At 44.8% G+C, this 288,358-nt stretch overlaps 8 protein-coding genes and 2 long non-coding RNA genes across 16 annotated transcripts; 8 read left to right on the top strand and 2 right to left on the bottom strand.

Moving 5' to 3' along the window:
• Positions 1 to 41,708: 41,708 nt before the first annotated feature.
• On the top strand, positions 41,709 to 43,707 carry TCHH (trichohyalin). Its single transcript, XM_027097615.1, is given in 4 exon segments — positions 41,709 to 42,075; positions 42,077 to 42,158; positions 42,161 to 42,585; positions 42,587 to 43,707. Coding segments are annotated over 4 exon segments (798 nt in total). The 5' UTR covers positions 41,709 to 41,826; the 3' UTR covers positions 42,629 to 43,707.
• A 29,769-nt stretch (positions 43,708 to 73,476) lies between these two features.
• On the top strand, positions 73,477 to 78,691 carry S100A11 (S100 calcium binding protein A11). The gene is made up of 3 exons (XM_027097854.1): positions 73,477 to 73,600; positions 77,386 to 77,538; positions 78,368 to 78,691. Exons 1-3 carry the CDS (start codon positions 73,598 to 73,600, stop codon positions 78,521 to 78,523), a joined length of 312 nt encoding a protein of 103 aa, XP_026953655.1. The 5' UTR covers positions 73,477 to 73,597; the 3' UTR covers positions 78,524 to 78,691.
• A 25,618-nt stretch (positions 78,692 to 104,309) lies between these two features.
• S100A10 (S100 calcium binding protein A10) lies at positions 104,310 to 115,154 on the top strand. Its single transcript, XM_027097855.1, has 3 exons — positions 104,310 to 104,438; positions 111,653 to 111,815; positions 114,743 to 115,154. Exons 2-3 carry the CDS (start codon positions 111,684 to 111,686, stop codon positions 114,902 to 114,904), a joined length of 294 nt encoding a protein of 97 aa, XP_026953656.1. The 5' UTR covers positions 104,310 to 104,438; positions 111,653 to 111,683; the 3' UTR covers positions 114,905 to 115,154.
• A 63,473-nt stretch (positions 115,155 to 178,627) lies between these two features.
• THEM4 (thioesterase superfamily member 4) lies at positions 178,628 to 216,519 on the top strand. Of its 2 annotated transcripts, none has more exons than XR_003431000.1 (6): positions 178,628 to 178,852; positions 186,303 to 186,444; positions 204,292 to 204,448; positions 205,038 to 205,148; positions 212,132 to 212,333; positions 212,430 to 212,546. XR_003431000.1 is itself a non-coding variant. In XM_027097853.1 (6 exons), the coding sequence occupies exons 1-6, from the start codon at positions 178,754 to 178,756 to the stop codon at positions 216,111 to 216,113; spliced, it is 675 nt and encodes a 224-aa protein (XP_026953654.1). In that variant the 5' UTR covers positions 178,646 to 178,753; the 3' UTR covers positions 216,114 to 216,519. The 2 variants fall into 2 exon arrangements, 1 of the variants encoding a protein (XP_026953654.1); XM_027097853.1 differs by lacking the exon at positions 212,132 to 212,333 and adding an exon at positions 216,073 to 216,519 and having other exon boundaries at positions 178,646 to 178,852; positions 212,430 to 212,554.
• Positions 216,520 to 224,602: 8,083 nt separating this feature from the next.
• Positions 224,603 to 233,965, top strand: THEM5 (thioesterase superfamily member 5). 2 transcript variants are annotated; one of them, XM_027097851.1, is made up of 6 exons: positions 224,603 to 226,046; positions 226,956 to 227,157; positions 228,364 to 228,502; positions 231,634 to 231,744; positions 232,037 to 232,161; positions 232,477 to 233,965. In XM_027097851.1, exons 1-6 carry the CDS (start codon positions 225,924 to 225,926, stop codon positions 232,614 to 232,616), a joined length of 840 nt encoding a protein of 279 aa, XP_026953652.1. In that variant the 5' UTR covers positions 224,603 to 225,923; the 3' UTR covers positions 232,617 to 233,965. The 2 variants fall into 2 exon arrangements, with proteins under 2 accessions (XP_026953652.1, XP_026953651.1); XM_027097850.1 differs by having other exon boundaries at positions 232,037 to 232,590.
• A 7,426-nt stretch (positions 233,966 to 241,391) lies between these two features.
• On the top strand, positions 241,392 to 244,000 carry C2CD4D (C2 calcium dependent domain containing 4D). 2 transcript variants are annotated; one of them, XM_027097849.1, is made up of 2 exons: positions 241,392 to 241,802; positions 242,750 to 244,000. In XM_027097849.1, the coding sequence occupies exon 2, from the start codon at positions 242,826 to 242,828 to the stop codon at positions 243,885 to 243,887; it is 1,062 nt and encodes a 353-aa protein (XP_026953650.1). In that variant the 5' UTR covers positions 241,392 to 241,802; positions 242,750 to 242,825; the 3' UTR covers positions 243,888 to 244,000. The 2 variants fall into 2 exon arrangements, with proteins under 2 accessions (XP_026953650.1, XP_026953649.1); XM_027097848.1 differs by having other exon boundaries at positions 241,397 to 241,784.
• On the bottom strand, positions 243,975 to 249,365 carry LOC113615434 (uncharacterized). Its single transcript, XR_003431001.1, has 2 exons — positions 249,209 to 249,365; positions 243,975 to 244,853 (listed from the first exon to the last, which is right to left on the bottom strand). It is a non-coding gene; the product is annotated as an uncharacterized LOC113615434 (long non-coding RNA).
• Positions 249,366 to 249,450: 85 nt separating this feature from the next.
• On the top strand, positions 249,451 to 273,492 carry RORC (RAR related orphan receptor C). 4 transcript variants are annotated; one of them, XM_027097845.1, is made up of 11 exons: positions 249,451 to 249,613; positions 251,920 to 251,949; positions 263,119 to 263,204; positions 263,522 to 263,663; positions 264,916 to 265,428; positions 265,655 to 265,776; positions 266,661 to 266,793; positions 266,958 to 267,029; positions 267,241 to 267,351; positions 268,737 to 268,846; positions 271,986 to 273,492. In XM_027097845.1, the coding sequence occupies exons 1-11, from the start codon at positions 249,466 to 249,468 to the stop codon at positions 272,145 to 272,147; spliced, it is 1,629 nt and encodes a 542-aa protein (XP_026953646.1). In that variant the 5' UTR covers positions 249,451 to 249,465; the 3' UTR covers positions 272,148 to 273,492. The 4 variants fall into 4 exon arrangements, with proteins under 4 accessions (XP_026953646.1, XP_026953645.1, XP_026953648.1 ...); XM_027097844.1 differs by having other exon boundaries at positions 249,478 to 249,613; positions 266,958 to 267,065; positions 271,986 to 273,490; XM_027097847.1 differs by lacking the exons at positions 249,451 to 249,613; positions 251,920 to 251,949 and adding an exon at positions 253,257 to 254,791.
• LOC113615435 (uncharacterized) lies at positions 251,169 to 254,393 on the bottom strand. Its single transcript, XR_003431002.1, has 3 exons — positions 254,295 to 254,393; positions 251,791 to 251,928; positions 251,169 to 251,609 (listed from the first exon to the last, which is right to left on the bottom strand). It is a non-coding gene; the product is annotated as an uncharacterized LOC113615435 (long non-coding RNA).
• Positions 273,493 to 275,376: 1,884 nt separating the features above from the next.
• Positions 275,377 to 283,111, top strand: LINGO4 (leucine rich repeat and Ig domain containing 4). The gene has a single exon (XM_027097842.1). It carries the CDS (start codon positions 276,543 to 276,545, stop codon positions 278,433 to 278,435), a length of 1,893 nt encoding a protein of 630 aa, XP_026953643.1. The 5' UTR covers positions 275,377 to 276,542; the 3' UTR covers positions 278,436 to 283,111.
• Positions 283,112 to 288,358: the final 5,247 nt, after the last annotated feature.

Here is a 288,358-nt window from a genome sequence, read left to right as displayed (position 1 = left end):
TTAGTAATTCTCAAAGGGGAGACAAGAGGCCAAAAGGCACATTCAACATGCCTGTTGTTTTCATGACACAAACCGAGAAACAAAGCTCATCAAACTCTGATTGTTGATTTTGCAGGATAATCAGAAAATAAAGCACTGAAAGGATTAAAACTGCTTACACGATACATGAAAGTTCCTTTAATGCCCCGACAATAAATACAATTACTTTGCAAAGACCGCATTGCATTTTCAGCCAACAGAGATATTAAAAGTTTCTTCGTTACATCAAGTCAAAATTTACCTCCCTTTCATGGTCGCTTGTTCCCTTTCCTACCACCTCACATACACCAGCGTTCACAGACATGCATGCTTTTCTCTGTCGCAAGAATTAGTGCTTCCGATGTCCACACTTCCCAGCCCTTCTCTTCCCTCTAGATTCTCCTCTCCTGTGAATCTTCCTGACGAGCAAATATAGAAGAGGGCCAGCGGGGTGGCAAACTACAGCCCAGAGGCCATATCTAGGGCATCACCAATCTGCTAAAAATGGCCCCTAAGCTAAGAATGCTTTCTACATTTTTAAGGGTTGAAAAAAACTTGTTACATGTGAAATTATGAAATTTAAGGGTCAGGTCGATCAACAGGTTTTATCGAAACACAGTCGTGCTCATTTGTTTACACATCATTTATGGATGCTTTCATGCTGCAAGAGCAGGGTTGAGTAGTTGCAACAAAGCCCATCTGGCCTACAAGCCTATAATATTTACTACCTGATCCTTTACAGAAATGTTTGCCAACCCCTCCTGTAGGAGAGCACTGGCCCCAAAAACATGTTTTACCCACAACCCTTTCTTCCCTCTGTGGTGACAGCCAGCTCCTGCAGGAAATTAGCCCTCACTCAGCAAATTCCACCCCCACTGCAATTCCACAGTCTCAGTCACACCTCTGATGAAGCATGACAACCAGGCCCAAATCACGCATCCAGAGGAAACGTGGCCACAGAATGGATACTGACTCTGCAGCCCTCTGAGTAACACTGAGAAGAAAACATGTAGCCTAATAATGGTAAAATTTGGAATCACATAATTTATCATTTCCCAATAGTTGCTACAACCCCTTCCCAAACCCTGATGATCATATTGCACAAGTTGTAAGTCTATGTCACTTCACCCAGCTTCAGTGAGATTTGTGCTACATATTCACAACAGATGGAGTGTACAGCAAGGTCCTCAGGGACGATTCCTAATGTAAGATTCAGTTTATATCCAGGTGAAATCATGTCCTCTGAGCTGAACATGGGAAGAGAAAGGGCAGATCCTAATCCTGTGAAAAAACAGAGGTGGTCAGTGCAGAGCACTGTAGTCATGACCCTTACTCCTCTTTCATTTCGATTCAATTTGGCAAACGTTTATTGGGGACCTTTATGTGCCATGCAATGTGCTGTGTCTCCAAGTGACATAGGGATTATATAAGGCCTGTTCTCTATTCTAAGGAGCTAATAATCTAGAAGTGACATAGGCACATAGCCAAATACATTTGGGTGTCTGTGTGTGTGTGTGTGTGTGTGTGTGTGTGTGTGTGTGTGTGTAAAGGATATACACCAAACAATTAACAGTAACTATTTCTGGGCAGTAGGATTACATGTATTTTCATTAACTTTTCTCTATCTACATTTTCTAATTTTTTGTATTAAATATTAATTACATAGACAATTTTAAAAGACTATAATAGTGTGTGATTGATATTAAAATAAAATTATGAATAAGGGACATAATTATAACTCTCTCTCAAGTAATTCAGGAAAGATTTCCTACAGAATATGAAAGGTGAGTTTGAAAAATGAATAGTACGAGTTTGTCAGGAAGATAATGACGAAAGATATTCCAGAAAAATACGTAAAATAGTATGGTATCTTCAGGAAGGTTTATGAAGTTAATTACCAGTGGAGCACAAAGAAGGATAGGGAGTGAGGAGATGTGGCTGTAGAGAGGCCACAGCACAGATCGTGAGGAACCTTGGATACCATGCTAAAGAGCATGGATTTCTTCCCAATGTTAGATAGTGGTTGAGTGAAAGCAACATTGATGAATGGTCACTAAGGTCTCATAAATAGACTTAGGTAAAGAAACAAGAGGACCTCTGCAGCCATTATCCGTTCCAAGAGGCAATAATATCATGGGTGACACCTTGGCTGGAGTCCTGTATAAGAAAATTAAGTTTAAAAAAGAGAGTTTGACTAGATGATCTTCACGGCTCCTAAACATCAGATTCCATGATTCATTGACATCTGGTCCGTGATGTCCCTGCACACACTCCATTCAACTTCAATTAAAATCCACATAATTTGTTATCAATGCATTATGCTAGACATCTTGTTGAACAGCACAGAGGTCTTTCATTGCAGTGTCCAGAGACTCTGGCAGGTGGGGTTGATACTAGCCCAGATTTGGGAACTGCTAACGCAATCTCAGGTGAACAGGTAAGGAAGCAAGAAGGTAAACACCTGGGAGGTGGAAATGTAGGTGGATCTGGGCTTGTTTGGAAGTGAATTAGGACATCTCAAAGAGAGCAGCTCGTCCCTAAGATGGACTACTATTCATTCTATAAAAAGGCCACTATCCCCAACTAGCAGCACCCTGTAAGCTGCTTCAATCTCCATCCTGCTTGTTCCTCTGCTGAACCAGGTTAAGTGAATAGGAGTACTTAGGGTTATAAATTATGAGAATCTAAGATGTGCTCTAAGGCAAAGAGGCTCTGGGCACCAGGCTCCTTTGTAACATACATACTTTGGGGGACTTTGGTATAAGTTTAGCTTTATTGAGAAGGAAAATGAAGAGATAGTGGGGATTGGTAGTACCTCCTTTCTTTGGGGTCATTTCCTTAAAGATCACAAGGCTCAAATTATCCATCAGGCAGGTTGCCTCCTTTACTCTGAGCCTTTTCTCTTTGATGTGTAATCAGTAAAGCCTGAGGGTCAGTCCCTGCTTAAAGAATGAAAACAGAGGGCTTCCCTGGTGGCGCAGTGGTTGAGAGTCCGCCTGCCGATGCAGGGGAAGCGGGTTTGTGTCCCGGTTCAGGAAGATCCCACATGCCGCGAAGCGGCTGGGCCCGTGAGCCGTGGCCGCTGAGCCTGTGCGTCCGGGGCCTGTGCTCCGCAACGGGAGAGGCCACAGCAGTGAGAGGCCCGCATACCGCAGAAAGAAAAACAAAGAATGAAAACAGAAGCTGAGCCTCATAGCAGCTGTCCCTGGCTCCATATCACATAGGCCTATGGCTGGCTTTGCCCACTTTGTCTACTTTCTCTGGCCCACAGTCTTGAGCATCCAGGTGAGCCCTGGTGCCCCCCAGCTGGAGTCAGGCATGCATGTGAACAGACCTATCCCTCCCTAGTTTGAGGGTTGGGACCTAGAGCGAAACTGAGGAAGTGGATGGATTGGCGCACTCAGGATTCCTATAGCTCCCAAACAAAGCTATGAAAATTATCCCTGGTAGAGGCAGGGAGCCCAGAACAGAAAGTCATTGTTGCTCCATTCATTCAGGAATGGAAAGAAGAGATATATCAATAGATTCTGTTCCAAATTACATCACTTTCTTGCTACATGGCTTGAACAACTCATTCAACTCTGGATTGGTTCTTGATTACAACAGAATGAAATTAATCATGGCTAATTAATGCTGAACAATTATTACAAATGACTCAAACTATTTACCTATTTAAGCAAGAAAAAAGAATAATAATAGGTGGGTCTCTGTCCTTTTTTCCCCTCTAGGTTAACTGAATTTACAGAAGGATGCCTAAACTCCTACAAAGCACTGTCACTATTATCAATCTTTTCTACCAATATGCCACCCAGGATGGGGAGTGTGACATGTTGAACAAGGCAGAACTGAAAGAACTTTTGGAAAATGAGTTTGATCAAATTCTGAAGGTAAGAACTCCACGTCTGGACTGAAGACAGTTGCAATTCTTTTCGTCACCTCTTTCTACCTTTTTGTCGCATACGTCAAATTCCTGGAGAACTTTCCCTACTTGGTTGTAGAGAACAGTGTTTAAAAAAGGGCTTGAAATAAAGTCAAAAGTTGACCCATGGGCTTCCCTGGTGGTGCAGTGGTTGAGAGTCCACCTGCCGATGCAGGGGACACGGGTTCGTGCCCCGGTCCGGGAAGATCCCACATGCTGCGGAGCGGCTGGGCCCGTGAGCCATGGCCGCTGATCCTGCGCGTCCGGAGCCTGTGCTCCGCAATGGGAGAGGCCACAACAGTGAGAGGCCCGCGTACCACAAAAAAAAAAAAAAGTTGACCCATAATGTTTCCATAACATGACCAAGGGAAGTGATTCTACTAAACAACAGGGGAAAAATCCACAGATTAAATAATGTCCTATGTGAGTAATTCTTCTGGAAAGAAAATGAGCTGGTTCTCAGAAAAACTGCAAAATAGATGAAATGCATCTTCTTCCCTTTGTCTTTCTTCGACCCAGAACATCCTGACCACTGTCCATTACTGAGATTCTGGCACTATAAGGCCTCTGAGTTCAGGAAATTAGCATCTTACTCCTAAATCATAAAATAGAGTGACTACCACCCTAAAATGTTAGCTCAGGAAATAAATATTCATAAGCTTAGATCTAGCTCTTGATCTTCAATTCATTAAATCAAGCTGTCTACTGAATAGTTTTATTTGGGTTTCTATGGATGCCTTAAATTCAGCGTCAGATGCGAAACTCATCATCTTCCCCTTTAAATAACCCTCCTCCTCTTCTGACCAACGCATAATCTGGTGCCATTCTTGATTTCCTCTCTCAGCAGGATCCTCCACCCTCCAACTTCTATCAAATTCACCAACAGTCTCTCAAAACACCCCATTTCTCTCCATCACTATTGCTAGTCTTTGGGTCAGGCCACCTTCCACTTCCAATCTCAACATTATATGCAAATCTAATCATTTCACAACTCAACTCAAAATCCTTCAACAGTTCCCAGCTCTTAAACTTCAAGTTCCTTAACACAACTTAAAAGGTATGATCTGGGGCTTCCCTGGTGGCGCAGTGGTGAAGAATCCACCTGCCAATGCAGGGGACACGGGTTCGAGCACTGGTCCAGGAAGATCCCACATGCCGCAGAACAACTAAGCCTGTGCACCACAACTACTGAGCCTGCGCTCTAGACCCTGTGAGCCATAACTACTGAACCCACGTGCTGCAACTACTGAAGCCCGCACACCTAGAGCCCGTGCTCTGCAACAAGAGAAGCCAGCGCAATGAGAAGCCCGTGCATCGCAACGAAGAGTAGCCCCCCGCTCGCCACAACTAGAGAAAGGCCACACACAGCAATGAAGACCCAACACAGCCAAAAATAAATAAATAAATAAATTTAATTTAAAAAAAAACTTTAAAAAAAAAAGGCATGGTCTCATCCCTATTTATCTTTCTAGCCATATCTCTTGACTGTTAGACTCTATATTTAGCAATCCTGAATCTCTCAGTTCCTTGTATGAGCCATGCTTCCTCTCACCTCTGGCTCTCTGTTCATATTGTTCCCTCTGCCTGCAACAATCTTTTGCCCCTCATGCTCTTTCCATACCCCTTTATTTGGCTAATTCCAACCCATCATTCAAAACACACCACTTTCTCTCGTTAACCATCCTTGAACCCCCAGTGATTGTCCTCTGGTATAATGTTTCACGTGAAATTATCACCATATATGGAACTTTTAAGTTTGTGTGTCTTGCCCAGTAAACGTTAAGTTCCATTTTGTCAGGAACCAAACTTGTTCACTGCTTTATCCCTGAATCTCACTCAATGCTAGGCAGATAGTAGGTGCACAATAAATGTTTGTTGTTGAGTTAATTAATTAAGTAGTTAATTAATTAAAAACTGGACAAATAAAGAAAAGCCATATAGAATTAAAGCAGTTATCCAAAATTATTGTTTATAAATTAGCTAGTCATATATATTTGACCCATTCCTTAAAAAATAATCAATTCCCTGTTCCCTGTCATCTTCCAGTTGCACCCTCTTCTAGCTATTCATTGCATATTCCTTTTTCTCTTTCTGCATGAGATAGGGCAGTCCAGCCTAAAGGACTATGAGGCTGAGCTCCACCTAAGTAAGCTAAACATTCATATTTCTGCAGCCTTCCTTCAATTGGTTAGCTCAGTGTGCGCTGCATACTCACAGAGCTTCCTTTTGTACCTTGTTCCTGTACAGAATCCAGATGACCCAGACAGTGTAGATACCATCATGCAAAATCTGGATTGAGATCATAACAAGAAGATCGAATTTACTGAGTACCCTCTGATGATGTTGAAGCTGGCTCAGGCTTGTAATAAAATTGTCGGCAAAGACTACTGCCAAGCTTCAGGGTCAAAGCAAAAAGATCACAGTCACCAGCACCAACAGGAACAGAGTGAAACAGAAAAGGAGGATGAAGGGCAAGAACTGTCTTCTAGTATTCAAGTTGGAGTGAAGGAAAACATGATTCTTACTCCAGAGGCTCCAGGGGCAGCATTAAACACAGGTCTGGGTCCAGCTCCAGAAGAACGGGGCATCAAGAAGGCTTGTCTAGTTCTGGGCACAGGCAAAGCTCTGGGGAAAGAAAGAGAGAGTCAAGTTCAGGCTACTTCAAGAATAGTAAGAAAAATAAGCATGGTTCTCATCAGCACAAAAGGTCTAGGAGTGAATAAGCTGGTTATACTCATTCAAGGAACTGTAGCACAAGATCAAACTCAGCAAATCAGTCAGGTACTTATGGAGAACAAGGGCATGTGTGCCACACAGAGGATCAGTCTTCCAGTTCTGACCAACACTGGTCTGACTCAAATGAATCTTTAGGGAAGAGACAACATAAGAAAAAATCATGCCATTCACTTAGTAAGCAGCATCGTGGAGTCATCACAAGGAGTTGTGGAGGACAAGACCACTAGTCAAATTCAAATGAGCCCACTGGTTGTGGTCATGGCTGTGGCTCAGGCCAGCCTCTCAACAGAGATGGCATGAATCAAATGAAGGATATCAATCAGGAACCTGTGAAGAACAAGGATACTGTTCTACTTCTAGTTCGAGTGAGGTATCCAGTTATGGCCAACACAGGTCAGACTCAGGATGGTCTTCTAGCTCTATCCAACGTGGGTCTGGATCAGGTCAATCCTCTGGCTACAGACAACACAGATCTGGCTCAGGTCAGTCTTCTGGCTTTAGGCAGCATGGATCTGGCATAGGTCAATCCTCTAGCTATGAACAGCATAGTTCTACTTCAAGACAGTCACCAAGCTGTAGTCAACATGGATCTGGCTCAGGTCAGTCATCTAGCTGTGGCCAACACAGTTCCGGATCAAGCCAATCTCTTAATCATGGCCAACACAGGACTGGATCAAGTCAGACTTCTAGCTATGGCCAACAAAGGACTAGATCAGGCCAGTCTTCTGGCTTTAGACAACATGGGTCTGGCTCAGGAGAGTCTTCTGGCTTCAATCAGCACAGATCTACTTAGGTCAATCCTCCAGCTATGAACAACATGGTTCTACTTCAGGACAGTCACCAAGCTGTGGCCAACACAGATCTAACTTAGGTCAGTCTTCCAGCTATGGTCAACGTGGCTCAAGTCAACATGGCTCAAATCAGTCTTCTAGTCACAGCCGACACAGTTCTGGCTCAAGTCAGTCTTCTGGCCACAGCCAACATATATCTGGCTCAGGTCAGTCTTCTACATTTGGTCAGCATTGTTGTAGCTCAAGAGAGTCATCTGGCTTTGGTCAGCATAGATCTGGCTTAGGTCAATCCTCTAGCTATGAACAACATGGTTCTACTTCAGGACAGTCACCAAGCCGTGGCCAACACGGATCTAACTTAGGTCAGTCTTCCAGCTATGGTTAACGTGGCTCAAGTCAGTCTTCTGGCCACAGCCAACATGGATCTGGCTCAGGGCAGTCTTCTAGCTTTGGTCAGCATGGTTCTAGCTTAAGAGAGTCATTTGGCTTTGGTCAGCATGGATCTGGCTTAGGTCAGTCATCAAGCTATGGACAATACCAATCTGAATATGGTCAATCTTCTAGGCATGGAAAACATGGTTCTGCTTCAGGTCAGTCCTCCAGCTTTGGACAAAAATGGTCTGGATCAGGTCAATCTAGTTATGGCCAACACAGGTCTGGCTCAGGTCAGTCTTCTAGTTGTGGCCAACATGGATCTAGTTCAAGACAGTCTTCAAACTATGGTCAATATGAGTCTAGCTCAGGTGTGTCCTCTAGCTATGGCCAACCTAGGTCTGGAGCAAGCCAATCTTCTAGCTACAGCCAACATAGGTTTGGCTCTAGTCAGTCCTCTAGGTATGACCGTTATGGGCCCAGATCAGGTCAGTCTAGCTTTGGGCAACATGGGTCTAGCTCAGGAGAATCTTCTGCCTTTGAGCATGGATCTAGCTTAGATCAATCATTAAGCTCTGGATAGCGTGAATCTAGATATGGTCAATCCTCTGACTATAGACAACATGGTTCTGCTTCAAGACAGTCATGAAGCTGTGGTCAACACACATCTGGATCATGCCAGTCTTCTAGCTATGGCCATTGTGGGTCTGGATTAGGTCAATCTTCTAGCTATAATCCACAGAGGTCTGGATCAGGACAGTCTTCTGGCCATGTCCAATGTGACTCTGGCTCAAGTCAGTCCTCTAGCCATGGCCAGTTTGGATCTGGATGGAGTCAGTCTTCTAGCTATGGTCAACACAAATCTTCCATGGGTCAGTGCTCTACCCAGAGTCAACATGGATCTGGCTTTGATCAGTGTCCCAGTTCTGAACAATATGGGCCTGGCTTATGTCACTCATCTAGCCCTGGACAATATGGTTCTTGATCTGGTCAGTGTTCTAGCTCTGGACAATATGGGTCCGGCTCGTGCCTCTCATCTTGCTCTGAACAAGGTGGTTCTGGATTTGGTCAGTGTTCTAGCTATAAGCAACATGAATTACAAGGGAGATGTAGGTCAAGTTCAAGTGGAACTCATGAAGGGTATAGCAGACCCCAAATAGGCTCAACCCCCAATCAGTCAAGAAGAAACAGCCAGGAATGGTCAGGGTACAGCCAGAAAGAAAGAAGTAGGAGTTGTAGCCCATTAAGTAGCAAGTCGAATGGATATGAGAGTATTCATGGACGCCAAAGCCAAGGACGGAGCCTGGGTCAAAGGGAATCCGGCTGTAGCCATTCAAATTGTAATGAAGGGCAAACAGGAAGCAGTTATAGACAAGATGAAAGCTCCTCAAGTTGTGGCTTTAGACAGTTTACACCCTCCTATGGACAGTCTAGATCCAACACTACCAATACATTGTTAATTTGCAAGGAGGATAACAGACAAGCTGGCTATTATTACCAGAGAGAAGGAGGTAACTATGAAGGGGGAGATACAAACTCAAATTCCCACAATTTCCATAGCAGCACTCCACTCTCTGAATATGTCCAAGAGCAGAGGTGCTAATTCAAGGAAAAAATAATAAATAGAAGTGAAATTAACTCAAGTAGTAGTTTAAGAAATATGAAACTTATATACAAGCAATTCATTATGAAACTTCTTTCTAACACTGGATGTATCTATTTCTGTCTTTGCCTTTTAAACATGTAACTGTACTCAATTGCTTGTTATTGGGTTCCTTCCAAAGAATGTACAGTATGGGGGCTACTTAGTTAGGAAATACTGAGTTGAATAAATAATGTGTGGGAATAAATTTGGAAGAATAAGGCAAAGCATTTGAGGAGCCTGGGGTTCAGTTGAGGTGTCTTTTTGAGAGCTCCTTACTCACCATATGATGCCAAAACTAATGTTTCATCTCTAAAGAGCAAAAAATTATAAATGTGTTACCAGTTCTGGAGCCAAAGCTTCTCTTATAGTAACATGGACCATAATTTTTTGTGTGCCCCACAATGGATGACAGCAGAAAAAAGAAGACCCTAAAAGCAAAGACACAGCATTGATAGTGTCTTTGCTTATCAAAACCACCAAGCCCCTATTCTTAGCTGCATCTTTAATGAGTAAACTAACAAGAGGCATTAAAAAGTGGCACCAGGTGCTTCTCCCTAACCTGTGAGTGAGAGCATTTTTTTCTTAAAGGGCAGGGATGAATCAAGTCAGGATTAAAAGATCCAAATGTGGGCTCTGGGACTTCCCTGGTGGCGGAGTGGTTAAGAATCTGCCTACCAATGCAGGGGAAAGGGGTTCTGGGAAGATCCCACATGCCGCGGAGCAACTAAGTCAGTGAGCCACAACTACTGAGCCTGCGCTCTGGAGGCCACGAGCCACAATAACTGACCCCGCATGCCACAACTACTGAAGTCTGCGCACCTAGAGAAGCCAACGCAATGAGAAGCACACGCACCGCAACGAAGAGTAGCTCCCGCTCGCCACAACTAGAGAAAGTCGGTGCACAGCAACAAAGACCCAACACAGCCAAAAAAAAAAACAAAAAAAAACAAAAAAAAAACAAATGTGGGCTCTGACCTGGTTTCAGCAAGAGAGATCTTGACCCCTACTACTAAGAATTTTCTCCAGGTTAAAAAAAATTTATAAGAGCAATAGCGTGAAAATACAATGGCTCTAAACTACTTCTGTAGTTCACTGGCCTGCCTCATAGGACAATACCATTTATACAGCGATTGAACAAAACACTGTCAGCCACTGCTTCATAGTTTCTTAGTTTGACTGTCGCATATTTGTTTCAAGTCTTTGGATTCAAATAACTGGACTGCATTAAAACTGACAATAAATAATGGTGATCAAATACTGAGGTTTGTCTCATCTCTGCTTCAATTCACTCTCACACACAGGTGGTCAGACTAAAAACTAACTTAAATAGTTATTTTCCAAGGCCCTGTCCTTCACAGATAACCCAGAATATGTAAATAATTTTTTAAATTCAAAAACAAGACAACTCAATCTTAAAATGAGCAAAAGATCTGTTTGGACACTTAACCAAGCAAGATGTACAAATGGCCAATAAGCACCTGAAAAGATGCTCAATGTCCTTAGTCATCAGAGAAACGCTAATTGAAAAATAATGAGGGGCTTCCCTGGTGGCGCAGTGGTTGGGGGTCCGCCTGCCGAAGCAGGGGACGCTGTGCTCCACAACAAAGAGAAGCCACCGTAATGAGAAGCCCGCACACCACAATGAAGAGTAGCCCCTGCTCGCCGCAACTAGAGAAAGCGCGCGCACAGCAACAAAGACCCAACGCAGCCAAAAAATTAATTAATTAATTAATTTTTTAAAAAGTACATGTTATATGATTCCATTTATAGGGAACTATTAAAGACAAATTTTAAAATACAAAACATAGAAAGTAGACCAGTGGTTGTCTAGGGCAGGGAACAGAACTTATGAACTTATGAATTAGCTGGAAAGAGGAACCCAACGGAACAGTCCAGGGTGATGGACTTATTCTACATTGATATATATTTACATCAAAACTCATAAAATAGTATACTTAAAATGGTGTATTTCAATACCACAAAAAAGTTAATTTTGTTTAAAATCTCCACATGGCTTTTTGTGAAACTTGATACACTAATTCTAAAATTTATATAGAAGATCAAAGAATCAAAAATAGCCAGGACAATTTATAAGATAAATAAGGAGGAGGAATGTCTCCTTAACAGATATCAAACTATGTTACAAAGTTATATTATCTAAGACAATGTGGAATTGTTGTAAAAACAGACATATAAAGCAATGGAGGGACTTCCCTGGTGGTCCAATGGGTAAGACTCCGCGCTCCCAATGCAGGGAGCCAGTGTTCAATTCCTGTTTGGGGAACTAGATCCCTTATGCATGCCGCAACTAAGAGTCTGCATGCCGCAACTCAGAAGTCCACATGCGGGCTTCCCTGGTGGCGCAGTGGTTGAGAGTCCACCTGCCGAAGCAGGGGACACGGGTTCGTGCCCCGGTCCGGGAAGATCCCACGTGCCGCGGAGCGGCTGGGCCCTGTGCTCCGCAACGGGAGAGGCCACAACAGTGAGAGGCCCGCGTACCACAAAAAAAAAAAAAAAAAAGAAGAAGTTCACATGCTAGCAACTAAGAAGTCTATATGCCACAACTAAAGATCCGCATGCTGCAGTGATGATCCCGCATGCCGCAACTAAGACCCAGCACAGCCAAAATAAATAAATAAATAGTTTTTTTAAAAAAAGCAATGGAACATCCAAAACAGACCCAATTAAGTTATAAATGTCCATAAATCAAAAGACATTCTCAAAAAGTAAAAAAGACAAGCCATCGATGAGGATAAAACTTCTGCAAGGCCTATAAACAACAAGTAATTAATAGCTAGACTGTACATAGAACTTATAAATATCAAATTAGGAAAAAATGGCAAAACTCACAAAAAGAAAGTTTACCAAAATAGAAATTTGAACAGCCAAGTGACATTTTAAAAACAATGCTTAGGGAAACATAAAATTAAAATACAATGAAATACCATTTCATACAGATCAGGTTAGAAAGAACTAAATTCTGGCGCTATCTAGCATTGGGGAGCAATGAAGGTCTACATTGGTAACCATTTAGAAAGCAATCTGGCAATGACACAGGAGTCAGACAATGTTGCAAATAACTTAAAAGTTCAACAGAAGAATGGATAAATAAATTGTGACATATCCATATACTAGAATGCTATACAACAGTTAAAATTAATGAGATATACCTGGGGTGGAGGGGAGGGGAGTACAGAACACAACACCGAAAAATATTCCACGTTGGCATGTAGATTGTTTTGAGTTGAAGGCAATCAAGGCCTAGCAGACTTAGGAAGAGTTTTGTTTCAGAGGTTTGTTTGTTTTTGCCTCTCCCTTAACTGTCTAAAAGGGTTTAGGTAGGGGGCCTATACCAGGACCAGAGCTATTAGCAGAGATAACTTTTTGTATCAGAAAGACTTACCTACATGGCCTGGAAAACATTTGTTTACCAAACATTTGCTCTTCTCAACTTCCTGTGATTTTTCTTCCTCCCTTTGAGGACCCCTACCCCCTTCTCCTTTGCTCAGAATGGTATACAAGCCTCATTTGCCTGACTGCCTTTGAGTCTCATATTTTTATGGTACTCTCATATGTATGAAATTAAATTTGTTTTTCTCAAGTTAATCTGTCTTACATCAATTTAACTATTAGACTAGCCAAAGAACCTAGAAGGAAAGAAGAGAAAAGTTTTCTGCCCCTAAGTATATTCAGATCTTCAACTTATCATGGGAGTTATATCCCAATAAAACCTGGAAGGTTAAAATATCTTAAATTGAAAATGCATTTAATATACCTAACCTACCAAACATCATAGCTTAGTCTAGCCTACTTTAAATATGCTCAGAACACTTATATTAGCCTTTAGTTGGGCAAAACCATTTAAAACAAAGCCTATTTTATAACAAACTGTAGTACATCTCATGTAATTTATTTATAACAAACTGTAGTACATCTCATGTAATAATTTATTTACTGTACTGAAAGCGAAAAACAGAATGGTTGTAAGTGCATCAGTTGTTTACCCTCGTGATCGCATAGATGACTGGGAGCTGTGGCTCGCTGCCACTGGCCAGCATCAAGAGAGAGAACTGTACCACATGTCACTAGCCTAGGAAAAGATCTAAATTCGAAATTCAAAGTACAGTTTCCACTGAATGCTTATCATTTTCAAACCATCACAAAGTTGAAAAAGTGTAAGCCAAACCACTGTAGGTCAGGGACTGCCGATGTATCTCAATATGGAGAAGTCCCCAAAATATAAAGTGAAAAAATTGTAAAGCATGTATATGTTGTGTGTTATCCTTTATAAAGTGTTACAATATACATCATAATGCCATATATTATTTGTAGTTAACACATACTTGGTAAATATAAAAATCTTTATGGGAATGTTAAACACCAGATTCAGGATAGCGGTTACCTCTGGAGAGAGGGGAGAAAATGGGACTGAAAGAATAAGCCAAAAGTTTTCTTAAGCCAGTTGATGTTTATTATATTATTCCCTACACTTATTTGTAAACCATAATTATTTCACCAAAGGAGTACACAAAGATCAATGTGAGCATGCCATCAAGGACCGCTCAAGGGAGAAAGTGTTCTGACAAGCTACTCCACTGACATACATGGTCCAGCGTGTCCCAGGAGTTGAAATAAACGTATCAGCAGCTCAGTGCCTGATGAGATTCATCAACTGAATCACACAACCAACTGTCTGGTTCAGACTTGAAACTTACCAGAGAACCTTCTGAAATGTTGGCTTCCTATAATTTTCCCAAAAGGCCAAAGCATTCACTAGCCAGATTATTTCTGACAGCACATTTCTGATTGGAAATTAATAAGCTGGCATTCTAGTTTTCATGCTTCACACCCTGGTTAGTTTAGTTACAAAGAAACAGCTTTCCTAAGTCTAATCATCTCTGAGACACTGATATCAGTGTACATCTGAGTCTACAAGGATGAGGACCAAACTCTAACCCTTTTACCAGGCAATAACTCAACCTTACTTTTTGCCTCTTCCAAATTTCAGGGTTCAGGAGAAAGAAAATTAAGATAAAGCAAAAAGAAATTCAAATAAATGCCTCGTTGTACAGATAAGCCAAGTTTTTCATAGTATTCCTCTTCTCCTTGTTATGACTCCAAAATCTAAGAACCATAGTGTTTCACCTAAGAGAGAGGGGTAGACTAACTGTTTGGGGCAGGATCTTACAGGATCTTAATAACTTATCCAGGGTCTGGATCCCAATTCAGAAAATAAAGAAAGTCAATTTTTTTTCTGTGCACTCAATATGCAATTAATCTCTGGGAGACAGAGTCATACTAAGCAAAGTCTTAACAGTCCAATTTTTAACAAAAGATAGATATGCATTGAGAACAGAAACCAGTTGTCTATCATGGGAACTTCCTTCCCACTGGATAGATTCATTTAAGAAATATCAGAGGTTCTTCGATGAGCTTTAGAGCAAAGGAGTTTGATTCTCAAAGTGTTGCCCTATCATGATTTAACGATTTGTCTTAAAAGGGAAAGAGTATGAAACTAACATTTTTATTGAGTTCTCTATGAACTGGGAATACTAAATTATGTGCTGTACATATATTATTTAATAATATTATTTATTGCTTAATTTCACTCTCATAGCAACCCTGCAACTAGAGGAGCTACACTCATTTTATTGAAGAGGAAACTGAGACTCTGAAAGGTCAAGTGACTTGCTTACGTTAGTAGAGACAGGATTTAGACCCAAACCAGTCTGACTCAAAAACACATGTGAAGTTACCATATGTCTTCCACCCTAGTAATATTTCTCTTTAAACAACCACAGTCAAACTTCTAGGACCAGAGCAGCCCCCTCGTCTGGACACCGCTGGAGACACACCAACTGGTACTCATCCTCTGACTCTCCTTTTCCTACCCTCCATGCAAAGATAATGTCCTTGAGGGACACTTGAGAAACACCCTTGCTCATTAGCAACATACATAAGAACAATTTTAAGGGAGGACACCTGCGGCAGATAACTCATCTCACATTTTATTTATCTGATCACATTTAATGCTTCTCATTAGGTTCAATTCCAGAGGGTGGCATTTCTGACCTAGTCCTCCCTAGTGCATGCCTTATTTGAGGTTCACTAGGGACTAACTATCAACAACCTCCCACAGTCTAGCACTCTTTAAAAACAAAGATCCTACATCAATTCCCCCATCAGCCAGAATTCCCTGTCTCTGCCCTGCCCGCATCACCCACTCCTGTGCCCTCTGACTCCCTCACTCTGTACTCTCTACCCCATATATGAAAGATCCCTGAGCAGCCCTCCCGGCTCCTGCTTGGTCCTTATCTACAAGTCCTAGTCAGAGCACATTCCAGATGTTGAAGGTATTATATCTTCAGGTAATCTGAGACACAGCTATGACAAATTTGCCATGCAATACTCCCAGACTGCACAGGCAGAGAACGAAACTCCATGTGCAAAGACATCAAAGAAGTAATATGTTCAGGGACCAAAGAGTAGACGTCTTTGGCTGAAGCATGTAGGCAAAGAGTATCAGGAACTGCGCCTGGAAAAGCTAGTTGGGAAAGGCTTAAGTGGACTGTGAGGTACACAGAGAAGAAAAGTCAGGGAAGAACACTGATAAAGATGAATCAAAGTAGGAGGAGAAGCAGGGGAAACTGCTGTTCCAGAAGCCAAAAAAGAGAACTCCGGTAAGTAACAGGCATGAATATAAAATGTATTTTAAAAAGTGACAATAAATAAAACCAGAGAGAACTGGCAGAAGAGTAAACAAATAGATCGATATATCTGAATAAACAGTCCAGAAATATATATACATATATATGTATTTTTTTAAAGGACACATGGAGTGTCTGCTACACACTCAACATACGTAAAGCACTTGGAGACGTGCCTAATCCACAGACATCCTCCGGTGAGTGTTAGTGGCTACCCTTAATATTATTTGTTGTTGCTGCTGCTGCTGTTGCTGTTATCATTATTCCAAATCAGTATGCAAAGGACAGATTCTTTCAAGAAGTTTGGTAGGAAAGAGAAGTAGGAGAGTAAGCAAGGAAGACAGAAGAAGCCTTTACGAAGAACGAAATTAACGTATGGGTTAAAAACCTAGGAGGCACCCAATAATGTTTACTAAATGAGTGAATAGTATTTGTAAGCTAAGGAGAAGGAGACTGAAAAGAAAGAGATGCTTGATACCAAAAAGGGGGTTCATTGCTGGCTCAACGATCTGGAAGAAATGACAGAAATGGAAGCAAGAGCACATATAGCAAAATCAGCCCTAGAAAGGAATAGGATTCCTTATATGCTTGAGGGTAAAAGGAGGTAAAAATGAGTGAAGATATTATTATCTCAGTGTTACTAAAAGAGGTGCCTAGGATGAGAATTATCACCTGAGGTACTTATTCAGAAAGCTAATTCTTGGACTCCCCCCCAGACCCACTGAGTCAGAATTTCTAGGAGATGGGATCCAGCAACCTGCATTTAAATGATCTGTTGGATTCCTTTGAGAAGAATGGAAGTTAGGAGAATTCACATCTGTTGCCCCTATGGAGAAAGTAAAATTGACCCCTTGCCCATCACTATTATGACTAAGTACATCAGATCCAACTGTTGCAGAGGGAAAAAAATCTTTATGCCCTGAGATAACCTGAAAATATGGAAGAAGATTCTACCTAAAATTAGTGTCCCCAAGTCAATGAAGCCTTGAGCTCTTTCCTGTAAACTGCTGACTCCCTCATGAAAAATGTTTCTCCCTGACTTTCGTAATACTGACATCTACAAGTATGATAATCAATCACATGGGGAAATCACTGATTTTTACCCACAAGAAAGGACCAACTGTAACCTTGGTAACTTCATGATTTTTTTTCCTTTAAATGTCTCTATGTCATTTATTCAAAGAAACATTCTTCTCACAACTGGACTCCTAATGTATTTTAGACACTCCACCATCTTAACAAAGAAGGAAGTGAAGTGATCTGCTAAAAGGCATATAGGGAGGGAGGGAGGCTTGAAAGGAGTGGGAAAGGAGTGAAGCACCTGTTGAGGGGTCTGGGAAGGGCATCAACTAGGAATGAGGAAAGACTGTCAGGTAGGATTCAGAGATTAGATAAGGTGGAAAAATCACAAAGGTGTAGAGAGAAGCGAATGCACCACAGTACGTGATATCGCCAACACCCAACAGCCTGGCAGAATAAGCAAAGAAAATGGCAGATATGCAATTGGCAGGGTAGGTGTGAGGACAAGTGAAGGGTCCAAGGCACTGAACGACCCCTAGTGAGGGTTACAAGTATGGGAGAAAGAGACATCTTACAGTATCTCTCCTGGGCCCAAACTGTGTGTGTGAAGGGAGGGATAATCTTACAGTCAAATTTCCCCCAATGTAGTAAAGATGGGCCTTCCTAGCAGCAGCAGCTTTTCAGGTAAAGGTAAATAACAATATGGAATATACTAGGACCTATGTATCAATGCCAGGCCACGTATCCCTTTTTAACCTCACAACTCTTTGGAGCAGAGATCCTTAAGCTTTTCAGTGTGCAAACTGGGGTTCTTAGAAGTTAACCATGAGTCCAAGGACACACAGATCAGTCATGATGTAGGGCAGAAGGGACCAACCACAAAACTCGTTCTCAATCCACTAGCCCACACTAACTTCAGGAGCAGCAGGCTCCACTCCACAGAGTAAAGGGAAACAGCATCATAGAAAACCAGATGTCTGATAGAATACGGGGTTGCAGGGAGTCTTTCAAGGAAGAATTAAGGATATAGGGACCTTTCTTGGCAAGAGAACTAAAGAAAATGAGAGAAGAAAAATGTAGGAGAATTACCAGAGGGAGGAAAGCAAGTAACAGGCAATAAGTAGCTGTAGATTGTATATCAGATTGCTGGTTGAAGGCATATGTATTTGGAGGACGTGAGGGGGAGGACACAGGGAGGAGAAGGAAGGGAGAGGAAGAAAACAAGCTCAGCCCATCATGATCATTATCTGTGACATCTCTCAGTGGAGGTGGAGGCCCTGTCTAGATGAGGAGTCACTGAGCCTAGCAGGAGGAGCTGATCTCATTGCACCCTTAATCCAGTCCTTTTCTTCTGCCCACTTTGGGAGCAATCTGGGTGACCAGATTTGTGCCTCTTTGAGACGCTTACCCACTGCTGACAAACTCACGATGCATTATAACATAACTGAGGCCTACACTTTCAAAAGTGTGATTATAGAATCCAGGACAGATATGAAAGAAGGCAAGACGGAGACTGGCAGGCTGAACAAATAGAGACAGAATAAATAAATAAATAATAAGTTTATTTAAAATGCACACCCAACCAACCAGCAGTTCCACTCCTAGTCTTGTATCTTAAAGGAAGGTGTACATATATGACAATAATAATATCTAACATTCATATAAAACTTAGTATAAGTCAAACTTATTATATGTTACTATACTATATGCAACCCTCTCAATTACCCCATGAGAGCGATAATTCCATATTCCCATTTCACTGATGAGGACAGTGAGGCACAGCAATTGCATAATTGGCTATGGTCACCATAGCTAGCATTTGACCCCCAGTGGTGTGACTCTAAAGTTTTTCTTCTTAACACAAGGCACCAACCATGGCTATGAAATCTGTCCACAGTCCAGAGATGCCCACAGGGAGCAAGCCCAAGAAATCCAATGCATGTCCACGTAACAACCCCCATATCCTTAGCACAACGCTACAGCCATGTGAGTACTTTTTCCTTTTCCCCAGGGACCCTCCATTTGCCAAGCTATGTGTCCAGAGGACTAGGCCCATGCAAAGAGGAAGCCTTTCTATCTCACACAAAGGTGCCAGAGTCTAGCTGTGGTCCTACCTACCTGTCACAGCACTACACTATTTTGCATGGGAAGGTATTTATGAGGCTGTTTGATGCGGCACTGCTTGTAGCGATGAATGTGGAACTGGATAAATAAACTGCACAATATACTTATACTGGAATGCTATGGAACACTTAAAAAGGAATGAACTACTTGTTATATATATATTATTTAAATATAACATTGAGTGAATCAAGCTGTAAATTATATACAGTATAACTATGTAAATTTTAAAACCCAGAAAGATTACATTTTATAAACACACACACACACATACACAGATTCACCAACTTTGTGTTGGTGATTGCTTCTGAGAAGGGGAGGAGATCATAACTTGGGGAAGAGCATAGGAGACTTAAATGTACCTGTAATGTTTTATTCCTTTTAATAAGCCTTGAAGCAAACGTGACAAAATATTTGTCACTATCAATTCTGGGTGACAGGCATGCAATTACTCAAAATAAAAATAAAGATTAGTTTTTAAGAATGGGCTTAGTAGGAACCTAAGGAATAGAAGAGTAAGAAGGCTATGCTGTGTGATCAATAAGCGAAACTCTGGGAGTCCTGGCTTCCCAAGAGGTGGAGTAGTTATGGGTGAATGCAAGGTTCAGGGTGTGGCCATTTGAATGGGTGGCTGATGTGCAATGGAAAGGAGCCAAAGTCCTTATTGAATACGGTTATAGGGCAAGATTAGTCAACGGAAAAATGAGGTTGGAAAGAGGGTGGAGTACGTATGCATCAATGGGGGGAGCAGTCGTTGAAAGAAGCCAGGGTGGTGAGCAAAGGCAAGCTCAGCCCATCTCCAGCCACAACACAATGAGAGAGAATGAGCACCCTGCACTGGAACTGCTGGAAAGTCATGTCACTCAGGAAAAGTCTGGTTTCAGTTCAGGTGAGGAGGTAGTTACCTCAAAAATTCTACCGACTCTACCTTTCTAATTCATTGATCCAAAACTATGGGTTCAGTCAGAGAGGAGTGGTTGATGTTACCAACAAAAAAGACCTAGGGACACCTTATACTGGGAAATCAAGCTGCCAACTGCATCAAGGAGCACAGAATGCTGAAGGAGATTATCACAAAGCAAAGGCCAAACGGGCAGTAAACTACTCAGTCCTGGGAAATCAAGTTGGCACTGAATGAGTGAAATGACCTGAGGGAGCAGATGGAGATATTTCAGAATATTGTCAATGAAGAGATGACTCTGGCTCAGGAAGTGGTTCTGGCTCTGGAAACAGCTCTGGGAAAGTGTCAAGGGATGAATGGAGAGAGGGGCCCACACGTGAAGGGATGTGAGGTTGAGAGTCCAGATGGACCCATACAGACAAGGTAAAACCATATCCTAAGAATTAAATCTTTTCAAGATAGAATAGAAGAGTGACTAGGTCAGAATGGTGAAGAGGAAGACAGGCAAGTAGCCAGGAAGGAAACAGGAATAATTGGATGGAACTTGCAGATGTCCCCTGATGCCACTTTTGGGCTAGGAGAAAGTCAGTCCCCTCATGCATGCCAAGGCATACCAAACCATGTTTGTCCTCCCCAGCACTGAAGGGCCTCACCTTGGAGACACTAATGGAGGCCTGTGTCCCCTCAGCTCTAGGATGCCCACACTTAGAGAGAGGGGACTGCTCGTTGTCACTGGAAATGTTCATTCAAAGAGACTCCTTTATTTCTGGGCAGAGTACAACGTGCTAAAAAAGAACTGTTTGGGCTTCCCTGGTGGCACAGTGGTTGAGAGTCCGCCTGCCGATGCAGGCGACAGGGGTTCGTGCCCCGGTCCGGGAAGATCCCACATGTCGCGGAGCGGCTGGGCCCGTGCGCCATGGCCGCTGAGCCTGCGCGTCCGGAGCCTGTGCTCCGCAACGGGAGAGGCCACAACAGTGAGAGGGCCGCGTACCGCAAAAAAAAAAAAAAAAAAAAAAAAGAACTGTTTACCTTGATCAAGACCTTATTCACAAAATACACTGATGCCTTTCTGTTAAAAAAGAAAAAAATTCATCACACTCACTCTGGGGCAGAGGAAGAGCACAGACCCACATGCTGCATCCTCCTCTTTATTTTTCTCCAACTCCCCTCCATCCCTGTTTAGGCAGTCTTTTTTCTATTCTGCATAGAGGTAGAGTAGAAAAAAATATATAGGTTCCTTGCAATAGCATCTTCTTTCAAATTTGAATGTCTCACACCTGCACCTTGCCTTTTGCATTTAGAAGAGAGGAATGCTGATGTCTTCTTCCTCAGGTCCTTTAGTTTGGGCTGAGGGGCCCTCAGAGTACACTTTGTGAAGCCCACAGGGAGCTGGGAAAGACCTCATTATTACTACACGGATGTTTCTGTACCTATAAAATGTTTCACTTCCAAGTATTTCAAAAGTCAGCACAATAAAACCACTCTATAGTGTAAAATAACTGGTTATCAAATCCATCTTTGCTCTGTTTGTAGAGGGAAGTAGTAAGAGAATTAAATGCCTGATATGGTGGGGAACGAGGACCCAGTGGTGACAAGTAACTTTTTATGGTTCACCAGTTTGGTGAAAGCACCAAACCCTCCTGGGCCACCTTGACAACAGCACCATTCTTGTCCAGCTATACTCACTGAGCTGGGGAGCGTCATTTGAGGAAGGAGAGGATGGGGAAGTAGAGCAGGACTGCGATGAGACCTAACACTCAGTCTTCAGACTTGGCTGCCTTATCCTCCTACAAAGCAAACCCAGGGCAGAAGCACAGATCTTTCTGTCTCTGTGCAGCCTTGCGTATACAGAGCTAGGCAGCAACACGTCCTTCACTGTGTCAGGGAATTATGTGTATATTCCACCTGAAATAATCCCGTCTGCACCTGGGGCCTCCCTCTGTGGCCACTGTCATCTCCTGCAGGAGCTCACCCCTCACTCAACAAATTCCAACATCCCTTCCTACCACACCCTTGGCCACATCGTGATGAAGCCAGGCTGCCTGTCTCTGAGCAGCAGCCCCCAAATGGCAAGAGAACAGAGGTTGTCTCAATGGCCCATTAAATACCCAGAACTAGTAATTATAGTCAAGCCTTGTTGAGCACTAATACATGGTAGCACTGCTCTGAGAACTCAATCACTATAACTGTGTGAGGGAAGTATTATCTTCACCCATATTTCACACACAAGAAAACTACACCATGGAGAGGTTAAGCAGCTTTCCCAAAGACATACTGCTAGTAAGTGGCCCAACAAGGATTTCAGCCCAGGCAATCTGATTCCAGAGCCCATACTCTTACCCACTGTGTGATTCTGCCCTTTGGAGGAATTCAGAACAGCTAATATGATTGTTACATTGAGAAATATGTAATCTGCAATTTGCAGCCCTGCCTCCCAATGAGTTTTCACTCCTTTCAATGTTTACGTTTGAGGCTTTCAGGCTTCACATCTAAAATGCAACAGGGTATGTAGTTTTATCTTGTCATAATGGAGTAGAAAACAAGATCTCAGTGGGAGTACCGTCCCCATGCCAAGTTCAGGAGCAGTCAGGTCATGTGCTCATGTCTTCACCAAGAGTGACTCCAAGTTTCCAACTTTGCAGACCAGAGAGACAATGTCAGCACTAACAGATTCAGGCATTCAGAGGGCAGAGCAGGTTTGGAGAAACAGATATTTAGTTTAGTTTATTCATTCAGTCAACAAGTATTTTCAGAGCATTGAGTATGTGACACTGTGGGGGAATCTGGGGACACAACAGGGAACCAGAGTCTGGCAGCATTCCTTGCAGGATATGCTAGAGGAGACTGAGAAAAAACAAGCAAACAGTACATAAGAAACAGGATGCCATGACAAAATAATCCAGGGAAGCTCTTTTATACGGGCGTTCAGAAATGTAAATAGTAAATTTGAGATCCTCAAAGACTGGGAGGTGGATATATAGGTCCTAATGACATGGCCCACTTTATGACTTTATGCCAACTTCCCAGGAACTTCCCTAAGAATACTTTAGGACACTGTAATGCAAACTTCTTGACCTGGTGCTCCAGGCCCTGCTGCAGCCCCGACCTACCTACCTACCTCTTCCCACCACCACTTCCAAACACACCCTCTCCATTCCATTTAGGCTAATGTCTCACTGTCCCGCAACACCTCACGTTCACCCACCCTGTTCTCTCCCTTCACCTATTAATTCTACCCACCCTTCAAGACCAGGCTTCCTCATTTTTATCCACTACAGGCTTACCAAGCTTCCCTCTCCTCTACACTACTAGTTTGCAAACAATTACCTCCAAATAAAGCCTGCTGTCTTTCACTGCTGTTTCACAAGCACCATAACCAAGGACTTTAACACAGACCCTAACCACCATCTCCTTGCAACAAGTGTGGGCAGGAAGGGAAGGGGATTCGGTATACGTCCAGAGTTCTCAGAGCCAGAGGCTGAGAGAATGGACTCAGGCTCAGAAAAGCAGCTCGAGGGGACCAAGAACAGTGTCCAAGTCCACAAGTCCACATATCAGTGTCCAAGAAGCACAATTTCCAAATAGCAAGACACAGAGTCTCCAATCAAGTGGAGAGATCTCTATAGTTGTGAATACAGGTGGCAAGGAGACAGTTCTAGGGGGAGACTAAAAGGCCAGGTGGGGTATGTAATCAAAGCCTAGGAGTAGAGGATAAAGCATAAGCCTGGTCTCACAGACCTGGTCCAACACAGGCTAGAGGGAGCACAGACTTGTGACCGGGGGATAACCAGGGGCACCACATATCAACTGGCAACAAAAGGAATCTGAGGGAGAATTCAGGAACCTAGACACCAAGACTGGGTGACTAAGTTTGATAATCTGGCTCAATTCAAAGTTTAAGCTGTAGGTAGAGATCATCAGTGGACTTGTTTGGGGAAAGTACAGAAAGTAGATGAAAGAGAAGAAATGAAGGCCAAAAATGTCCATGGATAGATTACTAGTCCCCCGGGTGCAGGGCCCAAGCCTCAATTCTATCCTCCACAGCACTTAGCAAATACATATTTATTGATTACATAAAAAAGGAAGATCACAGAGAGTCTGGTGTCACCCAGTTGAGGAAATAAGCCAAGCCAACCTGAGTCATCACTTAAGCAAGCTATGTATTTTTGCAGGTTTACAAGAAACCTCCATCACCGTGGCAAACACAGAGCAGTAATGTGATGTGGTGAAGGAAGATGGGGCTAGAAATGAGGGGAAACTACACCAACTTTGCCAGCAACCTCCTGTAAGACCTTAGACAAGTCACTTCACTTCTCTGAGCCACAATTACCCCATCTATAAGAGGGCAAATGTAATTGCTTCAAATTTTTCATGGTATCTAAAACACTCTTCACCCAGTTCTCTGCTTGGCTAACTTCATTTTTTTTTTTTTAATCTCTGATCAAATCCTGCATCCCTAATGAGGCCTATCCTAGTCACCCTATTCAATACTGCAACCAGCCCATGCCAACACCCCACCCACACACACTCTGGTTTACACTTTTCTTTTCCATAACACTTCTAACACACTATATAATTTATCTATTGTCTTTATTGCTGCCTGCTAGAGTGTAAGCCCCATGACAGCAAGGATCTTTGTCTGTTCTAGTTCACTGATATTATCAAGTCTCTGAATAGCACCTGGGACAGCGTAGGCATCCAATAAATATTTGAAGAATGAATATATGAACAAATCAATTAAAGGCCAAAATCTTGTGAAATAAAAAAACTACAATAACAAATCTGCCCACACCCTCAAGCATCCCTAAAATTCCTTAATACCCTCTTGAGGGAACCCAAAAAGGCAAACATGTCCACAGTGCTCTGGGGCCATCTGCTGGCAGCTCTACCTAGTAGCTACCTCAGCAATTAAACTGACAGGAATTTCCAGTGGAGTATGGAGTTGCAGGGAACGTCTGCCTTCAGCCACTGAGCACACTCAGGCTACAGATAAAAAAGAAAGAAAAGGGCTTCCCTGGTGGCGCAGTGGTTAAGAATCCGCCTGCCAATGCAGGGGACACGGGTTCTAAGCCCTGATCTGGGATGCCACGGGGCAACTAAGCCCGTGTGCTACAACTACTGAGCCTGTGCTCTAAAGCCTGTGAGACATAACTACTGAGCCCGGGTGCCACAACTACTGAAGCCTGCGCGCCTAGAGTCCGTGCTCTGCAACAGAAGCCACCACAGTGAGAAGCCCACGCACTGCAACCAAGAGTAGCCCCTGCTTGCTGCAACTAGAGAAGGCCCACGTGCAGCAACAAAGACCCAGTGCAGCCAAAAATAAATAAATAAATTTATTTTTTTAAAAAAAGGAAGAAGAAAGCTAGACTACAAATCAGGAGCATCCAAGTTTCTGGAAGAAAGAGTTAAAATTTCTCTGAAGGACCATATGTCCCAGTGTTTCCCAGAACTTATTTCCACTTACGATAATAACAGTAAGTACTACTTACTAAGCTCTTATGTGTCAGGCACTGTTTAAAGAACTTTCATGTACTATTCTGTTTAATCTGTTAAACGTCATCAAGCCGTTGACGCTCATACCATTACTACCATTTTATAACTGAAGAAAGTTTTTTATTAATTTATTTTTGGCTGCGTTGGGTCTTCGTTGCTGAGCGTGGGCTTTCTCTAGTTGCAGCGAGCGGGCTACTCTTCGTTGTGGTGCGCGGGCTTCTCATTGCGGTGGCTTCTTCTGTTGCAGAGCACGGGCTCTAGGCACACGGGCTTCAGCAGATGTGCCACGTGGGCTCGAACCCGTGTCCCCTGCATTGGCAGGTGGATTCTTAACCACTGCACCACCAGGGAAGTCCCAGAAAGTTTGTTTTTAAAATAAATGTTTTCGTTTAAGTAAAACAGTGAACCCATCTAAATTAAAATATCGATAAGAAAAACCAAGACGTGGTGTGCACGCGGTGCTTGGGGAGGCCTAGCGTGCCTGTGCTGGCAGGTGCGCCAGACCAACCAGCCCACCCCCCAAGCCAGGCACGACCTCAGTCCTGGGCTCTGGCTCCCAGGGCCGCCCGGTTCATCCTGCTCACCTCAGAGAAGAAGGAGGACGCTCCCCAGAAGGCCATGTGAGCTGTTTCCAGGCCTCAGATGCTCCCACGTGCCTTTCTCAGCTGAGAGGGTGGGCCCCGCCCCCTCTCCGGAAGTGCAATCCCTCTTCCCAGAAGCAGCTTCCTCTACTTCCTCCGAGGCGAGGCCAGGCCAGGCCGGGGGACGCCACGGGCACCAGCGCTTCTGAGGGCGGATGCCTGAGGCATGGCCTCTCGCAGTTTCCAGGCGCACCACCGAGCGGGCGAAGGGCTACGCAGGAGGCCGCCGGGCTGCCCGCCCACCCCGCACGCTCCACCTCCGACGCGGGGAGGCCTCTGCTGCGAGGATCCTCCGCATCTCGGAGGACGCCGCGCTTAGTCCAGGCCTGACCACCCCGACAAGCCCCAGCAGCCCCTCCCCATTGGCGCCGCAGGGCTCAGCTCTGGGCCTCTCAGGAGGCCCGGGTCTGGGCGCTCCGGGGCAGCCACTCCAGGGCAGAGAGCACAGCGCCCCGAGGGGTGTGGGGGAGACCCCCAGGTGGGATAAAAGCCCGGGCTTCCGGGAAGGCGAACAACTGCGTCCCCTGGTGGTCAGGCGGGGCCTCGAGCTCTTTCCTCAACTGCAGCCCTGATTACAGTGTTTCCCAAAAGGAGGATGCAAGATGGTTTTAGGTTCTAAGTACGCTTTTTTGAAATGCTTGACTTATTTACTCTTGGGTGTTTTAGAAAGAAATTACGAGTACAACAACCCCTTTTCTTGAATATTATTTTGCTATGAGGCTAACTTTTTTAAAGTGAGTGGTTAACATTGGTTTAAAGGAGATATTGAATAAAAAATAAACAGATGTTGCACTAAAAAATCATGGTAGTGGTACTCAAATGACGTAAATCCGGGAAAACTATCAGCCCTACAAGGACGATGAGGGGAATACGTGGGTGTGATGGTTAATTTTATGCGTCAACTTGCAGGGAGTTTTTGCCTGACATTAGCATTTAAATCAGTGCACTTTGAGTGGGTGTCATCCAATCAGCTAAAGGTCTGAATAGAATAAAAAGAGCCACCAACCTGAGCAAGAGGGAATTCTCCAGTGGAATGCCTTCAGACTTCATCTGTACCATGGAATTTCCTGGGTCTCCAAGCTGCAGATTTTGGACTTGGCTGCCTCCATAACTGCATGAACCAATTTCTTATAATAAACCTTTTCCTACATATATACACATCCTACTCGTTCTGTTTCTCTGGAGAACTCTGACCAATAGAGTGGGTCATCTCAAGCAGTCCTTCCAGCTTCCACACTGACACTAGGTGGAGCTGTGAGGAGGACAGCAGGGGAGAGCAAGTTTGACTCCAATACCTGATGCTCTGAAGTGCTGAGGGGTCACTCTATGCCCTATTCTGTAGGCACACTCACCCCAGTTTCACTGCTTCTGTCCTCTTTCCCCTTCCCACCAGGGCTCTTGCACACCAGGACTTGGGGCATTCCCACTGCTCATTCTTCCTGGAGAACTAAGTAATGCAAAGTAGGTGGAGTCTGTCCCCAGTTCAGGATATCTAGTTTCCTAGCTCCTCTCCCTGATGACCTTGCAGCACTTGCTTATCAGAGTCTTTTCCCTTCCCTGGAATTCTGTTGTATCTGTAGGATAAGAGGGCATGACTAGAAGGTCTAAGGTCTCTGCAGGATGTGAGTGCCTTTCCCCACGCCTGGCCTCTTTCCACCCCTTTCTTGTCTTTGCCCCCGAAATGGTAGAAAGACTTAACTGATTGCTAAATTTTGTAAGCATGATCGGCTCAGGTCTGCCCTTCTTCTACTGGGAGCTGCAGAGATCCTCCATGCCATAACAGGGACCTACATCTGTGCAGGGAGGCCTGCCCCAGCCCAGGGCTGGCATTAGGTGGGTAACTCTGCCTAACCATGGGGTCTACCATGAGCAAGCCCTAACAACAGACCTAGAGCCACAGCCTATAACTGAATGTCTATCAGCAAGAAAGTGGCATTCTGGCTACCACACTTTCTTCCTGTTTAATTTTCCAACCCTGTTCAGAAATAGAGCAGGGGGTAGGATGCGATTTATTGACATTTCGTTGTACAATTTAACAATTCCTTCTAGCCCCTCTACCACTTCCATTCAATAAGACGATGAAGACATCTAATGAATAAATTCTCTTTCATGGATTGATGTAACCCTTCATAGGTACTATAGGAAACTGAGAAGGGGCAAAGCTTGATGGTAAACACTATACAATTATACACCCTTGATGGAAAACATATATTGGAGTAAGACCTTTTCCGGATCCCTCAGGAAACATACATGACTGTCAATCAGTCAGTGGTTTATTCAAAGTTAAAAGTAGAGATTTAGGGGCTTCCCTGGTGGCACAGTGGTTGAGAGTCTGCCTGCCGATGCAGGGGACGCGGGTTTGTGCCCCGGTCCGGGAAGATCCCACATGCCACGGAGCAGCTGGGCCCGTGAGCCATGGCCGCTGAGCCTGCACGTCCGGAGCCTGTGCTCCGCAACGGGAGAGGCCACAACAGTGAGAAGCCCGTGTACCGCAAAAAAAAAAAAAAAAAAAAAGTAGAGATTTAGAGTATACCGTTTGTGTTCAAATCCTCTCCCTCTCCATGACTAGCTAAGTGACCTTGGGTAGGTCATTTAACCTCTCTGTTCCTCAGTTTTTTCATCTATAAAATGGGGATGATAATAGGAACTCAAAAGACTTGCTAAACACCATAATACTTCTGGTATGTTTCACATGCTGTGTTAGTCCCAGATCCACAAGCATTTTATCTCTAGAATAAAATCTGTGGGACCAAGAAAGGAAATGTTTTGCAGAAGTCTTGGGAATAGTAAAATCAAACCAAATGTGAACGTTTGGGCCAGGAACAAGGATAAATTTCTAGACAAACCTGAATTAGAAAACAGGACCATCTTCCCAGGATGAACTCCTCAGACAAATATCAGATTGACTAACTTAGCTTCCAAACCCAGGCTGTGCTTTGGGGCACATGAAACACACCTGAGCAATGTATACAGGGCTCTGTTCCCTGATGGCAGTGGCTTTAATTCCTCTAAACTTTCACCAGGTGTCTATAGACACTCATACTTCCCTCTATGGCTCCTGAGTCAACAAAAGTGGAAGCTGGAACAGAGAGGGAATAACTAGCCCAAGGGCAGATGGTTTGGCAGTGAAGGACTCTGCACTAGAACCCAGGGTTGAGTGGCTGATTAGTGCTCAACCCCAGCTCCAAAGTGCTCCAGGGCTAGGAGGACAAACAGATTTCAAAGCAAGAATCCAAGGCCCAGGAGGAACCTAAGACTCCATCATATCACCATCCCTCTACCTTTTATTATCTTCCAGACTTTCTGTGCCTATTAATTTTGGCCTCGATCTTGAGCTCTTTTGACCTTATAACCCACTTCCCTTCTAATAACTGGGTCACAGTCCAAATCCCGGTCTTCAGTGCTTCGGGCAGGAAGGAACATTGGGGGTGGGCCCCATGCTGCCTGACCTACCATGTGGGAGATAGGTTGAAATTAAACTCCTTTCAAGTCTGACTAAGGGGCCGTTCAGTCTTCTCATCCCAATGTGCCTCATCCTCTGTAAAGTCAGAACCCTGCCACCAGCTCCAGCTCCAGCTCTGTCACCTGGGGGACGGGGGGCATACTCTTCAGGTATGGCCCTTTAAGAATGCCCTCTGGCTTCTTCTGACCTGGGTGAACTACCAGGCCCCAGGGTGTCTGGCTGAGATGAAACTCCTCATTAGATTTTTCATGATCAGAACAATCAGTGCACAGTAATAACAACAATAATGAAACATGAGCAACAAGAGTAACAATAATCACTAATGTAAACTATGGACCTTGGGTGATAATGACATGTCAATGTAGGTTCACCAAGTGCAATAAAGGTGCCACTCAGGTAAAAAAAAAAAAAGAGTAACAATAATAGTGTTATCAGTTGGCCTCTTTTGTTATTTATGAGCCCAGGGGAGGAGCCCAAGCTTCCGCGGAGCAAAGCCTCCTTCGCTACTGCCATGCGGTCTGCCCCCGAGCTGTCACTACACTGAGGCTGGCAAGAGGGGCCACACTGACCTGCACCATCTCCGACCACAGTGGAGCCAGAACTCTGAGACTCAGCCAGTGGGCCAGCCTGGGACAACTGATCCGGCCTTGGTTCAAACTGATGCTCTGGGGCCAGGAAAGACATTAGAGGGAACTGAGGGGCACCCCGTGACATCTGTGAAAAACGGCCGCCCAGACATTCCCCAGAACTGGCTGAGTCAAAACTCCTCCAGAGCCTTTGCCAAGACTCTTTTTGTGTAACTTTGGCCTGTCTCTGCCTGCGTCTTCCTCAAAGAGAAGAAAAGGGGGTGAGACAGACAGACTGGAAGTGAGAGAATGAGTCTGATTACTTGATTATTAAATTGATCAGCACCACGGTCAGGAACTGAATCTGACCTTACATCCCCCAGACACGTGCCCAGGACTCAGCACAGAGCAAGCTCGCATAAATGCTTGTTGAATAAATAAACGTTAATTAATGTGACTAATGAGTTCTGAGTGCCAGCTTTATGAGAGGAGTTGACAAACTACAGCATAACCAGAGCCGGCAGCCAGGATTGTGAGTGTTCCGGAGACCTCGTCGCGTGACAAAAAGTTAACAGAAGAGATAGAAACAGAGAAGAGGAGATGTAAGAGGGAGACTGGACAATTGTTTCTGAAATCAGAAAGAAGGAGGAAGAATTTTATGAGCCTTGATTTACATTGTTTCAGAAGGCAGAATGGGAGCCAAGGAGCAGAGTTCACAGGTAGATTATAGCTCCAAGCAGATGGATATTCCCCACAGCTGGAACTACCCAGGTGTGGGACAGGCTGCCTGTTGGGAAGGGCCTCCTCCATCAGAGGCTGGACACCACCATGGGGAGGGGCACGGGGACGGGCCTGCATTTTGTGAGGTGCAGACCAACCGCTGAGATTACCTGGAAGAGTCCAGATTCATTTCTCCCTTCCCTCAGAAGGAGAAGAGGTTTTCATGTGACATGAGTCCTGTGAGGCCCTGAACAAAACTATGAAAAAGGAAAATCTGACTTTAGCCTCCCTCACTTACCTTTTCAGAACACTTGTCCTCTCTGGTTGTAAAACTCCTAACATGAACATTCTTGTCTTGGATGTGAGTAAACAAAGAAAAGAAGTTACTTAAGAGTGTTAATGCCTTAAGATACCAATCCACATTTTGAAACAGGGTGCTTCAAGAAAGCAATGAGCAAATCTAATGCTGGGTTTGCAGCACAGTAGCATTTGAATGGGAAAGTCCTCTCAGGGACCCTCCGAGCAATCAAGCAACAGGGCTCAGAACCTAACCGTGTTCAGCATAGTGCTAGTCAGAGAGCAAGGGAACTGCATTGGGAGGCAGAGTCCTGGGTTAAGCCCTCGCTCCACCTTATACTGACTATGTCAGTTAAGTTACTGATTAGTTACTTAGCTTTTCTGAGCTTCATTTTCCTCATCGGTAAAATAGTGTTACGGCCTGCCTTCTTGAACACAAACATACAAAGAGCAGAGAAAAGAGGTCTGAGGGAACACAGAAGGAGAAGCGTCAGCTCTGACCCAGGGAGGGGGCTGAGCTGAGCTATAGACCATGCCTCGTTCCTGCCTGGATCCCAGGGTTCTGTCCCCATTCAGGAGGCCCCTCTGTTCTCTCCCATCATCCAAGGTATGCTCAAAGGCCTCTGAACTCACTCCCTTCCACAGCCGCTTCAAGCACTCCAGAGGATTTCCTCAACCTCTGCCCTTCCCATCCCCAGAGGCATTTACCTGCTTCAGAGGAGACAGTTCCCATAAACCAAAAATCAGCTTAGCCAATTCAGACCACTAAAGCCTTGGGTTTCTTTATTGAAAACCTTGGGTTTCTTTCTGCAAATAAAGGGCTTAATTATTCTGTTGTATAGAACTGACTCACAGCAAATTAAAATTGATTTCCACAATGACCTGATGACCTTGCTCTTCACTGATGATATGGCAGCACAAAAAAAAAATCAACTAAACTGCAAGACTAAGAACATTTTAAAAATTGAAATGTAGTTGACTTACAATATTATATTACTTTAATGTGTACAACATAGTGATTCAATATTTCTATAGATTATACCCCATATAAAGTTATTATAAAATATTGGCTATATTCCCTGTGCTGTACATTACATCCTTGTTAATTTATTTAGTTCATACCTAGCTGTTTACACCTCTTAATTCTCTTCACCTGCTTTGTTCTTCCCCCACCCTTCTTCTCTCTGGTAACAATGGGTTTGTTCTCTGTATCTTTGAGTCTGTTTCTGTTTTGTTACATTCATTCAACTAAGGATTTAAGTATTAACTGAGATTCAAGAAAATGGGATCTTTTGGTCATTGCCTGTCTGCTTGTTTGTTTTGGCCCTGGACAGTTCCAGTATAGATGAAATTAGGGGTGGACCAACACTTTCTGTAAAAACCAGATAATAAATATTTCAGGCATTTGTGACCTAAAAGTATATTACATAGTTATTTATACATAACAAGAGGGAAAACAAATTTCCACCATCTTTTGACAAAATTCAAAATATAAAAATAATAATCGAATACAATTTTTTTAATAGAGGTCTACCAATGAGAAAAATTGCAATTCCTTTTTAAGGAGTAATATTTCATTTAATTGAAGTTCAAAGTTATTTTTTCCTATCACCAAAGTCTATTGCAAATATTCATCTGCTTTTGCTGCTGTGTAATGAAATTTTACATATTTCATATTTTAAAATGTCTTCTCACATGGATACATATTGCCAAATACTGATATCAATCCACAAATATGAATTTAATCGAGTGTACTCATTTTTGGAAGGTATTAATAGAATTCTACTAGGTTCATTTCTTGATATTTGCCTTAAAATATAGCATCACAGGGACCTTCAAGATGGTGGAGGACTAAGACGTGGAGATCACCTTCCTCCCCACAAATACATCAGAAATACATCTACATGTGGAACAACTCCAACAGGACACCTACTGAATGCTGGCAGAAGACCTCAGACTTCCCAAAAGGCAAGAAACTCCCCATGTACCTGGGTAGGGCAAAAGAAAAAACAGAGACAAAAGAATGGGGATGGGACTTGCACCAGTGTGAGGGAGCTGTGAAGGAGGAAAGGTTTCCACACACTAGGAAGCCCCTTCACTGGCGGAGACTACGGGGGGCAGAGGGGGGAAGCTTCGGAGCCATGGAGGAGAGCACAGCCACAGGGGTGCGGAGGGCAAAGCGGAGAGGTCACTATCCACACGTCCCCCGGGAGCCTGTGCATCTCGCCACTGCCAGGGTCCCGTGCTCCAGGGACAACTTCCCAGGGAGAACACACTGTGTGCCTCGGGCTGTTGCAATGTCACGCCGGCCTCTGCTGCTGCAGGCTTGCCCCGCATCCCAATTATGACTACCATACCCTTCCCTCTCCCCAGTCTGAGTGAGCAAAAGCACACTAATCAGCCGCTGCTTTAACCACCTCCTGTCCGCGCGGGAACAGATGCCAGAAGGCCACCTACACACAGAGGCGGGGCCAAAACCAAAGCTGAACCCCAGCAGCCGTGCAAACAAAGAAAAGAAAGGTAAATTTCTCTGTACAGGCTCAGGAGCAGCGGATTAAATCCCCACAATCAACCTCATGTACCCTGCATCTGTGGAATACCTGAATAGACAACGAATCACCCCAAAATTGAGGTCGTGAACTTTGGGAGCAACTGTAGACTTGGGGTTTGCTGTCTGCGACTGATCTGCTTCTGATTTTTATGTTTATCTTAGTTTAGTGTTTAGCACTTGTTATAATTGGTAGATTTGTTCATTGGTTTGGTTGCTCCCTTCTTTTTATTATTTTTTTTAATTTTAATAATTTTCTTTCAATTTTTTTTTCTTTCTTTTTTTCCTCCCTTTTCTTCTGAGCCGTGTGGCTGACAAGGTCTTGGTACTCCAGCCAGGTGTCAGGCCTGAGCCTCCAAGGTGGGAGAGCCAACTTCAGGACACTGGACCACCAGAGACCTTCTGGCCCCATGTCCCATGTAATATCAATTGGCGAGAGCTCTCCCAGAGATCTCCGTCTCAACGCTGAGACCCAGCTCCATGACAACGGCCAGCAAGCTCCAGTGCTGGATGCCCCATGCCAATCAACTAGCAAGACAGGAACACAACCCCACCCATTAGCAGAGAGGCTGCCTAAAATCATACTAAGTTCACAGACACCCCAAAACACACCACCGGACGTGGTACTGCCCACCAGAAAGACAAGATCCAGCCCCACCCACCAGAACACAGGCACCAGTTCACTCCACCAGGAAGCCTACACAAGCCACTGAACCAACCTCACTCACTGGGGGCAGACATCAAAAACAACAGGAGCAACGAACCTGCAGCCTGAGAAAAGGAGACCCCAAACACAGTAAGTTAAACAAAATGAGAAGACAGAGAAACACACAGCAGATGAAGGAGCAAGATAAAAACCCACCAGACCAAACAAATGTAGAGGAAATAGGCAGTCTACCTGAAAAAGAATTCAGAGTAATGATAGTAAAGATGATCCAAAGTCTTGGAAATATGTTGGAGAAAATACAAGAAACATTTAACAAGGACCTAGAAGAACTAAAGAGCAAACAAACAATGATGAACAACACAATAAATGAAATTTAAAAGTCTCTAGAAGGAATCAATAGCAGAATAACCGAGGCAGAAAAACGGGTAAGTGACCTGGAATATAAAATAGTGGAAATAACTACTGCAGAGCAGAATAAAGAAAAAAGAATGAAAAGAATTGAGGACAGTCTCAGAGACCTCTGGGGCAACATTAAACGCACCAACATTCTAATTATAGGGATCCCAGAAGAAGAATAGAAAAAGAAAGCGTCTGAGAAAATATTTGAAGAGATTATAGTTGAAAACTTCCCTAACATGGGAAAGGAAATAGTCAATCAAGCCCAGGAAGCACAGAGAGTCCCATACAGGATAAATCCTAGGAGAAGCACACCAAGACACATATTAATCAAACTATCAAAAATTAAATACAAAGAAAAAATATTAAAAGCAGCAAGGGATAAACAACAAATAACATACAAGGGAATCCCCATAAGGTTAACAGCTGATGTTTCAGCAGAAACTCTGCAAGCCAGAAGGGAGTGGCAGGACATATTTAAAGTGATGAAAGGGAAAAACCTACAACCAAGATTACTCTACCCAGTGAGGATCTCATTTAGATTCAATGGAGAAATTAAAACCTTTACAGACAAGCAAAAGCTAAGAGAATTCAGCACCACCAAACCGGTTTTATAACAAATGCTAAAGGAACTTCTCCAGGCAGGAAACACAAGAGAAGGAAAAGACCTACAATAACAAACCCAAAACAATTAAGAAAATGGTAATAGGAGCATACATATCAATAATTACCTTTAATGTAAATGGATTAAATGCTCCAACCAAAAGACATAGACTGGCTGAATGGATACAAAACAAGACCCGTATATATGCTGTCTACAAGAGACCCACTTCAGACCTAAGGACACATACAGACTGAAAGTGAGGGGATGGAAAAAGATATTCCATGCAAATGGAAATCAAAAGAAAGCTGGAGTAGCAATTCTCATATCAGACAAAATAGACTTTAAAACACTGTTACAAGAGACAAAGAAGGACACTACATAATGATCAAGGGATCAATCCAAGAAGAAGATATAACAATTGTAAATATTTATGCACCCAACATAGGAGCACCTCAATACATAAGGCAAATTCTAACAGCCATAAAAGGGGAAATCGACAGTAACACAATAATAGTAGGGGATTTTAACACCCCACTTTCACCAATGGACAGATCATCCAAAATGAAAATAAATAAGGAAACACAAGCTTTAAATGATACATTAAACAAGATGGACTTAATTGATATTTATAGGACATTCCATCCAAAAACAACAGAATACACTTTCTTCTCAAGTGCTCATGGAACATTCTCCAGCATAGATCATATCTTGGGTCACACATCAAGCCTTGGTAAATTTAAGAAAATTGAAATTTTTTTAACATGTTTATTGGGGTATAATTGCTTTACAATGGTGTGTTAGTTTCTGCTTTAAAACAAAATGAATCAGTTATACATATACATATGTTCCCATATCTCTTCACTCTTGCATCTCCCTGCCTCCCACACTCCCTATCCCACCCCTCCAGGCGGTCACAAAGCACCGAGCTGATCTCCCTGTGCTATGCGGCTGCTTCCCACTAGCTATCTATTTTACATTTGGTAGTATATATAAGTCCATGCCACTCTCTCACTTCGTCCCAGCTTACCTTCCCCCTCCCCGTGTCCTCAAGTCCATTCTATACGTCTGCATCTTTATTCCTGTCCTGCCCCTAGGTTCTTCAGAACTTTTTTTTTTTAAGATTCCATATATATGTGTTAGCATATGGTATTTGTTTTTCTCTTTCTGACTTACTTCACTCTGTATGACAGACTCTAGGTCCATCCACTTCACTACAAATAACTCAATTTCGTTTCTTTTTATGGCTGAGTAATATTCCATTGTATATATGGGCCACATCTTCTATCCATTCATCTGTCGATGGACACTTAGGTTGCTTCCATGTCCTGGCTACTGTAAATAGAGCTGCAGTGAACATTGTGGTACAGGACTCTTTTTGAATTATGGTTTTCTCAGGGTATATGCCCAGTAGTGGGATTGCTGGGTGGTATGGTAGTTCTATTTTTAGTTTTTTAAGGAATCTCCATACTGTTCTCCATAGTGGCTGTATCAATTTAGATTCCCACCAACAGTGCAAGAGGGTTCCTTTTTCTCCACAACCTCTCCAGCATTTATTGTGTGTAGATTTTTTGATGATGGCCATTCTGACTGGTGTGAGGTGATACCTCATTGCAGTTTTGATTTTCATTTCTCTAATGATTAGTGATGTTGAACATCCTTTCATGTGCTTGTTCACAATCTGTATATCTTCTTTGGAGAAATGTCTATTTAGGTCTTCTGCCCATTTTTGCATTGGGTTGTCTGTTTTTTTGATATTGAGCTGAATGAGCTGCTTGTAAATTTTGGAGATTAATCCTTTGTCAGTTGCTTCATTTGCAAATATTTTCTCCCATTCTGAGGGTTGTCTTTTTGTCTTGTTTATGGTTTCCTTTGCTGTACAAAAGTTTTGAAGTTTCATTAGGTCCCATTGGTTTATTTTTGTTTTTATTTCCATTTCTCTAGGAGGTGGGTCAAAAAGGATCTTGCTGTGATTTATGTCATAGAGTGTTCTGCCTATGTTTTCCTAAAGAGTTTGATAGTTTCTGGCCTTACATTTAGGTCTTTAATCCATTTTGAGTTTATTTTTGTGTATGGTGTTAGGGAGTGTTCTAATTTCATCCTTTTACATGTAGCTGTCCAGTTTTCCCAGCACCACTTATTGAAGAGGCTGTCTTTTCTCCATTGTATATTCTTGCCTCCTTTATCAAAAATAAGGTGACCATATGTGTGTGGGTTTATCTCTGGGCTTTCTATCCTGTTCCATTGATCTATATTTCTGTTTTTGTGCCAGTACTAGAATCCAACTCGGAAAAGAAGAAATAAAGCTGTCACTGTTTGTACCTTGGTGTTCTTGCCAGATGGTTTCCCAACCTCTGTCAGAACTGGTTTTAAAACAATAAAGCTCTGAGATATTGTCACTTATGTGCCTTACTCCCACCTATGGTGTAGCTGGATGAGTTTGTGGTGAGTCAGATAAGAAACAAAAGAAATCGAACTTCACATTTAATCCCTCCATGTGTCTGAGCATAGAACCAAGGGGCTTTTGGATTATACCGCAGCAGATCTCTTGGGTAGGACCAATGGTTCATGCACTTGTACAATTCACTCTGAAAGAAGTAGAGGCAAGTTCAAATATCCCTTCACTAGTTTTAGCTTCTGAATATCCCTCATTGTTTTAGCTTCTGAAAATTCATCCAAACTCTTCCAACCCTATCAACCTCATCAGAGAGTTCTGACATATATACAAACCACATTTTCCTAATTCTCTCTCTTCATTTGTCTTTGAAGTTCAAAGGAAAGGCTGGCTATTTTTAGAAAATTTCTTCCAAAGACAGGTAGGAAGACTAGGAGCCACATTCAGGAGTTATAAAAGGAGAGAGGGCTTCCCTGGTGGCACAGTGGTTGAGAGTCCCCCTGCTGATGCAGGGGACATGGGTTCGTGCCCCGGTCCGGGAGGATCCCACATGCCGTAGAGCACCTGGGCCCGTGAGCCATGCCGCTGAGCCTGCGCGTCCGGAGCCTGTGCTCTGCAACGGGAGAGGCCACAACGGTGAGAGGCCCGCGTACCGCAAAAAAAAAAAGAAGAGGAGAGAGCTTGAAGTAAGATTCAGGAAACTCCTCTTTAGGATTTATTCCCTTTGAGAGAAAACAAACAAAATCCAGAAGGCTAAAGAGCCATTGTTCCACAGGAATTAATACGAGTTTTCACCGTAATTTGATTAAATAAAACCTTGTAAAGAAACCAAGAGGAAACCAAAACCAAGAGGAAACCAAAGTAAGGAATAGAGTCAGATTCCTTGACCTAATGGGTCTCTACCAGTTCAAAAAATCTTGGCCATTGATAAGTAAACTTTATTCATTCATTCATTTACTAATTTATTCATTCATCAACAAATATTGAGTACTTACTATGTTCCAAGAATCATCCAGGCACCAGGGATGCAGCAGTTTAAAAAAAAAACATAGAAAATATGGTTCTTGTAAAATTTACATCCTAATGGAGAGACAATAGGAAACAAATTAGTAAAATACACCTTACATCAGATAATGACAATTTCTACAGTGGAAAAAAGGGAATGCAGGAAGATAAGGAAGGTTGAGGGTCACAATTTTAAATAGGGTGGTCAGGGTAGGTCTGCTGAGAAAGTAACATTGGAGCAAAGACCTGGAGAAGGTAAAGGAAAGAAACAAATGCCTGGAGAAGAGCATTCCAGGCAGAGGGAACAGCAGCTGCAAAAGCTCTGAGGCAGCATGCTGCTGGGTATGTTCAGGAAATAGTAAAGTGACAAGTGGATACAAAATGAGCAAGGGGTGAGTCACAGGAGGCGAGGTCAGAGAGGTCATTCTGTAGACCCACTAGTCATGTCTGGTAGGCTTAAGGATTTTGAATTTTCCTGAGAACAAGCTGGAGAGAGCCATCAGATGGTTTTGCCTCAATCCTTTCCCATTTCCTGTACATACCTAGACTTTTTCCCTTGTGTGTTTGGAGCCTACAGATCTGGACTAGATGATAGTGACCCAAATGATATCCATGTCTGTGCAGGCGGTCATCTGACTCTTGGTCCCTGTACAAAGTTTCCTGCACCCAGAAGCAACATCATCAGGGATGCTGCACTTGGTTAACCAGCATGAGCCTGCAAACATATGGCTGCCTAAGAATCTCAACAGCACACTAAGTCCCTTTTAGGGAGGCAGAAAAGAAACAAAACAGCCGTTTTTAAAGTCAAAACTTTAAGGAGTTTATAATACAGTTAGAAAATCAAACAAATACGCAGAGAGAGAGAGACTTCGGGATGATTGCAAAGCAAGCTTCTAACAAGTGTAAAATTTAATAATACTACCCTACACTATAACACATGTATAGCTTTCTTACATTCTCACCCATAAAACTTCTATCAACCCTTCAAAGTAGTTATAAATTTGAATACCTTACAGTAAAGAAACTAATGAGCTTTAATGACATCACTGGAAAGTTCCAGACAATTAACTCACAGCAGAGCCAGGACTTGAACCCGGATCCACAGTGTCTATGTCCAGGACTCTGCACTGCCCCATAGCTGGCCATCTTTGATAAACAACTAAATGCATAAGGGACTATCTAAATAGGAGCAATCAGAATCTCATAAAATTAACCAGATCTTTGGAGGAAGAGCTTTGAACCAAGTCTTATACGTGGAATGGATGTGGACTGACATCTGGAAAAGGGCAGGAATCCTGGGCATCAGGAGTAGTTTGAGTAGAGACACAGATGAACATCTACCCAGTTAAATGCAGGGAATAGGAAACAGATCAGGTACCTATAGGAAAGGGCCATTTTAAGAAGCAACTGAAGATTATGTAGAAGAGGGGTACGCACTCCTTTCTTCTTTACCTCTCACACCCTAAGTATCCATATCCCCTTCTCTCCAGTTTCTCCTACTTCTCAGGAAACTTCTTCCTAGGCTCCCTCGTGAGCTTCTCCTCCCTTTTTGCCACATTTTATGATGCTTTTCCCACTCTTCCTTCCTTATGCCAAGTGCTTCTCTACCTTGGCTGCCACTTTATCATCAAGAGAGTTCTAAAAAATCCCTGGTGCCTGGATTCTATTCCCAGAAATTCTAATTTTATAGGTCTGTGTTGTGACCTGAGCTATGTGTATTCTTAAAAGTTACCCTGAGAAAAAGGAACCCTCCTACACTGTTGGTGGGAATGGAAATTAGTGCAGCCACTATGGAGAACAGTATGGAGGTTCCTTAAAAAACTAAAAATAGAGTTACCATATGATCCAGCAATCCCACTCCTGGGCATATATCTGGAGAAAACCATAAATCAAAAAGACACATGTAAAAAAAAAAAGACACATGCACCCTAATGTTCATAGCAGCGCTATTTACAATGGCCAAGACGTGAAAGCAACCTAAGTGTCCATCAGCAGAGGAATGGATAAAGATGTGGTATATATACACAATGGAATATTGCTCAGCCTTAAAAAAAGAATGAAATAATGCCATTTGCAGCAACATGGATGGACCTAGAGATTATCACACTAAGTGAAGTAAGTCAGACAGAGAAAAACAAATATATTACTTATATGGGGAATTTTTTAAATGATACAAATGAACCTATTTACAAAACTGAAATAGACTCACAGACATAGAAAACAAACTTGGTTTACCAAAGGGGAAGGGGGGGGAAGGTTAATTTAGGAGCTTGGGATTAAAATATACACATTACTATATATAAAATAGATAAATAGCAAGAACCTACTGTATAGCATAGGCAATTATACTCAATATCTTGTAATAACCTATAATGGAAAAGAATCTAAAACAGAATATATACATACATACATACATATATATATATATATATATATATATCTGAATCACTTTGCTGTACCCCTGAAACTAACACAACATTGTAAATCCACTAGATTTTAATAAAAACTTTTCTTCAAAAAACTCCCCCAGAGGGCTTCCCTGGTGGCGCAGTGGTTGACAGTCCGCCTGCCGATGCAGGGGACGTGGGTTCGTGCCCCGGCCCGGGAAGATCCCACATGCCGCGGAGCGGCTGGGCCCGTGAGCCATGGCCGCTGAGCCTGCGCGTCCGGAGCCTGTGCTCCGCAACGGGAGAGGCCACAACAGTGAGAGGCCCGCGTACCGCAAAAAAAAAAAAAAGGAAAATGAAGTTCGTAAGAACAGGGTTTACTCCAAACGCAGAGAGAATAAAGAAAAGATCCAGCAAATGGATGATTCCCAGGTGCGGGAGAGACAATCCCATCAGGATCGGTGGCCCCTGCAGGATGAACAGGAAGAGGTAAGAGAACGAGAGCAGGAGAGGAGGAGCTGGCAACAGCGCGAAAGGCAATTCCCAGCTGAAGAACTGCTGGAGAGGGAGGAGCAAAAGGAAGCCAAAAGGCGAGACAGAAATTTCCGAGAGGAAGAGCAGCTGCTGAGAGTGGAAAGAGAAGAGAAAATACGCCATCAGGAAGACAGAGTTCCGCGAAGAGAAACAGAAGCTGCGCCGGCCGGAACGCGAGCAACAGCTTCACCGGGAGCGAGATAGAAAATTCCGCGAGGGGGACAGCTCCGCCGGGAAAGGGAAGAACAGCTGCGCCGCCAGGAGCTAGAGGATGCCTTCTCCCAGGGGGAACAACTTAGGCGCGCCGAGCAAGAGGAAGAACAGAGACGTCCGAGGCAGAGAGACAGGAAGTTCCTAGAGGGAGAGCGGAGGCTCCGGCAGGAGCGAGAGTTAGAAAAGCGACGCGTCCAGGAGGACAGTAAGTTCCTCGAGCAAGAAGAGCAGCGGCAGCGCGAGGGGCAGGAAGAGCTGAGGCGCCGGCAGGAGCGGGAGAGAAAACTCCGGGAAGAAGAACAGCTCCGTCGCCAGCAGCAGGAGGAGCAGAGCTGCAGCCAAGTCTGGGAGGAGGACAAGGGCCGTCGGCAGGTTCTGGAGCCCGGCAAGCGTCAGTTTGCCAGTGCCCCGGTGCGCTCCAGCCCTCTGTTACGAGTACATCCAAGAGCAGCGATCTCAATACCGCCTTTAAGAGATGCTGCCAAATCCCGACACCTTCCAAAGCTTCGAGCAAAGGAAAACGAGAAACACTAAGTAACAAATGACTCTAATGTTTCCGGTTAGGGGAAAACTCTCTAGTGTTAGAATATCTCTTTTTTACAAAATCTTAAGCTACACTCTTTCATGTACTTTGTACTCCTGCCTTTTATTCTTCCTTAAGTAGTTCTTTACTGCAGGATGTCTTTGCTCTTTGGTGCAGATGTGGTGTGCATTTTTTAAAAACATGTAAGCCATTTCATTTCTTTAAGGAGTTTTGTTTGGGGAACACGTTCATTTATTGCTTTCAAAAGCAACAAGAATATTATGTCGATTTGAGATTCAAAAGAATGGGTCTGTTTTTTAATTTGTTGATCCATCTTGTAGAGAGTTCAGATATATTTGATGTTCAAGTTGGCATTTCTTCTTGGGCCTAAATTATATTAATATTTACCTACAAATATCTTGTCACTTTTTGTAGCATAATTAGCACAGATTCTGCCAGGGGACTGAATTTTTACAACAACGCTTGAATAGTGCAGGGGGAATGGCTTCTCCAGAAAAACTCACTGTGAAATCAGCCCGTAACTGGAAGAAATATCTGTTAAGAATAAGGTTTAGCTTGAAGACTTAGAATTTGAATTCGATTTTTTTTTTTTACACTTAACTCTATAAGTATATAAAATCTCATGAAGCAAAAGCAAGGTGTTTCTCAAACAACTCCAGAGCTCAAACCTTAAAACCATGTCTGCTTGTAGTCTGTAGTGCTCAGTTCCTTTCCCCCAGTCTTCGATGAGCTTGAGAATATTACTACCTTTGTTAATTTTAGCTGAGAGGGGACCTGCTCAGGATCCTGTAAACATCTACCTTGCTCTAGAGCCAACCAGAGATCACAGAGCATTTTGGGGAAGGGAAGGGGGAATGTTTGTGGATAGAGGGGCATGTCCCTGGAGGCCCTTTGACAAGACCTATCAGCCCACAATCCTTTGAGGCCTATTGATACTACTTTGGAGACATACTTGTTAAAATAATTGGACTGTGTAAAAAATTAATAATAAATGTTTTGGCAAACAATTATTTTTTGTCTGTTTTAACTATGCATCAAACCATAACTCAAGATTTAATGGTTGGGAACTGACATAAGTTTCTAATCACTTAAGGGTGTTTGGTTACTATTATCTATGTCTAAGTACAAAAAAGGAAAAAAAAAAACAACCTCTCTATTTTCCCAAACCATTTTTCTCTGTTAGGGTGAATGCTATATTATTTCCATCCCCAAGCTAGGATTCTTTTTCCAAGTGTTTTTATTCTTGACCCTACAGCTTTCTTTGCCCTTTCTTGCGGTGACTCACTGCTCATGACAAATATTGGTGCTTCCAGTGTGTGTTAATATTTTCTTCTAAGAATACAGCAACTTCTTGGTCTCTGAAGTCTGATGAGGCAAAAGTAGAAAATGGCCTGAAACTTCAGCTCAGCATTACAGAAATTAAATGACCTGTTGACTTAAGCAACACAACCCATGAGGTGACTTAGTCAGAAGGTGCTTAATAATAATCAGGCCAAAAGTATCAGATTATCCTCTAAAGATCCAAACACCCCTGTGCCACCTGCTGGAATCTATATTCTATACCACGGTATTCACAGCGTGGTAACTAGGAATAAATCCAAGAAGGCCCTGATGCAGGATAGTATCATTCCTAATCGTGAGGGTCATGGTTGATAAGATTTCCTAAGTTATAGACACTAAACATTTTGGTCAATGGTGGAGACAAGAAAGCTAAGCCTATAGCTCCTGAGTGTCATTCTGATAGAGTAAGGTGGCATTTTCCGCAAGGAGCACAAGCCTCCCTCCCACTTTAACACAAATAGCAGATGCCCACCAAAGATAAAACCTGGGAATCCCCTGATACTGACTTGGAGCTTTGTCTCTTTCAAATGATTTCTATCTGCAAAAGTACTTCCCTATTAAGCTAAGTATATGCTTTTACTTACTAAGAACCTTTACAGAAACCCTGGAAAGAGCCTCACTGGCTTTCCCCAGGATCCTCTCAATGGGCACTCATACCAGAGCCTCCTTATAAGTGCCAGCCCCAGGATGCTCCTGCAATACACACTCATCATCATCTAAGCTACAGTTCAACAATAATAATCATGATAAAAACAATCAAAGCCCTTCATACTTCTTGTAGCACTTCACAAGATGAGGAAAGAGCCAATTTCCAAAGAAGAAAGTATTGTTTTGTCACAGTTATAATAGCATGCACTTAAAAATCAGCCAGCCAATGCCCTAGGGCTCTACTTTTAGCATGCTGGCAGGAGAACATGCTGGCAGGCCAACATTCCTGCTCCACAAGGATAATGTATATGCATGGGCAGAACCTTGAGGCTGTTGGGCAACTGTCTGCTTAACTATAAACTGGGAGCTCTATTAACAAAATCACCTTGGCTGCTGCCGGAAAATGGGGTTGAGGATTTATTATGCTCTGTTATGGAAAAGCTGGTCTCCACGTTTTATGAATTATGTCCCCACAAAGGTTCATTTGATGAAGTCCTAAGCCTCAGTGCCTTAGAATGTGACCACATTTGGAGGTAGAGTACTTACATAGGTAATCAAATTAAAATGAGTTCATTAGGTAGGCTCTAATCCAACATGAATAGTGTCCTTATAAGAAGAGGAAATATGGACATAGACAAGGACAGAGGGAAAATGATGTGAAGACATAGGAAGAAGATGGCCATCTATTGGGTTGGCCAAAAAGTTTCTTCAGTTTTAAAGTAAAAAAAGACATTTTTCATTTTCACCAAGAACTTTATTGAACAATGTATTCACTCTTTTGTTCCACTACCTTCTGCCATTTTTCAGGCAACTTTGTAATTCCATCTTCCCAAAACGTTTTATCTTTTTGAGCAAAGAACTGTTCCAGGTGCCAGGAACAGTCTGCCAGGTAATTGAAATTTTTTCCATTAAGAGCATTTTGTAAAGACCAAAATAAATGGAAATCTGAAGGTGCAATGTCTGGTGAATACGGCAGATGAATCAGAACTTCCCAGCCAAGCTGTAACAGTTTTTGCCTGGTCACCAAAGAAACATGCGGTCTTGTGTTATCCTGATGGAAGATTATGCGTTTTCTGTTGACTAATTCTGCTTTTCGTCGAGTGCTGTTTCCAGTTGATCTAATTGGGAGCAGTACTTTTTGGAATTAATCGTTTGGTTTTCCAGAAGGAGCTCATAATAGAGGACTCCCTTCCAATCCCACCATGTACACAACATCACTTTCTTTGGATGAAGACCAGCCTTTGGTGTGCTTGGTGGTGGTTCCTTTCATTTTCCCCACGATCTCTTCTGTTCCACATTCTTGTAACAGTATCCACTTTTCATTGCCCGTCACAATTTGTTTTAAAAACAGAACATTTTCGTTACATTTAAGTAGAGAATTGCATGTGGAAATACGGTCAAGAAGGTTTTTTTCACTTACCTTATGTGGAACCCAAACATCAAAGCGATTAACATAACCAAGCTGGTGCAAATGATTTTCAACGCTTGATTTGGATATTTTGAGTATGTCAGCTATCTGCTGCGTGGTATAAAATTGATTGTTCTCAGTTAATGTCTTGATTTCATTGCTATCGACTTCAACTGGTCTACCCAACTGTGGGGCATGGTCCAGCGAGAAATCTCCAGCACGAAACTTTGCCCACCACTTTTGACACGTTCGATCAGTCACAGCACCTTCTCCATATACTGCACAAATCTTTTTTTGCATTTCAGTTGTGTTTTTATCTTTCTTGAAATAATAAAGCATAATATGCCGAAGATGTTGCTTTTTTTCTTCCATCTTCAATATTAAAATGGCTACACAAAAATTCACCAATTTTGATAAGTTTTTTTACATGCACGCTGGTATGACAGCTGTCATAATACAATCTAACAAAATTGTTTCAAATGAAGTTAAAGACAGCTAAGCACTACTAGAGCCATGTTACAGAAAAAGTGAACTAACTTGTTGGCCAACCCAATACAAGCCAAGGATAGAGGCCTGGAACAGATCCTTCCCTTATGGCTCTCAGAAGAAATCAAACCTACCAACAACTTGATTTTTGACTTCTGGCCTCCATAACTTTGAGAAAATAAATTTCTGTTGGTTAAGCCACCCAGTCTTTGGCACTTTGTTATAATAGCCCTAGAAAACTAATATACCATGGAAGGTGAGGTTATGCTTCTAGGGAAATCTATCAGTATTTTGATGATCTTTATCCTTTGACATTGTACAGGTACAAGCAGGTCCTGGTTGCTCAAAGACAATTTCTTTATTAAATCTGCCATAGGGGATTCCCTGGTGGCGCAGTGGTTGAGAGTCCGCCTGCTGATGCAGGAGACACGGGTTCGTGCTCCAGTCCGGGAAGATCCCACATGCCACGGAGCGGTTGGGCCCATGAGCCATGGCCGCGGAGCCTGCGCATCCGGAGCCTGTGCTCCACAATGGGAGAGGCCACAACAGTGAGAGGCCCGTGTACCACAAAAAAAAAAAAAAAAAAGTGATTTAATATTTATCAGAAAATATAGAAGCAAGGGTAGGCAGGAAAATTTGGGAAAGGATGTCAATAATAGGGCTTACTACATACTATATTGTTATTATACTATATAATATTATTATGCAGTACACATAGTGTTATACTATATCATATTATTGTATATTAAAATTATCATAAGCTGAAGTAATTAAAATACTGCAATAATAGTGGTAATTAAAATGAAAGAGAAAGGTCAATGCAACATAATAAAAAGCTCAGGAACATATCCAAGCATAACTATGAGAATTTAGTATTTTATGAAGAAGGTATTTTCAAATCTGGATGCTCTTTCCAGAAGTTTGGCTGGGAAAGAAACAGGAGATGAGATATAGCTACACTACAGACACCAGTTGCAAGCCCAGGTTGTTACCTGTACTTCTGACTGACTGACTACAAATTAGAGGTTCCCCCAACCTCCTCCTTGTGTTCAATTAATTTGCTAGAGTGGCTCAGAACTCAGGAAACCCATTTACTCACTAGATGACCGGTTTATTACAAAAGGATATAACTCAGGAACAGCCTGGTGGAAAAGATGTATAAGGCAAGGTGTAGGGAAAGGGTGCAGAGATTCCATGCCCTCTCCAGGCACAACACACTCTGGGAATCTGCACATGTTCACCAACATGGAAGCTTTCCCAACCCTGTCCTTTTTGGGTTTTGATGAAAGTATGACTGATTAAATCATTGGTCAACGGTGACTGATTCAACCTCCAGCCCCTTTCCCCTCTCAGAGGTCGGGGGGATGGACTGAAAGGTTCAACCTTCTAATCAAGTGGCTGGTTCTCTTGGTAGCCAGCCCCCATCATTAGGTGCTTTTCAAAAGTTACCTCATCAACCTAACAAAAGACACCATTCTGGCTCTCAGCACTTGGGACATTCCAAGCATTTTAGGAGCTCTGTGCCCCAAATGCGGATGAAAACCAAATACATGTTTATTACAAATCACCATATCACACCTCTTTAAAGACCCCATCTCCAAATATAATCACATTCTGAGATACTGAGTGCTGGGGCTTCAGCATATGAATTAAGTCCATAACAACCAAATGTCCTTGCTCTTTCCACTGAAGCACACTAGTTATGCTAACTCTACTAGACCACAAATTCTACGGGGCTGAGGACTGTGCCTGTCTTATATTCTCTACCCATATCCATCTAGGCAATCGTAGGCATTCATTCGACAGATATTGTTACTCTAATGAACGAATCCTAACTTCTCTCCCTATTCATGCTGCCCAAACCCTCCTCCAGCTGCTCCACGGAGTCTTTGCCTTCACCAGCTCAGCCTGCCCACCCATGTAATAGAGCAAGTCAGCAGCTTCTTAACGGCCATCTAGAAAGAACCACCCACGTCTGGGAGGCATGTGGGCCTCAAGACTTCATGCCTAGGGTTTGTACGCCACCTCGTGGTGACTGACTGAAATGTCCCGAGTAGATCCATCATTAGGCAACAGAGAACGTGGAAAGGACCTCTCACTGCACTGCCCTGACCCTGGGCTGACAGGAAGAGGTGATGTTGTGTGTTCCTTCTTGGAATTGCCAATGGACAGGAAATTCTCGCCTTCCATTCATCTGTAACTGAGGTTGTAAGGCGGAGAGTGCTGCACGGTTCTGAAACCCAGATCCTTTATGGATAGGTGTTCCTACTGCATTCCCTTTATTCTAAGATATTGTGGGTTGTAAGAGGCACCATTGATTAAAAAGCATCATTTTTGTTGGCGGGATAGGGGAGTACTATATTAAATGTGGCTTTCAATTTTAAAACACATCTGAATTTCAGCAATGTTGTAACATGTGAATAAATAGTTCTTAGAATGTGGCTCTCATCCATAAAATCTCCCTGAAAGGAAGGGTGGTATCCACTACACGCTTTGTGTTCATTTCAGCATCTATAATACTGTTCATGATCACAGCCAGCTCTGGAGGGCAAGTGTTTCAAAAATCACTACCTAGAGGAGTTCCCCTGCCAGCCACCTGCTAAAAAATGAAGAAAACTCCTGTATGGAAGGAAAGACCAAGATAGAAACTACAAAAATAACTTGACTTCCATCAGTGGAGTTGTACAGTGCTAAGAGATGGTTATTCATTTGTTAATGACCAGGGCTGTAGACTGAGGACTAGCTACCAACTCCCAGCCTGCAGTTTGCTGAGCCTGCAGCTGGCTAATCAGGTAACCTTAGATCTAGAAATGAATACCCCTCCCCATCCCACTCTCTGGGTGGGTACAGGCACAGGAATGTGTTGTTATTATAACAAAATATCTCTTTGAAGTGGAGCTGCTGAGAAAAATGTCTTGACATAAGTTCAGAGTGGAAGGCAAGACCCAGAGGGTGTGTATAAGTGATAAAAGATGACTGATAAACTTCTAGTCATGGAAAGAGAAATCTGGGTTTTTCCAAGAGGAAAGAGGAAAAGAAGAGGGAGGAGTCCACAGGTGGCAGAAGGCTGTGTGATGTACCCCTTCCCAGGACCCCCAAATCTAAAATAAACACAGATGCTTGTGTGGGTGGTTTTTCGGTAGAAATCTAAAAAGAGGCTGAATTATCCATGTCAAGGAAGCAGAAAGCCAATACAGGTAGGAGGCCGCCACGAGAATAGGAGCTTCAGGAATACACAGAGATCACCCAGAAGGCTTGGAGTTTCTTCTGGACAAGATTTAGTGTGGAGATGGTTCAAGTTAATTTCATTCAGCTCTGAGAGTCAGACCATTTCTGGCTGACCTATGGACAATATATGTCAAAGCGTTTTTCAAACCTTCATTGTCCTTGACTCTATACCTTTAAGCCAAGCTGAGCCGCCCATTGATCAAGCCCCTGACATTATCTGATAGGCATGGCTAGAACCCCCTCACTGCTTCCATTCTGATCCAGGAACTCCTGTCTGCTGACCTTCAGCTTGATGTCCTGGTTTCAAACGTGTCCCTGTCCCTTAGACTTGGTGTGACATATTCGCCAGCTCTGACTCCTACCAACCCAAATCCAACCCTCTGATTCGTTCTCTTAAATATCTAGTGTAGCTTAAACCAACTTACCTTGAGGGAAACCTAACTCCCAAGACCCCCATGAAGAGGAGAAGGGAATTATGCCTGTATATGTTATTCCTATAAGTCATACCAAAGATTCTCAGAGAGGGCTCTGGGACTACCTACCTCCTAAGCACCTAGCTGGTGACTGAGACTTATTAAAATGCAGATTCATGACCTTCTGAATTAGAATCTCTGAGTGTGGAGCCCAAGTGTCTGAATCATTAATAAGCTCCCAAGGTAAGTCTTATGCATACTAAATTCTGAGAACCATCCTCAAACAAATGGAATGTACTTAAGTGGAGACACTCTCACAGTTAGGGACTGAATGCTCTTGGCCAGCTAGACATTCTAATCAAATAGATTCCAATTACCTCATGCAGCCATTAGAAACAAGGAGGTAGATTATTCAGTGATATGAAAGGGTATTTACAATGTATAGTCACATTAAAATAATCAAATGTTATCCCACTTTTGTGTGAAAAGGGAATGTTTACATATGCATAGAACACAAGTCAGGAAGAGCATACACTGAAAAATTAACCTGGATGATAGAATTGTGTTTTCTCTCTCCCTTCCTTCCTTCCTTCCTCCCTCTCTCCCTCCCTCTCTCTTTCTCTCCCTCTCTCTCTCTTTCTTTCTTTCCTTCTTATCAGCAATTTCTATATTTTTGCAACAGGTACACAAATACATATGCATAATGAGATTTCTGTGAGATCAGGGACTTTGTTTTGTTCCCTACTAAATCCTTGTGCCCTAGAAAAGACTCTGGCACAGGAAGGTCTCAAATAGGTACTTGCTGAATAAATAATAAAGGGAAATTAACTTTTTTAAAAAAATTCCAAATATGACCTAACTTAATCTACCTTGAACATAGATATGGTTCCTAATACCAGGTTACTATAGTATAAATAAACGGCTTTGACTGAGGGTGCGTGCTGGGTAAGTTCACAATTAAACAGTAATGATGTTGCTTATATATTTGTAGTTGACACTTTGATTGAACACATATTCAATTTATGAAGTAATATGAATAGCATTTAACATTTATCATTTCATCTAACATCTTTAAAACCCCTTACTATGCACAACTGCAAGAGTAGTTATTCTAAAGGATGTCAACTACAATATGACAGGGGAGAGGTACCCAGTAATTCACAAAGGAAATTAAGGGGGCCAGATGTAATACTTAGGACTCCAGAAATTGATACAGCAGTGAACAGACTGGACCTGATATTGTGACTCAAAGGGGAAAGTATGATGCCTTATCCCTGGCACCCAGCACAGTGAAAAGCATATAATGGGGCTCAATAAATGTAACTGTTGAATTTCCAAGACTTGGGGAGAAAAGACTTGTGGATGGAATACATGAGGGAAGTGCATACCCTCATCAGAAATAAATAAACAGCGCTATAAGGAAGAAGGAAGCACAGTGCTAGGCGACAAGATAGAGCTGCATGTACATCTCTAAGACTGAGGATGGGAGATTGCTAGGGAGCATTGGGGTGTAGACAGAGCAGGGGGCGTACCAGATATGATGTGTGAGAATATGCTAGAGGCTTCCTTGGCCAGATGGAGTGTACTTATGAGCATTCCTGAAGCAGATCACAGATATCACACCAGAGCACCCATGGGCTGTGACAAGAGGCAGCACAAAAGCATGGGAAGGCTTCAGAGCCAACTCCACATCTGCCTCTTTTTTTGGCTTTGTGAGATTTTTTTAAAACTCTTTGATGGGACTTCCCTGGTGGCACAGTGGTTAAAAATCCGCCTGCCAATGCAGGGGACACAGGTTTGATCCCTGGTCCGGGAAGATCCCACAAGCCGCAGAGCAACTAAGCCCATGTGCCACAACTACTGAGCCCACATGCCGCAACCACTGAAGCCTGCGTGCCTAGAGCTCGTGGTCCCCAACAAGAGAAGCCACTGCAATGAGAAGCCTATGCGGACCACACTGAAGAGTAGCCCCTGCTCGCTGCAACTAGAGAAAGCCCACACACAGCAGCGAAGACCCAACGCAGCCAATAAATTAATTAAATTTTTTTAAAAAAAGAAATACGTGCAGTTAAAACAAAAAAAAAACCTCTTTGAGCCTTGGGGACTTCCCTGGTGGTCCAGTGGTTAAGACTCCATGCTTCCACTGCAGGGGGTGCGGGTTTGATCCCTGGTCAGGGAACTAAGATCCCACAAGCCGCGTAGAGCGACTGAAAAAAAAAAAAACTAAAATCAATCAATCAATTAGTTAATTAATTAAAAACTCTTTGAGCCTTAGTTTCTTCATCTTTATAAAGAGGCTTATAATACTTACCTCATAGGTTTATTGTCAGGATCAGGGAAAATGTATATAAAATATTAACCCTGGGCGGGGATTTTCCTGGCACACAATAAATGTTGAATAAATAGCAGCTAATATCATTACACTGGTGGAGTGGGGGTGGGGGTTGCTGGCTGAAGTGGATTAGAAACTATGTGCTTGAAGGACCACAAATCCCAGGGCTGTGTGACATCTGCGTTAGCAAAATCTACTAAAAGTACAGTTTTTTGATAAGGTCTTGACTTTCCTTCCTCTTTCAATCGTAAGAGTCATCTCTCGCAATGAAGAAAGTGCTGCACAGTATGGAATAAGGAAGAGCTGACTGACGCTGTGAAAGTGATGAAAATCTTGAAGGAGAACAATATCATCTTAGGTTTCATGAAAGCCCAGACATGAAAGACTGGGCATGATATGAGATAAAAACTAAAAATCAAAGTTCAAAGGAAATACAGGCATAGCTCCATGTTGTGCTTAAGAAAATCACTGATGTACTATTAATTTGTAATTACATTATTTGGTGACAGTCTATTACATGCTCTATTAAGCACTGTTTATAAAATATACATTCCTATGAAATCATAATATTTTGTTGAAACAATTTTTCATTAACTTCTGTATATTCAAATCTTCAAAATACAAAACTATTAAAAACCCTAGAACAGAAAATGGACTTAAATATGGACATTTTTCTCATTGGCCTAAAAACAATCTTCAAAGGGAAAGAAAACAGAAGTATTTATGAAGGAGAAGATGACAAGATGATGAGCTCACCTTTAGACATATTTAATTTGATGTGGCTGTTAGACACCCTGGTGGAGATGGCCAGTGGACTATGGAGTATGGAGATAAAGATTTGGAGGTCAACTTGTATATAAGTGCTGGTTAAAACTAGGAAACAGGACTTCCCTGGAGGTCCAGTGGTTAAGACTCCGCGTTTCCACTGCAGGGGGCAAGGGTTCGCTCCCTGGTTGGGGAATTAAGATTCCTCATGCCACGCGGTGCGGCCAAAAAAAAAAAGGTAGTTTGCAAAATGAATTGTTAAAGCATAGTGATAATAAAAACTAGGAAACAGGGATTTCCCTGGTGGCGCAGTGGTTAAGAGTCCACACTCCCAATGTAGGGGGCCTGGGTTCGAACCCTGGTCAGGGAACTAGATCCCACATGCATGCCACAAGTAAGAGTTCGCATGCCACAACTAAGGAGCCCTCAAGCCGCAACTAAAGGAGCCCGCCTGCCTCAACTAAGACCCAGTGCAACCAAATAAATAAATAAATATTAAAAAAACAAAAAAACTAGGAAACAGAATGAGATGCCCAGGGTTGGGGGCGGGGGATGCACAACAAGAAGAGTGGGGTGGGCGCCGAGGACAGAAGCCTGGAGAGCACCAGCATTTAAGGGGAAAGCAAAGGAAGGGACCCCAGAAACAGAAGCAGAAGAAACAACCATAGAGGTACATGGAGAGACAGGGATGTGAGCAATCCCAGAAGCTAGCATGTGGAGGACAGATCCACAATGTCATTCATACCCCTCACTCAGGGAGGCCACGTGAAACAAGCACAGAAATAGGCCCAGGAGATTTGGTCATTAGGAGGCCTTTTTCAAGAAGTACATTAGAATGATGATAATAAAGCCAAATTGCAGAAGCTTGAGGAAATGAGTGGGAGCTGAGAGAGAGCAGATGTTACATGAAAACTACTCACATATGGTTGTATAATTAAGAAATAAGAGAGGAGAGTAGGGGCACCAGTTATTAAGCTAGTATCTGTTGGCTTCAAAACCACTCTTCTGTGCACACTTTGGGGTGTTGGAGCTGGGACTCCACTTTGCAGCTGAATCCCAGTTACCTCTGCCAATGGGGACCCTGGAGGGAGACCGGAAGAGGAGAGGAACTTACTACTCCCCCTGGCTTCTGGTTCGCTGCAGTGTCATGCCAGCTTCATTTCTTCACCCAGCAGGGCAGTTTCCCCACAAAGGAACAATGTGTTCGCAACTGAGAAGCCCTGCAGGAGGAAGCTGAACTAGCTTGGGTTTTGTTCCCCAAAGGCAGTTGAATCCAGTGTGCAGTCTTTCCAACCTCACAGAACCAGCTCTGAGACCTCTGCACCAGCAAGAAGCACCCCTTCTCAGAGGCTTAAGTCTCAGTCCCCCTCCTCCAACCTTCTGATAATTCCAACCTCTCCCCTTGGAAGTTAGCAGTGGTGGTAACTGCTGGTTCCTGAAATTGCTACTTTCATATACCCTAGAGCAGTGGTCCCCAACCCCCATGCTGCAGGGTCCACGGCCTTTTAGGAACCAGGCCGCACAGCAGGAGGTGAGTGGCAGGCGGGAGAGCGAAGCTTCATCTGCCACTCCCCATTGCTCCCCATCGTTCACATTACCACCTGAACCATCCCCCACCCACCCCGTCTGTGGAAAAATTTTCTTCCACAAAACCGGTCCTTAGTGCCAAAAAGGTTGTGGACCACTTCCCTAGAGTTCTCTTTACCATTTGTTACCTAGTTAACGAGTCTCTCTGTTAAATTCTTTCTGTTAAAATAACTGGTGTGTAGCAAACAACCCAATCAAAAAAATGGGCAGAAGAACGAAATAAACATTTCTCCAAAGAAGACATACAGATGGCCAACAGGCACATGAAAAGATGCTCAACGTCATTAATTATTGGAGAAATGCCAATCAAAACTATAAGGTATCACCTCACACCAGTCAGAATGGCCACCATCAAAAGGTTTACAAGTAATAAATGCTGGAGAGGGTGTGGAGAAAAGGGAACCCTCCTATACTGTTGGTGGGAATGTAAATTGGTACAGCCACTATGGGGAATGGTATGGAAGTGCCTTAAAAAACTAAAAATAGAGTTTCCATATGATCTAGCACTCCCACTCCTGGGCATATATCCAGAAAAGGTGAAAACTGATTTGAAAAGATGCATGCACCCCAATGTTCATAGCAGCACTATTTACAGTGGCCAAGACATGGAAACAACCTAAGTGTCCATTGACAGATGATTGGATAAAGAAGATGTGGTACATATACACAATGGAATATTACTCAGCCATAAAAAGAATGAAGTAATGCCACTTGCAGCAACATGGATGGACCTAGAGGTTATCATACTAAGTGAAGTAAGTCAGACAGAGAAAGACAAATATCATATGATATCACTTATATGTGGAGTCTTAAAAAATGATACAAATGAACTTATTTGCGAAACAGAAACAAACTCAAAGACATAGAAAACAAACTTACGGTTACCAAAGGAGAAAGTTGGGGCGGGGAGGGGATAAATTAGGTGTTTGGGATTAACAGATACACACTACTATATATAAAATAGATAAAACAACAAGGACCTACCATATAGAACAGGGACCTATATTCAGTATCTTGTAATAACCTATAATGGAAAAGAATCTGCTGTGCACCTGAAACTAACACAATATTGTAAATCAATTGTACTTCAATTAAAAAAAATAATAGTAGCTGGTGTGTTTTTGTCTGCTGCCTGATACACAGGAAATAATGATTTTTTCTTACATTGATGAAACTAGAGTGTATTAATAGACTATGATAAAGGAGCCCCTAGAGAGAGGGATCAAAGAAACAGAAAAGAGGAGAAAACTATGGCCAAAGTCGGAGAGTATACAAAAGAGGCAGGATCAAGGGCAGGAGGGTGCTGGCCTAGAAGAGAAGGGGGGAAAGAGGTCAGGATGGGTGTGAAAGAAGACATGACTGTGGATGGCAGAAGTTGAGGAAAACTGTGCCTAAGGGCCTGTGTTTCTCCAGGAATTAGGAGGAAAGCCCCCCTGCAGAGGTGGGAGGATGAGAGATGAGAAGAAGCATCTTCAGATGTGGAGAGGTCCCTGAGGGGAATGAAGATCATTAACCAAAGACAAGTAAAGGGGCTGATAAGAACACAGGCTAAAGTGGAAAGAACAGGATCCATGACTACTTGATCTTCCCCACTGGACCCGACCACAGCTGAGCGGGTGCAGCAAAGATACGATGAGGGTCATGAGGGTCCTGTTGGACAGACAACCACTTCAAGACAGAACTGAAGGGAAATGAGACTGTCATTGACTGAATTACTCAGGTGGTCCATGGAGTCCAGCCTGGGAGGTCAGGAAAAGAGGCCTAAAGGCATTCAACAGACAGAGAAACAAGGGGATCAGGGACTCCATTAGGTGAAAGCAGATAAGGAGGTGAGGTCCATGTCAGCTCTTATAGGACCATGGTGCCAGGCTCTGAGCTAATGACACCTGCCACCCTGGAAAGAGAACCATTTCACCTCTACATAAGTGGTTGATCTCTTCCCCAACAAAGCCTCCAGATATTGGGAGGGAAATTATGATGTCAGACAAACATTGGTTTTTGTTGTAAGCTTTTCTTTTTTTTTTTTTTTTTTATTTATTTGGCTGCCCCGGGTCTTAGTTGTGGCACACGGTATCCTCATTGCCACGTGTGGGATCATTTAGCTGCAGCATGCGGGATCTTTTAGCTGCCACATGCAGGATCCAGTTCCCTGACCAGGGATCGAACCCGGGTTCCCTGTATTAGGAGCACAGAGTCTTAACCACTGGACCACGAGGGAAGTCCCTGTAAGCTTTAAAGAAGCATACAATTTATATTTTGGGTTTCCTTTTTCAGCAGTCCTGTCTATTTGCAAAGATTTATATTTCATAACTCTTATTCTTTCTTAGAGTTCTTCTAAAGAACTAGGGAAGACTGACTGACTTTTTAAAAAGTAGAATAGGGCTTCCCTGGTGGCGCAGTGGTTGAGAGTCCGCCTGCCGATGCAGGGGACGCGGGTTCGTGCGCCGGTCCGGGAAGATCCCACATGCCGCGGAGCGGCTAGGCCCGTGGGCCATGGCCGCTGAGCCTGCGCGTCCGGAACCTGTGCTCCGTAATGGGAGAGGCCACGGCAGTGAGAGGCCCGTGTACCGCAAAAAAAAAAAAAAAAAAAAAAGTAGAATAAAACTCATTCTGTCTTGTGATTATCATATGGGTCCATTGGACCATTTTAGAAATCTAAGCTACATTTTGAGGTCTTAATGATCATATTTTTTCTCTATCATGAAACATTTCAAGATATAAGAAAACAGCAATGATGGGAACACTTCAAGAATCCTGCAAGAGTGAAACAAATCATCACTGTGACAGCATCTGCAACAACCTTCAGTTTTCCTAGGAGGTACCCAAAGCACTGCATCATCTTTTAAATACAAATCTTTCAAATACAAATACATAAATGTATGGTGTTGATTTGTATTTGTTTTAGTTTTTCTTGAACACAGTTGAATAATTAGAATTTTTCATTTTCTTCACTTAATGGTAAAGAGAAGAAAATTGGCAAAAGAACACATCTCTCAACTATCTCATGAATCAAAAGATAAATGCAAAGAGACCCATAGCAAAACTCTCTAATGACCATGGCAAAATTGATCAAACAAATGAAATCTCATACTTTGAGTCTTCAGAGGACAGTATTCTCAGTGAATTTACTCAAGCTCAGAGATCATTGCATGGGAGAGTGAGGCATGGTCTCATTGAGATATTGTCACCTCGCTGATTACCAGGGTTGATTCTGCTGCTCTGGCTGGCTAGCTGGGTGCAGCCTGCCCTCCTCACACGTTGGTGTCTGTCTCTCCCAAAGCTGAATGCTTGGTAGAGGAAGATGGTGTTCCCTAGTAGAGAAGATCATTATTTCCTAAAGGTAATACAAGTAGCTGTGCTGCCCTCCAAATAAGCTTGCAAGAATCAGAGAGTGAAGAATATGTTTCTAAGGACAAAAAGAAATATGGTATTTTCATCCAGTTAGTTATTCAACAGGAAGAACTGTTTCACACAATATTATGCATGAACCTTAATTATCCCATTTTGCTAAAAAGACATGTGACTTTATTCTTTCATCTCTTATAATGTTTATGCACTAAAATGTACTTGATATATTTGCCATAACAATGCTGAAGACAGGTGTGTGTAACAAGGCAACTGGGAAGAAATAGGTGATATAGGAATAAAAACATTCATTGGATTATTTGGTATTTATAAATCTAAAAATGAAAATGTTTTGCAATTATGGAATAAAGATGATACACATACATATAAGCCTATATATGTGTGTGTGTGAATGTATACACACATCAAACACACACACACACAAAGTGAGCATGTGTGTGTATCTTCAAATCCAGGAAAATATGGAACAAATATTTGAGTTTGCTATATCTAAATTCTTATTATAATTTCTAATAAATTTATTTTTTACTATTTCCTTCTTCTATAAATTATAAAATGATTCAAAAGATAGATAGGTGGGTAGGTAGATAGATTCGATAGATAGATAGATAGATAGATAGATAGATAGATAGATAGATAGATGATAGATAGTTAAAAAGAGTGCCTTGGACCCAGATGGTAAATGGTGATCATTATTTTTCCTGGTATACTAAGGGTGTAAGGCGTCATGTGACTCCTATAATTTGACAACTCCTTCTAGGTGAAACCTGTAATGAATTAGGTCTGTCTTCCCCACCCTCCCAACACCAGCTCTGCGACCCACAGTAACTCCAGCCCCGGCTGCTGTGCCCACGGTTGAAGCCATAGGGCTGCCACCTTCTGGGATTGTGGACAATGACAGTGGGTGGAGAGCATGAGGTAGCATGACAGCATTTCTCTCTGGCAACTTCTGGGGCACAGCTTCCTGGCATTTTTAGAGCCCCCAAATATTTGTGACAACAGGTGGTGCTCACATCTCTAAATTACTAGAGTTTTGGCTACCAAGGTGTCCAAACTCAGGAAATTGAGTGGAACTTAACAGAGCCGGACCACCCTGAGGGCTGGGATCATTGAGCCCATAGCAGCTCTACTCAGGGACCCACCCACAAGCTCTCCAGAAAGATAAGGAAAGCTGCAACTCAGACAGTACATGTTTCTGAGTCATTTCCTGGGGAGTGGCTCTGAGCCTCTACCCTGCCCCAGGCCCCAAATCTGCATGAGCAAACATAATTTTTTCCACTCGGACCATCAAAACCACCACAGTTCCTGGTCTACTGCTAGATCTCTTACTGACCAGCCTGGCTTGGAGGGGAGAGACAGAGCAGTGGGTCTTCCTCCATAGGGACGAAAATCAGGAGACAGACTAGAGACAGGGTTCCTCTCTGCTCCTGATTTGTGGGACCAGAACAGGAGGCGCAGCGGCACTCAGCCCTGCTGTGCCCAACACTCCCTCACACATTCAGTCTGTGCCTTGGTGCTCTGAACTGGCACAGGGTACGTGCTCAATAAATATTTACTGACTAAATAACCTTCCCATCCTCACATTGTGAGCCTGTTTAACCTGGTTTCTTTCGTGTTTTAAGTTTACGACTTAAAAATTCATACTGCTTTGCTCTAAAAGAGCATTTGCTTTTCTCTCTTCCTCTAAAGAGCACCCAGCAAACCACAAGGAGAGGCCACACTCTGGATAATAACTGGGAAATCATAGACCTTTCTGGCAGCAGGGGCTTGACTGAGAAACGGGAAATTCCTGTTCCTCGGGCTGACAGGTTTTTTTGCTTTGGCTCCTAATCAAGGGGTAACTAAGCAACAGAGGGGGATTTTGCCAAGTGCCAAGAGGCTCACAGTGGAGCAAAGGGAGCTCTATAGGCTGGGCTGGAAATGAGGAAAGGGTGGCTAAAGGAAGCCAACCAGAACCAAAGCAACATTCCCAGTGGGCTCCAGACATGCCTCATATCTAGGATAAAACACAAAAATGTACCACAGCATTTAACTCCTTTATATCCATTTGGTGTTTTATGCCTCAGCTGACTTGCTGATCCACAGACCTAAGAAGTGACTTGCTTTCTGTATCAAAAACTACTAACCCCTGAAGGACAATTTTGCAACATCTGTTAAAAATTTAAATGCTCGTATCAGGGAAACCATTGATTCCGTAATACTTCCAAGAATTTCTCCTCAGTTATACCTGTATGTGTACAGGATTTCTGGAACATTTCTTAGGGAAAAAATGAAACCATCTAACTGTCTTTCAGTAAAAGTCCACTACTAGACCTTTGATGTTATATCTGTATTATAGAATGCTATGTAGTCATTAAGAAGATTAAGGTGGAAATATATGCACTGATATGAAAAGATGTCCAAAATAAATCATTAAGTGAAAACAAAGTAAGTGGTGAATGATGATATACAGTGTGACTCCATATATGTAAATCAAACAAAATAAACTCCTCAAGAAACAGATTACAGAGGGTAGTGGATCTAGAAGGAACGAGAAGCTGCTGCTTTTCACTCTAAAGCCTTCTACATTATTGGAACTTCCAATAATAAGCCTGTATTTCTTTTTCTAATAATAACAATGAGTTTTAAGAGAAAAAATTAAAATGCATATATACAGACATATATACAATGTCTAAGGAAAATATTTTATTATAAAGTGTTGAAGCACTTGATCTGACAGGTCTACAGAAGGGCTGAAATTCACTATCACAGGAGAAAAATCTAAGATATGCAGTCACTATATGCACTCACTCTTTCATCTGTTCATTTACATATTGAAGGCCACAACTGCGTTATGTGTTAATTAAAAAAAAATAACTAAGATATGGCGTCCATCTTCAAGGAGCTTATAGTCTCAACAGGAAGAGATGTACGCGTAGATAAATAACTGCTTGCAGCAGTCAAGGACATCAGGGTACTGTGGAGACACTGGTCAGCTCTACTGGATGGGGAGTGGATGGGAGAGGCCATCAGGATCACCTTCAGAAAGAAAGGGCTGCTCTGTTGAGTCCTAGGATGAGCAAGTATTTACAGTAAAGCCGGGGACCTAGTTCTAAAGAGTCCTCACCAATTCCTGCAACCCCTCTGGACTTCAGCTTCTTTATCTCTAATGCAATCAGCTCCAAGAATTCCAACCCATAGAAAATCATTCAAATAGACAGCTAATGAGAACCTGACTGTATAACACAGGGAACTCTACTCAATGCTCTGTGGTGACCTAAACGGGAAGGAAATCCAAAAAAGAGGAGATATATGTATATGGATAACTGATTCACTTTGCTGTACAGCAGAAGCTAACACATTGTAAAGCAACTATACTTCAATAATAAATAAATAAATAAATAAATAAAGTGTGGCTTGTGTAGACTAAAAAAAATTTTTTAATAAATTTAGACAAAAAAAGAAAATCATTCATTCACCCAGCAAATACTTACTGAGAATCTCAGTGGTCCGAATAACAGAAACCTTGAAATAATAAAAACCCAGAGGGACCAAAGCCTTAGGAATATCTCATCTTATAATTCAGGAAGCAACCAAAGTTACCTCCACATTTGATCAGTGGAGGAGAAAGAGGAGAGATTCTCTCCTCTGGAATCTAGAAGTTGTTCTCTTCCTGCCAAAGGCTCAGATGTTCTACATAAGCCCAACTGTTGCCAGGTTGCAGGGCAAAAGACGTGCAGAGAACGGAAAGCCAATTCCGGGAACAGGCCACTTTAGCAGAACACTGCAAAATGCACTCAACAGAGATTCAAGTCTGCAACCGCCAATTAGCTGGTGAAGACAGTGCTTGAAGCCTGAACTTTAAGAGATTGTCAACAAATTCTTAGACTTCATAGTAGGAGCTTTGAATATCAGGAAAGGACCGATGTGGATCATATGACGGAGGCAGCAAGGCAAAGAGCAGGTACATAAAAGTTCAGGGAAATAAGCAAACCCAAGATTACAAAGTAGAAGATCAAGACAGCAATAGTTCCTTTAACCACACCTACTTAAGGAGTTTAGTCAGATCCCTAAGAGACACAGAATTTGTTACCATTTAAATAACACTAGAGCATGGACTTGAGGATATGGGGAGGGGGAAGGGTAAGCTGTGACAAAGTGAGTGAGAGAGAGAGAGAGAGAGAGAGAGAGAGAGAGAGAGAGAGGCATGGACATATATACACTACCAAACGTAAGGTAGATAGCTAGTGGGAAGCAGTCGCATAGCACAGGGAGATCAGCTCGGTGCTTTGTGATCGCCTGGAGGGGTGGGATAGGGAGGGTGGGAGGGAGGGAGACGCAAGAGGTAAGAGATATGGGAACATATGTATAACTGATTCATTTTGTTGTAAAGCAGAAACTAACACACCGTTGTAAGGCAATTATACTCCAATAAAGATGTGAAAAAAAATAAAATAAAATAAAAAATTAAAAAAGAACAATTATAAAATACACAGAAAAAAATAATAAATAAATAACACCATATTACTCTATTACTTATATATTTATGATTGAGTTAACACTTTAAAAACAGTATATAGATTTTTCTAAAGTGTGAATTCAGTCATTCTCATCTTCAGTTAAAACAAATAAACAAGTTACTCTGGGAATACTTACTTGAGCTGAGTGGACCCTTCTGACAGCGAGTCAAGATCCTGGTTCCTAGAATAGGCAAAACGGGTAAGAAGATGCCTTAACAAGGATTACTCCTTCCAGGGTGGGCCGTACTTTAAGTAAAAAGGGAGTAGATAGTTGTCATTGATTATTTTCCTTGGACCCTGAACATCCAAATCACAACCAGCCATCTCCTACTGCAACTTCTCAAGGGAGATGTGCAAAATCACTGCTTGTTATTGTAAATCATGAACCCCCAAATCCCATATAGAAATCCCAGACAGCGAATAAGTTGAACTAAACAATAACATTCCTTTCAGGCTTCAACTCTTTCCTCACTTTAGGCCTTGCCCTTGATACCTAACTAATCCAATGACAAAAAGAGTAAGACACCAGAGAAAGCACTGAGGAAACACAATTCTTTCCAGAGTGCACCCCTGTTCCAGCTGTCTACTGCCGCATAACAAACCACCCCAAAACTTAGTGCCTCATAGAACGGCTCTCCTCTGCTTCACATGGTGTCAGCGGCGTAGCTTGAGGCTGGAGGATCCACTTCCAAGATAGCGCACCTCACACGGCTGGCTGTTCAGTGCTGGCTGGTGGTTTCCCTGCACATGGGTCTGTCCACGTGGCCGCTTGGGCTTCTTCACAGCATGGCGGCTGGTTTCCTTGAGTGCGCACCCCAAGAGAGAAGCAGATAGACTCCATGTCACCTTTTAACATCAAGTCTCAGAAATCACATAGTGTCACCTCCAAAGTAGTCACCACAAGCCCACCCAGGTTCAAGGGGAGGAAACATAGATCCTACCTCCTGAGGGGGGGAGTGTGAGGGTCACATTGTAAGAAGGGCGTGTGGGAGGGCAGATAGTGTTATGGCCATTTTTGGAAAATATAATCTCCCAACACAGCTCCCCAACACCAATTCCATCCCTAAACAATTTGTCTCAGCTAATTGAGGTAATTCCATCCCTTTGGCCATCTATTCCTTCAAGGATAGGCAGGCCTAAACCATGTGAGGTAATGGGATTTAAGAGAAGGCTGTTCAGGATTTCTGGAAAAGAAAAGCAAGTCTCTCCCCCGAGATGTGAACAAGAAAATACATGCCCTGGATGTGTCACCTATGATTATAATGGTAAAGTGGATCATGGGATAAAAAGATGAAAGAATCTCACCCCTAATGACATCACTGAGCTGCTGAACCAATCAACCCTGCTCTTCTGCTCCGGGGGACTCCTGTTGTAAAGACAATAAATAATAATTTTATGGTTCCTTAAACTGTCTTAAGTCAATTTCCTATTATCTTCACCCAAAAGCACCCTAACTCATATATTTTCTCTCTAAAGCCTGGGAACAGAGCTGAACTAACCTGCCCACTCCTAGGCCTTCCAAGAGCTGGGGGGTGGGGATATGGGGACCAGGGAGAGGTGAATCAGAAGGAAGTCTTATTGCACAAAAATGTCAAACCGTTGAAAAAGACTGCAACGCAGACCACAAGAAACTTTAAATTCTTCATTTGTCACATAAAAGTCCTCATGCCTACTACTAACCCATCACGCACTTGTCCTAGACCCAGAGTATGGGTAGTAGTAGTTTGAATGACATTTAGGATAAGCGGGTGGTGCCCCACAAAAAAGGCATTATACTATACCTGGTCCTCAAGGAGCTGACAGTCTAATAGGAAAAAAAGTGGTACATACTTAAATAGCTATAATTCAAGATAGGCTGTAATACATGCCACAAAAAAAGTGCAGATAAAAGGCTGTGGTAGATCAATGAAGAGACAGATCCTTTTTAGTTGGAAGAGATAAGTAAAAAGCTTCCTGGAGAAGGTTCTTTATGAGTTGGGTCTTTGTACAGGTAGAATTTGGACATGAGAAGATGAAGGGAAAATTCCAGATGAAAGGAAGGAAACACAAGAAAAAAAATCAGTAAGTGGGAAATTCTGGGGCTCCTAAAGACAGGAAGATATTCAAACTGTGACCTAGCACTGACCAATCAGAAGAGTGGCCAGGCTACGAGGCTGGAGCAAGTCCTAGAGAGCCTCATCACTCCGCGCATTAATCCTTAAGTTACTTGATTATGGGAATCACATGGCCCAGGAGAGGGACTGAGGTGGCTGGGGCTTCAGGTGAATGGCACTCAGGGATTCAGGCAAGAAGAGAGGACAGGGCTACCCTGGTGGGCAAGTGGTTAGGAATCCGCCTGCCATTGCAGGGGACGTGGGTTCAAGTCCTGGTCTGGGAAGATGCCACGTGCTGCGGAGCACCTGAGCCTGTGTGCCACAACTACTGAAGCCCGTGAGCCTAGAGCCCGTGCTCTGCAACAAGAGAAGCCACCACAATGAGAAGCCCGTGCACTGCAAGGAAGAGTAGCCCCCATTCGCTTCAACTAGAGAAAGCCCGCGTGCAGCAACGAAGACCCAACGCAGCCATTAATTAATTAATTAATTAATTTTAAAAAATTAGAGAGGACACTTGGCAACTGGTAGAGAAGAACTTCAATATTGTAACAACTAGTGTGGGCGAACCAGTGAGAACCGGCAGGAGGATCAACCCTGCCTACAGGCAATAGCGAAAAGTTCCCACTTGACCAGAGTTCACAGTAAATGAAAGAAAATAATGAAAAAACAGAAGCTGGGATTCGAATTTCATCTTGAATTCCAAGATGAAAAATTTGGACAAAAAATGAGCAATACAGATCCACTGAGAACACTTTGATGACACATTCAGATCACATCGGATTAGACATGGATCTGATATGGTGTGGCCTCCTCGGAGTAGAAATGTAACATACATGCAACTATTTGCTGTGGGTCATTGTGAAAGAGAAAATTTCTCAACTCTGCCTAACGACAGTTGGAGACTAAAAACAACTATGTGGAGGACTTTAATGGTTTCCAGCCACCAGCATGAAAGATGTCTAGAAGAATATGAAGGAAAATGTAGATGTGTGCAGACAATGGAGGAAAGCAGTTAACTTCCACCAGCTTGCCCAGGAACTCCATGTCTGTCCTGAAGATGCCATCACCATAGGACAAATGAGGGAATTAGTGAGGGCCAGCAATTAGGGCAGAGGCAACAGGAAGTGAAAAGACAAGGGCTTGAAGGGATAACAATAGTGACACCAAGATCTGCAAAGTAGAGCCTACAAAGCACACTTTCATTTAATCCACACAGCAATACTGCAAGTAGTAATTAACATTTGTATAACACACCACCATTTGAAGAGCCCTTTTATATTTATTTTCTCCTTTATTGCTATCACCATTTTACACAAGGAAAACTGAAGCTCAGAAGTAAAAACAGTTTATCTAGGGAGAGGGCTGGAACTCAAACTCAGGCCTTTAGATTTCTTGTCCAGCATTTACATTTACATCACAGTGGCCTCAGAGATTGACGGGTCATTCCTTAATATTGCAAATGTGGCCTCAGTGCTGTGGGCAAGCACTGCAGATTATGGGAGAAATCAAAGGCTCTCCCCTTACAGTCCTTATCTTCAAGAGGTAAATCTTCCAGCCCAGGACTTAAATGGGAAGAGCCTCAAGAGACTGAGTGTACACCTTCTGATGCAGATGACTCAGTTTCTAGAAGGAGCCCATTCCTGTTTTTTTTTTTTTAAAAAAAATACTTATTTATTTATTTAATTTATTTGGCTGAGCCAGGTCTTAGTTGCAGCTCCAGGGCTCCTTAAGTTATGGCTCCAGGGCTCCTTAGTTGTGGCATGGAAACTCTTAGTTGTGGCATGCATGTGGGATTTAGTTCCCTGACCAGGGAAGGAACCTGGGCCCCCTGTACTGGGAGCGCAGTTTTATCCACTGCGCCACCAGGGAAATCCCAGCCCATTCCTGTTTTATTAATCAAATTAGATTTGGGGATCCTCAAAGGCAGGAACCATGACTTTTTTATCTTTGTACCCTCAGGCCCTAGCACAGGATCTGGTACTTAATAAATACTTGCTGAATAACTTAACTTATATAAAATTTAAAACTCTTAACAGAAATAGCTTGCGATCCTTCCCCCAAAAAAGAAAAACAAAACAAAGAGTCAACAATTCTTGGAACAATTATTTAACATTGTCCTGAATGTTAAATCACACAGAATTAAACCAAATACAGCCCCTACTCTGAAATCATACTATTCGTTCAATCCCATGAATGTTCACTGGGTCCTACTATGTGCAAATGGCTATGAATGACACAAAAATGAACATGACGGATCCATAATTTCAAGGAACTCACATGCTATCAGAAAAGATACATCTATTAACATAAATCCCTGTAATACACAGCAGAATATTAAAATCCCTCCCCACAAGAAACAATTTACAAAATATTATGGAAGGAAGGGTAAATGTGGGTGGTGGAGATCAGAAAAGCTTCATGAAGGAGGAACTTCATTGAAGGAGCCATAGAATTTCATCAGAGGGAACTGAAATTAAGGATGTTTCAAAGGCAGAGAAAGCTTGGGTAACAGCAAAGAGGTAAGAAAGTACAGAGGATCTTTGAGTGATAAACAGTGGTTCCATTTGTTAAAGCATGGAGCATAGAAAGGAAAGTGGCAGATGACACGCTGAGAACCCCTGCCACAACCTGTCAGTGTCCTATACCTGTTTCACTTCGGACAGCATAACCTGCTTCACACTCTTGCTCTCCACTCCAGCTCCTCTCATCATCCCGGCTGAGCTCAGCACTGACGAGGATCACCCACCCAATGCCCCACCCTCATAGCTCTTGACCTCCCTCCTTGATGCCCATGCCACACACACTGCAGTCAGTTTGAGGCCCTTAGGCATGCTTGGATTTTGCCATCATAAGAGTTCTATCTACAAATTACTAAACTCACTGGAAGTTTGTATTATACGAATAACTTCTTAAATCCCCAGCTCTCTCCATCCCTCTTTTCCATTTAACTTGTTCTTTGATGTTATGGAGAAATTTTTTTGTGCCCACCCACCTTCCATGTCCTCACTCCTTCCTTTTTCTTCCTGTACTCCATGCGCAATCAAGTGGATTACTTTCTCACCCACACCCTCAACTCCTTCACTGCTTTATCCTTTTGTTATATCCATTCTGTAAAACCCTAAACCTATTTCACAAGCCTCTCTCTTGGATCCGGTGACTAGATTTCTAAACACACCAGAAGAAAGCCATACAGCCTCACAATCATACAGTCATGTGTATTAGAGTCACTGCAAAATTATAGCTTCCTAAGCTTTTGCACCACTCAGCCATCTGAGTCAGCTCCTGTTTCCATTTCCCTCTGGGACCATAGAGAACCTCTTCAAGTCTCCTACTCAAATCCTGTGGGCTCTGTCAAGCATGTCCTTACCTCCCTCTTCGTATGCCAACAAGGGTATCAGGAAGGATACTCCTCTGCAGCCCTCCCAAGGCTATGGTCCCTCTATAGTCTCACTCCTCATTTTCCCCTCTTCCACTCTGTGGAGTAATTCATCCACCATAGCTCCTGAGACCTTGCTCTATCGTTTGTATCATCTCAACCTTGTACATGTGCCTTCCCATTCTGGTGACTCCTCCATACCCTGTGAACCCCCTCAAGGGAACACTGCAGTAAGCAGGATACTGGCTCTGCCCTCAAGTAGATTGCTGTCTAGTGAGGAAAATAACCAAGTAAACAGAAAATGACCGTAGAGTATAGTAAGAATTACAGTACAAGGAGCTATGGGGGAACGTATAGTGGATACAGGACATGCTGAATTCCTCCAGCTTTGAATTGTGACAACACATGCGAAGTTCTGTCTACCAGAGAACCTCATTAGAGACTCGGTGCCCAAGGCTTTTACTGGAGGCTGGTCGCATACGCACACTCTCTCCAGCATGTACTGGAAAACTCCAAACTCCCAGAAGGAAAGCAGGTGCTTGGCATAAACTACATTGTTTGTACCAACAGTTTAGGCACAATGAGCCACCTTAGGCACAGTGAGGCACAGTGAGGGAACAGATGAGAACCCTCTTGAAATCCAAGTTCCCAGATGCCAGCCGAAGTCCAGCCTTGCAAGCAGGCCTTTCCAAGGACAGCAGTCTCGGGCAGCTATGCTAACTCTTTTTTTGCATAGATACCTAGCACTCTCTTAGGAGATGAGGAATGCTTAGGGAAGATGATTTCTAAGTTATATGAAGGATGACACTATGGACTTAACTGTGTCTGTCCAACAACAACAACAACAAAAATTTGCATATGTTAAAGCCCTAATGTGACTGTATCTGGATATAGGGTCTTTAGGAGGCAATTACAGTTAAATGATTAAATGCTTAAATGTCATAAGAGTGGAGCCCTAATTCAGTAGGAATGTGGCCTTATAACAAAAGGAAGAGAGAGAACCCTCCCTCTCTCCACCATGTGAAGACTCAGTGAGAAAGCAACCATCTGCGAACCAGGAAAAGAGCCCTGATCAGGACCTGAGTCGACTAGTACCTTGATCTTGGACTTCCAGCCTCCAGAACTGTGAGAAAACAAATTTCTGTTTAAACCAGTCAGTCTGTGGGAGTTTGTTATGAGAGTCCAAGACGACTAAGATGAGAAAAAGACTATTGCAGGCAGACCAGACAGATGTGCAAAGGCCCTGAGGTGAGACAGAGATTTGAAGAGCTATAAGTAAATGTGACTGTTCCCGGTCCTATTCTCTCCTAAAGTGATTTCATTCCTCTTCCAAACCCCCCACATCTAAGCAGAGGCCAAGTTTGATTGCTTTTGCCTTCTCGGTACTTGGAAATTCCCTGCCCCACCTCCATGGCCATCTCACCTTGGTTATTGCAACAGTATCCTAATATGTTCCTTGCCTCTAGTCTGTCTCCTCTCTGGTACATTTTCTATGCTTCCCAAAAGGTGAAGTGGATCAAATCTCCTGATTTAAAATCTTCAGTGGTTCTTGATAGATAACCCTCAGATACAATCCAAATTTCCAAGCGTAGCCCTTAGTGCTCTGACCCTTACCTCTCCAGGCTCAGTCCCACAGCTCCTGGCTCACATTTACCATCACCCCATACCCAAAGCCCAGGACTACCGAACCACCTGCAAGTACTGAGAATACACATATGCTTCCCCCCTGCTTACTTTTGCACAAGCCATTACGGAAGGGTTCCTCTGAAGACACCACTCTACGTTCTAAGTATTTTACATGATTACATCTTCATCCTCACAACAACCATATGAAGTGAGTACTACTACTCTCCACTTTATAGTTGAGGAAACCAAGGCACAGAGCAGATAAATGACTTGCTGGAGCTCATACAGATAATATGTTGCAGCACTGTGCTATACTGACTTCACCTTGCTTCACCACTGTGCCCATCCACCTGATGAATTCTTTCATTTACTTTTTTTTTTTAACACCTGGTGGATTCTTATTCATCCTTCACTACCCAACTCAAGCGTCACTCTCTCCACAACACTTTCTCTGCTCCTCCAGAGTTAACCACTCACTTCATTCCCAGCAGTATCACTGTGCCTTGGTCACACCCCTGTTATTATGGTTGGCTATTGTATCCATTTAAGATCCTGCCCAGCCCTGCACAGAGCTCAGGTTGCACACAAGAATTACCCTGCACAGTGGAAGTCCCCACATTTATTTCCTGAATAAATTGACTCATCTGTACCTCATTTTTGTCTCTTGGTATCAACTTACCAGCCCTCACTCATCCTCAGCTCCCTGCCCACTTTAGCCCTTCACTTTGACACACCATTTACCTACTCTGCCAATTCTACTTTGCGTGCCATCTTCCTGAACTCTCCCCTCCTTTAACTGAAAACCCCTTTCATCATGACCCTGGTGAGTTGTCAACACAGACAGCCCTCACTGGGCGGGGCTGATTCCCCAACCTGGTTCTGGAGAATTCATACTTATTTGATTCAGCTCTTTTCTTTGGTTTCACTCAAGCTACCTCATAGGGCAGGGAAGTTATTGAAAGAATAGAGGCCTTACATGAAATCAGGAAAACTAAACAATCAGGTGCAGGGAGAACAAGAACACTATTCTGCACATTTTTTCCAAACTTCACAGCTCCTACTTATTTATGGTGTTTGCTTCTTCATAATTTTTATTTGCCGTGACCTCATGATTCTGTCCATGCAAATGTTCAGCTTCACTTTTCTCAATGCCTAATTTGCTATGTGTTGCTAATTTCAGTTTCCCAAAAAGCTGAAGGGTCCCAGCTCATCTTTTCACGTCACGTCGTGAAACATCCACTACTATCCATTCTATGGACTAGCAGTCCTTGAGTCCAGCACTAACCTCAATCCAATCAGCTGTGACAGTGGGCACAGGGTCAAATCATGCAAAAATTCACTAATGGGGCTGGATTTTCAGCAGAGGCAATAAATGGAGTGTTTTTCCTTAAAGAGGAATGTTGTATGGGAGGTCCCATGATTCAGGTATGGAGTAATTTAGACCAATGATTCTTTACTATTTTTGATCATAGATTTTTCTGAGAAACAGATGAAAGCTCTGAAGAAGAAGTTCTCTTATGCAGAAAATTTCACATATACCTTTAGGGTATTTGTGGACCCCAGCAGCCATCCATGGAACACCCCCCAAAACACCATAGGTCTAAAGTCTATCCATAGACCACCCCAAAGGCAGGCATTAATATCACATTTATGTTTGTATCTCTTGTACCTAGCAGTGGGCCTGGCACATAGTAGTTTTCCAAAAATATTTTTTGAATGAATAAATTGAAGGAGTCATTCATTAATTAAGGTTAAAGAGGATTTTCAAAGCCAGATAGAAGCTAAGAAGTTTGGATTTGATATAAAAGGCATTAGAGAGCCATCTTGTTTGGTTCTTTTGTTGTGTTTCGTTTTTAAGCAGGCACTTGATCAGAGCTGTACATTAGAAAAATGTGTCTTTAACAGTCAATAGAACAGATTGGAGGGCAAGAGACCAGTTAGGAAACTGGAGGAAAGAGGGAATGCAAACCTAAACTAGAACACTGGAGGTGAGAATAGAAAGTATGAGGGGCAGATCCAAGAGAAAGTGTAAAAATAAAACTGATGGGGCTTCCCTGGTGGCGCAGTGGTTGAGAGTCCGCCTGCCAATGCAGGGGACACGGGTTCGCGCCCCGGTCCGGGAAGATCCCACATGCCGCGGAGCGGCTAGGCCCGTAAGCCATGGCCGCTGAGCCTGTGCGTCCAGAGCCTGTGCTCCGCAACGCGAGAGGCCACAACAGTGAGAGGACCGCGTACCGCAAAAAAAAAAAAAAAAAAACTGATGGTACTTGGCACTCCATAACATTTGGGGGTAAGAAAGGGATTTAGAGTCAAAACCTGGCTCCAAAGTTCTCAAGTCGGGAGAACAGAAGAGTGGCAATACCATTAGCAGAGGTAAGGAAGACAGAAGAGAAACAGATTTAGGGAAAACAAGTATCTCTTGAATTGAGTTTGAGGCTCAGGTGAGACTTTCAAGTGGATTCAAGAACAACTGAAAATGTGGGTCTGGCGTAGGTGAGAAGAGATGAAGGTCTGATCAGAAGTGACCAGCTGAAGCTGCAGGAGCAGAGGGGATGCCAGGAAGCAGTTTACACAATGCCCTGCAGCCCATTATCTTTCCTTTGCATCTATTCCCGTTTTTGAAGCCCTCCCAAAGCCATCTCTTTTTTTTTTTTTTTCGGTACTCAGGCCTCTCACTGTTGTGGCCTCTCCCGCTGCGGAGCACAGGCTCCGGACGCACAGGCTCAGCGGCCATGGCTCACGGGCCCAGCCGCTCCGTGGCATGTTGGATCTTCCCGGACCGGGGCGTGAACCCGTGTCCCCTGCATCGGCAGGCGGACTCTCAACCACTGCACCACCAGGGAAGCCCAAAGCCATCATTTTATCTGATAGTCATAACAATTTTGTGAAGTAGGAAAGGAAAGGGCACCTACTTTTACAGGTAAGGAAATGGAGACTCAGAGGACTGAGGGGTTTTGCCAAACGTATTGCAACGAAGTAATTACAGATCTAGGATTAGAACCCAGAGCTTCTGATTCTTCATACAACTCCCAACTCCGTTGCCAACTGCACACAGATAAATGCCCTACTTGCAGGGTTCAGTAGTTTGCAGTAGTACTGTACCGTTGCAGTTCTTTGGGGTCTAGGGTCTTGCTTTGTTTTGTTTGTTTTTTTAACTGTTTTCGGTTTAGAGAGAAGTCTGAGACAACGGTGCTCCAGCTGGCACAAATCACTACCATTTAGTCTGTTAACGTCTCCAGTGCGAAAGAGACAGCCCTGGTTTCTAGGGAACTTATAGCCCACACTCCACGTTGCACGTTTTTCAAAGGGACCTTTCTGCCTGTCTAACATGCATGACCAGAATGAGCTCGTGAGCTTGTACAGGGAAAAGACCCACAGACTTGGACAGACTTCCAGAAGACCGCTATGCAAAACTTTCAATTCGGAAAAGTTCAAAATCTTCAAGGTTCACGGGACAGGGGAGAGAGATTATTTAGGGCTCAGGGAGGACAATGGGTTTTGTGTGAGTTTTAAGGTGAAGCCGTATGCTTGGCAAAGAAAGGCGACGGTGACCCGTCCGGATCCGCGCGGCGGCGGACGGAGCGGAGGAGGGGTCGCGTGAGTCAGGCGGAAGCCGCGCGGGGCGGAGCCGGGTGGGACCGGACCTGGGAGTTAGCAGACCCGGCCCGCCGCCCAGTGCGCGCCTCGCCGCTCCTCGCTCGCAGCCCTGTGCTTCGCTCCTCTCCGAACATGGTAAGCCGCGCTTTTTATTTGTCTTCCTCTTGCATGAAAAGAAAAAAGCAACAGCATACTTTTCACCAGACTTGGTCTTTGATTTTTATATGGACGTGTTAGGAACCAGAGCAGGACGAATGAATCTATGGCAGGGAATTAGGAAAGAGCGGATGGAAGGAAGAAGCACTGAATTATACCTGTAATAACAGCCTAGGGGTAGCAACGGGAGGTTCTTTTGTTTTCCAGGCGAAGGTCTAGGGCTGGGATAGAGGAAATGCACTGCGAGCCGCGCCCCGCTCGGCGCCCCGCACAGGGTGAAGCCGCCCCGACCCCTCGCTCAGCCGGGACGGGGGCAGGGGTGTCCGGCCGGTGCGGGACGCCCCTCGCCGCCGCTGTCCGCGGAGCCCGGGGTACGACCTAAAGACAGGGGTTGGAATTCTGCGCGGCGACGCTAGTTATGTACAGTTCTAGAGACCAGAAAGGGAACGTTTCAGACCTAATGGTCTGACCCCTAGGGGAAATCAAGAGTTTCGGTAACAGACCGGCAACCGGCCAAGGCGCAGAGACTGAAACTGAAGCGGGTCCCAGCTAGCCGAGCGGCGCCCAGGAATGTGGGAGGAGCCCGGCGACCGGAAGCCCCCTCCTCCTTTCTTTTTCCCCCTAGCCCACCATCTTGTTAGGTGCTCACCCCGTCTCCTGTTTTTCTTCTCTCAGCTCCTGCCATCCCCATTTTGAACTCTTTTCTTTTCCATTAATACACCTCCAAAATCTGCCTCTTCCTTGGCCTCTCTTTAGTGAAGGGAGGTCTGCAAACTTCCGCCCAAGGGCCAAATCGGGGTTCTGTTCGCCCACGAGCTACGAACGGATTTTACATATTTAAATAGTTGAAAGAAAGTCAAAGGAAGAATAATACTTTGTAACACGTGAAAATTATATGAAAATCAAACTTAAGTGTTCATAAAGTTTTATTGGCGCACGACCACGCCCATTCATGAGTTTTCTGTGTGGTTGCTGCCCTGCTACAAAAGCAGAGTGACAGAGACCATATGAGCCGCACTGGCCTAAAACTTATACCATCTGGCCCTTTACAAAACACGTTTGCCAACCCCTGCTTTAGTCTGCCAGTCTGTACCCCCGACTGCGCTTTCTCCTTTCCGTGCAAAAGCGAGGAATCAATGTCCCATGGAACATAGAAAAGGCAGACCCAGCACCACCAAGTGGTAAAGACCTGGAATGACCGCCCCGGCGGAAGGTGGATGCCACCAGGGCTCCTTGGGAGGAAAGGGAGCATGTTAGTTAAGAATGAGAACTGCAATACTTGAGTTTTTTCAGGCGTTACTTTTTTTTTTTTTAACTTTCTCAAATGTTGAGTGTTTAGCATGCATTTTTTAACATTTATTTTTGTCTGCGTTGGGTCTTAGTTGCTGTGCGTGGGCTTTCTCAAGTTGTGGTGAGCGGGGGCTACTCTTTGTTGCAGTGCAAGGGCTTCTCATTGCGGTGGCTTCTCTTGTTGCAGAGCACAGGCTCTAGGTGCACGGGCTTCACTAGTTGCGGCATGCAGGCTCAGTAGTTGTGGCTCACGGGCTCTAGAGCGCAGGCTCAGTAGTTGTGGCACACGGGCTTAGTTGCTCCACGGCATGTGGGATCTTCCCGGACCAGGGCTCGAACCTGTGTCCCCTGCATTGGCAGGCAGATTCTTCACCACTGCACCACGAGGGAAGTCCCTAGCATGCATTTTTTTAATTCTCTCACAGCACCCATTTATCACGCTGTTTTCTCCTTCCTATCATTGTTCCCATAAAATACAACTCTGAGGATGCAGTGATGGGGAGCACTGGCCTCCATCCAAGCAGGAGATCTCCTCCTTCAGCCACTGCTCGAACTTGAGCAAAGCTTTCCTGTCTCTGGGCCTCTCTGCCCCTCCAGCACTACAAATTTTGCAATTCCATTTAAGTAATTTGATAATTGTGTTTCTTTTCCTCTGGAAATTACCTCTGGGAAGAAATGCAGGGGTTTTAACTTTCTCCATGTGGCTGATAGCAACAGTTTTAAAGGGGAAAAAAAAATCTGTCAAGATTGACGTTAAGGAGAGAAAAAGGAAAAGCAGAAAGCCACTTTGAAACTGGAAAATCAAAAAGCAATCTGAATTCCGCAAAGAAAAGAGGCAGAGGACACATCTGTAGGTCTAGAAAAAGATCACAAAGCCCTTGCTCCTCAACCTGGAACCTTCTACCCTATCTGGTGTGCCCTTCCAGTCAGCACGTTAGTAATCTGTAATCTGTAATCTGACACGTTAGTAAGACTGTGAGATTGTAGTCCTGGTAAGAAAAGCTGTTGTGCAAACACATCTGTTTCTAGGCTGTGGTATTTTGTTTCTCACCAAAACTCTGAAGCTACCAACACTTTTCTAAAGAAAAAGTTCTGACAATGTGACCGTTGAGGAAGAATAGATCTCCAGAAGGGGCTTTATAGATGCTTCAGTATGCAATGAGCACCAGGCACCTGGCTAGGCAGTTAAAGCACCTGGAGAGACTGAAGGAGGGAAGGAGACTGGCAGCTGTGCAGCTAAGAGCTCAGATCAATAACAGGGCTCACATCAATCCTTAACATGTTAATTATGGGGCCTGAAAGTCTCCAGCTCTGGGCTCCAGGAAGTCCATCCCAAGAACAAATTAACGGGCTAAGTGCCACATTGCGAATGTCACCATCCAATGTAGACATTGTTAATGTCCAGAGAGAAAGCTTTGGAGGAAGGGTGTGGCCCTGCAAGATTTCCAGAAAGTCTGCAGTTCCCCTTCTTATCCACCAGGGGGAGCCCACGAGTTTCTCACGTCTGGGGCCTAGGTGCTGGCTGGAATGAGGGGCAGACTCGGCATGACAGAATTTCCTTGAAGACATCTGTTGTAAGGAAAGCAGAGCCCAGAACAGGATATGAAGCTTGTGCTCCTTCTAGTGCAACCACAGCTGTGGTTCAGCTCCGTAGATGCGATGGGAGCTGTGTGAGTGGCAACCTAAGAGCCCCCATATCAACCTTCCTGGTGTGAAGTGACCAGAGAAGTTCCACCAGCCTTTTCTGTGGGAATTAGTGGCATCTGGGAATAGAAGGAGCAAAGGCCAAGGGCTGCAGAAAGCAACCTGGAGGCTGAGATTGTAGCAGTAGCTCTGCCATGTCAGTTCCCTTCTCATGCCTGTTTCCTCACGTGTAAAATTAAGGGGTTCTAACTCTCAAATACGAAAGCTGCTTTCCAACATCCAAAAAGTTCTCAGATCTCCTACCCCATACACAATAATAACTATGCTTTTAGTTTTCTTCTAGAAAATGTATGAGTCCTGGGAATTCAGTATTCCTTTAAAAAGAAATGCCATTTCACTTATCACAGTAGCCTCCATATACTCTTGGAAAATAGGGAACTTTTTAATCTATAGACAATGCTTGGTATGTATATGGATTTGTGGATATATAGTTATACATATATTTATCCACACATTCTAAAAATATCAGTAAACCCTGTCACCTCACGCTCATCTAGGCAGTCTACTGCTTTCAAACATACCAGCATGCTCCATATTTACCCTCACTAATTTTCACCTGGAATAAACATGTGAGGAGATGTGGGGAGGAAGCTCACCGAATGTGACTTTCTGTGGTTGTCTTGGGCCCCTTAGCCCCCTAAACAACGACCGAGTCTTTCAGGAAACTGCTTGACCCAAAATGAAGAGACAAGATCCTCTGGAGTTTTCCCTAGCACCCAGCTTTTGATATCTTGCCCTTGTCTGAACCTTGAATTTTTTTTTTTCCAAAGGCAAAAACATCCAGCCCTACAGAGACTGAACGGTGCATCGAGTCTCTGATTGCTGTTTTCCAAAGGCATGCTGGAAGGGACGGTAACAACAGCAAACTCTCCAAGGCGGAGTTCCTTATCTTCATGAATACAGAGCTGGGTGCCTTCACAAAGGTATTGGTCCCTGCCCCCACCCCCAGGCCACACACAGCATGAAACAAGACCCTGGGAGAATGGCTAGGCGTGAAGGACAGCAGCTGAGCCCCTAGGGCTGAGTAAACTCTGAATGACTATTAAAGGACCTTCTGTTCTCCTCTTCTTTGAATAAAGTATGTTCTAAAGATCAAAGTTATCAAACTACACTGACATAGGGAACAGTGATTTTTTTCATTTAAGGAGAGGGGCTTACAAAATGGTAAATGGAGTAATAGAAGAGTTTTCAAATTTTATTCCTCCACCCCAAAGCCTCTAGGGCAGCCGTAGAACTTTCTGTAGTGATGGAATTAATGTTCTATATATGCACTACCTGATATGGTAGCCACTAGCAACTAAAGGACTGACTTTCTAAATTAATTAAGTAGCCATTTGTAACCAGTGGATGTAAGTGTGCGTATGTGCTGGGGGCTTGGATGAGTGGAGGATGGGGCTGATTAGGCAGGGACCGCATCCTCTTTCCACCTCCAGTCACTCTGCTTTTATGTAGTTTGTATATTGGAGTTGCATGCAACACTTAGAAAAAGTTTTCCACTGTTTTTACAAAATTGGTCACAGAAAGAACCCTGGACTAGGAGCTAGAAAAGCTGGGTTCGTGTCCTAGGTCTTCCGCTTAGGCCACTCACTTCACCTGTTTGAGTCTGTTTCTGTCTCTGAAAAGTGCGAATATTAATAACCCCTACCCGGTACCTCACACTCTTGTAAGAATAAAATGTGGAAACATTTTTGAAAGCATCTTAGAAAGTACAATATAAAGGTACTAATATCATTATTATTATTATCTTTGCAGAACCAGAAGGACCCTGGTGTCCTTGACCGCATGATGAAGAAGCTGGACCTCGACTCTGATGGACAGTTAGATTTCCAAGAATTTCTTAATCTTATTGGCGGCCTGGCCCTAGCTTGCCATGACTCGTTTCTTAAGTCTACCTCTTCCCGGAAGTAAATCGGAGGAGCCTTTGGGCCTGGCCTCCAGCCCCACTCCCTTTCCTTCAGCCTCCCAATTATCATCTACCCCTCACAGCCCACACATACCCTGAGCCCAGTGTACCCACCACCCCATGCAGGCCACTCCTGCTGGTAGTAATAAAACAATATTGTTTTTTAAAGCACACACTGGAGAGTCAGTAAATTTGTGCAAGGGAGGGAGATGACTGGGAGGAATATAAATTAGATTGATGGAAACAGTTACCAGAAGTTGCAAAGTAAATAGTAAAAATGCATCTTGGGTGTATAAATAATCATGACTAATGATACCAACATAATCATCTAAATTACTCAGACTGATGGAGAGACATCACTTATTGTTCACTCATTAAACGTCTATACACCCCTACTACAGGCACTGTCATAGGCTTTGAAGATACAGTCAGCAAGACAGATAAGTTCCTGCCTTCACTGAGGTTACCTTCTAGTGTGGGGGGGAACAAATGAATAAACAAATAAACAAAGAACTATGAGTGCAAAAAGATAGTTGTTGTCTTTCTGAAAGCCAAATTGAATTCTTTTCAAAAACTTGATTAGAGAAACTCACTGAAGATAACTGTGGTTGATGTAGGTGTAGCTGAAACAACTGTAAACAAATGTGAAAAGCCTCATAAAAATCTAGAAGCATCTTTCACTCAGATTGCCTCACAAGTATCTTTAAATTCCTCCACTTAAAGGAACTGGGACTTCATCCTGGTGGTCCAGGGGCTAAGACTCCACGTTCCCAATGCAGGGGGCCCAGGTTTGATTCCTGGTCAGGAAACTAGATCCCACATGCTGCAACTAGGAGTTCACATGCCACAGCTAAAGATACTGCATGTCGCAACTTAAAAAAAAAAAAAAGATCCCACATGCTGCAATGAAGATCCCTCGTGCAGCAACTAAGACCCAGTGCAGCCAAATAAATACATAAGTAATAAATTGTTTTTTTAAAAAAAGGAACTGAAAATCATAAGTGTGATTTATGCGAGAAAGGCAGTAGAGCAAAATATTGGTAAATGTACATGTTTTAAGTTTAAATATTTAGAATATTTTTATGAATACCCATTTTAACTGATTTTTTTTTTTTAAGTTAACCAGCCAGCTACTGGTCCCTAGACTTCAGAAAAGACAGTCTCTACCATTTCCCAATAAACTCGTATTCTTCTCTCTGCCCCAGCTTGATCTCTTCTACTCCTTTCTCCACCCTGTGACCAAAGAGTTTTTAAAGGCAAACTTGATGTCACTCCCTTGGTTAAAACCAAGCATTGATCCCTCTTAATAAGCAAGATGAAATCCACAGTTATCTTTGGGCACCCAAGGGCTTTCATGGTGGGTCCCTAACCCCTTCTCCAGCCTCATTCCCACTTCTCTCTAGACTTGCCAAATACTCCTGAGCTGATAACTAAGTGCTGTGCCTCTGTCCCTTCATAATCTCTTCTTGCTGCCCTGAAAGCCCTTCGCCCCTTTCCCACCTTTTCCTACTCTATAGAGCAGCACAAGTGTCATCTCCCCTTATACTGTGCTTCCACAGCACTCTGTTCTCACCTCTCTTACAGCACTTATCACTCTGTATTGCAACAGTGATGTCTTCCCAGACTTGACTTTGAACTCAGGAAAAGGGATCTAGTTAAATGCATCACTGTATCACTAGTACCTAGCGTGGTGCCCGGCATATAGTGGGTCTGAAAAAGTAGATAGTGCTATAAAATCAGACTTGGGACACTACGCATATCAGTCAGGGTTCCCACAGGAAACACGTGCACACTCACCAGGGTCACTGAAGAAAGTTTACTGAAGAGACTATTACAAAGTTGTGCTCAGGGATAAGAGAAACAGAAGGGATGTCAAAGCACCAGGGACTAACAAAATTAGGAAGCTGTTACCACCACTAGGCCTGACTGGGCAAACCAAGGAGCAGTTACTGGAAGCTAGCAAGAACCACAGGCAAGGGAGAGGAGTCCCCACAGATGCTGTGGCCTTGTTCATAGAAATACGGCCACTATCAGACCACAGGCGGCAGGAGGGAGCCAGGGGAATAAATACCGATTTCTCTCTCTTCCCATCTTCATGATCTCCTGCCAGCACCTCCCATGGGACAAGCCAGCTGGAAAGCTGAGAAGGGCAGAGAAGCATAGAAAGTGGATATGGAGGGGCAAAGAGAATATCTATCACATCGTAGAAAGATGAGATCATTATTTCCCTACCACAGAGTTACTCCTGTCAGAGAGAGAAGCAGAGGATAAAGTGCTAATGCAAATAAATATTTTTTAGTATATATCCTTAATTTATTAAATGTTTTTTTTGTGGTTAAATTTACATAACATGAAATTTAACATTTTAACCATTTTTAAGTATACAGTTCAGAAGCATTAAGTACATTCACACTGTGGTGCGACCATCACCACTATTCATCTCCAGAACTTTTTCTTCCATGACGGAAATTTTGTATTCCCCACTCCCCTCTACTCCCATCCCTGGCTACAGACATTCTACTTTCTGTCTCTGTGAATTTCACTACTGCAGGTACCTCATACAAGTGGAATCATACAATATTTGTTTTTTTGTAACTGGTTTATTTCACTTAGCATAATGTCCTCAAGGTTCATCCATGTAGCGGCACATGTCAGAATTTCCTTCCTTTTTAAGGCTGAATAATATTCCATTGTATGTCCATTGTATGTATATATTACACTTTGTTTATCCATTCACCCCCCAATGGACACTTGGATTGCTTCCACCTTTTGGTTACTGAGAATAATGCCACTATAAACATGGGTGTACAAATATCCATTAGAGTCCCTGCATTCAATTCTTCTGGATTATACACCCGGAAGTGGAATTGCTGTATCATATGGAAATTCTGTTTAATTTTTTAGGAACCACCATGCCATTTTCCACAGCAGCTACACCATTTTACATTCCCATCAGCAATGTACAAGCAATGTCCAATTTCTTCACATCCTCACCAACACTGGTTATTTTCTGTGTCTTGGATAATATTCAAGCTAACAGGCATGAAATGGTATCTCATTATTTTCATTTTCATTTCCCTAGTAATTAGTGATGTTGAACAGCTTTTCATGTACTTATTAGTCACATATATCTCGACTGGAAAAATATCTATTCTAGTACTTTGCCCATTTTTTCCCTATTGAGGTATTAATTGGTATAAAAAAACTGCACATAATTTATGTATACAATTTGGTAAATTTGTCCATTTTTTAATTGGGTTGTGTGGTTTTTTATTATTGAGTTGTAGGAGTTCTTTATATATTCTGGATATTAATCCCTTATCAGATACATGATTTGCAAATATTTTCTCCCATTCTGTGGGTTGCTTTTTCACTCTATTGATAGTGTCCTTTGATGCACAAAAGTTTTTAATCTTGATAAAGTTTTATTTTTGAATGTGTCTATTTTTCTTTTACTGCCTGTGTTCCTGGTTTCACATCCAAAAAACTATTGCCAGGGGCTTCCCTGGTGGTGCAGTGGTTGAGAGTCCGCCTGCCGATGCAGGGGACGCGGGTTCGTGCCCCGGTCCGGGAAGATCCCACATGCCGCGGAGCGGCTGGGCCTGTGAGCCATGGCTGCTGAACCTGCGCGTCCGGAACCTGTGCTCCGCAACGGGAGAGGCCACAACAGTGAGGGGCCCGCATAAAAAAAAAAAACCATTGCCAGACCGAATGTAGAATTAAAAAAAAAAAGAAAAAAAAATCAAGCAAAGATCTAGCCCTTTTTAGGAAGGTTTGGGCCATGATGTTAGGACTTCTGTCAAGATTGAGGATGGAGCAAATACAGCAAGCCCCTTCCTACTGCAAATAATGCTGGATAAAATGGAACACCCCCCTCCAAAATAAGTTTAAATACTTAGTTCAAAATTCAGAAAGAGAAATATCCAGATGCCAAAAGCAAAAAAGGAACCCACAGTTGTAATTATGCCAGAATTGAGGTCATGTGAACCTAGGCTGCAGAACAGGAGCTCTTAGCTAAAGGAGACAAACCACTAAAGAGTTGCCCTATCAGTGATGAAGACTGAAAAACTCAGCCCACCACCCCAGACAAGACTCAGAATAAGCCATAGGGGGAACAAAGTTATCTGAGAGAAGTCAAAATGCTGCACTTGTGCTTCCTGGAGGCATGGGGCTCAAACACACACTGCTGCTTTGTACAGAATCTCCAGGCTAAGAAATTACCTTAAAAGTGCTCCAGAGCAGTAAACACAATAAAACCCTAGGCAAATGCAAACCACCTCATGGAGACACCCCAGGCATTTGGAGGATTTCCACAGAAGACAAATCCTGCTAAAATAGGCTGCAAACATTACAAACATTACACTGCACGTGAGAGGCTATCAGTATGTGCAAAAGATGAGAGACTTTGCACCCAAGTAAAGAGAGAGAGCAATCTGGAAAGGACTTTAACATGTTTGTTTAAAATGTTCAAATAAATACAGGCAGGAAGTAGGATACATGAAACAAGAACAGGGATACATGAAGTAGGAAAAAAAAAAGAGAAGCAAACAGAGAGTCTATACGTGAAATATATAGTCATGCAGATATATAAAGGATCATGAAGCTGGACGTTTCACCAACAATTCCTGGCCCTGCTGGGGTGATGACGGGAGGATCCCGTCCTGCCCGCTAGACCTCAGGAAGACCTCACTGACTCACTGCACCCGCCCACCTCACAACGACCCTGTTGTACTCTCCACGAACCTGGTGAGAGATGTTTCGGGAATTTGGGCAGAGAGACAGAGAGGACCACACCTGTACAGCAAGATCGATAATTCACGCTTTGTTTCTCTGCTGTCTCTAATCTCCCCTAGTCACCAGTGAAAACATTCCTGAATGGCCACAGTCAAGAAAGAAGACTCTGAGAGGGAAAGACAAGTCTGCACTGGCTGGGAACTGGCTCTCAGTGACTGAAGCACCCTGTGAGAACAGGCAGCGAGGGCAGAGATGAACAACGATAATCCCGGGCCCTCGCCGCACCTCTCCCGGCTGAGACTGCAGCCCACACAGAGAGAAATGTTGCTGTTGCCAGATTCATATTTCATCCTCACAGCGACTTAGTGTCAACGTTATCTTAAACATGATGCATGGAGTCACCAGAACTTCTGGTAGGAATGCAAAACAAAGACAACTCAGGAACGTTGTAAGTCCAGTCCACAAAGAGATTAACTTCTGACAGAGTAAGAAAACCAAATGTGGAAGTTGGAGAAGGTGTACGTTAACATCACCTAGGCAGCAGAGGTTGCTTCATAAATGCTAGCGACCCTCTCCTCATTTCATCACCATTAAACCTCCTGAATGGATGGCTGGAACTTTTGTTCTCACCCTGCTGACTTCTGGGGAGGGGAGAGGAACTAGATATTGGGTTCAATCACCAATGGCCAATGATTTAATCCATCAGGCCTATGTAATGAAGTCTCCATAAAAACCCAAAAGGACAGGGTTTGGAGAACTTCTGGGTTGGTGAACACATGGAGACAAGGAGAGAGGGGAGCGCTCTGAGGGGACATGGAAACTCTGAGCCCCTTCCCGCAAGCCTTGCCCTATGCCTCTCTTCCACCTGGCTGTTCCTCAGTTATATTCTTTATATAACCAGGAATCTAATAAATAAAATGTTTCTCTGAGTTCTGTGAGCCACTGTAACAAAGTGACGGAACCCAAGAAGGAGGTCATGAGAACCTCCAAAATATAGCCAGTCAGTCAGAAGCACAGGTGACAACCTGGACTTTCAGTTGGCTCTGAAGTGAGGGGAGGGAAAGGACTGAGCCCTTACCATGTGGATCTGACCCTATCTGCAGGGAGATAGTGTCAGAATTGAGTTAAATCGTAGGACACCCAGCAGGTGTCAGAGAACTGCTTGGTCGTGTGGGGAAAAAAACACGCATATAGTAGTTGTTGTCAGAATCATTACCTAGCATCCTCTAAAAGTGACCAATGGGGGAGTTCCCTGGCAGTTCAGTGGTTAAGACTCCGTGCCTCCAATGCAGGGGACACAGGTTCGATCCCTGGTCTGGGAACTAAGATCCCGCATGCCGCACAGCGCGGCCAAAAAAAAAAAGTGAGCAATGAGATCGTTTTGCTGTCATTATTTAGTATCATTAGTAACTCATGGATTTAAGCATATTAAATATGTTTCCATTGTTTTCCTTATCAATGCTCATAACTGTCTCATGTTTGGCCAGTGGGAGTTCCTTTGAGTTGGGGCCTAAGTTCCTATGACATGACCCTAGTAGTCTTTGATAACTTCCTTCTTCTTGGTATAAGATGTTCCTAGATCATCTAGTGCATTTCCTGCACCAGACCTTTCTTCAAGGATCCCTTCTTCCTTTTAGCAACCTCTCATCGTTTTTGTTTCCTTTGCCCACTCTTCTTTCTGTACCTTAAGACTCAAACTCAGTCTTTGAACTTCTCCTCTTATGTCCCTAGTTTCTCCCATCAATGAAAGTCATAACCAGTCACACTTCAACTAGCACTCCTAGCTGGCCTATATGTCTGCATTCTTTTTTTTTTCTTTTTTAATAAATTTATTTATTTTTGGCTGCGTTGGGTCTTCATTGCTGTGCGCGGGCTTTCTCTAGTTGTGGCACACGGGGGCTACTCTTCGTTGTGGTGCGCGGGCTTCTCATCGCGGTGGCTTCTCTTGTTGCGAAGCACAGGCTCTAAGCACGTGGGTTTCAGTAGTTGTGGCTCGCGGGCTCTAGAGCGCAGGCTCAGTAGTTGTGGCGCATGGGCTTAGTTGCTCCGCAGCATGTGGAATCTTCCTGGACCAGGGCTCGAACCCGTGTCCCCTGCATGGGCAGGTGGATTCTTAACCACTGCACCACCAGGGAAGTCCAATTTCTGCATTCTTAACAAGAATAAGCTCTTCAACCTGGTTTGAACCTGCACCATCTGCCCTCCAAATTCTCGGGCTTTTGGACTGAGACTACATTATCACACCGGCTTTCCAGGATCTCCAGCTTGCAGGTAAATTTTGTAGAATATGTGGAATTAGGCCAAATAGAGGGGAAGGGAACAACAAATAGATTACCTCTGCACCTTTGCTGTTTCTTCCTTCACATGGAATTCAATTTGACATGATTCAACTTAAATTTATTGTCTTCCATGTCCTAAATGTTGTACCCTTATTGTTGGCATTAATAGTAATAATTCTAATAGCTAAAACTTATTAAGTACTTACTGTGTGTCTAAGAGCTTTACATATATTATATCTTAACAAGTATTCCTCAACAATTCTATAATATAAGCACGATTATTAATGCCTAGTTTATAGAGTAAGACACTAAGGCACAGAGAGACTGAGAAGTTTTCCCAGGTCTCACAGCAAATAAGAGGCAAGGCCAAGTCTGCCTGACTCCTCATGATGGTTAATTTTATGTGTCAGCTTGATTGGGCAAAAGGGATGCCCAGGGGCTTCCCTGGTGGCGCAGTGGTTGAGAGTCCACCTGCCGATGCAGGGGATATGGGTTCGTGCCCTGGTCCGGGAAGATCCCACATGCTGTGGAGCAGCTGGGCCCGTGAGCCATGGCCGCTGAGCCTGCGCGTCCGGAGCCTGTGCTCCGCAACGGGAGAGGCCACAACAGTGAGAGGCCCGCATACCGCAAAAAAAAAAAAAAAAAAGGGATGCCCAGATAGCTGATAAAATATGATTTCTGGGTATGTCGTGAGGGTGTTTCTGGAAGAGATTAGCATTTGAATTGGTAGACTGAGTAAAGCAAAAGGTCCTCCCGATGTGGGTGGGCAGCATCAGATCCCTTGAGAGGCTGAATAGAACAGAAGACAGAGGAAGGGCGAATTTGCCCTCTCTGAGCTGAGACATCCACCTTCTCCTGCTCTCAGACTTCGACACTCCTGGTTTTCTGGCTTTCAGACTCAGGTGGGGACTTGCAACATCTGCCCTCCGAATTCTCAGGCCTTTGGACCTGGACTACATTATCGCACCAGCATTCCGGGATCTCCAGCTTGCAGACAGCATATCATGGGACTTCTCGTCCTCCATCACCTCATGAGCCAATTGATATAATAGATTTCCTTCTATATGTATCTATATATGCTCTTGGCTATGTTTCTCTGGAGAACTCTGACTAAAACACTTCCAAACCCTATCTTGACCACTAATCCATTTGTTGTTTCCCTCCCCTCTATTTGGCCTAATACCACATATTCTACAAAACTTACCTCAAGTCTCAGGTCTTCTGAGAAGCCTCCCTTCCTAGTCTGACCAGTGTGACTCGCCCTGTCCCTCAACTACTTCACTACCCATGAGGCACTTAAGAATACACTGCCATGCAGCTTCATTCCATTTCAGCTGCAGATTCTGATTCCCTGAGTCCGTGGTGGAACGGGAGATTCTGCATTTCTAACAAGCTCCCAGGTGATGCCGCTGCTGCTGGCCCATGAACCACATGTTAAGTAGCCAGGATATAGCAGACATACATATATAACTTCATCAACTATATTTACCAAAATATGAACAATGGTTATCTCTGGATGCTCCTTTTGTTCTTTATATGTTTCTGTATTTTTCATTTTTCTATCAATGGATACCGTTTACTCTTATAATCAGAAAAAGGTATATAAGTATTAAGCTTTCGGGACTTCCCTGGTGGTCCAGTGTGTAAGACTTCATGCTCCCAATGTAGGGGGCCTGAGTTCAATCCCTGGTCGGGGAACTAGATCCCACATGCATGCTGAAATTAAGAGTCCGCGTGCTGCAACTAAGAAGCTCACATGCCGCAACTAAAAGATCCCGCATGCCACAACTAAGGATCCCACATGCCACAATTAAAGATCCTGCATGCAACAAAGAAGATCTTGCGTGCCACAACTAAGACCCGGCAGAGTGAAAATTAATTAATTAATTTATTATTTTTAAAAAGTATTAAGCTTTCAATGTTCCTCACAGTATTCAAAATAAAGTTCAGATTTCTTCACTCAGCACCAGTAGCTCTTTGTGATTTGGCCCTTTACAGATTCTATGTCTTGATCTCCTGCAAGCTCCCATGTACCCACACATCCCACGTACCCACCAAACCTTCCAAATCATCTGTGGTTCTCTGGATGCCTCTCCCTTATTCCCTCATCCCCCCACCTTCTTCACCTGGCTCTTACTCATCCTTCAGGTTAGCCTCAAGTGGCTCCTCCTCCAGGAAGCCTCCCCAACTCCCCTATCTCTGCTCTCTTCTCTGCACTCCAGCCAACAACCATAAGCACTTTGACCACAAAACTTTTCACCTTACATGTTTTATTTGTCTGCCTGGCCTACTAGAGCGGGGTTCCTGAAGACAGAGACTATGTCTTTCTATATTTTTCTATATTTTCTGTATTTCTATATCCTCAGCATTTAGATAGTGCCGGGCATATAGTTGGCACTCAGTAAGTTTCTGAATGAATATACAAAAATGATCTGTATAATAAAGTGCAATGGCTTTCCCAAATATTGGTTATTATTATCCTCACTTTGAAGATGAAAAAACAAATTCAGAGAGGTTAGTAACTTGGCCTAAGTCTCAAAGCTAATGAATGGTAGAACCTGGTTACTATGAGGTCTCTCTCTCTATATATATATATACATATATATGTATATGTGTGTGTGTGTGTGTGTGTGTGTATATATATATATATATATATATATGTATATATATATATATATATAATTATTCTAAGTTGCTGATGTCTTAATTTCAAATGCATTTTAACAGCCCTGCATTTTTACTTCCCTCTTCCCATGATTATTGTTTTTGACATCATATTTTATATCGTTTTGTTTTGTGTATCCCTTAACTATTTATTGCAGATATAGATGATTTTACTACTTTTGTTTTTTAACCTTCCTACTACCTTTGTACATGGTTGGTTTACTACTTTTTCTATATATTTGCATTTTCCAATGAGTTTTTTTCCTTTCGTAATTTTTTTTTTTTTCTTTCGGTACGCGGGCCTCTCACTGTTGTGGCCTCTCCCGTTGCGGAGCACAGGCTCCGGACGCGCAGGCTCAGCGGCCATGGCTCAACGGGCCCAGCCGCTCTGGGGCACGTGGGATCTTCCCAGACCAGGGCGCGAACCCGTGTCCGCTGCATCGGCAGGCGGACTCTCAACCACTGCACCACCAGGGAAGCCCCCTTTCGTAATTTCTATGTTTCTAGTTGTACCTTTTCTTTTTTGCTTAGAGCAATTCCTTTGACATTTCTTTTTTTTTTTTTTAAGATTTAGTTTTATTTATTTTTGGCTGCGTTGCATCTTCGTTGCTGCACACGGGCTTTCTCTAGTTGTGGCGAGTGGGGACTACTCTTCGTTGCGGTGCACGGGCTTCTCATTGTTGCAGAGCACGGGCTCTAGACGCGTGGGCTTCAGTAGGTGTGGTGCACGGGCTTAGTTGCTCCGCGGCATGTGGGATCTTCCTGGACCAGGGCTTGAACCCACGTCCCCTGCATTGGCAGGCGGATTCTCATCCACTGCGCCACCAGTGAAGTCCCCTTTGACATTTCTTGTAAAGCTGGTTTGGTGTTGCTCAACTCTTAACTTTTGCTTGTCTGTAAAACTTTTGATCTCTCCATCAAATCTGAACAAGAGCTTTGCTGGGTGGAGTATTCGTGTTGTAGGTTTTTTCCTTTCATAACTTTAAATATATTGTGCCACTCCCTTTTGACCTGCAGAGTTTCTGCTGAAAAGTCAGCTGATAGCCTTATGGGAGTTCCCATGTACAGAACTTGTTGCTTTTCCCTTGCTGTTTTTGTTTTTTTTTTAAGCTTTATTTATCTTATTTTTTATTTATTTTTTGGCTGCGTCAGGTCTTAGTTGCAGCATGCGGGATCTTTCATTGCGGTGTGCAGGCTCTTCATTGCAGTGCGCGGGCTTCTCTCCAGTTGTAGCGCACAGGCTCAGTAGTTGTGGCGCATGGGCTTAGTTGCCCTGCAGCATGTGAGATCTTAGTTCCCCGACCAGGGATGGAACTGGTATCCCCTGCATTGCAAGACGGATTCTCAACCACTGGACCACCAGAAGTAGTGGAAGCCCCTCCCTTGCTGCTTTTAATATTCTCTCTTTAATTTTTGCCATTTTAATTACAGTGTGTCTTGGTATGGTCCTCTTTGGGTTGATCCTATTTGGGACTCTCTGTGCTTCCTGGACCTAGATGTTTGTTTCCTTTCCCAGGTTACAGAAGTTTTCAGCTATTATGTCTTCAAACATGTTCTCTGCCCCTTTCTCTCTTCTCCTTCTAGGACCGCTATAATGTAAATGTTAGTACACTTGCTATTGTCTCAGAGGTCTCTTAAACTGTCCTCACCTCTTTTTATTCTTTTTTCTTTTCTCTGCTCAGCTTCAGTGATTTCCACTACTCTGTCTTCCAGATCACTGATCCATTCCTCTGTATTATTTAATCCACTGTTGATTCCTTCTAGTGTATTTTTTTAATTTCAGATATTCTTCATCTCTTTAGTTCTTCGTTATATTTTCTCTTTATTGAAAACTTCTCACTGTATTCATTCATTCTTCTCCCAAGTTGTTTGATCATCTTTATGATCACTACCTTGAACTCTTTATTGAATACATTACCTATCTCTACTTCACTTAGCTTTTCTGGGATTTTATCATATTCCTTTGTTTGAAACATGTTCCTCTGGTGCCTCATTTGCCTAATTTGTTGTTTATATCTCTATGTATCTGGTAGGTTGGTTATATTTCCCAACCTTGGAGAAGTGGCCTTTTATAGGAGATGTCCTGTGTCCAGCAACATACTCCCCTCTGGTCACCAGAGCTATAGGCTCCAGGGGCACCCCTTATATGTGGGCTGCGTGGGTCCTGTTGTGGTGGCTGACTACTGTGGGCAGTCTGGTAGGCATGGCTCGTCCCTTGTCCAGTTGGCTGCCAGGCCCTGCCTTGTGCAGAGGCTGCCAGCCGCTGGTTGATGGAGCTGGGTCACAAGGCAGCTAGCTGCAGAACCCCAGGGGGGTCCTAGGGCTAGTGCTGGCACACTGGTGTGCACAGCCAGGTTCTAGGGTGGGTGGTTGTGAAGCCACGGTTCCCAGATCTAGTGTTGACCTGCTGGTAGGCAGGGCTGGTTCCTGACACAGATGGCTACAGTTTCCGGGGTGTCCCAAAGCTGATGCTAGCCCACTGGTGATTGGGGATAGATCCTGGGGTGGCTGGCTGAAGAGTCCAATGTGTCTCATAACTGGTGTTGGCCTGCTGGTAGCCGGGGCTGGGGCCCAGTGGTCTCTGGTTACAGGGCCCTGGGGGGTCCTGAAGCTGGTGTCAGCCCGCTGGTGGGTGGGGCTGGATCCCAGGACCACTGGTTGAGGGGCCCACAGGCTGTGTTGGCCAGTTGGTAGAGAGGGCCAGGGCCCAGGGGCCTCCCAGGGCTTGTTCTGGCCTGCTGATGTGTTGGCTGTGTCTTGCCATGGCAGATTGCAGGGCTGCAGTGGTCCTGGGGCTAGTGTCTGCCTGCTAGTGAATGGTGTTGGGGTCCAGGGGACGTGGACTGAGCCTGGCTGGGAAGAACTCTGCAGGAGTGGAATCCTGCCAGGACCCTGCCTGACCATGAAACACGCACAGGTAGCCAAAGGTCAGTGCTCAGGGAAACAGACAACTGGGACAGCCTGTGTCTACACACTCTCACAAAGCAGGTCATTTCCACTTAGAAATCCCACCTGCAGCGTTTTTATCACCTTCCTTCCGAAGCCAGTATTTCCTCTCCGCATTGGGCAGGTACCACAATACTCCAGGTGCCCGGGCTGGACAATTCTGGGTAGCTGTGCTCATCCTCTCCCTCATGCCCTGCAGCTCAGTAATGGCAGGACTCTTCCTGCAGATTTTTCTCAGATCTGTACCTTCCTGTCTACTCTTACCACCACCATTCCAGTGCAGGCCTGTATCATCACCAGCTTCACCTCCATCATCTCCTGGCCCCCATTCTCTCTCACCTCCGGTTGTCAGTGGTTCTGGCTTCTGCTGTTTAGTTGTGTCTACAATTTAAATTTTTAGTCTGCAACTCAAAAGCATCAATAATCTAGCCCTTATCCCTCACCCTAACCCTTTTTCTAGTTGTACTTGATCCTTCTCCAAACCTGTCCCGCACATTCGCTCCTCTGTGCTGAGGATGGTCCTCCTCTCAGCACCTGTTCCACATGCCCCATCGATGCCTATCAAATGGGATAGAGACCCAATGTTCAAGGCTCTCTTCAAATCTTATCTCCCATGAAGTTATTCTTAAGGATCCCAGCAAAGGAAGCCTGCTCTTCTAAATTCTTGCTGTCTTACTGTCTGTAAGACTGTAGGTCTTACTGTCTACACCCATGCAAAACTGGCCACACACACTACCTCCTATTAGAGCTATTTGGGAATATTCCCATGTTCCTGCCTAGATTACGGCTACGTTCCTAAGCAGCTGTCCTATTGCTGCTCTACCCCCCCCCCCGCAAAAGTAGAGGGTGGTGGTGGCAATAGGGAGGCTTTAACAGTAGGCTTATCTGGGTTCTAATAGGGCCATACAGATGCCCTTAGGTAAGTTATTATTTAAACTCTCTGAGCTTCCTTTCCTCATCTGAAAACACACTTAGCATCTGTCTTACAGGGATTTTATGAGACTTAGAAATAATATATGTAAACCTCAATAAATTACAATAATCATAATTCTAATTGACCTAAAATACTTCTTGGGGTGATTATAAGGAACAAATAAAATAACACATGAGACAGAGCTTTGTAGACTATAAAATTATTATGTTAATTTTTAATAAGCGAGACCTGGATTACATTTTTCTTTTTATAGGACATGACCAATATAGACCTCAAAGATGCCCCCCATTAATTACCAGCAAGTATATCCTCCAATATCCAGGCACTTTGGCTTTCAGAATATCTGTGCCCAAAACTGTTAGAATGAATGCGCTTAAAAGCCAACCAATAAAACTGGTTGAATTCTATGTCCCAGTTGAGGCTTTTATCTATATAGCACCAAACGCTAGTTCAACCTAATGTCTCTATTTTCATGCTTTTTTTTTTTCATCATGTACACAGAGCATTACTGTTCCCACTGTTCAAGCCCTGAGAAATGCTACCAAAGGAATGAGCCACTGGGGCAGGGTTCCCACCTAAATCACAGCCTCCATCTCAGTACAGCTCTGAACACTTCCCAGCACCATCTTCATCCCTCGGGTTTCTCAACAAAGCTTCCTGCTCCATATGCTGCCAGGCCCAGTTAGAAGAAAGCAAACCCAACTGCAGAGCTACTCACTCTGCAGCCACCAGAGGGTCCCACAGCATTAGCTAGGAAGCAAGGACACACCCTCTCCCAGCACAAATCTCCACCAAGCTTACACTTCCCCGGTGCCTCACAGCAGCTTCCCCTAGCTTCCAGCTACCAAACAGGATTGCCTGGAACCCCCAGAGCTACTTGCTGGCTAATACTATTGAGGCACCAGTTCATACTAAGTGGCCAGCTTTTCACAAGGGGTTTGTGTCACCAGGGCCCCATGGAGTCACATTTCTGTGGGTCTGAGAACTCCTCAGCCACATTCCATTATCCATGAACACAGAGTATCTGGGGCTTAAATAACTTTCTCTTTCATACAGCCCCCAGAATTTCTGTCTGGAACACCACTTCCTCTCAAGTTTTAATAAAGAAAAGGTAACTGCATATGAGACTGGCAGACTACAGCCCATGATGGGCAGGTCTCATCTTGCAGAGTTCTCCCCCAACTCCAAGCATTCTTGGGGTCCAGACAAGCTGGTGTTCTGTTCTGGACTGATTACTTAACTCAAGGTACAGCATCCTTTTTTCTTCCTCCTTTGAAGAGCTCTGGAAAATCAGAGTCCCTTATGACTAGAAGATGGAAGAGGAAGGCTAGAATTCCCAGGTTTTTCTTTGTCGACTACCCCAATCCATAACATAAGTAGACCCGCAAACTTGTGACTGATTTTCATTAAGTTTTTTTTTATAAATTTATTTATTTTTGGCTGCTTTGGGTCTTCGTTGCTGCGTGCAGGCTTTCTCTAGCTGCGGCGAGCAGGGGCTACTCTTCATTGCAGTGCACGGGCTTCTCATTGCAGTGGCTTCTCTTGTTGCGGAGCACGGGCTCTAGGCACGCGGGCTTCAGTAGTTTTGGTGCACGGGCTTAGTTGCTCCGTGGCACGTGGGATCTTCCCAGACCAGGGCTTGAACCAGTGTCCCCTGAGCTGGCAGGCAGATTCTTAACCACTGTGCCACCAGGGAAGTCCCTCATTAAGGTTTTGTCTGTCTCTTTTTTGAGTGTTTAAAAAGAGGCTGGATATATTTGGGAAAATACTTTAAAATAATTAAAAGACCTTGAGAGGTTGGCTGCTACCTTCAGGATGGCTGCACATAAATCACTTCATATAATCCCCATAATAACTTACCCCCCAGGATAGGAATACGAAGTCCATTTTATGGATGAGGAGACAGAAGGCATGGAGGCTTACTCTCTATGGCACAAAGCAATCATGCAGCAGAACCAGGTTTCAACACAAGTCTGTCTGGCTCCAACCCGCCCTCCACTTATTAATAATAATTATAGTTAACAGGAGTGGGGCACTTACTATGTGCCAGGCACACTGCTAAGTATTTACTCATTTATAGCCACAATATTCCTAGGAGGCAGGTATTCCTTTTGAGTCCATTTTCCAGATGAGAGAACTGAGGTTTGGAAAGGTTGGTGACATGTCCAAGATCACATAGCTAATGAGCAGCAGAGAAAATATGACTCACTCCCCAAGCCTGCGTTCTTAACCCCTGTGATATGTAGCCAAACTGTCTCTCCGAATGTCCAGTCCCCCTCCCCCGTGCTCCCCTTGACACAGGCACACTGGTGTTTTTCAATTCCCATCCCAGACCAAGCCCCTCCCCACCTCCCAGCCTCTGCATGTGCTTTTCCCTCCACCCAGAAAGCTTCCTCTTGGTCCCTCCCTTATTTGCAACCCTAGTTCCTCTTCTTCCTCCAGGTCTGAGTTCCAATGTCCCCTCTTCAGTGTAGTCTTCCCTGACTTTCTACTTCGATTCTTCTCTCACTCAGATCCTTGTTTTTCCCATCAAGGCACTCATTACAACTTACCCAAAATTTTATTAGTTTCATTTTACTTGTATTTTATTTGCCTTTCCTGCTAGAATGAAAGGCCTATGAAGGCAGAAATTTGTCTGTCTTGGTCCCTGACATATCTCCAGTAGCCAGAAGATTCCAGGTATTAATAGGTGCTCTGTAAATATTTGATAGATTATAATCATTAGAATTTGCAGCTCACCAATAGAAGAAAGCAGATGGTTTCCAACCCCAAGCTAAGAGTTCTCTTGTGTTAAAAAAAAAAAAAAAAGGTTTCAGCTTCTGCTGCTCCAAGAGGTAAGTTAGCACAGCAAGCACAGCCTCGATGGAGTCCTCCCAGTGCCCTAGAAGGAAGTCTGCTCAAAGGTGTTCACACACAAATCCCACACCAGGGACCTTGGGACACAGAACAACCCTGCTTGGCCTCCTTAAAGCTTCTTCTCCACAGGGAGGGATCACACAGAATCTAATCTGCTGCCCAGAAGCTGCTGCATACCAGGGCTGAGCTGGATGCCTCATGGTCATGAGCCAGTTCATTCTTTGCCATCACCCCAGACGATAGGCATCTATCCCTATTTTACCCATTAGGAGACTCAGGTTCACAGTGGTGAGATGGCTTTCCCAGAGCCACGCAGCTGGTAAGTGGGAGAGTCACTCACTCCCCCTTTAACATTCTTCAGTGGCTCCTTGTCACCTTCAGAAATGAACTCCAAATTCTTTAGCACATAACAGAGCAGGACCCTATAGAACTTTCCTGGGACAGACCCTTCACCACCTTGTCCTCTGCCTGCCTCCTTTTTGTAGAAAAGCTGTAGTCTCCCAGGCCGCCCCTGAGTCACAAAAGCCTGGCTCAAGAGTTAAGGACTGAAAGGATGTGAACATGTAGTGGCAAAAATAGCAGTTGGGCCAGGAGAACTGATAAGAATTTAAACAGTAGATTGGCCATATGGCAGTCACAGAATCTTTAGTTCTTATCTGAAGTATATAGATAACAGTATCCGATGCACATTTCCTGAGTTGTTTTACAGATGCTAAAACCCCCACCAAATGGAAGAAGTTAACTACTTGATGACCATGAGCACTGTAGCCCCCAGAGCTACCGGAGCCTGAGGATTGATAATGTTAACCCCTGTGACACCACCCTGTTACCTCACCATCAACCAATCAGAGAATTGTGCAAGAGCTGATCACATACCCTGCGACTCCCCTCCCTCACCTTGCCTTTAAAAATGCTTCCCCAACCTAAATGTCCATCAACAGAGGAATGGATAAAGAAGATGTGGTACATATATACAATGGAATATTACTCAGCCATAAAAAGGAAAGAAATTGGGTCATTTGTAGAGACATGGATGGACCTAGAGACTGTCATACAGAGTGAAGTAAGTCAGAAAGAGAAAAACAAATATCGTATATTAATGCACATATGTGGAATCTAGAAAAATGGTATAGATGGTCTTATTTGCAAAGCAGAAATAGAGACACAGACGTAGAGAACAAACATATGGACACCAAGGTGGGGAAGAGGGAGTGGGATGAATTGGGAGATTAGGATTGACATCTATACACTCTTGATACTTTGTATAAAATAGATAACTAATGAAAACCTACTGTGTAGCTCCGGGAACTCTATTCAGTGCTCTGTGGTGACCAAAATGGGAAGGAAATCCAAAAAAAGAGGGGATATTTGTATACATGTAGCTGATTCACGTTGTTGTACAATAGGCTAACACAACATTGTAAAGCAACTATACTCCAATAAAAATAAATTTTAAAAAGTAAAACATAATAAAAATGCTTCCCTGAAACCCATGGGGGAGTTCAGGTTTTTGAGCATTAGCTGCCCCGGACTCTTTGTCTGGCACCTACAATAAACGCTGCACTTTCCTTCGCCACAACCTGGGGTCAGTAGATTGACTTTACTGTACACTGGCGAGCAGAGCGAAGTTTGGTTCAATAACAAGCAGAGTATCCCAGGTGCCCTGGAGAAAGGCACCTCCTCTTGAGACTCATCCCCATCTGAGGCCCTAATGGACTTAGCACTCTCCCCATGCAGAACTGAGGCAATTCCTGGAATAGACACAATACCTCAGAATTCCATGCCCTGGCACATGCTTTTCCCTCCTATCTGCCCAACCACAGAATGTGGCTAACCCTACTGGTCCTTTAAGATCCCCATAAACAAACAAACAAAAAGGACAGTCCCTGATAGGAGTCTATCCTAAGAAAATAAACATGGGCAAAGATGTTTATTCAAAAGTAGTTCTTTTATATACAATTATTATTTATGACAGTAAAAATTGGTAACAACTTAAATGTTTGAAAAATATGGGAAATGTTTAATAAATTGTATTTCCCTATTTAGGGTGTACTAGTAAAGCCACACTTGGAGGTTTGTTGTTTTGTTTTGTTTTGGGGGTTGCCAGCAAAAAGTCTTGACCAGGCAACTGTAAATTGGTAGTTCTCAAATGAACTGCCATGGAGGACTGTTGTGACTCCTTACTAGGGCTCTGTAATTGGTGAATAAAGTTTCCTTTTGTTACAACTATGATTCAAACCATTAATACAATGCTTTGGAAACCCAGGACTTTGGAAGTCCTGTCCATCTTGTGGAGCTGCAGCCACTAAGATGTGGGAGCCCTCAGAATCTGGCCAGCAGGCCGAAGAAGAGAGCAGAGAAGCCACAGTGTAACTGAATACAGTTTTCCCTTGGTACCCTTGTGGGTACTGGTTCCAGAAACTCCCCCCATACCAAAATCCATGGATGCTCAAGTCCCTTACATAAGATGGTACAGTATCACATAAAACTTACACACATCCTCCAGTATACTTTAAATCATCTCTAGATTACTTGTAATACCCAATAGAATGTAAATACCATGCAAATAGTTGTAAATAGTATGTAAATGCAATGTAAATAGTTGCCAGAAAGGCAAATTCAAGTTTTGTTTTTTGGAACTTTCTGGAATTATTTTTCTGAAAATTTTCGATCCATGCTTGTTTGAATCTGAGGATGAGGAACCCCCAGATATGGACAGCCAACTGTAGTTACTTGTTGAGTGGGAAAAAAAAAAAAATGAGTAAATGAACAATCATGCTCTTGATATTTAGTGACATACAAAGTAATAAAGATAAGGTATTATGGGACAAAAATAGAATACATAATTCTATAATCAGTGTGGTCACAATTTAGGAATTTCACATCAAAAGCAAAAAGAATGAATTTGCTTATTTTTAACAATTTTCAGCACTTCCTACCTCTTCACTAAATAACTACCACCCAACCCACCAATGGATTTGATAGCAGTTGTCACAATGGCTATTGTTTGCCAATTCTGGCTGATGCCTGACAACTCTGATGAAAACTGGATGTACTCTGTTGGAGTAGAGAAAGCTTTGGAGTTCTTTCTTCCTATTGGACTGCATCTGGAACTTTTCCTTTGCTGCCCACTTTTTTAGTGAGCAAGTTTGGTGAAAGGTGGGAGAGACAGATCCATTGCCTCAATTAACTTTTTCTGAATTCCCTTTAAGGATCAAATTCAACAATCCCTTCTGGGGTCAATTTTCAAAAAAAAAAAAATCCTCCCTGGACTTCCCTGGTGGCGCAGTGGTTAAGAATCCACCTGCCAATGTCGGGGACGTGGCTTCGAGCCCTGGTCCAGGAAGATCCCACATGCCGTGGAGCAACTAAGCCCGTGCACCACAACTACTGAAGTCTGTGCACCTACAGCCCGTGCTCCGCAATAAGAGAAGCCACTGCAATGAGAAGCCTGTGCACTGCAATGAAGAGTAGCTCCTGCTCGCCGCAACTAGAGAAAGCCTGTGCGCCCAACGAAGACCCAACACAGCCAAAAATAAATAAATAAATAATTCTAAATCCCCAAATTATATATATATTTATTTATATTTATATATGTAATATATGTGCATAAAAAGACTAAAAGGTATGGACAGAAATAATCCAAAAAAATCTATAAAAGGAATAAAAAATAGTTGTATTTGAGCCAAAGTGAGGATGATATCAAGGGAGACACAGATTCAAGAAGCACCTGAATTGTGTTCCACTGGACTACAAATGAGGAGGCTTATAAACGCAAAAACTGCAAAATTACATAAGTTGTTTGTCGAGAATTAAAATTAGATCTGGCAAGAAGTAAGGGTGCTTATTAAGTAAGGGTTGGTTGGTGCCCCAAATGGTTGCACAGTTACAAAGGAAGACCTTAAGACCATGAGGTTGCAGCTGGCAGCTGCTAGCAGATACTGGGTTTTTTGTTTGTTTTGTTTGTTTGTTTTTTAGCCACGCTGCACAGCATGCTGCATCTTAGTTCCCCGACCAGGGATGGAACCGGCGCCGCCTGCAGTGGAAGCGAGGAGTCTTAACCACTGGACCACCAGGGAAGTCCCTAGCAGATACTGTTTTGAGAGGGGCTGGTGGTGTTCTTGAGTCTGATACAGTTCAGAAAATTCAAGTTCTTAACGATGTAGGAACTATCTGAAATCACATTCACAATGGCCACCCAACTCCATTTAGGATGCCTGAGCCACACTTACTCCATTTTGATTTTTTAAATGCACTCTTTTCTTTAATGATTAAAGCAGATGTACAATGCATGTTTGGCAACAAAATAGGCTGTTCTAGTTAGCATAAAGTTTAGGTGAAATCATGTATAAGCCAAAATGGCTTCCCCATACCTCATAATGTAAAAACTTCTTCCATCAAAGGAAATATATAAAAGTATGTCTCTTTGGTCCATGAGTTTACAAATAATCTTATTTTCCTTTTTATACATTGGTATATTTTCCAAACCTTCTACAATAAGAATGTAATCTTTTTTACAATCAGATTTAAAAGTCATGGTAGAAGGAAACAATAGCAAAGATCAATAAAACTAAAAGCTGGTTCTTTGAGAAGATAAACAAAATAGATAAACCACTAGCCAGACTCATCAAGAAAAAAAGAGAGAAGACTCAAATCAATAGAATTAGAAATGAAAAAGGAGAGGTAACAACTGACACTGCAGAAATAAAAAAGATCATGAGAGATTACTACAAGCAACTCTATGCCAATAAAATGGACAATCTGGAAGAAATGGACAAATTCTTAGAAATGCACAACCTGCCAAGACTGAATCAGGAAGAAATAGAAAATATGAACAGACCAATCACAAGCACTGAAATTGAAACTGTGATTAAAAATCTTCCAAAAAACAAAAGCCCAGGACCAGGCGAATTCTATCAAACATTTAGAGAAGAGCTAACACCTATCCTTCTCAAACTCTTCCAAAATATAGCAGAGGGAGGAACACTCCCAAACTCCTTCTACGAGGCCACCATCACCTTGATACCAAAACCAGACAAGGATGTCACAAAGAAAGAAAACTACAGGCCAATATCACTGATGAACATAGATGCAAAAATCCTCAACAAAATACTAGCAAACAGAATCCAACAGCACATTAAAAGGATCATACACCATGATCAAGTGGGGTTTATTCCAGGAATGCAAGGATTCTTCAATATACGCAAATCTATCAATGTGATAAACCATATTAACAAACTGAAGGAGAAAAACCATATGATCATCTCAATAGATGCAGAGAAAGCTTTTGACAAAATTCAAATTCATTTATGATAAAAACCCTGCAGAAAGTAGGCATAGAGGGAACTTTCCTCAACATAATAAAGGCCATACATGACAAACCCACAACCAACATCATCCTCAATGGTGAAAAACTGAAACCATATCCACTAAGATCAGGAACAAGACAAGGTTGCCCACTCTCACCACTCTTATTCAACATAGTTTTGGAAGTTTTAGCCACAGCAATCAGAGAAGAAAAGGAAATAAAAGGAATCCAAATCGGAAAAGAAAAAGTAAAGCTGTCACTGTTTGCAGATGACATGATACTATACATAGAGAATCCTAAAGATGCTACCAGAAAACTACTAGAGCTAATCAATGAATTTGGTAAAGTAGCAGGATACAAAATTAATGCACAGAAATCTCTGGCATTCCTATACACTAATGATGAAAAATCTGAAAGTGAAATCAAGAAAACACTCCCATTTACCATTGCAACAAAAAGAATAAAATATCTAGGAATAAACCTACCTAAGGAGACAAAAGATCTGTATGCAGAAAATTATAAGACACTGATGAAAGAAATTAAAGATGATACAAATAGATGGAGAGATATACCATGTTCTTGGATTGGAAGAATCAACATTGTGAAAATGACTCTACTACCCAAAGCAATCTATAGATTCAATGCAATCCCTATCAAACTACCACGGGCATTTTTCACAGAACTAGAACAAAAAATTTTGCAATTTGTATGGAAACACAAAAGACCCCGAATAGCCAAAGCAATCTTGAGAACGAAAAACGGAGCTGGAGGAGTCAGGCTCCCTGACTTCAGACTATACTACAAAGCTACAGTAATCAAGACAGTATGGTACTGGCACAAAAACAGAAAGAGATCAATGGAACAGGATAGAAAGCCCAGGGATAAGCCCACGCACATACGGACACCTTATCTTTGATAAATGTGGCAGGAATGTACAGTGGAGAAAGGACAGCCTCTTCAATAAGTGGTGCTGGGAAAACTGGACAGGTACATGTAAAAGTATGAGATTAGATCACTCCCTAACACCATACACAAAAATAAGCTCAAAATGGATTAAAGACCTAAATGTAAGGCCAGAAACTATCAAACTCTTAGAGGAAAACATAGGCAGAACACTCTGTGACATAAATCACAGCAAGATCCTTTCTGACCCACCTCTTAGAGAAATGGAAATAAAAACAAAAATAAACAAATGGGACCTAATGAAACTTCAAAGCTTTTGCGCAGCAAAGGAAACCATAAACAAGACCAAAAGACAACCCTCAGAATGGGAGAAAATATTTGCAAATGAAGCAACTGACAAAGGATTAATCTCCAAAATTTACAAGCAGCTCATGCAGCTCAATAACAAAAAAACAAACAACCCAATCCAAAAATGGGCAGAAGACCTAAATAGACATTTCTCCAAAGAAGATATGCAGACTGGCAACAAACACATGAAAGACTGCTCAACATCATTAATCATTAGAGAAATGCAAATCAAAACTACAATGAGATATCATCTCACACCAGTCAGAATGGCCATCATCAAAAAATCTAGAAACAATAAATGCTGGAGAGGGTGTGGAGAAAAGGGAACACTCTTGCACTGCTGGTGGGAATGTGAATTGGTTCAGCCACTATGGAGAACAGTATGGAGGTTCCTTAAAAAACTACAAATAGAACTACCATATGACCCAGCAATCCCACTACTGGGCATATACCCTGAGAAAACCAAAATTCAAAAAGAGTCATGTACCAAAATGTTCATTGCAGCTCTATTTACAATAGCCAGGAGATGGAAACAACCTAGGTGCCCATCATCGGATGAATGGATAAAGAAGATGTGGCACATATATACAATGGAATATTACTCAGCCATAAAAAGAAACGAAATTGAGCTATTTGTAATGAGGTGGATAGACCTAGAGTCTGTCATACAGAGTGAAGTAAGTCAGAAAGAAAAAGACAAATACTGTATGCTAACAGATATATATGGAATTTAAGGGGAAAAAATGTCATGAAGAACCTAGGGGTAAGACAGGAATAAAGACACAGACCTACTGGAGAACAGACTTGAGGATATGGGGAGGGGGAAGGGTGAGCTGTGACAGGGCGAGAGAGAGTCATGGACATATATACACTAACAAACGTAAGGTAGATAGCTAGTGGGAAGCAGCCGCATGGCACAGGGATATCGGCTGGGTGCTTTGTGACAGCCTGGAGGGGTGGGATAGGGAGGGTGGGAGGGAGGGAGACGCAAGAGGGAAGAGATATGGGAACGTATGTATATGTATAACTGATTCACTTTGTTATAAAGCAGAAACTAACACACCATTGTAAAGCAATTATACCCCAATAAAGATGTTAAAAAAAAAAAGTCATGGTAAACGTTGTTATTATTTTAAGAACGTCTATCAAATGTTTCTCCTCCAGGAATTGTTCTGCGACCATTCCATGGGGACTTGGAGGCCCCTCCTCAATGTTCTCACAGTGTCCCTTCGTGTCCTCTACCATTCACTGAGCTCACTGGATTTTAGCCATTTGCTAATCTATCTTCCAACAAGATTTGAAGCTCTTTGAGAGACAGGACTGATTCTTTGATTTCTGAATCCCCAGGCCCTAGCACATACATTAAGCATTCCTAAATGTTTGTGAATCAAATGAAGAAATCAAATAAGGAGTCTATAGTATACAGAACTCAGGTATTCTCATTCTAAACCCAGTTGCATATTTCCTGGAACTAAAGGGATCTAGAATTTTCTCCATTCTTGACTGTAACCTAGGGCCTAGCAAGAATTTAGGAAGCCTGTGTTTTTTGCAGGAGTGCCCCCCTGAACATTCAGCACCAGTGTTGCAGGAATCCAGCAGAGTGAGAGCTGAAATCCAAGTTTTTTCCTGGCAAGAGCCAAGATTAGTCACTTAGAGGCACTTGTAGGATTCCCCAAGTCTGCTCATTCCTTTGGGATCACTCAGTCCTCCCAGGACCTCCCCTGGGAACAAAGGAAAACCCAAGACTTGGGACTGGGCCCTTTTCCAACAACAGCTGCTAGTAGTTTGCATTTAACCCTAAACCACAATTAAAATAAAGGGGGGGGGGTACTTTCCTGGTGGCGCAGTGGATAAGTCTCCGTGCTCCCAGTACAGGGGGCCAGGTTGGATTCCTGATCAAGGAACTAGATCCCACATGCATGCCGCAACTAACAGTTTGCGTGCCACAACTAAGGAGCCCTCCTGCTGCAACTAAGACCTGGTGCAACCAAATAAATAAATATTTTTTTTAAAAAATGTCGGGGGGAATAGCGTCAGCTAGGAAACACTTAGGTTTTCTCTAAATTTCTTCTAAAGAGTTTGAGGACCAAACAGGCCAATTTCAGGACAAAAAAAGGAGACCCTGAAACAGGCTTTAACAATATCAACTACGACAGAAACCATTCACACTAAGAGGGGTAAATCTCCAGTTCAACAAAGGGTTTGTAACGCCCTCGAGCTGACTAGCCACCAAACGGCAACCACCCCCCTCCACTCCGCGAGCAGGCGCCGGCAGGGAACTCGCCTGCTCTGAGAGCTGCCCGTGGACTGGGGGCCCAGGCCTTGGAGACCCTCCCAACTGACCTCCTAGGGCCTTATCTGAAATCAACCAAGTCTGACGCCCTCGCGGTCGTTAGGACTCCACGAGCCCCTCCCTGCAGTATCATCTAGAAAATAATTCCTAGACCCGTAGGTTACGGACGAGCGCTTACAATCTGGTTCTGCGCCAGCGCGCCCCACCCGCAGAATGGCTGGATTCTTGGATTTGCACACTCATTCGCTCTCTAAAACCAAACCCGAGAGGAAGGGCATGGCCGAGGGTGGGGATGTCCTAAAATATTCCAGAGTATTTGAGTAGGAAGAGAAGTTTACAGTATTGTTCTCACTGGGGGCGGTGTGGAGCCCTGGAGCGAGGCTCCTCCGCACAGCGAAAGAAGGGTGTGTGCGCTGCGCCCGGGGTGTGAGTGTTGGGTGCGGGGGCAGGAAGAGGAGGGAGGAGAAGGGGTGGGGTGAGCGGAGGCCCTGACACCGGCCCAGGCTCCTCCTGCCTCCCCCGCTCCCCGCCCCCACTTACTAAGGCGCCCAGCCCGCGGCGCTCTGCTCACTGGCCGCGCGTCCCCGCCAGCCGAGCGCCCCCGCCAGCCGAGCACCCCCGCCTGCCGAGCGTCCCCGCCGCGCCTCCTGTCACGGTGAGTTCCGCCCGCCGGTCCCGGGCGGTCCCCAGCCCCAGACCCCGCGCCCGTGGAAACCCCCGCATCGGCGGCTCTGGCTTCCCCGGCTGGCTTTGCCGGGTGTCCCGGGCGCCGGGGGGCCTGGTCGAGGATCAGCTGCAGATGGGGAGGTATCTGGGCCACACCCCGGCTTGGCGAGCAGCGTCCCCGACCCGCCCCGGCGCGACCCCCCAGATCCTCGCGGGGGGGGGGGGCGGGAGGGAGCCCTTGTCCTTCACTACTGTACCTCCGTTTTGGTTGACCCGGGGTCTGCTCTCTCCTACCTTTCGGTTTATCTTTTTTTACACCCACTTTCCTACTTTTCGACTAGTCTCCCCAGTTACCCGAACCCCCGCTTCTGGCCCCCTGTCCTGGCCGGCGTATTTCTTTGTGTGCTCCGGCTGCAGGCTGACCTCTGTCCAGATGTTCGTAGCCACCTCCTAGATGGACGGCCCGTGCAGGCTCGGGGAGGGCTGGCGGTTTCCCTACCCAAAGGACACCCCTCAGCCCCTCTCCCCGATGCTTCAGGTTGGGCTTCCTGTTGTTTGTCTGCTAGACGGGAAGGTTCTTACTGCCGACCGAGGGAGGAAAGTCTATTAGTTTTCTTTATAACGCAGTTTTGCTGAGGGGTGGGGGTAAGAGGGGGAGGGAAGCCCATGTGTAACCTGTGTGAAGTGATTTTTGTACTGAAAGGGATCCCTTCTTGCTGTCTTAAACAAGTGGAACTATACAGAGATAGAGGAAGAGCAGGCTTAATGAAGGATCTTCTAACCCAGACTAATCTGTCCCAGTGCAATGAGCTGTAGGTACCTGGTCACAATTTGAGCCTGGCCAGAGGAGGGGCGCTTCCCCCAGGCCTGGATACCACACTCTCTAGCCGCGGCCGGACTCCACCTAACTGAAACCCGGAATCTGCCTTGTTGGGCCGGGATGGTGGGGAAAGCAGAGCAGCAAGCCCCGTGCCAGGCGCAGCCGAGCCCTGGGCCGGACTCTGGAATACATTAAGCCCACCCCCTTCGCTGGGAGCTTTCTGCAGGGCGTGGTTAGCACAAAGGGCTCCCGGATTCTCCTAGTGGAGGCCTGTGACTCAGTTGTAAGCCCATGTGGGTGTGGCCCGGATGGTTCCAGATCCTCTCTGCAGATGGTTCAGACAGAACACTCCCTGAAGGAAAAGGGGAACTGTGCCATCTTAGAGGGCATTTTCCAAGAGGAAGTGAGTCACACCAGGACTTGGCCCGCAACCTGAAGGAGAGGTTTCTTGACTGAACTGTGGGTGAAGACAGCAGTTAGACTGGTAGGGCCGTGGCAGAACTGCTGCTGGGTTATCGGCCTGTATGCCTGCTGGCAGGCTGCCCCGGCTTTATTTGGGAGGTAGCTCTTCCCGTTAAGAGGTTTGCAGTTGCTGCAGATGCTTTTTCCCCTGCAGCCTGAGTTTCAACCTGCAGCAGTGGATTTTTATATCCTGCACCTCAGGTGAGGCCAGGCTCAACACTCTGTCAATGATCTTTGCCTCCAGCGTGTTTCAGCAAATTGCAAAAGGTAATGACAGGCATTAGGGCAGGAATGAGTTCATATAACTCATTTGGAATTTCTTTATCAGCCCTGCCCCCACAGATTCCTCTCCAGTTTCTATTTAATCATCTCTTCCAAATGATGTATTCCTTCCTTGACAGCCAGAAGCTACTTTCTTCACTGGGTCCTTGATATACCATTTGGAGATTATTTTGGTTCTTCAAATTTTCCTGAGGGTCTACTGAGCATAGCACCCTGACTTCTAGGTGATGGTCTTCCCTGGCTTTTCCTGCATACAACATCAGATGGCCCCTTTTCCTTCCATGTCTGGCCCCTGTCCAGCCTCTCCAGCAGCCACTCCAGTGAGGTCAGGCCTTGCGCTAGGTGGAGCTGAGACTGAGTGCCTCCTTGCTTTCCATGGACAGCTCCAAAAATGTGAATTTTTTAGAGCACTACCCACTTGGTATGGCCTCGATCCAGTCTAGTCTTTTAAAGTTGAGGGAAACAATGGAATCCTTTCAGAGTTATAATGTGCAGATTAGCACTCAGAGTGCTGGGAAAGCTAGACTGATCTTTTTATTAGGATCTTTCTTAAGCTTCTCATTTTCCCGGGACTCAACAATTTAGGAATCTCACATCAAAAGCAAAAAGAATGAATTTGCTTATTTTTAACAATTTTCAGCACTTCCTAGCCCTTCAGTGGTTTTAATAGCAGTTGTCACAGTGGCTATTGTTTGCCGTTCTGGTGATGCCTGACAACTCTTCAAGGAAAACTGGATGTACTCTTTTAGGGTAGAGACGGCTTCAGAGTTCTCCTATTGAATTGCATCTGGAGCTTTTCTTTTGCTACTCACTTTTTTTAGTGGGAAAGTTTTACATTTGGTGAAAGGTGGGAGAGACAGCCTGGATCAGATTCATTGCTTCCACTCACTTCTTCTGAATTTCTTTTAGGGATCAAATCAAGAATGCCTTCTGGGTTCAATTCCCCATCCCACCCCCCCCAATTTTTTTCTTCTTAAATTCCTCAAAGCAAAAGGACGGAAACCTAAAACACATTTTAGATAACAGATGTTTGTTTTTACCAGCATTCTGCCAATTGTTTTCTGGGTGGGCTGTAAGAAAAGTAGGGTATAGACAAGACACAAAAGAGCAAAGCAGATCAGACTTCTTGCTCTTTGGAAGTCTCCTTTTTGAAATTATGGCCTGGATCTGGGCATGGGTCCAGAGCAAACATTTGGTATTACTTAGGAGCAGACACTTTTCTAAGGAGGCCTCCTACTTCCCTGCTACTCCCAGAAGGATCAAAATTTACATTATTGTCAATTTCCTTCTTACTGATTCATTGAGCAGGCTCTGAGGACAGGGTGCTAGCTTATGCGACCCTGCTACTGGAGCCCACAGTTTAGTGTGGAAAGAAACGAACACAGTTAACTAGAATTCAGGACATATTTTAAAATAGTATGACCTTAGCTGGTGAACTCCCCAGAGGCAAGCATCACAGGATAGAGGTGGTGGAGAGCACACCCACGTGTGCCTAACACCGTGACAGGGTCATGCAAAGTAGGTGCTTGGTGAAGGAACAGAAAAAATGGAAAATTGAATTCCCACCACTGTAAATTTGTAAAGCTCAGAATTCTTTTCGGAAGAGAAAACTACACAAAGAAAGACACGTGAGCTTCCACTCTTCAGACCTGTGTAGGAGATACACAGACATCAGAATAAAATGATTCAATAAAAGGTGAGTGAATGATGAATTAGTTAGAGCCTGTGGAGCTCACAGTGAGAGAGCAGTAAAATGGGATAAACCAAAACTCAAGAAAACGGTAAAACTGAGAAGAGAAAGAAAAGTCAGGTCGTGTTGGGTGACCAGACCTGTTTAGCAGGACACACCGTTTTCTCCTCCGCTATGGAATGTACTCTGCTATGGAATGTACTCTGCGGTTCATTCATAGGCCGCCCCTTTCCTGGCCCTTCCCAGCCCTCACCTCCTCCCACAGAGCTCCCAGCCTCAAGGGTTTCAGCCCAGACCCGGTAATCACACCTGCACCTCCAGCCAAGGGAATTGTTTGATTGATTCATTCACTCATTAGCAAACACTAAACCACTATTTAGCTGTTAGTGGATAGAACTGAATAATTCACAGTTCTTAACGTAGAGGAACTTAAATCTAAGATAGAGAGACGGGCAAATGATTGGATGGAGTGTTTCAGGTGCCGGAGTAGGCTGTCTGGGTAACAGAGAGGACGCTGCGGCCTCTCAACCCCAGGCCCAAGGCTATCCATTGGAAGTGTTTCCGAGCCAGAAGCTATAGAGTCCCGGGGTGGGACTCTTCTGGGGCGGTGGAAACGGCAAATTCAAGTCCCTGAACTGCTTGCTGCTTTAGCAACCAATGGTCAGTGCTTCTGTCAGCCCAGGCCGGGCAAGCCCCGCCCAAAATGGGAGGGCCGGGCAGGCTGACTCAGTAGGTCAACCGCTGCACTCTGGAAGAGCTGTATGATTCATCCACTAGCCGAAAGAACAGTATTAATCACATCTTCCGCTTTTCCTTCATCTCACTTTAAAACCAGTGTACTTGCTTCACCTTCAAAACGGAATAACTTGCTCGTAGCCCAGGTCAGTGCCCTCAGGGGCCCTGGTTACTGATGAGAGGGTGGTCATCTCTGGTTTTCAAAGCTGTTTTCACTTTCACAACCTTAGATCTCCTGAGTAGCCCCTGATCTACATTCTTATTGCAGAACAAACAGGGAGTCTGTGCTGACTGCGGTGTCCACAGCCCATGTGCTGAGTAAACAGCAGAGGGAGATCCAGTGGGGCAGGAAAGCTCTGTAACTTCATAATGAGCATAGACAATCCCGGGGTGGGTTTGGAGTGACCTGAGTGCTCACTAGAGGAAGACTGGCCTCACTCTCTTGAAGAAGGTATTCAGGGGTGGCCAGGACTTCCTCAGCTTACAAGCTGTATTTCTTAGAGGTTCCTAAATTAGCCTGTTTCCTATTTTAGGGGTCCTTACCCTGCTGTATTCCCTTTCTTACTTCTCTGGCTTTGCAGTGCATTTTCCTTCTGCTCTGCCCTGTGAAGAATGTGAACTAGGTGTCCCACAGCCAGTTCCAGTATCTGGGATCTTTGGGCATTTGTTGTGAAGTGCTCTGCCACTTGAGCTTGGGCACGGGTATTTTTAAACCTCTGTGGTGGCTGACTCCTTTCCTGAGATATTTCAGAACTGGGGTGGGATGCCACAGCCTTCTCCCATAGGTGACTCATTCAGTTCAGTTCTCTTATGTTGCTGGACTTCCAGAGCCAATCCAGGCAAGGCTGACTCCCTCTAAGCCCACTGCCATCTGAAGCCAGTTCCTGGCTGTGTCAGGAGAGAGGGGAAAGGGTGTGGTTCCCCTGGAATTCATCCCACAGTGGACCTTGAATTGGCTGCTCTCTCCAAGAGAACTGCTTTCCAGATGAATCATGCCAGATTCTGGTTTATAGCATTCTCCAGAGTATAGCATTCTTTGGCATGCTGATTTCTGTACTTTTCTGGGGATTAAGGGGTAGAACTTTTGACTCTTAAAGTGTAATTTTTCAATCCTCATGTTTACCAACTCCACCTTCTCTGTAGCAGACAGCATTTACGGATCTGTATTGAGTATGCATGTGTCAGCGGAAGGAACCAGACTGAAAGCATGTCTCCGGTTCCTATTGAGACTCTTCAGGGGAAGTTGCCAGCCTCTCCTTCAATCTCTGCTCTAAACTTATTCTTGATGGGTTTTTTTGTGTTTTTTTTTTTTTTTTTTTTTTTTGAGTGGTATATTACAGTCTCAATTCAAATTCACCTGTTTCCTATCCAGTAGTGATTTTAGGTGGTGTTAGCCAAAGCTACTCCATTCTGGCTGAAGCATGCTCTCCAGTTAAGCAAAATTCATTGGGCTCCTATTAAGTACCAGGCATTGGGTCTTGATGAGACATATGCCCCTAGATTATTATACCTGAATATAATGATCTGACACATCCTTTCCTTTCTTTCTTTTTTTTTAAAATTAAATTAATTAATTAATTTATTTATTGGCTGTGTTGGGTCTTCGTTGCTGCGGGTGGGCTTTCTCTAGTTGCAGTGAGCGGGGCTACTCTTCGTTGCGGTGCATGGGCTTCCCGCTGCGGTGGCTTCTCTTGTTGCTGAGCACAGGCTCTAGGTGTGTGGGCTTCAGTACTTGTGGCACGCAGTCTCAGTAGTTGTGGCAAACAGGCTTAGTTGCTCCACAGCACGTGGGATCTTCCCAGACCAGGGTTCGAACCCACGTCCCCTGCATTGGTAGGCGGATTCTTAACCACTGCACCACCAGGGACGTCCCTTAACTTTGTTTTAAACTATTCACAATGAAAAGCTCTTCCTTTCCCACTGCACCCCAGACTGTGAGAGTAGCTCTTTTGTCTAGTGCTGCCAAAAGTATATCAGATCCCCAAAGGAATTAGGATATACTATTACTTGTTCCTTCTCAAGGAAGTAGATAATGGGCTTTGGATAGCTTTTATTTGGGTAGGGCAACTGCATGTTACTACCAAAGATGCAAATGTCTTTGTTACAATCAATAACAAGTTCAGAACTTTAGTAAAGAATACATGGTGGGCTTCCCTGGTGGCGCAGTGGTTGAGAGTCCGCCTGCCGATGCAGGGGACACGGGTTCGTGCCCCAGTCCAGGAAGATCCCACATGCCGCGGAGCGGCTGGGCCCGTGAGCCATGGCCGCTGAGCCTGCGCGTCCGGAGCCTCTGCTCCGCAGTGGGAGAGGCCACAACAGTGAGAGGCCTGCGTACAGCAAAAAAAAAAAAAAAAAAAAAAAGAATACATGGAATTCCCTGGCGGTCCAGTGGTTAGGACTCAGCACTTTCATTGCAGTGGCCTGTGTTCAGTTCCGGTCGGGGAACTAAGATCCCGCAAGCCACGCAGTGAGGCCAATACATACTCAGGAGACAAAATTCATTTTTAAGCAGATTTCTAAACCCTAGAATGACTGAACAAGGTTACCTAGTTAAGCTTGGAGAGTTGAAGTTTTTATATTAACCAGGCTTGATTGTGTGGGTTGTTGGTATTCAGCCATATCCATAGTGAAGAGTGCCATTTACCAGCGCTAAGAGAAACGGAGAAACGTCTGTTCTTTCAGTAGGTGCTTTGTCAGTTAAAAGGAGGGGCACTGATCTTGCTTTTCCAAATAATTAGTGTTTTTATTCTTCATTAGGTGATTTATGCAAAATTAGCAGGCAACTAGATAAATCCCTTATTCAGAGCACCAATACCTAAACTGCCTATTTCCATCAGCAGGAGGCATAAAACCTGAGTGAACTGGTCCTTATATTCATTGAATTTTACAGCTGAAAAGGACTGAATGAATGAGCTTATCACCCTCTTCCAATTATTCTCAAAAGACTGATAATTCATGTCACTTAAAAGTTAATGTAGGGCTTCCCTGGTGGCGCAGTGGTTGAGGGTCCGCCTGCCAATGTAGGGGACGCGGGTTCGTGCCCCGGTCCGGGAAGATCCCGCATGCCGTGGAGCGGCTGGGCCCGTGAGCCATGGTCACTGAGCCTGCGCGTCCGGAGCCTGTGCTCCGCAGCGGAAGAGGCCACAACAGTGAGAGGCCTGCGTACCGCAAAAAAAAAAAAAAAAAAAAGTTAATGTAAGTTGTTTCTTTACAGCCTTTAATAGGTTCCAACAGACCTCACCAAAATGCCCTCTCAAATGGAACACGCCATGGAAACCATGATGTTCACATTTCACAAGTTTGCTGGGGATAAAGGCTACTTAACAAAGGAGGACCTGAGAGTACTCATGGAAAAGGAGTTCCCTGGATTTTTGGAAGTAAGTGTTGAAAGGCTCAGAAAGAACCAGAACCAGATGTAAAAATCAATGCTTCTGAGCCCTAGTTCCTTTCCCTTCCTCTTTCTAGCCCTTCCCTGTGGAAGTCACTACTAGAAAGGTGTTTTCATTCATTTACTTATTAAACATTATTGAATGCCTACTGTTTGTAAGATACTAGGGGAGGAAACAGAAGGTAAAGAAGACACAGCCCCTGCCCTCAAGGAGCTTACAGTTTGGAAGTGAAATGAGACTACACACAAATCACCATAATGCAAGGTGTTAGAAGGAATCCATCTGGAGTCATCTGTGTCCATTGAGACAGAGTTGCAGGAAAGAAGGCCTTTCACCAGAGTAATCAACCAGGTTGCCTTGTTGCCCTCGGGTCCATAAACCTGGCACTGGAGGTACCACATCCTGGTCACATCCACTTTGAGTAACTTGAATCTCCCTTCTTGAATTAAATCCCTTTAGATAAAGGCTTTAAAATTTTTTTCCAACACTGCTCTAAAGCAATGGTGTCAAGTATCTGCTGAATGAGTGCCAAGCGGCACTCCAGAAATAACTTCTTTTCACATTGAAAATGCAATGAGACAGGAGCACAGTTTGAGTTTATGCCTCACCTTTGACAGATCGAGGGGTCCGTGAAGACCAGAAGAGGATCTGCCATGAGCTCAGATACATCACTCAGGACATTAGGCAACAAGGCACAGTTGCCCTTTTACATCATAGGCCCTCAAGAGACGGCTGTTGCGTTTCACTGAAGGTGAAACATTGCCTAACAAAATATTAGATTGAAATGCAGGCCCTTCTCTCCCTGCCACAGCCAGAGTCATTTGAAGGGATCAGTACTGTGTTTGGTGTGCATTAGCCTCTAAAGGGTGAAGGGAGGAGATGGTAAAAGACAGGGTTCTGCCTCTTGTCATCTCCCGGTAAACAGCATTAATCAAGCCCCTGACTCCTGACTCATTAAACATAGGGTTTTGTAGTACATGATGATTTACATGTTATCAATACCAGTCAGATAAACAGATATAAATAGCTTCACTAGTATCTCAGAGCTGCAGTTACCACAATTCTATCCCAGAATGAGTTAGAGGATACAGCTGTTCTGCTTTTGTACAGTTCTGTGATAGAGCCCCAGACCAGGACCCTAACTGGGAAGGTTGCTTCAGCTTTCTGTACCTCAGTTCCTGCCTCTGGAAAATGAGAGGCTGGACATGATTATCTCCAAGACCACTTTCACTTTCTGTGACCCTTCCAGGCAAGCATAAAATTCAAGGACAAAATGTGCTCATTGTAAACCTGCCCATCACACAAACAAAGGCGTTCTCGGTCTACTTCTGAACACTCATTAATTGTGTTGTCGCATAAGTTAGAAGCCAGGATGATATCACATGAGACGAAGATCCTTCCTCCCTAAAGGCTTTGTGGCTTGGTAAACATGAAGTGTTCAGTACCAAGTACTGAACATGGCAGTATAATTTATCCTAAGCATGGGGTCATAATTCCAAGCACACCCACACTCGCTGCATTCACAGATCGTTTTGTTTCTAAAGTTGACCGCTTACGTCATCCAAATTTCACTCCTGACCACGGCCAGGAAGCTGGGGTTAAGGCCAGAATTAACTGAAACCCACCAAAAGCAGATGTAGCTGCATAGACAGGTTAGTTGATTGCTTAGGGCGTGTAGGAGATGCTGCTTTACCTTAAGGGATTTCTGAGTGCAGTTTATAAACATCCAGCACACTTGAGACACTGAGTATCAGTTCCCTCACTCATTTATACAATCAATGAAATTCATAAATATTTTACCTGAGTCCTTTAACACCTGTAAAGGGCCATATTTCCCTCTGGTTGATGGCATGGACCCTACAGGAGAAACCACACTTTCCCACTTCTAAGCATCATCACTACGAAAAGGAATGATCAAGCCAATTACCTTGAAAACAGAGTAAAAGAAAAAACAAAGGGGATCTTACCTGCTCATCTTAGTTCCATGTATTCATGCTAGGCATTGAGAATCATGGGGAGTTTTATAACTCCATCACACATACTGCTTTTGAAGTACATCCAGTGTAAAACAAAGAGTACATCCAGCAAAGAGTATAGGATGGCATAGATTGACCAACTTATTAAGAACAGAAGCAATCTTAGAAACACTCTAGTCCAACCTCAATTCTTAGTTGTTACACGAAGGCCCACCAAGCTGTGTGACTTACTCTAGGTCACCTGGCTAATATGATATGAAGCCACCCTAGACTGGCCTCAGCTGTGCCAAGAAATGAGGACCATCTGCCTGAACTCTTTAAACCTAACACACCCCAGGGAATCATTAACACCTCTTTAAAATCCATAGAACAATGATCTGAAAGTTACTCCCTAAATAATCGCATGAGGTCTTTCATAGGAGTTTCCTTCTTTAAGGACTTGACTGTGCTCTCAGGAATGAAAGCTTGTCAAGAGAATATAAGTTTAAACTAAAAAATGGGGGAATTTGGGGTGGTTCTCAGACAGAATTTTGTGATTTTGAAAATTGTAACAGTTGGACTGTAAGTAAAGCATGTCAGAAGGGCATGCTGGTTTCTAAGTGGACTGAGAGTTCAGAGTCGTGAGTCTCCCTTCTCTGGCACTGAATCTCCTCTTTCTAGAAATAGGCTGTTTCTAGTCCCTGAGTTATAAAAAAGAATGGAGTTATATAAAAGAGTGCCATGGAAACCTCTTTCCTAGCTTGAAATAAATATGAATTTACTGAAATGCTCCCTCAAAGCAGAAAAATACATTTAGACGACCTCCAAAGATCACTATGACCTAAAGCAAGAATTCAAATAATTAGGAGATTATATATATAGCTGTCAGCAGTACAAATCAAAGAAGCTCATCATTGCAACCATTGACTCGTATTTCTTGCCTCTGTCTTTTTTTTTCAGAATCAAAAAGACCCTCTGGCTGTGGACAAAATAATGAAGGACCTGGACCAGTGCCGAGACGGCAAAGTGGGCTTCCAGAGCTTCTTTTCACTAATCGCTGGGCTCACCATCGCGTGCAATGACTATTTTGTAGTACACATGAAGCAGAAGGGAAAGAAGTAGGCAGCACTGAGCAATTACTCCCACCCTGATAAGAATTCTCATAAAGGGTCACTTAAGGAATCTGCCCCACAGCTACCCCTGTATAAGGATTTCCTGAGCAGACTGGACCCTTAGAAAATGTACAAATAAAATCCAGCTCCACCTTGAGAAGCAGAGAAAGAAAAGTCAATTAAAGCCAGATAAGCTTTTGATTTTTATATTGCTTGCATCCCCTTGCCCTCAATAAACAAATTCCTTTTTTAGTTCTGAATTTGAGACAGAATGTTTGTTCTTCTTCAGAAATGTTTGTTCCCTGCTTCATTCACAAAGAGCCCACATGCCCTTAAGCATCTAGCGCAAGGCAGAGCTCTTTCCACAGAACCTGCAAAATGGGAAAGCACTCTCCACTCAGGCTTGGAGTCTAACTTCTCAAATTGATCTGCCCTGTAGCTGTTCCTAGCTGAAGGACAACAACTCCAAGGATTAAAAGAAGGCACTTCAGGGTATATTCCACCTTTATAATTCCTGAGCATAGTCCTGCCCAGTTAAATCAGTGCCTTTCCAACCAGCACTTTGTATGCCTGAGATGTCTGAGTCCATTTTTCATAGCAAAGTTTCAGCAAACTAGGGTAAGAACAGTTCCATAAGACAACTAATCAAAATCAGTCTAGTGTGATGCCTCTAACAATATAACATTAACGTTTTTAGAGCTGTCATGAGATGCCATGATTGTACTAAGATGTCAGGAAATAGGCTAGCCATGATTTATAATATAATGGGGTGGTGCTTTTTTTTTGAAAATGAAATGCCAGTACTTATGTCTTGATAAATAGCAGAATGTTTCTCCCAGCCCTTTCTGTGTCTGTTACAAGCTTCAGCAGATATGCATTCCATAGCTATTATTAAATAGCTATGCTTATTAATAATACAGTATTCTATATTTTTTATGGAGAGATGAGGTATTAATTGGCACATGAAATTGTCCCAATTAAATAGGTCAATGAAGATGGAAACATCAATATAACTCTGGGGGAAAGTTCAATATAAGGTCATCCACCGTCACAAGGAAAAGCATGCAAAAGGGAACAGGATAGTCCAAAACTATCTTTGGGGAAAGGATATCTGTAATAAAATCAAGGCCAAAGATAAAATTCCAACCATTTTATTTTGTCTCAGCCAACAAATGAACAAGGTAAGACAACTTATCTTGTTAGCTATAGTTAACAGATAGCTTTGCTGCTATAGAGTTATATCAGTCAGAAAGTTTACAAAGAGAAGGATTTACTACAAGATATTAAATGGAGGAGCGGAGTTGGCCAGCTAAAGAACTGACTCGAGGAGTGATTCCCAAATCCGTGCTATAGAACTGGGCCCCCAAGGGGACTGCTGGCTCAGGAAGCTGCCTGCTGAACTGGGAAGCCGTTGCTAAAGCTAGCAGCTCCAGAACCACACAACCCATGGCACAGTCCACACTACCAAATATGGGTGCCCATTACCCTGCCTCTTTCCACACATGACTTGGCTCCCACATCCAAGTATCAAAGAAGTGCATCTCATTACCAGAAACTCAATCACATCAAAACCTGATGTGATGTGCAAGGGAGTCTGGCAAATAAAGTTTTACATTTTCCAACCTCTACACACTAGGAGTTGGCATGCTGGTCCACCATATCTGCCACAGTGACAATTCTTAATTCTAAGAGAAATCTTCCAGTGGTCCTAGAGACTGTCGTACAGAATGAAGTAAGTCAGAAAGAGAAAAATATTGTTTAATATTGCTAATATGTGGAATCTAGAAAAATGATACAGATGAACTTATTTGCAAAGCAAAAATAGAGACACAGACATAGAGAACAAACATATGGATACCAAGGGGGGAAGGGGGAGTGGGACGAACTGGGAGATTGGGAATGACATATATACACTATTATGTATAAAATAGATGACTAATGAGAACCTACTATATAGCACAGGGAACTCTACTCAGTGCTCTGTGATGACCTAAATGGGCAGGAAATCCAAAAAAGGGGATATATGTATACATATAGCTGATTTACTTTGCTGTACAGCAGAAACTAACACAACATTGTAAAGTGACTATACTCCAATAAAAATTAATTTTAAAAAATAAGAGAACTCTTCCAACCTGTAGGTTAAAGAGATTATTGCTCTAAGGAAACGAGACTCTAAAAGATAACCTCTGACAGCTACAGGGAATAGAGAAGCAAACTGGCCCATCCCAGTAAGGCAAACTTGTATCAGTCCAAATTTACCCTTTTAGTTTACACCACCTGCATCCTGGGGCAACTGTGTTTACTGGGTGTTATAAAATTGGTGTTCAGTTTGCAAATGGGGAGGTGAAAGTGTAACACAGGGATATTATAGGCTCAGATGTCCCGAAATACATAGCAAGCTTTCACACGCTAAGCCTCTTTACCTGAAAACAGAAAGAGAACTATTCCAGGAGAGAGGGCTCTGTGGCTAGGAGAGAGGAAGTATCATTCATCTTCACAGTGGATTTGTAGAGTCTAAAAATTTCTAAAGCAACGTATTATCCCCAGAACATGGCCTCAGATGCTCTGGCCAGGGAATCATCTGAGTCACTGTATTTGAGATGTGTGTGTGGTGGGGCTGGGAGGAGAGGACAGGGAAAGTGGACAATAACATACTTTTTCTCACCTTAGCCTCACTGCTTGAAGCACTTAGTAGGGAGCTAGTACAAGGAAAATTAAAAGGCTATTTATGGTTTGAAATCCTACACGGCTTTCCATGCCAACGAAAACACAGGGCTCCCACAATCTGACCTGCTGAAACAGCCGTTCAGGCTTTCGGAGCCACAGCCTAATGGCTCCCAGGGGCAAAGCTGCAATTATGCCAACAGTCATCAAGAGGAACCATCTGGAAAATTCCACTCATTCTGCTACACGGCTGAGTTGTAAAAGCAGATTCTGCCCCTCCCCACACCCAGCTGTGAAGGAAGAACAACTAACAGTACAGAAAGCCAGTTTCAAACATGCTGCAGAGCTGACCTTGAAAAACACCTCATTTTCTCTCTTGGACCCTGACCATGAGCCAGTTACTTGTGATTTAATACTTTTCTATCCAACTCATCTCAGTGGGAGACCAAGGGCAAGTATATAAACCTCTCTCTCAATTCGACCAATTTGAAAGTGATTGTTCAGGTAACTTCTCTGGCTCTTAACCACAGAGGAATAGTTGTGAATAGAAGTTCAGTCATTTGGCAAATATTTACGAGGGGGACTATATGAATGACACCAAGCAAAGTTCCGTGGCAGATATAAAGAAGCAGAACAGGGCCTGCTCGGAGAGATTATGATCGGGTTGCAAGTGAATAGATAAAACAGACAAAAAGTTAAATAACAACACAACAGAGGATTGGCAAAGGTGAGATGTGATGGGCACCCTTGGTCACTGTTGGTAAGAATGTAATTTATACAACCTCCGGAGGAGGCAAAAGTTGGCAGTAGGTACCAGGATCCTCTGATGTGTTTTCTTGGATCCAATATTTCTATCCCTAAGCATTTCTCGTAACAAAGTAATCAAAGGTAGTGACAAAGATTCATATGCAAAGATGTTTAACGCATCATTCTTTAGAATAGTTAAAACCCAAATAAAACCTCCATGTCCAACGATACGGTTATGGTTAAATAAGTTAAGTGTAGATGCACATGGGATACTATATGACTCATGAAAACCATGACTGAAGAATATTAAATAAGATGGGGAATTGTCTATGTAAAGTAAAGCAGACAGCAAAATTGGTATATAATGAGATTCTTCCCTTTTTAAAATATGTGTCTGCATACACACACAGACAAAGACCAAAGGAAATATACCCACGTGTGTTTTAGTTTCCAAGGTAGGAGTTACTGGCCTGGGAAATTGTTGTCTTCCAAAAGAAGTTTATGAGCTTATTTTAATTTTCTTCTCTACACACTGCTACGTTACCTAAATTTTCTATAATTTTCTATAATAATTCTATAATTTTCTATAATAATTCTACTTTTGCAACCTGGGAAACAAAATTCTAAATAGTATTTTTTTTTAAGTGCATGTGAGGGGCTTCCCTGGTGGTGCAGTGGTTGAGAGTCCGCCTGCCGATGCAGGGGACACGGGTTCGTGCCCCGGTCCGGGAAAATCCCACATGCCGCGGAGCGCCTGGGCCCGTGGGCCATGGCTGCTGAGCCTGCGCGTCCGGAGCCTGTGCTCCGCAACGGTAGAGGCCACAACAGTGAGAGGCCCGCGTACCGCAAAAAAAAAAAAAAAAAAAAAAAAAAGCGCATGTGTATTTATTGAGGGTCTACCATGAGTCAAGACCTGTATGAGTTACTTCTTAAACATTATCTTATTTAGCCCTCACAGTAACCCTCTTATGGTATTATGATATCCATGTTACAGATGACAAAACTAAGACTCAAGTAACTCCCTCAAAGTCCCACAGTGACAATGTCAAGATCTGAACTCAGATATTGTCTTTTTCTTTCTTTCTTTCTCTTTCTTTCTTTTTTCTTTCTTTCCTTTCTTTCTTTATTTCTCTTCTTTCTTTCTTTCCTTCCATTCTGCAGCTGTGTCAAGATGCTATTTGCATGTTATAACATTCAAAAAAGTAAGAAATCATTGTGGGCTGGGCAAGACTAGTCAGAGAAGGTTTTGTATAAGAGGTAGGATCTTATCTGGTCTTCAAAGAGTAGAAGAAATTTGGATAATAGTGTTCTTACTACAATCCAGGTTCTGTTCTAGTGCTTTACAAATATTAACTCATTGCTCCTCCCAGCTTATGAGGTAGGTGCTATTACTTTACAGGTGGTTTGACCAGGGTACCAAGCTGATAAGTGGTGGGGGCAGAATTTGAACCTAGACCATCTAAGGTTTTAACCGCTCTTCCCTGGTGCATCTCTGGACATGGTAATGATAGCACAAAGTAATATCCAGACAAAGAACACCTGGGAGGCCTTTCACAGTCCAGCAGGCTAGAATGGAGTGTATTCACGTAAGGAAGTGCATGTAGGTGGCACAGGAAAGGTAGGAGGTGATAAGTGAATGATAACTGGGAAATAGTAAATGATATGAGAAGTGTGGTGGGTGAGGTCACTGGATTAAAAACTCTACAAATCTAAGGTCTGAGTTATCTCTACTCCTTTGGGAGACAGAGATGAGCCTCTTGTTTAAAAGGAGGTAATCAGCAGAAAATGTGTTCTTGTGAATGTTCTACCCACATTTTTTCTAGCTTTCACATTCCAGTCACATTCCAGCTACAAAAGATAAAGCAGGGTGGGGATTCTTATTTGTCTTTCTAAGAAGCTCTGAGAACAGAGGAGGAAGGAAAAATATTGACCACTGCCAAGTCCTGCCAAAACCAAGAGAGGGAGAAAATCAAGATGATGGGGCCATAAGGTCTGGGTGAGAAAGCTGCCTCCATGGAACACGAATTCACCTTGTTTCCCACCATGAGTCCCATTTACCTGCAAAATGGCATGTTCACTCCAACTGTAGCTACCCTATATATATATTTTTAAATTAATTTATTAATTTATTTTATTTTTGGCTGCGTTGGGTCTTCGTTGCTGCGCGCGGGCTTTCTCTAGTTGCGGTGAGCCGGAGCTACTCTTTGTTGTGGTGCGCAGGCTTCTCATTGCGATGGCTTCTCTTGCTGCAGAGCACGGGCTCTAGGCGTGCGGACTCAGTAGTTGTGGCTCAAGGGCTCTAGAGTGCAGGCTCGGTAGCTGTGGCGCACGGGCTTAGTTGCTCCGTGGTGTGTGGGATCTTCCTGGATCAGGGAGCGAACCCGTATCCCCTGCATTGGCAGGCAATTCTTAACCACTGCGCCACCAGGGAAGTCCCTATCCTATATTTTTTTAGGGTAAAGTCTGGAAGAGTTATGTAAAAGTAAAAATGGTTGTATTATTAAAGTTTTCTTTAACATTTATACATCATCCTTTCAATAAGATTGACCAAAGGTGGAAAAATAATTTCAATTAGCTCTCCAGACACAGAACTTGTACTGCTCAATGTAAAAATCCTATTTGTCACGTTAATGAGCAGCCCCTGCATTTCGGGTTCTTCCTGCAAAGGTTCAGCCTGTCCCTTTCAAGCTCTTCTGGGCATATCCATCAAGGCTCTAATGAGCATTAATAGCACTTAGCCTCAAGCCTGTTCTTCTAGAAGGAGGAGGGAGATGATTCAGCTTTGGTCTCAGCAGGGAGGACTCTGCTCTGTCCTACCCAATCCTGGGTGAGTCAGCGCACAGAGCCAGGTTTCTTGGCATTCTCACAAATTTTACAAATGTTAAAATTTCCTTTCAACGACGTGATTTAAAGCACTACAGGAGTAGCAAACGACACAGAAAATGTGGTCACTGGCCTGCAAAGAGTTTACAGTCTGGTGGAACAAGAGCTGTACATATCACAGCAACAATACATGACAGTGTGTGAGGTAAAGAAATAGCATCAGTGGTGTTAGCTCTGAGGGTTGGGGCTTTCATGGAGGAAGCATCTTGGCCACAAAGGACTGAAAGGAAGATCCACTTTGGGCAGGGAAGGCTGGGAAGAACAGAAAGGAACACATAGAAAACGTGGAAAGGCAAGAAGGAGCAGTGAGAAGCCTGGCAGGGCTGTGACCTGGGATGGGAGTGCTGTCAGATGGAGGATGGACACGGACCTCCTCACGGCTAATGGGGGGTGGGGGCCGCTGGTAGGATTCATCAAGGTGTTGAGCAAGGGAGTGGTATTTCAGCACAATTAATGCGACACAAGTAACAGATGTGGGAGAGACTAGAGACCTACCAATCAAGTCTACTGCTCACTGGACTGCTGTGAAAACACTTAGGGAGATCTCAATGTGCTGATTTGGAATGGTCTCCAAGACACAGTATTAGAGTAATAAAGTACAGAAGGGTATGCATCTGTCTGTCTATGTGTCTATTAAACGACCATTTGTGAAGAAATGACAGGGGAGAATGTAAGCACATAATTACTTAAATATGCAAAAAACATATCCAAAAAGAATATACAAGAAACTGATGAAACTGGATGATTCCCAGAAAGAACAGGATGGCTGCAGGAACAAGAATTGGGAAGGAGAATATTTATGTGTCCTTTTGTATCATTAGAATTTGAGTCCATGTAGAGATACAAAAAATTAATAAAATTATACTTTAAAAAATAATTCATTGTTTTAAAAAATATTTTAAAGAACTTTCCTGTCTTTAGTAAACATGTATTGTTTTAATAATCAAAGCTTCACATTATTCTCTTAAGGTTTTATGTGCATATTGTAATAATCTGAGTAAGATAAGTTAAGGTTCAGACTAGAGTACTCGAGGCAAGAATGTAAGGATGAGGTGGATGCAAACAGACAGAATGATATCGGAAGTGAGGATGGGTACTGGAATTGAAGAAGAATTTATTCTTCAAAGGCCACTCTTCACACCGAATATATATGATAAACAGCAGATAATTAGGATCTGCTAAGGATTCCCTAAGCCTGTGCTTCTTCACACTGTGACCAGGGGGTTTTGGGTGAGAGTCAACGACAGAGTTTACTCAAGTTATAGCCTCAGTAGGGAGCACTTTTCTGGAGCACCCACTTTACTTAATGGTGTCATTTAAAACAATTTTATACTAAAACAGATCTTCAGCATAAAACACAGGACTTCTAAGAAAATTCCCTCCTACAGGGTGTTCCTTTTGGCTGCACCTTTTGGATACCTCCCCACAACACACACACACACACACACAAGGCAGGTGTTCACTTTCCTCTGCTACAACCAGCACTTTGGAGGACCCACTTGAGAAGCCCACGTTGGGCAGCCAGGCTCACCCCATGCAATGCAAACAGCCCCATGTGGCAAGCTTCCAGCATCCTCACACCCCTTCTACCCTTAGACCCCCACCATTTACCCTGACCCTCTGGGTCCTTCACTCTCCTGTCTCCCCCATGTCTGACCTCTTTGTTTATGCTCTTATTTACCGCCCTGCTCCAACTTTAGGACTGAGGCACACTCACACTTTGCATGCTAACAATACTGACTTCCTTCCTTAACAGAGATTCTCCCTATCTATGTTTTCTCAGACCACCCTGAAAAATCTAGAACCTTCTACACGACTGCAGTCTCCTAGGCAGCACCACTCCCACCAGGCATTCTCAGGTCACAGATCCAGGGACCAGAACACAAAACAAAGTATTTTAAAAATGTAACAGGACTCGATGACCCATTAAAATGGGTGGAAAATAGAAGTATTAGTTGCACCTTCAAAATCTATGCAAGCTTGACCCCTTGGGCTGGGGGCTGGGGTGGCAGACTTCCAAAAGAAGCCCAACTGCAGTGAATCATTATATACGAGGATTTGTCTAAACCAAATCCTGAATTTGATCTGGCATTAGCCCATAGACTTTGCACATTCCCTGCTGGGATCTGTCAGCAACACTGTGGGTCAGGTGTGTGACCTTGGCTGCTCCTGTGGCCTCCACTTACACTTCATGGACCAGGTTTTGCCTTCTTATCCCTCCTTCACTGGCCTCCAACTCTCAGTCTAGGCCTGGTTCTGCCTTCTCAGCACTGACCACTCATCACAGTGGGAACAGGAAGAGGGAGGGGTCAGAGGAGCTGCTTGAGTGGACAGAAGATTGAGAGGTCCACTGACAACATCCCAGAAGCCTGGGAGAGGGGCTTGCGAGCCCTGTGATGAGAATGCTTGGGAGGTACCTGGTACAGTACTTAACGTTAGGGCTCTGGAGTCAAGCAGACCTGTGCTCAAATCCTGCCTGTTACTGTCAACTTTATGACATATCGATAAGAATAGGTACCACCTATTGCCCATTTTCTATTGGCCAGGCATCTGCTGAGCTCTTAATATGCTTTATCTCATTTAATCCTCACAGCAACACTTTGAGTTGAGTATTCTTATTGTCCCCACATTACAGATGAAGAAACTGAGCTGCAGAGAAGTTAAGCAATTTGTCCAAGGTCACAAAACTTTTTAAGTGGTAGAGCTGTGATTCATACCTAGGTCTGACTCCGAAGTCTATGCCTTTAGTCAAATAACTATTGAGTAGACAGGGAAGAAGTCAGAAAAACAGATTTGAGAATCAAGTCCAGTTATTCTCATCATTAGAGACCAACAGTGCCAGCCTGCAGGGCAATATCGTAATTGTTTAAGAGTCCACACTCAGGAGCCAGATCTTCTGGGTTCAAATTCTGGCTTTGCTACTTACAGGCTATGTAACCTTGAACAAGTTACTCAGCCTCTTTGTCCCTCTGTTTTCTCCTATGTAAAATGGAGACAATAACAGAACCTACCTCAAAGCATTGCTCTAGGATTAAGTTACTATGTCTACAACACCTAGAACAATGCTTGGCACTATATAAATATTGACTATTATTAGTCATGCAACTTTTTCTCAGTTTAAGTTTAGGAAGTTGGAAGGAGAAAGACAAAATCCTGGTAGACAGGTTATATGCCAGGGAATATTATAAAGCCACATAATTCATCTTCCAACCAGCAGGTCCCTCCCTACCCTCAAGCTACACAAAATAATGCTTTGTTGAAAGAGCAAGAGCTTTGGAGTCACAAAGACTTGGGTTCAACGCTTACTTCACCACCTCCTCTGTAGCCCTGGGCAAGTTACTTGACCTCTTTGAGCTTCAGTTTTCTCATTTGTAAGACAGACCCAATTATATCCAAGTGGCAGGACTGTTAGGAGGAATAAAGGAGATAATTATATAAAATATGCATATTGGTGTTTCTCAGCCATACACAGAGGCAGAAGCAAGGTTCTTTATTCTAGCAAAGTCTTGCTCAGGAAGAAAAGGCAGACCTTTGGTACTGAGTTGGTCAAACATTAATTAAGGGCAGCCTCTTCTGCTAGATCTCTACCAAATGACACCGCACATTTGTGCCAGTAAAAGCTCTTTCCATTCTAGCTTATCAAGTCATAAAACAAGGGAGTAACTAAATGTTAGTCATTTTCAGGGGACTTCCTATGGGGAACTTAAGCTTATAAAACACTGCAGACAAGTGAGCATCACAGTTTGGGTTCAAAGCAACCTAGGGGTCAGAAGACCTAGGTTCTCCTTTTTGACTTTGAGCAAGTTATCTAACTTTGCCGGGTAACTTGAAAATTGGGGAAAACAATATCCATCCCTGTAGAGTTTTGTAATGACTAAATGCCATAATATATAACCCACACTGATTCTTTCCTGCCTTTCTCCTTTTCAAATAGACCAGACATCTCTCTTCCCCCTAAGGTTAATCCCTCCTCCTGTGCTCTAGTTTTCAGCTCCTCCCTGACCTCTAAGAGATTTCACTCCACCAGTCATCTACTCTCTTCTATACCTTCTTCCCATCACTCCCTCTACCAGCTCATTCCACTCATTTCCATCAGTGTTTATGTATGCCTAAATCTTCCTACTAGAAGAAAAAATTACTCCCTCAGATCCATATTCCACAAATTTCTTGAAAAAAAATTAATCTCACCTGCTCTCTCCATTTCCTCACCTCCTCCTTCTTAATTCTTTCTGCTCTACATTATGTCCATACCACTCCACTGAAAATGTTTTCGCCTAAACTACCAAAAAACTCCCTCCAATAGATAATTTTTAGCCTTTAATATATTTGACCTTTCAGCAGGATTCACTCTTGTTAGCTATTCCTTCTTTTAAAACATTCTCCCCTTGGGTTCCACAAGGTCTCGTTCTTCCGATTTTGCTCCTGCCTCTCAGGTTTATTCGTATTCTCCCTTGTTGGCATCTCTTCTTCCTTAAATGTTGATCTTTCTTAAGGATACTGCCTGGGCCCTTTTCTCTTCCCACATTAACTCTGCCCTGGGGTAGTTTCATTCACCACACCTCTTCTCCCATTCAGTTACCATCAATATTGTAAAAACCCCACTTGGATGTTCCACAGGCTGCTCAAACTCAGCATAAAAATTACAGTCATGAGTTTCCAGTCTGGCATGTAAGAAGTTTGGAAGTCAGCACTCCACCTTAACAACAAGTAAAAAGTTGAACAAACTGAGAAATCAAAAGTCTTCTTAGATCCATGGGAGAAGTGAGGTCACAGGGAAAACCACTGCCCCCCCCAGTTGGATAGGTCAACAGGAGAATATAAAGAATCACAACCCACTAGAACAGACACGTCCATAAGAATCAGTGTCAGAGTAGGGACATCTGAACTGTAACTGATAAATTACTGGAGGCTCAATGTGGGCAAGTCTGAAAGACAAAAACTCCAGGGAGGCGCAGTCATTGGGAGGCCCCCACACTTCTAAAAAGTTTAGCTCCTGAAGTTCCACCAGGTTCTCACAGTGACTATTAAAGAAAAATCCCAAAGTGCTTCCAGCGGGGAGAAGAGAAACGAACCATTATGAAATACTCCAGAGCATTCTGTTTTTCTTAACAAGGTCTGTCCTCAGAAGAAACTATTAAAACCAGAACTTGCTAGGGTTTTATCAGAGCCTAACTGACCTGAGGCAAGGGAAACACCCAACTCCAGCTGGCTCTAGCCTTCCACAGTTGGGAGAAGGAAATACCAAACTTCAGCCCACTGTAGCCACCTTGTTCCACCTAAAGGGAGGTAGGGAGGAACTGAGAAGTATGTGTGAAGTCCACAGTCTAGAAGCACAGGCCTACCAAAAGACTGAGATTAATCAGGACTATAGAATGCTTCCCCTCCCCTGACACCTTACCAGTACTGTTACTAAAGGCCTATTTACAGCAGTTCCTTTTACCTAGTACATCATGTCTGGGTATCAAGAAAAAGTTACAAGACATACTAAAAGGCAAAAAATACAGTTTGAAGGGACAGAGCAAGCATCAGAACCAGACTCAAATATGGCACTGTTGTTGGAATTACCTGACAGGTAACTTAAAACAACTATGATTAATATGCTAAGAACTCTAATGGATATAATAGACAGCATGCAAGAACAAATGGGCAATGTAAGCAGAAAGATAAAAATTCTAAGAAACAGCAAAAAAGAAAAGAGATCAAAAACTCAGCAACAGGGCTTCCCTGGTGGCACAGTGGTTGAGAGTCCACCTGCTGATGCAGGGGACATGGGTTCATGCCCCGGTCCGGGAGGACCCCACATGCCGCGGAGCGGCTAGGCCCGTGAGCCATGGCCACTGAGCCTGTGCATCTGGAGCCTGTGCTCCGCAACAGGAGAGGCCACAACAGTGAGAGGCCCGCATACAGCAAAAAAAAAACCAAAACTCAGCAACAGAAATGAAGAATGCCTTGAATGGGCTTATTAGTAGACTGGACATGGCTGAGAAAAGAATCTCTGAGCTTGAGTATATCTCAGTAGAAACCTCCAAAACTGAAAAGCAAAGAAAAAAAGGTCTGAGAAAAACAGAATATTCAAGAACTGTAGAATGACTAAAAAAGGTGTACCATATGCATATTGGGAATACCAGAAGGAGAAGAAAGAGAGAAGAACAGAAGAAATATTTGAAACAATGATTGAGAACTCCCCCAATCAATGTGAGACACCAAACCACAGATCCAGGCATCTCAAAGAACACCAAGCAGGATAAATGCCCCAAACACTATACCTAGGCATATCATTTTCAAACTACAGAAAATCAAAGATAAAGAAAAAATCCTGAAAGAAGCCAGAGGGAAAGAACACCTTACCTATAGAAAAGCAAAGGTAAGAATTACACCCAGCATTATGCAAGCAAGAAGAGAGTAGAGTGTAATATTTAGTGTTCAGAGGAAAAAAAAATCCTAGAGTTTTGTATCTTGTGAAATTACCCTTCAAAAATGAAGGAGAGGACTTCCATGGTGGTACAGTGGTTAAGAATCTGCCTGCCAATGTAGGAGACATGGGTTTGAGTCCTGGTCCGGGAAGATCCCACATGCCACGGAGGAACTAAGCCCGTGCACCACAACTAGTAAGGCTGCACTCTAGGGCCCGTGAGCCACAACTACTGAAGCTCGCATGCCATAGCTATGAAGCCCGTGCGCCTAGAGCCCATGCTCCGCAACAAGAGAAACCACCGTAATGAGAAGCCCATGCACTGCAACAAAGACCCAACACAGCCAAAAATAAATAAATAAATTTTTTTAAATGAAGGAGAAATAAAGATTTTCTTAGACAAACAAAAACTGAAGGAATTTGTTGCCAGTAGATCTGTCTTGCAAGAAGTGTTAAAAGAAGTTCTCGGGACTTTCCTGGTGGTCCAGGGGCTAAGACTCCACGTTCCCAATGCAGGGGGCCTGGGTTCAATCCCTGGTCAGGGAACTAGATCCCACATGCGTGCCTCAACAAAAGATCCCGCATGCTGCAACAAAGGTCCTGCACACATCAGCAATAACCCGTGTGCCACAAATAAGACCCGGCGCAGCCAAATAAATAAATAAATATACAAAAAAAAAGTTTTCTAGGGAGAAGGAAAATTATATAGGTCAGAAATTTGCAACTACATAAAGAAAGAAAGAGCATCATTAATGGAGTAAGTGAAGGTAAAATTAAAACTTTTATTTTTCTTATTCTTAATTGATCTAACAGAAAATACATTGTTCAAAATAATAATAGCACTGTATTCAATTATGCAACAGGAAAAAAAATCTGTAAGGACATAGTTGAATTCAACAGTACCATCAACTGGATATAACTGACATCTATAGACTACTTCATCCAACAACAGCTGGATTCTTCTCAAGTCCATATGGAACACACACCAAGATAGACCATATCCTGGGCCATAAAACATACCTTGACACATTTAAAAGGAATCATACAATGACTGCTCTAATACCACAATGAAATTAAACTACAAATCAATAACATGGAGATTAAAAGCACACCTCTAAATAACATATGTGTCAAAGAAGAAATCTCAAGCAAAACTTAAAAATATTTTGAACTAAATAAAAATAAAAACACAACTTATCAAAAGTTGTGGGATGCAGTGAAAGCAGTGCTTAGAGGGAAAGTTGTAACATTGAATGCATATATTATAAAAGAAGAAAGCTCTAAAATCAATTACCGGGACTTCCCTGGGGGCGCAGTTGTTAAAAATCCACCTGCCAATGCAGGACACACAGGTTCAAGACCTGGTCTGGGAAGATCCCACATGCCACGGAGCAACTAAGCCCATGCGCCACAACTACTGAGCCTGCACTCTAGAACCTGTGAGCCACAACTACTGAGCCCACGTGCCACCAATACTGAAGTCCATGTGCTCTAGGGCCCGTGTGCCGCAACTACTGAGCCCACGTGCTGCAATTACTGAAGCCCACACGCCTAGAGCCCATGCTCTGCAACAAGAGAAGCCACCACAATGAGAAGCCTGCGCACCACAACAAAGAGTAGCCCCCACTTGCCACAAGTAGAGAAGGCCTGCACACAGCAATGAAGACCCAACACAGCCAAAAAAAATCAAATACCCAAGCTTCCACTTTAGGAAACTAGAAAAAGAAGAGCAAATTAAATCCAAAGTAAGCAGAAAAAAGAAGAAGACGACAGCAACTTAGAGCAGAAACCAAGGAAACTGAAACAGCAAGTCAATAGGGAAAGTCAACAAAACCAAAAGCTAGTTCTTTGAAAATATCAATAAAATAAAAAAGAGAGAGAACACAAATTACTAATATCAGAAATGAAATAGGGACATCACTACGGATGCCATGGACATTAAAAAGATAATAAAGGAATACTATAAACAACTCTATGCCCACAAATTTGATAACGTAGATGAAATGGGCCAATTCCTTCAAAGACACAATCTGTCAAAGTTTACAGAAGAAGAATAGATAATCTGAAAGCACTAGGCCCAGATTGTTTCAGTGATGAATTCTACCATACAGTTAAGGAAGTACACCAATTCTATATATAATCTCTTTCAGAATGGAAAAGCAGTGAGAATACTTCCTAACTCATTCTGTGAGGCAAGCATTACACTAATACAAAGATCAGACAAAGGTGTTACAAGAAAACAAACTACAGACCAATATATCTCATGAACACAGATGCAAATATCTTCAACAAAATATAGTTGACTCTTGAACAACACAGGTTTGAACTGTATGGGTCCACTTATACATGGAGTTTTTTTCTAATAAGTACATACTACAGTACTACATGATATGCAGTAGTTCAATACCACATGATTGAATCCATAGATGTGTAACTATGGAAACAGAGGCCAGACCATAAAGTTAAACACAGATTTTTGGCTTTGGGGAGGGTGCCCTTAAACCTCTCATTGTTCAAATGCCACCTACATTAGCAAATCGAACTCAACAATGTATAAAAAGAGTTATACACAGCGACCAAGGGAGATTTATCCCAGATAGGCAAGGTTGATTCAGCATTCAAAAATCAATTAATGATATAGGACTTCCCTGATGGCGCAGTGGTTAAGAATACGCCTGCCAATGCAGAGGACCTGGGTTTGATCCCTGGTCTGGGAAGATCCCACATGCCATGGAGCAACTAAGCCCGTTCACCACTACTGAGCCTGCGCTCTAGAGCCCGCAAGCCACAACTACTGAGCCCACGTGCCACAACTACTGAAGCCTAGGCTCCTAGAGCCTGTGCTCTGCAACAAGAGAAGCCACTGCAATAAGAAGCCCACTCACCACAACCAATAGTAGCCCCCGCTCGCCGCAACTAGAGAAAGCCCGTGTGCAGCAACAAAGACCCAAAAGAGTCAAAAATAAATAAATAAAAATTAAAAAAAAAAAACTTAAAAAAAGTCAATTAATGACACAAATGAACTTACTTACAAAACAGAAACAGATTCACAGGCTTAGAAAACAAACTTATGGTTACCAAAGGGGAAAGGTGGGGGGGAGGGATAAATTAGGATGTTGGAATTAACATATACACACTACTACATATAAAATAGATAATCAACAAGGACATACTGTATAGCACAGGAAACTCTACTCAGTACTCTGTAATAACTTATATGGGAAATCTGAAAAAGAATAGATATATGTATATGTATAATTGAATCACTTTGCTGTACACCTGAAACTAACATAACATTGTAAATCAACTATAGTCCAATATAAAATAAAATTTTTTTAAAATATAAATTAATGTAATCCACCAAATCAAGCTAAATAAGAAAAATCACTTGATCATATCAGCATATACAGAAAAAGCATTTGATAAAACCCAACACCTATTTGTAATAAAAACTATCAGTAAACTACGAATAGAGGGAAACTTCCTCAACCTGATGAAAAACATCTACCAAAAAAACCCTACAGCTAACATCATACTTAATGCTGAGAAACAAGTAGCTTTCCCACTGAGATCAGGATTAAAGTAAGAATACCCACTTTCACCACTGCTTTTCAATATCATACTGAAAGTCCTAGCTGATGCAATAAGAGAGAAAAAGTAAACAAAAGATAGGCTGAATGGGAAGGAAGAAGTAAAACTGTCTTTGTTCACAGATGACATAATCATTTATGTAGAGAATCCAAAAGAATTGACAAAAAAATCTCCTAGGAAATGCAAATCAAAACTACAATGAGGTATCACCTCACACCGGTCAGAATGGCCATCATCAAAAAAATCTACAAACAATAAATGCTGGAGAGGGTGTGGAGAAAAGGGAACCCTCTTGCACTGTTGGTAGGAATGTAAATTGATACAGCCACTATGGAGAACAGTATGGAGGTTCCTTAAAAAACTAAAAATAGAACTACCATATGACCCAGCAATCCCACTACTGGGCATATACCCAGAGAAAACCATAATTCAAAGAGAGTCATGTACCACAATGTTCACTGCAGCACTATTTACGATAGCCAGGACATGGAAGCAACCTAGGTGTCCGTCGACAGATGAATGGATAAAGAAGATGTGGCACATATATACAGTGGAATATTACTCAACCATAAAAAGAAACCAAATTGAGTTATTTGTAGTGAAGTGGATGGACCTAGAGTCTGTCACACAGAGTGAAGTAAGTCAGAAAGAGAAAAACATATACTGTATGCTAACTCATATATATGGATCCTAAAAAAAAAAAAAAAAAAGGTTCTGACGAACCTAGGAGCAGGACAGGAATAAAGACGCAGATGTAGAGAATGGACTTGGGGACACCGGGAGTGGGAAGGGTAAGCTGGGACAAAGTGAGAGAGTAGCATTGACATATATACACTACCAAATGTAAAATAGATAGCTAGCAGGAAGCAGCTACACAGCACAGGGAGATTAGCTCAGTGCTTTGTGACCACCTAGAGGGGTGGGATAGGGAGGGTGGGAGGGAGACACAAGAGGGAGGGGATATGGGGATATATGTATACCTATAGCTGATTCACTTTGTTATACAGCAGAAACTAACACAACATTGTAAAGCAATTATACTCCAATAAAGATGTTAAAAAAACACAATCTCCTAGAACTAATATCCAATAAAGATGTTAAAAAAAAGAACAATCTCCTAGAACTAATAAGTGATTATAGCAAGGTTGCAGGATACAAGGTTAATATACAAAAGTCAATTGCTTTCCTATATGCCAGCAATGAACAAGTGGAATTTGAAATTAAAAATACAATACCATTTACAATATCACCCCCCAAAAATGAAATACTTAGATATAAATCTAACAAAATATGTATAAGATCTATGAGGAAAACTACAAAACTTTGATGAAAGAAATCAAAGAACTAAATAAATGGAGAAATATTCCACATTCACAGATAGAAGACTCAATATTGTCGAGATGTCAGTTCTTCTGGATGTGGAGGGTATTGTGCTTAGTGAAATAAGTCAGACAGAGAAAGACAAACACTGTATGTTTTCACTTATATATGCAATCTAAAAAATAAAACAAATGAACAGGTAAAACAGAAACAGACTCACGGATACAGAGAACAAACTAGTGACTACCAGAGAGGAGAAGGGTGGCAGGAAGGGCAAAATAGGTGAAGGGGATTAAGAGGTACACACTACTAAGTGTAAAATAAATAACTTACAAGGATGTAATGAACAGCACAGGGAATATAGTCAACGTTTTACAATAACTTTGTATATAGTATAATCTATACAAATATCAAAAACTATGTTGTACGCCTGAAACTAATATAATATTGTAAGGCAACTATATTTCAAGAAAAAGAAGAAAAAATGTCAGTTCTTCCCAACTTGATCTATAGATTCAATGCAATCCTAATTAAAATCCCAGAAATTTGTTTTGTGGATATAAACAGATTCTAGAGTTTATACGGAGAGGCAAAGACACATAACAGCCAACACAATATTGAAGGAGATGAACAAAGCTGGATGACTTGGTGAAAGAACAGACAAATAGATCAATGGAACAGAAAAGAGAGCCCAGAAATAGACCCACATAAATACAGTCAGCTGATCTTTGACAAAGGAGCAAAGGCAATACAATGGAGCAAAGATAATTTTCTTAACAAATGGTGCTAGAACAACTGGACATCCACATGCCAAAAGAAATTAATCTAGACACTGACCTTACACCTTCATAAAAATTAACTCAAAATGGATCACAGACCTAAGCGTAATATGCAAAACTATTAACCTCTTAGAATATAGCATGGGAGAAAATCTAATGACCTTAAGTTTAGTGGTGACTTTTTAGATAATACCAAAGGCACAATCCACGAAAAAAAGAATTGATAAGATAGGTTTTATTAAAACTAAAAATTTCTATTCTGCGAGAAGAGAAGGAAAAGACAAGCCACAGACTGGAAAAAAATATTTGCAAAAGACATATAAAGGACTGTTATCCAAAATATTCAGAGAACTCTTTAACTCAACAATAAGAAAAAAAAATAGCCCATTAAATAATGAGCTAAAGACTTTAGTAGATATCTCTCCAAAGAAGATATACAGGTGGCAAATAAGCATGTGAAAAGATGCTCCACATCATATGTCACTGGGGAAATGAAAATTAAAACAACAATGAGATACCACTACATATACACTAGAATGACCAAAATCTAGAACTCTGATTAACACCAAATGCTGACAAGGATGTAGAGCAACTGGAACTCTCACTCATTGCTGGTAGGAATACAAACTGGCACAGCCACTTTGGAAGACAGTTTGGAGGTTTCTTACAAAACTAAGCATACTCTTAATATACAATTCAGCAATCATGCTCTCTGGTATTTACCCAAACATGCTGAAAAAACTTATGTCCACATAAAAACCTGCACATGGATGTTTATAGCAGCTTTATTCATAGCTGGCAAAACTTGGAAGCAACAAAGATGTAGGTGAATGTATAAATAAACTGTGGTATATCCAAACAATGAAATGTTATTTAGCTATTTATTTTAAAAAGAGCTATAAGCTATGAAAAGACACAGAGGAAACTTAAATGCATATAAGTGAAAGAAGCAATCTGAAAAGGCTACATATAGTATGATTCCAACTATATCTAGAAAAGGCAGTAAAAAGATCAGTGGTTGCCAGGGGCTAAGGGGTAGGGAGGGATGAACAGGTGGTGCACAGATGGCAGTGAAACTAGTCTGAATGATACTATAATGGTAGATACATGTCATCATAAATTTTCCCAAACCTACAGAATTTACGACACCAACAGTGAACATTTTAATGTAAACTATGGACTCTGGATGGTAATGATACCTCATGGTAGGCTCATCACTGTAATAAATTTACCACTCTGGTGGGGGATGTTAATAAAGGGGGAGAAGGCTGTGTGTGGGTAGAGGCAGGGGGTATATGGGAAATCCCTGTACTTTCTGCTCAATTTTGCTCTGAACCTAAAACTGCTCTAAAAAAATAAAGTCTAATTTTTAAAAAACCTATACTCATCATTTTTCCTACACTAGCCCACCCCACAAATAAAAAGCTGACCTTTTGGGGGTTCTTGGTTCAAACAATAAAAGTCACTTGGGCTTATTGAAGCAGAAGGGCAATTTTATTAATGTAACTCTTAACTCATCTGTCTACTTCAGTTTTGCCCCATTCCAATCAACCCTCTCCATTCAGCCAAAGTGAGCTTTCTAAAATGCATTCCTGAAAACCCTGCAGTTGATTCCATTTGTTCGTAGGGCAAAGTTAGAAACTTAGGTGTTGCTGTTAGTGCCCTGCTCACAACCCATTGGCCCACCCTGGATATCACCTACAGACCGCTCCCATACAGGCAATGACTTTGTGCCTCTCAGCCTGCCTGAGGGCATTCTCTAAGAAGCTGGGGCAGGCCCCCAGGAGCAACCTCCAACCCACGAGGGACAAGAGTGCTGGATAAATGTGCCTCCTTCCTCACATCAATGTGACAACTAAGAGGCATGTCCTACACGGTCTCTCAGGGGTCTCCAGTGGCACTGAGCTTCAGCTGTCCAGAGCAGTACCCTCCTGTTTAATACAGCCTTTACAAGCTTTCTTTCTTCTCTGTCTTACTTCCCCATTGCTTCACCATGCTTCCTGGAACCACCTTCCAAATAAACTACTTCTGCCCAAACCCTTGCCTCAGTTGCTGCTTTCAGGGTACCTCAACCTAAGATAGTGCCCTTACACGGTCTACAATTCCCTTCATCCCTGGGGCCCTGCTTCCTCCTTTACCACTTCCCAATCTGCACTCTGTTCTCAAGGTGTGTAGACCTTCTGTCAGCTCCTTTCATGCTCTCGCTCTTCTAGGCCTTTACACATTCTATCTTTCTTCTCCTAGAACACACTATCTCCTACTCTTCATCTGACTAGTTCCTATTCAACCCTGAAATATCTGCTTAAATGTCACTTACTCCAGGAAGCCTTCCTGAATTTCCAAATTCATGTTTTGTGTTCCTTCTATCTGCTCTCAGAACATCCTGTTCTTCCCAAACATAGCACTTATCATATCACTTTGTAAAAGTTTCCTCAATTCTCTGCCTCAGCACTCACTAAGTTTCAGGAGTACTTGTTCATTACTGCACCAAAACAATCTAGCACAGCTCTAGGCCCAAAGCAAAACTTTATGACTGTGCCTGGCACATGATAGTTGCCCCAAAATATATGTGGAAATGAAAAGGAAAGAATTTGAAGCAGTGTTCAAAACAAGTTACAGGGCTTCCCTGGTGGCGCCGTGGTTGAGAGTCCGCCTGCCGATGCAGGGGACGCGGGTTCGTGCCCCGGTCCGGGAAGACCCCACATGCCGCGGAGCGCCTGGGCCCGTGAGCCATGGCCGCTGAGCTTGCGCGTCCGGAGCCTGTGCTCCGCAATGGGAGGGCCACAACAGTGAGAGGCCCGTGTACCGCAAAAAAAAAAAAAACAAGTTACAGCATAACTTAGCCAAACAGGCAAGACACAGTTCAGAGAAGCAGCATACGATGCTATGGTTCAACTTCCTTCTGGTTGTCACCTGAGACTCTGTGGAACACAGAATGGACCAACCTCCAACTCCAGAAATCATGAAAATAGCTTTCAATAAATAGGACACAAATTATGTAGGTCTTTGGATACTATCACTGTCAAAATAATCCATAACTGGATGAACTGATTTACGGTTAGCTTTAATAAGTTAGCAGCAGACCCTCAAAGTCCAGTAACAAATTTCTGTAATTTGGCAACAGAAGAGAGGCTGTATCAGAGTAGGTTAACTGCTGCATCAAACAGCACAATAAAGTCCAATCAGGCCTGGCAGCTCTCCTTCAAGTGGTAACTCAGGGACTTCAGTCAACAAGCGGGGAGGAGGGAAAGGGCAAACAGAGAGTATGAAGAGCCCACATCTGATATTTAACTGCCTTGGCCCTGAAGTAAACAACTTCCCTTCCACTTACATTCCTCTGTGAGTACCAGTCACATGTCCCCACCAAGATGCAAGGTCAGGGACTTGCAAACATAGCTCCTGGCTGGGCATCTGCTTCCCAACAACTGCCCTAGGCCATGGAAGGGGAACACAGATCTTTGGTGGTCAGCTAGCTGCCTCTGCCACCTGCTGCAGGTAACTGAATTGTAGCTTACAGCTCCAATACCTTCATCGTATTGAATGGAGACAGAGTCAAAGATGGACATTGCTAGCTTCTCTCACAAGGACCGTCGCAATATTCTCTGCCCTTGTTGATCTCCCTGCCTCCAATTTCACTCTGTTCCACCCTCATCTCCACTTCCCATTGATCATACAGTTGCCTTTCAGAGTCACTGTTCTAAATTCAAACCTGACCCATTTAAATCATATCAATGGTTCTCCAGTACTTTTAGGATGAAGTGTACATTCCTCAGCATGGCATCAAAGGCCCACCAAGGTCTGGCTTCAGCCTACCCCTCCAATCTCATCCCCTGCCATTCCCTCTCTCACTCTATGCTCCAAACTACCTGCAGTTCCCCAAAGCATCAGGCAACTTCATGCCTTCAAGCTTGTGCACATGCCATGCCTCTATCTGAAATGCCCTCTCCCCTTCTCCCAGGGCACCCTTATGTTATTCTTCAAGATTCAGTTCAAGTCCCTCTTCCTCTGCAAATCCACATCCCCCACCCTGCCTCACTATAGTTAACCATCTTCTCCTTTGAGCCACCACTTTTCTTGTACATACATGGACCATCATACTACAGGACAACTACTTGCTTTAAACATCTACCTTACCTTTAGACTGTGAACTCCTTAAGTTCAGGGACCAAGTCTTTTCATGTGTTTTCTGAGTCTACAAAATATCCAATATGTACTAGGAGCTCAATAAATGTTTGATGAATGAGCTAATGCATGTATATACATGTGAAGGAATCACAAGTCATGCAGAGTAAATCTTCAGTGGTGACATTCTTTTGCTGCTTATAGAAGCCAACAGATGAAGATATTTCCAAGCCAATAAATATGCCTCTGGGACCTCTAATTTCAATGCAGCTTGTGACTAGAAAATTCACGAACAATTTCATTCTGATTTCAGATTTGGCTAGGAGGTCAAAACAGTATTTTCTCATTTTTACTAATCCTTTCATACATATTCATAAATTTAAACCAAACACGCAAAACCAACTCAGACACCCAGATGCAACAGCAAGCAGGAACAAGTTCCTGTCCAATGAGAAATCAACGCAATACAGAATCTATGTCCAGTCTAAACAAGTTTCTATGGATGAAGATGGACTCAATTTTGTTTAATTTTTAATCTTCTTTATAATAACAAGAACCAGATAAAAATAGGTGAACTGATTTTATTAAATAACTTTTTAGGGAAAAAGTTGAATACAGTCGGCCCTCTGGTATCCGCAGGTTCCGCATCCTTGGATGAGGACGGCTGACTGTACTATGCCATTTTATACCAGGGACTTGAACATCTGCAAATTTTGGTATCGCTGAGGGTCCTGGAACCAATCCCCCCATGGATGCTGAGGGACTAGTATATTCACACTTTTCCTCAATTAAAATGTCAATATTTCTACCAAAAATAGAAGTTTTCTAAGTATCAGAAGGCAATGCCTTAATATAACCTTTCCTAGCCTGCCTATTAAACTTTGATATGAATGATGAATCATACATCATAGTTTCAATGCTTGAGTCTAACTATATTTTCACAGTCCTGATAATTTTATTAACCAGGGAGATGCTAGGAAATAACATTGATTGAGATGTAATACATACCAGGTACTATGTTAGATGCTTTATATATATCATCTTTTTTAATCTCCCTAACAACCTCATAAGGAATTGCAGTAAACCCTGGACAGGTTTCAGGCTGCCCAGCATCTGAAATCCCTGCATGTGTTTGAGGAATTCTCTATCTTAGGAGTCTTGTGGGACGCAGTCTGGCTCCCTCTAAAAGGCTGGGAAGCCAGGTACTCATTTTCTAAGACTCCCTTACAACTAGGAAGTTAGCAGGAAACCTGGGCCACCTATCAGATAGACAGATCCAGACTTGAATCAGAAGCTAGTGACCCAGAGAAGCAGGAACTATGAAGAATCTCTGCTAATTAAATGCTTACCTGTGGTCACGTGGCATAAAGAACCAAAGCAGGGAAGATATGACGGCCAAAACAATCATAGCCCAATATGAACAGTATAGGGAATTCCATTCCAAGGACTGTGTAGTAGAGTGGTTTCTTCTAATATTACTGGACAGAACGAAGACAATAATAAGCACAAATTCCTACATTTTACCTGCACAACGTAGACTGAAATCCAAAACTATACATCTCAAAAATTAAAGCTCTCATCTGTATTTTACCACAATTTTTTAAATGCTTAAAAAATGAATATAAAACTCTTATCTCTTATGGTCACGAGACTGAGATAGTAAAAAAACATCACAAAGTTTGATTCTGTGGGTCACCAAATTATGTGTTCAATTCATAGCCTTGCAAGACCTTTTGAGATCAACAACGGCAGAGATTCAGGGCACTGAGCATAAAGAATTTAACTCCAAGTACAGGCATGCCTCGTTCTATTGCACTTCACAGATATTGCATTTTTTACAAATTGAAGGTTTGTGGCAACCCTGCATTGTCAGATGATAGTAAGCACTTTTTAGCAATAAAGTATTTTTTAATTAAGGTATATACATTGTTTTTTTAGACCTAATGCTATTGCACACCTTACAGTATAGTGTAAACATAACTTTTATATGCACAGGAAACCAAAACATTTGTGTGACTCCGTTTACTGCGATATTTGCTTTATTGCAGTGGTCTGAAACTGAGCCCAAAATATCTCCAAGGTATATCTGTACTGGAATTGGGAAATATGGTATCATTTGGCCAACTCAGAGCACTCAAAAATCTCACTCTCACTCATCAACCAAAGCTGCCACTCCCTCCTTGTCCAATGAGACTGTTACAGCCTCCCCCGATGATTCTGCCATTTGAGTGAGGCACTGCACAAGGGGAAGCCAGTTCATCTCCTATCAATTGACCCACACCGACACTCATCGTCCTGAGCCTTTGACCAGAGCAGATCTCAACATGCCCTGAAGAGCCAACTACAAGGTCAGACTCCTGATGCCATTGGTGAAATGGCTTTCTGCTTGTTACAGAGTTGTTAGAGATGGTTGACCCTGACTATTAAGAGGAAATAGGGATGCTGCCATATAATAAGGCTGGGAAGAGGATGGCTGGATGCAGGAGATCCTTGAGGTAACTCCTAGTACTGCCATGATGTCCAATGACCAGAATGAAAAGATACAGATAGGACTGCCAAAGGCTTGGATCCCCAGGAGTGGAGGTTTGGGTCACACCACCACTGTATAAAGAACATCAGTCTGCCAAGATAAAAGGGTGTGGAATGGGGGAATGAAGGAGGGAAGTCAAATACTTACTTTGGCCTTGTGACCTGATGCAGTAGCATGGAATATAGCATTTATCCATAGTTTCTTTCTTGCAATGATATATATGTAAATACATATTTAAACTAATTTTCTCTTTCTCTCTCTTACATAGGGTACGTTGGTGATGATTAAAATTACAATTCAGTCTGTAATATTACAGAACATTGAGATGGGATCATGCTAGACCTGAAGAAGGAAAGGACACCACCTACAGATCTTGAATATGGAGATGAACAAATGAGACTTTTGTATGCCCCTTGGGGGAAAAGTGAAAGCATTTTAAATTATACAAATTATAGTTGCGTTATGTTGAGTGGGAGAAATTTTTTCTTTTGGAAGTATAAATATAGGGGAAAGGAGGTAGGTCACTGTTGGGCTACCAATGGAATGGACTCCAGTAGGGGGTGTTTTTTGTTTTTTTGTGGGGGTTTTTTGGGCTACCTGGCATCTGGATGCTCTTCCTGTGTTTGGAAATTTTCCAGTCTTCAGAGTTTGGGTGAATGGGGAGAGCCCACCTCTCACTGAAAGCTGAAACACTACATACTTGCTTTCCCAGATTCCTTCACTGCTAGAGAACAGCAGATGACCTAAGTTCTCCAAGCAGACACACCTTGCCCCAAACACTGAATTGGAAGTTAGTGACACTAGTTAGAGACTGCAGAGAATCCACTGACTCGGTGGCGGGGTAGGGGGGCAGCAATCCTGAGTTTCCTAAGCAGAGAGGGCAAAGGTACCAGATAACATCCAGTGTCCAGTGTCAGCAGCATCAGTGTCTAGCTACAGGACAGTGCTGTCTCCACCTGTGGAGGAGAAGTATTTGTAACATACTTCCCCTGTAGTCCTGGCAGCTGCCTGGCCTCTCCTGTTCCTATGCATTTTCCTTTCTCGAGACTCCATGAGTTATCCAATACCGTTTTAATAAATCCGTATCTGCTTAAGCGTGCAATTAAATGTGTAGTTGGTTTCTGTTGTTATAAACTAAGAACCGTGGCTAATACAGGTGGATGTTATCTCATTTCCCTCACAGGGAAATCAACATCTTAGAGAGATTAAGTGACCCACAAAATAAGACATAACCCAGGAGTGGCAGGGCTGGTTTCGATCTAGGCCCGTTTGTCTCTCTTCGTCTGTGCTTTTCCCACTCTGGCACACTGCAATATCCAGAACTGAAATCCTTCAAATCAAAGAAACTGTTAAATTAACATAGAGAAAGTCATGCACAACATTTCAATGGAAGATCAGGAAAAATCATTTTTTTCCAGCAACATTTTCCAAATTCCACTTATCAGAATCAACCACCAGAGTAGAAAGCACTGGAATGCAATATTTCCATCCTCTTCAAAACAAACCTGTTTCCTTTCTCTGCCAGAGTGTGCCAGGAAAAAATGTTCCTAAGAAAGCTAAGAAAAAGTCAAAAGACTGTATCTTTTTTCCTCCTGCTATAAAGTGGAAGCAATCTTTTGAATAATTAATTGACTATATAATTAAGGGACATAACTCCAGGGAGACTAAGAGTCCTCTCTTCCATCAAACAATTGTGGGAGGTGCACACACTCCAAGTCAACAAGCCCAGCCCTTTCACAAGAACACAGAGTTGGCTCCATGCCTGTTTTGATTAGAACACCACCCTGCCTCTTCCTCCCAGAGATCTTTCGACTTGTTGTGTCTTGTATTCAGTGGGCACCCAATAAACACTTACTGAACAAATAGATCCTCGCCATGCCTGTATTAAGAGTTCAAAGCCATCCAACCTGGAGTTCAGATCCTAAATATATGGAGGATCTGAAAAATAGAAATTATTTTCATCTTTTTTGAAGCTTCTTTCATTCATTTTGTCAATGCCCCAAATTCCATTCCTTGATGTTGTTAGTGCTAAAGAAGATGAACTGGAAGCAAATTAAGCATAACCAACAGGGCCAGACCTTCTTTCTAAAAAGGATCCCTAGAAAAGCAGAGAATTCCATGGGACAGGGATGAAAAGCTCTGCCCAGAAGGTAGGGTGTTTTTAGCCCCTGATGCCTGCTCTCAAAGAATGTACACTAATAGAATTAGACATGCTATTTCCTTATGCCTGAACTAAAAAGAAAGACGAGACCTATCATTCTCAGTGTCTGGGATTCCCTTCTACCTACTATGGGAAACCATTTATATCAGATAAATATTTTCATCCCCTCCAGGATCAGTAGTCAGTGATTCTGAAAATAAAACTCAGACCTACCCCATACCACAAACTCCCACTCCTGTTTCCTATCTTTTTAAAAAATCTTCACCTAGAGGCATAGTGTGGGCAGAAAACTGCCTTATTCGCCCCATGCTCCCCCACCCCCACATCCTCATCCCAATCCTTGGAACCTGTGAATATGTCATTTTACATGGCAAAAGAGACTCTGAAGATGTGATTATAGTTAAGGACCTTAAAATAGGGAGATTATCCTGGATTATATGCGTGGGTTCCATGTTATCACACTAGTCCTGAGAAACTTTCCTGGCTGGATTAGAGAGAAGAAAGGGGAGAAGGAGAGATTGGAAGGGTAAGGGGGACTCAACCTACCATTGCTGACTTTGAAGAGGGAGGAAAGGGGGCATGAGTCAAGGAACGTGGGTGGTCTCCAGAATAGCCCTCAGTTGACAGCCAGCAAGGATTCAGGGATCACAGTCCTACAACAGCAGGAACTACAACAACCCAAATGGGGAAGGAAACAAGTCTTCCCTTAGAGCCTCTAGAAAGGAATGCAGCCTGTGGACACCTGGATTTTAGCCCTGTGAAACCATGTCAAACTTCTAAACTAGAGAACTATAAGATAATGCATCTGTGTTGTTTAAAATGCTAAATTTGTGGTAATTTTTTACAGCAACAGTAGAAAATTAACACAAGACATAAGCCTCCTGAGAGTTAATTATTCTTTGCCTGTTCAAGTTTATTTCATTTTTAAATTTTTTTTAATGTTGTATCTATTTTATTTATTTATTTTTGGCTGCATTGGGTTTTTGTTGCTGTGCGCAGGCTTTTCTCTAGTTGTGGCGAGTGGAGGCTACTCTTTGTTGCGGTGCGTGGGCTTCTCATTGAGGTGGCTTCTCTTGTTGCGGAGCACAGGCTCTAGGCACGCGGGCTCAGTAGTTGTGGCTCACAGGCTGTAGAGCACAGGCTCAGTAGTTGTGGTGCACGGGCTTAGTTGCTCCATGGCATGTGGGATCTTCCCGGACAAGGGCTTGAACCCGTGTCCTCTGCGTTGGCAGGCAGATTCTTAGCCACTGCACCACCAGGGAAGCCCTCAAGTTTACTTTAGAAACAAGGATGCAGGCAAGCCAAGGGAAGAGTCTGCTTTTGTTGTTGCTATTGTTTCTCTTCTCATTTGTTTTCCTGACCAGCCCTGCCTGCCTCTGGAGTGACTACAAGCGTCTTCTTTCCGGTGTGAACTTCCTCCAGAATGAGTGGGCCATTGGGTTGTGGTTGTGGACAGGTCAGTATCTGAGCTAATAAAGTAGGCAGTTTCTCCTCAGTGAATCACAGAATGTTGGAACTAGTTAGGGACCAATCTTATTTAGTGAAGTAAACAGATAACCAGAGAGTCAAAATGACTTTCCTGAGGATACACCGTGAGCTATTTCAGACCAGGGACTCTAAGACTAGTCTTTCAGCTTCCAGTTCAGAACATGGTTTCCATCACACTGGTGGTTCAAAAACTCAGCCCTGGATGTGCATAAAATCATGGGGGGAGCTTTTTAAAAAAAACAGTGATGGGGCTTCCCTGGTGGCGCAGTGGTTGGGAGTCCGCCTGCCGATGAAGGGAATACGGGCTCGTGCCCCAGTCAGGGAAGATCCCACATGCCGCGGAGCGGCTGGACCCTTGAGCCATGGCCGCTGAGCCTGCGCGTCCGGAGCCTGTGCTCCGCAACGGGAGAGGCCACAACAGTGAGAGGCCTACGTACAGCAAAAAAACAAAACAAAACAAAAAAAACCCAGTGATGCCAGGTCCCCACCCCAGGGATTCTGATTCAGCTGGTCAGCAGCGGGACCTAAATCAGTATTATTTTTTAAAAGCTCTCCTTTTCTTATGTGCTTTACATCAAGCCTCTGAATTGTGGCCCGATCTCAGCGCACACTAAATTCTACTTAAAGGTCCAGATTAATGATAATTAATGTCCAGTATAACAAAGAGACCAGTACCAGTTCTATTCATGGTTACATAGGGTTTCATTAGATACAAAGCAAAAGCAAAATATTTAGTTAGATTTCCACATGTTCTTCCTTATAAGAAGTTCTCTTTTTCCCTGTGCTCAATTACCTTCTGAGAGAAGACCTTTTGCCACTTAGAATGTCTGACAGCTGACTCCATTTCCTGCCCGGGATCCTATGCTGTCATTGTATCTTGTTCCTTTCCATGCTTCCAGGGACTAAAGTCCCTCCCCAAACCTCAATCCCAACGGTTGACAGCCCTCTTCTGGTGCTCACCACCTGCCTGCCTGAACAACCTTTGGCCTACCGTGGACACCTCCACGCTGTGCTGGGCCTGCAGCCATCCCTGCCCTTCAGCAGCAGCCACAGTTTTCCTCCCCAGAAGGTCTGCTACTGAAACCTGCCCCACACCAAGATCAAGTTGTTGGTGTCCAGTTGTACAGAGAAAAAATTATTTGCAGATGCTTTGATTTTTAAGATTAACATTTGGTTTATTAAAGTTAAAATTTAAAGCCTAGTATTTCTAGTATAAATCTTCATATTCTAGTTATTAATCAAGCAAAATTCAACAATCACTTTTAAGGTGTGTCTTCACAAATTAATTAAATGCCCTTAAGTAATTTAAAATTGACTTCGTAGATTTAGTATATTTTGCTTTTACTTTTGATTTTTTTTCTATTAATGAGACCTCTCTTTGGCTCTCAAGTCATTGTAATATCATCAGATCTTCTGATCCTAATGGAATTACGTTGTAAACTTTTGTGCTTTATTGCATGATTTGAGTTGACCAAATTCTGTATTCTCCTCGTCTTTTCCTTTCTTGGCAAGGCCATAACTCACAAATTTTTAAATAGCCTCCTTTGGATTCTACATGTGTCTCCTGGTTTTGTTTGGCTCCACAATCATTAGGCTCTGTGCTGCTGACCGCCCACCCCCCCACTATAGGCTAATAACACCCCCCACCTATGCCTTGCCTTGTCCTCAGTTTCTGACCCTCCTTAGGCCTGTGCTGACACCCCTTCCTAGACCAAGTTCCAGTGCTGAGACTCGACTTTTGCATGTTGCTCTTGTCTTTCCCGTTCCTGAGTGCCCTCTCCCCCTTCTCTACCCATCCTTCAAGGTTCATCTCAAATCCCACCTGCCTTGACCACAACCCATGGCGATTTCCCTCTCTTCCACACATGTATCACCACCCATTGCTGATACTATTCATTTTATATTACCTTGTGCATCATATTATTGCTAATTATTTTTTCCTGCTTTTTTTGTCTTCTCTCGCCTAGATTAGAAACTCTCAGAAGGTAAGAGCTGTGTTTTAGAGTGGTTACATCTCTGCTCGTGGCCTAGCCTGTTACCTTGGGCATGACGACAGCTCAATAAGACCTAGAGGGTATATGTAAATTCTGCTCCTGCCCAATATGCTATGGATGATTAATGACAATTGAGCAATATTAATCCAGACTAACCACTCGAGACCCATGGCACATCCTAATAGGGGATAGCATGTCACTCTGCTTCTCAGCTTGCTTGATGCGGATTTACTGACTTCAGCCAGATAGTAAATTCCAGAGTATCTGGTACAGATTTTCCATCCTGAAATTACAATGCCTGTAGTTGTTCAAACACTTCTGTCTGAAAAACGTCCTCCCATGTGCTTAACTCCTACTAAAAAGAAAATGCTGAATAACACATTTCAGCATGCCTTACTTACGGACAATGAGTATGTGTGAAGAGACAGGGAATGAGCGAAGAAGCAGCTCACAAAAAAAGCCTTTTCTAGGTTTAGTTGTGTCAGGACTGCACGGGAAAACAGACCTTATTTTTATCAGAACTAAGTTTGCAGTTTCTTGACATACATGGAAGAGCAAAAGGGTATCTATAGTTCCCTCTACCCAGAGGAAGAAAATAGGAGAAAATGTTCACATGGCAAATGAACCATGTGTACAACCAAACCCCCAGACCTGAGATGTCTCTGATTTACTGCAGGAAACAGGGGAGTCTCCCAACTCAGCTATTGGTCTGGCTGGCGGTTTTAATTGAAAGCAGTTGCCCTCTCCCCACCCAGCCATGAGTATGACTCATCACCTGTCCCCCAGGCCAAGTGTTTTACAAAATACTGTGCATCACCATGGCAATAGCCAAGCATCTGCCCTCACTTGGGTGAGGTTAGACTAAGTACTATGTACTTAGTACTAAGTACATTTTAATTTATTTTTTGTATCTGTTTATTTGACTAGTTATAGATTTGAAATATTAATCACAGGAAGAGGCCATTTGGTACAACAGAGCTGTCATACAGCAGTGCAAGAGGCAAAAAGAAAAGAGGGAGACCCAAAACAATAAAAGTAGCTTTTTGTTACCAAAACAAATAACTTTTAACTTTGTCACAGACAACACTGAACGACCTGAGGAAGATGGGAAATAGAGATAATAATTACTGAGGTCTTACTATGAGGCATCCTAATCCTCCAGCATCACTTATTATTATTCCTGTTTTACAGATGAAGAAGCTGAGACACTCAGAGCTTAAGGTTATACAACTGGTAAGTTACAGAGCCAGGATTCAAACTCAGGCAGCCTGATCCAAGGACCCACACTCGTACCAGCTATATCTGATTACCACAGCTTATAGGAGAGGGGGAGCCTCACAAGTTGTCTGATTGTGTTCTTTGTTGGTTTATTTGTTTTCCCAACTAAAGTCAAATTATATCAAGGCTTTAAAGACTAAAACAGGATGGATTTCTAATTTGAAGGTTAACTGATAAATAAGCAAAAAACGGAAGAAGTGGTACAGCAGAGACCGACTAGTAGGACGGACATGCTCCACACACAGATGCATGGAGAAAGTTCTGTGTTTGGTGCCAATCAACCTAAATTCCTCCTTATACCAGGCAGGCAGCTTCACTCTTCCAAAACCACAGATTTGGCCCACTTTGGCCAGGCATCTCACAAATCCCAGCCCTCATCACAAGGGTGTTCTGCTGGGGACAGATCAGCACAAGTCCACCGCCATTACTGGAAACACAACCCACAGAACCTATCCTACCAACAGAGGGCCATCAGGGACACCAAGGACAGCGTTATGCCCTGAAGAAATGTCCTTATTTGCCAGGATGCCCCATCTGCTGTTTGAATTGCTTGAACTCAAGAAAGGGCTATTAACTCTGGGTCCAGAGCCATTATTTAAGAAGATGAAAAGGGAGGCAGTGACCACATTTATTTAATGTGCAGCTAAGAGTAGAGATTTGGTTGAACCTAAATTCAAAAGCAAAGAGAATTAAATATAATCACTTTTTAAGGCATTGAAGTGATTTAAGTATTCTGTCACTGTTGGCTAGCAGTTTTCTTAGACCTAATTCAGGTCATTAAAGGTAAGATGAAGTCCCTGTGGGCTTATGGCATTATGCTGTGTCATGATGCAAAATGGCTATGCCACAATAAACAAGTGCACCAGCCTGTCACTGTGAGGCCTGCCCCGGAGAGGTCAGCAACCTGTGATGGCCAGAAATTCATCTCACCGTCACAGTGCAGACCCTGCAGTGGGGCTGCCTGGGCTCATCCCCTACCTCTGCCATCTACTAGCTCTGGGACTGGGCAAGTTACCTTATTCTCTGTCCCTCAGTTTCATTACTCAAAATAGGGGGATAGGGCTTCCCTGGTGGTGCAGTGGTTAAGAATCCGCCTGCCGATGCAGGGGACACGGGTTCGAGCCCTCGTCTGGGAAGATCCCACATGCCGCGGAGCAACTAGGCCCGTGAGCCACAACTACTGAGCCTGCGCGTCTGGAGCCTGTGCTCCGCAACGAGAGGCCGCGATAGTGAGAGGCCCGCGCACGGCGATGAAGAGTGGCCCCCACTTGCCGCAACTAGAGAAAGCCCTCGCACAGAAACGAAGACCCAACACAGCCAAAAATAAATAAAATTAAAAAAATAAAAATAAAAAAAAATAGGGGGATAGTAATAGTTCCTACCTCTTATGGTGATTGTGAGGATCAAAGAAACTAATTCATGCCAGGTGCTTCCTGGACATCCTGCCACACATTTCAATCTTAGATTTAAGAACATGCCGTTCAGTTGAGCTTACTTATTTCTACCTGAGTTCAGCCTGACCTCTGAAATATGCTTTGTGGGGGAGGACAGTTTGCTTGCTAACTGGGAAGTCACTATATAAAAAGTTTTTTTTTTAATTTATCTAATTTGTCTCTATGTTCCTCATGTTCAGTTTTTCTGAAGTATTTACAGCCAAAGGGGCCTCCGCAGAATACTGGAGCCCTAACAGGGCAAAGTCAAGCACAGTCACTTTTTAAAATCCTGTAACTCAGATCACAGTCCCAACCAAGCACCTGGATCAAGTTTGAAGGGGAGTTGGGTGGGGTCAGATGGATTTCAGAGAAACAAACCATAAAGCCACCTCCTTCTTTGCTATGAATCCGCTAATGCAAGGATGGCCAGCTCTGAGGAAGGGGACCCGATCCCCATTGTTTTAACTCACAGTACCCTTCAGCAAGAGGGGTGCAAGCTGCCATCAGCCACAGGGGTCTAGAGGTATCAGTCAGGGGGGCAGTGGGGGGCCATGGGTAACCTACCTTGCAGCTTCTTTTGCAATAGCAAAAAGGATTATTTGACCTGGTTGCATATTTACTTATTTACTTGCAGGGCCTTGTGGCAGGTACTCATGAGGAGAATAAAGTGCCAAAGGGCCCCAAATTGCCCCTTGCTTACTGCCACTTCTCTCATTTCATACTCTATGGCAGAAGTGTTTAGTTACATCAAGGATGTCTATCAATCATGTTTTAAGAGTATTTTGAGAATTTCCTATTTTCCCACTCTCCCCTCCCCCATCAAGATCAATGAGGCATCCAGGAATATTTCAAAACTAGGCTTTGTCTAGATGTATTAGAAAAGGGAAAAAGACAGGCCATATAAATACTATTTGACCAGAGCCATTCTCCTGATTCGAGAACTTCCTTTTGAATTTCCAGCTAAATACCCCAATGTGACGGGCATGTAAATACATTCTTGTCCACTAGCTTGAAATGTTTCTCAAGAATGGGCCTAAAGCTGCTAATACTAGTAAGCTTACTGATACTCCAGTTCAGTTACAGGAGTTCTTGGATGATGTGACTTTCAGTAACTCTGCTTTACTGGGTTCTTGCTTCCCAGCTCCTCTACGTGGGAAGGGCTGGACACACAATGGCTATTACAGTTTCTAGGTACAGGCACTGGTTAAGATGTTCTGCATACCGGGTAGCAGCTAACTCAAATGCTTGGAGCTGGCAGGTGACAAATGAAGAGAGAGTGCCTGGGGGTACAACCCCATCTCAGTTCAGGTTTATTGCTGCCAGGTAGGAAAGATGGCAGATTTACAGACATTCCCACATTTTTAAGAGAAGCCAGAAATTCAGGTTGTTACATGAAATCTCCCGATTTTTAAAGTTGACAAATTACTAAAATGTTTTTCAGGGACTGCATGGGTGACTAAATATGTAATTCATAACCTCTGACCACTAATGACACCCCCTGAACATCTGCATCTCACCTTTAAAGGTCTGGTGACCTTGGAGCACTCATGATATTATTAAGTTAGTGTCCCACGCTACTCCTTGCTTAGGTGCCCACGGGCCTGGCTGTTGGACACCCATCATCTCATTTCACCCCCCACAACAACACTGAGTTAGAGACTAGTACTATTTCCACCCACAGATGAGAAAAGTGAGTCTTGAAGAGTTTGAGTAACGTACCCAAGGTCCCAGAGCAAGTACACCTTGGGGATTTGTCACGGGGCAGCCATGCACTCTAGCTGAGGAGTGGGGCTCTACTGGCACCTCGGGCCTAAAATCCTGGGATTCCACCGGTCCCACCTCTCAGAGTAGGGGTACTACTACATTCAAATTCAGTGTGGTAGGGCTTCCCTGGTGGCACAGTGGTTGAGAATCTGCCTGCCAATGCAGGGTACACGGGTTCAAGCACTGGTCTGGGAGGATCCCACATGCCGTGGAGCAGCTGGGCCCGTGAGCCACAACTACTGAGACTGCATGTCTGGAGCCTGTGCCCCGCAATGAGAGGCCGTGACAGTGAGAGGCCCGCACACCGCAATGAAGAGTGGCCCCCGCTCGCCGCAACTAGAGAAAGCCCTCGCAGAGAAACGAAGACCCAACACAGCCAAAAATAAATAAATAAATTTATTTAAAAATATATACATATATACGATATTTATTTTTTTAAAAAAATCAGTGTGGTAGGATGTTGACCACTCCAAATACAAAATGTATTTAATTCTTCTCCTTCAGTGAAGGAGTGTTACAGTTTTGCCAGTAAATATCTAAAATTAGCAATCTAAAAAGCTACTGTGAAGCAATTCCATGCCCTGCATTCAAATGTCTGAATCTGCAAAATTTGGCATAAAGAGTGTTAGCAGTGGCTGCCAAACCCAAGGGAGGAGTTAAGGGGAAAGGTAAAGCATGGAGCTACTAGCTTTTTGTTTTCCCATGACAGTAGTGAGAACTAGAGATTGTAAAAGCGGTGGAAAAAGCCGTGTAGACTTTTACCAGAGCCAGTTTCAATTTTTTTTAATTACGTATAACGGTGAATAGTTACCAAGCAACTGTAACCAAGTTACTACATCTGTAGTGACAACACACACACATGATCTTTCCAATGAATGGCTCCTGACTCATTTTCTCCAGTCCTTACTACCATCGCTCAGAGATCTACAGTAGCTTTGATATCATCATTCCTTTCAGTGAGCCAGAGGGAAAGAAAAGAATGTGACTGCCACGTGTGTGTGTGTATAAGTGAGAAATGGGGCAGGACAGCTAGAAAGGGAGTCAAATATCTTGATCAATTTCCCCAGCAGCAGGCTTAGTCAGATTAGCTTAGGACACACTGATAAATTATAATGGAATCACTATTATTTGGGGAGAAGTGATTCAAGACTGACCAGCTTCTGATGTAAAGCAGTGGGGTGCAATGGTTACTCACACAGGCTCTGGCACCAGACTGCCCAGGTTTGAGTTCCGATTTCTTTACTTACCAGCTAGGTTTTCTTTTCTTTTTTTCTTTCTCTCTCTTTTTTTTTTTTCCTTCCCGGCCACATAGCACGGCTTGTGGGATCTTAGTTCCCAAACCAGGGATTGAACTCAGGCCCTCAGCAGTGAGAGCACAGAGTCCTAACCACTGGACCACCAGGAAATTCCCTTGCTAGGTTTTCTTGAATGAGTTGCCTAAACTTAGTAAGTTTCAAGTTCCCTATCTGTAAATTGGGAATAATAATAGACCCTACCTAGTAGGGTTGTTGTGAGGATTAAATGAGTTTAAATAGATTAAATATTTATTTAGAACAGTGGATGGCACATACTTAGTACTCAACAAATGTCAACTTTATTATTATCATCTCTCCCAGTGAAAATCACCCGTAACTCAAAAATGCTGACCCCATCAACCAGTGTTTCTCATCAAGCATGATGTCACCTCTAGCCTGGGAAATTTACAAGTGTGATGTTTTGGCCTGGTTGGCACAATGATCAGCAAGCACTGCCAGCACTCAGTGGGTAGGGTTAGGGCTGGCGTTAGATACTAGATGTTCTGCAATTCATGGGTCAGTGCAACGGTCAACGGCCCCACATCCTACACAACTTTATATATCCTCCCAGTCTTCATGTAGGTGAAAAAACTTCGATTATCTGAACCTGGAGCCTAATTCCATTTCACATGTAAATGCAAAGCATTTTTTACACAGCTTAAATATTACTGAATTTTCCAGGAATGCAACTATCATAAACTTTATGTTATTCAGAAACTTCCTAAGAAGTGTTCACATTTTGTAAAATTAGATGACCAACAATGATTTGTGTCATCAGCATACCTGTATCAGCCAGTATCTACAGCTATTGCAATCACAGTGGTTCTACGTGTACTTGCAAGATTCTTATTGCATCATTATGTCTTCTAAGGGAGCTATGCCTGAGCAATTACATATTGGAACTGATAGTGTTTTGTTATAAATTACTTCCCTTTTATTTCTTTTTTACATGACTATTTGGATGTTAGTTTTTTTTAAGTTATGCATGTAGATGTTATATTATCTATGAATTTTGTTTCAGGAGAGTAAAGGGATCATTACAAAGTATTTGTTATGAAAGGGGATGTTGGACCATAAGTGATGGAAGGACCATACTCAGAGCCCACGATTAAAAGAGAATTCATTAACCAACAGATTATGCAAACAACAAATTCTTTAGTCAACAGATGTTAAGTATGTTAGCTATGTTGGGAACTGATGTAGCAGACAGAATAATGCCCCCCACCAAGATGTCCACGTCCTAATCCCCAGAACATAAAAATATGTTAGATAACATGACAAAGGGAAATTAAGGTTGCAGATGGAACTGTTACTATTCAGCTGACCTTAAGCTAGGAATTACCCAGGTATGCCCAATGTAGTCACAAGAGTCCTTAAAAGTGGAAGAGGGAGGCAGAAGAGTGAGAGTCAAGGAAGATGTGATTAAAGAAAGGTACAGATTGCTGGCTTTGAAGATGGAAGAAAGGGCCTTGAGCCAAGGAATGTGAGTAGACTCTAGAAGCTGGAAAGGGCAAAGAAACACATTTTCCCACAGAGCCTCTAGAAAGGATCAGAGTCCTGCCGACACCTTGATTTTAGCCCAGTGGGACCCGTGTTGGACTTCTAATCTACAGATCTGTAAGATAACAATACACTTGTGTTGTTTAAACTGCTAAACTTGTGGTAATTTGTTACAGCAGCAATAGAGAACCAATATACCTGAAAATATAAAATATTACTAAATGAAAAAAGCAGAATTCAGAATACAGACACACACACACAGCCCACAGCTGTTTTTAAATTCAGGTGGACAGATGAGTGCAAAAGTGGTGCTGCAGTGATTCAAGATGGACAACCTAGACCAGTGAGCAAGGGTCAGGAGACCGCCATCTGAGTCTGGCTCCACAACAGACTTGCTATATGGAGTTATAAGAACCAGTCATCTCTCTGGGCCTCAAGTGTCCTCATTCAAGTATTTACAGAACACCTGCTACTGATGAGGGTTTGGGCTAGGCTTTATGGAGTCAAAGAATGCGACCTTGTCCTTGGTCTCAAGGAGATTCCAGTCACTGCAGGAGAGAAAGGGGGTGACTAGATGCTCTCTGAGGTCTCATTCATCTTTAACTGTCTGTAATCCTTGAGTCTAAATAGAATTTAATGCTTACTACCTTTCATGGATGGGTTTTGTTAGGTTGCCTGGGTCCATAAGTTTTTTTAGATTGTAGGAAGCAGTTACGTGAAGTTAGATCACTGAAAAATGTTCTCTAAAACAGTAAAAGAAAGCACAATCTCAGTGCATCTCAATTCAAAGCACCTTTGTTAAACTTTCCCTTTTTTCCAAATTAAGGTATAGGTATTGCTATTACTTTCAATTTTTTTTTTTTTTTTTTTTTGGCGGCACTGCGCAGCTTGTGGGATCTTAGTTCCCTGACCAGGGATTAAACCCTGGCCCCCAGCAGTGAAAGCACAGAGTCCTGACCACTGGACTGCCAGTGAATTACCCAATTCCATGTCATTTTAATTCAGCGCCTCCCCCCCCCAAAAAAAAAACCCAATGAGCACCCAGTAGCACTTAGCATTCTCCTCTCTTGGTAGTAATTATTCATAATGTCGGTGCTGCTGCCGTGTTCCTTTTTTTTTTTTGGTTGGGTCTTCGTTGCTGCGTGCAGGCTTTCTCTAGTTGTGGCGAATGGAGCCTACTCCTCATTGCAGTGCGCGGGCTTCTCACTGTGGTGGCTTCTCTTGTTGCAGAGCATGGGCTCCAGGCACACGGGCTTCAGTAGTTGTGGTACGTGGGCTCAGTAGTTGTGGCTCTCGGGCTTTAGAACGCAGGCTCAGTAGTTGTGGTGCACGGGTTTAGTTGCTCTGCAGCACGTGGGATCTTCCTGGACCAAGGATCGAACCCATGTCCCCTGCATTGGCAGGTGGATTCTTGTTTTTTTTTTTTAACATCTTTATTGGAGTATAATTGCTTTACAATGCTGTGTTAGTTTCTGCTTTATAACAAGGTGAATTAGCTATACATATACATATAACCCCATATCTCCTCCCTCATGCGTCTCCCTCCCACCCTCCCTATCCCACTCCTCTAGGTGGTCACAAAGCAGAGCTCATCTCCCTGTGCTACGCGGCAGCTTCCCACTATCTATTTTACATTTGGTAGTATATATAAGTCTACACCACTCCCTCACTTCGTCCCAGTTTACCCTTCTTCCTCCCGACGTTCTCAAGTCCATTCTCTACATTTGCGTCTTTATTCCTGTCCTGCTCCTAGGTTCTTCAGAACTTTTTTTTTTTTAAGATTCCATATATATGTGTTAGCATACGGTATTTGTTTTTCTCTTTCTGACTTACTGCACTCTGTGTGACAGACTCTAGGTCCATTCACTTCACTACAAATAACTCAATTTCGTTTCTTTTTATGGCTGAGTAATATTCCATTGTATATATGTGCCACATCTTCTTTATCCATTCATCTGTCGATGGACACTTAGGTTGCTTCCATGTCCTGGCTACTGTAAATAGAGCTGCAATGAACATTGTGGTACATGACTCTTTTTGAATTATGGTTTTCTCAGGTATATGCCCAGTAGTGGGATTGCTGCATGGTATGGTAGTTCTATTTTTAGTTTTTTAAGGAACCTCCATACTGTTCTCCATAGTGGCTGTATCAATTTACATTCCCACCAACAGGGCAAGAGGGTTCCCTTTTCTCCACACCCTCTCCAGCATTTATTGTTTGTAGATTTTTTGATGATGGCTATTCTGACTGGTGTGAGATGATATCTCATTGTAGTTTTGATTTGCATTTCTCTAATAATTAGTGATGTTGAATATCCTTTCATGTGTTTGTTGGCAATCTGTATATCTTCTTTGGAGAAGTGTCTATTTAGGTCTTCTGCCCATTTTTGGATTGGGTTATTTTTTTGATATTGAGCTGCTGTGAGCTGCTTGTAAATTTTGGAGATTAATCCTTTGTCAGTTACTTCATTTGCAAATATTTTCTCCCATTCTGAGGGTTGTCTTTTCATCTTGTTTATGGTTTCCTTTGCTGTGCAAAAGCTTTTAAGTTTCATTAGGTACCATTTGTTTATTTTTGTTTTTATTTCCATTCCTCTAGGAGGTGGGTCAAAAAGGATCTTGCTGTGATTTATGTCATAGAGTGTTCTGCTTATGTTTTCCTCTAAGAGTTTGATAGTGTCTGGCCTTAACATTTAGGTCTTTAATCCATTTTGAGTTTATTTTTGTGTATGGTGTTAGGGAGTGTTCTAATTTCATTCTTTTACATACAGCTGTCCAGTTTTCCCAGCACCACTTATTGAAGAGGCTGTCTTTTCTCCATTGTATATTCTTGCCTCCTTTATCAAAAATAAGGTGACCATATGTGCATGGGTTTGGCAGGTGGATTCTTAACCAATGCGTCACAAGGGAAGTCCAGTGTTACCTATAATTTACATGTGTAGAGACAATTTTAAATGAGTACATTTTAAGACAAATTTGAGGTTCTTAAAAATAAGAGAAAAGGAATTCCCTGAAGGTCCAGTGGTTAGAACTCGGTGCTTTCACTGCCACGGACGGGTTCAATCCCTGGTCGGGGAACTAAGATCCCGTAAGCCGCAGCTGCAGCCAAAAAAAAAAAAAAAAGAGAGAGAGAGAAAAAACCAAAAGGGAAGGGGAAAAAAATAGGGAGGAGAGTAAAATGCAATTAATGGTAGACAGGATTAGGAAGAAAGTTGAAAGAGCATGAAAACAAAACAAAAAATATAAAAAAAAGAGGAACAGAAATGTGGTAGGAAAACAGCAGGGAGCAAAGTGAGACATCTCCTTACATCTGTCAGCTTCATTTCACTTTATTCCTGCCCCTCATCCCCACACGCAGAGCCGCACCCTTAGTCACAGTGCCCTTTGGCTTCTTTCTGAATTGTGCTGAGTCCTAAGGCTCAGTGGTCCTCTGATGCCCCCTGCAGGTCCTCAAGTCTAACTGCTCTTTTTTAATGTGATTTACCAGATGGTACTTAATCTTTACATAGAAACCTGGGTCCAGCAATGAGAGAGAGCAACTACAGGCTTCAACAAGTGTATGTTTCTGGGAATGATATTGAGATTATGCCTTGGAATTCCCCACATTTATGAAATGAGATATTTCACCATGATTTATATTGTCAGAAAGACCTGAGTTTGAATTCCTGCTCTATAACTTACTAACTGTGTGATCCTGGGAAAGTTCATTAATCTCCTGAAGCTATTTCTTCACCTTTAAAATGGAGATATCAAGACAGACTTATCAGTTGCTATGAGATAAAGTGAGATATTATGGGTATAAAGTGCCTCATTCAATATCTAGTACCTGGTAGCTCCTCAGTAAGTGGTAGCTTTTATTACCTCATTCCAAAGAGAAAAATACTGAAATATTACATTAAGAGTTCTATATCCCTTGTCACACCAGAAACCAAGTAAATGTAAATAATAGTCTTATGTTCTTTATTCTTCCTCCCTCTCTCCTTTTGTTTTTTCGCCTATTCCTCCATGCTAAAGATGGTTGTAGTTTCTGTGGTTTGTGCTCTGAAGTGAGAAGTTCTAGAGGTAGAGCCCTTGCTACCTGCAGCTGTCAGCTCCCCTGTGAGAAAGCGCTGTCCTCCGTGTGACGCATTTTCCAGGAGGGCCCTTAGAGCTCACAGTGCTATCGTCTTGCAGCCCTAGAAAGCTGGCAGAGCCTCCACCTACAGACTTTTCACACAATAGATTTCTGTGCCTTGGAACCTGCTTTCTCTGACCTTAATCCCATTGGGGGAGGACATAGGTACTGCTCTTTAGCCACTCTTCATGTGTCTGCTGCACAGCCACACTGGCAGAGCACCCAAAAGTAACAATTCAAAAGTCTATCCCCTCTGCTATTCCAGAAGATTTGATGGTGACAAGCACTGCAGTCCAGGTTTCAAGGAGAACTAGTTAGATAGGTATTCTTGGCGGTAATTTCTGAGCTAGTTTGAATCGCTAAACATACTTCATCATCCTCTAGCATATTTAGTCCTGCCATGGATATAAGAATTGTAGAAATACGAGGGGAGCATCTTACCACTCTTTTTATGGAAGAGGAAAGAGTTGCCAAGATCTCATTTTATATATCTGTTGGCTCTTTTATACCCAATTTGGAAACCAAAAAGGTTAAATAATGGAGAAATCTATCTCTGTGTGAGGCCCAGCAGACTAAATTTTGAAGTTCTTCTAAGCCCCTAATAAGACAGTGGTCATCAGTTAAAGGTACAAACTATTATTAGGTATTGAGATAAACATACCTATTAGCTTATTAAGGAAAAATAGCCTTAAAGTATATTAGGAAATAATGATGTATAAAATTTTCCTAATTACTCAAAGGATGTTTCTAATTACCAAAAATTTTATTGACCAGAAATGCAGAAGATTCAGGATGGAAGAATTAAATGTGGTATAATCGATAAAGATATGGATCACTATGTTTATACCTGACACTAATATAATATTGTAAATCAACTATGCTTCAATTTTTAAAAAGTAAATGGAAGAAATAGATAATTATCTAAATGTATTTGTGGCAGGCAGAATAGTGGGTCCTGACAGATGTCTACATCTAGTCCCCAGAACCTTGGAATATGTTATCCCACATGGCAAAATGGACTTTGCCAGATGTGACTGAGTTAGGGATCTTGAGATCCTGGATTGTCTGGTTGGGCTCAGTGTAATCACAACAGTCCTTAAGGTGTGAAAGAGGCAGGCAGAAGAGTTAAAGGAGTCGTGATAACAGAAAGAGAGGTTGGATTTATATACAATTGCTGCCTGGGGGCCCAAACCAAGGAATGCGGGAACCCCCTAGAGGCTGGAAAAGGCAAGGAAACAGACTCTCCCTCAAATCCTCCAGCCTTGCTTACATCTCGATTTTAGCCCCATGAGACCCATTTCAAAGACCCCAGAACTATAAGATAATAAATTTTTGTCACTTTAAGCCACTAAGTTTTTTTGTTTGTTCCAGCATCAATAGGAAACTTTTTTGGCTATTAAGGTTAATGTGCATTTTGGTGAGAACATATTGATCAAAATTGTCAGCAAATTCTGTGATGTTCTTTTTGTGTGTGCTCAGTGATACTATAAGGTAATTTTAAAAGAAATGAAAGGGGAAAAAAATTTTAAGAAAGAAATGGAAGGCAGAGTTACTATAATCTAAGTGGAAGGATTAAAACCACAAACTTTATGGAATATATAGCTGTAAGCAGTTCCACAGAGACACAAAAAGAGGGTAATAAAAATGCTATAAGGAATCTGGTGTTATGCCCAATGCATGTCTCCACAACTAGTAAGATATCACAGCTGTCAGTGGACTATTAACCATGCTTAAAGCCCACCTCTCCCCATATAGAATATCAGCCTAAAAATCCAGATTTATAGTTTCTCAAGCCTCCTAAAAAATGGCATGCACTGGAGAAAGAATATTTAATAAGCAAACAGCTCTATAACGTTGCTGTTGCTTCTCAATATCTAACAACATTTTTATGTAGGATTACCTAAAGTATATATAAGTCTCAGAACAGGCATACCTCAGAGATACTGTGGGTTTGGCTCCAGACCACTGCAATAAAGCAAATATCACAATAAAGCAAGTCACATGAGTTTTTTGGTTCATATAAAAGTTATTTTTACACTATACTGTAGTCTATTAAATGTGCAATAACATTATGTCTTAAAAAGTACATACCTTTATTTTAAAATACTTTATTGCTAAAAAATGCTAACCATCATCTGAGCCTTTAGCAAGTCATAATTGTTTTGCAATAGTAACATCAAAGATCAATGATCATAGAGCACCATAACAAATATAATAATGAAAAAGTCGGAAATATTTCAAGAATTATCAAAATGTGACACAGAGAAACAAAGCGAACAAATGCTGTTAGAAAAATGGCGCCAACAGACTTGCTCAACAGATGGTTGCCACAAACCTTCAATTTGTAAAAAAAAATAATACAATATCTGTGAAGGGCAATAAAATGAGGTATGCTTGTACATTACCCTCTGAGTTAGGCCAGATTATCAGAAAGCTGTATACATATACTATTTTGTTTTGCCTCCCCTGCTGGGTCTCTTCCATTCGCCTTGAATTTCTTTCACTGGACTTCAGTGCCATTGCTTATATTGAGAGACATTACATGGTAGAGCCCTTGAGAGACTTTTTGCTGTCTTTGAGAAAGTTATTTGCTTCATTATATATTGAATAGAATCCCCTCTATGAGAACCTCTGTATAAATCCATGTCTTAAGGTCTCAGTACCAGAAACAGGTAAGCTGCTTCTAAGCAGAGGGTGATTCTGCTTTTTAACTCTTATAGAAATATAATATACATCACATTACACAGTTGTCAAAAACCACAGAACTACACAACGTAAAGAATGAACACAAATGTAAATTATGGACTTCAGTTAAGTAATACTATTGGTTCTTCAATTATAACAAATGTACCACTAATGCAAGATGTTAATAGTAGGAGAAACTGGAGGAGAGGGAGTATATATAGGAACTCTCTGTACTTTCTGTTCAATTTTTCTATAAACCTAAAACTTCTCTAAAAAATAAAGTCTTTTTAAAATATACATACAGGAGATTCTGGGAAAATAACGGCAGCAGTGGCAGCAGCACAGCTTTTCAATCTCTGAATCCTCACATAAAAACAGATAAGCAACTAGAAAGCAAAACTAAACCCCACGGACATTCACAGTAAAGCTTTAATGATAAAGTATCCCCATGAACCCCCAAATGAAAGCAAGCAGGGACAAATCAACAGTCACAAAACCTGCACTGTATCAGCATGTGTGAGAAGAAGGAAGAAATGAGGCAGTGTATGATGGACCTGAGAACAGAACTCCAAAAGAGCAACAGGTACAGAAGGCACAGGTGAAACTGGGAGAGTACAAAGGGTACCCAGTAAGGACTGAGGAGGCTGGGGCAGTTTGGCCCCTATGAACTCTCAGAACTCAACTCCCAGGGTTTCCTTCTAGAACAGGGCCCCCTCCTGGAGAGAAAATGCAGGGAGTAGAATCAAAATTGAGCAGGACAAGGACAAGAGAGAGGCAAGGTCCTGATCAAAGTCCAGGAAGAACAGATCCCACAAATCTCAGAAAGCAGGCTTCATATTTTTAACATTATACCAAAACACAGAGGGGTCTTTGTGAAGTTATAAAAAGCTTTCCTGCCTCATTCTAAAAGTTCAGGAAGAATACATAAAAATCAGCAACAAAAAAGGATTTAGGTTGAATTCTCACAAAGTTGTTATGTTTAAAAAAAAAAAAAAAAAAAGAGTAAGGAACAGAATAACATCCCTACAAACAACAGAGCATCCAGAAAGACATACCCACAAAACAGACCAAAGTGGTAACCTATTATTTCAAAATGAGCTGCAAGACATTAAGAATATGATATAAATCTTAGGTGCAGCTCAGTGGGTTTATACAAATGGATATACCCATGTAACCACGGCTCATTTCAAGAAGTGGAACATTACCAGCATCCTTGTGGATCCCCTTGTGCCCCCTCCTTATCAACAATGGTGTTACCTCCCCAAAGGTAAAACCATCTTGAGTTCTATCATTTTAGTTTTGCCTGTTTTCAAAGGTTGTATAAATGAAACTTAAAAATACCCTTGCGTGCCTAGCTTTTTTCTCTCAATATTATGAGATTGACCAGGCTGTTGGGTCTATTCTTCCTCACTGCAGTAAAGACACTGTATGCGTTTACCACAACTTTTCCGGTCTACTGCTGGTCAATATTTGGGTTGCTCCCACTACAGTGCTATTATAAAAGAAGCTACTATGGACATTCTTTTCCTTGTCTCTTTCAGTCACTTCTGTTAGGTATATACCGTAGGAATAGAACTGCTGGGTCATAGGGAGTGTATATGTTCAGCCTTAGTAAATACAGCCAAAGTTTTCCAAAGTGGTTTTGTCAATTTAAACTCTTACTAGCTGAGCATGAGGATTCCAGTTTCTCCACTTCCTTATCAAAATTTGGTATTGTCAGGGTTTTTTTAGCAGCTATTCTATTTTTTAGCAGCTATTCTATTTTTTAGCAGCTATTCTATTCTATACACACCTATTCTGATAGGTGTGTACCTGTTAATTTGCATTTCCTTGATGGCTAAGAAAGATGAGTACCCTTTTATTTGCTTACTAATCATTTGGATATCCTCTTTTTTGATGTGCCTGGTCAAGTCTTATGTATTTGTGTTGTTAGACTTTTCCTTATTGGTGTGTAGGAGTTCTTTATACTTAAAGTCCTTCATCAGATGTGTGTTTTTGCAAATATCTTCTCCCATTCTGAGGCTTGCCTTTTCATAATTACTGGTATCTTTCAATTAATAAGAATTCTTAACTATAATGAAGTTCAATTTATCAATATATTTCCTTTATGGTTAGCAATCTTTGTATTTTGTTAAGATATTGCCTCTACAGTCATGAAGATCTTCCATGTTATCTTCCAGAAGCTTTACTATTGTACCTTTCAGGTTTACATATACAATCCATCTGGAACTGATTTTTGTGCATGCAATATAATAGGGTCAAGGCTCATTTTTTTTCCATCAGCCATCCAATGGATCCAGCACCATTTGTTAAAAAGACCACATTTTCTCTGCCAAATCGCAATGACACCTTCATTGTAAATCAGGTGTCCACATATGTGTAGGTCTGTGTCTATGCACTCTATTCTATTGCATGGGTCTTTTCGTCTATCTCAAACCTAATACATCCAAAACTGAATTCCTGATCTTCTTCCCTAAACCTGTTCCTTACTGTCTGCCCCGTCTCAACTGCGGACAATTCCACACTTCCAGTTGCTTAGGCCAAAATCCTTGGTATCATCCTGACTTGTTTCTTTCTCTCACATTCCACTTGTAATTCATCAGCAGATCCTGTTGCCTTTACCTTCAATTACATCTGGAATAACTACTTCTATCACTCCCACCCTGGTCCAAGCCAACATCCTCCCTCATCTAGACTACTGCAATAACTTCCTGACTGGTCTCCCTGATTAGTGGTAACTGATTGGATGTAAGGTATGGGAGAGAAGGAGGAGTCAGATGCCGTCCAGGTTCCTGGGCTTGGATGGTAGAAACTGCTTTCCAAAGTGGGATAGGAAAGAAATTGGCTTGGGGGTTGAGGGAAGAAAGTCACCCCTTCAGTCTCTTCTCTACCTAACAGCCAAGGTAACACTGTTGTTAGCTCGTGTAAGTCAGATCATGTCCCTGCTCTACTCAAAACCCTCCAGTGGTGCCCCATCTCATTCAGAGTAAGAGCCAAAATCCTTACAATGACCAACAAAGCTCTACATAATTTGGCCTTCACTAGCTCTTTCCATACACTCCACTCACTTTGATGTAGACACAGTAGCCTTTTTGATATGCCTTGAAAAATCAGGCATATGCCCACCTTGGGCCTTTGCATTTGTCATCTTCCCAAATACAAAAATGGCTAGCTCCCCCATTTCCATCAAGTCTTTGTTAAAAATGTCATCTTTTCAGGGAGGCCTTACCCTGACTGCCCTATTTAATTGTAACCCAATCCCCAATTCTAGTACTCCTTATCAGCTTTTCCTGCTTTAATCTTTTTCCTTAGTTCTGATCATCTTCTAACTCTGAACTCAACAAAAGCAATGTTGAGAAAGACCAGGCCAGATTCTACAATGAGAACATACAGCAGAACCTTCTACGGAATGCACCATAACATCCATAAATGACTTTTTTTTCCAATATATTTATTTATTTATTTTTGGCTGAGTTGGGTCTTTGTTGCTGTGCACGGGCTTTCTCTAGTTGCGGCGAGTGGGGGCTACTCTTCGTTGTGGTGTGTGGGCTTCTCATTGTTGGCTTCACAATGGGTGAAGCCACCCATTGTGGTGGCTTCTCTTGTTGCGGAGCACGGGCTCTAGGCATGTGGGCTTCAGTAGTTGTGGCTCACAGGCTCTAAAGAGCAGGCTCAGTAGTTGTGGCGCAGGGGCTTAGGTGCTCCGTAGCATGTGGGATCCTCCCGGACCAGGGATCGAACCCGTGTCCCCTGCATTGGCAGGCAGATTCTTAACCACTGAGCCACCAAGGAAGCCCCCATAAATGACTTTTTAAAAATATTTGTACATTTTGTTGACTGCTCTATCCCTAGCACTGAGAAGAGAACCTGATATACAGTAAATGTTCAATAAACACTTTATTGAATAAACTCAATGAATGAATGAATGAATCAAGCACATCTTAAAGACTGCCAACATTTAAGGTTTTAATGAAAGAGGATGAACTTTCAAAGGAGACAGAAGGAACAGCCAGAGATGGAAAAAGAACTAAGAGAGTCTAATACCCCAGACATAAAGGGAATTTCCTGCGTGAGAGTGTCTTTTCTTATTCATAACAAGCCCTTTTCAACCATACCTGAATTTATACTAATGAAGTTACTCAGGGCAGAGCCCTAGATTATCTTCAGGATTGGGGAACCAACCATGTGATCAGAGGCTTGGAACTTTCAGTCCACCCCCTGACCTCTGGAGAGGGGAGAGGTATTAGAGATTGAATTCAATCACCAGTGACCAATGAGTAAATCAATTGTGCCTACGTAATGAAACCTCAGTAAAAACTCTGACAAGGTTTGGGGGAGAGTCCAAGTTGGTGAACTTGATGTGCTAGGAGGGTAGTATGCTGAGAGGGCATGGAAGCTCTGCACCAATGCCCCTCCACCCTCTCACCTCTACCCTAGAACTTGCATTTGGCTGTCCCTGAGTTATATATCCTTTATAATAAAATTGTTATGGAAACTATATGCTTTCTTGAGTTCTGTGAATTATTGAATTGGGGTGGGGGGTACAGGGAGAGGGACATGAGAATCCCTGAATTTATAGTCAGCCAGGCAGAAGTGGCAGTAACCTGGGCACCCCATTTGCAACGGGCATCTGAAGTGGAGCAGTCTTGTGAGACTGAGCCCTGAATCCAGGGTCTGTACTGACTCCAGATAGTTGGAGTCATAATTGAATTAAATTACAGAGGACTTCCCTGGTGGCGCAGTGGTTGAGAGTCCGCCTGCCGATGCAGGGGACACGGGTTCATGCCCCGGTCCAGGAAGATCCCACATGCCGCGGAGCGGCTGGGCCCGTGAGCCATGGCTGCTGAGCCTGCACATCCGGAGCCTGTGCTCCGCAACGGGAAAGGCCACAACAGTGAGAGGCCCGCATACCACAAAAAAATAAAAATAAATTAAAAAAAAAAAGTATAGAACACCCAGTCGGTATCGGAAAATTGGAGAATTGGTCATTGTTTCAAAAAACCAAACATTCAGTCAGGAAGGGACAGAGTCTGATTTGAACCCAAATTTTGTTCCACAATGTAGTTAAAGAATAACTAAGGCTGCCAGATCATGCCACATGAAAAGAAAAGAGGGCAGAGGACAGATGTCACAAAATTCAATAAGAAAGTATATAATTCCACAAAGAAGCAAATTTCCAGAGACACAGGAATTAAACTTGGATGAGTTGATGCTGAGGAAACCAAGAGAAAAGGAAGTTTAAAGGAAAGTAATCAATACTATTAAATGCTGTGAAGAGATTAAATAAGACAAGGCTTGACAAATATCTACTAAATTTAGTAGTTGTGGATGACAATTCAAACAGTACCTGGGGCTTGAACATAAAGAGTTGAAAAATGTGTTTGTTTTTTCTTCTTGAAAACTTTGGCCATGGTAGAAAGAGAAGGGATAGCAATGGGTTAGTAGTATAGGAGTGAGGGTTTCTACTATAATTATTGATTGTTGTTTTGGGTGAAAGAGCCTTGAACAGGTTTAAACAGAAATGGGCCAGAAGTGGAGAGTGCTTAATGGTAGATGCCAGGCCCACAGCTGAAGAGTCTGGTCAAAAAGCAGGCTGACAAGTTTTTACTTTTATTTTTATAACTTCTGTGTTGTTAAATTTTCTCAGCATGTACAACTGATATTTTCTCTGTATTTAATTAAAAAAAAAACAAAGAAAGATTCTTATTTCAAAAAACAAACAATCCTTTCTTCACCCCTGGCTGCTGCCCTCTCCCCTCCTCAGTCATTCTATTCCTGTTTGTATGAATTTGTCCACATGCCACTCATCCCTCTGCAACCTCCAGTCTGGCCTCCAGCCTCACTTCACATTATCAGCATTTGTTCAGGTCACTAATATGTTCTGTGTCATTAAATCAAAAGACATTTTCAGGTCTCTCTCTCAAATTCCTGACTTTTCTATTTGCACACTGGACATCTCCATAGGTATCTCTAAAACAGAGCTCACCTTTCTTCCCTCTGCCCCCAAACACTTCTTTTCCCACTTCAAAGAGTACCTTCCACCATCCCCCATCCAAGCTCAGAAACCGAGTGACACCCTGACTCCTCCTCTCTCCATGCCCCAGGTCTCATCCATTACCAAATCCCTTCATTCCCACCCACCCCCACGAGTCTAAAGTATATTCCTGATTCCAATACAATTTTAATAGTCTCCATCATGATCTTTCTGAAATATCGATCAGATAATGACCCTCAGAGGACATAACAGTCCTCCTTGGCTCCCGCTGCCCAGAGTAAACCCCCAGCATATTAGTATGGGTGGTAATGATCCTTCAGGATCTTGAAGGCCCCACCTGCTTCTCCAGCCTCATCTCTCCCTACACCCCTGTCCTAACAATGCCCAAACCTCACAGAAACTGTTGGTAGTTCCCTGAATTTGAGTGACCCCCATGCTGTCCTCTGGCATGGAGGATGATGCCTGGACACCCAGCACGTGCAATGTCCTGTTCTCTCCTACCTCAGTTCTGGGCCAACTCCCATCTGCCCCTCAAGACTTAACTCAGACTTCACCTGCTCAGGGATTTAGTAACTCATACAGAGACAGTGTTACTGTTAATCTATTGTAGCTTTCCTTTCCAAGACTCTTAAGGCATTTGGGTTAGTGTCTAATCCTAAATGGTTTTATACAAAAGTAAAGAAAGTATGGCCTATAGTAATGCCACAACTACAGAAGTGGATTTGTTTCTTTATGTACATGTTGGTGCCTTAAAATTTGTATTGGGCATTTGTAAGTATTTATAAATGGTGCTTTTTATTACTCATGGCATACCAAGGCGAAAATAAGCTTTGTTAAACAGAATTCTGTAAAGAATGCTTCTTATCCAGTACAACAGACGCCACTCATTACCAGAATCTTTATCTAACAGCTTGGATCAACCAATCCAGGTGCCTTTACATAACAAATCTTACAGGAGTCTTTAACTCTGAATTCAATGAAAGTAATGTTGAAAAAGACTGATCCAGCACTCTGTAATGAGAACGATATAGCAGAACCTTCTTAGGAATGCATTATAACATCCATGAAACCCTACATTTGATGATAGCACTGGACCATGTAATTTTCTCCAGGGGTTTTATCTGTAAAACAGGGATAATAATGGTTCTTTCACACAATTATCCAGATGATTAACTAAAGAGAACTTTGAACTGGAGGTAAAAAGTTGGGAGCATCAGCATATGGATGGTGTTTAAATTGAGAATTGATGACATAACCTAAAGAGAGAGGGTTCAGAGAGAAAAATAAAAAGCCCCAGCCCTCTTTCCAAATGTTTCCGATTCATTTTTTCATTCAACAACTATTTTCTGAGTGCCCATGATCAGTCAGTTACTGTACTAGACACTACGGATGCAGGGGTGAGCCAAAGAGACACAGAGAAAGCTTATAGTCTCCTGAGAGAGGCAGAGAATTATATATTTAACTACAAACTATAATAAGTGCTTTAAAGGAAAAGTTCCAGCCATTATGGAAGAATTTAATGAGGACCTAATCATATTAAATAAAATATTATATGTAAAGCACTTAGTATAGTGTCTGACACACAGTAAAGCCTCTAGCCAAGGAAGGCCTCACTAAGAAAGTGACAATTATGCTGACAGCAAAGGATTAGTTGGAGTTGGCTACGTAGAAAATGGAGTGAAAGAGCACTGCCAGCTGAAGAACACACAAGAAGGCCCTGAGGCAGGAAAGAGCTTGGGATGTTCCCAGAGCTGAAAGGGGACTTGTATGGCTACAGCACATGATAGTTGGGAAATGATAACACCTTCTACCTGGCCACCCAAGGTAGAAATCTCCCTTTCCCCCAAGTGATGAAAATCATTTTAAGAAACCACACAACAACTCTAGATACTACACCAAAATAGTAATGATGCAAATGAATTGTATCTGCCTGAAAATTAGCCTGCAGTCTGCTTTCCAACTTCCCCTTTCACAGCCACCCTTCTCCCACTATGTTCCCTCACCTACCCAGCATCTCACTTTGGTGCATTGTCCCGGGGATAAGAAGTCAAGAATAAGTCCTTCCTGAGGAAGAGTCCTGTGATAACAAATCAGAGAGAAATTCAGCAAGAAATATTAAACAAGGCAGCATCTTACTGTCATCTAGGCTACGTATAAATGCAAGGTTCCGAATTTAATTTAAAATTCAAAAGTGGAATGGTTATCAGAGGGATACATATTAACACCATTATTTGAATTGAAAAATTACAGACCTCTTTCTAATAGAAACATTGATTTCACTGGCTGATTTTCCAGTGACGATTGATTTTGCCAATTAATTCATATGGCAAACATTTTCCAAAACTTAAATGAGCTAAATATGCAGCCATAAGATTTTGACAAAAATATATTTAAAGTACATATTCATTACACAATACACAAAAATTATAAAGCTTATAACTAAGTTTATGAGAAAAAATTTAAATATCAATTTTAAGATGTATGAGAATACATAATTTTTCAAAATTATTTTCAGGTTATTCTAGCAAAAAAACAAAAATGTGAAGACCACTGGCTTACAGGGTTAACTCAAGTGTCTGCTAACTGAATGGGGTATAGGAATGTGAAACAAGGAGAGGTCAAGGGTGATCCCTAGATTTATAACCAGGAAATATAAATTTGAGATTAACTCACAATTCATGTATGTTCACATTGAGAGTTGACAACAGTGCAAATAACTCCTGATGAGGGTAGCTGACTCTGTCTTGTGTATTTGCAATAATTTGCAATTATCACCTTGTGAATTTATATTTGTATTAACAAATCCATTTTAGCATATGTGATTGCATTTATGTATTTGCTCTTTGAATTCTACTTTAAAATAGTTGTACATCTCATTGGTCCCCTCATTACATAATAAGTATAATAATTTTAAAAATTCATGTATGTTCATGGTTCATTAAGGTACCTCTTAAATTTTTTCCATTATACTTCATTAATTTTTTTTTTTTTTTTGGCCGAGCCCTGTGGCTTGCAGGATCTTAGTTCCCCAACCAGGGATTGAACCTGGGGCCCCCAGCAGTGAGAGCGCTGAGTCCTAACCAATGGATCACCATTGGTTCCCTACTTTATTAAATTTTAGAGGAGATGGTATATTACGGTGTAGGGGTGGAAAACTTTTCCCTTCTTCCTTTCTGGCTGGTCTAATAATTAAATTGACATAAAGCAGATTAACAGAAGAAAAACAAATTTCATGCATATCGGAGGCCCAAAGATACTCAGGCAATTGAGGTTTACATGCCACCCTCAGCTAAGAAGAAGGGGTAAGGGTCTGGGGCTTCAAACGGGAGGAAGGCAATTCACAGGAGGATGAGAAGAGCAAATGTTTGGTGAGCAAATATTTGATAAACAAATGTTTGCCATACCACATAGCTAAGTCTCTCTGATAAAAAGTTATCTTTGGTATTAGCTCTTTTCCTGCTGTCAATCTAAATTCTTTTAGGCAGTTAAGGGGAAGGTAAACAGCTCTTCCAAAGTCTGTTGGGCCTTGTTTGTCATCAACTTAAAATCCACATGCCAAAGTGGTATATTTTGGGGTCATATATTCTGCTCCCCCTCAATGGTAATATTGGAAATTTTGGAGATTTGTGAAGGTCTTGAAACTTAACTCTCAAGAATATCTAAGGTCCACTATAGCTTATATGTTCACGTTCATTCTGACTTCTGTTTTATAAAGAGGTCTAAGTTTGCAGTATTTAAAAAAGTAATGTAAAAGTTTACCGGGGGTGGGGGGGAAGTTTACCAGGAAATAAGGCACCCAGTTTAAGGTTAAAAATTAAAGGACCAACTTGTAGTCCAAGATGCAGTAACAAGGACTGGATTTACCCTCTCACCTTAAAGAACACTGACCCTACCCCACTCCCCACAAAAAACACCACCACCACACAAAATATATGAAACAACAATTTTCAGGATACTGGACAGCAGCCAATGAAGGAGAGTGATCCCTGAGAGACTGGAAACAAATGAGGAGAGAGCCCTACGATTTAACTTAAGAGGGTTTCCAGGCTGCCACACAGGGGAGGGGAACTCAGGTGAACCTGTTGGACTCCTGAGTTGAGGAAGTGCAGCTGAGAGTATGGGGAACCCAAGGTGGCTAGTGTTTGTGGGACAGAGTGCTAGAGAGGACAGACCTGTACAGAGAAAGAACTCCGGAGATCTGCAGAGTGTATTCAGAGTATTGATTGGTGCCTTTGTGTGAGGAAACTATCCCACAGATGCTGAGGATAGAACTACTGAAAGAATGACAGTAAACAGCGCCCAGCACTCACAGAGGGCCAGGAAGAGAGCCTGTTCCCAACAGCTTAGACTGGAAAACATCATGTTTCATAGGGCATTGGATAGAGTATCAAAAAGGTCTTTCTTCAGTAGTGGGAAATCATTAACCCTTGACTAATAGTTCTCAGCCAGGGGTAATTTTGCTTCCCCAGCCCCCAACCAGGGGACAATGTCTGTAACATCTGGAGACATTTTTGATTTGTCAGGACTAGAGGCAAGGTGCTACTAGCATCCAGTGGGGAGGCCAAGGATGCTACTAAACATCTTGCAGTGGACAGGACAACAAAGTATTATCTGGTCCAAAATGTCAACAGTGCTGAGGTTGAGAAACCTTGCCGCAGACTCAGCGCTGCTCTGGTCCTTCCTAACAAATCTTAAAAGCAAGACTCAAAAGGATCACACTGTTTCCCAGTAAATTAACTGCATCCCAGAGCAAAGCTCAAGATTTACAGGAATACAAAACTATCTGGCACCTGACAGGGTAAAATTCACAATGTCTGGCATTCAGTTCTTCCTCATCTAAATAAAGATCACCGGGCTTGCAGAGGTGCAGGAAAATACAACCCATATTGAGGAGAAAAATCAGCCAGTCGAAACCAACCCAGAACTGACACAGACATTAGAAGTGGCATAAAATGACATTAAAACAGTTATTATACCTGTATTCTATAAATTCAACAGGTTAAGTAGGGATATGGCAGATATAAAAAAAGACCCAAATCAAACTTTTAGAGATAAAAGTACAATGTCTTAGATGAAAAATACACTGGATGGGATTTAACAGCAGATTACATATTTCAGAAGAAAAGATTCGTTAACGTGAAGGTATAGCAATATAAACTATCCAAAATGAAACACAGAAAATAGAATCTTTTTAATGAAATTTAAAAAGAAAGAAAAGAGCAACAGTGAGCTGTGAGACAATGTTATGTGACCTAACATACAAGTATTTGGAGTCCCTAAAAGAAAGGGGAGAGAGAAGAGAACTGAAAATAAAGTTGAAGAAATAATAGCCAAAAATTTCCCAAATTTGATGAAAACTATTAATCCACAGATCCAAGAATCCCAATGAGCCCCAAACACAAGAAATATGAAAAAAAAAAAAAAACCCATCAAGGCACATCATAACCAAATTGTTTAAAAAAAAAACAGTGATAAAGAGAAAATCTTAGAAGCAGCCAAAGAAAAAAGACATCTCACATATAGACAAAAATAAAGATGACATCAGATCTCTCATCAGAAATAATGCAAGCGAGGGCTTCCCTGGTAGCGTAGTGGTTAAGAATCCGCCTACCAATGCAGGGGACGCAGGTTCGAGCCCTGGTCTGGGAAGATCCCACATGCCGCAGAGCAACTAAGCCCATAAGCCACAACTACTAAGCCTGCGCTCTAGAGCCTGTGAGCCACAACTACTGAGCCCAAGCACCACAACTACTGAAGCCCATGTGCCTAGAGCCCGTGCTCTGCAACAAGAGAAGCCACCCAATGAGAAGCCTGCGCACCGCAACAAAGAGTAGCCCCCGCTCGTCACAACTAGAGAAAGCCTGCGCACAGCAACAAAGACCCAACACAGCCAAAAATAAAAATAATAAATTAATTAATTTTTTAAAAAAGAAAGAAAGAATGCAAGTGAGAATATAGTAGAGCAGTATCTTTAAAATACTGACAGAAAAACAACTGTCAACATAGAATTCTATACTCAACAAAAATCCTTCAAAAGTGACAGTAAAATAAAGATATATTCAAACACATGAAAGCTGAAAGAACTCATTACCACACTACCCACTAGAAGAACCCCATACCACACACACAGACACACAGTACAAAAAATAAAGGAAGTTCTCAAGCAGAAGAAAATGATACCAGATGGAAATCTGGATCTCCACAAATGAATGAAGAGCACCGGAAATTAAAACTACATGGTTAAATGAATAAGATTTTTTTTCTTATTATTTAAAATTCTTTAAAAGACAAATGGCTGCATAAACAAAAATAATAGCAATGTACTGTGAGGGTTTTAACATTTACAAACGTAAAATGCATGACAAAAAGAGCATAAAGGCCAGAAGAGAAGAAATTACACTGTTGCAAGGTTCTTACAGCAGGAATAGCCCTGCATCTATCAAAGAAAATGAATGCATGGTTAAAAGCCTTCCCACAAAGTAAACTCCATGCCCAGGTGGCTTTACTAGTGAATTATATCAAACATTTATGAAAAAAGTGCCGATTCTACACAAACTCTTCCAAAAAATTGAAGAGGATAATACTTCCCAATTCACTCTATAAGTCCAGCATTACTTTAATATCACAACCAGAAAAAGATATTACAAGGAAAGAAAAGTACAGACCAATAACCCTCATGTGGCTTATCTGGGGAAAGCAAGGTTAGTTTTACATTCAAAGTCAATCAGAGTAATTCACAATATTAAACAAATTTAAAAAGAAAAACGACATGATCATCTTAATAGATGCAGAAAAAGCATTTGATTAAATCCAATGTCCACTCCTAATAAAAACTCTCAGCAAATGAGGAATAGGAAGGATTTCTCCATGTGTTAATGAGCATCTATCAATACAACAAACGTACAGCTAACATCATACTTAATGATGAAAGACTGAATACTTTCCCCCTGAGATTAGCAACAAGGCAAGCATATCTGCTTTCATCACTACTATTCAACACTGTACATGAGGTTCTAGCCAGTGCAATAGGCAAAAGAAAAAAGCTGTCCAGAGAGTAAAGGAAGAAGTAAAACTCAGATAACATGATCATCTATGTAGGAAATCTAAGGAATCTATTAAAAGTTGCAGATAAAATGTTTGTCCATGTAGAAAATCTAAGAAATCTAATCAAAAGTTACTAGAACTACCTGCACGGCTAGAGCCCATGCTCTGCAACAAGAATCCCGTGCACCAAAAAGAAGAGTAGCCCCCGCTCGCCACAACCAGAGAAAAGCCCCCACACAGCAACAAAGACCCAGTGCAGCCAAAAATAAAATAAATTTATATAAAAAAAATTTTTAAAAACAAAACTTACTAGAACTAGTAAATGAGTTTAGCAAGTTTACAGATATAAGATCAATATATTAAAAAGTAACTGTATTTCCATATATGAGCAATAAACAATCAGGGATTGAAATTTTAAATGTTATTTACAATAGCACCAATACATATGAAATACCTAAAGATAAATATTACAAAAGATGTACAAGACCTGTATTACAAATTATAGCTGAGGGAAATCACAAAAGATTTAAACAAATGGAGATATACAACCTGTTCATGAGAAGTTTTGTTGATGAGTATAACTTGCTCATGAGAAGACTCAATATGCTAAGATGTCAATTCAAATCTCCAACAGATTTTTTGTAGGTATGGACAAACTTATTTTAAAATTCATATGGAGGGCTTCCCTGGTGGCGCAGTGGTTAGGAATCTGCCTGTCAATGCAGGGAACACGGGTTTGATCCCTGGTCCGGGAGGATCCCACATTCTGCAAAGCAACTAAGCCCATGTGCCACAATTGCTGAGCCTGTGCTCTAGAGCCCGTAAGCCACAACAACTGAAGCCCGCGAGCCACACCTACTGAAGCCCACGCACCTGGAGCCCGTGCTCCACAACAAGAGAAGCCACCACAGTGAGAAGCCCACGCGCAGCAACGAAGACCCAATGCAGACAAAAATAAATAAATAATTTTTAAAAAATTCATATGGAACTGCAAAATATCTAGAATACCCAAAACAACTTTGAAAAAGAAGAACAAAGTTGAAAATAATTTCAAGACTCAGCACAAAGCTACAAGAATCAAGACAGTATGGTATTGGTGGGACTTCCCTGGTGGCGCAGTGGTTAAGAATCCGCCTGCCAATGCAGGGGACACGGGTTTGAGCCCTGGTCCGGGAAGATCCCACATGCCATGGAGCAACTAAGCCCACGCACCACAACTACGGAGCCTGTACTCTAGAGCCCACGAGCCACAACTACTGAGCCCACATGCTGCAACTACTGAAGCCCGTGTGCCTAGAGCCTGTGCTCTTCAACAAGAGAAGCCACCACAATGAGAAGCCCATGCACCACAACGAAGAGTAGCCCCTGCTTGACGCAACTAAAGAAAGCCCACGTGCAGGAATGAAGACCTAATGCAGCCAAAAATAAATAAATAAAATTTTTTAAAAATCTACAAACAAGAAATGCTGGAGAGGGTGTGGAGAAAAGGGAACCCTCTTGCACTGTTGGTGGGAATGTAAATTGATACAGCCACTACGGAAAAAAGTACAGAGGTTCCTTAAAAAACTAAAAATAGAACTACCATACGACCCAGCAATCCTGCTACTGGGCACATAGCCTGAGAAAACCATAACTCAAAAAGAATCAGGGGGCTTCCCTGGTGGCGCAGTAGTTGAGAGTCCGCCTGCCAATGCAGGGGACACGGGTTCGTGCCCCGGTCTGGGAAGATCCCACATGCCGTGGATTGGCTGGGCCCGTGAGCCATGGCCACTGGGCCTGCGCGTCTGGAGCCTATGCTCCACAAGGGGAGAGGCCACAATAGTGAGAGGCCCATGTACCACAAAAAAAAAAAAGAGTCGTGTACCACAATGTTCACTGCAGTACTATTTACAATAGCCAGTACATGGAAGCAACCTAAGTGTTCATCGACAGATGAATGGATAAAGAAGATGTAGCACATATATACAATGGAATATTACTCAGCCATAAAAAGAAATGAAATTGAGTTATTTGTAGTGAGGTGGATGGACCTAGAGTCTGTCGTACAGAGTGCAGTAAGTCAGAAAGAGAAAAACAAATACCGTATGCTAACACATATATATGGAATCTAAAATATATATATATGGTTCTGAAGAACCTAGGAGCAGGACAGGAATAAAGACTCAGACATAGAGAGTGGACTTGAGGACACGAGGAGGGGGAAGGGTAAGCTGGGATGAAGTAAGAGAGTGGCATGGACATACATACACTACCAAATGTAAAATAGCTAGCTAGTGGGAAGCAGCCACATAGCACAGGGAGATCAGCTCTGTGCTTTGTGACCACCTAGAGTGGTGGGATAGGGAGGGTGGGAGGGAAATGCAAGAGGGAGGGGATATAGGGATATATGTATATTTATAGCTGATTCACTTTGTTATAAAGCAGAAACTAACACAACATTGTAAAGCAATCATACTCCAATCAAGATGTTAAAAAAGAGTATATACTATATGATTCTATTTAAAACGTGAGAAATTGTAAACTATAAGTGATGGAAAGCTGATCAGGGACTTCTCTGGTGGCACAGTAGTTAAGAATCTGCCTGCCAATGCAGGGGACACGGGTTTGAGCCCTAGTCTGGGAAGATCCCACATGCCTCAAAGCAACTAAGCCCGTGCGCCACAACTACTGAGCCTGCGCTCTAGAGCCCGCAAGCCACAACTACGGAGCCTGCGTGCCACAACTGCTGAAGCCCGCCTGCCTAGAGCCCGTGGTCTGCAACAAGAGAGGCCACCGCAATGAGAAGCCTGCACACCACAACGAAGAGTAGCCCCCGCTCACAGCAACTAGAGAAAGCCCGCGCACAGCAACGAAGACCCAACGCAGCCAAAAACAAATAAAATAAAATAAAAAATTTTATTTTTAAAAAAAGAAAGAAAGCAGACCAGTGTTTGCCTTGAGGGTAGGAGGCATGAGGAAACTTGTGGGTGACAGGCTCATTATCTTGATTGTAGTGATGTTTTCATAGGTGTCTACATGTAGCAAAATTCACCAACTTGTACACTTTAAATACATGCAGTTTATTATATGCCCCCATTAAACCTCTATAAAGCTGTTTACAGTATGAAAGGAGAATGGTGAAAACACAAGTTTCACACAGTGGGCTTATTTCATTAAAGCACAGTTTTATCAAAAACAAGGATGAAAGTTTATTCTTTGCGTAAGCCACACAAACATCCAAGAAAAACTTCCATTTCCAAGACTACCAATCCTATTCCTAAACCGTCATCCGCCCCATCTCCTTCCACACTCGGCCAGACATTTCATGTGTTGTCAACATGAAAATACCTGGTGAGGAAGCCAGGTCAGAGTGTGGGTGACAGATCCAAATGCACTGCCACTACCTGACAAATTTGAAAGTTATACTGAGTGAAATTGACCTAGAAGAGCTGTTGGTACATTTACAATCTTAGCAGGGCTGGAGTCTATTTATGGGTTTTGATGGACTCTAACTACATTGTAATTTGTACATATATACAATTTTAAGTTATCTGTATAACCTATCTTCTTATTCACTAACAGAAGTCATCCTGATTTATGGGTTTGTTTTATAATGTGCCTCTATCTGCATGCACCACATGGAAAGACAATAAACACAAAAAATACTTTGGGCTCTTGCTGCTAAACAAGTATTGAAGCAATGTGTGTGAGTTATTAAAAGAAGTACTACAATTAACAAGACAATTTGGCACTGTCCACGCCCTCAGGAAACTGGAATACTATACTGAAAAGGAGACAACTTCTCTTAGAGATAGAGGGTATGGTACGTGTGTTGGGGGAAGGGGGGCCATGAGATAGTCTCCTAAAATTACAGAATATCAACAGCCACCCCTTATGCCAAATCATCTTCAGTTTGAGTCATTCTTACACGCCTTAACTCTCAAATTCCCTCTATCTCAGAATGCTATACCCTTACTCCCAGTTAATATGGTGGGTTTAAAATACACCGGGCATTCTTTCCTACTGACAAACTGATGGAGAAGTTCATGTAATCAAGGAAAATATCTGATACTAATTGCTCACACACAAAAAAAAAAGTAGAAGGGGACTCTCTGAACTTAGACCCAAGCCCAAAGCCAAGTTTATTTATCTCTGATAAATCTCTCCTGATACTAATCCCTCCAGTCCCACCTTTACTATGTGAGTAGTTACACAGCTGTGTTGGTGGGAAAATACTGTGTAATGATGTGCTGGGGGTAAGCAATTCTCGTAACCCGTTATTCTAGTAACCATTAAGAGTCTTAAAACTTCACCTCGGGATGGACTAAGACTGTGGTATATTGGTAAATATTTAATAAGGTAAGAAAGGAAGGCCCTCATTTGCAGTATCTAAGTGAATACTCCCAGTCAGTCAATTTTAAGCTACCACTGTGATGTGACTAAATGCGATGTTGGGAAGATGTGTGCCTAGTATTCCCCCCATACAAATGAGATAAAAATAAATAACCTCAAGAGCACATACAATAGTAAAATGTAGTAAAAATAATTAGGTAGTTACAGTTTTTAGTATCTAATACTGTCACCGGCCAAGCCCATTAACAATTCCCGGGAAATAAAAATAGAATCTGGGTAATAAGACAAAGTTTAACCTTTTTATTTTTCTTTGTGCTTAGTCCAGTTTCACTTGCTCACAGGGTGTTGCATGCAGAGATCTTACACCAGGCCCTTCAGACCAGAGTTCCTAGTGTGAAAAGGCTGGGCCTGGCACCTCAGCTCTGGGCCCCTGTCCAGAAGTGCTGCACAGGCCCCTGCAATCCAAAAGAACCCTATAAAGCAGCCCCAGCCAAACGCCTTTGGGGAACAGCACGTACTTGAGAGCTTGAACTCCCACCTCTTCATTCTTTGACTTCCTTTGCGTTCGAACCAAACTTGGTCTTTTACTGGCTCCAAGATACCGGTCAGAAGGACACTTGCTGGGGACTGACTGGGGAGTGTCATTACAATACCTTCATTTTTTAAATATTACTTAATTGTAAGTTTATATAATTTAAATTTTAATGATGGCAGTGTTTAAGGATTCGCTAGCCGAATACTTACAATTTTAACGAGACTGCTCAAGTCACCTTCAACACACCACTGGCCTGGGGGTACTTTCTTTCTGAGGTGAATACAAGGTAACTTCAAGTAACTTCGAACTTCGGTGACTCCTACTGAAAGAGAAGATCCTGCCAACAAGTAAAACTTGATATATTCTTTTTAATACAACAATGAAGAAACAAGGGCCCAGGTACAATTAAAGAGCGTACAAGGTGTTAAGTGGTGGAGTGGGACTTGGAGCTCAGATATGTCTCCAAAGCTAAGAGATGAATACATCCGTCAGGTGTTGCTACAATTTCTAGTTGAAAAAGCCAGACTCGAGGACTTTTAGCTCTGCCCGGAGCCTTAAGGGTGTGTGTGGAGGGGCGGCGCAAGAGGTGGAGAACGTAGCTTTCTAAGCGTATGTCCTCTGCACCCAGAAGTCTCTCTACAGATCAATCCCAACCACGGATTTGTCCATGGCCTCCAAGAAAATATTCTATTCCTACAATCCGCTGTGTGCGCTCCTACCCACCTGACGGCTTAAGTCTTCTGCGGGAGGTAGAACTACTACGGAACAGAGAGCACAGAATTCGGTCGGCCGGCGCGAGTCGGGAAAAAAGCCAGCGAATCCTCATTAGTAGCGCGTGGCCGCCTGGGCTGAGGGGCTGAGGGCCGTGAGCTGTAGCCGCGGACCCGCCCTCCCAGACCTCCTGGTCCTCCCCAGGCCGCCGAGCCGCCGGCGCCGCACGCGCCTCTCCAGCCGCCCTCTCGAGGCTTGACATTTGCTCCGGAAGTGGCTCCGGCGCCTGAGGCGGGCCTAGGATTTTACCGGACGAAAAGACCGACGCCCACGCTGCCTTCACGCCCCGCCCTCCGCTCCCCTAAGTTAAAGAGGAAGAGCGGGCCGTTGGGTGGCTGGTTGGGTGAGTCGGCCTCTGCCGCGCCCGGGAGCCAGCCGCCGCACTTCCGGCGGCCGGAGCCCCGCGCACGCTCGAAGCCATGTTGAGGAGCTGCACCGCGGCACTGCGCACGCTCCGGGCCCTGCGCGGCAGGCGGGAAGGCGCGTCCCCCGCTGCGAGGGACCCGGTACTCGCGCGGGTAAGTCCCGGGCGCTGGGCGGCGGAAATGGGCAGAGGGTGGGACTTTCCGTCAGGAACAACCCTGTGATATGGATATGTTCAGCTGTTTATCCATTTCCTCAGCCAGCTGACCTCAGAGTAAAAGCTAACATCAGCTCCAAGAGGCATCAATGTTAACGGGGTCAGCGGATCTTTCAGTCCTGAGATTCAAGCCGTAAGAAACTGCACAGGAGGGTGACGCCGTTTGTTGTTGTTTTTTTTTTAACATCTTTATTGGAGTATAATTGCTTTACAATGGTGTGTTAGTTTCTGCTGTATAACAGTGAATCAACTATACGTATACATATATCCCCATATCTCCTCCTTCTTGAGCCTCCCCTCCCACCCCTCCTTCTAGGTGGGGTGACCCGTTTTGAATAAGTGTGCAGGATGCTTGAGTCATGTTAGCAGGTCAAGGAATGCAGCTGCTACTAATATTAATAAAGAAAGGTTGTGCCTTAAGCAAGGTCACATAGAAAACACGTGGTACAGTTGGAATCTGAACCGAAGCAGTCTGCCTCCTAACCATTACATTATACCCTCAGGAGAAGAGTACGTCACTAACAAGGGTTTAATCCTAGTTCTCTACTACTAGTTTATCTACTACTTTACTTATCTACTAGAAAAACTGTTAAGATATTCTGTCTTACCATTTTTCAGTCAGCAATCAATACAGATATTTGCTGCCTCTCACCAGCTATATGCAAGGAATATCTAAAGATAGTAGTTTATAGGGATATTGGCTTAATTCTAGATAATTAAATTAAGTGGTACTACTTAAATTGTCCTCTCTGAAGGAGATCAGTTCAATGAAAATAATCATTTTGGACTCGTAAAGGACACACACAAGTGGATCCCATTTAATGATAGTTAAAACCATTTTAACATCTCTGAAAATGTTAAGTTCAAGAACTTTCTTTTTTTAATATTGATTTATTTTATTTTTGGCTGCATCAGGTCTTAGTTGCGGCACGCGGGATCTTTGTTACGGCTTAGTTGTGGCATGCGGGATCTTTCGTTGTGGTGCACGGGCTTAGTTGCCCTGCCGCATGTGGGAGCTTAGTTCCCCAAGACCAGGGATCCAACCCGTGTTCCCTGCATTGGAGAGCAGATTCTTAACCACTGGACCACCAGGGAAGTCCCAAGTTCAAGAATGTTAAAACAATTTCTATACAGTCCTTATTATTAAGCAGTCTGCTTGAATGAATAATGAAATAATGTTCACTTTGGGAGAGTCAAGGTAACTAATAATAATTTATAATGAAATCAGCTTCCTTGATTGTTTTAATATTAGAAATAAAAAAGATAACCAGCTTATATTAAAATAAGTAATAGTAAATGTTAAAAAATTTTAAGGTGAAGTTTTTAGCAAAAAGAAAGGAGAGGCTGGCACTTCTAATAGAAACATTTAATAAATATTGTAATGGGATTCTAATGGTGTTAGCTTTAGGGAATAACTAATAATTGATGGAATGAGGATTTTTTTTTTTTTTTTATTGCGGTATGCGGGCCTCTCACTGTTGTGGCCTCTCTCGTTGTGGAGCACAGGCTCCGGACGCGCAGGCTCAGTGGCCATGGCTCACGGGCCCAGTCGCTCCGCGGCATGTGGGATCTTCCCGGACCAGGGCACGAACCCGCGTCCCCTGCATCGGCAGGCGGACTCTCAACCACTGCGCCACCAGGGAAGCCCCGAAATGAGGATGTTTTTATTGGCAGCTATTTAAATTTTTCCACTTGAAGTCTAAAGACTTGTGGTTGAATATAAAAAAGAGCATTAAGTATGGGCCATTTATAAGAACAAAGACATCAAAAGAGAATTCTAAAGTTACAGTCTCACTTCCAGGCTCGTGCGGAATATACTTCTCTTTTCAACTTTGGGTTAAAGTTGGGAGCCTCCAGATAGGGCTATGCGGTAGTCATGTTTCTTTCTTCTGGGCCTTGTGTCTTCTACCAGTTCTTCTCAATCCTTTGGAGACAGGAGATGATACCTCATTCCACTTATCACCATTTTAAGGCATTCAGGATTGTCTTGAATAAGTGGTTCAGCTTCTACTGTCTTTTTTTTTTTTTTTTTTTTTGTTGCGCGGGCCTCTCACTGTTGGGGCCTCTCCCGTTGCAGAGCACAGGCTCCGGACGCGCAGGCTCAGCGGCCATGGCTCACGGGCCTAGCCGCTCTGCGGCATGTGGGATCTTCCCGGACCGGGGCACGAACCCGCGTCCCCTGCATCGGCAGGTGGACTCTCAACCACTGCGCCACCAGGGAAGCCCCTCTACTGTCTTAATTAAGAAATTCTTCGATATAAGAGGAAACCTGACTTTAGCAAGGATGTCAACCATAAATGGCTGGCAATTAGGTTCATCATATTTCAACCACCTGACTGCAGCGTCTTAAACCTGATCCTCTGCTCTCACAGTTAGAGTGTCCTGATTGAGGAGATGTGTAACTCACCTGGCATCAAGTTGTAGAAATGCATTAGTTTTATAAAATTCAGTAAAATGCTGATGAATAAAGTCATCTGCAGTTGCGTTCAATTTAGGACAGTGTAGACACTCTGCTAGCCCACTTATACCAAGACAATTGGAAGCATCAACTTGTTCTTTGAAAAAAATCAACACACATTTCTTCACAGGTTCAATCTAGTACTGGTTTGCTGCATCTAACAAAGGCTGAACATTGTTGCTATTCACAGAAATTCTAATGCTATAAGTGAATTCCACAAGTTATTTAATAATGTCAGGTTCAGCATCTTTGAGTTCTACTTCAAAGAACTTTGATTCAAGTATGTTATTTGTGAACATTAAGTTTAAAAAATAACTGGCTGCAGCAAGGACAACACAGTGAACAGCTGTCTTTCGTTCCTGGACCATAAGGATCACATCACACAGTGTTTTCTTTGGATTTATGTAGCTTGTCAACAAGGTTCTGCAGTCAGTGCCTCCCAGCGTGATTTCAAGTTGACCCTGGGTATAAATCCCTGGTCCCCACGCCACAATCCTTGGTCCCAATATCCTAAATATCTCTTAAATCTTTTTCATTCCTCTCTACCTAGTTCACCTTCTGACCACATTTCTCCTGGACCTTTACACAGTCTTTTAACTGGTTTCCTTACCATTGCTTCTCACCTTACAATTCATCCTTTACATCAGAGGGAGCTTTCTAAAACCTAATTTCATGTTACTGCTTTGCTTAAAACTCCTTAAGCCTCCCCATAATGGAAAAAGTACTTTGCCACTCAAGTACCACCTTCATGATTCTTTAAAGACTCCTTTCTTGGGCTTCCCTGGTGGCGCAGTGGTTGGGAGTCCGCCTGCCGATGCAGGGGACACGGGTTCGTGCCCGGGTCCAGGAAGATCCCACATGCCGCGGAGTGGCTGGGCCCGTGAGCCATGGCCGCTGAGCCTGCGTGTCCAGAGCCTGTGCTCCGCAACGAGAGAGGCCACAACAGAGAGGCCCGCGTACCGCCCAAAAAAAAAAAAAAAAAAAGTTCATTGCGGGACTTCCCTGGTAGCCCAGTGGTTAAGGCTCCGGACTTCCACTGCAGGGGGAGTGGGTTTGATCCCTGGTCAGGGAACTAAGATCCCACATGCCATGAAGTGCCAAAAAAGGGGGGGAAAAAAAAAGATTGTTGAATTTAGCTGAATCCCCCAGACTTTAAAAGTTATAATCAGGTAGGAGAGCCCAGGGTCAAGGGAGTCATTCTAATTCCTAAAAGCCTTTATTATCTGTGTTGCACTGGTCCATGAAAGGATGCTAGAACTGATCAAACCTAGAGTTCCCTATTTAAGATGAGACCTATGGATGCGGTAAGCCCAAATTTACAACTCCAAAGCTTACATATCCTATTCTACCTCTTAATTGACAGGTATTAGTCAATACATATTAATTTATGACTAATTGTGTGTGTTAGGTTACTTCTAGAATTTATGTACTTTAAAAACTACATGATTGGGGTGAGTAGGGAGGGTGGGAGGGAGGCACAAGAGGGAGGGGTTATGGGGATATATGTATACATATAACTAATTCCCTTTGTTATACAGCAGAAACTAACACAACATTGTAAAGCAATTATACTCCAATAAAGATGTTAAAAAAAAAAAGCCATCAGTGCATACTGGAATTTGATGGCAAGAATAGGCACATGAGTAATAGCTTTGAAAAATAAATTAAATAAAAAGAGAAAAAAAACCTATATGATTGGGACTGGATTCTAAGGAAATAAACAAAAGTAGAGAAAAGACTATATTCATAGTGTTCCAATGATCCTTTTCATTTAAAGCAGCAAAAGATTGGAAACAATTTACATGTACAATTTAAATGTTTAAGTAAATTATAGTATATCATTTTAAAGGACTATTTTTCTGCTGTTGAAAATGGTGGTAACTGAGATTAAGGGCATGAGAAAGTGAACACTAAAGAATTTTAAGTGATGAAGCAAAAGAAAAATTATATTTCTTACTGAGATTACAAGTATATTAAGAAAAGCTGTAGTTAAAAAAACTTGGAGGAGGGATTTCTGTGGTGGTCCAGTGGTTAAGACTCCAAGCTCTCAATGCTGGGGGCCCGAGTTCAATTCCTGGTCGGGGAACTAGATCCCACCTGCTGCAACTAAGATCCCACATGCCACAACTAAAAGATCCCTCATGCTGCAACCCCACATGCCTCAACTGAAGATCCTGCACGTGGCAACAAAGATCTCACATGCCGCAACTAAGACCCAGCACGGCCAAATAAATAAATAAATAAATATTAAAAAAAATAACTTGGAGGAAATATATCAAAATTTTACCATTAGTTATATTAAGATGGAGAGATAATGAGTGGGTTAAAAATTTTTGTTTTTCTTTTCTTTCCTTCCCAGATTTTCTGAGCTGAAAGGCTGAAGGGATAAGCCAATCCAAAACCATAGGAAAAAACAAAGGTACAAATACTGAGCTAGGGAGTGGAGTGGTCTCAACCCTACTCATGTTTCCCCTCAGGAATTCAAGACTTCCTTTTGTTAGCTGGGAAGTTTTTAGTTCCATGGAGTTCTTGGGACAGGCTCCCTAAATTCTTACCATCAGGCCAGGATCAGAGCCAGCCCAGAGGTCAGCAGAAGGCTGGTTGGCTGGTTCCTCCATCACAATAACAGCACCTCCCTGTACCCTGGGGTGTAGTCCCGGTGTTGTAGGTACATTGAATATGAATGAATTGATAAGGGTGCCTGGAAGTAGAATGCCACAGAGTTGATAGCTTCTGTGATCTTAATGTTCCAGGATTTCTGCAGAAGTCAAAATAACTGATTTTCCTTTCTGGTGCCGATGGGCATTTGCTTTGTCCAGCTCTTTTGTAGGTGACACTTTGTCCCCCAAGTCCTCCAGGGCCCATGTACCTTTCCACCTGCTGTGTGGGCACTGGAGTGGTAGCAGTGCTGAGTGCTACAGAGAAATAGCACTGGTGGAAGCTGTGGTTATTATGACACCAAGAACTTTCCCCCTCCAACCCCCTTCTCCTCTTTCTTTGTATTCTCTTTCTTGACATCTGGGTCTGTCACCTACTCCGTTGAACAGTTCAGAAACCTGAGATTGGCTCTTGTATTTTTCCTCTTCCCTCACTCTCCTTATCCAAATAGTCACCAAGTTCTGCTTCATGCATTCATAATTTTTCACCTGAGTTATTCCAGTAGCCTCTAGACAGGGCCCTCTGATTCCAATCTTGAAATCACTCCCACTATCTTTTGTATTATGGCCAAATCTGATCTTGTCACTCCCCTATTTCAAATCCCTCCGAGAGCACTGCAGATGCAATTCAAACCAGTTAACTTAGTGTAGAAGCTTCTCACAGTCAGGCACTTGCCTACGTCTCTACAGCCATCTGCTCTTCCCCTTGTACTGAAACAATGCCAAGCTTTCTTGAGGCCTTAGTTTCATCATCTGTAAAATGGGGATAATAATTTGTACCTACTTCATATGGTTGTTGTAAGGCCCCTCAAAACTGTTTCATGCCTCCTTGCCTTTGCACACAGTGTTCCTTTGCCTACAATACCCTTTCTATCTGGCTAATTTCTGCTTGTCTAATGAAGATTCAAGTCAAAGAACCCCTACCTGAATACCAAATCTCAGATGAATACCTCTCCCCTGTGCTCTGGCTTCCTGTGTGTTTCCCACTGGTAACACTTTTTACCTGGAGGAAAACTATCTGTCCTTCATCTCTCTTTATCACCAGTTCCTGGCTGCTGACTTTAAAAAAATGCACACATGAGAGTTGCGAATTAAGTTTTATTTGAGGCAAAATCAGGACTATAGCCCGGGAGACAGCATCTCAGATAGCTCTGAGAAACTGTTCCAAAGAGGCAGGGGGGAAGGTCACTATATATGTGATTTTGGTGAAGGGGGAGTACATGCAATCAAGCTAGTCTCTAGTGAAGGTTACTGCTAGTCACAAGGAACAGATGTCACCATGAAGGATTTTAGTGCTTTTCTAAATATGAGGACATATAAGAATTGGGCTCATAAAATCAGCTCCTGAGGGGCTTCCCTGGTGGCGCAGTGGTTGAGAGTCTGCCTGCCGATGCAGGGGACGCGGATTCGTGCCCCGGTCCGGGAAGATCCCACATGCCACGGAGCAGCTGGGCCTGTGAGCCATGGCTGCTGAGCCTGCGCGTCCGGAGCCTGTGCTCCGCAACGGGAGAGGCCACAACAGTGAGAGACCCACGTACCGCCAAAAAAAAAAAAAAAAAAAATCAGCTCCTGAAAATACCTAACTATCTGAAGACCTGTTCTGCCAGTTTTTCTCAGAGCACAGGATGCCTCATTTCTGTCCTCCACCCTGAACTCCTTTCAGGGGGTGTTGAAACTCAGCAGGTGCAGCAGCACATGATTTAATCCTTGTAGAGGTGGATGTCAAGTGCCGGTTTGTAGTTGACGTGGCTGACCTGTGTTTGATTAAGGTTTAAAAAAAAGAAGGGGGTCTGCAGACCTGGGCTTAATACCAACTCTGCTAATGGCTAGTTGGGTGACATTGAGCAAATCATTTATCCTCTCTCAATCTCCCAGTTCTCCCAAGGAGAGAGGACCAGGTGATCCTAGAAATTTGTTTCCACTTCAAAACAACAAGCTTGGGGCTTCCCTGGTGGCGCAGTGGTTGAGGGTCCGCCTGCTGATGCAGGGGACATGGGTTCGTGCCCAGGTCCGGGAAGATCCCACATGCCGCGGAGCGGCTGGGCCCGTGAGCCATGGCCACTGAGCCTGCGTGTCCGGAGCCTGTGCTCCGCAACGGGAGAGGCCACAACAGTGAGAGGCCCACCTACCGCAAACAAAACAAAACAAAACAAACAAACAAACAAAAAGCTTTTGGGAAGAGGAAAAGCAGCAAGATAGTCTTAGAAAATAAGAGAATATGTTATGAAATAGGATGTACCTACCATTACTCTCCTTTTTTTCCTTTCTTTTAGAGGTGGTTTTCTACAGAGAAAGTCATTCCTAAGGACTATGCTCTCCCCAACCCCAGCTGGAGCAAGGACTTAAGACTCCTCTTTGACCAGTTCATGAAGAAATGCGAAGACGGCTCCTGGGAACGTTTACCTTCATATAAAAGTAAATATACTCAAAAGAGTGAAGATTTCAAAACCTGTTTTCTTGGTAGGAATAGGTACACTCCCATAAAGAATATTTAAATATCAAATATAAAACTAAGATCAGATTGAAGTACTTGTTACCACTTGAAAAAGGAAGGAGGATAGTGCAGGGGGTTTGCTATATTCTCCAGTTTTATAGGCCAGAAATCTCAATAAAATTCACAGATTGTGGGAGAGCATGAAGTCTGTTGCCATTAATAAGAATGCCCCCACCGTGGCATCATCATCACCGTTATCAGGAAGGGGCCCCCAGAAAGACTCCACCCTACCACATTCTCATCACCTCTCTGTCTTGAGGCTGTCATCACTAACCTCAATTTACTGTTTATCCCAATATATGGCTCTGTCACCCTAAGCGGCTCAGAGTACTCAAGTCATCCCCTCATCTCCCAGACTCTAAACTCCCAAGGCAAACTACCCCACCTCCAACACATACACATTGCACTTCCTGTCCTTTGTGTGTGTGTGTGTATGTGTTTTAATTAATAGACTTCTTTTTTTAGTAGTTTCAGGTCTATAGAAAAAAGAGTGGAAAGAACAGAGTTCCCATATACCCCTTAATTCCTTCTGCCAGCTTTCCATTTATTAACATCTTGCGATAGTAAAGTACATTTGTTGTAATGGTGAGACTGTATTAATACATTAACTAAAGTCCATAGTTTACATTAGGGTTCACTGTGTAATACTTGATGAGTTTTGACAAATGTATAATGACATATAACATACGCAATAGTTCCACCGCCTTAAAAATTCACTGTGTCCCCCGTTCATCTGTCCCTCCTTCTCCCGAACCCTTGGCAACCACTGATCTTTTTACTCTCTCCATGGTTTTGCCTTTTCCAGAATACATACAGTATGTAGCCTTTTCAGATTGTTTTCTTTCACTTAATAATATACATTTATTAAGGTACATTTATTTTTTCCACAGCAGTTAACACCATCTGGCATGCCTTGTGTTTATTTAACAGTGTGTCTCTCACCACTAGAGTGTTTGCTTCTGTCGACTTAAGAAAAAATGCACAATGTGAGAGTTGCGAGTTAAGTTTTATTTGGGGCAAAATGAGGACTGCAGCTCGGGAGACAGCATTTCCGATAGCTCTGAGAAACTGCTCCAGAGAGGTAGGGGGGAAGGTCAGTATATATGTGATTTTGGTGAAGGGGGAACGCATGCAATCAAGCATATATTTTTTTGCAGAAGGTTTCTGCTAGTCACGAGGAGCAGACATCACCGTGAAGGATTTTAGTGCTTTTCTAGATATGAGGAGATACAAGAATTGGGCTCATAAAATCGGTCCTGAAAATATCTGTCTGAAGACCTATTCTGCCAGTTTTTCCCAGAGCACAGAGCGCCTCATTTCTGCTCTCCACCCTGAACTCCTTTCCGGGGGTGTTGAAAATCAGTAGCTGCAGCAGCACATGATTTAATCCTTGTAAAGGGAGTTGGTAAGTGCCAATGGCAAGTGCCAATTTGTAGTTGACAGCGCCTCCTCATGGTCATAAATTTGACCATGACTTGGGAGGCATTTCATGACCATTTTGTCCTGTGGTGCTAGGAAGGCTCATTCCTAGGTCTGGTGAAGATTTTGCTGATAGGCCACTCAGTGTGCTATTACTGGACTAGGTCTTTTAACAGTAACTAAAGACTCTGGACCACCTGTCTTACTAATCTGTTATGGTCCAGGAAAATTCCCTCTTGTCGTATCTTCCCATATCTAGAGTTACAGTATTACAATCATTGATCTCATATAAAACTATATATTTTTGTTGGAGGCTCAGTCACACATTTGGTAATGCAAGAAACAACAATCTTGTAAAACAGGAAAAATGCAAATAACATAGCTAGCAATATTATTAAAGTCATAAGTGAGAATTCAGCCAAGAACTTCCATTAGGTACAGCCCAGTATATCTTCAGCTCACCTGACTTAGTCTGTTCTGTACCAATCGTTATCTTTCAGGGAAATGGTGTATTGTCACTGTCCATAAGGCTCCCAGCCCAATTTCCTAGTTACTACGCTGGTTATCCTTAGTATAATTTGATTGTTCCCAAGGTAAAAGGGTGCCTTAAAACTTAAATGACCATAGCCTGGTGTTAACCACATAAATCCATCCCATAATTGCGGGAGCTTTTATTCCTTGGCTGAAATTTTGCTGTTGCTCTGATTGAGCTTGAGTAACTTTAGAGGAAAATTCATTTTTTTATGGCCAGGGTCAGAGCAGGTATTATTAATTGTCTAGGTGAGGGGATCCCATCTAGTAATATCAAGAGTAGCCTGAACAGGACTGAACTTTCTTTCTTCTGAAATAAATTTCCTAAGGACCATCCAATTAGAGGCTTGGAGTAGAGCAATCCACCAAGGTAATCCAGAAGTACTAGACAAAGGTGATTGGCCACAAACCCAACAATTGGATTGATTTTTTAAACTAGCATAGGATCGTGTCCATGATAGAAAACATTTGATTTATATGCAAAGGTCTGAGAAGTCAAGAAAACTTTATAAATGATAATACGAATCAGGTCCAGCATCTTGGGTAAGCTGTCTGCTTCTGATGTTGTCTTCTTCTCATCCTGGTGTGAGTGTAGTTTCCTCTGTTTGAGCGGTGTTTTAAGGTGAGTTTGAGGTCAGCAGTCCTCTCTATAGACCAGTCCGATGCAGCAGCCCTTTTTAAGTGGGAAATATGAATCCAAGAGTGGATCCCTTTAGTTTTGCTGCACATGAGCTAGTTAAGGGTACCTGGTGAGGGCCTTTCCATCTGGGTTGGAGTGAGTCCTTTAAATGATGTCTTTTCCAATATACATAGTCCCCTGGTTGCAGGTCATAGGGCAAATGATCTTCATCCAAAGATAGATTACTGAGATAAGCTTCAAAAACAAACTTAGAGTGTGCTTTTAATAATACAATTTAACTTTATATCAATATAACATAGCAACAAGGAACTATCCTGGAAGTGAGTCTTAGTAAATACAGACCTCCATTAACAAAACTGGGATTTAACATTCATTGAAACATCTTTTTCTCTCTAAAATTACCCTCATTTCTACCAAATATAACCAAATTAAGACTAATTTGGTTGCAAAATAAATCTGGTCTCAATACACTTGGCCTGATGATATATAACTATAATTGATCATATAGGCTTTTTGCTTGCTGAAACTTTTATAAGGAGTCTCAGGCTGGACTTTTAAAATACCTCTCAGGGCTAAGAAAGTCACCAACGGCTTATCACAGATTTCACCTAACAGATCTAGGTGAATTCCTCCCTTTTCAAGGTCCCAAAATACCTTGAGTTTTCTGTACCTGTTAGTGAGGTAGCCTTCCTAATTTATCTGATAAAGCTACTGGCAACCTGAGAGTTTCCAGTGTCTGGAGCAGACAGATAGCAAAGATAAATGTTTCAATCCTGCTTACAAAGGTATAATTTACCAAATTACTATAAATCATAATTAGTTTGAGGGGAAGGTTTTCCTTACACCTGGAAAACACAGATTTAAACCAGTAATTTTTCAGATAGAAACCATAAAATTTACAACCATATTCACCAGTTACAACCATATTCACCAGTTCACTCAGTCCAAAAACTAATCCTTTTTGTTAACAGCTTTATGAAGCCATCAGGTTTCCCATTAGAATTCTTCAATTTCTTACCCAGTTCAGCATTATGGTCTGAAAGTCAGAAACTTGTATTTATCCAAAAATCCTTTCTATAAGTTTTCTTGAAGAAGAAGCATTTTTGCAAAGACATTAGAGTGAAACTGTAAGTGTCTATAATGACAGAAAACTTAAGGCACGTTTAAAATCTGATTACAATGCAATTAACAAAGAAACTTGGTTACTACGGTGACATACAACACTTTAAGATAATAACTAGAATTATGACTGATAACATTTTACCAGGACATATCAGAATTTTAGGAACTCCATATGATTTCTAGGATATCTTTATTAGTAACATTTACCATACAATATAACCTAAGAAAATTTATTACTTATTTGACATTACTTCCCATGTAATTTAACATACCAAATGAATCTAATTAGTTTAACATCTCTCTTTGGGATGTATCAGGGCCCCTTTGAAGCATCCCAGAGTTAGCTAGAGGTCAAAAGGATGTCATTAAAATTTGATTTAGGAAGTTCTGTCAAAAAATATCAAAAAGGATTTAGAACACTCAGTCAGATAGGATCACAAGTCACTGTGAAACAATAGTTATTCACTTAGCCCAAGTAACAATAAAAGATTCCAAAGGCAAATACAGAACAGATCACTTATAAGGTAAAGAAACTTGAAATCTGTTATCAAAGGCATTTCAACATTATCAGAAATCTTGCCCTCTTGAGAGAGAAAAAACAAATTCAAGTTTTGCACCCGCTTACTTTTGAAATTCATTTACAGGACTTCCCTGGTGTGCAGTGGTTAAGAATCTGCCTGCCAATGCAGGGGACATGGGTTTGAGCCCTGGTCTGGGAAGATCCCACGTGCCTCGGAGCAACTAAGCCCATGCACCACAACTACTTAGCCTGCGCTCTAGAGCCCACGAGCCACAACTACTGAGCCCACATGCCTAGAGCCCCCATGCTCCACAACAAGAGAAGCCACCACAATGAGAAGCCTGCACACCACAACAAAGAGTAGCCCCACCCGCTGCAACTAGAGAAAGCCTACGTGCAGCAACAAAGACCCAACACGGCCAAAAATAAATGAACAAATAATAAAAATAAATAAATAACATTCATTTACTCAATTAAATTTATTTTAACCTTAGTCAATCCAGACCATGCACAAAACTCTTTTCTCAGGGTGCCCTTTCCACAAACCTTTTTATGACTTTCTGTATCCATCACTTTATTTCCCATTCAGAAACAGCCAGCTATAAGTCAGACCTACTTCCTTTTCCCTTAAAAAAATGCGATTCCATTCCTCATGACTTCTTTACTAGAAACATACATCCTACTTTCCTACTGTATACTGAAATGTTTCCTTTATTATTTCTATTAACTTTAGTTACATGTTTAAATTAGAATCCTCAGCTCTTAAAACCTGAATTTCTTTTGAAAACTAAGTAAGCAATTATGAACTGTCCTTTACGTTAGCATTCTGTAGATTGGTGAACATAAATACCAGTGATATTTTCTAAAAACATTTGCTTTCTTTAGAGAATGTGGCACGAAACATATTCATTTATAATCCTAAATACCTTTTGTTTCTCTGTAAAAAGAAGCCAATGTTCAGTAATTAATGTTTCAGTATCTTATTTTATTTGGGAATGACCTAGCTATTCAATAAGCTTCCATCACTTAACTTAATTTAGCACAACTCTACAATTTCAAGTTACCAGAACCTGGAGAGACTATTTTAGATAGACATTCGTAAAGCATAATTATTCTTAACAGAGTTTATCTAAAAGCACCTATCTCATTTACATTTTCTTTCCTTAAAAGTTTCTTCACATCAAGCTACTTTCCCTGCTGACATATTTGTAACAGATATAACAAGGTTTTATTTAGCTTATATTACACCTAGGTACAATAAAAGTATTACACTTAATGTTGATGACTCTAAAAACATGTCTGTATTAATTAGATCAACAAACTTAAAACATCAATACCAGATATTAATTTAATACTGAATATTTCCCAGTTCACATGAACCTGAAATTCATTTAGCTTAATTTCTCTTGTATTTAGAATTGTTTGATTTGTGCTTACTTTTTTTTAAATTTAATTTTTTTTTTTTATACATCAGGTTCTTATTAGTTATCCATTTTATACATATTAGGGTATATATGTCAATCCCAATCTCCCAGTTCATCCCACCACCACCTCCCCACCCCTGCCACTCTTCCACCTTGGTATCCATACGTTTGTTGTCTACATCTGTGTCTCAATTTCTGCCCTGCAAACCAGTTAATCTGTACCATTTTTCTAGGTTCCACATATATGTGTTAATATATGATATTTATTTTTCTCTTTATGACTTACTTCACTCTGTATGACAGTCCCTAGATCCATCCACATCTCTACAAATAACCCAATTTCATTCCTTTTTATGGCAGAGTAATATTCCATTGTATATATGTACCACATCTTTATCCACTTGTCTGTCAGTGGGCATTTAGGTTGCTTCCATGTCCTGGCTATTGTAAATAGTGCTGCAATGAACATTGGGATGCATGTGTCTTTTTGAATTACGGTTTTCTCTGGGTATATGCCCAGTAGTGGGATTGCTGTGTCATTTGGTAATTCTATTTTTAGTTTTTTAAGGAACCTCCATACTGTTCTCCATAGTGGCTGTATCAATTTACATTCCCACCAACCGTGCAAGAGAATTCCCTTGTCTCCACACCCTCTCCAGCATTTGCTGTTTCTAGATTTTCTGATGATGCCCATTCTAACTGGTGTGAGGTGATACCTCATTGTAGTTTGGATTTGCATTTCTCTAATAATTACTGATGTTGAGGAGCTTTTCATGTGCTTCTTGGCCATCTGTATGTCTTCTTTGGAGAAATGTCTTTAGGTCTTCTGCCCATTTCTTGATTGGGTTGTTTTTTTAATTTTGAGCTGCATGAGCTGTTTATATATTTTAGATATTAATCCTTTGTCTGTTGATTCATTTGCAAATATTTCTCCCATTCCGAGGGTTGTCTTTTCGTCTTGTTTGTGGTTTCCTTTGCTGTGCAAAAACTTTTAAGTTTCATTAGATCCCATTTGTTTATCTTTGTTTTTATTTCCATTATTCTAGGAGGTGGATCAAAAAAGATCTTGCCGTGATTTATGTCAAAGTGTTCTTCCTACGCTTTCCTCTAAGAGTTTTATAGTGTCCGGTCTTACATTTAGGTCTCTAATCCATTCTGAGTTTACTTCTGTGTATGGTGTTAGGGAGTGTTCTAATTTCATTCTTTTACATGTAGCTATCCAGTTTTCCCAGCACCACTTATTAAACACACTGTCTTTTCTCCATTGTATATCCTTGCCTCATTTGTCATAGATTAGTTGACCATAGGTGCATGGGTTTATCTCTGGGCTTTCTATCCTGTTCCATTGATCTATATTTCTGTTTTTGTGCTAGTACCATATTGTCTTGATTACTATAGCTTTGTAGTATAGTCTGAAGTCAGGGAGTCTGATTCCTCCAGCTCCATTTTTTTCCCTCAAGACTGCTTTGGCTGTTCGGGGTCTTTTGTGTCTCCATACAAAATTTAAGATTTTTTGTTCTAGTTCTGTAAAAAATGCCATTGGTAGTTTGATAGGGATTGCATTGAATCTGCAGATTGCTTTGGGTAGTATAGTCATTTTCACAATATTGATTCTTCCAATCCAAGAACATGGTATATCTCTCCATCTGTTTGTATCATCTTTAATTTCTTTCATCAGTGTCTTTTCTGCATACAGGTCTTTTGTCTCCCTTGGTAGGTTTATTCCTAGGTATTTTATTCTTTTTGTTGCAGTGGTAAATGGGAGTGTTTCCTTAATTTCTCTTTCAGATTTTTCATCATTAGTGTATAGGAATGCAAGACATTTCTGTGCATTAATTTTTTATTCTGCAACTTTACCAAATTCATTGATTAGCTCTAGTAGTTTTCTGGTGGCATCTTTAGGATTCTCTATGTATAGTATCATGTCATCTGCAAACAGTGACAGTTTTACTTCTTCTTTTCCAGTTTGTATTCCTTTTATTTCTTTTTCTTCTCTGATTGCCGTGACTAGGACTTCCAAAACTATGTTGAATAATAGTGGTGAGAGTGGACATCCTTGTCTTGTTTCTGATCTTAGAGGAAATGCTTTCAGTTTTTCACCATTGAGAATGATGTTTGCTGTGGGTTTGTCATATATGGCCTTTATTATGTTGAGGTAGGTTCCCTCTATGCCCACTTTCTGGAGAGTTTTTTCCTAAATGGGTGTTGAATTTTGTCAAAAGCTTTTTCTGCCTCTATTGAGATGATCATATGGTTTTTATTCTTCAGTTTGTTAATATGGTGTATCACATTTATTGATTTGCATATATTGAAGAATCCTTGCATCCCTGGGATAAATCCCACTTGATCATGGTGTATGATCCTTTTAATGTGTTGTTGGATTCTGTTTGCTACTATTTTGTTGAGGATTTTTCCATCTATATTCATCAGTGATATTGGTCTGTAATTTTTTTTCTTTGTAGTATCTTTGTCTGGTTCTGATATCAGGGTGATGGTGGCCTCATAGAATGAGTTTAGGAGTGTTCCTTCCTCTGCAGTTTTTTGGAAGAGTTTGAGAAGGATTGTTAGCTCTTCTCTAAATGTTTGATAGAATTCACCTGTGAAGCCATCTGGTCCTGGACTTTTGTTTGTTGGAAGATTTTTAATCACAGTTTCATTACTTGTGATTGGTCTGTTCATATTTTCTATTTCTTCCTGGTTCAGTCTTGGAAGGTTATACCTAAGAATTTGTCCATTTCTTCCACGTTGTCCACTTTATTGGCATAGAGTTGCTTGTAGTAGTCTCTTAGGATGCTTTGTATTTCTGCAGTGTCTGTTGTAACTTCTCCTTTTTCATTTCTAATTTTATTGATTTGAGTCCCCTCCCTCTTTTTCTTGATGAGTCTGGCTAATGGTTTATCAATTTTGTTTATCTTCTCAAAGAACCAGCTTTTAGTTTTATTGATCTTTGCTATTGTTTTCTTTGTTTCTATTTCATTTATTTCTGCTCTGATCTTTATGATTTCTTTCCTTCTACTAACTTTGGGTATTGTTTGTTCTTCTTTCTATAGTTCTTTTTGGTGTAAGATTAGATTGTTTATTTGAGATGTTTGTTGTTTCTTGTGGTAGGATTGTATTGTTATAAACTTCCCTCTTAGAACTGCTTTTGCTGCATCCCATAGGTTTTGGATCATCGTGTTTTCATTGTCATTTGTCTCTAGGTATCTTTGATTTCCTCTTTGATTTCTTCAGTGATCTCTTGGTTATTTAGTAACGTATTGTTTAGCCTCCATGTGTTTGTGTTTTTTATGTTTTTATCCCTGTAATTGATTTCTAATCTCATAGCGTTGTGGTCAGAAAAGATGCTTGATATGATTTCAGTTTTCTTAAATTTACTGAGGCTTGATTTGTGACCCAAGATGTGATCTCTCCTGGAGAATGTTCCGTGCACACTTGAGAAGAAAGTGTAATCTGTTTTTGGATGGAAGTCCTATAAATATCAATTAAATCTATGTGGTCTATTGTGTCATTTAGAGCTTGTGTTTCCTTATTAATTTTCTGTCTGGAAGATCTGTCCATTGATGTAAGTGAGGTGTTAAAGTCCCCCACTATTATTGTGTTACTGTCGATTTCCTCTTTTATAGCTGTTAGCAGTTGCCTTATGTATTGAGGTGCCCCTATGTTGGGTGCATATATAATTGTTATATCTTCTTCTTGGTTTGATCCCTTGATCATGATGTAGTGCCCTTCCTTGTCTCTTGTAACATTCTTTATTTTAAAGTCTATTTTATCTGATATCTGATATTGCTACTCCAGCTTTCTTTTGATTTCCATTTGCATGAAATATCTTTTTCCATCCCCTCACTTTCAGTCTGTATGTGTCCCGAGGTCTGAAGTGGGTCTCTTATAGACAGCGTGTATATGGGTCTTGTTTTTGTATCCATTCAGCGAGCCTGTGTCTTTTGGTTGGAGCATTTAATCCATTCACATTTAAGGTAATTATCGATATGTATGTTCCTGTTACCATTTTCTTAATTGTTTTGGGTTTGTTTTTGTGGGTCCTTTTCTTGTCTTGTGTTTCCCACTTAAGAGAAGTTCCTTTAGCATTTGTTGTAGAGCTGGTTTGGTGGTGCTGAATTCTTTTAGCTTTTGTTTTGTCTGTAAGCTTTTGATTTCTCCATCGAATCTGAATGAGATCCTTGCCGGATAGAGTAATCTTGGTTGTCAGTTCTTCCCTTTCATCACTTTAAATATGTCATGCCACTCCCTTCTGGCTTGTAGAGTTTCTGCTGAGAAATCAGCTGTTAATCTTATGGGAGTTCCCTTGTATGTTATTTGTCGTTTTTCCCTTGCTGCTTTCAATAATTTTTCTTTGTTTTTAATTTTTGCCAATTTGATTACTATGTGTCTCGGCATGTTTCTCCTTGGGTTTATTCTGTATGGGACTCTCTGCACTTCCTGGACTTGGGTGGCTATTTCCTTTCCCATGTTAGGGAAGTTTTTGACTATAATCTGTTCAAATATTTTCTTGGGTCCTTTCTCTCTCTGTTCTCCTTCTGTGACCCCTATAATGCGAATGTTGTTGCGTTTAATGTTGTCCCAGAGGTCTCTTAGGCTGTCTTCATTTCTTTTCATTCTTTTTTCTTTATTCTGCAGCAGTGAATTCCACCATTCTGTCTTCCAGGTCACTTATCCGTTCTTCCGCCTCAGTTATTCTGCTATTGATTCCTTCTAGTGTAGTTTTCATTTCAGTTATTGTATTGTTTATCTTTGTTTGTTTGTTCTTTAATTCTTCTAGGTCTTTGTCAAACATTTTTTGCATCTTCTTGATCTTTGCCTCCATTCTTTTTCCGAGGTCCTGGATCATCTTCACTATCATTATTCTGAATTCTTTTTCTGGAAGGTTGCCTATCTCCGCTTCATTTAGTTGTTTTTCTGGGGTTTTATCTTGTTCCTTCATCTGGTTCATAGCCCTCTGCCTTTTCATCTTGTCTATCTTTCTGTGAATGTCAGTGCTTACTTTTTCTTAAGCCAGTTAAGTAGAGGTCATTTACAAATTAACCTCAGCAGCATTATCCAAAGGGACACACATACTGAGACATACATATATCTAGAGAGACACAACGAGAGATCTATATAGCTTCATTTTCTAAACTTAGTCATGAATCAGATATCAAAATGTAAAACTCACTAGTTTATAACTAACAGTTGGAATAAGAAAGAATTTTAAAGGCTTTGTTCCCTGTATTTTCCTCAGATTCAGGACTTAGAGCTGGTCTATATAAGATCATTGTTCCTGAGAGCCCTAGTTTCAAGGCACAGGGAGAGAAAATCAAGTTCTCCTAGTAGGACTTGTTCCTCAGGGTCAGAATTCTGAAGAGATATGTTTCTGTTTTTTGAGGTTCTTTTTTTCCTTCAAACTAGCTTTCTCTACTAGTTGGGAATTAAATGGGGGTTGGTTAACCTTCGACTGGCATTGTGTACTTAACTGGCACAATTGAAGGTTCATAATTTTCATAGATACCCCCTTTTCTTTCTTTTTAATGGTTTTAAAAAGTTGGTCTGATATAGTTTCAAGTAATTAATTGTTGGTTTCCTGAAAAGAAGTTACTCTATCATTTCCTCTTTTAGAAGCTTCTAGATACCAATCAAAGTAACCATTCCATTCAGTCTGTTTGATCTCATGACTGGCTTTTTTCTAACTGTGTGTGCAAAAATATTAATTTTAAAATATCAAAAGAACCCCAATTTGGTCATTTTAGGTTGAGATCTCCTTTGGTATATTTCCCCAATTAAGTAGGTATTTGCAAATATGAGTTTTGTACATACATAAACCTGCCTGGAGTGTTAGTCAGAGGCTGGCTTTCTGATGCCCCTTGTTTCTGTGTTTGAAACTGAATGTTCTATCTCCCATTTTAAGTTGAATTTGTCAGGGATAAAATTGACTAGTGAAATTGTGTGGTGGGCCAGTGTGCTGCTTGTGAGCTTAGCTCCTCTAGGCATCACCCCGGAGTTGTTTCAGCCCTCTTAACATGTCTCAGTTTCTCCCTTCAGTGGTCTAACGCCACCGCGGGTGCTCAGATCACTGAATGGCCAATTCTTATGCATGCCGCTGGATGAGGAAGCCTTTTAATTAATGAGTAGGTTTCCCTATGGGATCACTGCATGGCATGAGGACCCTGCCTCCACCACTCTTGTAAATTTCTCAGGCGACTGAGAAAGCCAGAACAGGCTGGGAGGATTCTTGTGCCCTTTCTTCGGAGCAAAGCTCTCATATAATATCTTCACTTTTATCTTGACAAATTCTATTAAGGCAGCTGAACTGAGGAAAAGCATCAGATCGGCCTCTTACCTAACTACTCAGTGCAGACCACTCAGTCTCCTACAACTGAGCAAACCCTGGTATCTTTCAACCAGCTCCCCCTCCACAGTATCTTTCACCTGGGTGAGTATTCCCTGGTATCTTTCAACCGAGCCTCCCCCAGTATCTTTCAACTGGGTGGATATTTCCCTGGTATCTTTTAACCAGGGCCCCCACCCCATATCTTTCAACTGGGAGGAGGCAGGTACTTGCTACTCTACCAAATAAAACTCAGGATCATCAACCAACACGGGAGATCTGAGAACCAGGAGAGACTTACCCAAATTCATCTGGACTCTCCAAGGAGGCAGATGGGTGCAAGGGGCCTCTCTGCTGGTACCAAGGCTCCGGTTCCTCGTACAGTTTAGACGAAGGAGAGAAGTCCACTCTGGGTCCCTTCGTGGTTGCCATAAAACTGTCAACTTGAAAAAAAAATGCACAACGTGAGAGTTGCGAGTTAAGTTTTATTTTGGGCAAAATGAGGACTGCAACCCAGGAGACAGCATTTCAGATAGCTCTGAAAAACTGCTCCAAAGAGATAGGGGAGGAAGATAAGTATATATGTGATTTTGGTGGAGGGGGAATGCATGCAATCGAGCAAGTCTCTAGTGAAGGTTACTGCCAGTCACAAGGAGCAGACGTCACCGTGAAGGATTTTAGTGCTTTTCTAGATATGAGGAGATACAAGAATTGGGCTCATAAAATTGGCTCCTGAAAATATCTAACTATCTGAAGACCTTTTCTGCCAGTTTTTCCCAGAGCACAGGATGCCTCATTTCTGCTCTCCACGCTGAACTCCTTTCAGGGGGTGTCGAAAATCAGCAGCTGCAGCAGCACATGATTTAATCCTTGCAGAGGTAGATGGCAAGTGCCAATGGAAAATACCAGTTCATAGTTGACATTTCATAAGGGCAGAGATTTTTGTATGTTTTATTCCCCACTATATCTCCAGTGCTTAGAACAGTACCTGATACATAGTAAGTGCCTTATACATATTTGTAGGACGAAGAAAGATAAGAAGGAAGGGAAGAAACACACACAAGGGAACCTGCTTAAGATGCTCTACTTGGTTTTTTTTTTACCTAAAATCTCTTCCCTCCTGTAGTGAACACTCTAGTGATGAGAGACAAACCACTAAAAAAAAAAAACAAAGTAGGTCAGATGGTGATACATGTTGTGAAAAAACTAAATGCACTTTAATAACAACAAAAAAAAGGAGATCCCTCATATAGGAATTGGGAGGAACAGTGGACTGCCTTCTTTTCTGCCCGTTGCTTTCTTTAAAAAAGAAAAAAGAAAAACCAGAAGTTTATTAGCACATATACCTCATGTATACCTGGGAGATGCCCAGGGAAAAGTGAGTAACTCCCCGAGGTAGCCTAAGCCACCAGTTTATTTTTTGTTATTAATTAATTAGTTAATTAATTTACTCTTGGCTGCGTTGTGTCTTTGTTGCTCACGCAGCCTTTCTCTAGTTGCAGCAAGCAGGGGCTACACTTCGTTGCAGTGCACGGGCTTCTCATTGCGGTGACTTCTCTCATTGTGGAGCATGGGCTCTAGGAGCACAGGCTTCAGTAGTTGCGGCACGTGGGCTCAGTAGTTGTGGCTCACAGATTCTAGAGCACAGGCTCAGTAGTTGTGGCACACGAGTTTAGTTGCTCTGCAACATGTGGGATCTTCCCGGACCAGGGATCGAACCCGTGTTCCCTGCATTGGCAGGCGGATTCTCAACCACTGTGCCACCGGGGAAGCCCAATGTTTTTTTTTTTTTAATGACCTCAAGTAGGCCCTTAACATTGCCTGACAATCATATTTCATTTTTCCCTCGTCTACTCACTCTCCTGCTCTCCTAGATGACTATTTCCTACCTTCTTTTTCTGAAGCCTCACTCTCAGCTGACCTTGCCTCCTGTTTCACAGAAAACAAAAGCAATCAGAAGAGAATTTCCAAGCAACCCCTACCTCATTTACCCTCTTCCCTGCGTCTGTGCCCGATGTTCTGCTTTTTCCTGTTATGAATGAACTGACCGTACTCTTATGAGAGGCCAAGCCTTCTATTGGTGCACTGTATTCTATCCCTTTGGCCTACTTAAGGATATCCCTTTCTGCTAGATCTTTCTCATCAGTGTACAGACATGCCACACTGGGTTTCTCTCTCCCTGGTCTCTCTTAAACCTCTCCAAGCAGACTCTCACTCCCACCACTCCGTCAAAACTACTGTCACCAGTGACCTTCATGTTCCTAACCAATGACCTTGCTCAGCTTTTGGCACAGCTGATAACTCCTTTCTCCTTGAACTTGGCTTCCAGGACACCACAGTCTTCTACTTCACTGGTTCTTCCTTTTTAGTTTCTTTTGCCAGTTCCTCCTCGTCCTCAAACAATGTTAGGGTGCCCCATGTCTCACTCCTTAGTACTCCTTGCTTCGCTAAACTCTGTTGGTAATCTCATGCAGTCACACGGCTTTAGAGGCCATCCAAAAGCTGACAACTTAACTAATTTCATGGTTGAAATATAGTGAGTGGGTTCAAATTCTGGTTCTACAACTTAAAGCTGTGTGACCTTGAGCAAGTTACTTTACCTTTTTTTGCCTCCGTTTCCTCATGGTATTTGCTGAATACTTCAATATTTGCTGAAGAAATGAGTGAAACGGGCTTCCCTGGTGACGCAGTGGTTGGGAATCCGCCTGCTGGTGCAGGGGACGGGTTCAGTCCCTGGTCCAGGAAGATCCCACATGCCACAGAGCAACTAGGCCCTTGCGCCACAACTACTGAAGCTCACATGCTCTAGGACCCTCCAACCACAACTACTGAGCCCAAGCACCACAACTACTGAGCCCGTGTGCTGCAGCTACTGAAGCCCACGCACCTAGAGCCCATGCCCTGCAACAAGAGCAGCCACTGAAATGAGAAATCCACACACCTCAACAAAGAGTAGCCCCTGCTCACCGCAACTAGAGAAAGCCCGTGCAGCAATGAAGACCCAACACAGCCAAAGAAATGAATGAAACAAAAATAAAACTACCTTAACCAAGAAAAATGGTAGAGTTCATAAGTTTCTTTATAGAACCACCAATATAGAGAGAAATAAGAATTAACTCTGTTTTACAAATGAAGGGGGAAATTAGTAATTTGTGTTACTAATTCCATTCTAACTATTTATCATATCACAAAATTAATTGAATGTCCTTAACCCAGTGCAATCTGGCTTCCACTCTAATAGCTCTACTGAAATTTCTTCACTTAAGCCACTAGCGACCTAATTGCCGTATTTTGTGAGCATTTTTCAGCCCTTACTGTGCTGGACCTAACTGTTAATCTCATTCTCCTTGAAATGTTTTGTCTCTTGGCTTTCACAAATCTCTGACCAATTTTCCCTTTCTCCTTCTACCCACTCCTTAAATGTCAGTAGTTTCCAGGGTTCAGTTCCCACATGTTTCTGCTCATCCCTTCATCCAACCTAACTATCGTCTCTTGTCGGAAACTTGACCCTCTCAGAAGAGGGGGGAGTTTGAGGTCCTCCTTGCTACCCATACTTGCTTTCAAATTATTATTTCCCCTCCTTCTTAGAAAACCCCCATTCCTTTTGAGGTTTATACCATCTCACTTTTTCCGACTTTGTCACCCTCAACTTCCCCTTCTTGTAGCTATCATCTACCAACTTTTCCCTATATGTTGAGTATTTCAGCACCTGGTTAACTGTTTTCCTCTCTACCCAACTCTATTCACCATTCTCAGCAACCCACCGTCCACACCATGGCTCCTCAGTTTATTTACCTTCTCATCACCTATGACCTTTCTTTTACACAGCCCCAGCAATGCACTCCTGAGGACATCTTGAGCCTTATCATCTTCAGAAAGTGCACAACCTCGAAATCCACACATTTAGACATCCTTTTTCTGACCACAACCTTTTTCCTTCCAGCTTACTTGTTCGAAGGCCCCACAGAAAAAATTCTTTGGCCTCATTAATACCTTCAGTTCATTGAGTCCTCTACTTTCTCATTGTCCCCATAGCCTTCTTTTATCTGAACTTCTGTAGCATACTTATCTAGGAAAACCCCAGCCCTGGATGAATCTAAACATCTGCCATCTCTTATTTGCACAGGCCCTCACGTAGCTGAACATAACTGGAGAAAATCAGCCCACAAGCAGAAAAGTTGGGTGATTGTGATTTTATAGTGTTTCAGTGATCTTCTCACTCACCTTTCTTATCCCTCTCCTTTCGTCCAGCTAGCAGAGTGATTCAAAATTCAGATCTGATCATGTTACTCCTCTGCTACCTTCAGTGTTATCCCATGTCTTAAAAGATCAGTTCCTCTCAGATTTTAACATGGATTTGAAGCACCTGGTAATCTTGTTAAAATGTAGGTTCAGCTTCAGTAGGTCAGGGGTAGAGCCCAATATTCTGCATTTCTAACAGACTTCCCCCATCATCTTTATTTTTCCCATTTTTATGAGGTAACCTCAAGGTTTAGTAATCTAAACCAGAAATTTTGAACTCCTAGCTAAAAAATTAGAAGGGTTTGATGCCTATCTTATCCTGAAGTCCCAGAGTGTTAGAGTTGGAACAGATCTTATAGGTCATTTAGGTTTATCTCCTCACTGTATGGATAAAGTATGGAGAAGGGAGCAAATTCTAGGCCAAAGCTAAGTCATGAAAAATTTCCCACCTTCCAAAACAAGGTTCTTTTCTACTGTACCACAAGACTGATTCTCAATTTTAAGTTTCTTTGTCTGGCCTTCCAAATCATTCAGTTTCTCAGCCACTGCTAGAGCACATATAGTATGTGCCTATCTGTCAGTTGTTGAGCACACAAAGTCCAAGAGACAGGGTGCCTGCCCCCAGATGCTCAAGGCCTAAATAATATCCTCCCTTGTCCTCCCCACTTCTCCCAGATCTTCTCATCTCATATCCTTTTCCAAGTTTGTAAATGTAAATTTGGTATCAATAAAAGAATCACCGTTATACATGGCAAATCATGATGAGCTGTGAAAGAAAGCTAAGAGTTTGGGGAATTAAATCTTAAAATGGGTATTAAAGGACAAACATGCCCTTCCCTCAGCAGTAGCTTTCAGTCTTTATTTTGAAGTTACCTACATTTTGACTCACTACCCAGAACACACAACTTGTGCACAGTTGTATAATTGAAAAAAACATATCTAAATGAGCACACTGGTACTTATCCAGGATATATGTGAAGCATTCATTTTCTTTTTAAAGTCTGCCTACAACCCACTAATTTGATTTCATGAGCCCTAATGGTTCTAACCCTGAGTTGGAGACTCAGGAGTCATAATCACATTGAATACTGGACTGACGTGCCTCTGTTTCTGATTCAGTATGATAACTATCTTCTGCTCAGGCTAAACTCACGTCTGCAAGGAAAACCTCTCTACTGTTACATTACTCACTTTCTTTAAATTTCATCTAAATCACACTTATTCTAAGAAGGATTTCTGTCTATACCTTACTATTTTATTCCATATACCCTTTGTATTTATGTACTATATTTCATGATTGCCATGTGTTAGTACTTTGTTTTGATTTCATTTATTTTTACTATGTTCCCAGTTAGACTAATTCCACTGGAGCAAAGATCCTGTATTCTGTTTCTTTGGGACCCTCCCAGCCCCTTCAGTTTTGCACCTGGTTGGCATTTTAATCAATCATCCATTGACCTGTGATTCTTGCAGGGTACAGATATTTGTCTCTGTCATGGTATTTTTCTCATACCTGTTTCTCATGTGCCCATCCACTTCATTTGCTTACAGACTCAAAGCTTGTGAAAGAACAACTGTCACAGGCCCAGCTCTTCACCAGAGGCTATGAGGATGGCCTGGGCTTTGAATATGTGATATTCTATAATGATGATGAGAAAAGGACAGTTTGCTTGTTTCAAGGAGGTCCTTATCTGCAAGGGGTACCTGGGTAAGAATGATAGCCTAGAAATGTGGATCTAAGAGGTTGTTATCTTATTGTATCGCCCTGTATCCATGGACTACAATGAAGACATTAAAATGGTAATGTAGATTTATGTTTATTGATATGGATAGATGTTTACTGTAAATTATTAAATGACAGAAGTATAGGACATAGGGCAAAAGAGTATAATTTTAGAGAGTATCATTAACATGTTAATATTGGTTTGTCACTAGATAGCCCTATAATTTTTAATTTCTTTTTCTTCTGTTTATCTTCATTTCCTAAATTTTTAAACAATGATGTGTATAGTTAGTTTAATAAAAACATAATATAAATTTTCTAAATTGGATTTTAGCTTTTTGCTTGCTTGTGACCTGGTTATCATTAGGTTCTGGCTTTGTTACAAATACTACAGTGTTATGCTATGAACAAAATGAAGGTGAGAACATGGATATAATTTGACATTCAGTACATTGAACATGAATTAAGTGGAACTTTCAGAAGTAGATTATATGGGAGGCTTGGATAATTTTTCTCTCTTAAGGGGCTGTTTTCAGAACTTGTGAACACATTTCTCTTTTCCTCTTGTAACTAGATTCCTTCATGGAGGTGCCATTGCAACAATGATTGATGCTACTGTTGGTATGTGTGCAGCTATACCTGGGGGAATTGTCATGACTGCCAATCTCAACATCAATTTTAAAAGGTAAAGTCATGGGTATTCTTTGCTTCTTAGATGTCGTAAGTCAGGTTCCCCAGCAGCAGACCCTGAGAAAAGGATTTCTATGCAAGAAAGGAAGTACTCCCAGAGGAAACTATCTAGGGTGTAGAAGAAGGACAAGGAAGGGGAAGAAGCCACCCAAGGTTAGGCGCTCAGTCCTGCAAAGGGTAGCTTCAGCCTGATCATGTAAGGAACTCTGGAGTGAAATGTGTGCCTCAGTATTTTCCCTACCTCAGGCAAGGGAGCTGGAGTCCTCATATTCTCTCACACGTCATCATAGGATAAGGGCTATCCTGGGGACTATAAATTCCCAGGTACTTCTTGCTCACTGTGTTTGCGCAAAGCAGGCTGTAAGAAAAATATCCAAAAAACAAAGGTGAAAAAAGGATTGAAGGGGATCTGAGTGAAGCACCAACATCCACTACATAACAAAATGTAAGTTTTACATAACTTCGCACAAAGAAGTAAAAGGGCAGCAAGAAAAGTTTGGTATCCGTCAAAAACAAAGCTCAGCATGAGCTTATTTAATTCTTCAATTATGCAGCTATATCTCTAAGTCAAATAGTATGGATACTGGCATAGGCACAGAGAAAGAGAGCAATAGGGCAGAACAGAGTTTAAGAACAGAGTTCAATAGAGCTCTCCAAACAAGGTTCTGTGGGTTATTATTTCACACAGTAGGAAGCATGTAGGAACATCTCCATTTTATACCCGAGAGTTGTATGGCTTATGTGGCAGTCATCAGGGAGCCATGCTTCATAGATTGTGGGTTTACTTATTGAATACTTTAAGTAATACTTAGCCAGGCATATCCTACTCAGGGCTACTATCCTACTCTATAGAAAAGGACTCTTCCCCCTAGCAAATATCATTAGTTTATTTCAGGGGTCATCACAGCTTTTTCTATAAATGTTTTATGCTTTGCAGGCCATACAGTTTCTGGCACAACTAGTCAACTCTGCACAAAAGCAGCCACAGACAATATATAAATAAATGGGTATAGCTGTGTTCCAGTAAAATTTTATTTACAAAACAGGCAGCTGGCCAGTGAAACATAGTTTGCCAACTCCTGGTCTATTTACCTGCAGGCCCACTGAGAAAAAATCAGACAGTGTCACTTGCCTCCTTTTTTTTCCCAGGAGTGTTTCCCTTTGCTACCCACCACACACACACACACACACACACAAAGTGAATAAATTGGAGGCCAGCTGCTTTAACTTCCTCCTCCCCAGCTGCCAATATTAGTAACTTCAAAATAAAAATGACTTAAGATAGAAATTTATCATGTGAAAGAAATCTAGTATGGTAGCTCCCTGGTTCCTAGAGATGCAGGCTCTTTGTAGCTCATTTTTTACAGTCCAGAGTGGCAGCAAGAGCCATCATCACATGTCCTACACAGCAGGATTGAGGAAGGGGGGGAAGAGCTGTCTTCTCTCTTTCAAAGAGACTTCCTGGAAGTACTACACAGCACACCCATTTAATCTCATTAGCATTAAGGGAGATTGGGAAAGTGGTCCCTTAACTGCTATCACTATCACCTCAAATAAATTCATTGTCAGCAGCTAACACAACCACAGACGTATTAATAAATCCATGCTTATAAATAATACAATATAAATTATTTTAAATACTAAAGCATTAATTAAAAACAATCAGATTTAACTAATTCAGTAAAGAAAATAACAAGCCTAGTATGGTAGTTTTTTCTAAGCAAAATTATCTCAGTGATTAACAAAACTTATTATTTCAGCTACACTTAGCCTATTAAATTTTTTTCATTCTGGGTTTGATTAATTTCTTCAGGCTGTCAATACCTATATTTTCCTGAGGTTAGAATAACTCATTCTTATAAACTCCCCAGGCTTATGGCAATTGTGTCAGACTGTAAAGAAACCAACTCATATCAGCGAAATTTGTAGGTTCTAATCCGTCAACCTGGTGATTCTTGATATGACAGGATTTTGCCTTTGAAGATGATTGGAACATGAGCCTGAATTCATGAGGCTGAGCTCCTCTTGGAGTTGAGAATTCCTTGCTGTGTCGGGGGACTTTCCAAATCTACACCTGTCCTTACAACCTAGTACTTCCCCTTATTTAGTATCTAAATCTACTTGTCTTAGTCATATTTATTCTGCCTTGGTTTACTGATTACCTACAATTAAATGCATCTCATTTAATTGGCAGAGGTAACATCTCTCAGGAGATAGGACAAGTGTCTCTGTAGTTTTCTTTCAGGGATATTCAACTGGGCAAGACATTCACCTTCTTTCTAGCTGGTTCTTTTCTGTAATCAGTCCTTTCTGTTAGGGGAATAATTCTTGCATTTTGTTAAGGGAATAATTCTTGCATTTTACAGAATTGTTTGGCTTCCTCACAGTTCTCTGCCTATTGGTGTGGAGGAGGGGATTATTGGGGGTTCTTATGGAGATTATGCAGGACTTTGAACCCCCAAATGGCATACATCCATGGATGTAAATCCACTGAATGTGCATAAATATTCTTTTCACCTGTCAGCTCACCTGCACCTCACACACTTTGGGGGAACATAAGAGGTAACAGTCCTAATGCAGATGCTAAGGGCTGTACAAGTCTTTGCCTTGTTCATGCAGACTCTCAAGCCTTTTTGACTAACACATGAAAGACTCCTTGATGAACATAGGTATCCTCTACATACCTCTACCCACACTTTACAGCTAAGAAAACTATTGGTTTGCTTATGCCATGGTGTGTGTAAGCATAATTCTTTGAATACAGCCTCCCCAAACCTTACCTGTACACCCCTTACTCTGTGTCTACCATTTCCTACTTCTACAGAGTAAAATACATATAAGACAGATACATACTTTATAGAAGAAACACTTACTTGTCAATACTCTTCTCTATGTGTAAACTGCTTAAAAAATTAAACTTATCCTATCATAGTTGTCCTTGAATTATAGCTATGGTTTTATACTCCTTGAGCTAGCTTTTCCTTTTTTTGAGAATCATTAGGAACTTTCCATAATGTAGTTAACTACAATTATCACCCTCTTTTCTATGCTTATGTTACATTTGGCCGATAGAAGTCTCTTTAGACTGACTCCTTGTGCTATCTGACTCCTTGTGCTAGCTTTTAAGTACTCTTGTCTCCTGAGAGACAGTATAATCACTAGTTAAGAGGACAGACATTGGAACAGGTTCAAATGCCCATTTTGCCACTTATTAGCTGTGTGACCTTCAACAAGTTACTTAACCTCTCTGTGCTTCAATGTCCTCATCTTTAAAAAAAGGATAATAATACCTTCCTCATAGGGTCATTGTGAGCAATAAATGAATTAACCCATGCAAAGCATCTAGGACAGAATCTGGCCCCATAACAAGTACTCAGTAAGTGTTAGCTGCTTGTTATTTTTATCATTAACATTGTTGTTATTATCATTACTTTTACTTCTAACAACAGTAAGGTTCATCTGTGCCAAGACATAGAATAGCTAGTTTACAAAGATCCCTGATTCCTTTTAATGGAGAATAGTGCTGAAGACCAGAAAAATATTAGATTGTTCCACATGTATTCTCATGGTGGGCAGGATGACCTTTCTGCTAGGCTATTACAGTGTCAGAGCTGGAAAGTTATTAATGTTTAATAAGGTCATGAGTTCACTCTGATACTTCAGATTTAACATCTTTCATGCCTTATATTTTTAAAATATTTTTTAAATTTCTAGCTATAGTTAAAAAAAAGGCATAACATAAAATTTAGTGTCCTAACCTTTTTTAAATGTACAGTTTCAGTAGTATTAAGTATATTTACACTGTTGTGAAACAGATCTCCAGAACTTTTTCATCTTGCAAAACTGCAACTCTATACCCATTAAACAATAATTTCCCATATCCCCCTTCCCTCAGCCCCTGACAACCATAATTCTACTTTCTGTTTCTGTGAATCTGACTACTGTTGTTACATCATATAAGTGGAATCATACAGTATTTGTCTTTTTATGACTGGCTTATTTCACTTAGCATAATGTCTTCAAGATTCATCCATGTTGTAGCATATAACAGGATATCCTTCCTTTGTAAGGCTGAATAATATTCCATTGTATGTATATACCACATTTTGTTTATTCTTTCATTTGTTGATGGATATTTGGGTTGCTACCACCTCTTGGCTATTGTGAATAATGCTATAATGAACATGGGTGTGCAGATCTCTGTGAGGTCTTGCTTTCAGTTCTTTTGGATGTATACGCAGAGTGGGATTGCTAGATTACATGGTAATTCTACTTTTAATTTTTTGAGGAACTACTATACTGTCTTCCATTGCTGCTGCACCACTTTACAGTCCCACCAGCGATGCATAAGGGTTCCAGTTTCTCCACATCTTCACCACGACTTGTTATTTGGGTTTTGTTTTGTTTTTTAATAGTAGCCAATGTAATAGATGTGAGGTGATAGCTCACTGTGCTTTGATTTGCATTTTTTGAATGATTAGTGACATTGAGCATCTTTTCGTATGCTTGTTGGCCATTTGTATATCATCTTTGGAGAAATGTCTATTCAAGTCCTTCACTTGAAGAAGCATTTTTTAAATCAGGTTTTTGTGAGTTTTTTTGTTGTTGAATTGTAGGAGTTCTTTATATATTCTGGATATTAACCCCTTATCAGATATATGATTTGCAACCGATTTTTTAGGTTGCTGTTTTACTCTGTTGATTGTGTCCTTTGATGCACAGAAGTTTTTAAGTTTGATGTAGTCCCATTTGTCTATTTTTTTTATTTTGTTGTCTGTACCTTTGGTGTCATATCCAAGAAATCATTGCCAAACCCAATGTCATGAAGCTTTTCCCCAATGGAGGTCTTCAGTCCATTTCACATTATTTTTTGTATATGGTTTAAGGTAAGGGTCCAACATCATTCTTCTACATGTGGATATCCAGTTTTCCCAGCACCACTTGAAGAGACTGTCCTTTCCCCATTGAGTGGTATTGGTCACTTGTAGAAATTCATTTGACCATATATGAGAGGGTTTATTTCTACGCTGTCTGTTCTATTCCATTAATCTATATGTCTGTCTTTATGCCAGTACCACACTGTCTTGATTATTGTAGTTTTGTAATATGTTTTGAAATCAAGATGTGTGGGACTTCCAACTTTTTTCTTCTTTTTCAAGATTGCTTTGGCTATTCAGGATCCCTTGAGATTCATGTGAACTTTAGAAAATTATACTCTATAAACAGTTATTATATTATTTTGTATTTTTCCTTTCTCTTATTATTCAAGGAATTTTTCATTGTAAGGGATAGATCTTTTTTTTTAATGTATCGGTGGTGGTGGTAATGTTTTTAATATTTATTTTTATTTATTTTTTATTTATTTATTTTTTGCAGTACGCAGGCCGCTCACTGTTGTGGCCTCTCCCATTGCGGAGCACAGGCTCCGGACACACAGGCTCAGTGGCCATGGCTCACGGGCCCAGCCGCTCCACGGCATGTGGGATCTTCCCGGACCTGGGCACGAACCCATGTCCCCTGCATTGGCAGGCGGACTCTCAACCACTGTGCCACCAGGGGAGCCCTTTAATATTTATTTTATTTATTTATTTATTTTATTTTTGGCTGTAGGTCTTAGTTGCAGCACATGGGATCTTTGTTGCGGCATGTGGGATCTTTCGTTGCAGCACGCAGGCTCTCTAGTTGAGGCACGCGGGCTCAGTAGTTGTGGCACGCAGACTTAGTTGCCCCACAGCATGTGGGATCTTAGTTCCCCAACCAGGGATCAAACCTGTGTCCCCTGCGTTGGAAGGCAGATTCTTAACCACTGGACCACCAGGGAAGTCCCAGAGATAGATCTCTTAATTCACAATAGCTTAAGGAAAAAAGGAACATATTGGCTTACATGTTGAGAAGACAGTTATGGCTGGGTGCAGGTATTCAATGATGCCATTAGGAATCTGTGCCTGTGTCTCAGCCACACTTTTCCTTTAGGTCTTCTTCATCCTCGGGTAGCCTTTCCCAATGTAGTGCTACAGCTACCAGGCAGGCTTGTATCTTGCAAGCCTAGCAACTCCAGCAGAAAAAGAACCCAGCCCCAAGGGCTGCAGCACAAGCTCCAGGATTGACAGTTTCAACCCATGCCCACCTGCACAACCAGTCACTGGGGGGGCGGGGGGGCAGGGGGCATGGGGGGTAAGAATCAGCTGTCAACTCTAGTTAACCTACATGGGCTGAAAATTGAGGTGATTCCCCAAAGAAAGGGGAATGTAGGTGTGTGAATGAGAGAGTGTGGTGAGGGGTAGGACAGATGGATAAATGAAAGACGCAACGTTAGTAGGAAAGGGAGATGCTGAGCAGGCAAGAACACCTAATGTCCCCCGGGTCTTAGTAAATCCTGGATTGGCAAAGCTCAGTTGTTCCATCGAGAAGTTCAGGAAAATCTACTGGGAGCAAAAACTGGACAGAGGGGTAATCAGAGTGTTAATTTCCTTTCCACATGGAGTAGTTCCTTCACCCACATGATGGTACTATAGGAACATAAAACACATCTCCCTACTCTACATTATGTTTCTACCAACTAAAATTATACCTTTAAAGAGATACCTTTTTCATTATAGTACTATATCTCTAAGATTCCCAGAGGTGACTGTAACCACTAGATACATATAGCTATATAAATTTAAATTTGAATTAATAGAAATTAAATAAATGTAAAGATTCGGTTTCTCATTCACAATAACCACTTTTTGAGTGCTCAGTAGCCATCTGTGGCTACCATATTGGACAGCTCAGCTGTGGAGCATTTCTGTCATCACAAAGTTCTGTTGGACAGCACTGAATTAGCACATTAAGCTGTTACCAGGAGTTTGTTATTCAGTGTCTTTCTAGTGACAGTTACTCTAAAGGGGATTGGGTGAGAAATTGACAGAGATTGACAGAGAAAATGAGAGAAGCTGACTGGGACCATCCCATGGTCCTATTTTCATTTCTTTAAAGGATTTCAGCTCCCTTCAGATGGGACAGCCTCTGCCATCGCAGAGCTGGAATCATCTGGTGATTTCTTTGAACCTAACCCACAACATCAGTCTCTGGACTGGGTGCCCAGGAGCTACCTGAGCGCAATGGTGCTTGGGAGGAAGGGGGTGTGAGCAACTGGTGGTGTCAGCATTTTATCTAAAACAGCACCCACTGATACCAGGTATCATAAATTTCCACCCCTGTCATGCACCTGATCATCTCTCAATGCTACATAAATCTGATAAAAGCTGGATTTTTTCATTTTTTTTTTCTGCAGACCTATCCCCCTCTGTTCTGTTGTTGTGATAAATAGCCAACTTGATAAAATTGAGGGGAGGAAATTCTTTCTTTCTTGTACTGTTCGAAGTGTTGATGAGAAGATCCTGTACTCAGAGGCAACAGGTAAGGAGCTGCCACTTTCTATTTTAGGTTTGGTTTAATTTATTTTGGGTTTTTTTGTTTTGGGGGGTTTTCGTTTTGTTTTGGTTTGGTTTTATAACCCATACATGCCAAGAAATTCTAATTCCCTGCATGCAAAGAACAAGTTAAAGGTATTCTTACTCATTGCTGGTAGAGAGCTGGTATATCTCTCAAAGTTATAGTCATGTACCTTTTGACCCATTTTCAGGATTTTATCCCACATGTATACTATCATGTGTGCAACGTTACAATGTGTTAGGTTGCTGGTAGAGAGCTGGTATATCTCTCAAAATTATAGTCATGTTCCTTTTGACCCATTTTCAGGATTTTATCCCATAGGTATACTAACATGTGTGCAACGTTACAATGTGTAAGGTTGCTCTAGGGTTCCAGTAGTTGTGCTACTCATGCAATGTTATTTGGACTAGCAAAAGATTGGCAAAACATAAATATCTATCAATAGGAGACCAGGTAAAGAGACTACAGTTCATCCATAAACTATATTGTGTGTGCCATAAAAACTATTGTGGAATATTGTGGTGCCATAAATAAGAATAAGGAAACTCCTTTTTGTATGATATGCAGCTATATGTCATTACTATATATTGAGTGAAAAACACAGGCTACAGGACAGTGAGTGTGTTTATGTTATCATCAGTGTAGAAAAGGTAGAAAGGTTCTTCCCATTCTCTTGCCTTTTTCTTCTTCCTTCCATTTCACCCCTTCCTTCCTTCCTTCCTTCCTAAATATTTCTAAAGCTATTAGATAGAGTCGGGCATGGTAGGCTGGGGGATAAGGGGGAAGCCACAGGGAGGGGTGGCTACAGCAGCCCATCGCTGTCTGGGAGCCTGAGTGGAGTGGAGGGTGTCTGCACAGGGGAGTGGCCCAGCACAGGATGTCAGAGCCCAACTATGGGAAGGAAGGAGTCCCCATGGGGAGCAGCGTGGGTGTCAGAGCCCACAGGGAGAGGGTGGCGTCTGCACAGGCTGGCAGCCGTGACGGGAGCTAAGTTTCTCACATCAGAGGCGTTCCAGATATGGAAAAAGAGTTAACAAGAATGAGCACTGTTGTGTTGGATTGGAGTTGGAGATACTAGACATGGATATTTTCTCAGTCTTTTGCTCTTGCAAATACTGTTGTAATGAGTAACTTAGTATATCGTCAGCTGTCACAGGGCCTTTGCAAGTGAGGGGTCCTGGAAGCCTCACCTTCAGTAGCTTCAGACTTAGACAAGTCAATTTAGATATCCAATGCTTTTTGTTTTGTTTTATTTATTTATTTATTTATTTATTTATTTAATCTGGCTGCTCCAGATCTTAGTTGTAGCACGTGGGATCTAGTTTCCTGACCAGGGATCGAACCGGGCCCCCTGCTTTGGGAGCATGGAGTCTTAACCACTGGACCACCAGGGAAGTCCCTTTTTGTTGTTTTTATTTTTTAGTTTAATGGACCTCAGATGCACATGTTTGGGTTACTCAGAATCCTTGATTTAGGATACAGAGCCATTATTGGTACGTGAATGGTCATCTTTTACTTACTCATTCACTAATGTATTTATTTTTCTAATTTAATAATAAACATCCTGAAACCTACAATCAAACAAGAACCAGAATCTTAATAATATTATATCCCTACCTAATTACTTTTCCCCACCTCATCCTCCTATTTTTCCTTCAGAGGTAACTCTGATCTAGAATTTTGTGATTTTCATTCCTTTATACCTTACTGGGGTTTTTTTTAAGTTTGATTAAGAATATATTTGTAAAAAAAAAAAAGAATATATTTGTGCCTAAGTAATATATTGTTTAGTTGTTTGTTTTTGAACTTTGTAGAAAAGAGATTGTGCTATATGTGCTTTTCTGGGACTTGATTTTTTTTTTTGTACCCAGCTTCATGTTACTGAAGTTCACCCATGTTGTTGGCTATGAAGTTTGCTCATTTACTGCAGTATAATATTCCATTGTGAGACTATACCACAAGGGATTTATCTCTTCCTCTAATGGTGGGCCTCTGACTATTATGAATGGCGCTGCTATTAACATTCTTATTCATGTCTCCTGCTGGTGTATATGGGCAAGAGCTTGGCATATACTTAGGAGTGGAATTTCTGGGTTGGAGGGTATAAGAGTGTTCAGCCTTACAGGGAAATGCCAGACTGTTTTCTAAAGCTGTACCAAGTTACATTCCCACCAGCAATATATGACATTCTGTTGATCCCTATCTTTTCTAGCAATTGGTAAAGTCAAATTTCTTGATTTTTGCCAATCAAATGGTTATAAAATGGTATTTCAGTTTGATCTAAAGTTGCATTTCCCTGATTACCTATGGAGCTGAGCATCTCTTCATATATTTATTGACCATATTTGTTTCCTATTCTGTGAAATTCCTGTTTTCTCAGCCTCTTTTATTGGTTTTTTTCCTCTTTTTTTTTTAACTGATTTATAGGAATTCTTTATTTTTTATAAAACGAATCTTTTTGTTGGCTATATAAGTTGCACATATTTCCTTCTAGTATATAAGTTGTCTTTTATTTGCTTTAAGTTATCTTTTTTATGAACAGAAGTTTTTAATGTAAATATAGTCACATTTATTAAATTTTTTCCTTTATGGTTAATGCTTCTTGTATCTTGTGTAAGAAATTTATTTTTCCCTTAAGTGTCAGCTGTTTGCTGGAATGATAGATAAAAGAAGCAGGAGGAAGATCATGAATAATTTGAATCCACAGTCAATGTAAAAATCCTATTCCAGGCTGTGGTTTATACTTTCTGTCTCACTAAACCTTTCAGTATCATAAAGGTAACAGATGGCTCAGTTGTAATTTTACTTCCTTTCACTTCCTTGACTATCTCTAATGGAAGTGGTAATGAACCATGAAATGACCAAGTGGCAGAGGACCTGTTTACCCAGGAGAGCTAATACAGTATTGTGAGAATCAAAAGTTGATTCTTTTTTAATAAATTTTCTTAAGGTTCTTTCCTTTTTTTAAATTCTATTATTTTTATTTTATTTGTTTTCGGCTGTGTTGGGTCTTGGTTGGGGCACACAGGATCTCCATTGCAGCTTGCGGGATCCTCCACTGTGCTGCGCAGGCTCCTCATTGTGGAGCGGGGCTTCTCTCTAGTTGTGTCACACAGGCTCCAGAGCACGTGGGCCGTGTAGTTGCTGTACATGGGCTCTCTAGTTGTGGCCTGCGTGCTCAATAGTTGCGGCACGTGGGCTTAGTTGCCCTGCGGCATGTGGGATCTTAGTTCCCCAACCAGAGATCAAACCCGCATCCCCTGCATTGGAAGGCGGATTCTTAACCACTGGACCACCAGGGAAGTCCCCAAAAGTTGATTCTTAATTTGGCTGAAAAATGAGAGTGGGCAGATATCCTGAATGTACCAATATGAATCAAAGTGCTTTTGTGTGTGTATATATGTATTTCTACTTAGAGAAGTCCCATCAGATAGATTGAAGTCAGTTGACTTATAATCATCTTCTGTTATTTTGTTGTTTAGGCTTATTTATAAAGCTGGATCCTGAAAAAAGTTTGATGTAAAAGCTTCTGGTGAATTCCACACCAATCTGCGTAAGGCTGTCCTTCCTCCAGAAGAAGCAGTTGTCTTCAGTCCTATTCTACTCACCCACTGTTGAATCCCCCATCGGGTGAAGCCTGCTAACACGGACCTTCCTAAACAAGTCTTTTGAATACAATTCCAGGAGCTCCATTTCCACCTTCCAAACTTTTTTACACAGAGACACTCCCTGTGAGAGTATCAGCAGTTCTTTCTGTCTCCTTAGGATAAGTGTCTGGTTCTCCTAAAATTTGAATGGGCTCCTTAAGTTTGCATAGGTGTGATGTCTGATCCATTGCATTCTGGAGAAAAAAATCATATTGAAACTTTTACCACAAACTTGGAAATGCCAGAAAACCAAAGGAAGGAATAAATATGTGGGTGCACGAATATTTGTGTATGTGTGTGTGTGTTGTGTGTGTGTGCATTATAAATTACAAAACCAGCTTTGTTGTATCTAAACAAATCTTTTTGGCTACAGTAGGAAACACAACTAGTTCCTGTAGGATCGGATACCTCACATCTGTTGCCTTGGATTCTAAGGATTAAACTACTGTGCCATTTTAACATAGGCTGTGTTATTGTATCTTACCAATAGCATAGTATTGGTAATAGCATCACTGGAAGGAGCCTGTATTCATTTCCTAAGTGTTTTAATCCATTTGGACTTCTGTAACAAAATACCACAGACCAGGTAGCTTATAAAAAACAGAAATTTATTGCTCACAGTTAAAATGGAAAGTCCAGGATCAAGATGCCAACATGGTCACCTTCTGGTGAGGGCCCACTTACTGGTTCATATCTGGTACCTTCTTACCTGTCCTTATTTGGTGGAAGGAGCTAGAGATCTCTCTGGATCCTTTTTGATAAGCACACTAATCCCATTCATGAGGGCTCCACCTTAAGCACTTCCCCAAAGCCCCACCTACTAATACCATCACACTGGGCATTAGGATTTCAACATATGAATTGGGGTGGTGGGGCAGGGTCTATATGTAGATAATCCCAAAGAATCTACAAAAAAAACTAAAGCTAATAAACGAATTCAGCAAAGTTGCAGCATACAAGACCTCATAAAAATTTTAAACTTTTGTGCATCAAAGGACATTATCAAGAAAGTAGAAAGGCAACCTATAGAATGGGAGAAAATATTTGCAAATCATATATCTGATAAGGGTTTAATATCCAGAATGTATTAAAAATTCTTAAAGCTCAACCCAAAAAAAGCCCACAATTTAAAAATGAGCAAAGGACTTGATTAGACATTTCTCCAAAGAAGGTATACAGATTGCCAACAAGCACATGAAAATATGTTCAACATCATTGGTCATTAAGGAAATGCATATCAAAACCACACTTCATATTCACTGAGATGACTATAATTTTTTAATGGAAAATAACAAGTGTCAACGAGAATATGAAGAAATGGGAACACTCCTACATTGTTGGTCAGAATATAAAATGGTGCAGCTGCTATGGAAGACAGTTTGGTGGTTCCTCAAAAGGTTAAACATAGAATTACTATATGGCCCAGGAATTCTACTCCTAGGTATATGTCCAAGAAAAATGAAAACATATGTCCACACAGAAACTTGTACACAAAAGTTTATAGCAGCATTATTCACAATAACCAAAAGGTGGAAACAACCCAAGTGGAAAATAACAAGTGTTGGCATAACCCTCAGACAATGCTAGTGGGAATATAAAATGGTGTAACCACTATGGAAGACAGTTTGGCAGTTCCTCGAAAAGCTAAACATAAAATTACCATATGACCCAGCCATTCCAAAGGAATTGAAAAGAGGGACTCAAACAGGTACTTATATGCCAGTGTTCATTGCAGTATTATTCACAATGGCTAAAAGGTAGAAGCAATCCAAGTGTCCATCAGCAGATGAATGGGTAAGTAAAATCCATAAAATAGAATATTATTCAGCCATTAAAAGGAAGGAAATTCTGACACATGCTACAACATGGATGAACCTTGAAAACATGCTAAGCAAAATATGCCAGACAAAAGAGGACCAATATTGTATGATTCTACTTGCGTGAAGTCTCTTGAGTAGGCAAATTCATAGAGACAGAAAATAGAATAGAGGTTAAAAGGGGGCTGGGGAGAGGGAGGAATAGGGAGTTATTGTTTAATAGGTACAGAACTTTTCGGGATGATGAAAAAGTTTTGGAAATAGAGGTGATAGTTACACAATATTGTGGATGTAATTAATGCCACTGAGTTGTACACTTGAAAGTGGTTAAACTGGCTAGTTCTATGTTATATTTTTTTTACCACAACTTTTAAAATTTAATGTAATATACAGAAAGCATTGAATTATATACTTTAACATGTGAATTGTATGTTAAATTTTATCTCAACAAAGCTGTTGAAAAAGGTAATACTTAAAATGAAAGTACAGGGACTTCCCTGGTGGCACAGTGGTTAAGACTGTGTGCTCCCAATGCAGGGGGCATGGGTTCGATCCCTGGTCAGGGAACTAGATCCCACATGCATACCTCAACTAAGAGTTTGCATGCTGCAACTAAGGAGCCCGCCTGCCACAACTAAGACCCGTTGCAACCAAATAAATAATTTTTTTAAGTAATTGAGAAAACTGCAAGTACATGTTTCCCCCATTATCCCAAAGTACAGTGTTCCTATGAAACCTTTCATAAACTGAAATAGTGTAAAGCAAAGAAGCAATTACCTAAGGACACATCTTGCAAGTAAATTGAGATAAAGCACAGATGCTCACAGACACACTTCAAAGCTGTGGCTGCTTGTTGCTGGGATGTTGAGTGTAGTTCCCTGGGAAGGAGTTGGCAGTGCCACTCTTGCTGCTGCTTAGGGTACCCACTGCATCTAAAAGACTTGCTGTAGGGACTTCCCTGGCGGTCCAGTGGTTAAGACTCCGTGCTTCCAATGGAAGGGGTCGTGGGTTCAATCCCTGGCCAGGGAGCTAAGATCCCATATGCCATGCAGCACGGCAGCCAAGAAAATTTTTTAAAATAAAAAAAATAAAAGGCTGGCTGTAAAATGCTGAATGCTACTTTTGCTTTTCAACTTTTTTCATAAAAGCGAAAATCCTCTTCAGGTACCTTTCAGCTAGTGAAAACAGGTACTAATATAGGTCTTTTGTAAAATCAAATTTGAGTAAAACAAACTTTTGAAGAGCAAACACAAGAAACCAGCAGAGCTGTCACTTACATTCCAGGAGTCCTTTGTCAGTCACATTACAAGCATAAAACTGACTGACGTATTCTGTTTCATTGATCTCATTTAAAATACTATTATGGGGCTTCCCTGGTGGCGCAGTGGTTGGGAGTCTGCCTGCCAATGCAGGGGACACGGGTTCGTACCCCAGTCCGGGAAGATCCCACATGCCGCGGAGCGGCTGGGCCTGTGAGCCATGGCCGCTGAGCCTGCGCGTCCGGAGCCTGTGCTCTGCAACCGGAGAGGCCACAACAGTGAGAGGCCCGCGTACCGCAAAAAAAAAAAAAAAATACTATTATGATAAGGTGTTTCTAGTAAAAGCAAAACTATGATTTTATTTATTTATTGGCTGTGTTGGGTCTTCGTTGCTGTGCTCAGGCTTTTTCTAGCTGCGTCGAGCAGCTTGGTTGCAGTGCGCGAGCCTCTCATTGCTGTGGCTTCTCTGGTTGCAGAGCATGGGTCTAGGCAGGTGGGCTTCAGTAGCTGTGGGACACAGGCTCAGTAGTTGTGGCTCGCGGGCTCTAGAGCGCAGGCTCAGTAGTTGTGGCGCACAGGCTTAGTTGCTCCGTGGCATGTGGGATCTTCCCAGACCAGGGCTCGAACCCGTGTCCCCTGCATCGGCAGGCGGATTCTTAACCACTGTGCCACAAGGAGGTTAAGACTCTGTGCTCCCAATGCAGGGGACCCAGGTTCGATCCCTGGTCAGAAAACTAGATCCTGCACGCCACAACTAAGAGTTCACATGCCACAACTAAAGGTCCCGCACGTGGCAACGAAGATCTCGCGGGCTGCAACTAAGACCTGGCGCAGCCAAATAAATAAATAAATGTTAAATAAATAAATAAATAAAATGAATGTGACCTTACTTTGTACCCCACGCTTGGAAAACAGATGTGACTGTCCCATTGGTTTTGAAGGTACCACCTCTCAAGTGATTGGGTATGAGAAAGGGGGAATTTCAGGTGCAGGCCTGGCCAGGCCTATGAGCACACATGTGCGTGCACACACACACACACACACACACACACACCCCTTCAGGATTTGTCACTTTCTGAGCTTAGAGATCCTGCCTCTCTCTGCCTCTTAGCATTTCACAAATAGGAAATCAGTTCCAGCTGAGCAGTTGGGCAAGCTCTCACGTTTCTGGGAGGAGCTCAGGCTTCCCTCGGTTGGCCTAGTTCCCTGACCCTGTACTCTGCCGGGGGGCCCCCTCCTTCAGCCCAGTGACCACACCAGGCAGCAGCACTTGGAGCCAGCAGCTGCCCATCAGCTCCCCAGCTCCCCTGGGCATGGGGTCTTCTGCCACAGCCCTGCCTTCCCTGTGTTATTCTTCTCCCAGGTGAGCATCCCAGCAGCCCACCCAGAGCCCCTCTGGGCAGAGTACTTAGCAACAACTGCTTTTAACTCCACCCGGTGTCCCAGGTTCGGTGAAGACAGCTTTTTCTCCTGTCTTGACCAGCCTGAGGCCGAGCCTCCCATTAGCACTTCCCACCCACAGCAAAGACCAAGAAGCTTAGAAACTGGATAAAGCAAAAACCCTGAAGCACCGTAGAGCCAAATGATTAATCAGTTCCAACATATTTTCCTTTCCAAAGGGCCCACTGTGGGCACCAGAGTATAAAATGAATCTCAGGAAAGTCCCTCCCAGAGGGAACCAGGAAAAGACAGCTGACCTAGGAGGACTCAGAGAGGACAGATCTGGGGCAGACAAGCAAGAAACTTCTGGAAGAGCGATGTGAGAAAGGCCCAAGAATGAGCTTAGAACCAGGGGACATGATCAGCTGCGTGCAAGACAAGATCCAATCAGAGTCTGGCTCATGCAAAATTTTTATACATTAGTTGCAACATTTAAAAGTTAGAAATTTTCACATAAAAATCTGGATTTGTGCTGGCTTTTTTGGGAAAATGAGAAGAGCTGGCAACTGGGCCTGGATTCTATGGTGGCAACTCCTGAATGGAACATGGCCAGCACAGCCCCCTCTTGGGGCCCTCAAGTTTGCCCATCGCTCTCTGAGTGCACAGCGGCTCATGTCCAGCCTGCCCCCTGACGCTTAGCTCATAAGAAGGTCAAGAAACCAAGTGTCCCTGAGGGCAAGACCAGCCTGGGCGGGAGTCTGGAGATCAGCCATGAACTGATAGGGAGATGGGCAGTCGGGGAGCCCTCCAGAAATTGCCCTGTGTGAGCCTATAGGGCCGAGTCTTCAGGAGGGATTTCAGTTCACAGTGCACTAAATAGCAATGGTGTCTAGGAAGGCTACCAGGGAAGCTCCTTCCTCATCCAGAAAGGCCAGATGGGTATCATCCCAGACAGAACCCCTCCAAAGTGCTGGGAATCCCCCATCACAGCAGGGAGCCAGCCAGCCCTGCTGGCCATCATGGGAGATCCACCGCATGTCCAGAATGATCTGAGAAGGCTTCCAGCTCCCCCCAAGATGAGGAGGACTTTGTAAGATTTCTGGAAATGTTATAATTTTCCTCTTTAAATGTCTTGAAACAACACAAAAATCTTTAAACAAAAAAATGTCCTATGAACTTGTTTGGCAGGCAGCAAGGGAGGAGGGAAGGCTGGGGAGACTAAGTGCTATTGCATAGTCAGTCTTGTGAGGGAAGGGAACTTGAAAAGAGAGAAGAGGGCACGAGTTTACATTTGGGAGGACCCGGGACCAAGAAGTGACCTGCCAAACCTACCACGGCCTTGGTTACCCGTGTTGCTTCGCTCCAAGCCAAAGAACTTTCCAGTTCAGTGGTGTGCCGGAGCCAGTGCCTACCAGCTTGCAAGAGCTGGTTGAGCACACCTCTTCCCAGCTTCATGGTCAGGGTCAGTGGCATCATATTGGTAGCCTGAAATCAGCCATCATGGGAATATTTACACAACAAAAGCTGGCAAATGCTACCAGTTAGAGTTCTCCGCCCCACCAGGAGCTGTTAATCCCTTACCACTTACCAGCACACCACTGCTGGTTCTTCTGGGCACCACCTGCCAGGTCAGGCCCAGGATGTGCTTCTGGGGATTTGTCATGTCTCAGCCAGAGAAGCCCCAAACTCAACATTCCCCCACAAGGTCCCAAACAGGAAATGCACCAGGCAGACAACAAGCTAAATGAGAATCCAACAGGAGTTCTGAATTACGCTGAACCTTCACTGACTTCCCTGTTTTCTAATTGCTTATCCAGGTCTGGGGAGAAGCTTTTTCTCTGAGCCGAGTGTTCTTTGTTCTCTCTGAGCTGAGTTCACACAGAAGGAGAAGGGCTGTGGCCAAAGACCATGTTCGAAACACTAGCCAAGCACCTTTCCACCTCCCCGGGTAGGTGAATTCCCAGCCCAGGTGTCGGAAGAGCTCTGTGTTGCAGAAAGAATCCACAAGATGTGTGAAATGGTGGGAAAGGAGTCCAAAAGTGGGAAAAGAGCGCTTTCTTCACAATCCTAATCTTTCTCTTCCTAGATGGCCTTGGACAACCAACTTCCTCCATCTTATGCCAGCCACCAGAATTCAGCACCCCACATACGATTTTGCCATCCCCATAGACGTTCTCCTCAGATATCTTTCTCTCTAATTACCTTCCATCTGTCATACCCTTGATACCATTATTCCTGCTCTTAAATATCACAGACATCGCCAGATCTTCATTTCTTTTATTTTCACTCATCCCCCCTCCCAGCTGGGAAATGGAGGCTGGTCATCTCAACCACTGTCCTTTAATTTCCCTGTATTCTCCTGGACCACAGCATCCAGTTGAACCTTAGATATTATCAATTCAAGGAAAATAAACGTTATACAAGAAATAAAAACTAACTATAGCATATGGCAAGGCTGAGAACAAAATTTTTATAATCATGATGATGTAAGGATTTGAAAGTTGACTTAACCAAAAATTGCAAAACAACTAGTAACGTAGGAGGGTGCCTACAGGAAAAGCTTCCTGTGTTTCCCCTTTACTTTCACACACACCTCTGATGTCAGATGTGTGGGGTTTTCCTCCACACCAAGCAATTCTCTGCAACACCAGTTGGATGCCCTATAATTCAATTCTGACACTAACCAAAGTTAGTGCAGACCCCACTGGTTAAAGGCTCAGTCCCACGAGACTGTGCCCCACTTCAAATGCCAGTCGCAAGTAATAGGTCACCGAGGTACCCACAACTTCTGTCTGACTTGGCTACAAATCAGAGGTTCCATGAGCCCTCCTCTCCTTGGATTTGATTGTTGGCTAGAACAGTTCACCAAACTCAGAGAAACACTTACTTACGTTTACCAGCTTACGATTTAATGAAGGGTATGATAAAAGATACACATGAACAGTCAGATGAAGAGATACATAGGGCAAGGTCTGGGAGGATCCTGAGTGCAGGAATTTCTGTCCCCATGGAGGTGGGGTGTGCCAACCCGGAATTTTTTTAAATTTTGGGATTTTTATGGAGGCTTCATCACGTTGGGATGATGGATCATTAAGTCAGTCTCCAACCCCCTCCCCTTCCTGAAGGATGGGAGGTGAGATTGAAAATCCCAAGCTTCTAATCATGGCTTGGTCTTTCTGGTGACCACCCCCACTCCTGAGGCTATCTGGAGTCCACTCAGAGTCACCTCATTGGAACAGAAGATACTCCTGTCACCCAGGAAACTTCAAGGGATTTAGGAGCTCTGTGTCAGGAAGCAGACAATGAACTCAGGCAATGAAACAAGGATTTCCTTTCCCAGGTTCAGCTACTGATTCTTCTTGGGATGACAGACCCTGCCTCCTCCTGGGACAACCTTCCTGGGATCAGCTTCCAGCCTCCGGGGCCCCCTGTGGATCCCTCTCCTTCTCCCTACTCCCTCTTCCTCAGCCTCCCCTTCAGTCCGTCTACCCTTTCTAAGATTCCCCTTTTCACTCCTGTCTCCTCCTCGAGTCCCATCTCCCAAATCAAGTATCACACATAGAGGCTGGCAGAGGGAATGAAGGAATGCTCAGTATCAGGGGAGGGTGGGGCAAGCCAGAGGACACTGGGCATCCTCATCCTCTCCACGGCTACTGCAAAGGAATGAAGATCCTGTTGCCAGATTTTTCCACTTATCTGGAGGTCCTTGGCCTTCTGCTTTGTATGAAACTCCCTGTTTTATTTTATTTTATTTTATTTATTTTTGGCTGCTTTGGGTCTCAGTTGCGGCATGTGGGATCTTTTGTTGTGGCACACAGGCTCCTCTCTAGTTGTGGTGCGAGGGCTTCTCTCTAGTTGCAGCGCACGGGCTTAGTTGCCCCATGGCATGGGGGATCTTAGTTCCCCGACCAGGGACGGAACCCACGTCTCCCTCATTGGAAGGTGGATTCTTAACCACTGGACCACTAGGGAAGTCCCAACTCCCTATTTTTAAATGTTGACAACTAACTCAAATATTTATGATTAGACCCAGAGACTAAATCAACCAAAAAACTGGGTTCCCCCGGTCCTTGAAGAAGTTTCCTTCAAACCTTGACAAGAGATGAGGAAAATATTTATATCCTAGTCTTCTAGGACAGCTAACTACAGGAGGTGGGATAAAGTCTTTAAATTTCCATATTAAATCAGTAAGATCTTTCAGAACCTACCAAACTCATCATCATCATCATTATAATTTCATCTTTGCATAGTTCTGACCTTTAGAACACACTTTATTCTAGTGCATTAAAATCTGGGACTTTTCGTTGAAAACTGGCAGTTTTAATTCAGTACAAGAAATACCACGCACCCTTGCAGATGCTCACTGAACACTCCTCCCCACTCCCCCACTCAAAGCTGGCTCTTTTCCAGGCTCGTCATCAGCAAAGCCTCCTCTGCCCCGCTCCCTGCCTCACTCCCAGCATTGTCTGCTGCCATCACCCGCTCCCTGGGGTTCCCAAAGCACAGAATGCCCTTGCTAAGCTGCTCCCTCCCTGAATGATTTTCTGGCCTCCCCTTCCAAGGCCTCCCCCCACCCCACCCCACGCCTCCCCACCCTGTCCTCACCAGGGACCAGCAGGGGGAGGCTTGCCTGGGCTGCCCTCTGTATGAGATAGAAGAAGGGAGTGGCTGAGGGCTGCGAGTTGGTTTTCTGAGTCCCAGGATCATACCAGAGGTTTCAGAGTCTTGCTGCAGAGCACCTGCCACAAACACTCCACCAACACACGCAGACACTCCACAAGTAGCCTCCAATCAAGGATTAGACCTCCCTTATCTTTCTGGGAATATTCCTGAGTTCTCCCCAGAAAAACTCCGGGGCAACTCTCCAAAGTTTCATATACGCTATACGATTTCATTATGTACTTTTTTGCTCCTTTAATAAATATTTCTTTCTGAACTCAGGCCAATCCTGCTATGCATTCATGCCCAAGCAGCATCTGCCCCTCCCCAAGTGCTGGGGTTGGGGGGTGACGCTGGACCAGGTAAAGTCCCCAAGCATCTATGGGTGTTGTATCAAACCAGCCCAGCCTTGCCTAATCATTTGCGGTGGCAGCTTGCTAATGAAAGCTTTGTGACAAAGAGTGAGGCCTCTCTCAGAGGTGGCGGCCCCGACAGCCCCAAGGTGCAGCCGAAAAAGTGCACCACTCGCCTCGCTGCCGCAGCCCTGCCGACCCGATCCCAGCGCTCAGCCATGATGAGAAGAGGCCTCCAGGTGGCAGCAAGACCTAGCCACCACGGAGCCCTTCCTGGCGGCCCCTACATCCTGCCCACGTTCAGCCCTGCCTCAGCATTCGGATCCTCCATGGACTCCCTGGTGAGTGAGTGCCCCACTCAGCCAGATGGGCAGCCCTTCTCCTGGGGGCCACGGGTGTAGGGAGCACCCCAAATCTCCTCTTCCCAGATTGTGGCCGGGGCAGGTGAGCAGTTTGTTGGGAGCTATTTGATTTGGCAAAGGAAACCAAGTAGCCCAGATCCACAGCTAAGACTACCAGGTTACTTTCAACCTGATCTGAATCTTGCGTGGCCACCACTCACTTTCCTCCTATGGCACTCAGACTGTTGCAGCTGAACTGAGACACCCCCAGACAAAGGACCCTGCGTGCGGCCGGCTGCCCATGGGTGCGTTTGGTGCGTGAGCATCCGGCATCACAGAGGACCCCTCCTCATCCCACCGAAGGTACCGCACCCAAAACAGGTTTCAAAGGAGCCCCCCTTCCCCGGGCAGGCCCACGGCTATGGACAGAGCTGGAGTAGCCCCTGAAGTGAGGGGGTGATAACAGTGGTCCTCACCCGTGGTCACACCCCCAGGGTAGACAGTGTCCCAGGATGAGCTCTAGTCTGACCATCAGCTCGCACACTCACAAGCTTGGCAACCTTAGCCGTGTTTCTTCAGTTTCCCCATCTGCAAGGTGGGGCTAATACTAGCCGTTCTCAGCCTCAAAGAACAGCTCACAGGCTTTAAAAGAGGACAGTTTTAATGTGCCACCACAGAGCAGCATGCCTCTGTCAGCCGCCATGCCTTTCCTTCCCTTCCTTTGCACATTAGTGTCCCCTTCCCTGGTCACCCACAGGAGTCCCCAAGGGCCATTTCCTTCAAGTCAACACTGGCAGAAGGGATTGAAGAGCCCAGGAACCCAGGAGCACACTACCTACAGGTCCCGAAGCCCAAGCAGCAGCCCACCTCCCAGGAAGCTGTCTAGTCTCCCTGATTTTTCCTGCCCAGGTCTCAAGATTCTGTCAGGAGAAGACAGATTTGAAGAATTATGCCCTCCCCAATGCCAGCTGGTGTCCAGACATGCTGAACCTGTACCACAAATTTCTGGAGAAAACTAAGGCCGATGGCTGGATCAGACTGCCCTCCTTCAAGTCCAACAGAAACCACATCCAGGGGCTCAAGCTCCCATTAGTGTTAACAGTTTCCTCAGGTAAGGCCTGGGCGCAGAGGGCCCATTGGCACACATGCACCCCAGCCCACCAGGGTCAGATCAGCCAGCCCCCTTCCCTGTGGTCAGAGTCGCTCAAAAAGGAAATTCACAAGCTCTGTGCCAGTTCTCGGCCAGAAGTTTTTTCTGCTAACTCCGCCCCTCCCGCTGCAGCCCCAGGCAGGTGGATGAGAAAAGCATCTTCTCAGGCCCCTGGCTCCCCTCCTCCCAGGGGAAGAGAGCACACCCTAGCAGCTACCTCTGCTCCCAGCCCAGAGTGCACCCACTGGAGAACTGCTGACTCAGCCCCCTGCCCCGCTGCCTTCTCACCAGGGCTGCTTCCCTTACTCTCAAGCCTTATCCCAAGTCCTCCTGCCCACCCCACAAAGGTCTGAGGACTCTCCCTTGACCACTGCAGACCTCCGCACACCATCCCTGCTCTGCTAGGCCCAGAGGCTCTCCCGAAACACCCATGGATCCGAGTGATAGAGTTTTCCACTTTGATCTCTCTGCGTGTGCGTGTGTGTGAGCACGCGTGTGTGTTAACTTGTCTCTCTCATTCACATATGTGTTCTTCCAGCCCAGTGATGAATGGGTGGTACATTGGGTTTAGGGAAAAAACAAAGCAGGTGCACCAAAATTTTTGGAAGACTTTGGATTCCATCCAAAAAGGATATAGTTCTTATAGTCGCCTTGAGAAAAATAATCAGAACTTTGGGGGCCTCTTCTGCACTTATTTTTCTGTTCAGTATGGTTATTTTGAATTATATGTGAATTAAATGCCGTACACTTTAATTTTCAATGTTTAAGGTCTCTTAAAGTCTGACCTGCCCCGACCCTACATCTATTCTCAGCCAGGGAACTTCATGGGTGTTTCTTCCTCAAGACCCAGGGCTCCCTGAGGACAGGGCTGTGTCCCCACAGACTCAGGGCTCCCTGAGGACAGGGCTGTGTCCCCACAGACTCAGGGCTCCCTGAGGACAGGGCTGTGTCCCCCTCAGACCGAGGGCCCTGAGGACAGGTCCGTACCTTGCTCTCCAATTGAAGGTTCCCTGAGAGCAGAGCCTGTATGTCCTCTGGTTCTCTCCTCAACCCTATACCTGAGGCCAGGCTCCATCCATGCTGCTAAACGACTGGCCCTTCATCCTCACTGGGCCCCATGCCCTCACACACTCCTTTCTTCAGCTGTCACTCCCCATCTCTCCCCAGACAAAAGTGACTGTCACATCTTCACCAGGTGTATCGAAACGGAAGGACAAGGCTACGAGTATGTCATCTTTTTCCACCCATCCAAGAAGAAGTCTGTCTGTCTTTTCCAACCAGGCCCCTACCTGGAGGGGCCCCCAGGGTAAGGCCACAGGCAGGCCCAGTGGGGGACATCTTTGGCTGCTTCCTGGGCTTGGCTCAGGAGATGGATTGGGTGCAACCAGGCTCTGGGGTCTGTACCTCTCTCTAAGGAGCTGGGTTGGGAGTGGGAAGCTCTGGGCTCCAGTCTCACAGACTTGGAAGGATATTCTGTCATCTGGTCCAGTCCCCACTGTGCAGATAAAAAAGAGCCTCCTTATTCAGGTCTGGGAATTTTCCAGTAAGAAGGGGTCTTAGAAGCCACTTCGAGAAGGATGTGTTGGACTTGGAAGAAGACAGGATCTGGAATTAGGAGCCAGGCTCCCAGTCCTGCTCTGTCAGGCTTGCTTGGAGATCCCGAGCAAGCAAGTTAACCTCCAGCCTTCGGTCTCCTTACCTAAATCTCGGTGCAATAATATCTACCTTCCAGAATAGCTGATAGATATGATATTATGGGCCTATAGGTATGTGCTCATAAACCATAAAGCACAATATAGCTATCAGGCCATCTATCCAAACTTCACCTTCTATCCATGGGCAAACCGAGGCACACAGAGGTACGTCATCTTGCCCAAGGTAGCACAGGCCATCCAGGTCAGGACCAGGTCTCTAATCCAGGAGCTGGGACTCCAAGTCCATTGCTTCTCCCACTGTACTCCATTGCCTCCAAACTGGCGATAGACCCAGGAAAGAACTCACACTGGACATAAATACATTCACGAGGGGAATCAGGCTGGCCCCGAGCTTCTTGCCCGAGAATACTGGGCCGCTGTGCCCACGGGCGTCTGCCTCTCCATCCTTGTTCCTGCTTTAGACCCTCACTGAATGCTATCGTTGGTTTCAGAATTCCTGCAAGGGAGAAGAGGGAGGAGGGGGAGGAGACGCTTTAGGGTCCCAGGGCCTGAGAGAGACTCCGTTGCAGTTAAACAGAACTCAAAGAGCTTGATAGATGTCAGCACCTCTACAGGCCATGGATTCAGACTGCAGCCCTTTGTCACCTTGGCCATCCTTAAGGTATCTTCCATGGGGACACTGATTTCCACACTAGTGCGGGCAGACACCGGGGGACTAGGTCAGAGCTCTACCCAGGCCATGGGTCCCCTCCCTTCTGAAGAGGGACACCCCCAAGAAGGCAGGGATAGGATGGAGTGTGGCTGACTTTATTTAGGGCCTCATGGAGGTGGGGCCGTGGAGTCAGAAGAGGACCACCCAACACTGAGGCCAGAGGACTGAGGGGGTCCAGAGAAGAAATGAGCACCAAATTAGAAAAACCCAGTTCAGTCTATCTCCTGGGTAAGGAAAAACCCAGTTCTTCCCTGCTACGTCTGTCTTTCCTGTGAGTCTCCTTTACCCTCATATAGAACACTTCCCTTCCGACACTTCTGGTCACCAAATGTTCGCAGATTTTTCCCCACAACAAGCAATGCTCTGTGACGCCAGCTGGGTGTCCTACAATTTAACTCCATTCTGACACTGTCTACCTAGAGATCCCACAGGTTAAAGTCTCAGTCCCACAAGACAGCTCCCACCCTTCTTCAGATGCCAATGGCAAGTGTAGGTCCCCAGGTTACCCACAACTTCTGTCTGATTTGGCTACAGTTGGTGGTTCCCAGAACCCTCTCCTGTGGTTGGATTAATTTACTAGAACCACTCACAGAACTCAGAGAAACACTTATAGTTACCAGTTTATTAAAGATATGCTAAAGGATGAACATCCAGGTGGAAGAAACCCATAAGGTAAGGTCTGGGAGAATCCCAAGCGCAGGAGCTCCCGTCCCTGCGGTGTTGGGGTGCGCCACTCTTCTAGTGTGGATGTGTTCGCCAACCTGGAAGCTCTCTGAGACCCATACTAATTGGAATTATTATGGAGGCTTCAACACATAGGTATGATCAATCATTAACTCCATTTTCAGCCCTTCTCTCTTCTCAAGAGAATTGGGGGAGGGGCGGGGGGCAGGGCTGAAAATTCCAAGCTTCCAATCATGGCTTGGTCTTTCTGGTGACCAGCTCTCAACCAGGAGCCAGCCGGGAGTTGCCTCATTAGAAAAGACACTCCTATCACCCAGGAAATAGAGGGTTTCAGGAGCTCTGTGCCAGGAATCAAGGACAGAGACCAATATATGTATTTTCTATTATCTTGACAAGTACCCACCCAGCCCCTAGGCAATGAGGCTGGGTAGGCTCCTGGCTGACCAAGAGCTACCCTGAAGCACCTACACACTTGCGGATGGGTCTCCTGCCTGGCCAGTGAGGACAACGAGGGAAGAGCAGGCTTAGGGTTCTTTGGCAACAACTCTTCCCCTCCTTCAAGCAATAGGAGAAGGGAGGTGACTAGAAGCGTACATGAGGTTTTGTAAACATTACCTCATTTGATCTGATGAGATAGAAATTATTTTTACTCACAATTCACACTGAGAAAACTAAAGCTCAGAAAGGTTTAGCAACTTACACAAGATCAAACATGTAGTGAACGTGGAGGCAAGGAGTCAAACCAGGTGGGTGTGGTTGCATGGCCCCCAGCTGGGTGCCTTTCTATTGTCCCCAGCTTAACCAGCAATGGAGCTTTGGCATGAAGGTCAGCTTACACAAGTGAGAATGAGAGTTTTATGTGATATACACAAAGCAAGTGTTGGCATCATCCTGTTGAAGCCGGCTCTCGGCTTTCCACCGGCAGCACTGCTCGGGGGTCTATCTCGTCAGCACTTTATAGGTCCTAAGTTAAGTTCCACGTTTACCCATCTTGAAAATGTGGGCTCAACACTGGCCATAGTGACTAGTGAGGTGAGAGCTGGCCCAAGGTCATGGTTTAGAGACTAAAGCCCAAAAGTTCAGGGGCTTTATCATTCCCTGTAGGAGTGCACCTTTCCAAATTATGGTAGTTGCCGCCAGTAATTAGCTGATGAATCTGAAAAAGGTTTTTCCATTAACTCTAACAACAAAAAAAGTTTTTTCCCGGTGAAATAAAATCATGGTATCAGTGGTTGCTAACACATGCTGTAGCGACATGGAAGACAAATCAGCTGATTTTGACTGGTTTGATCAGACGGGATCCAGATCTGTTTCCTTTCCATTCCTGGGGAAAGATGGAGGTGGGGTTGTTCCAGCCCTGGCCTTGCCCCCTGCCCCCACCACTAGGTTTGCCCACGGAGGGTCACTGGCAGCCATGATAGACGAGACCTTCTCTAAAACTGCTTACCTGGCTGGAGAGGGGCTGTTCACACACAATCTCAACATCAGGTTCAAAAAGTAAGTACGGATCCTTGGGGTGTTGGCCGTTGAGGGGACAGCCATGCGTGGCAGTTGAGGTGTAGAAGTCCTGCCTGTCACTCTCCTTCCCCAGCCACACGGTCCTCTGGTTCCCGGCCGGAATGCAACCTCTGCTGTCAGATTCTGGTCGCTGGCAGATGGGCCCTGAGCCCAGAACCACTTTAGTCCTTGAGGCAGGGCGGGATGAAGAGAAGGATGGGGGGACAGAGAGGTAAAGGGATGGCGGCCAGGGGTTCATGTGAGGGAGGGGCTAAGCCGCCTCCTCTCCCAGCTTGATCCGTATGGGCTCTCTGGCTGTGCTGAACGTTGGCATGGAAAAGGTTGAGGACCAGAAGCTTTACATATCCTGCGTCGCCCAGAGCACGGACCAGCAGACCATTTACACCAAAGCTTCAGGTAGAGAGAGCCTCAGCCCCAGGCCCTGTCCTGCCACCCCGACACCCAGAACAAACAGAAGGGGAATGTTAAGGATCCAGTCCCAAGCCGGGGTCCAGCTTTTTAGAGTGGGGTTGGGTACTTGCAGGAGACACAGACAAAGTGAGGGAAAACCCAACTAGGGTTTTTTTTTCTATGTATGAGTGGCCCAACCTGTATCACAGGAGAGGACCCAGGTACTGAGTAACTGGGTGCACGTGCTCTGAGCAACCAACCCATCAAGCTCCTACCATCCGTGCTCTGGCTCCTGCCACGTGGCTCCCCCTTCTCTGGCAGGTACTTTCTTCCAGCTGCAGCTGGAAGAGGATTCATCTCAATACTACACGCTGTGCCTTCAGGAGAGCCTACTGCCAACCGCCTTGCCTACCTGGGACACACTCCAGAGCAGCGGGGGGTGTCCGGGAAGTAACTGGTGAAGTGAGGGAGAAGGCACTTTCCTTTGCATAAATAAAGTCTCACAGCCCCGTTCGCAGTCCAAGACCCTTCTGCAGTTGGAAATGAAAATCCTTCCAGGGCCTTCCACATACCCACCTTCCCATCCAGCACCAATAGAAGCGGTGTACTGAGATCTGCCAGGGACCAGGCACTGGGTGAGGCACCAAGCACACAGCGATGAATGACAGGGCCCCTGGCCTCGAGATGCACAACTGTGGGCCGGGAGCAGAGTGCCCCATCAGCTCCTCCCACCCCACCGTGGCTCTGGTTATGGGTGCAGTGCAGACACAGAGGGAGGGGGACGGTCAATTTTACTCTAGGAAAGCGATCAAAGAAGGCTTTCTAGAGGAAGCTGTGCTTGAACGGAGTCTCAGAAGTTAAGTGGTATCCACCAGGCAAGCAGGGGACTATTCCAAACAGAGGGACTATTGTGAGCAAAGTCACTAAGGGATGAAAGAGCACAGCAACTTTGGAGAACAGCAAGGTGTTGAGTGGGGCAGGAGTTTAGGGAAAGAGAAGGGGTCAGGGCAGGTGCAGGCCATGGAAGGCTCCTTAAACCCTGCAATGGAGCTTGAACTGTGTCTTGTAGGCAATAGGGAGCCTTTAAAGTGTTTGGGAGTGACATAAAGTTTTGTTTTTTCAAAAGATGACTCTGGTGGCAATAAGAGGTCAGCAAGACTGAAGGTGGGAGCACTGGTTAGGAGACCCTTGCAGGGCTCCAAACTAGAGATAGGAAGGACCTGATATGGTTCAAAGCCATGAAGATGAGAGATATGGAATATGTTGCAAACAAAAGAGTACAGAACTTTGCCACTAATTGTATGTAGTGGATCTGTGAAGGGGAGCCTTCAAAGATGACTCCAAGTTTCCAGCTTGGTGGTTCCAGGTGGCATCATTGGGAATACAGGGGAGCAGGTTTGAGGTGGGGGAAGATAATGAGCTCAGTTTCACACGCATGGAACCCCATGGAACCCCCATCGCATGGTGATCCCCAGCAGGAGCCTGGATATTGTAATCTGGAACTCAGAACTGATGACATACTGACTCGATTTGTAAGTCATCAGTATCAAAACTGACATGGAATCCCTGGGAGTGGATTATGCAGAATGAAAGTGAAGAGGAGGCAAGGGGTGTGAAAGTGACAGGATGGGAGAGAAAGGAAGGACAGGGAAAGGGGTCAAAGACAGAACCTTTGGTCACATTAAGGCTTAAAGCTGGGGCAGAGAATCAAACACCCACTAAGGGGGCTTCCCTGGTGGCGCAGTGGTTGAGAGTCCGCCTGCCGATGCAGGGGACGCGGGTTTGTGCCCCGGTCCGGGAAGATCCCACATGCCGCGGAGCGGCTGGGCCCGTGAGCCATGGCCGCTGAGCCTGTGAGTCCAGAGCCTGTGCTCCGCAATGGGAGAGGCCACGACAGTGAGAGGCCCGCGTACCACAAAAAAAAAAAAAAAAAAAAAAAAAAAAACCCACTAAGGAAGCTAAGAATAGGACAGGATGGACCATCCTTAAGAAGGCGAGGTCAACAGTATCAAATGCTAAATAGAAGGCAAGGCAGATGGGAACTAAAAAGAGGCCTTTGGACTTGGCAGAGAGGAAGGTGGTGGTCTTCTTTGCCAGGAGGTGGGAACAAAATCCAGATTATGGTGGATGAAAAACTGAATGGGAACGACAGAGTGGAGCTAGATGACTCTTTCTAGGAATTTTGTTGTTGTTGTCGCTGTTATGTTATTTAAAGAGAGAGATTTGAGTATATTTATAAATTGTTTTGGAAGGAGCCAGTGGAGAGAGGCTGAAACCCTAGGAGAGAGAGAGGTGTCCTCCAACAGAACAGCTCTATGGTCTTAGAGATGGATCAAGAGCACAGTGGAGACAGGAGTCACGGGACAGCATCAACATGACTCTGAGACCAAAAGGAAGAAGTGGGGCGTGCAGAGCAGGATGGAAAGTTGCCGGGGTCTATGCCAGAGCACCTCGACTTCCTCAGTGAAATAGGAGGCAAGGCCATCAGTGGGGAAAGAGGTCCAGAGGAAGGGGTGCACATTTCTAAGGAGGAAAGGTTTGATGTGAGGGGGAAGAACAATGGACTGGAGGAGGCAATGGCCATCCAGGAGAAGACTGTACCTCCTCTGGGCCTGCAGAGGACAGGGGTGGGAAACTGAGCAGCTTCCACAGGGACAGGCAGGATTCCATCAAGCCCAGTAGGTGGAGGGGATGTCCAGGGAGAGGTCAAAGATTAGAGGAGTTTTACCAAAGAATGAGAGCTCCAAGTGACATGTCATAAAGGATTTTATTATTAGGTATGGTAATGCCAAGTGCTGAGACAGATAAACCTTTACATCTCCATAATCTAACCTGTATCTTAAATAGACTGTACTTTTCACTCACACAAAGTCCAATTTTTGGTGTCTAGCAGTCATTCAGGAACCTGACTGACAAGCATGATTCAACACATGATTTCCAAAGTCAGCCTGGGTGTTGACATCCAGTTGCCAGAAGAGAGAATAACAAGGGAGGTTTAGGGGGCCAAACTTCAAAGTGTTTCCTCTGTCACAAGACCGTACCAAACTGCAAGGGAGGTTGACTGGAAAATATGATGTAACTCTATGTTGTAGAAGAAAGAGAAATAGGTTTGGTAAGTAGCTAGCAGCCACTGCCTCAGTTTGAAAGGAGGATAGGCAGAGGAGGGATGGGTCTGTGTCCAAACCCTCATCCTGACAAGTGAAGAATTCAAGTTCAGGCCTCAGCTAAGATTCCAGGACCTGAGACTAGGGCTGGGGATTCAGGGGATCAGAGAGAAGGAAGTTTTTGTGGCATGGAACAGGGTCAGAGAGTTGGACCCAAATTCAGCAGTGGTGGAGAGGTGGGTGGATCAGGTTCTCTTTCTAGTAACTAGACCACACACTTCCTAAGCCATCTGTCTTCAATAACGAGCAAAAGATTGGTTGACGTGGATTTGAAGGCACTTGATCCAGTGCCCTCCAAAAACGGGAGACTTACTAGAGGCCGTAACAAGAAATCTTGTGGCAGCCAACTATGCCCTCCCCCATATACTCACATAAAAACTCTTTCTCCTGTGCTTTCACGATTGCCTTTGATAACCTATTAAGCCCAGAGTCTAAATCAGTGTATACCAAAAACATATTGTCCTTTATTCACGGTCAAAAAGGACCTAATCTTCATTTAAACACTCCCAAGAGAAGAAGGGAAATATATTCTATCCTTCCTATGCAGTCAAGTAAACGAAGGAAACCGAAACAGTGGTACTTGGAAACTCAAGTACAGCTTGCTTCTCTCTTCTCTCGTCTGGAAACTGGATGTCAACACCCAGGATGACTTTGGAAGTCATGTGTTGAGGATGGCAGAGGTTGGATGCACACTGTCACTTCTCTACTGGGGCCAGCTTCTAACAGAAACAGGCAAAAGCTGGAAATCTACAGAGGTAGGAGGCTCTCAGGCAAGGCCCCACAGCCAGGCTGGGAGTGTCAGCCTTGACTGGAGAAGGCCAAGTGGGCAGGCAGGGATCTTGGTAAGGGGAATGAGGTCATCAGCTGCTGGAATACTTCTCTTAGTGTCGAGGGCTTTGACAGATGCCTCTCTTCTCCCAGGAGGCCAAGTATTGCAGCTTTCTAGGCAGAAACAAGGGGAGTTTCTGCCTCCACACTTTAAAAACCAATTCCATGTGTAGTGCATTCATTGGAATTACAGCTACTACATAGGCAGATGGGGTGGAATCCAACAGGCCATCCAGGCAAATGTGGCAGGTTATTCTGCTCGAATCAGCTTATTCTGCTTGAAGGATATGTGTTCTCCAAACGTCTGAATCAAGTGCCAAGAGAAACCAAAGAGTGAATAAGGCAATTGTAAGACCAACCAGTTCCAGACGGCAAGGGACACCAATAGTTCATACCAGCTCTTAAAAAAGGGGCCCCTAAGGTCTTCCTGAAACTAAGACCACAGAGTTAGGTCATTTATCATGGGTCCTGGGTGAGGAGCCAGAGCTGCAAGACACAGTATATCACCAACCCTATCACCTGCTAGCACCTACAGTGAGCATTGGTGGCCAAGTCATGCTGCCTGAGGCCACCGCTCAAGGACACAGGACAATTTAGCCGAAAAGCCCAGGGAGTCTTGTAGCAGTTGTCTGCTGACCTGGAGGAAAGGTCTGTCCCCTCTGTGTCTCTTCATCTGGCTTGAACCCAGGAAAGCACTCTGTACTGCCCAGTCCTCTAAGTGTCCCTCTACAGTGGCACTGACGAGAAAAAGGAGGTCAAGGCCCTGGGTCATCTACATAGTTCTTTTTCCTTTTCTTTTTTTTAAAAATAAATTTATTTTATTTATTTATTTTTGGCTGCATTGGGTCTTCGTTGCTGCACGCAGGCTTTCTCTAGTTGCAGCGAGTGGGCGCTACTCTTCGTTTCAGTGCACGGGCTTCTCACTGCGGTGGCTTCTCTTGTTTGAGAGCACGGGCTCTAGGCGCGTGGGCTTCAGTAGTCGTGGCACGCGGGCTCAGTAGTTGTGGCTTGCGGCTGTAGAGCGCAGGCTCAGTAGTTGTGACGCTCGGGCTTAGTTGCTCTGCGGCATGTGGGATCTTCCCAGACCAGGGCTCAAACCCGTGTCCCCTGCATTGGCAGGCAGATTCTTAAACCACTGCGCCACCAGGGAAGCCCACCTACATAGTTCTTGAGTGGCAGCAATGGTGCTGGAAGAGGTGCGGAGGCCACACCCTGGGCCCTCATTCAAGGGAGAAGCTCTGCTCAATTATGAAGACCCCTGGGGTACAAGAAAGAACCATGCTCTTTAAGATAGAAGATCTGGGTTCTAGTCTCAACTCTGCTACTGTTCGGCCATCATTTCTCTTTGGGTCTGTTTCCTGCTCTGTAAAAACTAAAGAGTAGATGAGGTGATCTCCAAGTTCCTGGTCTGATGTCTTATTGTTTGGCTACCCAGTGTGTCAGTCATTTGCTTGATGGCTCTCAGATCCCCACCCTTCCCCTACTCTGCCTTAGACTGCAGAGGGCTAGTGCCTGCAATATACATTTCCCAGTCTCCTTTGTCATCTGGCTTTGGAAGGCTGGTGGAAGACTGGAAGGTGGGAAGTAAGGAGATGTCAGGGTATTTCTCCCCTTCTCTGTTTTGGGAGGCAACTCAAGTAGTGGCTGTGTCTCCATGGTTACAGATCCTGCTAGACAGCCCTCATCTTCCTATTTGCCTTTTGTGTTCTTCCACCACCTTGGTAACAAATTCCCTGTGTCAAACTCCCTCTGTTGAACCATCTAACAACTGCTGTTTTCCTCACCAGACCCCAACTAACACAGCCAGGTTGTGGATTATCTGCGGTCAGTTTTCAATCCCACTGCTGTACACCCTTGTGTGCATCCTTAATTTAATATCCACCAAGAGAAGGAAATGGAAGGCAAGAGAAAGGAGGAAAATGAACTGTCAAAGATTGAGCATAACCCTGGCTAAATCCAAATCTCTGCCCATTTTTCCCCAGCGCACTGCACAGCTGAACACAGCTGGAGAAAACCCACACAACCTTGCTGTCCGGTCTCACTTTAAAGCCTAGATCGTTATCCTAAAGTGGGCCCGTAATACTGCCCTGCAGTCATCCTGCAGTTTCCTAGATCATTCACTCTCCTGCTTTCCTAGGCGACTGTTTCTTTCCTGGTCCTCTCTACTCAAATGCCTAGCACCACCTCCTCCCCCATCATCACTCTCAGCTAAAGACCTTGCTTCCTGTTTCACTGAGAAATCAGAAGTGTTCAGAAAGAGCAAGCTCCCACTACCACACCTCTCCACCTACTACCTCTACCAATTTATTCTACTTCCCCTCCAGTAACTGTGGGTGAACTGTTCACACAGCAGGCAGGGGGCCACCCTTAGCTCTGTTTCTTGTGCATGAGACCTATTTCTTCTAGTCTACTTGGCAATATTGCTCCAAATATTCTCCTTTCTCTCTTCTGCATTATCAGTTTTCCTCTTCTATTTGATTTTTCCCATCAGCAAACATACCATATTTCTGTCATTTAAATTTTTTTCTCTTGATGCTACTCCCTCTCTGGCCACTGCCCCACTTCTCCCTACTCTTTTAGCGAACTCTTCCAGAGAGTTGTCTTTGCTCTCTTCCTTCTATTCTTTCTCAAGCCCACTCCAATCAGGCTTTTGCCTTCACCACTCCATCGAAACTGGTCTTGGCAAAGTCACTAATGACTCTGCAGGGCTAAATCTAATGGTCAACTCTCAGTCCTTATTTTATCGGACCTTCCCACAGCATCTGGCACAGCTGGTTCCTCCTCCTCTCCCACTCTAACTGTTGGGCCCTCAGGACTCGGTCTTTGGATCCTTTTTCTTTTCTACCTTCAGTTCATCAAATCTTGTGACTTTAAATTCCATCTACATTTCTCTTGGTGCCCACATTTATACTTCCAGTCTGGGCCTCTCCTCTGAGCTCCGGATTCATATATCCAACTGCTTGCTCAACATCTCCATCTAGATGTCTAACAGACATCTCCTCGTTTAATAGATCTAAAACTGAGCCCCTGATATTTCCTCCTCTCAGTAAATGGCAACTCCATTCTTCCAGTTGCTTAGGCCAAGAACTTTGGATAATTCTTTCTCTTAAATGGGGATGGATCCATCAGGGAATCCTACTGACTCTATCTACAGAATATAACCAGAAACTGACTACCGCAACACAGATCCATGCCCCAATCATCTTGTGCCAAGATTATTTCAATATTCTCCTATATGAGTTCCCTACTTACAGCCTTACCCCTTTTATTCTATTATCAATGCAGCCACCACAGCAACCCTTTTAATGCATAAGTCAAGTCATATCACTCCTCAGCTCACCACAAGAAGAAGCTAAAATTGTTACAAATGCTACAAGCCCCCAAAGAGTCTGGCCCCGCTCTCTCTGACCTCACTTCCCCATCACTCCTTCTGTTCCAGCTACACTGGCCTCTTCGCCTCCTTGAACACTCCGGGCATACTTCTGCCTCAGGGCCTTTGCATTTCCATTGCTTCTGCCTAGAATGCTTTTCCCTCAGATATCCTTCCTCCTTCCTTCATATCACTATTGAAATGTTACATTCTCAAGGTGGCCATCTTTGACCACACTATGTAAAATTGCGTGCTCTCCTGACACCCTCTATGATCCTCCCCTAATTTAATTTTTTCCCCAACAGTGATTTCCATCTAATAAACTGTAGTTTTTCCTCAGTTATTTTTGTCTGTGGTCTTTCTTCCCCCACTAAAGTATCTAGCCAGAAGATTTCTCTGTTTTCTCACTGCTATATCCCCAGAGTGCAGTATACAGTGCCTGGCACATAGTAGGTAGTCAATAACTATGGATGAATGAACGAATGAATGAAGCCACAGAATCAAACTTCCTTAAATCCTACCCTTCCTCTGGACTGCTTATCACAGAAGACAAAAATGTCCTTATTGTCAAGTCAGATTGAAGTGGGGTTTCTCTTTTCATGTACTTTTAGCAGAAGTCAGCCTAACTGATGCGCATGTGTGAGCTTATTTAATCTTCATGCCAACTCTGAGAGTTAGGTATTTTCTCTCCATTTTTCAGATGGGAAAGGTGAACCCCAGAGAGATTAAGTTACAGGCCAGAGGTCACACAGCTGGTAAGTCCCAGAGCTCAGATCCCCGACCCACCTGACTGATGCCACAGCTGTGAGTTCTCAGCTGCAGCACTCCACACAGACCACCCTCCCCAGAAATGACACCAGGGCTGAGCTGAGTCAGCAGCCACAGGACTGGAGGGTCTGCGTGCCACCAGGGATCTCCACAAAAGAAACATTTGCTCCCCCCAAACCCTCAAGTGTCAGATGTCAGAATAGTCATCTTGTTTCCTGAGTTTCACAATTTGTCTTGTTGCTGTCGTTATTGCCTGTCTGCTTCCCCATTCTGTGTCTCCCCAGCACCTAGCACCATGAAGGGATAAATGAACTAATTCAGACACAATTCTGCTTAATATCATTCATCCATTCAACAATCCTGCTTGAGCACCTGCCTTGTTCTAAGCACTGTCTTTGTGATGCTTACAGTCTGCTAAGGGAGGAGGACATTAAATAATCACAGAAATAAATCACAGAAAAGAACAAAACAAAACTGTGAACAGTACCATAAAGGAAAAGTATGGGATGCTGTGAAAGTAGACAAGAGAACCCCCTAATTTCAACGGGAGCATGTCAGTGAGGGCCTCCAGATCTGAAGGGTGAAGGGGAAGTGGTCCTAGAAGAGGAAGTAGCTTATGCAAACATCCTAAGGAGTGAATGAAGGATAGTGAGTGTGCCTGGAATACAATTGATGGTCTCATCTTGTCAGTGGTGGCCTGTGTCTCCTAGGATCTGCCTTCAAGGAGGGGAAGGAAGGGGGAGACATCCTCCATGTTTACAGTTTAACACACTTCTGACAAGGATGGGGGGGGTGGGTGGACACAGCCTGACCTTGACTCACTGATGGAAACAGCTCTGTCCTCAGTGTCTCTATGTCCAGAAATTTCAAGCTTGGTCCCTTTTCCCTGGTCCAGTGTAATTGAGAGAACCAGTCACTACAAATCACTCTGTCTGGGAGCAACTGGGATGTCTCCAGAACTGAACAACGGGGGCCAAGGCAGGATTCCAGCAAGGAGGGCTTTGCAGAAGTTACCATTTGTGTCGCAGTGCCTGTGGCTTTCACCTAGGAGGGCTGGGTGGGGCCAGCGTAGCATTAAGGGATGGAGGCCACTGCCCACTAATGGCTGTCTCCCTTTTCACTGCAGCCCTCCCCAACTCCCAAGCAGCCAGGGCCCAGCAGAGAAGGCCCCAGGGCACAGGGCTGGCCTGCTGCTAGCAACCTGAAGGGAGGAGTTAAGAAGGCCGGGCTGACGGCCGCAAAGACAGAGCTGTGTTTATCCAGGAAAAGAGGTTGTACGTAGGCAACGGAGGCCCCTGCCAGCTCCTCCCGGGACTGGACTGGGGTAGCAAGCTGGAGAGGAAGCTGCTCCCCCACCCCGGGGCTCTGAACGCCTCCTGGCCAGAGGCCAGGACCCAGAGGCGGCCCACCAGTGAGGCCTGCACTCTGGGCGCCTGACCGAGCCTGCTGCCGTGGGCTCAGACTCCCAGGCAGAAAGTCGGAACCTCGCGCTCCCTGAGGTGCGGCGAGGGGGTGCGGTAAGCGCGCGCTGGCGGCGGGGCCTCCCGGAGTCAGCTCAGGGGGTGGCAGAGGATCAATGCTGTCTTTGTGCTCACTGGTTTCCTAGGGAGAAAGGGAGTGGGGAGTGGGAGGGGCGGCCCAACGGCTGGGCCCTCGCGGCAGAACTCGGGATGCGGTAGGGCTGGGACGCAGGGAGCGGGACAGTCAGGGCTTTAGGAGGGGTGGCATTCTGTGCTCCCGAGAGGTGCGTCTCCTTGAACCGGCCCTAAGTGCTCGCTCGCAGGGCAGCAGCAGCCAAGTGTGCAGCGAGTCTGCTTCTGGCCTGGAACGGCTCGGGAAGGCGAAGGAGGCGCGAGAGGAGGCAGGTGTGGCTAGGGCCGAAGGATGGCTCAGCCTGGAGAAGCTTGCGGTGCCGCCCGGGAATGCAGCCTGCGGGGATGGGGTGCTGGGGAAAGGGGGGTAGTCCCAAGGGGCGCCAGATCAGACACTGGAGGAGAGCCTTAGTCTTCTGGATTGGGCATGAGAGAAGGGGGTGAACCCTCCAAGGGCCGCGGTGTCTCTTCAGGGGGAGAGTGTATAGGAGCGGGGGTTCCGAACACGGGTCGGTGTCTGCGGCTACAGACCTTTTGTTAATGAGGGTGTTACTCTATTCTCCTAGTGGGTGTGTAAGGCCTTCTAACTCTGAAGTGGGTGTACATCTTCAGTACCAGCGGGAGCAATGGGAGAGCCTGTGTACTCGGATGTCCGAGGCCTGATCCGAAAATGTTACTGTCTAGCCCTGGGCTCCCTCTATTTCTCCCTGGACCCCCCGACTTTGCCGCCCTTTGTCCCTCCCCATCCTCCCCCCACCCCGCTCAAACAGGGGCTTGTGCACCCCGTGGGCCCGTAAAGAAGGGCACGGCGGCAGACCAGATGCTCGTTTGCAGCATCACCCACCTTGGGCTTTCCTTCTTTCCTTGTACAGGCCTCCACCTGAGACGCTGGGTTTGGACCCTCTCGGCCTCGTGGAACTCGGACTTTCAGCCCCCCCACCCCACCGCATGTGGCTCTTGGAGAAAGCTGGCTACTGGGTGGGGGCCGCGGAGCCCAGGGCCCGGTGGGCGCCCTCCGGCCTGTTTCCTAAGCGCCGCACCCCGTGCCCGCTGGCTCGCGCCTGCCCCAACGTCCTCACCCCCGATCGCATTCCGCAGTTCTTCATCCCGCCTCGGCTCCCCGACCCAGGCGGCGCCGAGCCCCTCAGCGGGCGCGACGTGGACGGGCGCGGCCTCCCCGAGGCCTGTTCGCTGCCGCACTTGGCAGGCCGCGAAGGTTGGGCCTTCCTGCCCGAGAGCCCACACACGCGCCGGCGCGAGTCCCTGTTCCACTCGCCGCCGCCCGCCCCGGCCGGGGGGCTGCCCCCTGCGCAGTTCAGGCTGCACGTCTCCTCCCCGGACCTGCGCCTCTGCCGGGCCCCCGACAGCGACACGGCCTCGTCGCCCGACTCGTCGCCCTTTGGCTCGCCGCGGCCAGGCCCCGGCCGGCCCCGGCCGCCCAGGCCGCGCTCGCTGTCCCCAGAGGAGGCGAGCTCGGCCGACACCAGCCCGTACGCGCCGCGCCGAGCGGGGCCGCCCACGCCGCCGCTCTTCCACCTCGACTTCTTGTGCCGCCAGCTGCGGCCGGCCAAGGAGAGCGTGCTGCGCCTCGAGCCCCTGGGCGGGCAGCTGCGGCTATCCGCCGAGTACCAGGCCTGGCCCGGGCGGCTGCGGCTGCGCCTGGTGAGCGCCGAGGGCCTGCCCGGGTCGCGGGCCGGCCCCGGGAGCGGCGGCGGCGGCTGCTGCGTGGTGCTGAGGCTGCGGCCGCGCGCCCGGGCGCGGGGCCTGCGGAGCCGCGTGGTCAAACGCAGCGCCAACCCCATCTTCAATGAGGACTTTTTCTTCGACGGGCTCGGCCCGCCTGACCTGGCCGCCCACAGTCTGAGGGCCAAGGTGCTGGACAGGGGAGCAGGCTTCCGCAGGGACGTGCTGCTGGGGGAGTGTGAGACGTCCCTGATTGCCCTGCTGCCCACCCTGCGTGGTGGGCTAGGTCCCGGAGCCTCCCTGGCGCCTGCCCATCTCAGCCTGTAGCCTGAGAGACTGCCTCTTCCTCAGGAGGTCTCCAGCGGGTCTGCAGTCCTCATTCTTTCCATCTGCCCGGCATGTATTTATTTTTGCTAATAAAATATCTGTTTGTCTCTGGCGGTATCTCTCCCACTTGTTGGCACCCTACGCTCTCAGATCTGCAGCCTACCTTCCTCCCTCTGCCCTGGCCGTACACGGGATGGAGAAAGCTCATTCAGTTGTCTGATTTGGAGCAGACCTTAAGCAGTGGTTCTCAAACTTGAATGAGCATCACAATAACCAGACATCAGGAATCCTGGATGAGCTTGGTAAACATGCAGAAAGAATCCTGGGCTCCATTCCTGAGAGACCCTGACACTAGTTCAGTAGGTCTGGCCTGAGTAGGTTCTAGGTTCCCTGTTCAACCAGGTCCCTACCCCTTCAGGGGGCCCTCCAATCACTGAGTCACTCCAGAAAAAAACTCTGTGACTGAAACCAACAAAAGCCACCTTCCGCTGGGGGTTCCTTGGGGCTGCACAGGGGAAAACAGCACTACCCCACCCATCTACCCACCCCCCCATCTGTTCTGAAGAGACATGAAATTTCCGTGTCTTGGGAGTGAGTCAGTGGATGTAAGACTAGCACACTATGCCTTTAGGTGTCCTCTCTCTTGCCTGTCTCTTCCACACCTGTGCCACCCTTGGGGGTAAAGCTGGAGCCAGGAGCTAGAACAGTGCTTGGTAATGAAAGACCAAGATAGAATGTCCCAGGGATTGAGGTCCTGGGGGAAGAGGGGGTCCCACTGGACTGTGAGAACTGTTCTCAGGGGTGCCCAGAAAACGCTACCCCAGTGAGTAGGGGCAGAATGTGGAAAATGGATAAATGTAGGTCACATTGTGTTTACCTCCTACCTGAATGTCCCTGACGTCAGCAGTGACCTTCTTCTCTCTCCCCCACCTTCCCTGGAGCTGGTTCCTCTTGGCTCAGGCCAGCCTTGGAGGAGGAAAGAAGGGAGGGGGAGAGGGAGGGAGGAAGGGAGGCGCTGTGCCAACCCAACTTCTTTCTTTCTCCCTCCCCGCTTTCTCATTTTGCCCGGTGGCCCTAACCAGGGCCAAGCCTGCCTGCTGGATCTAGATAAACCTCAGCATGTGTAATGCTAACATCTCACACACACACACACACACACACACACACACACACACACACACACACTTGCATTCAGAGCACCCCTCGGTTCCTTCTCCCTCCCCTGATTAGGTCCCTCCCCACCCCACCCTCAACCCCCCAGACCAGGGAAATCTTGCTCCAGATGTCCACTAGATGGTAGCATTGATCAAATAATATTAGGTGCTAACAGCTGCGCCAAGATAATCGCCATGCAAGGAACCGTTCCAACAACTTGCCACCAACCCCATTGAGGGTTAAGTACTATTGCTAATATTTTTATCCAGTGTGACCTTGGGTTTTACTCATCCAGTGAGGGGTAGGACTAGGATTCAAACCCAGACAGTCTGGCCTTAGACTCTGGGTTCTCAATCACCTCACTATAATATCCCTAAATGCCAGCTGCCACTTCCCAGTCAGGTCACTTCCTTCCCCAGGATGACAGCTCTCCGATCTTTTCAGCCTGTGAAGTCCACCCATAGATCCAGCTCCATCCCTAGTACTGTCCTACTTCAGTCCCAAATCCTCCCCTAACAACCTTTGGTGAGTAACTGGATTTGACGCCCATTTGAAAGTAGCTGGAAAGAGAAGTAGAGGCCATTTACCCTTCATTCATGCAGTCCTTCAACAAATACTTAGGGAAGGCCAGGAGGTTCTGGGCATTGGATACAGCAGTGATCAAAACAGACACGGGGGGCTTCCCTGGTGGCTCAGTGGTTGAGAGTCCGCCTGCCGATGCAGGGGACACGGGTTCGTGCCCCGGTCCGGGAAGATCCCACATGCCACGGAGCGGCTGGGCCTGTGAGCTATGGCCGCTGAGCCTGCGCATCCAGAGCCTGTGCTCCGCAACCGGAGAGGCCACAACAGTGAGAGGCCCGCGTACCGCAAAAAACAAAACAAAACAAAACAAAAAACAGACACGGGTATCAGACAATTTACAAAATGAATAAGTAAAATGTAGAAACGTCACCTGGTAATATGTTCTAGAGAAAAATAAAGCAGGAGAGAGATTAGGAAGGGAGTCAGACAAAGAGAAGAAAGGAAGATTGTAAGAATGGAAAGAGGGCGGGAGGGACCGAAACATTGCTTTTTAACCACAGTACTTTGTACCAGTAGGTTCTGTACTTTATTGTTATGCCAGTTAATCATTGCAACCACTCAGTAAGGCGGCTACTGTTACCATTTTACAGGAGAAGATAGATCAGAGAGGTTAAGTAAACTTGCCTGAGGATCAGCCCTGACTGCAGGGAAGTTTTAGGACTGTGGCTCCATCCAGACCTCCTACCTCACCTGCCATTCAGAGGAGGCTCGCAAGGTGAGAATTCAAGTCCACTCCAGTCAGGAGCAGTTTGCTCAGTATCCACAGCTGTGACCCTCCCCCTCCCCACCCCCCCATGGGGACCACAATGTCCCTGGAGGAACTTCCAGGCTAAACTAAAGCCACAGAAGCATGCCCTGGGGCAAATAAGGTCGTAAGAACCCCTCCTGTGTGCAGACTGCTCTGGCCTCAAAGCATGTTCACAGACACAAGTCTGGACAGATATTACTGTCCCCTTTTTAACAATGTGGTAATTGAGGACTAATAGTAGGCTACGTTCTTACCCGTCTTTCGGCTCCAAAAATCAGAGCTCCTGCTTTTCAACCCTCCTTGCAACGTCCAAGTCTAAATGACCACAGATGTTAATTGACAGATGAGTGCCACAGGCAGGGTCACACGGAGAGTTCAGGGCCAGGAGCTGAGGTCAAACTCCCACTGGTCCCTCCACCCACAGTGGCCTTTGTAACAGGAAAGGGGAGGGGTGGTGACTGTGAGATCTACAGATGTTTATAGAGCCGGAGATGTCCTTTTTTTTAATGGCTGAGGGGACTGTGCCCCCTCCCTGAGTCCCTCCGGTGGGTTGAGGTCTCCCCCAGGCATGGACCTCTTAGAAAGGACACATAGGAAGGTACTCTTAACCACTGGATCAGGCCTCCCAGAGCAGGTGGCCCTCGAAGGATGGAGCTGAGGTGGTATGTAGCATACAGTCAGCCCAGGCCCCACAAACTTTCCACCTTTACACCCCAGGCCCTCCCAGGAGGGGCAGGCTTGCATGAGCTTTAAGTGGTTTCTGTGGTCTAGGGGGTGGAAAGGAAGGGAAGAAGAAGTTGGTGACTGCTCCCCAGTTCCAAGCCACCACCACCACCCTCCACACCCCCAGGCTGCTTGCCCCTGGCGTTCAGATTCCCCTGATAAGGGAACTTGGGCACGTGGTGGGTGAATTGATTCTCTGATCCCTATCAGCCTCTTCCTTGCATAAGAATGTGAGAATGTATTTGGGGAGGAAATAACCACTGCCCTGCTCTGAAAGGACTGATTCCTCCAGAAAAGGATCTGTGATTAGAGCAGAAGGGAGGAAGTGTAGGCATGAGGGGGGGACTTCCCAAAAGGATGATCAGGGTACCTACTTGCCCCAGGGAGAAAGAACACCAGCCATCCATGCTTAGGGTAAGGAAGGCATAGAGATACGCTGGGAAGCATGAGACTAGCTTAGGCCTAGAGCCAGGACCCTGTCTTCCCAACCACCAGTCACTTCCTCCCCACCTTACACAGTGGCACGAAGTGGCACGGCTGAGAGAGGCAGCCAGACCTACCGTATCTGGGGTGGGCAGGGCTGCCTGGCACGATGCCAGGGCCAAGTGCCCATCTCCAGGCGCTCTGCACGGCCTCTATTCCATGCCCATGCTTGGTAGGTCAAGAAGGGACTCTGAGGGACCCAGAGTCACAGAGGAAGAGAGGCTGAAAGAGGAGAAAATAGAAAGAGGGATGAGCTACCGAGGCACAGAAAACAGAAGAGCCATAGGCATGGAGGGGTTGGCAGGCAGAGACACAGAGAGAGGATACCGAGAGGAAGCAAAGCCAATCGTGGGCAGGGAAGGGGACAGCAGAGCAACACTCTGCCCCAGCAGCCCCTGCACCCTGCCCCTCTGCCTCTTGCTGGCTCTACTTGTCTGCTGGGCACTGGCCTGGGTGGTGCTTTAGAGAGCTTTACTTCTTACTCCAAGCTTGCCCAAGGGGCTGAGCCCCAAAACAGACCAACATCCTGTTCTGTGCAGAGAAGTATACACAGACGCGTGGGCCATGCATTTACCAAAAGGACACGGGGATAATCAGAGTCTCAGACGAACAGACACACGCCCTCAGACTCTCGGTACAGGAAGGTCCCCAAAAGTTTCCACTCCACTCTTCCTCACTCCCTGCACCCTTGTCAACCATCCTGGGAGCTGGAAAGTCCTTTTCTACTTCTAACCTTTGTCCCGTAAGCTGCAGCCCTCTGGAGTCTCTGGGAGCTACCCAGGAACGGAGGTGTTGATGGTAGCGGAGCGTGCGCTTCCAGGGTGGGGCACGAGCGCAGGATGGTGAGGTGGGAGGGCAGGTGAGGGAAGGGACAGCTGCCTGCCCTCTCCACGCCAAATGCCACGTGCACCGGGGAGGAGTGGGCTGCAGTCACGAGGCTGAGGCGTGGCTGGCTCCTGCTCTGCTGTTTACCAGCTGGGAGTGAGAGCCGGAGGAGGTGCCAGGGAGCCTCCCCACTGCAGCCTGGCCTCTGGCCAGCCGGCCTGTTGGGTAAGCAGGAGAGCCAGGCCCAGCTAATCAAACTCTGGGCCGAGTCTGTGCAGGAGATTAGTGGCATCCGGGTCCCGCGGAAGCAGTATCCTGTAGCTCTCCACAGAGCCCTTCCTCAGCGTGGGTCTGCCCAATCTGGGGGGGTCTCCTTCCCGCAACTAGTGCAGTGCAACGTGGCTCCCCTCCTGTCCCATGGCTCCTCTGCCTCAGCACACTCCTCCAGGCCTGCCCACAGCCCCAGCAGACCAGGAGGATGTGGAGGCACCAGGGAGCCAGGGAATTCTAGGGAAGGGCAGCAAAGGGCAGCAAAGGGCAGAGGCTAAGCAGAGGCCTCAAGGAACCCAAGAACCACGGAGATGAGTCTGACCTCATCCTGTAGAAGAGGCACCATCCCCCGAATAAGCCATCCCGTCTTCATCTCTCCCCTCCCCACTTCCCCTGTTCCCGTCACCTGTCTTGGTCAAGTAGAAAGCGCATGATTCTAAACTCACAAAGACCTGGGTTCAAATCACAGCTCAGCCACTTATTGTCCTTGTGCAAGTCCTTGGGCAACTCATGACTATCTTTGAGCATCACTTACCTTATAAGCATCACATAGTTATCTGGAGCGACTATGCCGGCCTCATGGTGGATGTTGGGAGGATTGGAGAAAATCACGGATTTACATAAAGTGACCGGCAAAGGGCCCAGCACACAGAAGGTGATCGATAAATGCTAGCCCCCTTCCCATCACCTATCCTGTTTCTCCTCAAGCCTCCAAACTCTGTTCCTCCCGTCTCTCCCCTTGTCCCCTCCTGATGCCAGGATGCTCTGCCAGCCACTCCTTTCCCCTGCCTGATGCTGGGCCAGGTGCTCCCTCCCTCCTCCCTCTTCCCTCCCCTGGGCCCTGCTCCCTGCCCTCCTGGGCAGCCAGGGCAGCAAGGACGGCACCAAGGGAGTTGCCCCATGGACAGGGCCCCACAGAGACACCACCGAGCCTCGCAGGGTAAGAGGCCCTAGGGCCCTGCAGGCAGGTGGAAGGGGCTGCCAGGAGGTTTAGAGGAGAGGGAGAGATGGCAAGAGACTGGTCGGGAAGTGAGGAGGGAGGAGGGGCAAGCAAAGAGAGAAGGAGAGAAAGATGAGTCGGCAGGGGAAGGCAGGCTGGTGAGAAAGGACAGGTCTCCATAGAGACTGAAGGAGAAATGGGAGGAGGGGCTGGGGACCTGACAGAGGAGGAGAAATAGGAAGGGGGAGAGACAGGAAGCACAGAGAGGGGAAAGAAGGGGAGAGCTGAAGAAGGAAGAGACGGCTGGGACGGGGGAGGAGAGGGGAGCAGAGTCAGGGAAGCTGGAGGGAGGAAGGGTCCACGTCCCAAGTGTGAGCGCCCCCTGGGAGAAAAGGCAAACACTGCTCATCTGGCGGGGACCCCAGGCAGCAGTGGGAGGCTGACCACTCCACCTTTTTCTGTTCATTCAGCAACGGAGGAAGCCGTCCTGCCTTTAGGGATGACAAAGGGTCGGCGAGAAAGCAATAGAACCCTGTCCACCGCCCTTGCCCACCAGCCCAGCACATTCCTCCCCACTGCCCTGGGGGATGGGGTCTCATTTCTGCAGAAAATGTGGGGCACTCAGCCGGGGCAGCGGGGGACGGAGGGTCAGGCGGTCCTTGGGCCCGCAGATGGTCTAACTCAGAGTCTCTCTCTGCAGGATCCCAGGGCCATGTGCTAGGTCAGGGTGTGAGCACTGAGGGGGAGAGGCTGCAGGGCCACCTGGTGTAGGAAGAACTCCACTGCCGGGGCAAGCACGGGGACCACCCCTACCCCAGGCCTGCTCTGAGGCGCAAGGCTGGAGGCCAAAGAGACGGTGCCACGTCAGGGAGGAAGCTGGGTGGAGCCAGGCAGGATGGGTGGGGAGGCGGGAGGGGCCGGATGGAGCCACTCCCTCTCTGGGCAGTCCTTCCCCCCACCCCACCCCCAGCAGAAACCAGGCCTTCAAGTCCACTCGCCCGCCCCCACCCAGCCCAGTAGAGGAAGCCTGCTTGTAAGAAGCATCTCCTGGGCAGAGGGACAGTGTGTGTGTGTGTGTGTGTGTGCGCGCGCGCGCGCGCGCGCGCTGGGGGTGGGGGTGGGGGGCGCGGGTGGGTTGAACCGAAGCCGGGGGGTGTCAAGGACTGGACAAGTAGAAGGAAAAAAACGACAAGAGAGCAGAGTCAGAGGTTAGGGAAACTATAAGAGGCATAAGGCAGACCTGCAGCGTTTTCTGAAATGAAAGACTGGCCCTGTGCTCACACAGTGAGAAGCCACTGTGTGGATGTAAGAAATGCACCAAGGCCTGGCAGGGGAAGCTTCTTCTCAGGGGCTCCCTTGGTAGGTGTTTAATAAAAGCTAACCATATGAATGAATGAACGACACGCTCCTCCCCACTCCAACAGTGCTCCAGCTGAGGCTTTCCCCTCAGCAGCTGCCCCTCTGGAGGTCTGTGCCTCCCTGCCCACCCCGCATCAACCCGCCTGTGCTCCCTACTGCCTGCCCTCCCCCTGGACCAGGCACACACAGCAGCGGGGTGGGGGGGATCCCGTCCTCTGCAGGCTGGGGAGCCAATGGAGCCAGAGCCTGCAGGAGGCATAGCAGGGGTCTGTGCTTGCAGCTCTCCCTTCCTCTTCCCCCTAACATCCTCACTCCCCTACCCTCAACCACCACGCCTCTGGAATTCCCAGCTGCTCTCGGGCACAAACGAGCAACCAAGAGATTGACCTCCCGCTGGGCTGCGGAGTATTTATTGTGCACCTCTAAGGGGCAGGCACAACAGAATAACAAGATGAGCAAGGCAGACACGGTCCCTGCCTCCATGGGGCTCACTGTCTAGCAGGAAAGCCCCGTTTCACAGATTTCACAGTTACAGCAGTGAGATGATGTGGTGAGTACCAGGAACTCAAATGCTCGTGCTGAGTGTGTAAGCACAAAGGCAGGAGGAGCTCTCCAAGGAAAAGACATAATCAGGAACCTGGGGGATGAAAAGTTATCTAGATTGAGGAGGGGCAAGGGAAGGGCATTCCAGGCAGAAGGAATAGTGTGGAGCGGTCCCAGAGTAGTCAGGAGTCCGGCACTTCCGAGGACCTGGAAGAGGCCTCGTGTGACTGTAGGGCAGAGAGTGAAGAGAAGGGTGCACTGGAGGGTGGTCCTACCTTCTCCTCAGATGGCAGGTTCTGCTGGGAAGGAATGGGGTGGGGATGAGGGCCTGGGCATTGGGGAGTGTCTCTCGGTCCTCCGTGGTCCTCAGCCTTTGGCCCTGACCCCCTCTCTTCTCTTCACAGAGCTGCTGGCTGCAAAGAAGACCCACACCTGTGAGTAGAGAATTGGGGTAGGAACTGGTGCTGGGGCGTGGAGAGATGGCAAAGAATTTAGCAAGGGTTCCAGGGAGGTCCGTGTAAAAGAAAGGCGCGTGCCTTGTGCAGAGATGGAGGAGCTGGGCAGAGATGTCCGGGCCTGAAGGGAGGTGGAGCCTAGAAAAACGGGGGAGATGGGGAGATGGGGAAAGGAGGGGCAGAGGTGAAGAAACCTCAAGATTAGGGCAATCGGAAGAGGTAAGAAAGAAGCCTGGAGAGTGAGAGGGAACGTCGCGAAGAAACAAGGAGAGAACAGTGAAAGCGGGCCACGGTAGAAGGAGAGGAAGCTGCTGGACAGAGGCACAGGAGACGCAAGGGGGTGGGGCAGATCGCTGGGCCAGCGGGGAGACGGGGAGGCAGGGTGGCCTCAGGGACTCCGAGAGGCTGCACCAGGCTTTGTGGAGGCAGAGCCAGGTTTGGTGTTCATCTCGGTGGTTAACACATCCCGAGGTGTGAACAAGCCTGGGGCCAGCCTGTGCAGGGCTAGAGAGCAGGAAAGCCTTCATCTCTGTAGGAAACACATAGATAGGAACACTCTGGGTCCTGGGGCCCTGAAAGACTGAGGCTACAGCATGTGAGAAAAGGGTTAGAGCTCAGGAAAGACTTCCCAATGGATTCTAGCAAGTAACATCCTCTCTAGGGAACTCTCAGCACATCAGATCTATCCTCCTAGTTCATGGGAGAGGCTAGTCCCCCAGAAAATGCACCCACCGCACCTTGGTCTCAAAGCTCATGTCCCACCCACATGCCCTTACCAGCCTGAGGGCACTCTGAGGAAGGCCTTCTAAGCATCCTTGAATTGATGAGGACAACTCTGGGGTAGGAGAGGCCACCTGCATTTCTCTATGGCCCTCTCTTGGATTGCCTACCAGTTCCCCCTGAGAGCTCACTGCGACTCCTCCTGCTGTCAAAACTGCTAGAGCTCCCTGTTCCAAGCAGAGAGATCTCAGAGGGCAAAAGCCTCACCCTCCTCCCTGAGCTGGTCACACAGGGGCTGGGGGGCCACCGGGAGGCTACATCCTTCTGGTGGGGGGGTTGCTTTGCTCAGCACAATCCTGATCGGTGCCTCGCCTGCCCCTAGCCACAGGGCCCCACGGAAATGCTGAGCAGGGCCCTGGGAGGAAAGCGGGTCAAGGAGTGACGTGGGGGAGGTGGGGGAGGTGAGGACCAGGGACCATATGTGGGTGGGGGGAGATGGGGGACTTTCAGAGCATCTGGAACTGGAAGAGGCTCAGCTCCATTCCTACCCTTAACCCCTTACCACAGAAACCTCGGCCAGGACCACACCCCCTTACCCCTTCGCAACCCACTGGCCCCATGCAGCCACCCCCTCACCCCACCCCCACCGATGAGTGTCCTCCCCCAACCCACTGCCCAGCTCCTGAGAGCCCGAGGAAGGCCAGCGGGGAAAGGCTTGTGCCAGGCTGAGGAGTCGTGGAGTCCCGGCAGGGTCAGAGACCTCTTAGGAGTGTTGGCCCAGAGAATCCAGGAGAGATGAACACCTCCCCCAGGCCCAGAGGCTCTGAAAAATGGACTCCAGAATTGAGACAGCCCCCCAAAGGGGGTCCGAGACAACCCCAAGGAGGGAGGAACCCGAGAGGGACCCCCCCAGACCAAGAGGGGGCCTGATTACTAAGGGATCCTGAAGAGGGAACCCCGAGGCTGAGGTACCCCACGGAGCAGCTATGAGGCTCAGAGAGCCTCTGAAGTTGACTGGCCTCCCCAAGGCCAAGCAACTCTACAGAGAGATTTGCACACCAGGAGACCCTCGTAAGCAGACCTGAACCAGAGAAAACTTCCCATTCCTCAAGTGGAGTCTGGGGCCAAACTGCCTGATTTTGAATCCGGACGCCACCACTTCACTAGCTGTGTGACCTTGGGCAAGATACCTAACCCCTCTGTGTCTCCTTTTCCTCATCTTTGAAATAGGTATAACGGTACCTACCACATAAAGTAGTTTTTGAGGATTAGCTAATCCACATAAAACGTTAAGAACCATTGCTGGCATATGGCTAAGCATTACCATCATCATCGTCATCATCATCCGCATTCCAATTTCAGCACTTTTGCTCCTGAGGAAGTTTCTGATGGACTAACCCTTCCTACAGATAGTGGCATTTGTCTGATGATTATTACTGCTACTATTATCATTTATTCCCTAGCCCAGGGCATGCACCGTGTCTGCAGGGAGGGCATGAGCATGGTAGGTGGTGGAGCAGCCTCCCAGACTGCATCTCACTGAGCTCGGCTCTTGGCAGTCCACAGGGTCGCAGGTGGCCCCAGGCAGACATTCTGTGACTTACCTCTGGAAATATCCCTGTCCCTGGAGTCACCTGGCAAAGAGGGTCAGGCTCTGGGATCCTCGGGGGGAGGGGGAGTAGGGACCTGGCCCCAGGCTCGTGTGAGCTCCATTCCGGCTCCCCAGCCAGAACTACCCTGGCGGGTGGAAACAGCTTTTACCGCGTGTGTCTTTCGCCTGTGGTTTTGGAATTTTCCAACGCCCCCTGCGATTGGCTGCCCCGCCCCTCACACTCTGCCCCAGGCCCAGATTGGCCACATGGGGCGCCTGTCATCCTACCCACTACACCCCAGAGGGGTGGGGGGGTGGAGCTGGGGGGGGTTGTCACTCGGCCACCTGTGGGGTGCAGATCTTAAACCCCCTGCCCAGCAGCATTGGGGGAGAGCTAGGTGCAGAGCCACGGCCCGCAGCCCCACTGCCATCTGCGCCCCATCCCTGGAACACCCCTGCTGAGAAGGACAGGGAGCCCAGGCGGCAAAGCCCACGACTCAGTCATGAGAAGTAAGTGAATGGGCCACCCGGGAGAGGGGAAGCCTGGGGCCCTCTGGAAAGGACGGGCACCTTGGGAACAGTGTGAGCAGAGCTGAGTGCTCTTCCCTGGCAGGGGGTGTCCCGGTCAAGGCCAAGTCTGTTGGGAGATGGGTGGAATAGTCGGGGAGTCTGGCTCCCCGAGCAGTTCTCTTAGAGCAGCCCCAGTAAAGGGACTATTGAGGAACTCCTGTGTCATGGGCTCTGAAAAGGATCTCCAAGAGCATCTGAGGTACCCTGCCCCTCGTTTTACAAAAAGAGACTGAGACCCAGAGAGGCCCAGTGCTTCACCCCAGATCACACAGCTGTAGTAGGGGGAGGTCGGTAATTATAAGCCAGCCTGAACTCACTCCCCTGGCTCCCATTGCAGTGTTTCCCTCCGTGCCTCCAAACCGCCTGAGAGTAGGGTGAGAAAAGAGTCCGAAGGAGTTGCTGTACCCTGAAGCGGTGGGACAGTGAGGGTAAAGCCAGGTCAGCAGGCAGAGGCGGTCAGAACCCCAGCATCCAGGCCTCTCCATCACTCTCTGCCCAGTGCAGGAACATGATGACCAAGTGGAATCCAGCCAGGGTGCTCTGTGTGTGTGTGTGTGTGTGTGTGTGTGTGTGTGTGTGTGTGTGTGTGTGTGTGTGTGTGTGTGTGTGTGAGAGAGAGAGAGAGAGAGAGAGAGAGAGAGAGAGAGAGAGAGACCCCACCCCAGGTTCAGATGCCTGTTTGATGAGTAGGATCACACAGTGGAGATGGGAGCAAAAAGCCCTCAGCTTCACCCGTTTCCTGGCCCAGAGCCATGGGCCAACAGCTGGTGGGCAGATGTCTGGGGTCCCTGTGCCATCTAGCAGAGCAGGGGTGGGCAACTCGCCCTTGTAAGGGAAGCCAGAGGACCTCTCAGAGCACAGGGCGAAGGAGGAAAAGGGAAGTCCTATGCCCCTGTGGCCTGAGGCCTGAGGTACCCCCAGCCTCAACCTGGGGTCTTCCCACAACCCACAAAAGAGAGGCCATATTAGATCCTGGAAAGACCCGTGGGCTGAGTCTAAAGACCATGTTCTGGTGCCGTCTCTCACAGACTAGCCTTGTAGCCTTAGGCAAGTCATTGGGCCCTTGTCTCCTTAAAACAAGTAAGTTGAATTTTAAAACAGAACCAACTTTGGGGAGCTCCCAGTTCTGAGGGCCCAGGACCAAAGAGAGAGCGCTGGTCTCTGAGTTAAGCACCTCCAAGGGTAGTGGAGGAAACTCAGCTCTCCCAGAGGGTACACAAAGGCGACCAAGGAAAGGAAAGAACTTCATTTCCACGTTTGGGACGGAGACTCCAGTGCATGTGTATGAGCTGGGGCAGGTCAGGAGGGGTGAGGAGAAGAGCCAGAATCTTCCACAAGAAGAAGGGCCTCTTGGGGCTTCAGTTTCCCTTCTAGCTTCTTCCCATTAGCAGCAAAGGTTAGCAAACCGGTCTTCCCAGAAATGGTCTCAAATCAGCAAATCCACCCTGGGAAGCAATGATCAGATGTGCTTCAGAGCCTGGCAGGAGGGCAGGAGCTCCTGGGACTAGACGGGGGAGACACTTGGTCAGCTCTACATGATATCCCCCTGCGCAGTAGGCAAGAGAGGGGTCTCCTCCAATCTGGGGGTTGGTACCACTGGTCCTTCTCACTAGGACATCCTCGGGTATCTCATAGCCCCAGATTATCTGACTGCCCTGACCCCCTAGTGAGTACCAGCCATCACCATGTTCTTTGACCTTAGCTGGGGCGGGCAGAGCACTGGGGTCTTGGGACTGTGACACACCCAAAGACCCAAGGGCCAGACACACAAGGAGCAGAAATAGATCAAGAAATAAAGAGCGATGCAGAGGCCAAACTCAAATGACGAAAGATCTATGAAACACATGGGGAGAGAGTGATGTCCAGATAGAGATATAACTAGAGAAATGCCAGGAGAGTCAAAACATCGCGGTGTCTAGCCTGAGACAGAACTGGAGTGCAAAGATGGAAGGGCACACAGACGCAGGGAGAGACAGAGAGGAAAGAAAGCTGGCAGGAGAGTGGAGACACTGAGTATTGATCGGGTCTAGGAAGGCAGAAAGTGGGAGGCATGGGATTTCTAGAAGTTCTGAAGGAATGATACAGGCTCTCTGCCATGGCAACATGCTGGTCAGTAGAGAGGAAATGTCCATTAGCCAGAAAGACTCCCCAGCCAGCCAGAGGGAGGGTGGCCCCATCAGCTCACTCTGGGGTGCGGCCGGTGTGGAGCCAAGAGACATGAGGCCCCGGCATTCGGCCTGGATGGGGAGGTGGGAGGACGAGGGGTACGAGGTTGCATGCCTGTCTTTGCTGTGCCCTGATCTATCTCCAGTCTGGTCATGATAATGAGGAGCCGTGGGCCAGAAAGAAGTCCAAGTTCCCGGGTGCCACAGACCTCAGCCTGAGAGCCCTTTACAAAGGGCCCCCTCCTTCCTCGCATCACTGTTGCACCTTCGCCTTTTCCCCTCTTCCCATGCCTAACGGGACTCCCAAACACCCCCAGCCCAAGGCCCTAGATGTTGGGAGCATCCCAGCCCGTCCCACCACAATGAAATGTGGGTGTTGGCGTGGCTGCCCCTCCCAGGGGCTCCCTCTCCCTCCCCTGCCCCCAGGCCACTGCCTCAAACAGGGAACGGGGACTTTCCCATGCTAAGAGCTCTCCAAGAAAGGCAGCCCTGGGGTCTCCTCCCCTCCTCCAGTGACTAGTCCTTTCTGAGATCTAATCTCCACTCCTTCTGCTGCTGCAATGCTGCCCCTCCCTGGGACTCTGGGCTCAGGAAGGATGGAGATGTCTATCTGGGAGGAGGGACGGCAACAGAGCAGGGCCTCGGGGCCAGAGCCAGGGTCCTCCTGGGTCCACTGGTGTCTGCACCAGCAGAGGCACTCTGGAGAGGAGATGCAGCCCGGAGGCCGGGAAGGCCACTGATTGTGGCGTCTGGGCTCCCACCCCTCACAGCTTCCTCCTGGTGATTCATGTCCTCCCCCCAGCCACTGGTTGTTTTCACTCGTTTTTTTTGTTTCCCCTCCTTTCTCCTGTCCCAGACTGCGGGGGTGGCAGGGCACCAAGGGGGGGGGTTTCAGGTGGCTGGCTGTCTTTCGTGGCTTTTCAAAACCCCAGACTCTCCCTCGCCCACCTGAGTTTTAGCTTCACTACTTTCTCAGCCTGGGATCTGGGTGTATCAGCAGAAAATTCTCACCATGGGCAGGGAGGAGCGTTCACCAGGTACAACTGCTTGTCTCCTGACCCCCAACCCAACCCTCCCCCTCCTGCTCTTTGTGGCGGAGCCCACCGCCGTGGTTTCCAGCTTTGCAGAAGCTGTGGGAACTGAGAGCTGAGAAAGGAGGGAAGCTGGTGACAGGCTGGGGTACACAGGGGTTCCCTGGCCGGAGCTGTGGTCTCCGTGGGAGGAGAGGGACTAGTTTGGGCTGTGGGGTGAGGGGGCCCTAAGCTAAGAAAAGAGATCCATTCCTCTTGCTCACTCACTCATTCGTTCCTGCAGAGAGACCTACCAAGATGTGTGAAAGCCAGTCCACACCCCAAGGGAGCTGTGGTCTCCCGAGGAGTCCCAAGTCAGGAGCTCTGGTGGGATGGGCGAGTCCTGCCTCCCTGGCCTTAGAAGCCAAGGGTAAAAGCAGGAGGGGGCTGGTACCACAGAAGGTGTGGGACAGAGGGAATAACGTCTCTCTGGATCTTTAGACTAGACGTGAATCTTGGCATGAATCTTCCATGGGTGTCCCCCCTGAATTCCGTTCCTAGCCCACCCCCTCACTTCACACTCTCCCCTGCGGCCGGTAACCTTGTCCCCCATCCCATTCCGTGCATTTGGGCGTCTCATCCTTGTAGAGTATATGGCTCAATGGTTGGGGACACTGGCTCTCAGGTTACAGAGACCTGGGTTCACATGCCAGATCTGCTACTTCTGCTACTTAGTCAAGCCGCTTACTCTCCCCTGGACTCAGTTTTCTCATTTGTAAAATGGGGACAATACAAATAGTACCTACTTCACAGGATTGCTGTGATCATTAAATGAAAAATGTATGTAACGCCTGGCACAGAATAAGAATTCAGCCAGTGCTGATGTCTACCTTTATTACTCGTCCCCCTTAATCGATGTCCATTGGAGAAAAGGAGAGAGAAAGAGAAAAGAGGAAAAGCCTAGCTTTAGACTGCTGGGGCACCAGGAGAAGATGAGGACCCCAGCCAATCTGGGTCCTCTGGCTGCATCCTTTCTCTACCAGAGCTGGGGGGTGGTTCCGGGGTTTGAGGGGAGAGATCCCCCTGGGTTGCAGCCCCTCCTTTGCTCCCACCACTTCCTCTCTGTGGTGTAGGGCACCTGGACAGGGCCCAGGGCTGGCTTCCTAAGGTGGCACAGGGCCAAGCTCTGGATGCATTCAAAGAGCGCTATCAATGAATCTCGCAGCTGCGAGAACAGTGAGATTAGAGGAGGCTGGAGGGAGGGGGGACAGCCTACTTTGTCTCTACCATATTTCCCCACATAGGAGGTGCTCAGAGGAAGCTCCCTGGGGATCCTTCAATCCCCGAAGCAGTCCAGAAGAGATTCATTTTCTTTACCTAGTACCATGTCAGAATAAAGTTTTAGAGGTCACACTGGATGGCAGGGAAGATACAAGAATGAGCTGGGGAAGAGACCACCAACCCCACCCTTATGCCCCAGAGAGAGGCATAAACAGGAAGAGGGACTAAATTCTTGCTACTCAGAAAGGTAGGGTGAGGACCAGCAAGCTTGGGCACCGACCAAGAGCTTGTTCAAATGGGAGAGCCTGGACCCCCCTCAGACCTGCCGTGTGGGGACCTGCATTTTAACAAGCTCGCTAGGTGATCTTGTTTAAGACTCAGAGGTCTAGAGTCATGCAGTCACTAGGTGGTTTCAGGAGGTATCGTGTGCACAGGGGCCTTTCTCCCTCCTTGGAACTGGAGGGTTTCCTTTGGTGGGCCCTGGGAGAGAGCTACCGTGTGAGCTACAAAGATCTTCCCGAAGCGGCAGGTGAGGCTGGGCAGAGTGAGGGCTGCTGCGGGAGCCGTGCTGCAGGGGCTGGCCTAGACGTTCCTGACCTCGGCTTGGTTCTAGTTCCTGGCACTGTCAGGCCCTTAGATGGTAAGTTCCTGGCAGGCCAGGCTCCCGGGAAACAGCTTGAGTAATCCTGTGATTACTCAGCTCCCCTCCCCAATTTGCGTTCCCACCACCTGCTGCTTCAGGGACAGGGCTCAAGGGGGAGGTTTTGAAGGTGAGGTATCCGAGGTGTTTTTCAGCTCCGGCTCACCCCACCTCCACCTCTGCCAGTCCTCTTCCCGTTCTCTCCCCTCCCCTCCTCCACAAGTCACACTCATGTGCACCGGTACTTTCTCTTTGAGGTTTTGGGTAGATGGCATTGCGGGGGGACAGGTGGCAGGGCCAGGAGGGAGGAGTAGGATAAGAGGGCCTGACAGTGCTGAGAGGGCCAGGGGCTGGGCATGGGCCCAGGGCACGAGTGTGGGTTTTTCTGTGTTTCTGCGGCTCTCTCTCTCTCTAGGTCTGTCTCTGTTGTCTCCGGGTCCCAAAACTCTTGGTCTTTCTAGCTCAGAGGCTAGAGGGTCTGACCCTCTAGCCTGAAACCCCTGATCCTATGTGCCTGTCTCATTCCCTGTGTGCCTGCCTCACTGTGTGCCTCTGTCTCGGACTATGGTTGGGGAGCATGGGGGAGTGGCTGGCCTGGTGGCTGGGGTCTAAACTCTGGTGTCCCCCAAACATGGGTATTTGTGAAGGTGGTTTGTGGCTGGCCACATCATCCTATGAGAAGGGCGAGGTCTTGGTGACACTGTTGTGAGGTTCCTAGGGCCAGGACCAGCAGTGAGTCAGGCTGTGGGGCAGAGAGATGTGTCTGAGTTACCCGTGTGGTCAGCTCACACACGCACACGGATGTGGCTCTTGGAGAAGGGAAGAGGCAGGGAGGCCTGTGGTTGAGGACTGGGCTGGAGCCCGAGTTCCCACTGTGGCTTGGCCTAGTCTCCCTCCCGCTTACTTTTTTGGGTGACCCATGTTGGTTTCTGCCCTCTCTGGGCTTAAGGCCACCGAGGAGGGAGATCCCACGGTGTTGGAGAGGAAACGCGTTGGGGAGAGGCAAGAGCAGACTCCACAGGGCACGAGCACTTCTCTTGGGCCTCAAATGCCTTCTGGGTTCTGCGCCCACTGCCGTGCTTGGTGGTAGCCCGCACACACAGTGCTCGCGGCCACGCAGCGCTTTCCACAGGTGATACCACATACCCACGGTGCTACCGCCTGTCATCCCCTGGACAGGCGGTGAAGGCTATGCTTACCTTTTACTGGCAAGGGAACTGAGACCCAGAGAATCCAGTGGCCAGAGGTGCATGTGCCCCCACGTTCTCTGCCCCTTTTCCAGGCACCCAATCCCCCCCGCTTGTTCTCTCTTCCCTCCATTCATTCCAATCTGCTCTTAATTTACTGGAAAGAAGCTCAAAGCTCCCTTGCTGTCTGTCCTGGATGATCACAGCCTATTGTGTGGGTGCTGGCAGACTAGTGGGGCTGGGGGTGAGGAGAAGCCTCGAGCTCTAACGGAGGGACTTTAGACACCTATGCACCCCGTCCCCCGTGAGAAGGCAGCTGCTTACTCTGACCCAGCTCAAGGCTAGCCTGAGGGGATGATGGTTTAAGGATGATGGAAACAAGATTTCAGGGAGTGCCACGGAGCCATGGTCACCCTCCCCACCTCACATCAGCAGGTCCTACACGCAACCAGGGTCCAGGCCTGGACCAGAGGAGAGTTCACAGGACTGTGGATTTGCCCTATAGGCAGGCTGCTGCTTCCTCTGACCCTTGGGATCAGAGATGAGAAGGGGCTACGGTCCTAGACGAATTTATGACGTGCTCCACCCCAGGCATGCCCCCTCGGAGGGGAGGCAGCAGGTCAGCAATGGCAGAGGAGAGACCCACATGCCCTTAGGAGTGATGAAAGGGACACCAGCTCTGCCCAGTGTCTTCAAAGATTGGCTGGGGGGAGGCCAATGCCTGGTCCCTGAAACTCAGCAGAGACCTGTGGGCATTGACAAGGATGGGGCAAACCTGGGGCCAGTAACCAACCACAGTGAAGGGAGCGGGGAGGTAGGTTATAGTGAGCTCAGTGGGAGAGAGGGGGGTCCTGGCAGCCAGTGAACAAACACTAACAAATACGCACGTGTGCACACTAGCTCAAGCAGACGTGCCTATTGGCTCACGAACCACGTGTACCTTTCATGTGTACACACACACACACATATGAGCACCCCTTCAAACATGCAACATGCCCACTGATGTGTGTGCCCCAAAAGTCATATACACAGAACAGCCGAATGGAAAGCTATGGGGAACTGGGATATAGACCCAGCTCATGGGTAACCTAGCGGTATGAACCTGGGCCAACCACCTGATCTCATTTGGCCTATTCCTTCATCTGTGAAGGAAAAAAAGAGGTTGAATTTGATGGTCCGTAGTCCCAGCCAGTGTTAACCTTCATGATTTGTGCGCACACAGTTGGACGCGGAGGCCCTCGTACACACATTAGCATGCACACTCTCATACGTGGAGACACACACAGCCACCCTCTGCTCTGGGGCCAGGAACCTAGGAGGACTGTTTGATCCGCTCCCTGGCTCTCAGACATCCAGCAGAGCTGGTTTTTTGACCCCACTTTCCTGGGCTCCATCTCGGCTTCTCCTTACCCTCTCTGGGGCCCACCCAGTGGACCCTGCCCCCTTCGGCCCCTGGTCTCTGCACAGCCCCTCCCTGAGCCTTCACTGCCCAGCCAAGGATGGCTGGCATCTCTACCTGTCCCCCAGGTGCCTCCTGCCTGGTGGACCACATCTTCCCACCATGCCCCACACTCTGCCCCTGTGGGCCGAGCCCCAGTGGGGGAGGGCGGCACAGAGGAAGCCCCCTGGGCGGGAAGCAGGTGTTGTGAAGCCGTGAGGACTCCTAGGTCCCCAGGCAAGAGGGAGGCAACTAGAGCTTTTCATCTTGAGGGGCTGAACAGGTGGCCTCTGCAGCTGTTTTCTCTGCCCCTGTAGAACTGATACAACCCCCGGCCAGCCCGGGAAACTAAAACAGCCTCCACAGACACTTTGCTGAATGGCATTCGGCATTCACTCCTTCATCCGTCTTGCAAGAGGGAAACAGCAAGCTGGAGCGGGGGAGGGAAGCAAGGGAAGCCCCATGTCCCTGTATCTGCCCCCCAGGTACAGGCGGTAGGATACACCAAGGGCTCCTGGGCTGACCTCTGCTCTTTCCCTCTTCTAGCACAAATTGAAGTGATCCCTTGCAAAATCTGTGGGGACAAATCATCTGGGATCCATTACGGGGTTATCACCTGTGAGGGGTGCAAGGTGAGTACACACACATACACAGTCTCTTCAGAGATGGGGAGAGGGGGCTCGGTGGCCTTTGTTCTGCCTGCGGGGCTGGTCTCCTGAGACAGCTAGGGAGCTGCCCGTGTGGCACCTTGCCTGGAGAGCCCTGCACAGGAGGGCCTTGTCTTCAACTAGGGAAGTGATTGCAGGACAGATTACAATGGAGGAGAGAAAACTGAGGCGTCGTGTAAGATCTGGAAAAGGTGGGGCTAGAGCTTGCGGGCTGCAGGCACTTGGGACTGAGCTGGGCCTGGCCCAGATCAGCAGTCCTGGTCTCCACCTGCCTTCCCCAGGGTTTCTTCCGCCGGAGCCAGCAGTGTAACGTGGCTTACTCCTGCACCCGTCAGCAGAACTGCCCCATTGACCGCACTAGCCGAAACCGATGCCAGCACTGCCGCCTGCAGAAATGCCTGGCCCTGGGCATGTCCCGAGACGGTGAGGCCAAGCGCGCAGCCCCCGGGGCTTCAGTCTCCAGAGGGGCAGCCTGACCTGCTGTGCCAGACAGGGGTTAGAACGCCCTTCGGGGGCTCCATCCCTCCCTCTGGCAGGCCCTTGTCTCTTCCACTGTTCACCGAGGCAGTGGGCAGGCTACCCTCATCAAAGGTCTTCACAGTCCCCAGCTTCAGGCTCTGCTACAACAACCCTCCTTTCCCCAAGGTCCCAGACTCTTCACTTGCTCCTTCCTCCGAATGGAGTTTCCTCACCCGACTCCCCTGTGACCCAGATCCCATCCGCATTCCACATCTTTCCCTCCTGCCCCAAGGCTCCAGTTCCAGCTCCGTCTCCCTCCATAGTGCCCCATCCCCAGCCTGGGCCAGGGGGCGAGGGCTGCGAATGGGACCACAGTTGGCCTGAGAACAGCCCAGAAGGCTGAGGCTGGGGAGGCCGGCTGTTCCTGGTGGCTTTTCTCCACCTTCCTCAGCCACTGCCCCCTCGCAGCCCCCAAACCGCTCCCACGGCAACGCCGCGGAAGGAGCCCAGGCCGGGGCCGGGGGAGACCTGAGGGGATGAGGAGCCAGAAGAAGCCTGTCAGCACTTTTCAGAGCCCAAAATAACAAAGTGAAAGGAAATACGCAGGGTTGCGGAGGGGCAGGCGGGGCGACCAGGGGCTGTGTCCCCACACCTGGGAGGGGTGGCAGGGCAAATGAAAAGGCAGGAAAGAGAGAGCAGAAGAGGATGTTCAGAAACAAGCCGCGGAGCCTGGGTTGGGCTGTGGTGAGTATCTAGGTCACCAGGGAGCCTGCAGGCCTGACCACAGGGAGACCTGTGTTCTCGGCTCTCCTCTTCCTCCGACCCTCCTAGACAGGCGCGGTGACCCCAATATAGCTCGAGGCCCCCCACTCAGCCACCCCCAGCCCCATATCAGGAGGCCAGGGCCCTCAGTCAGGACTCACTGCTTGAATTCTGCCACTAGTAGAAGGTGGATTCGAGCCAGGAGCGTTTTGCCCGGGAGACTGAAATGTCTGGGTTGCACCAAGCCCCGAAGCAAACCAGAGTGAGAGGTGGGAGGGGTCTTGAACAAAAGTGCCCTGAAGGGAGGCTCTCAGGCAGGACTGGAGAAGCTCTGCTTGGAGTCAGCTATTCAGGGAGCAGCAAGTTCACCCTGTGATGATGCAGATGCCTACTCACTCTGCCCTGTACCCTGTCCTCCCCCCTCAAAAACTCCTGATCCCCGAACCTCTTTCAGCTGTCAAGTTTGGCCGCATGTCCAAGAAGCAAAGGGACAGCCTGCATGCTGAGGTGCAGAAACAACTGCAACAGCGGCAACAGCAGCAAAGGGAACAAGCGGCCAAGACCCCTCCTGCAGGAGCCCAAGGAGCAGACCCCCTCGCCTGCACCTTGGGCCTCCCAGATGGGCAGCTGCCCCTGGGCTCCTCGCCTGACCTGCCGGAGGCCTCAGCCTGTCCCCCCAGTCTCCTGAGAGCCCCAGGCTGCGGGCCCTCCTACTCCAACAGCTTGGCCAAGGCCGGGCTCAACGGGGCCTCGTACCACCTGGAATACAGCCCTGAGCGGGGCAAGACCGAGGGCAGAGAGAACTGCTACGGCACAGGCAGCCAGCTGACCCTTGACAGGTGTGGACTCCACTTCGAAGACCCCAGGCACCCTGGGCTTGGGGAACCAGGACGGGGCCCGGACAGCTACTTCAGCCCCAGTTTCCGCAGCACCCCAGAGGCGCCTTATGCCTCCCTGACAGAGATTGGTGAGCCCCTGGGGAGGTAGCTGGAGAGAAGGGAGGGGGAGGAAGAGAAGGGAGGGGCTTCCAAGAAGGGGGCCCTAGTCAGCACCCCGTGTAAACCAGACGTGCACAGGGGCCTCGGGGGGAGGCAGAGCAGCGCTAGGCCAGGCAGTGGAGTGCCCCTTGTATGGGAAGGGTAGGAGCTGGCTGAGATCGAGCCCCTGTTTTCCTCCTCCTTCTCCGGCCCCAGAGCATCTGGTGCAGAACGTTTGTAAGTCCTACCGAGAGACGTGTCAGCTGCGGCTGGAGGACCTGCTCGGACAGCGCTCCACCGTCTTCTCCCGAGAGGAGGTGGCCGGCTACCAGAGGAAGGTGAGGCCAGGGGACTGCGCAAGGAAGGGAGGACCTCCCACCACCACTGGGGGGTCCAGAGACAGCCACCTGCACACACAAGTGGGCTGGAGCAAGGCAGGGTATCCCAGAAAGACACAGTGGGTACCGCTGTTAGGTACGCACCCTAGTAGATGGATGAGAGCTTCTCCTCAGCTCCTGCCTATGGTCATTTTACGCGTCCTTCATCCTACCTCCCCCATCACCCCAACATTGGCGAACAGACCTCGGCCTAAGCTCCTTCCTTCTCCATCGACGACGACAAGAGTCAGAATCCTGAGCAGCATTTGTTAAGCGCTCCTTCTCTGCCAGGCACTGTGCTGAGCGCTTTACATAAATTATCCTTGACCCTAAGGACAGCCAACCTATGAGGCTGGCATCTATCTCTGTTCTTAATGGACTGAGAAACTGAGCTCAGAGGAGTTCGTCGACTTACTCCTCGTCGCAAAGTAGTGGATCTGAAGGCAAATTCAGATCCATCTGGCTCCAAAGCTTGTTCTCTCCCTCCTGTCACTCTGACAACAGCTCCTGCGCTAAGAGCACCTGTTTGGTACTGAACTTGGGTATGTCTTAGTCACCTCAACAAGATGCACACTCTCTGAGGGCAAAAGCTGTATCTCAGACGTTTGTTAAGTCCCCACAACAGCTAACTCTGCGCCAGTGGCTGGTGGGCGCTAAGTGCATCCAAGTGACAGGAATTAACCTGGAGTGAACATTTGTGCTAAGAATAGGCTAAGAACACAGGTGCTGAGAATGTGGCAGTTCAGAATCTACCCCCTGCAGTTTATCTGTCTGGGTTCCCAGGGCCTTGGGGGGGTCCCGGGGTCATAAAGAGGGCTACAGTGGGACCCCCTCCTTCCCTGCAGTCAATGTGGGAGATGTGGGAACGCTGTGCCCACCGCCTCACCGAGGCCATTCAGTACGTGGTGGAGTTCGCTAAGAGGCTCTCGGGCTTTATGGAGCTCTGCCAGAATGACCAGATCGTGCTACTCAAAGCAGGTGCCCAGGGAGAGGGGGCGGGCCTGGGGGCAGTGGGGACAGACGAGGAAACGGGCAGGGCTGAGTGGAGGGAGGTGCCTTAAGGGAACTGGGACACTGAGGGAGACAGAGACAGATTCCTGGCCATGTTTGATGGTGTACCTGCCTTTCTCCCCACTCCCCAGGAGCCATGGAAGTAGTGCTGGTCAGGATGTGCCGGGCCTACAATGCTGACAACCATACAGTCTTTTTTGAAGGCAAATACGGTGGCATGGAGCTCTTCCGAGCCTTGGGTGAGGGGCAGGGGGAAATGAGAGAGAGGAGTCGGATGCCAACCCCATCCTGGAGACCCAGGGCGCCCTCTTTTCAGGACAGATTGCCCGCTCTGCTCCAAACACCAAGGGGCGGGTGTCCTCGGGCACTGTGGCCTCACCCACCTTGCTCACTCTTTCGTTTCCACCCCACCAGGCTGCAGCGAGCTCATCAGCTCCATCTTTGACTTCTCCCACTCCCTGAGTGCCTTGCATTTTTCCGAGGACGAGATTGCCCTCTACACGGCCCTCGTCCTCATCAACGCCAGTGAGTGTCACTGGGCTTGGGTAAAGGACATTCAGGCAGTGGGAGGGCGCAACAGATACTGAAGAGTCTGGACCTTTGCTTGTGGTTAAATCTGGGAAGTCACTTTAAAGAGCAGAATGAGCCCTCCCCCCCGCCCCGAATATTGCTGTAAAAATATGAGTTAAAATAAAGATCCAGGGGAGCCTGACAGAGGGAAAAGAGCAGCGCAGGCGGGGTTGGAGAAGTGGGGAGACGTGAGGAAGAGCGGAAGTGAGCCATTTCCCTGGGAGAAATTAGTCTGCTTGTGAGTCCCTGTCAGTGACTCCATTGCGGCCGCACGTTGGAATCGCCTGGGGAGCTTTAAAAACGATTGCTGCGACTCTGAGGTCATTGATCTGGGGTGCTGCCGGAACACCAGAAGTTTTAACAGCCTCTCACAAGGGATTGTAATGTGCCACCAAGCTTGAGAATCACTGCTCTGTGTGAACTCATTTCAAGACTACACGCCATCGGGAACTCCCTGGCGGTCCAGTAGTTAGGATTCCACGCTTTGACTGCCGAGGGCATGGGTTCCATCCCTGGTTGGGGCACTAAGATCCCACAAGCCCTGCAGCGCAGCCAGAAACAGAAACGAAAACCAAACCAAAACAAAAGACAACATGCCATCATGGCAGGACTCTGGATGTCCGCTCCGCTGGAATGGAGTGGGGCTGGTGAGCCAGCTGAATGCTGAGGATTCAGAGAACCTGGGGAAGTGGCTTGAGCTGCTAACCTGAGTTTGCAGACCAAGATTATCAGTCTTCTGGCTCTGCCAATGAGTAGAGACCTAAACATTCCCCTTGAACTAGAAATAAAGACTTAAGAGATGACTTCTGGGTATTTTATGGAGTCAGGGCAAAAGGCGGTTTGTCTCTTGAAGTTGGCCACAGACTGCTGCAGAGGCCTTGTTGCTGACCTAGGTGGCTTTACAAAGTCCATCTCCTATCTGGAGCCGTCCCTGCCAGGTGGCGGGGAAGAAGAGAGAACTTTTTTTTTCTTCCCCACAGCAGAGTTTTAGTGCCTAGCTTTGAATTAGCTATGTGAAATATCAGGGTACCAGGGATAGAGCAGCTTGGAACTGGGAGATTGGAATGTCTCATCCCTTTCTTCTCTCTCCAGTTTTCCTTGTAGAAAGCTAGCCCAGCCCAAGGCCCCATAGCTTACCATTATCAAACCAAGACACACACATTCACACACACACACACACACACACACACACACACACACACACACACACACTTACACTCTCTCTCACTCAGCTAGGAAGATCTATATTCAGCACAGATGTCCAGAATGACACACCCTTTTGGGGAAGTTAACGTCCATGTTCTTTCTTTTTCTTGCTATGGTCCCATCCCCTCCTTCAGACCGGCCAGGGCTCCAAGAGAAAAGGAAAGTAGAACAGCTGCAGTACAGTCTGGAGCTGGCCTTTCATCATCATCTCTGCAAGACTCATCGCCACGGCATCCTGGCAAAGGTAGGAGCAGTCCCTGGGACAGAGGAGGTCAGGCCCAGTGCCAGATCTGTGACATCAGGGCTTGCGAGGGCCGTGGTCTGAGGGTCCAGAGGAGGAAGTGCTTGAGTGCTAAGTTGTGTGAGAGAGCTTGCAACAGCCTGGGGGCAAGGGGACTGATCAGTCACTTCCATGTGGGTAAAGATGGGAAGTTAGGGAGCCTGGAATTGGGAGGGACCTCCAGGGAACAATTCAGTTTAATAGAGCCACCACTTACCCAGCATCTGCTTGTACTGTGGAATGGAAAGATACAGAGATGCCGTCCTTACCCCCACCAAGAGTTTTTAATCTGCTGTGAAGAAGAGACTCGTGTACCAATGACCCTAAGAGGAGAATGTGTTATGGGATATAATAATAATGGGATTAACAAAGTGCTTTCACAGATATGCTCATCTTTATGACAACTCAGTAAGATAGGTGTTAAAATCTCCCTGTCGTGATAAGGAAACTTAAATGACTTGTCCAAGTTTATGCAATTATAAGTGATAAATGTAAGGTTTAATCCCAGGGCTTTTTCTACCATATCCCTGTGCCCCTAATATAGTACTACAATAAGAGATATTGGGGAAATGTGAGAGCATGGAAGAGAGATTAAAAATAACTTGAGGGTAAAAGGAGTGGGTCATAAATGCTTCCCAGAGAAGATGGCATTTAAACTAGGCCATGAAATATGTAAGATTTTAACAGGCCTTCAGGGGGTGGGGCAGGCATTCCAGGCTTAGGGAACAATAATGGAGAAAAATAAGGAGGCAAGATAATGCATATACAGAGAATAGTTCATGGAACATTTTGACTAAAGTGTAAGGTCAGGAGCTGGGATTGATTGATGGGGGCAAGGAAATAGCAGAAGACAAGCTTGAAAATTAGGTCAAGGAGCAAATCAGAGAGGACTTTCAAGGCCATATTAAAGAGTTACGACTTTATTTCCAGGCAATGGAGAGCACCAAAGGCTAGACGAATGATATCATCAGAGCTATTATTTAGGCAATTTAATTTGGAACCAGTGTAAAGGAACCATTTATGTAACGGTTCAGGCAATGGGCACTTGCTATGTGCCAGGCAGAGTGCTAGGTGCCGAGAATACAGAAGTGACTTAAACGACAGGCTCTGACCTAAATAAACTTCAAGTCTGGTAGAATAGATTAGGGGGAGGAGAACCTGAGAGAGCAGTTGGAAAGCAAATCTCTGTTGGATCCACCTTCAGAATACATCACCTCCCACTGTTACCCCCTAGCTGTCAGTTCTCACTTGGGCCATTAAAGAGGCCTCCTTAACTGGACCCCTGCTCCATCCCTGTCTGTCCCACGGCAGCCACACAGTACTGTTCTCAGCGCTCCCAGAGCTGCCCATCATGCTGAAAATCAAATCTAGAGTCTGTGTCGTGGCCGACTGGCCTCATGATGTGTCTGGCCCCCCGACTTCTTTTCTCACCTCATCTCCTTCCACTGCCCTCTCAGTCACCCATTCCAGCAACACTGGCCTCCTTGCTATTCCTTGAACACATCAAGCCCGGTTGCTTCTCGGGACTTTGCTGTTCCAGCTGCCTGGAAGGTTCTTCCCCTAGTTTTCCAAATGGCCTGCTCCAGCCCTTCATTCTGGAGAGGTTTTCCCAGACCACTCCATACAAAAAGCCCTCTACCCATCACTCTGCTTTATTGTTTTTCTTTTGTTTTGGGGTTTTTTTTTTTGTTTTTTTTTGTTTTTTGTTTTTTGCGGTATGCAAGCCTCTCACTGTTGTGGCCTCTCCCGTTGCGGAGCACAGGCTCCGGACGCGCAGGCTCAGCGGCCATGGCTCACGGGCCCAGCCGCTCCGCGGCATGTGGGATCTTCCCGGACCGGGGCACGAACCCGTGTCCCCTGCATCGGCAGGCGGACCCTCAACCACTGCGCCACCAGGGAAGCCCTGCTTTATTGTTTTTTAAAGACGTTTTCTAACATATGTTTATTTTCCGGCTCCCTCACTAGAATATACACTTAGTAAAGGTAGAGATTTTATTTTCTTCACTGATGTATCACCACAGCCCATCACAGTTCCTAGCCAAAAGGGTCTCAACAAATATTTGAGAATGAATGAAAGAATGAATGAATGAAGCTATTGCAATAGCCCAGACAAACGCAAAATAAAGCAGGAGGAATGAAAAGAGGATGAATTCAAGAGATTTCAAGGGATCCCATGCTGCCTGCTCTTCCCTGACTGGCCCTTTCCTAGGCAGCTAAGCTGGGGAAAGGGGGTGGCTGGTGAGAGGTGTTTTTAAGGCTCACTTGCTTATACAGGAAACTGCAGACGATAAATGGTTTTCTCAGCCTTTCTCCAGGGAGGTCTCCCTGCCTCTATCTCCTCATGGCTCTCTGGGCCTTTATCATTCCCCTCCACCGGCTGAGTGCTGGCAGTGTTGGTTTACTGTTTGCAGTGTTGGGTACCTGTTTGGAAATTGCTTAGTCCAAACAAACAGTTACTGAGCATTTGCCATGTGCAAGCAGTTTGATAGGTACAGAGGATACAGAGAGAGGGAGGGAGGGAAGGGAGAGAGAGAGACCCTACCTAAGGAGTTTAAATCTAGGGTAGGGAGACGGACAAATTGGATCATTTTCCTAAAATGGGATTTCAGTGCTGCACAGAGGGAAGCCCAAAGGAAGGGCCCTTAACCCAGGGAAATAGTCCTAGAGGAGGTAACAGTGAAGGTGAGTAAGAATTAGCCAAGCACAGAAGAATTGGAAAGGCATCCCAGGGGAGGGGAACAGTATCAACAAAGGCAAAGAGGCACATAACATTACATAACAGAGAGTGACAGAATTTCACTATTATAAAAGCATAAAGTGTGAGTTAGAGAGTCTTTAACAGGGCTCATCTTAGGAGTAGCAGGAACACCATTTGGGGGTTTCAGCCAGAAAACATGTACCTGTCCCACAGCAGCTCTCGCTAGCCTCCAGTTGCCTGAACACAGACCTACCCCTACCAATGGGATCTGGCTGTTCCACAAGTGCCAAGTGTGCAGGGAGAAAGCAAGGAGGGTTATCCAAGCCCAGGAAGGATGGGGGTACTTCTCTGCTCTGGGGACAGAGCTGTAGTACTGACCTTCCTTCCCCATGAACCCATGTCCAGCTGCCACCCAAGGGGAAGCTTCGGAGCCTGTGTAGCCAGCATGTGGAAAAGCTGCAAACCTTCCAGCATCTCCACCCCATCGTGGTCCAAGCTGCTTTCCCTCCACTCTACAAGGAACTCTTCAGCACTGAAATCGAGTCACCTGAGGGGTTGTCCAAGTGACCTGGAGGAGGGACTCCGTTCCCTTCCCTAGAGCCTCGTGGCTCACCTTCCTCTTGGCCTTTTCCTTTCTTGTGCGCCCTGGAGGGTGGTCTCTGCCTGTTTTCGGGGGGGGGTGAGCAAATGCGGAGACTGGCTTTCTGCCCACCAGCCTGCCTGGCGGCAGGCCAAGAGCTGAGGCGGGGGGGATGGAGGAACACCATCTCCAGCCTCAGCTTTGTCCTGGCTTCTCTCAGCTTCTGCGAGACCTGGGGTGGGATACAAGGACCTCTAGGAGGACCTAGGTGTCCTCAGGACAACAGGGGGATCCAGGACACCCTGGACAAACAGAACTCAACTCTGGGCTCAGAAGCTAAGAATAGGCCTTTGAAATACCTCATTGCATTTCCCTGGGGGCTTTGGCTGGGGAGACGCATCAAGCTCAGAGACTGGCATCTGGAGCCCAGGAGGACCTGTACATAACATGAACCTGGATCGTTAGATTGTCTGCCTTCCCCCTTCCTCCCAGCTCAGCAAGGAAGCCGTTGGGCACCCTGGGGTCTAAAAGAGACTAGATATGTGGAGGGTAAGGATGGGATGGTGATAAGGGAGGGGCTGGGGATAATATTTTTATGGGATTTGGGTATAAGGATAGGGTATGATGAAGGCCAAGAGCGTCACAGATGGACAGACAGACAGAGTTAGAACTCAAACTTCTTATGTGCACTTTAAAAATAGACTTCAGTGGTTACACAAATGTGATCAGAGACACATGTCCACATACATGTGAAACACATAGTCACACACTTAACCTGTAGTCATGCAGCTCTATAGATGCATTTGATCTGACACAATCTCTGTCTTCCTTGAGGTCACAGATCAGAGGAACTTCGTGGCCTCAGGGAAGATCCCAATCCTGAGGGACCCCAGAACATTTTCACCTGGTGCCCCAGTTCACCAATCTTAGACGTGGGGTGGCCCAAACTCTATCCCAGCCCCAGCTGTCTTCTGTCAAAGGAAACCCTAAAAGAAGAGATGGCTGGACACAGTCAGAAGGCCAAGGACAGACCCTCGGAGGACTGTCTGGGCCCCATCCTCCAGCCCTGCTCTCGTTATGGCGAAACGCAGCAGATGCGATTCCACCACTCTGTGCCTGGGTACAACCAAGTCTGGCAGGGTGAAGGAGACCTGTTTCTCCAGCCGTGATCTTGCCCGAGAACTTCTCTTGCCTTTATAAATAGCTGTGAGCCCTCCTCTGAGAGATAAACAGCAGGTGGTCAGGAGGGTTTTTTTTTTTTTTCCTCTCAGGGGAGGGTGAACATAAACCCTAACCTGTGCTATTCTTTATAAAACGACTTCAAAGGCAAGAGGTGTTGCTGCTCTGCAATCTCATTCCTGTGTGAGGACCCAGGTTCCCAGCCCTGCCAGCCGTCCGCACTGTGAGGATTCTGCACCCACCCTGAGAGGTCCCCCACGGAGGCGTGGGGGCTGGTCCTCAGGAGCCCCCACCGAAGCCATCTCAGACTAAGCTCCGCAGTGGGTGTTCTGGGCTGAGAACTTGCCCCACAAATGATACCCACAGGGAACATTTAGAATGAGAGGCTGCACAGAACTGCCCCGCATCTGGGAGACTGAAAGACAACCCTACGGAAAGTGCCTGACCCCAGAGCTCCGCAGGGGGGAATCAGGATGCCCGAGAGACCCTGCGGAGCTGCCCAGCAGCTTCCACCACCGAGCCCTCCACCCCTTGGGGCTCCGGAGCCTCCCTCTGCGCTCCCTCCCCTCCTCTGCCATCCTGAGGTGGCGCCTGCTGCAGCCCTCCCTGGTTGCTTTATTTATTTATTTTGCACCAACAGGGTTGCTGCAGACTCATTCTTGCCTGGTTTAAAAAGAGAGAGAGGAAAAAAAAAAAAAAAAGGAGAAATGCTTTCTGGCTCTTCTCTCTACCTCGGTCTTGGCAGCAGCCGCTGCAGCAGCAACAGCAGCAGCGGCAGGCAGGGGGGCAGCGGGGAGAGAGGCGCAAGGGGAGGTGCAGGGCAGAGGTGCAGCTCGAGTGGGACGGGCCCCCAGCCCCGCACAGATGCAGTGCCCAACTTGATGCCACCCTCCAGCTTCTCTGGTAAGTGCACCTACCTCCTGTCCCAGAGCTGCAGCTGCCCTTCTCCATAATGTTCTCAGAGACAAGGCCAGACCCGTCAAGGCTAGAGGGTCTGTGCCCACCCCAGGCCCAGCCAACCATCGATCCTGGCCCCATAGGACTTTGATGGGAAAACTAAGATGGCCCAGGTTCTCCGGAGGGAAGGACTCCAAGCAGACCTCCCTCCATTTCCGGGGTGCTCTCTCTACCTCTGGGAAGGGTTTTCCTGCAATCCGTGTGGATATTCCAGAAATCTTACCTCCAAGAGAGAACCCCCTCCCGGTGTAGGTCCCCATGCCTCACTCAGGTCTGCTTTAAAGAGGATATCCAGGATCAGATGTGTCTCTGGACTGCCACATAGAGACAAGAAGAGGAAAGCTCCCTGTTCCTTGAGGGTGATGCACCAGACCCCAGCCCATACAAGGAGAGAAAGGAGTGATCCTGACACCTATCTCTTCCTGCAAAGTGGCCGGAAGCCAGTCCTGTAGCCGTGGAGATTGGCAAGGGAAGTTTATGATTACATTAGCGACCTTTAAAGAGAAGGGGCCAGATCCCCAGCCCCTGGCCCAGCGGGCTTCGGAGACTAGGAGGACATTCACAGGAGTGGCAAGGAGGGAAGCTAGGCTACATGCTTCACTGCACTTTTGCTGAATGCAGGAAGGAAGGATGAGCAGGAACTGCAGCAGTAGTGATAAAGAGCTAGCTGTCAGGTAGACTTACCAGGGGAATGAGGCTGGCTGGGACATTTCTCTGCCTGGAGAACTCTTAGCATGCCATCCATACCTGTTAGGTTGGGATTGGGAACACAGGAGTCTGCTCAGCAGCCTCTGCCGTGCCATTCTTTCTCATGCCCAAGCCTCAGGATGGTGTCCTACGTCCCTCTGCTCTTTGGGCCTCTTTCTTCAGTTTCTGAACTACTACAGTCCTCTGAATTAGCTATAGGGTAGCCACCAGACGATCCTTCTAGGAGAGGGTATAGAATGGGAAATAGAGGGGAAGAAATCACACCATCTCTTAAACTGCTTCTCCTAAGTTCCACCTGGGAGAAAATGGGCCGTGGGGTAGAAAGCTGACCCTGTAGGGCCCAGAAAGCCTGAGGCCTGAAAGGTCAAAGGTGATTGGGATCTGCAGCTAGAAAGAAACCGAGGCCTCCTGTCTCAGTTGGCTCAGTTGGTCCTATCTCTGTAGCATCCCTTGCCCATTCCAATACCTCCCCTCCCTTGGGGTCCCAGTTGTCACTAAACAGGGTGAGTCTATGGGACCTCTTCTCCTCCATCACCTCAGTCAGGCTCCAGTGGTCATCCGCCTGATTTTGCCCAGGCCCCTGGCACCCAGAAACCACTTTAAGTTGACAGGCTGTGCACACGTGCCCAGAGGTCTGCTGTGCCAGCCAAGGGCTCCCTTGGTCCCCACCATAGCGTCTGGCCAGGCACTGTCTCTCCTCACTTGTCTATGCCTACCTGGCTCTCAGTCTGTCTCTTGTGTTTTTCTCAGGCAGCAGAGGCCAAAGGGGACAAGAGATCTCCCTCAGACTCACACACTAGGCTTGAATCAAAACACCACGAAGGAGGGGTATGAGAGAAGCCCAAGTCTGAGGACCAAGCAACAAAACCGGGGCATCTCTTGGGTCCCTCACACCCTAATGTCATCTATAGGGGAGGCGGCGTTGCCCTTGGGGTTCTTGTGAGGGATTCACGTACCCCCTGCATCCTGTGCTTTATCTAATGTGCAGCTTGGCTGTCATCCACAAGGTGTTCTGGGGAGATTGGATCTTGTTATTCTGGGGCCTCAGGCCCTGGGCCAGGCTGCAGGAGGGCAGAGGGGCAATAAGTGGAGCCTGGGGGGCAGAGCTGAGGCCCACATGCTTCCCAGCCTTGGATGACTTAGTCAAGGCGATGCCTGTCTCCAATCAGGATCCAGGGATATGATCCCCCTTAAGCCGTAGACAAAGCTGTGGGTACATAACCTGGGAGAAGGGTGGGCAGAGGGGGACATAGCAGAGATTGGGAGAGCAGCTATCAGGGAGAAGGGACCTGAGGTATTTCTGGATCTCACAGATGGAGGGAAACTCAAAAGTTACTTCCCTGCTGCTTCCTGTCTCCCTCCCCTAAAACTTTCCCCACTTGACTCGGGTTCCATGAGCAAGTAAGCACTTGGCCTGTTACCCAGGTTGGGAGGGGGAGGAAAGTACAGAGTCCCCTTAGAGGAGCTCCAGAAGGCTCCAGGGAGGTGTGCACCAGAATTCCCCCCAGATCTGCACCCTAGCTGCTGGCCATGCTGAGATGGGTAGCTCAATATCTCTCTCTCCTCTAAGGAGGCCCAGGGAAATCCAGGGTCCCCATCATCTGAAGCCACTTTCCAATAAGGGCCATGCCATCGTCTATTCCAGGATGGAAGAGGGGATGGCTGCAGCCACTACTCCAAAGCAAGCCTGGCCCCCCATCTTTTTCCTGCTCCTCCTGTCTGGGGGGAGTAGCGGCGGCTGCCCTGCTGTGTGTGACTGCACCTCCCAACCCCGGGCAGTGCTCTGTGCCCACCGGCGACTGGAGGCTGTACCAGGGGGACTCCCACTGGACACCGAGCTCCTGGACCTGAGTGGGAACCGCCTATGGGGGCTTCAGCGGGGAATGCTCTCCCGCCTGGGCCTGCTCCGGGAACTGGACCTCAGCTACAACCAGCTGTCCACCCTCGAGCCAGGGGCCTTCCATGGTCTGCAGAGCCTGCTCACCCTGAGGCTGCAGGGCAACCGTCTGCGAATCGTGGGCCCCAGGGTCTTCTCAGGCCTGTCTTCCCTCACGCTGCTGGACATTCGCCTCAACCAGATTGTCCTCTTCCTCGATGGAGCTTTTGGGGAGCTAGGCAGCCTCCAGCAGCTGGAGGTTGGGGACAACCACCTGGTGTTTGTGGCTCCGGGAGCCTTTGCTGGACTGGCCAAGCTGAGCACCCTCACCCTGGAGCGCTGCAACCTCAGCACAGTGCCTGGCCCGGCCCTGGCCCGCCTTCCAGCGCTCGGGGTCCTGAGGCTCCGGGAATTAGATATTGGGAGGCTGCCGGGAGGGGCGCTGCAAGGGCTGGGGCAGTTAAAGGAGCTGGAGATCCATCACTGGCCGCCTCTGGAGGCTCTGGAGCCTGGGAGCCTGACTGGGCTCAATCTCAGCAGTCTGGCCATCACCCGCTGCAATCTGAGCTCGGTGCCCTTCCAAGCGCTGCACCACCTGAGCTTCCTCAGGGTCCTGGATCTGTCTCAGAACCCCATCTCTGCCATCCCAGCCCGGAGGCTCAGCCCCCTGGTGCGGCTCCAGGAGCTCCGACTGTCAGGGGCATGCCTCACCTCCATCGCTGCCCACGCCTTCCATGGTTTGACTGCCTTCCACCTCCTAGACGTGGCGGATAATGCCCTTCAGACACTGGAGGAAACAGCCTTCTCTTCTCCAGACAAACTGGTCACCCTGAGGCTGTCTGGTAACCCCCTGACCTGTGACTGCCGCCTCGTCTGGCTGCTCCGGCTCCGCCGCCGCCTGGACTTTGGCACGTCTCCCCCTGCCTGTGCCGGCCCCCAGAACGTCCAGGGGAAGAGCCTGAGGGAGTTTTCAGACATCCTACCTCCAGGGCACTTCACTTGCCAACCAGCCCTGATCCGAAAGTCCGGGCCACGCTGGGTCATTGCAGAGGAGGGCGGGCATGCCGTTTTCTCCTGCTCTGGAGATGGAGACCCAGCCCCCATCGTCTCCTGGATGAGGCCTCAGGGGGCTTGGCTGGGAAGGGCCGGGAGAGTAAGGGTCCTGGAGGATGGGACGCTGGAGATCCGCTCTGTGCAGCTACGGGATAGAGGGGCCTATGTCTGTGTGGTCAGCAATGTAGCTGGGAATGACTCCCTGAGGACCTGGCTGGAAGTAATCCAAGTTGAACCACCAAATAGCACTCTCTCTGACCCCAACACCACCATGCCAGGGATCCCAGGGCCTTTCTTCCTGGATAGCAGAGGCATAGCTATGGTGCTGGCAGTCGGCTTCCTCCCCTTCCTCACCTCGGTAACCCTGTGCTTTGGCCTCATTGCCCTCTGGAGCAAAGGCAAAGGCCGGGTCAAACATCACATGACCTTTGACTTTGTGGCACCCCGAGCCTCTGGGGATAAGAACTCTGGGGGTAACCGGGTCACTGCCAAGCTCTTCTGACCTTTCCTTCCACACTGGGGACCCATCCAAGCCAGCTTCAGATACCAAAGGGGAAGAGAACCAAGGCTGCTTGGACCAGAAGCTAGTCCCAAACAGCATAGATCTCCCACGCCTCCTGCCTGCACCATGCCAGCAGCTAATGCCGCCTCCTGATAGCCGGCCTCCTTGTGCTTTTGCAGTTTGAGGATAGCATTGTCATCTCTTCCCTGAGGGTCCCAGGAAGCTGAAGATATAGACCCTGTAGTCAGCCCAGTCCTTCCCCCACCACATACAAAGCAGGAAATATAACCCTCCAGTCTGCTAGTCTAAGCTCCAGGCTTCCTTCACACCCACCTACACATACCTTAATAACCAATACCAATCGCCAACCACAGCCATAGATTACTTCAGAGATGGGGCTGGGAAGTGCCACTTGCTTCTTGGAGTCTCTGCTCCTCAACCAGGTGGTCTCTCTCTCTCTTTTCTGCTCTGTCCCCTCTCTAGGGGCAAACAACTAGGGCCAATGACCTCAAGCTAAGGAGAAGAGGATGTGACAGGGGGTGTGGGACGGGAAGGAGGACAGACTACACACTGGCACTGAGTGTGCATGAGCCCCGCCACCTGCCTCTGTCTGTCACAGCATTAAACCTGTTGCCAAAAGGCCATGACAGTAGCAGCCACAACTAAATGTGATCTCTGGAGATTTCTTCAGTCTTTTCCACCCCTTATTTCTGTCAGATCTCCCCCTTCCTACGCTTTCTGCCTGCCCATTGAGCCTGTATCCTAATGGCCTTGCCTGAATCTAACGAGCCTGAAAACCAGGGGTTTACGCAAAAGGTTGCCCACCATGCCTGGAGAGATCAGCACAGCCAGCCCATTTCAGTGTCAACCCTTTCCCCTGTACTCTCCCTCTCCGGAGTTGGAGGAGAGATCCTCTGCCTTCCAAAGGATCCCTCTGCAAAAATTTCAACCCAGGGCACCCAGCTCCTTCCCTTCTTTCTCACTCTGGTTGGAATCTCCCTAACATTCCTGTATTGCAGATCCCTAGTGCCCTTGATGGAGAAAGCAAGAGCACTCCTAGAAAATGACTAACAAAAGCAAGAATCTGCAGCTGTCAAAGGAGAGAGACCCAGAACACAGCAGGACTAGGTTTGAAGGAACAAGGTGGGAGGGGCACTGCAAGCTGTAGTGAAAAGTGGAGGGAAGAAGAAGCAGCAGGAAGCACCTGCCTTTCCACCGTCCTTCAGCAGTTTCCCCTGGTTCCGTGTTCAGTGCAGCCCCGGTGGGAAGCTGTCTTTGGATAGAGGTCGCTGTCTTATGGAGACCCCAGATGCAGAGGCAGAGTGGGAGGAGGAGATGCTGACTGCCTCTGAGCGTACTCCAAAGAAAGGCCAAAGCAGAGCTAGAAAAAGTAGAGATGCTGAGAGCTCAAGGGACAGGGCAGCAGCATCAGCATCACCGGAAGGGGAGGAGTGAAGGGAGAGGAAAGGAGCAGGGAGGAGGGGCCGAGAAGTGGAGAGTCACGAGGTCCCTAGGAGCCTCTCTCTCTCTCTCTCTCTCTCTCTCTGCAGCAGCATCTGCACAGCGTCCTTAGTTCCCCTCCACCCTCAAGAGCCCCACCCACCCCTCACCCAACAATATGCAAAGCGTCATCAGCTTCCTAGCCATTCCTGCTGCCCTTGTCCTTGCCCTGAGGAGACTCATAAGGAGATTCCCAGCCCAAACTGTCCCTGACAGGTGAGAGAAGCTGGCGCCATATGGGGGCAGCCAGACTTCACCAGCAGGCAAGCTCTTCAGTGGGGCAGAGGTGGGAATCTGGGGGCAGGGGGCTGTGGGCAGAGGTGAATGTGAGAGAGAACCCGGCAGTTTGGAGAGTGAGGCTGGAGAATCACACAATCTTGAGCATCCGGAGCCTCCAACCTTGCTCCTGGCACCGTGCACACACAATTCCCTTAGCATTGCAGCAACCTCCCCTCTCCAGTTTATTAGACAGCCCAAAGGTTGTCTAATAACCTTGGGGCACAGCCCTCTCCCATATTTCTAAAATCTTCCACCAGTAGCTTGTGAGATTGGGACTTGTGGGGGTCAGGTGCTAGAGGTTCTCATACTAGTTGCCCATACTGCAATTCAGAAAAGGGCAGAAGCAGCATTGCTGTTCAGAGAAATCTACTCTGGGAAGCCCCCTGAGGCAGTGGGGAATGGATGACATGTGTCTGGATTGGGAGATGCTGCTGCCTGAGTCCCACAGCCGCCAGAGCAGCCCAACAGAAACAGAATGTGAGTTGCTTATGTGATTTCAAGTTTTCTAGTATCACATTAAAAAAGCAAAAGAAACAGATACAATTAAGTTTAATACTCTATTTTATTTAACCCAGTGTACCCAAACTATGATCATTTCAACATGTTATCTATATAAAAATGAGTAATGAAATATTTTACATTATTTTTTCATATTAGGTCTTTGAAATCTAGTGTATATTTTACACTTACAACACATTCCAATTTGATAACTAAATTCTCACCAGAAATATCTGATCTGTAGTTAGGTTTCATAAAATTCACTGTTGAGAAAGTCAATTCACACATCCAAGTTGCTCCATATTAAAAGTTTTCCAATAACTAAATCAAGTATTGGTTTTAACATTTAAATTAATTGAAATTAAATAAATTTTAAATTCTACTCCTCAGTCACACTAGCCATCTTTCAAGTACTCAGTAGCCACATGTGGCCAGTGGCTACAATATTGGACAGCAGAGCTCCAGACACTGTAACTCTGGGTGTAGACTAGGGCCTCCTCAGCAGAGGTGGGCAAAGTGTCCCTCGAGAAGCACATTCAACCTAGAGGAAATGCCTGTGGGGTTCCCCTACTACCACCCCTTGCTCTCCTGACATGGCCTTTCCAGAACACCTTCAGAGAGGGACGCTAGTTACCGTAACAAGGTTACTGCAATGAGCACTTCCACAGCTTGTCCAATCATCAGAAAGCCAGCCCCTTACCCCATGTGCCCGGAAAGGCTGCCCTTAGCTCAAGGGTGTGTGTGTGTGTGTGTGTGTGTGTGTGTGTGTGTGTATGTGTGTGGACAAGTGTGTGACGGCAACCAGGGACACAGGCGGGTGGTGTGTGCACATGTGCAGGGATGTTATGGTCCACACCAGAGGCAATCCAATGGCAGCTCTCCCCTGGAGGGACAGTCGTGGAGATAGAAGAAAAATAACATTTATTCTGTGTTAGTTGGTTACATGTATGTTTTCTTATTTAATCCTCACATCAACCCTATTAAGACAGGGAATCTTGGCTGATGGAACTAAAGGTCAAATAGATTAACTTGCTCGGGTACACAGAGCTGGTTAGTAAGGGAGCTGCTTCTGGACTCAGGGCTAACTCAAAATCCAAATGCTTTCCACCACACTGCCATACTGCTCAGTCACTGTCTGCTCTTATAACCCCCTTCCCCAGGGCCTCTCAGCTGCAGGAACTGACCTGTGAGAAAGGTAGAATCCAGGGGTCATCCCCAGCCCCACCCACTCTGAACAACTCTTTTAAGGGGAATGGGGTCAGTTGTTGGTCCTCACCTTCCTTCAGTAACTCTAATGCACCTGATTCAGGAAGCTGAGGATTGGTTGTTAGTTTTTAATCTTTCTTCTCAGTCTCCCCCAGCATCCGTCTCTCAGAGAGAGGCAGGAGACTCTGGGTAGGACTTTTGCTCTTAGCAGTGAGTGTGGTGATGATTCAGGCCGGCGAGCACGTGAGATCAGAGGACTCCTGCGTCCTCTTCCTCCAAACTGCTTTGTAAAGGGGAGTTAAGGAAGGAGACTTAGAGCTGGATGTTGGTGGCCAGAGAAGCTGAGGAGAATGTCTCTCTCCTAGGACACCCTGCCACAATTCATCAATCTGATCAAAAGACGAAAGAGTAGCACCAGTATAATTTCTGATACTAAGGCCCACATTCCCAGTTGCTGGTTTCTGGTGAAGAGACTTGAGTGACGGGGGAAGAAGGGGTGATTCCTACAATGGACAAAGGGAGTGTGCTGTTTTCCAAAACCTCAGATAGCTGAATATCATTTGAATAGTTTACACGTTATCCAGGAAGGGAACTCTGTAAGCAGCCAAGGCTCTAAACAAGGCTACTGCGTTTGAGAACCCCTCCCTGCCCAGCCCTTTAGCTAAAGTCTACTTTCCTGCTTTGGCTTACCGAGTGGAAACACCTGCCCACTGCACTCTCCGGACAACCCACACTCTATGTCAATTAGTTTCACCTACTGCCACCTGCACCTTGTTCAGAACACCCTTCAGGGAAACAGAACTGGACTCTTCAGAGCGGGAGATGAGAATAAAGAAATCACAATTCACCCAATCCTAGTCTCTCACAACTCAATCTTTGAATCCTGGTTTGGGCTCTTAGAGGGGGAATGAGATGACAAATCCCAAATACACAGTGACTTGAGAGTGATCATCTCACCTAAAGTTATCCTTTCTACTCCCCAGTCTCCCTACCCAACCAACTAAAAGTCCACCCTCCTTCAGAAAATTTCCAGGAAAAGTGATTACACCTGGCTTTTCACTGCTCTGATTAAGAAATTAATCCTGTGGTTTAATTTTTAATTTTAATCCCTCTTTTTGGACTTCCACTTCATTTCCTCTTCTTTGCTCACCAGCTCCCATTGGAGCTGGAAGATGATGAGCCCATAAAGTAGGCCTGTGCTTTTTATTTATTTATTTATTTTTGCGGTACGCGGGCCTCTCACTGTTGTGGCCTCTCCCGTTGCGGAGCACAGGCTCCGGACGCGCAGGCTCAGCGGCCATGGCTCACGGGCCCAGCTGCTCCACGTCATGTGGGATCTTCCCGGACCGGGGCATGAACCCTTGTCCCCTGACATCGGCAGGCGGACTCTCAACCACTGCGCCACCAGGGAAGCCCGGGCCTGTGCTTTTTATAGCAACAATGGACACTCTTCCTTAGGTCTGAACTACTCTTTACCTTTTTAAAAGTAAAAATAGCTATAGCAATCAAGGCACTCAAATACCTAGAAATAATCTTAGAAACTATATATGTAAATTTTACATGACAAAAACTTTAAAACGCTACTGATGGGACATTAATGACTTACACATGTTTATAGGAAGATTCTATATCATAAATATAAAAATTCTCCCTTATGTAATCTAAAAATATGTGATTCCACAAAATAACATTAACAGTATACTCAGAAAGGAAATTGTGGTATATTCCCAAAATATAATACTACACGGTGATGAGAATGAATGGACTAAAACTATACACAATAATATAGCTGAATGTCACAAAAATAATGTTGAACAGAAGAAACCAGACACAAAAGAGTACTTACTGTGTGATTCTCTTTGTATAAAAAACAAAACAAGCAAAACTAGTTTCTGCTACTAGGAGTCAGAAGCAAGTTTACCCTTGAGGAGAGTAGTGACTGGGAAGGGATAATGTTCTGCTTTTTTGATCTGGGTGTTGGTTACACAAATGTGTTCCATTTTTTAAAATTCATCAACATGTATGCTTTTCATCTGTGCACTTTTCTGTGTATATATTGTACATCAAATTTTTAAATTGTGGTTAAAATAACACATAATGTACATCAATTTTAAAAAACAGTATGGTACTAGAACATGAATAGAGAGATCAATGGAACATGAAAAACCCAGAAATAGACCCAAATACATGACAATTTGGATCTTATGAAAGGTAGCATTCAAAAACAATGGAGGAAATATGGGTTATTCAATAAGGGTTGGACAAGACAAAACTGGATCACTATTTCACACCTTAACACCAAAATAAATTCCAGGTGAATCAAATATTTACATATGCAAAAAGACACTATAAAAATATTTAAAGAAAACATAGGATAATTTCTTAATAATCTTAGGTCATAGGACGCTTTTCTAAATATGATATGAAACCCAGAAGTTATCAAAGAAAATGCTGACAAATTCAGCTACATAAAAATAAAAAATACTTGCATAACAAAAAAGTCACCATGAAAGTAAAAAGACATAGGACAAACTGGGAAAGGGGAAAAATATTTTCAACTTACATATGAACAAAAGGCAAATATTAAAAGTCCTGACAACCAAATAGAAATATGAACAAAGTGTATGAACAATTTACAGAAAAATAGAAAGCAATTGTCACTTAAGCATATTAAAAGATGCTCAACCTTATAAGAGAAATGAAAATTTAAATTGCAGTGAGATGCCATTTACACTATCAGACTGTCAAAAATCAAAAGGTTTGATAACAGGCTGTATAAGCTTGCTGATGGGAGAGAAGATTGGTAAAACTTGCATGGAAGGCAATTTGGCAATACTAACCAAAATCCTTTTCAAACATTGTTGGTGGAATGAAAATGAGAAAAATCTTTGTGGGAGAAAGAGAATTTGTGAAATTGTATCTATCCAACTGAAGAAACAATACAAACACTTCTCAGTGTTTGCAGCCCTAAGTATTTATTGTACTGATATACAAGAGCCAAACAAAATATACTTGGGTATCAGTATAATGTTAAAGGGACTGATTGAATATATCTTAATACATCCCTCAGGCTTACTATGAAACTTAACTATTAGGCAGTTACCTACGTGCTGCTATGGACAGATATCTAGACCATATAAAAAGAAACTGCAAAATAGTAATGTATAACATGTTACCGACTGGGTAATATATATAAATATATTTAATGTATACATGTTTACTATAGAATATCCTGTGAAAAATCCACAAGAATCTGGTAAAACCGGTTGTTTCTTAGGGAAGACAGACCTTTTATTCCTTTGTAGAATGTGCATGTACTACTTACTCAAAACACATATATATTTTTCAAATTAACACAAAACGAGAAACTGAGGCCCACTGGCATCTGCTTAGCTGACCAGAGATATAATCTTGCATTCACTCAACAAACATTTACTGCGTGCGTATCATGCGCCAGGCATTGTGACAGAAGCTGGTGCGAAAGATCCCCGCATTACAAGGAGCGCTCAACCCCTGTCAAGGGTCAGCCCCTAGTGCGTAGCGGGGCCTGGAGGCCGGGAGGGGCCAAGGGCCAGCTCGCGAGGCTCCCGGCGGCTCGGAGTCCGTAGCAGGGTCCAACCGTCTCTAACGGTCCAAGGACCCAGACAGCGGCTGGAATGCACTCTTCCAAAGCAAACCGCCGTCTGCAGAAACCCTCCCCTTTTCTCGCCCCCACAGAAACGGCCCGGTGGCTTGTGCCTTCGCGCCTGTTGCCCCGACCCGTCTCCCTTTAATCCCCAGGAAAGGGGGGCCCCTGATGACCGCCCTACCCACAGCTCCCTTACCACGGGGTGCTCCGAACTCGGGTCCCTCTCCTGCTGCAGTGTCGGTGCTCCTCGTCTGTTCATTCCTCGACAGAGAAGTAGAGTGAGCCCCTCACTCTCTGCCGCGCAATTCCTTCCCCTTGGCTTTCTCTCCATCTCTACGAAGCCTATTTAATGTTTTCCCGCAAAAAAAAAAAAAATGTTTTCTGTGTCTCCTGAGTCCCTGTCACAGTATGGGGACCGATCGAGGCAAAAGATCGCAGAAGAAACAAGTGGCGGATCATCGCCCATCAGGAGGCGGCTGCCCCAATGGTCAATGGGTTGTGGGGTCGCACTGGCTTTGTACAAAGGCACTAATTTTGTGCGAACGGTGATGCGGCTAAGTGATGCCACCCCCTCGCACCTCGGGAGCGCGATTTTTCCCCACAGGCTTAGGAGATGGAAGCCTCCTCGGTAATTGGCCTAGAGATTGGCAGGGAGTACTCCGCGAGCCTCTAATTGGCTGTTTAATACTCAGCAGGTGCAATCTCAATTAACGATGTCGGCTTTCCCTGGAGCCTATTGGCTGACCTGGTGGGCCGGCTTTGAATTCCATCCGGGTAATTGGGTAGCAGCACGCAGCAGCGCCGTCGCTCAGGGGCAGCCCCCGCGAGGATTGGTTATGGGGGGGAAGACTGATTGGTCAGGCTGCGAGCCGGGCATTGATTGGTGCGGATGGGCTGCGGGGGCGGGGAAGTGGCGGCTGAAGCTAGGACCGCGGGGTTCCGAGTGGCGGTGCGAGTGAGAGGAGGCGACGGCGTCTGGCTTGAGGTGTGAGGCGAAGCGCGCGACGGCTGACTCGAGGAGCAGTAAAGGCGGGGACCGGGAGCGGAGGTTTGGGGAGTGAGGGAGGCTGGGCCAGGGGCGCCAGTGGCAACAAGGAGGCGGAAATGTGGGGCTTGGGGAAGGGAGGCGACCCCGGACGAGGCGAGGGTGTGGGGAAAGCTTTACCCCACCCCGAGGCTAGTAACCGTATCCAGGGGAAATGCACTCGTCCTGGGATTAAGCCAAGACGGACCCTTGCACCAGTGCGGGAGGGTTTGCCCCAAGCCAATCACCGTCAGTTTATCAGTTTGCCTTTTATTTTCCACAGATTTTTCTTTAATTATCTCTGATAGGATGACTATTTACAGTCATCAGAGTAAGGGGGTTTTGTTTGTTTTTCCAACTTCCCTCTTTAGTTCTTAATACAGATAGAATCGTGGGTTTTGGCTCAAGACTCCCATGTCAGAGCTACTCTTTTCTCAGCTTGCGAGAAGTGGGTGGAGGCTTTTTTCACGCACTGCTTTAAAAATAAATGTGGCAAGGATGAGAAAATCGAATGAGCTGCTTCAGTTCAACAAGCCGATCACCATGTTTTAGGTACTTTGTAAGTTCTGGTTGTCAGGAGATACTGGAGTGATAGATCCTTACCCCCATGGAGCTCACTTTGTGTTTTGAAATGCATATCAGATAGTTGTTAGCAACTGTTTAATACAAATGTCAGGAAACTTCAAAGTTAGCTTTTTCTGAAAAGCGTTGTCTAGCCATATTTCTCAACCTTGAAATGACCCACATGTCTCCTCTTTACCTGGTTTCCCCTAGGAGCTGTGCTCTTAAGTTCTAGTCTCTTCTTCACATTCAATTTGCAGTAATAAAATCAAACATAAGCTAGCATTTGGTACTATACAGTTATTCCCATTTTCATCATATTTCCCACTTTTATTTTTCTTAAGAGAAACTTAACAATATGAAAGGATATGTAAATTGTAAACAAAACTATACTTGATTAATATTAATCAAGTAGATTTTCTGTGAGACATCAGCTGATAACAAAATTAGCACAGAGTTCATTTGTAATATTTGAAGAGATGTTAGTAAAATTTAGGTTTTGGTTCAAATAGAAGTCACCCGATAAATTCATCCTTGTCATGGACATTCATCTTCCTGCCACCCACACTCCCTCCACCACCAAAACATCAGTATTCTATCTCAAATGCTACCATCTACTCAAATGAGAAACCTGGTAGCCAGCTCCTTGGCTCACCCTCTAACCTTTCCATAAATCAATTGCTGGGTCTTGTGTGTTCTACCTTTGAAAACTCTCTGAACTGTCTGTCTACTTCTTTCCATCTCTATCACTGACACCTGGACTAGTCTCTGAATTGGTCTCCCTACACCTGCTGTTGCTGCTTTCAGTTCATTCTCACTACAGACATAGCCATTAATCAAGAATTACAAGCAATGCATGTGTTATGAAGGGATGGTTGGTGTACTATGGAAACCAGTAGCAATGAAACCCAATTCAGTATAGCGGGTCATACTAGGGTCATTCTGTCCTCTCTCTGAGATGGAGAGAAATACATTTTGAGGTGTTCCAAGGACCCTTTGGAAAACCTCAAAGTTAGCTAGAGGTCAGACGAACTTTCTTTAGAATTTGATCTTCTGCGAAGTTTGTCAGAAATATCAAAAAGTTTTAAAACACTTGGTCAAGTAGGATCATAGGTCACTGTGGAACAATACTTATTCACTGAATCAAAGTGACAAAGATCTCAAAGGCAAATACAGGAATGTATTTCCATTCCTCATACCTTCTTTTTCCTGGAAACACTCCTCTTT

This window comes from Aethalodelphis obliquidens, unplaced genomic scaffold (genome assembly GCF_003676395.1).
Source record: "Aethalodelphis obliquidens isolate GAN/ISIS:26980383/991018 unplaced genomic scaffold, ASM367639v1 scaffold116, whole genome shotgun sequence".
Taxonomy (NCBI): Eukaryota; Metazoa; Chordata; class Mammalia; order Artiodactyla; family Delphinidae; genus Aethalodelphis; species Aethalodelphis obliquidens.
Note: the sequence above shows the minus strand (reverse complement) of the source record. Positions and strands in the feature narration are given on the sequence as shown.

What these genes read in the sequence shown, in the direction of transcription:
- LINGO4 (XM_027097842.1), top strand. Translation starts at nt 276,543, where the DNA reads ATGGGTAGCTCAATATCTCTCTCTCCTCTAAGGAGGCCCAGGGAAATC.
- S100A11 (XM_027097854.1), top strand. An exon ending in AGCTGGGTGCCTTCACAAAG is followed by an intron (nt 77,539 to 78,367) that starts GTATTGGTCCCT and finishes TTATCTTTGCAG; the next exon opens with AACCAGAAGGACCCTGGTGT.
- THEM5 (XM_027097850.1), top strand. Translation starts at nt 225,924, where the DNA reads ATGATGAGAAGAGGCCTCCAGGTGGCAGCAAGACCTAGCCACCACGGA. An exon ending in TACCTGGAGGGGCCCCCAGG is followed by an intron (nt 228,503 to 231,633) that starts GTAAGGCCACAG and finishes CCCCACCACTAG; the next exon opens with GTTTGCCCACGGAGGGTCAC. An exon ending in CTCAACATCAGGTTCAAAAA is followed by an intron (nt 231,745 to 232,036) that starts GTAAGTACGGAT and finishes CTCCTCTCCCAG; the next exon opens with CTTGATCCGTATGGGCTCTC.
- C2CD4D (XM_027097849.1), top strand. Translation starts at nt 242,826, where the DNA reads ATGTGGCTCTTGGAGAAAGCTGGCTACTGGGTGGGGGCCGCGGAGCCC.
- RORC (XM_027097845.1), top strand. Translation starts at nt 249,466, where the DNA reads ATGCTGGGCCAGGTGCTCCCTCCCTCCTCCCTCTTCCCTCCCCTGGGC. An exon ending in TGCCTCCCTGACAGAGATTG is followed by an intron (nt 265,429 to 265,654) that starts GTGAGCCCCTGG and finishes CTCCGGCCCCAG; the next exon opens with AGCATCTGGTGCAGAACGTT. An exon ending in GCCACGGCATCCTGGCAAAG is followed by an intron (nt 268,847 to 271,985) that starts GTAGGAGCAGTC and finishes ACCCATGTCCAG; the next exon opens with CTGCCACCCAAGGGGAAGCT.
- S100A10 (XM_027097855.1), top strand. Translation starts at nt 111,684, where the DNA reads ATGCCCTCTCAAATGGAACACGCCATGGAAACCATGATGTTCACATTT. An exon ending in AGTTCCCTGGATTTTTGGAA is followed by an intron (nt 111,816 to 114,742) that starts GTAAGTGTTGAA and finishes TTTTTTTTTCAG; the next exon opens with AATCAAAAAGACCCTCTGGC.
- THEM4 (XM_027097853.1), top strand. Translation starts at nt 178,754, where the DNA reads ATGTTGAGGAGCTGCACCGCGGCACTGCGCACGCTCCGGGCCCTGCGC. An exon ending in GGGACCCGGTACTCGCGCGG is followed by an intron (nt 178,853 to 186,302) that starts GTAAGTCCCGGG and finishes CCTTTCTTTTAG; the next exon opens with AGGTGGTTTTCTACAGAGAA. An exon ending in CCTGTACTCAGAGGCAACAG is followed by an intron (nt 212,555 to 216,072) that starts GTAAGGAGCTGC and finishes TTTGTTGTTTAG; the next exon opens with GCTTATTTATAAAGCTGGAT.